Source organism: Orcinus orca, chromosome 13 (assembly GCF_937001465.1).
Source record: "Orcinus orca chromosome 13, mOrcOrc1.1, whole genome shotgun sequence".
Taxonomy (NCBI): domain Eukaryota; kingdom Metazoa; phylum Chordata; class Mammalia; order Artiodactyla; family Delphinidae; genus Orcinus; species Orcinus orca.
The window spans coordinates 46,514,244-46,802,601 of record NC_064571.1 but is presented as its reverse complement, the minus strand read 5'-3'; the positions used below and the strand labels follow the sequence as shown (position 1 = coordinate 46,802,601).

At 37.8% G+C, this 288,358-nt stretch overlaps 3 protein-coding genes across 7 annotated transcripts; 2 read left to right on the top strand and 1 right to left on the bottom strand.

The window, feature by feature from the left end:
* The first annotated feature begins 56,006 nt into the window (after positions 1-56,006).
* ACYP2 (acylphosphatase 2) lies at positions 56,007-232,370 on the top strand. Of its 5 annotated transcripts, XR_007470859.1 has the most exons (6): positions 56,007-56,326; positions 70,650-70,666; positions 72,171-72,280; positions 91,993-92,276; positions 93,577-93,655; positions 231,910-232,102. XR_007470859.1 is itself a non-coding variant. In XM_049695980.1 (5 exons), exons 1-5 carry the CDS (start codon positions 56,185-56,187, stop codon positions 232,022-232,024), a joined length of 489 nt encoding a protein of 162 aa, XP_049551937.1. In that variant the 5' UTR covers positions 56,007-56,184; the 3' UTR covers positions 232,025-232,370. The 5 variants fall into 5 exon arrangements, 3 of the variants coding, with proteins under 3 accessions (XP_049551937.1, XP_049551938.1, XP_004284410.1); XR_007470858.1 differs by having other exon boundaries at positions 91,993-93,655; XM_049695980.1 differs by lacking the exons at positions 91,993-92,276; positions 93,577-93,655 and adding an exon at positions 142,663-142,767 and having other exon boundaries at positions 231,910-232,370.
* On the bottom strand, positions 194,463-221,664 carry TSPYL6 (TSPY like 6). Its single transcript, XM_012538469.3, is given in 6 exon segments — positions 194,463-195,177; positions 195,180-195,227; positions 195,230-195,646; positions 215,753-215,855; positions 217,614-217,940; positions 221,623-221,664. Coding segments are annotated over 6 exon segments (1,521 nt in total). The 3' UTR covers positions 194,463-194,593.
* A 19,585-nt stretch (positions 232,371-251,955) lies between the features above and the next one.
* On the top strand, positions 251,956-277,302 carry C13H2orf73 (chromosome 13 C2orf73 homolog). Its single transcript, XM_049695983.1, has 6 exons — positions 251,956-252,093; positions 253,988-254,064; positions 255,727-255,937; positions 262,082-262,235; positions 275,933-276,048; positions 276,895-277,302. The coding sequence occupies exons 2-6, from the start codon at positions 254,036-254,038 to the stop codon at positions 277,261-277,263; spliced, it is 879 nt and encodes a 292-aa protein (XP_049551940.1). The 5' UTR covers positions 251,956-252,093; positions 253,988-254,035; the 3' UTR covers positions 277,264-277,302.
* The last annotated feature ends 11,056 nt before the right edge of the window (positions 277,303-288,358 follow it).

Sequence of the window (288,358 nt, the reverse complement as noted above, 5' to 3'; positions counted from 1 at the left end):
CACACACACACTGCCGCTTTTCCCCCTTGGTGTCCATACGTTTGTTCTCTACATCTATGTCTCATTTTCTGCCCTGCAAGCAGGTTCATCTGTACCATTTTTCTAGGTTCCACATATATGTGTTAATATACGATATTTGTTTTTCTCTTTCTGACTTCACTCTGTATGACAGTCTTTAGGTTCATCCATGTCTCTACAAATGACCCAATTTCTTTCCTTTTTATGGCTGAGTAATATTCCATTGTGTGTATATATATATATATATATATATATACACCAAAACTTCCTTATCCATTCATCTGTCGACGGGCATTTAGGTTGCTTCCATGACCTGGCTATTGTAAATAGTGCTACAATGAATATTGGGGTGCATGTGTCTTTTTTTCTTTTTTGCATGTGTATTTTTGAATTATGGTTTTCTCTGGGTATATGCCCAGTAGTGGGATTACTGTGTCATATGGTACTTCTATTTTTAGTTTTTTAAGGAACCCCCATACTGTTCTCCATAGTGGCTGTATCAATTTACATTCCCACCAACAGTGCAAGAGGGTTCCCTTTTCTCCACACCCTCTCCAGCATTTGTTGTTTGTAGATTTTCTGATGATGCCCATTTTAACTGGTGTGAGGTGATACCTCATTGTAGTTTTGACTTGTATTTCTCTTATAATTAGTGATGCTGAGGAGCTTTTCATATGCTTCTTTGCCATCTGTATCTCTTCTTTGGAGAAATGTCCATTTAGATCTTCTGCCCATTTTTGGATTGGGTTGTTTGTTTTCTTAATATTGAGCTGCATGAGCTGTTTATATATTTTGGAGATTAATCCTTTGTCCGTTGATTCATTTGCAAATATTTTCTCCGATTCAGAGGGTTGTCTTATCATCTTGTTTGTAGTTGCCTTTGCTTTGCAAAAGGTTTTAAGCTTCATTAGGTCCCATTTGTTTATTTTTATTTCCATTACTCTAGGAGGTGGATCAAAAAAGACCTTGATGTGACTTATGTCAAAGAGTGTTCTTCCTATGTTTTCCTCTAAGGGTTTTATAGTGCCCGGTCTCACATTTAGGTCTCTAATCCATTTTGAGTTTAATTTTGTGTATGGACTTAGGGAGCATTCTAATTTCATTCTTTTTCATGTAGCTGCCCAGTTTCCCCAGCACCACTTACTGAAGAGGCTGTCTTTTCTCCATTATATATCTTTGTTTCCTTTGGCATAGATTAGTTGACCATAGGTGTGTGGTTTTATCTCTGGGCTTTCTATCCTGTTCCATTGATCTATGTTTCTGTTTTTGTGCCAGTACCATATTGTCTTGATTACTATAGCTTTGTAGTATAGTCTGAAGTCAGGGAGTTGATTCCTCCAGCTCCATTTTTTTCCCTCAAGACCATTTTGGCTATTCGGGGTCTTTTGTGTCTCCATACAAATTTTAAGATTTTTTTTGTTCTAGTTCTGTAAAAGATGCCATTGGTAATTTGATAGGGATTGCATTGAATCTCTAGATTGCTTTGGGTAGTATAGTCATTTTCACAATATTGATTCTTCCAATCCAAGAACATGGTATATCTCTCCATCCCTTTGTGTCACTTTTGATTGCTTTCATCAGTGTCCTATAGTTTTCTGAGTACAGGTCTTTTACCTCTTTAGGTAGGTTTATTCCTAGGTATTTTATTCTTTTTGTTGCAATGGTAAATGGGAGTGTTTCCTTAATTTCATTTTCAGATTTTTCATCATTAGTGTATAGGAATGCAAGAGATTTCTGTGCATTAATTTTGTATCCTGCAACTTTACCAAATTCATTGATTAGCTCTAGTAGTTTTCTGGTGGCATCTTTAGGACTCTCTGTGTATAGTATCATGTCATCTGCAAACAGTGACCTTTTTACTTCTTCTTTTCCAATTTGTATTCCTTTTATTTCTTTTTCTTCTCTGATTGCCATGGCTAGGACTTCCAAAACTATGTTGAATAAGAGTGGCGAGAGTGGACATCCTTGTCTGTTCCTGATCTTAGAGGAAATGCTTTCAGTTTTTCACCATTGAGAATAATGTTTCCTGTGGGTTTGTCATATATGGCCTTTATTTTGTTGAGGTAGGTGCCCTCTATGCCTACTTTCTGGAGAGTTTTTCTCATAAATGGGTGTTGAATTTTGTCAAAAGCTTTGTCTGCATCTATTGAGATGATCATATAGTTTTTCTTCTTCAGTTTGTTAATATGGTGTATCACATTGATTGATTTGCATATATTGAAGAATCCTCCCATCCCTGGGATAAATCCCACTTGATCATGGTGTATGATCCTTTTCATGTGTTGTTTGATATTGTTTGCTAGTATTTTGTTGAGAATTTTTGCATCTATGTTCATCAGTGATATTGGTCTGTAATTTTCTTTTTTTGTGGTATCTCTGTTTGGTTTTGGTATCAGGGTGATGGTGGCTTCAGAGAATGAGTTTGGGAGTGTTCCTTCCTCTGCAATTTTTTGGAAGATATTGAGAAGAATGTGTGTTAGCTCTTCAGAATTCACCTGTGAAGCAATCTGGTCCTGGACTTTTTTTTGTTGGAAGATTTTAAATCACAGTTTCAATTTCATTACTTGTGATTGGTCCTCTCCCTCTTTTTCTTGTTGAGTTTGGCTAATGGTTCATCAATTTTGTTTATCTTCTCAAAGAACGAGCTTTTAGTTTTATTGATCTTTGCTATTGTTTTCTTTGTTTCTATTTCATTTATTTCTGCTCTGATCTTTATGATTTCTTTCCTTCTGCTAACTTTGTGTTTTGTTTGTTTTTCTTTCTCTACTTCCTTTAGGTGTAAGGTTAGATTGTTTGAGATTTTTCTTGTTTCTTGATGTAGGTTTGTATTGCTGTAAACTTCCCGCTTAGAACTGCTTTTGTTGCATCCCATAGGTTTTGGATCGTCGTGTTTTCATTGTCATTTGTCTCTAGGTATTTTTTGATTTCTTCAGTGATCTCTTGGTTATTTAGCAACTTATTGTTTAGCCTCCATGTGTTTGTGTTTTTTACGTTTTTGTCCCTGTAATTGATTTCTAATCTCATAGCTCTGTGGTCAGAAAAGATGCTTGGCATGATTTCAATTTTTTTTTAATTTACTGAGGCTTGATTTGTGACCCAAGATGTGATCTATCCTAGAGAATGTTCTATTTGCACTTGAGAAGAAAGTGTAATCTGCTGTTTGTTGATGGAATGTCCTATAAATATCAATTTAGTCTATCTGGTCTATTGTGTCATTTAAATCGTGTTTCCTTATTTATTTTCTGTTTGGATGATCTGTCGTTTGGTGTAAGTGAGGTTTTAAAGTCCCCAACTATTACTGTGTTACTGTCGATTTCCTCTTTTATAGCTGTTAACAGTTGCCTTATGTATTGAGGTGCTCCTATGTTGGGTGCACATATATTTACAATTGTTATATCTTCTTCTTGGATTGATCCCCTGATCATTATGTAGTGACCTTCCTTGTCTCTTGTAACATTCTTTATTTTTAAAGTCTATTTTATCTGATATGAGTATTGCTACTCCAGGTTTCTTTTGACTTCCATTTGCATGGAATATCTTTTTCCATCCCCTCACTTTCAGTCTGTATGTGTCCCTAGGTCTGATGTGGGTCTCTTGTAGACAGCATATATATGGGTCTTGTTTTTGTATCCATTCAGCGAGCCTGTGTCTTTTGGTTGGAGCATTTAATCCATTTACATTTAAAGTAATTATCGATATGTATGTTCCTATTACCATTTTGTTAATTGTTTGGGGTTTGTTTTTGTCAGTCCTTTTCTTCCCTTGTGTTTCCCACTTAGAGAAGTTCCTTTAGCATTTGTTGTAGAGCTGGTTTGGTGGTGCTGAATTCTCTTAGTTTTTGCTTGTCTGTAAAGCTTTTGATTTCTCCATCGAATCTGAATGAGATCCTTGCTGAGTAGAGTAATCTTGGTTGTAGGTTCTTCCCTTTCATCACTTTAAATGTGTCATGCAACTCCTTTCTGGCTTGTAGAGTTTCTGCTGAGAAATCAGCTGTTAACCTTATGGGAGTTCCCTTGTATGTTTTTTGTTGTATTTCCCTTGCTGCTTTCAATAATTTTTCTTTGTCTTTAATTTTTGCCAATTTGATTACTATGTGTCTCGGTGTGTTTTTCCTTGGGTTTATCCTGTATGGGACTCTCTGTTCTTCCTTGACTTGGGTGACTATTTCCTTTCTCATGTTAGTGAAGTTTTCGACTATAATCTCTTCAGATATTTTCTCGGGTCCTTTCTCTCTCTCTTCTCCTTCTAGGACCTCTATAATGTGAATGTTATTGCATTTAATGTTGTCCCAGAGGTCTCTTATGCTGTCTTCATTTATTTTCATTCGTTTTTCTTTATTCTGTTCCACAGCAGTGAACTCCACCATTCTGTCTTCCAGCTCACTTATCCATACTTCTGCCTCAGTTATTCTGCTATTGCTTCCTTCTAGTGTAGTTTTCATTTCAGTTATTGTATTGTTCATCTCTGTTTGTTTGTTCTTTAATTTTTCTAGGTGTTTGTTAAATATTTCTTGCATCTTCTCCATCTTTACCTCCATTCTTTTTCCGAGGTCCTGCACCATCTTCACTATCATTATTCTGAATTCTTTTTCTGGAAGGTTGCCTATCTCCACTTCATTTAGTTGTTTTTCTGGGGTTTTATCTTGTTCCTTCCTCTGATACATAGCCCTCTGCCTTTTCATCTTGTCTATCTTTCTGTGAATGTGGTTTTTGCTCCACTGGCTGCAGGATTGTAGTTCTTCTTGCTTCTGCTGTCTGCCCTCTGGTGGATAAGGCTATCTAAGAGGCTTGTGCAAGTTTCCTGATGGGAGGGACTGGTGGTGGGTCTATGTACACGATTTTTTTTTTTTTTTGCGGTATGTGGGCCTCTCACTTTTGTGGCCTCTCCCGTTGCGGAGCACAGGCTCCGGATGCGCAGGCTCGGCAGCCATGGCTCACAGGCCCAGCTGCTCCGTGGCATGTGGGATCTTCCCGGACTGGGGCACGAACCCGTGTCCCCTGCATCGGCAGGTGGACTCTCAACCACTGCGCCACCAGGGAAGCCCCAATGTGTACACGAATTTTAAAGCTGCTGATATCTTAATTACAAGTGCATTTTAACAACCCTGCATTTTTTAACTCCCCTGCCACCATGATTACTCATTTTTGACATCATACTTTACATCTTTTTCTTTTGTGTATCCATTAACTACTTATTGTGGATAAAGTTGTATGTGGTTGTATGTGGTTTACTTACTACTTCTACTGGATATTTGCCTTTACCAGTGAGAAATAAAAAGAAGGAAGAAGTAAAACTGTCTGTTTACAGATGACATGATCTTGTATGTAGATAATCCAAAGGAATCTAAATAACTTTTAGAGCGAATGAACAAGTTCAGCAAGTTTGTAGGATACAAATGTAATATACAGAAATGAACTATATTTCTATACACTAGCAATGAGCAATCAAAAAGTAATTTTAGAAAAATAAATCCATTTACAATAAAATCAAAAAAGAATACTTAGGAATGGAAATAACAAAAGAAGCACAAAATTTGTACTCTGAAAACTATAAAACATTGTTGAAAAGAATTAAAGAAGACCTAAATACATGAAAAGACATCCATGTTCATAGATCAGAAGATTTAATATTGTTAAAATGGCAGTACTTTACAAATGGATCTAGAAATTCAATCCAGTCCCTTTCAAAATCCCTGCTGTTTGTTAAAAATGATAATTGAAGTTGATCCTAAAATTCATGTAGTAATGCAATGGATCAAAACAATGTTGAAAAAGGACAAAGTTGAAGCATTCACATTTTCTGGTTTCTAGACTTACTACAAAGCTACATTAATCAAGAGAGTGGGGTACTGGCAAAAGGCTAGACATATAGATCAATGGAATGAAATTGAGATTTTATAAATAAACTCTTACATTTATGGTTGATTGAATTTTTTAAATTAATTAATTAATTAATTTTGGCTGTTCTGGGTCTTAGTTGTGGCATGTGGGACGTTCTTTGTCGCATGCAGGATCTTTAGTTGTGGCATGCAGACTTCTTAGTTGTGGCATGCAAACTCTTAGTTGTCACATGTAGGATTCTTAGTTGTGACATGCATGCAGGATCTAGTTCCCTGACCAGGGGTCGAACTCAGACCCCCTGCATTAGGAGCGTGGAGTCTTACCCACTGGACCACCTGGGAAGTCCCTAAGGTTGGTTGAATTTTGAGAAGTCTCCCAAGATAATTCCATGGAGAAAGAATATTCTTTTTAACAAATGATGCTGGGACAATTAGATATTGACATACCTCACAGCATATACAAAAATTAATCCAAAATGGATCAAAGACCTAACTATCACAGCAGAAAGTATAAAACTCTTAGAATAAAATAAACAGGTGTGAAAATTTATGACATTGGAATAGGCAGTGGTTTCTTAGATATGACAACAAAAGCATAAGCAAGAAATTTTAAAGAATACATTGGATTTCATAAAAATTAAAAACATTTGTGCTTCAAAAGACTACATCAAGAAACTGTAAAGACAACTTTTGGATTGGGAGAAAAATTTTGCAAACCTTATGTCTGATAAGGAATTTGTATTTAGTGTATGTAAAGAACTTTTACAACTCAAAAATAAAAAGAAAAATAACCCAAATAAAAGTGGGCAAAAGATCATAATAGACATTTGTGTAAAGTAGTTGTACAGATGGCCAATAAACATGAAAAGCTGCTTGATGTCATTAGCTATCAGGAAAACGAAAATCAAAACCACAGTGGGATCCAATTTAGCACCCACTAGGATGACTATAATCAAAATGACTGTCAAGAACAATTGCTGGTGTGGATGTGGAGAAATTGGAACCCTCATACATAGCCAGTGGGAATGTAAAATGGTACAACTATATCTATATCTGTATTAGTCAGGATTTTCCAAAGAAACAGAACCAATGGAATGTGTATATCTCTCTATATTTATTATTAAGAATTGGCTCACATGATTACAGAGTCTGGAAAATCCAAAACCTACAGGGATGGACAGACATTGCAGTCCAAGTCTGAAGGTCTCTGCTATATAATTCCCTCTTGTTTGGAGAGGTCAGTCTTTTGTTCCACCCAGGCCTTCAACTGACTGGATGAGGCCCACCCACATTATGGAGGGTAATCTGCTTTACTCAAAGTCCATCAATTTAAATTTGAATCTCATCCAAAAAATACCCCCATAGAAACATCCAGAGTAATATTTGACCATATATTTCAGCATCATGGCTCAGTCAAGTTGACACATAAATGTTTCACAAAGGCCTATTTTTTCCCAGTTTCTCCTTGGTCCAAGAGACTGGATAACTTTAGGGAATGGAATTATTAATTTGCCTAAAAAGCAGTTCTATATATAGCTTGCTGTGCACAATAAAAGTACCATGGACAGTATGAGCCTGACAGACTAATTAGGCTATTAATAGAGTTAATAATGGGGTGACAAAAATAATTCCTAGTAACAAACTGACATAATATCTACCTCTAGAAGTTTTCTTTTTCCTAAACTTCTAACACAACTATAGGTTTTAAAATGTTATTCATGTTGACATTTCTTTTTAGTAACATTTATATTTTGTGAGTTCCTTGTAGCAGATAGTGTGAGTTTTACACTTTTAAAAGTGTTTTGATTTTAGATTTAACATTGCTTCTTCAACATTCACTAGAGCCCAGAAATGAAAATGTTCCCATCTGCAAAATTATACCTTTGAACACAAGTTAAAGAGAGGACTAGAAGCTAGGTCTCCTGGCGCTCAGTCCCATGCTCTATTTAAATGATCTACCTAACCAGTAGTGTACTAAAAAGATCAAAAATGACTTTCATACCTCAGAGATATCATGGGTTTGGTTCCAGACCACTGTATTAAAGTGAATATTGCAATAAAGCAAGTCACACAAATTTTTTGGTTTCCTAATGCATATAAAAGTTATGTTTACACTATATTGTAGTATATTAAGTGTGCAATAGACATGCCTAAAAAAATACATGCATTAAATAAAAAATACATTATTGCTAAAAAATGCTAACTATCATCTAAGCCTTCAGCAAGTTGTAGTAGTAACATCGAAGATTGTTGATCACAGATCACTGTAACAAATATAATAATAATGAAAAAGTTAGAAATATTGTGAGAATTACCAAAATGTGACACAAAGAATGAAGTGAGCACATGCTATTGGAAAAATGGCGCCAATAGACTTACTCAATTCAGGGCTGCCACCAACCTTCAATTTGCAAAAAATATGCATTACCTGAAAAGTGCTATAAAATGAGGTATGCCTTATATTGAATATAGAAAATATTAACTAGTCAAGAAATTTAGTAGATTTTTAGGTAGAAACTCAATTGGAGGATTTAAATTAAATTAAATTTTATTTATTATTTTAAAAAATTTTACAATATTATTTTATTTCTAAATTATACAATATTTCATTAATTTTATTAAGATTGTATTGTTTTATAAACATACTTAAATTTTTTATAATTTACAACAGATCCCTAGTAGCAGCACCCCATGCTTGTCTTTTGTAAAGCAATTTCCCAATTTTTTTTTTTTTTTTGCAGTACGTGGGCCTCTCACTGTTGTGGCCTTTCCCGTTGCGGAGCACAGGCTCCGGACGCGCAGATTCAGCGGCAATGGCTCACGGGCCCAGCCGCTCCGCGGCATGTGGGATCTTCCCAGACCGGGGCACGAACCCATGTCCCCTGCATCGGCAGGCGAACTCTCAACCACTGTGCCACCAGGGAAGCCCCAATTTCCCAATTTTTGAGTTCTTAATGTTAATTTGTACTACAGGGAACTGAAATATGTATTCAGGTATCTTTTTTCCAGGATGGTTATCATTCAATATATTTTTGACACCTTGTATTTCAGAGAATATCAATATGAAGATTTAAAATACATTTAATTTAATTTTTCAGAGCCAGCAGGAAAAAAACCAGATTTCCTTGGAGAAGGGACTTTGAAGAACTGGTGGGCCTGGAGATGGGCAAGGAGAGAGAGAAAGAGGGTACATCAGGCATCTGGCTAGGCCTGGAGTGGAGGTGGGGCACAGACCAGGATCCCTTACAAGTGATCAAATATGGCTTCCATGAAGTGTGAGTAAGTAAGCAGAGGGTAAGTAAAATAGTGCTTAGCAGTTGCCTATACTGAGTCTTGAAATTTCTCTTAGTAATTTCACCTTTGTGAGCATGAAGATTTAACTATTTCTGATTAACTCTAAACCTAAACCTTCATTTTCAGGGTCTTCAATTTAAGTGTTATTTGGAAATAAAACAGTATTTGAAGACACACTGACTAAAAGTGAAGGGATGGAAAAAGATGTTCCATGCAAATGGAAACCAGAAGTAAGCTAGGGTAGTTATACTCATATCAGACAAAATAGACTTTATTTATTTATTTTAAAATACATTTATTTATATATTTAAAATAAATTTATTATTTATTTATTTCAAATAAGTCTATTTATTTTTGGCTGCATTGAGTCTTCGTTACGGTGCATGGGCTCCTCATTGTGGTGGCTTCTCTTGTTTGTGGAGCGTGGGCTCTAGGCTTGTGGGATTCAGTAGTTGCAGCTTGTGGGCTCAGTAGTTGTGGCTCATGGGCTCTAGAGCGCAGGCTCAGTAGTTGTGGCGCATGGACTTAGTTGCTCCGTGGCATGTGGGATCTTCCCGGACCAGGGCTCAAACCCGTGTCCCCTGCATTGGCAGGTGGATTCTTAACCACTGTGCCACCAGGGAAGCCCCTATTTATTTATTTTTAAATATATCTATTTATTTTTAAATAAATCTATTTATCTATTTTTAAATAAATTTATTTGTTTATTTATTTTTGGCTGTATTGGGTCTTCATTGCTGTGCGTGGGCTTTCTCTAGCTGCGGTGAGTGGGGAGCTACCCTTCATTGTGGTGTGCGGGCTTCTCATTGCGGTGGCTTCTCTTGTTGCGGAGCATGGGCTCTAGGCACATGGGCTTCAGTAGTTGTGGCACATGGGCTCAGTAGTTGTGGTTTACAGGCTCTAGGGAGCCCGCTCAGTAGTTGCAGTGCATGGGCTTAGTTGCTCTGCGGCATGTTGGATCTTCCCAGACCAGAGCTAAAACCTGTGTCCCCTGCATTGGCAGGTGGATTCTTACCACTGCGCCACCAGATAAGTACCAAAATAGACTTTAAAACAAAGACTGTAATAAGAAAAAAGAGCATTACATAATCGTAAAGGGATCAATTCAATAAGAGGATGTAACATTTGTAAATATTTTTGCACCCAATATGGTAGCTCTAAATATATAAAGCAAATATTAACATACCTAAAGGGAGAAATAGATAGCAATAGAATAATAGTAGGGAACTTTAATATCCCACTCATATCAATAGATACATCATCTAGACAGAATAGCAATAGGAAACATCAGCCTTAAACAACTCACTAGATCATATGAACTTAACAGATATGTACAGAACATTCCATCCAAAAGCAACAGAATAAACATTTTTCTCATGTGCATGGAACATTCAGGAGATCATATTTTGGCCTCAAAACAAGTCTTAACAAATTTATGAAGACTGAAATCATATGAAGCATCTTTTCTTATCACTATAATATGAAACTAGAAATCAACTACAAGAAAAAAACTAGAAAATTCACAAATATGTGGGGATTAAACAGCATGCTACTGAATAACCAATGGGTCAATAAAGAAATCAAAAGAGAAATTTAAAATTACCTTGGGACAAATGAAAATGGAAGTACAACATACCAAAGTTCATGGGATGCAGCAAAAGCAGTTCTAAGAGGGAAGTTCACAGCAATAAACACCTACATCAAGAAATAAGAAAGTTCTCTGAACAACCTAACTTTATACCTAAGGAACTAGAAAAAGAAGAACAAATGAAGTCCAAAGTTAGAGGAAGGAAGGAAATAACAAAAATCAGATCACAAATAAATGAAATACAAGAAGTCCCCTACATACGAACCTGCAAGGTGCAAACTTTCAAAGATGTAAACATGTGTTTGCATGTACAATCATGTAAGTTAGTTTGAGTGTCTGGTGTACATTGTCATGTGTGTTCATCCTCTACAAATGGTTGTGTTTTTGTGTACTTTACACAGTACTGTAGTACAGTATCTTTATTTCAAGCCCAGATGTCCAGAAGCAAGCGTAAATGCAGCAGTGATGTAGCTGGTACTGCTAAGAAGCGCCAAGCAATAACAATTGAAAGAAAAGTGAATATAACTGGGAGAGTGGAGCAAGGTGAAAAGATGGTAGACATCGCTTGTTCTTATAAAGTGAATCTTTCAACCATTGGCACGATTCTAAAGAACAAGGACAAAGATCATGGAACATGTGAAGTCTCCTGTGCCAATGATGTAGACAATAATATTGAAGAAGCCTGGAAAAGTGATGGAGGAGATGGAGAAATTTCTCAGGTTTTGGATCAGGATGAGGATCAGCATCAGCATCAAGACCTGCACAGCTTAGTGCTGACTCAAGAGAAAGCTAAAAGGCTTTATGAAGACTTAAATAAGAAACATGGCGAAAAATCAGAGGGCGCATCTTTTAATGCCATCCGTGGCTGGTTTCATTGGTTCCAGGCTAGAGCCAACCTTCACAACGTAAAAGTAAGGGTGAGGCAGTGAGTACAGATACAGTAGCTGCCTGGGAATTTCGTGAAACACTTTGAGAAATTATTGATGAAGGCACGTATTTACCCAAGCAGGTTTTTAATGTGGATGAGACAGGACTGTACTGGAGGAGGATGCCAGACCGAAGTTACATCAGTAAGGAGGAGAACTTGATGCCAGCCTATAAAGCAGCAAAGGATAGGCTAACTCTGTAGTTTGGTGGCAGTGCTTCCGGCGATATGAAGCTGAAGCCTCAGTTTATCATTCAGAGAACCCAAGAGCCCTTAGAAACATAGCCAAGAGCTCTCTTCCTGTTATGTGGAAAGTAACCCCAAAGCCTGGGTTACGCAGGCCATTTCCAGGACTGTTTTTTTCCACCACTTTATCCCGGAGGTAGAGAAATATTGCTTGGAGAAGGACATCCCATTCAACATTCTTTTGCTGTTCGACAGTACTCCAGGCCACCCCCATTCATGGACGACTTTCATCCCAACACCAGAATGGTGCATCTGCCACCAAAACTACATCGCTCATGCAACCTATGGACTAGGGAGTTATAGCGACTTTGAAGAAATATTATTTTTTTAACATCTTTATTGGAGTATAATTGCTTCACAATGGTGTGTTAGTTTCTGCTGTATGACAAAGTGAATCAGATATATGTGTCTAAATATCCCCATATCTCCTACCTCTTGTGTCACCCTCCCACCCTCCCTATCCCATCCTTCTAGGTGGTCACAAAGTACCGAGCTGACCTCTCTGTGCTATGAGGCTGCTTCCCACTAGCTATCTATTTTACATTTGATACTGTATATATGTCCATGACACTCTCTCGCTTCGTCCCAGCTTACCCTTCCCCCTCCCCATGTCCTTAAGTTCACTCTCTACGTCTGCATCTTTATTCCTGTCCTGCCCCTAGGTTCTTCAGAACAATTTTTTTTTCTTTTTTAAGATTCCATATATATGTGTTAGCATTCGGTATTTGTTTTTCTCTTTCTGACTTACTTCACTCTGTATGACAGACTCTAGGTTCATCCACCTTACTACAAATAACTCAATTTCGTTTCATTTTATGGCTTAGTAATATTCCATTGTATATATGTGCCACGTCTTCTTTATCCATTCATCTGTCGATGGACACTTAGGTTTCTTCCATGTACTGGCTACTGTAAATAGGACTGCAGTGAACGTTGTGGTACATGACTGTTATTGAATTATGGTTTCCTCAGGGTATATGCCCAGTAGTGGGATTGCTGGGTCGTATGGTAGTTCTAGTTTTAGTTTTTTAAGGAACCTCCATACTATTCTCCATAGCGGCTTTATCAATTAACATTCCCACCAACAGTGCAAGAGGGTTCCCTTTTCTACACACCCTCTCCAGCATTTATTGTTTGTAGATTTTTTGATGATGGCCATTCTAACTGGTGTGAGGTGGTACCTCATTGTAGTTTTCATTTGCATTTCTCTAATGATTAGTGACATTGAGCATCCTTTCATGTGTTTATTGGCAATCTGTATATCTTCTTTGGAGAAATGTCTATTTAGGTCTTCTGCCCATTTTGGGGTTGGGTTCCTTGTTTTTTCGATAGTGAGCTGCATGAGCTGCTTGTATATTTTGGAGATTAATCCTTTGTCAGTTGCTTCATTTGCAAATATTGTCTCCCATTCTAAGCATTGTATTTTGGTCTTGTTTATGCTTTCCTTTGCTGTGCAAAAGCTTTGAAGTTTCATTAGGTCCAATTTGTTTGTTTTTGCTTTTATTTCCCTTTCTCTAGGAGGTGGGTCAAAAAGGATCTTGCTGTGATTTATGTAATAGAGTGTTCTGCCTATGTTTTCCTCGAAGAGGTTTATAGTGTCTGGCCTTACATTTATGTCTTTAATCCACTTTGAGTTTTTTCTTGTGTATGATGTTAGGGAGTGTTCTAATTTCATTCTTTTACATGTAGCTGTCCAGTTTTCCCAGCACCACTTATTGAAGAGGCTGTCTTTTCTCCATTGTATATTCTTGCCTCCTTTATCAAAGATAAGGTGACCATATGTACATGTGTTTATCTCTGGGCTTTCCATTTTTCTTTCTCAAGATTACTTTGGCTACTCAGGGTCTTTTGTGTTTCCATACAAATTGTGAGATTTTTTGTTCGAATTCTGTGAAAAATGCCACTGGTAGTTTGATAGGGATTGCATTGAATCTGTAGATTGCTTTGGGTAGTATAGTCATTTCTACAATGTTGATGCTTCCAATCCAAGAACATGGTATATCTCTCCATCTATTTGTATCATTTTTAATTTCTTTCATCAGTGTCTTATAGTTTTCTGCATACAGGTGTTTTGTCTCCCTAGTAGGTTAGTAGGTTTATTCCTAGGTATTTTATTCTTTTTATTGCAGTGGTAAATGTGAATGTTTCCTTAATTTCTCTTCCAGATTTTTCATCATTAGTGTATAGAAATGCAAGAGATTTCTGTGCATTAATTTTATATCCTGCAACTTTAGCACATTCATTGATTAGCTCTAGTAGTTTTCTGGTGGCATTTTTAGGATTCTCTATGTGTAGTATCATGTCATCTGAAAACAGAGACAGTTTTACTTCTTCTTTTCCAATTAGGATTCCTTTATTTCTTTTTATTCTCTGATTGTTGTGGCTAAAACTTCCAAAACTATGTTGAATAACAGTGGTGAGAGTGGGCAATGTTGTCTTTTTCCTGATCTTAGTGGAAATGGTTTCAGTTTTTCACAATTGATAATGATGTTGGCTGTGGGTTTGTCATATATGGCCTTTATTATGTTGAGGAAAGTTCCTTCTATGCCTTCTTTCTGGAGGGTTTTTATAATAAATGTGTGTTGAATTTTATCAGAAGCTTTTTCTGCATCTATTGAGATGATCATATGGTTTTTCTCCAATTTGTTTATATTGTTTATCACATTGACTGATTTGTGTATATTGAACAATACTTTATCCTGGGATAAACCCCAGTTGATCATGGTGTATGATCCTTTTAATGTGCTGTTGGATTCTGTTTGCTAGCATTTCATTGAGGATTTTTGCATCTATGTTCATCAGTGATATTGGCCTGTAGTTTTCTTTTTTTGTGACATCTTTGTCTGCTTTTGGTATCAGGGTGATGGTGGCCTCATAAAATGAGTTTGGGCGTGTTCGTCCCTGTGCTATATTTTGGAAGAGTTTGAGAAGAATAGGTGTTAGATCTTCTCTAAATGTTTGATAGAATTCGCCTGTGAAGCCCTCTGGTCTTGGGCTTTTGTTTGTTGGGAGATTTTTAATCACAGTTTCAATTTTGGTGCTTGTGATTGGTCTGTTTATATTTTCTATTTCTTCCTGGTTCGGTCTCAGAAGGTTGTGCTTTTCTAAGAATTTGTCCATTTCTTCCAGGTTGTCCAGTTTATTGGCATATAGTTGCTTGTAGTAATCTCCCATGATCCTTTGTATTTCTGCAGTGTCAGTTGTTACTTATCCTTTTTCGTTTCTAATTCTATTGATTTGAGTCTTCTCCCTTTTTTCTTGATGAGTCTGGCTAAAGGTTTACCAATTTTGTTTATCTTCTCAAAGAACCACCTTTTAGTTTTATTGATCTTTGCTATCGTTTCCTTCATTTCTTTTTCATTTATTTCTGATCTGAACTTTATGATTTCTTTCCTTCTGCTAGCTTTGGGGTTTTTTTGTTCTTCTTTCTCTAATTGCTTTAGGTGTAAGTTTAGGTTGTTTATTTGAGATTTTTCTTGTTTCTTGAGGTAGGATTGGGTTGCTATAAATTTCTCTCTTAGAACTGCTTTTGCTGCATCCTGTAGGTTTTGGGTTGTCATGTTTTCATTGTCATTTGTTTCTAGGTATTTTTTGATTTCCTCTTTGATTTCTTCAGTGATCTCTTGGTTATTTAGTAGTGTATTGTTTAGCCTCCATGTGTTTGTACTTTTTACAGATTTTTTCCTGTAATTGTTACCTAGTCTTATAGCATTGTGGTCAGAAAAGATACTTGATATGATTTCAATTTTCTTAGACTTACCAAGGCTTGATTTGTGACTGAAGTTATGATCTATCCTGGAGAATGTTCCATGAGCACTTAAGAATGAAGTGTATTCTGTTGTTTTTGAATGGAATGTCCTATAAACATCAATTTAGTCCATCTTGTTTAATTTATCATTTAAAGATTGTGTTTCCTTATTTATTTTCATTTTGCCTGCTCTGTTCACTGGTGAAAGTGGGGTGTTAAAGTCCCCTACTATTGTTGTGTTACTGTCGATTTCTGCTTTCATGGCTGTTAGCATTTGCCCTATGTATTGAGGTGCTCCTATGTTGGGTGCATAAGTATTTACAATTGTTATATCTTCTTCTTGAATTGATCCCTTGATCTTTATGTAGTGTCCTTCTTTGTCTCTTGTAACAGTCTTTATTTTAAAGTCTATTTTGTCTGATATGAGAATTGCTACTCCAGCTTTCTTTTGATTTGCATTTGCATGGAATATCTTTTTCCATTCCCTCACTTTCAGTCTGTATATGTCCCTAGGTCTGAAGTTGGTTTCTTGTAGACAGCATATATATGGGTCTTGTTTTTGTATCCATTCAGCCAGTCTATGTCTTTTGGTTGGATGATTAATCCATTTACATTTAAGGTAATTATCGATATGTATGTTCCTATTACCATTTTCTTAATTGTTTTGGGTTTGTTATTGTAGGTCTTTTCCTTCTCTTGTGTTTCCTGCCTTTAGCATTTGTTGTAAACCTGGTTTGGTGGTGCTGGATTCTCTTAGCTTTTGCTTGTCTGTAAAGATTTTAATATCTCCATCAAATTTGAATGAGATCCTTGCTGGGTAGGCTAATCTTGGTTGTAGGTTTTTCCCTTTCATCACTTTAAATTTGTCCTGCCACTCCCTTTTGCCTTGCAGAGTTTCTGCTGAGAAATCAGCTGTTAACCTTATGGGGATTCCCTTGTATGTTATTTGTTGCTTTCCCTTGCTCCTTTTAATATTTTTTCTCTGTATTTAATTTTTGATAGTTTGATTAATATGTGTCTTGGTGTGTTTCTCCTTGGATTTGTCCTGGCTGGGACTCTCTGCGCTTCCTGGAGTTGTTTGACTATTTCCTTTCCTTAGGGAAGTTTTCAACTATAATCTCTTCAAATATTTTCTCTGACCCTTTCTTTTTCTCTTCTTCTTCGGGGACCCCTATAATTCAAATGTTGGTGCATTGAACGTTGTCCCAGAGGTCTCTGAGACTGTCCTCAATTCTTCACATTCCTTTTTCTTTATTCTGCTCTGTGGTAGTTATTCCCACTATTTTATATTCCAGGTCACTTATCCGTTCTTCTGCCTCAGTTATTCTGCTATATTCCTTCTAGAGAATTTTTAATTTCATTTATTGTGTTGTTCATCATTGTTTGTTTGCTCTTTAGTTCTTCTAGGTCCTTGTTAAATGTTTCTTGTATTTTCTCCATTCTATTTCCAAAATTTTGGATCATCTTTGCTATCATTACTCTGAATTCTTTTTCAGGTAGACTGCCTATTTCCTCATCACTTGTTTAGTCTGGTGGATTTTTACCTTACTCCTTCATCTGCTGTGTATTTCTCTGTATTCTCATTTTGCTTAAGTTACTGTGTTTGGGGTCTTAGTTTCCCAGGCTGCTGTTCATAGTTCCTGTTATTTTTGGTGTCTGCCCCCAGTGGGTAAGGTTGGTTCAGTGCATTGTGTAGTCTTCCTGGTGGAGGGAACTGGTGCCTGTGTTCTGGTGAATGAGGCTGTATCTTGTCTTTCTGGTGGGCAAGACTGTGTCCTGTGGTGTGTTTTGGAGTGTCTGTGGACTTATGATTTTCGGCAGCCTCTCTGCTAATGGGTGGGGTTGTGTTCCTGTCTTGCTAGTTGTTTGGTATGAGGTGTCCAGCACTGTAGCTTGCTGGTCGTTGAGTGGAGCTGGGTCTCAGCATTTAGAGGGAGATCTCTGGGAGACCTTTTGCCATTTGATATTACATGGGGCCGGGAGGTCTCTGGTGGTCCAATCCTGAATTCAGCTCTCCCACCTAAGAGGTTCAGGCCTGACACCCGGCCAGAATACCAAGACCCTGTTAACCACATGGCTCAGAAGAAAAGAGAGAAAAATTAAAAAGAAAGAAAAATAAATAAAATAAAGTTATTAAAATAAAAAACATTATTAAAAAATAAAAGTAATAAAAAATAAAGGAAAAGAAAGAGAGAAGAGAGCAACCAAACCAATAAACAAATCCACCTATTATAACAAGCAGGAAAAACTGTACTAGAAAACAAAACAAAACAAAGAAATGGACAGAAAGAACCCTAGGACAAATGGTAAAAGCAAAGCTTTTGGGAAGTCTGAGGTCTTCTGCCAACTTTCAGTAAGTGTTCTGTAGGAGTTGTTCCACTTGTAGATGTATTTTTGAAATATTTTGGGGGAAGAAGGTGATCTCCACATCTTACTCCTCCACCATCTTGAAGGTCCTCCAAGAAATATTATTTACATCACACTTTTTGTCAGGCAGTAAAGGCGAGTGACAAATCAGGAACAGCCTTGTGACAATTTTGGAAGGACTGTAATATCTACAAGGCCATAAAAACATTGATTCTGTTTGGAGTGAGGTTACAGCCGTCACCATGAATGGGGTTTGGAAGAAACTTTTCCTGAAGTTTGTTCACGATTTTTGTGGATTTGAGAAGGTGGATGAAGAGTCCAAAGAGGTCTTCAGCAACTTAGTGACCCTCAGCAAGAAGCTGGGACTAGGTCTGCAAGAGGATGGCTTTATTGAACTCCATGCTGTGTAACATGAGGAGCTTACTAATGAAGACCTGATGGAATTGGAGGCCCAGAGAAAGGACAAAGAGAGTGAAGAAGAAGAAGAAGTAACTGAAGAACCGAAGAGAGTCACGACACAGGAAATGGCAAGGGAATTTTCTTTATTTGAGGAGGCACTGTTAGTCTTTGAGGCCCAGCACCTGAATGTGGAACGGTACACAAAGGTTGCAGCAGCCATTCAGAATGCAATCCAGTGCTACCGTGTCATCTATGATGGGAAAAAAAGAGCTACTACCCAGACATCACTGGATCATTTTTTCAAGAAGGTAAACAGAATTGAATCCAGCAAGGAACCAGAACCTCTGCCATCAACTTCAGGTGTGAGTGAAATTGCAGCTTGCCTTCCATCTCCCATTGCTGACAATCCTTCAGCTCTACCATCTCCCAAGTCCTCTCCCTCTTCCAGTCAGTAAGTCTTCTTGCCTGTTCACTCAAATGCCAACCCCTGTATGCCAGCTCCTGTACTGTACCACTGTACTTTTCAATGTACTGTACTGTAAGATTAAAAATATTTTCTTTATTTTTTTGTTTGTTTTTTATGTATTATTTGTGTGAAAAGTATGATAAACCTATTACAGTACAGTACTATATAGCCAGTTATCTTAGTTGGGTACCTAGGCTAATTTTGTTGGACTTACAAAGAAATTGGACTTACAAATGCACCTTCGGAATGAAACGCGTTCATATATAGGCGACTTACTGTAGAGACTGAAAAGACAATAGAAAAGATTAATGAAAGCAACAGCTGGTTCTTTGAAAAGATAAACAAAATTGACAAGCCTTTAGCTAGACTCATCAAGAAAAAAGAGAGAGGACTCAAATAAATAAAATCAGAAATGAAAGATGAGACATTACAACTGGTAACAAAGAAATACAAAGTATTATAAGTGACTACTATGAAAAATTATACACCAACAAATTCGACAACCTAGAAGAAATGGATAAATATCTAGAAACATACAACCTTCCAAGACTGAATCATGAAGAAATAGAAAATCTGAATAGCTTGATTACTAGGATGATTTTGAATCAGTAATCAAAAACTTCCCAAAAAACAAAAGTCCAGGACCAGACAGCTTAACAGATGAATTCTACGAAACATTCAAAGAAGAATTAATACCAATCCTTCTCAAACTCTTCCAAAACACAGAAGACGAGGGAACTCTTCCAAACGCATTTTATGAGACCAGCATTGCCTTAATACCAAAACCAGACAAGGACACCACAAGAAAAGGAAAATACAGGCCAATATCCCTGATGAACATAGATGCGAAAATTCTCAACAAAATTTTAGCAAACCAAATTCAACAATACATTAAAAGGATCATACACCATAATCAAGTGAAATTTATTCCATGGATGCAAGGATGGTCCAGTATCCATAAATCAATTAATGTGATACACCACATTAATAAAAGGAAGGATAAAAATGATCATCAATATATTCAGAAAAAGCATTTAACAAAATTCAACATCGATGTATGATAAAAACTCTCAACAAACTGGTTTAGAGGCAACGTATAGAGGCAACACAATATAAGCCATATATGGTAAGCCCACAGATAACATCATACTCAACAGTGAAAAGCTGAAAGCTTTTCCTCTAAGATCAGGAACAAGACAAGGATGCCCACCTTGCACTTCCATTCAACATAGTGTTGGAAGTCTGAGCCACAGCACTGAGGAGGAAAAAGTAATAAAAAGCATTCAAATTGGAAGGGAAGAAGTAAAACTGTCACTATTTGCAAATGACTTGATATTATATATAAAAAACCATAAAGACTACACCAAAAACCTGTGGGAACAAATGAAGGAATTCAGTAAAGTTGCAGGATACAAAATCAGTATAAAAAATCAGTTTTGCTTCTATACATTAATAATGAACTATTAGAAAAAGGAATTAAGAAAACAATTTTATTTACAATTGCATCAAAACAGAATAAAATACCTAGGGATAAATTTAACCAGGGGTATGAAAAACCTGTACACTGAAAACTATGACATTGATGAAAGAAATAGAACCAACAATCCTAAAATTTGTATGGTACCACAAAAGATCTTGAATAACTAAAGCAATCTTGAGAAAGGAGAACAAACCTGGAGGCATGATGCTACTTTATTTCAAACTATATTACAAAGCTATAGTAATCAAAACAGATATTACTGGTATCAAAAACAGACACATAGATCAATAAAACAGAATAGAGGACCCAAAAATAAACCATGCATATATGGTCAATTGATTTACAAAAAAGGAGCCAAGAATATACAGTGGGGAAAGGACAGCCTCTTCAAGAAATGGTGTTGGGAAAACTGGACAACCACATGCAAAAGAATGAAAGTAGACTACTATATGACACCATACACAAAAATTAACTCTTACAGACTTGAACGTAAGACATAAAACTCTTAAAAGAAAACATAAGCAGTAAGTTCCTTGACATCAGTATTGGTGATGATTTTTTGGATCTGACTTCAAAAGCAAAGGCAACAAAGCAAAAATAAACAAGTGGGAGTACATTAAACTGAAAAGCTTCTACACAGCAAAGGAAATCATTAATAAAATGAAAAGGCAACCTATGGAATGAGAGAAAATATTTGCAAATCATATATCTGATAAGGGTTAATATCCAAAATATATAAGGAACTCATACAACTCAACATCAACAAAACAAAACAAAACAAAAACAATATGAGTAAAAAAATGGGCAGAGGATCTGAGCAGACATTTTTCCAAAGAAGACATACCAACAAGTATATGAAAAATGCTCACAACATCATTAATCGTCAAAGAAATGCAAAACAAAACCACAATGAGATATCACCTCATACTTGTTAGAATGGCTATTATCAAAAAGACAAGAAATAACAGGTGTTGGTGAGGATGCGGAGAAAAAGGAACCCTTGCGCCCTATTGGTGGGAACGTGAATTGGTGCAGCCATTATGGAAAACACTATGGAGGTTCCTCATGACCCAGCAATTTCATTTCCGGGTATTTGTCCAAAGAAAACAAAACTACTAATTTGAAAAGATAGGTGCACTCCAGTGTTCATTGTAGCATTTACAATAGCCAAGATATAGAAGCAACCTAAGTGTCCATTGATAGATGAATGGATAAAGAAGATGTGGTTTATATATACAATTGAATACTATTCAGATGTAAAAAAAGAATGAAATCTCGCCATTTACGACAACATGGATGAATCTAGAGGGTATTATGCTAAGTGAAATAAGTCAGACAACGAAAGACAAATACTATATGATCTCACTTATATGCGGAATATAAAACAAACAAACAAGCTCATAAGTACAGAGAACAGATTGGTGGTTGCCTGAAGCAGGAAGTGTGGAATGGGTAAAATGGGTGAAAAGGGGGTGGTCAGAGGGTACAAACTTCCAGTTATAAAATACATGTCATGGGGATTTAATGTACAATATGATGCCTATAGTTAATAATATTGTATTGCATGTTTGAAAGTTGCTAAGAGAGTAGATGTTTAAAAACCCTCATCAGAAGAAGAAAAAAAAATTTTTAACTATGTATGGGGACAGATGTTAATTGGACTTATTGTAGTGATCATTTTGTGATATATACTAATATCATCTCATTATGTTATATACCTGAAACTAATATAATGTTATATGTTAATTAGACCTCAATCAAAACAAAACAAACCAGTATTTAATTTTATTAAGCACACACACATATATATAAATTAAGTTTTCAATAACACAACCTATCCTCACTTGCAGTTACATCTTTTTTTTGGCCGCCCAATGAGTATCTGTGCAATGAATGAATACAAAGGCTAAATGCAAAGCTAGGGATGGAGAATAAACCATTCTCAGTGCATGGAGCATGACTGATGGAAGTGGGCAAATAGTTACCAACAATTGCAAAACCAACCAATACAAGGAAGAGGGCTTCTGAGTAGAGGAAATGGCAGCTACACAGAGAAATGGCTTGTGAACTGAATGTCAGAGTGTCCAGCAAAATGATCCTACAAGGCAAGCAGCCCTTTAAGGCACCTACAAAGTATAGAACAGGGGAATGATCGGAATAGAAAATTGGTTTATGTTCTGAGTAAACTAAGGCTCAGAAAGATTATGACTTGCCCAGGGTGTCAGGTAAATTAGCAGAGTTGGGAATAGAAACCAAGTCTTCTAGCTCCTGGACTAATGTTCTTTCCATTGTACCACTTTACCTTCTTTAGAGACTAAGAGACGAAGTCATGAAATGCTAGACTCGGACTGTGTTCTATGCAAATCCCTCTTAGCCTACTGAAGTAACAACTGTTGTGTTTTCTGTCTGATCTCTGACTTGGGGAAGTATGATCTCGACAAGAGAGCTGAGTACTGATAGTAACACAGCAGGTCAAAGTGCATGCTTGTATCTGCTTCCTATTTATCACCTAGCTTGGAAGTAATCACTAATAACAATCCCTGGTTGAAAGTGAAAATTCAAGTATATACTTTAGGCCAATGCCTGTCATCTACTTTCTCAGTAAGAATTAATAGCTTCCTTAAATATATATATATATATATCCACACATAAATTTTTTAAACTTCTGTAGCTTTATTACCATCTGTACCAATCATCAGAATCTATTCTCATACTATCTTGAATCATTTCTTCTGTTGCCATCTTGAACAGATATTTATTTATTTTAGCTATTTAAACATTTTCTACTTTAAAATTTTCATTAGTTTAAGACATCTCAACAAGTGTTTTAAGTCATGATGTCAGAAACTGCATTTTATGTCCCACTCCATGATGAGTATGCAGTTAGGCATGTGTTGTGTGTTTATTGAATAAGCGGAGACTTAAAAGTGGAATTTATTGAAGTTTCTAAATTCATTTTGTAGTAGTATTAGAATCAGATATCCCAAATCCAATTTTTTTAAATGAAGAGTCTGCTTCAATTAAGAGGATCCAGGAAGTATCTATTTCTTATTCATCTTTGTCATCCTGATATCTGACACTTGACACAGAATTGAGTCCATGGTATGTTCTAGGGAGATGGTTGTTGAATAAATGAATAACCATCTTACCCTTCTCATGTCTTCTCTCCACTGGACATGTATCATCTCCTCAGCATCATTTTTACCTTCACTGTGCACCAGCCAGAAGTTTTTGACAGGGGATTGACCCCATTGCTATAATTCCATCCACCTTACTACACTGAGTTGTTCAGGTAATCCAAACCTAAGCCAATTTGATTCAGGAAGGGGCGAGTAACCAATTCAGGCTAATGAATGGGGGCCTCTGTTTCAGAAGGTTTCTCATTCTTTTGAGAGAACAGTGGAAAGTCAGCTGTCACTTTCCTTCTGAATAGAGTAGAATACAGAGGAAGCTTGGAACTCCTACAGCCATGTCATCACCATGAAGGAAGCAAGCATTAAGATGAAGCTGACATCATAGATGTCAAAGCAGAGGGATGGAATAAAAGAAAATCCTTGATGACGTTGTTGAGTCTATATCAAGTGATACCCATCAAACTATCCTTGCATCTGGACCAGGCAGATCCAGGTCTAGGTTTGGAGTGGCTTGAAGCTTATACAATTTTGAGAGTTCTCTTGAAGAAAAGGAATACAAGATTACAAATGCAGAATTAGGTACAAATGTGAATATTTAATTAGAATGAGAAAAGAAATCACACCAATCACAAATGTTGAAAAGCTGACAAATATCACAAATATTCCCAAATCTAAAAGAACAATATTTTTGTCTTATTACCTGTCTGACACACCTCTATGGAACTTTTTCCTCCTACTTTTTGGGATCCACTTTCTTTGATATCCTTTTCATAAGACAATGTGCTCTTCATAAGACAGTTACATTAGAGATATTTTGTAATCTTGGAGAGAATCCAGTGTTGACCAAATTGGTTTTGTTTTGTTTCAATAACTTAAAAGAGTTTATTTTGGTTTTATACCATATATATATTTTTGGCCATGCCCAGCTTGTGGGATCTCAGTTCCCTGACCAGGGATTGAACCTGGACCATGGCAGTGAAAGCCCAAAATCCTAACCACTAGGCCACCAGGGAACTCCCTATACCATATTTGTAATGACACACAAATTGTGCAGGTTTGACAAATTTGGGAATCCCTCTATCACATTTCATACATGATTTATAAGATTTCAGGACACTTCAAGTTTTCTTGAGCAACGATACTCTTAAATTGTAAATCTCAAAGTGTAAAACTTAGTGCACTTTGAGTTGATCACATATAATTTCCAGTTGTCGTCAATGTCCTCTTTGTAGTGGCAGATTATGAATTTTATCTTATCCTCATTGATATCAGAATCTTGGGGGGCTTGCATATGTGTGGCTTCCCTCACTTCTGTTTATAGTACTGCTCTGGTTTGGGCCCTGTAAGCACAGGGATTCTGATCAATTCTTTCTCAAATGATTCCCATCAAAAAGAAAAAAAAAAGCCTGGCATGGCACCTTTTAAATTATATATGCTGCATCATCAAGTATATACCTGACAGGAGAGAGTTTGTGTCTTGACTAGGTATCTGCTTACGCTTTCATTCCTCTGATGGTCTGATCAACGAGGTGGTTCCCCTGTCATGAGTCAGCTCAGTTGTTCATTCATCAGTGCTGGATTGACTGGCCACTCACTGTCTGCTGACTGGTGGTTGCCTGCTATCAGCTGGGGCAACAGGGATGATTAGGACCGTGTCTCTCATCTTCCAGGAAGCTTGCTTGGGCTTCTTCATGGGGCAGTCTCATTTCCAAGAGCCATAAGAGAGAGCAAGCTCTAATGCACAAGCAGTTTTCAAGTCTGCTTTCTTCTCGGATAGGACCACAAGAGCCTCACAAACCCTTTCCAATACTTGAGCCCTGCTCTGCTGCAGCCTGAAGCTGTTCTCCCTGAGTCCTAACCCAAATCCAAAAGGTGCATTACAGTAACTAGGTGGAGGGATATGAATTTAAAGGATCTCTAATGATGGAGCCAAAGTTGAAAATATAAATCAGTTTTCAGTCAGAATACATAATTTACACACATATACATTTTTTTTTACACATTTATTTATTTATTTATTTATGGCTTCATTGGGTCTTCGTTGCTGCATGTGGGCTTCTCATTGGTGACTTCTCTTGTTGCGAAGCATGGGCTCTAGGTGTGCAGGCTTCAGTAGTTGTGGCACGTGGGCTCAGTAGTTGTGGCTCGCAGACTCTAGAGCTCGGGCTCAGTAGTTGTGGCTCACGGGCTTAGTTGCTCCGTGGCATGTGGGATCGTCCCGGACCAGGGCTCGAACCTGTGTCCCCTGCATTGGCAGGCGGATTCTTAACCACTATCCCACCAGGGAAGCCCTACACTTCTTTTTTTAAACCATTTTTCAAATTGAAGTATAGTTAATTTACAGTGTTGATTTAGTTTCAGGTGTACAGCAAAGTGATTCAGTTATACATATATATATTCTTTTTCAGATTCTTTTCCATTATAAATTACTATAATATATTGAATATATTTCCCATGCTATATAGTAGGTCCTTGTTTATCTGTTTTGTACATAGTAATGTGTATGTGTTAATCTCAAACTCCTTATTTATCTACCTCCTCTCTCCCGCTATCTATCCTCTTTGGTAACCATAGTTTGTTTTCTATGTCTGTGAGTCTATTTCTGTTTTGTAAATAAGTTCATTTGTATCATTCTTTTAGATTCCACATTTAAGTGATATCGTATAATATTTGTCTTTCTCCATCTGACTTACTTCACTTAGTATGATAATCTCTAGGTCCATCCATGTTGCTGCAAATGACATTACTTCATTCTTTTTTATGGCTGAGTAATATTCCATTATATATATATATATATATATATATACACACACACACACACACACACACACACACACACACCACATCTTCTTTATGCATTCATATGTTGATGGGCATTTAGGTTGCTTCCATCTCTTGGCTATTGTAAATAGTGCTGCAATGAACATTGGGGTGCATGTATCTTTTCAAATTAGAGTTTTCTCTGGATATACACCCAGGAGTAGGATTGCAGGATCATACGGTAACTCTATTTTTGGTTTTTAAGGAAACTTCATACTGTTCTCCATAGTGCTGAACCAATTTACATTCCCACCAACAGTGTAGGAGGGTTCCCTTTACTCCTCACCCTCTCCAGCATTTATCATTTGTAGAGGTTTTTTTTTTAATTAATTAAGTTATTTTTTGGCTGCATTGGGTTTTTGTTGCTGTGCATTGGCATTCCCTAGTTGCGGCAAGCAGGGGCTACTCTTCAATGCGGTGCACAGGCTTCTCATTGCGATGGCTTCTCTTGTTGTGGAGCACAAGCTCTAGGTGCACAGACTTCAGTAGTTGTGGCACATGGGCTTAGTTACTCTACGGCATGTGGGATCTTCCCGGACCAGGGCTCGAACCCATATCCCCTGCACTGGCAGGTGGATTCTTAACCACTGCACCATCAGGAAAGTCCTGTTTGTAGAGTTTTTAATGATGGCCATTCTGACTGGTGTGAGGTGATACCTCATTGTAGTTTTGATTTACATTTCTTTAATAATTAGTGATATTGAGCATCGTTTCATGTGCTTGTTGGCCATCAGTATGTCTTATTTGGAAAAAATTCTATTTAGATCTTCTGCCCATTTTTTGATTGGGTTGTTTACTTTTTTGATATTAAGCTATATGGGCTGTTTGTATATTTTGGAAATTAATCCCTTGTTGGAAGCATTGTTGGCAAATATTTTCTCCTAGTGCGTAGGTTGTCTTTTTATTTTATTTAATTTATTTTTTTATTTTTTTGCGGTATGCGGGCCTCTCACTGTTGTGGCCTCTCCCGTTGTGGAGCACAGGCTCCAGACGTGCAGGCTCAGTGGCCATGGCTCACGGGCCCAGCCGATCTGCGGCATGTGGGATCTTCCCGGACCGGGGCACGAACCCGTGTCCCCTGCACCAGCAGGCAGACTCTCCACTGCACCACCAGGGGAGCCCTGTCTTTTTATTATGTTTATGGTTTCCTTTGCTGTACAAAAGCTTTTAAACTTAATTAGGTCCCATTTGTTTGTTTTTATTTCCATTCCTTTAGGAGGGAGATCTAAAAAAAAAATTGCTGCAATTTATGTCAATGAGTGTTCTGCCTATATTTTCCTCTAGGAGTTTTATAGTATCTGGCCTTACATTTAGATCTTTAATCCATTTTGAGTTTATTTTTGTGTGTGGTGTTAGAGAATGTTCTAATTTCATTCTTTTACATGTAGCTGTCCAGTTTTCCCAGCACCACTTATTGAAGGAGCTGTCTTTTCTCCACTGTATATTCTTGCCTCCTTTGTTGTAGATTAATTTACCACAAGTGTGTGGGTTTATTTCTGGGCTTTCTATCCTATTCCACTGATCTATATGCCTGTTTTTGTGCCAGCACCATACTGTTTTGATTACGGTAGCCTTATAGTAAAGCCTGAAGTCAGAGAATGTGATTCCTCCAGCTTTGCTCTTCTTTCTCAAGATTGTTTTGGCAGTTATGGGTCTTTTGCATTTCCATACAAATTTTACAAATTTTTGTTCTAGTTCTATGGAAAATGCCATTGGTAATTTGATAAGGATTGCACTGAATTGGTAGATTGCCTTGGGTAGTATGGTCACTTTAACAATATCGATTCTCCCAATCCAAGAATACAGTATATCTTTTCATCTGTTTGTGTTGTCTTCAGTTTCTTTCATCAATGTCTTATACGTTTTAGAGTACAGGTATTTTGCCTCCTTAGGTAGGTTTATTCCTAGATATTTTATTCTTTTTGATGCGATGGTAAATGGGATTGTTTCTTTCATTTCTCTTTCTGATCTTTCATTTTTAGTGTATATAAATGCAAGATTTCTCTGTATTAATTTTGTATACAGCAACTTTACCAAATTCACTGGTAAATTCAGTCATTTACCAATGTGCTCTAGTAATTTTTTGGTAGCATCTTTAGGATTTTTCTATGTATAGCATCATGTCATCTTCAAACAGTGACAGTTATACTTCTTCTTTTCCAATTTGGATTCCTTTTATTTCTTTTTCTTCTCTGATTGCTGTGGCTAGGACTTCCAGAACTATGTTGAATAAAACTGGTGAGAGTGGGCATTCTTTTTTTTTTTTTTTTTTTTTTTTATTTTTAATTTTTGAATTTTATTTTACTTACTTTTTTATACAGAGTGGCCATTCTTGTTCCAGATCTTAGAGGAAATACTTTCAGCTTTTCACCATTGAGTATGATGTTAGCTGTGGGTTTGTCGTATATGGCCTTTATTATGTTGAGGTATGTTCCCTATATGCCCACTTTCTGTAGAGTTTTTATCATAAATGGATGTTGAATTTTATCAAAGGCTTTTTCTGTATTTATTGAGATAATCATATGGTTTTTATTCTTCAATTTGTTAATGTGGTGTATCACCTTGATTGATTTGCAGATATTGAAAAATCCTTGCACCCCAGGAATAAATCCCATTTGATCATGGTGTATGATCCTTTTAATGTATTGTTGGAATCAGTTTGCTAGTATCTTGTTGAGGATTTTTGTATCTATGTTCATCAGTGATATTGGGCTGTAGTTCTCTTTTTTTGTGACATCGTTTTCTGGCTTTCATATCAGGGTGATGATGGCCTCTTAGAATGAGTTTGGAAGTGTTCCTTCCTCTGCAACTATTTGGAATAGTTTGAGAAGGATAGGTGTTAACTGTTCTCTGAATGTTTGATAGAATTCACCTGTGAAGTCATCTGGTCCCGGCCTTTTGTTTGTTGGAAATTTTAAAATTACTGATTCAATTTCAGTACTGGTAATTGGTCTGTTCGTATTTTCTATTGCTTCCTGGTTCAGTCTTGGGAGATTATACCTTTTTAGGAATTTGTCCATTTCTTCTAGGTTGTCCATTTTATTGGCGTATAGTTGCTCATAGTAGTCTCTTATGATCCTTTGTATTTCTGTGGTGTCAGTTGTAACTTCTCCTTTTTTATTCCTGATTTTATTGATTTGGGCCCTCTCCCTTTTTGATGAGTCTAGCTAAAGGTTTATCAATTTTGTTTATCTTTTCAAAGAAGCAGCTGTTAGTTTCATTGATCTTTTCTATTGTTTTTTAGTCTCTATTTCATTTATTTCTGTTCTGATCTTTATGATTTCTTTCCTTCTACTAACTTTGGGTTTTGTTTGTTCTTTCTCTAGTTGCTTTAGGTGTAAGATTAGGTTGTTTATTTGAGATTTTTCTGTTTCCTGAGATAAACTCTTATCACTATGAACTTCCCTCGTTTTTATTTTTTGGCTGTGCTGCGTGGCTTCTGAGATCTTAGTTCCCTGACCAGAGATTGAACCTGGGCCCTCAGCGGTGAAAGCACAGAGTCCTAACCACTGGACTGCCAGGGAATTCCCTATAAGCTTCCCTCTTAGAACTGCTTTAGCTGTGTCCCATAGGTTTTGGATTGTCATGTTTTCATTTTCATTTGTCTCTAGGTATTTTTTAATTTCCTGTTGATTTCTTCAGTTATCCATTGGTTGTTTAGTAGCATATTGTTTCACCTTTCTAAGTGAAAGGTGCACTTGATGAATAAAACTCTGCTACTGTGAAAAATACAAGAATGGTTTATATGCCAGCATCCTTAAAAGCCTGGAGAATATATCCATTTAAGGACTATCTATCCAAGGATTAGATCAAATCTTAGTATTTGGTTTAGCTCTTATTTTATAAATAATGCAGATTTGACTTCCTTCTTATGGGTTGCTGGAAGTACAAGTAACAGTCACAATCATTTAAGAGAGAAGATTAATTACTCCTAACCATTTAATTGTATTAATTCCTAGGAAAGTAATACTACAAGAGTCAGCCAAAATGGGCTTCAGCTTCCAGGGCCTTCGCCACAGAGTCAGTTGCTTGCCTTGCACTGCCCTCTTCCTGTCATCTCTGTATACCTTGAGGGGTGGTATTCAGAGAATCCCTCATTGAGAAAATTTAAATATAGACAGTATATTAGATGATACTATTAAATTTATGTCAGTTTTCTTAGATGTGATAATGCTATTGTGATTATGTAAGTGAATGTTCTTATTCTTAGATGAGGCATGGGGAATATTTAGGGGTGAAATTTTCTGATGTGTGCAACTTGCTTTCAAAAAAACATAAATGGAGGGGGGCGGGGAAGAGAGAGAGAATGGCAGGGGGCAGGGGAGACAGGCAAATGCCGGAAAAGTTAACAATGATTTGATCTCAGTGAAGAATGCATGGCTATTAATTGTACTTACTCTTTACATTTTTTGGACAGTTTGAAAAATTTCAAAATAAATATTGTGAAAAAAATTATAAAAAGAATATGTAGTCCCTGACCTCTGGTGACTCTAGAAGTTTCTTTGAATTACTTCTCTATATTCTTCAGAACTGGAAGACTGACACTCATAAAGGCCTTTACACCAGGCATCTGGTGATCCAGCATTAGTTAGTTCAGGCATTGTACTTCTAAAAACTGGAAAATAAAGGGGCAAGAGAGTCAGCGATAGACAGGACTCTGGGTAGCAGAGGGGGATCCTGGGAAGGCTGTTTCATAGGTTCACTGGTCTCACAGGTGGACGTGGGAGGTGATGTTTAAGCACAAAGAATTATCCAAAGACGTAAGCTGTTTAGGAGGTTAATATATTTCTCTTTTCTATATTTTGCTGCATCATTAATTATCACTTTGGTCTGAGAACCCAATCTGTCTTCCTGGTTTCAAAGAGCAACTTGTCACATCTAAAAGCAGGAAGTGCCATCCTAGGAGTTTCTGATAGGAGAGACAGGGAGTGTGTGTGTGTGCATGCACGTGCGCACATGTGTGCACACGCATGAACATTTGTCAGACATTTGAAACAAGTGGACACTGCTTCAAGGGAGTGGGTGAAATCACTGTTTCCTAAACTATGTTTCCATTTTTTTAAAAAAGGATTTTTTGATCAAATAAGTTTGGAAACACTGCATATTATATTATCTTTTTCAGATTCAAAGCGCATTAGTTTATTAAAGATTCTAAGAAGAATTTAGTACAAGATTTTCCAAACTCACCAGGATATCTATATAACATTATGCTACAGGCACAATTATGCAAGTAGGAGAGCAACTGACAACAATAATACAGTAATGTTTTCTAAGAAATTCTATTCTTTTAAATAAAAATCTAGAAATAATCATCTTCTTAGAAGCAGGCTTTGTACAGACTACATTATGTAAAGTACAGGAAGGAATGGCCATTTAGAGTTCTGGGAGCCAATGCGACTCTTCAACGAAAGTGAGGCATTTAAAAATAATGATATATCTGACTTAAGAATGCACACTTGTGCACATTTCAAGACACACATATTTTAGAAGTCAAAGTATACCTCTGTTATTTTCCATTGCTAAATATTCCTAATCTTACTGGCATTGACATGCTAATTTCATTCTTTAACACTTTTCTTTCTGCTATTTTCTCCCACTCCGTTATTGCTCCCAACTTTCCCTTTTTCAGTGTAAGAATTTAATCTTACTAGTAATGTCACTTTAATATGTTCATGAAATCACCTAATAATTCAGCATTTTTTTCCCACTGAATTGAACTATCAAATGTTTGTACATCCATTCATCATTGCTTATTAACCTTGAATAGAACCACGTGATGGGAAATGTCAGGAATTTTCTTGGCATTCAAACCTATTTACGCTCTGCTCTCACCTTGCTTTGCCCCCATATTTCCTGCTATTCTTCTTCGTGAACCTCTTTTGCACTCAAACTGGGCTACTTGGCATTCTTAAAAATGCAGTATTTTCTCCCTTTCTGCCTTTGCTAATGCAATTTTCTCCTGTTTGTAGTGTTCTTCCTCTTCCTCTTTGCCCTTTGCCCTTTGCCCTACCTACTTTTGCATCTTAAGGATCTTTCTCAACCTCTGCCATCTCCCCTTCTGTGTTGTCCTGGACCAGCCCAGTGTGCAAGTACTTCTTCCTCTGACTCTTGTGGAATCTACCAGCCTGCATCACTCAGGAGGCATTCACTTGTTAACTTTTTGTGTGTATTTGCATGATTTCACCATCTAGATTTCGATATTTTGAAGGTAGGGGTTCTATTTTAGACATCTTGGTCTCCCTAACATTGCCTTGGACATAATGAGCACTGACATAATTTGTTGATTAATTTTAAATTGATTTTTATATTTTAAAATAGGCAGGCAAATTGTACTAATGTTTCTCAAAAGGCAACACCCAGAAGAGGCTGTCTGGAATTACTGAAAATACAAGTGTTATCATATACCCTGATTAAAATTTTCAAAGTAATTCAAAGGCATATTCATTGGATGAATGAATGAAAAAAACAAACACTGAATATTGATTTAGTACATTTGTAATAGAACTATATTGGAGGATGGGGGAAAGAATGTGTGCATCAGTGTGGGGGACACAGAAAGAAAGCAGTATCTTTGTCCTCCTCCATAGTAGTGGGAAGTCAATGTATAATTTCTAAAATGCAAAAATGTCAACAAAATAGCAGTGTAAATATATTATTTAGGATAATGAAGATAAATAACAGAAGAGATAAAAAAGTGCACAAAATGGTTGCCTCTGTAGACCCTTATCTTTTTCCTTTAAGCCTCCCTGGGAGTACATTTCAGGCTCCTGGTTTTAAATAGATACATTTCCAATTCTGGATCTCTTAGTTTGTCTTTCTTTCTATACCTTTAGGATGTGTCCAGCTTAAAACTTAAGTGTAAACAGCTTACAAGTTAATGGTTTAAAAACTGAGCTCACCTCTCTCCCTTCCGTCATCCTGACAGTTTCCTACAGCTTCTGTATCACTCCCAAGGGCATCATTTGTTGTTCCTTTCCCATCTTTCTCTAGTCATTCAACATATATTTATTGAATGCCTACCATATTTCAGCCACTGTGCTAGACCTTGGACAGTAAGTAGTAGATGAGTGAGCCCTCGTTGACTGCATGATTCTTTCTCCAGTGTTCCTTCAGTGTGCCTGTTTTGTTTCAATTTTTGCGTCTCTTCCCTAAAACAGATTCACAGCTATTGATTCATTGTTCAGGAAGAACATTTAGAATTGTGCATTCTCAGGCTATGAACATAAAATCTTGGCAGTTATCTTGAGGTCAGGCTAGGGAATATGGGTCAGTCAGCACACATCAGTTAACACTATTGGGAAACAATGCGAAGTATATGCTCAGCCACTGATGGTGGGTCAGATGCATCATGCCCTGAACAACATTTGTATATTTCATTCATTCATTTGATAATTTTTGATTATCTACTGTTTCTAAGAACTGTGAAAGTAATACAATGCATTGGGATCACAACCGAATATAGTACAAAACCATTGCAATTTAAAAAATATATTTCAGCCAGTTGTGTGTGTAAGGCAAATAAGTGAACATAATGTCATAAGAGTCTTAATAAAGGTATGGAAGAATTGCAGTGTGACCATGGGGTGAGAAGCAGCCAATCCTACCTATCAGGAAGGGTCAAAGGTGGAGTGAAGTAAATCTCCAAAGAGAAGTAGAGTCTGCCAGGAGACACGCGGGACAAGAGGTAGAACGGGCAAAGGCATGAGGCATGAAGGGAGCTTGTTACCTTTGAGCAGCTACAAGCGACGAGCAGGTGCAGAGGGGAATGGAAGAGGAGTGAGTGGAGAAGTAGGAAAGAGCCAATTTGTGAAAAACCTTTACACTGAAAGAGTTTTAAGCAGGGAAATGGCATACTTCTTAAAAGATGTGGTGTAATGTGAATGGGAGGAGTGTGGGGGAGATTGGAGAAAGGAAGAGCAATTGGGAGGTTTTTGGAATAGTCCAGGTGAGAAATGATGAGCCCCCGAATAAGGATAGCGACTGTAGGGAGGGAGAATGAGGGTGAATTTAGAAGCTATTTAGGCGGTAGAATTTACAGAACTTGGTAGATTTAGAGGGTGAAGGAGGTAGAAGACCCAGAGATGAACCTAGTTTCCAGCACAGGAGCTGGATAGATGAAGGACAAAGAACGTGTGTATGAATGAAGCAAAAAAATCAGTTTAGTTTTGAAGATGTTGAACTTGCTGTGCTGAGGAACAGTGGGTTAGAGCTGTCTTACAGGCACTTGTTAAGTATGTGAGATGTGAAGAAGAGAAGAGTAGGGAAAGGAACCACATCCCGGCAGGATTAATGGATGCCGATCATCAGGAGAGGATGAGATCTCAGCTTCGTGGTGGGGCAGAGAAGAATATGTTTGGTACCCAGCTTATCTATCAGAGCATCTCTTCTTTCTCACCTGCCCAATTTTGACGGTAAGTGGACAAGGTAGCCAACCTAACCTGAGGAGGGCTTGGTGACCACAGACTTAGACTCCTCAGGAATGGAGATTAGGGTTCCCCCACCCCCACCCCAGCTAAGCCACCTAGACCAGCAGATGTGCTAGTTGAGGGTGAAGGGAATCTGAAATTGGTAGTAGAGGAGGGAAATAGTGAGTCTCAGATGTAGATTTGAGAGCATGTGCAGAGCAAGGGCTGTAATTTGGCTCACCAATGTTCTTGTAAGGTTCTCCAAACAAAGGAACCAAACAGAAATCTGGGGGGTTAATTCCAAATAGGGTGAATCTACTGTAAGAAGTAAGTGGATCTGAGACATGTAGGGGGTGGCCTGTGGTGGATGCCGTGGTGCTCTCCTCAGATTCCCATGCCAGGACTGACGCTCATTCTCCACATGTCAGAAGTATTGGCTGCTGGCAACTTATCTCCAAGTCCTTTTTCTGGAATTGATCTCAGCTGAGGAGAAGTACCTTGTCTAATTTTATGTTCCCCAACTTGTGTCCAATGACAGGTTGATTGTCAATGGTGGGGTACAAAGACCCAGCCCTCTTGTCTCAATTCATGACAACTATGAAGGGCTTTCCCAGCCACAGAGCTCTGGGGATGGGCTGAGGCTTCTGTTGCAATTGCACAGGAGGTCACCTCCTCCTGCAGCTCAATCCTGCTGCTTTCACTCCTCCAGGGTTGTCCCCAAAGCCCCTGCCAACAAATCTCTGTCTCAGAGTCAAGTGTCCTAACCTAAGACATTAGGGCAATTCAGATGGCTAAGTCCTCCGCTTTTATGGGAGACAGCAGAGAACACCTAAAGGTGATAAGATCGATGCATGGAGGTGTAAACGTATTATCTAGAGTTACACAAACAACCACCAGAAGAGCTAAAAATGAAAATGATGAAAAAGTATTGTCCTTATAAAGTGACTGGGGATTGATTAGGTGGGAGACTTTCTTTTCCTCCTAAGATTTTCTGAAGTACCTGATTTAATATCATTTGCTAAGAGTACTTTGATTGAAATCTAATTTTAACATAGAAGAAGACTCTTAGAAACAACTAACTATGGAGAGGTAGTGGAGGTAACATTTGTATTTGGAGAATGTGACCTAGAGTTCAGACGCTGTCTGATGTAGGTCACTTATTCTTTCAGATCCCTAGCTTTCTCATCTGGTAAGTGGAAATAATAATGATATTGAAATAAAAAAACACTCAAGTGGTGACCTGGATGGGAGGGAAATCCAAAAGGGAGGGGATATATGTATCCATAGGGCTGGTTCACTTTGCTGTGCAGCAGGAGCTAGCACAACATTGTAAAGCAACTATACCCCAATAAAAAATAAAAATAAATAAATAAAAACCACTCAAGGTTATTGTAAATATGAATAAAATAATGAAGGTAAAAATGTTTAGTAAAGCTATAAAGAGCCATATTATATGAAGACAATAAAATGCATGTTAGAGTTACTAGAGATGTACAAGAAAACACAAAAAAAGCAGCTAATTCTAGCTGTGGATGAAGAAGACCTCATGAAAGCTGATCACTTGAAGTTGGTCTGAAGAATAAAGGAGAATTTTGATAGGTAGGGAAGGAGGGAGATTTTTGTTTTAATTTTTAAAGTAATCTCTTTCAATTCTTTTTATCAAAGTAATCCATGGGTATAATTAAACAACCACAATTCAGAAGGGTTTATAATCTTCACCTTTTCCAAGTCTGTTCAAATGTTAAATTTTTCAATGAGACCTTTCTGACCCTGTTATTTAAAACTGCAGTGCAGCCCTGGCCCCACTCCTGGTCCTTCTTACCCTGCTTTATTCTTTCCTCATAGCACTAATTCACTTCTAACATATCAAAATTTATTTATTATGTCTATGTCTATGTTTTATTGTCTCTTTTCCCTGACTGGAATGTGAGCCCCACTAAAAAAGAAATTTTGATCTGTTCTGTTCATATCCCCAAAGTACCTAAACAGTGCCTCACATTGTAGGGACTCAACAAATATTCATTAAATAAATGAAAAATGTAAAACAGTCTTGACATCACCACTGCTCCCCAAGCCCCATGCCACAACGCAGAGGCATCTGCTGTTTTAAAAAAATAAAACAAAAACAAAACAGTCTATTTTTAAAAAATTTTCAAACATACATAAAAGAAAGTATGGTACAGTGAACCCCATGAACCCAGCTTTTACAATTATCACCCTTTGGCCAGTCTTGTTTCTCTATTCCCCCAATATTTTAAGGGTAGGATGGATAGGCACTAAAGTATTTTAAAAGCAAATCCCAGACATCACGTCATTTTACCTAGAAACACTTCACTATGCTTCTAACTGCAAAAGATATTTTAAAATCTAATGTACATGCCAGTATCATACCTAACAAAATTAACAGTTTTTCTTATATCATCGTTTTCTATCCAGCTGATAATCAAATTTTTCTGATTGTTTCAAAAGTGTCCTAATAGGGATGCCAAATGAAGTCTCTACATTGAATTCGATTGTTTTGTTTCCTAAGTGTGATTTACTCTGTAACTCACGTTTTCCCCATGCCATTGATTTATTAGAGAATCTAGGTCAGCCATCTCGTAGAATGTCCTGTATTCTGGACCTGACTGATTGCTTCCTCGTGGTGTCCTTTTAACTTGTTCTCCAGAGGTAACTACTTTTAGCAGTTTCTGTTTTTAGTTCTTTTTGTGATTACCTTGATATCTCTACACGTGTTGTTTCTTTTTTTTTTGCGGTACACGGGCCTCTCACTGTTGTGGTCTCTCCCGTTGCGGAGCACAGGCTCCGGACTCGCAGGCTCAGCGGCCATGGCTCACGGGCCCAGCCGCTCCGCGGCATGTGGGATCTTCCTGGACCGGGGCACGAACCCGTGTCCCCTGCATCGGCAGGTGGACTCTCAACCACTGCGCCACCAGGGAAGCCCAACACGTGTTGTTTCTTGATGTAGCTGTCTCGATGGGTGCGAATTTATCTCACTTGCCTTGGCTCCCTCCTCCGCCGTCTCCCTCCTCCAAACATAATTTTGTCACTAATCTCTGTTCCTCCACCAGTCACCTCTTAGATTTCAGACAATATCCTTGAACCTCTATCTGCTCTTCCTTCAACCAAGAGAGCATCTTTTGTTGAGGACGTTTGTGCTTGGATGTTCCCCTTCATCTGCTCTTCTCCCTTTTTACTTCCCAAACTCTGCCAGCTGCAAATTTAAGTTTTCCAAGTGAATAACATATTCTTTTCTGTAATAACAATTTAGTCTTCTGTGATTTGTCTGTGAGTTTATTCTAAAATTGTAAAAAATGATATATGAAGATTTACATTATTGTGGCTTTTCAAATTTAGTTCACTGTAGAACCAAAAAATATCCTTTGGTTTTCTCTTTATGGGGTCAATGTTAGAACCCCTGTTCCAGTCAGAGGAGAATGCCTCTAGTGTCACATTAAAATTTTTAACACTCCTCCAATTGCACAAAATCATGCCACGTTTTAACTTTCTTTATATTTGGTCCATGCCAGGAATGCTATTCGAAACTGTAGTTTGAATTGACCATTCCATCATCACACTATTCATAAGAGACTATATTTTTGAACAGTGACCGAGGAAAGTACCTAGTATTAAAAAAAATAGTCCCCTTTGAGTGAGAAATGAGGCTGGAACAATCAACTCAAACCACATAATAGGAGGCCTTGAATACCATGCCAAGAAGTTTAGACTTTGTAGGTCCTAGGAGGTGCTCGAGGGTTTTTAAGGAGTGCAAGCTATTTGGACTTAAGCCTTCTTGGAAAGAATTTCCCAAAGAGGGTGACCTGCAGGGCCAGGGGATTCCAGGGTCCCACTGGTTATGCCTATAGTGCTCACCATGTCTGGGAGCTATGTGGTCAGAAGGCCCCATAGGGCATCCAAGGAACCCACAGATGGCTCCCATGAGAGACCCAGCATTTGAACCCCTGAAGCTCATCCCTGGACCCTAGGTAAGAAGCCCCAATCAACATCACCATTCTCAAAGACTGCATATGAATCATTATTTATTTAACCTTTTTTTTGAAAACGGATGGATATTTGAGTAGATTCCAGTTATAATTTTTTACTATAACAACCTCGTCATGACAATTGTTTTATTTATATTCTTTGCATCTTTGCCCATTTTCTTCCCTTGGGAGAAATTTATAATTGCAGAACTGCTGGATAAACCATGTGTATTCCCCCCTTCCTTCCTCCCTCCCTCCCTCTCTCCCTCCCTTTCTCTCTTTCTTTTTTTTTTTTTGCGGTATGTGGGCCTCTCACTGTTGTGGCCTCTCCCGTTGCAGAGCACAGGCTCCGGACGTGCAGGCTCAGCGGCCATGGCTCACGGGCCCAGCCGCTCCACGGCATGTGGGATCTTCCCGGACCGGGGCACGAACCAGTGTCCCCTGCATCAGCAGGCAGACTCTCAACCACTGCGCCACCAGGGAAGCCCTCTTTCTTTCTTCCTTTCTTCCTTTCTTCCTTTCTTCCTTTCTTTCTTTCTTTCTTTCTTTCTTTCTTTCTTTCTTCCTTTCTTCCTTTCTTCCTTTCTTCCTTTCTTTCTTTTTAATTAATAAACTTTATTTCTCAGAGCAGTTTTAGGTCAACAGAAAAGTTGAGAAAGTATAGAGAGCTCCCATCCACACCTCTGCGCCCACACAGCTTCTCCTATTATTAATATCTTACATTGGTGTGGTACCTTTGTGGTTACAATAGATTAATGAATATTGATACATTATTATTAACTAAAGTCCATAGTTTATATTAGGGTTCACTCTTTGTATTATACAGGTCTATGGGTTTTGACAAATGTATAATGTCATGTTTTCACCATTATAGCATCATACAGAATAGTTCACTGCCATAAAAATACCTTAGTTTCTACTTATTCATCTCTTTCTCCCTCCTCCAACTATGTGTAATTTTTAAGACTTTTCAGGTCTATAGTCAAATTACTCTACAAAATGTTTGTATTCAAACACTAGCAGTGTGTGAGAATCCCTATTTTGGCACATTATCAATAAAATTGGTTGTTACTATTTTCAATTTTAGGGTAATTGGTATCTCATTTTTTTAGGGCAAATACAAGTAAGATATCATTGTGTTAGGACTCTTGCCTACAATGACAGAGAATTAATACAAGCGGGCTTAAGCAAAATACGAGATTTATTGCCTCATTCATCAGGATGTTGGCCTCAGGGTTGACTTGATTCAGGAACTCAGTTGATGTCAGAGAATGTGCCATCCTCATTGCTCTCCTATTACACACAGGCTTTTTCTAAAGAGGGAGATGTTGTTACAGGCAGCTCTGGGCTTACATCATTTCAGTCCAGGAGGTCTGGAGGAAAGAGAAATCTTTGTTCTCTTTGATTTAATTTTACAATAATCAGAGCTTATTTGATCTCCTTGATAGAAACCCAGCTTAAGTTGATTAAAGCAAAACATGTGAATATGTTGCCTCATGTAACTGAAAAGTCTAGGAAAGAGTGCTGCTTTCAGGAACAACTAGATCCAGGGACTCAGGCAATGCCATTAGGACTTGCTGTTTATCTCTCATCCCACTCTCTTTGTTGGCTTCATTCTCAGCAAACTTTCTCTGCCTGTTGAAAAAATGGTTCAGGCTTAAATGACTCAGAAGTCTCATGACTCTCAAAGACAGTACAGGTGTCCCTTGATATCCAAGGAGGATTAGTTCCAGGACTCCCTGCAGGTAGCAAAATTGAGGATATTCAAGTCCCTTCTATAAAATGGTGCAGTATCGGCATATAATCTATGTGCCTCCTCCAGTGTATTTAAATCATCTCTAGATTACTTACAATACCTATTATAATGTAAATGCTGTGTAAATAGTTGCCTGCATGCAGGAAATTCAAGTTTTGCTTTTTGGAACATCCTGGAATTTTTTTCCCCCAAATATATTTGATCCACAGTTGGTTGAATCCCTGGGTGTGGAACTCAGTTACTGAGGGCCGACTGTAGGCCGACTGTACCTCATGTTTGATGTTTGAAGCAAAGATTCTAATGAAGACTTTGGTTGGTCTGGCTTGGATATTGTGTTCATCCCTGAGCCAATCATGGTGACGGGGGGGGGGGGGGGGGGGGGACGAGATAATCCGATCAGTTAGGACTGAGTCGGGTGTCACCCAGGCACAAGAACAGAGGAAGATATTAGCTCCAACAACAAAACCACAAGGACTCACAGGGGAGGCAGAGGATTTGTAAAAGAGAAAAAGGGAGGGTGGATGATACACCAACAGAAAGAACAGATGTCTATTACACGTGTCATCAGCTCTCCCAGAACCACAGAGTTGGGATTTAGGAGAATGATGTTTCATATCAAAAAAGGGGAGAAGGAATAATACATAGATAAAAAGTGACAGATATCCACCAAATCATAGTTTTAAATTTGTATTCACTAATAAACATTAGTTCATATATTTGTTGGCCATTTGTACTTGTTCTTTTATGAGTTTCCTGACCGTTTTGCTGTGAAGGCAGCACTTTTATCTCACTGATTTGCAGGAGTTCCTAACATACTGATGTTAAGCCTTTCCATTTATACATGCTGTGAATATTTCCCCCAGTTCATCATTTGTTTCTTAATTCTGTTATGTACCTTTTTACACAAATAAACAATTAAAAATTGCATATGGATCCACACAATGGTTATTGTACTTTTTATTCATCCTAATTCCAGCACTAAATAGTTCTGTGACTTACTCTGATTTAGCTTCTGTGGCCCAGCTTCCTCATCTGTAAAATGAGCACTAACTTTTCTTCCTTTACTTATAACACTGTATGACTATCAAATAGCATTAATTTATTTCAAAGTATAGATCTCAACATAGTGGATATGAGATATAAGAGAACAACCCTCTGAGTCTATGCTGCCAGAGGATATTTAATGGTATCCCATAGGAAGTACCACGAGTGGTCCATTTACAGCTTGAAGTTACTCCTCTTGCCAGATAGAGCAGAATAAACTCTCTCTCCTTTCCCTAGCCAGCCAGGGCATGCAGCAGGCAGAGGAAGTGCTTTCAGCTACAGAGAACACAGATGCCAGAGCCTGCAGGTTAGAGAGAGAGTTACAGGGCTACAGGGCTAAGCTGAACAGACCAAGGCTGGCCCCAGATGGAACAAGAAAGCAGGTAGCAAGTCTTTCCTGAGTATAACTGTGGGGATAGTCCCTATTTGTGGTAAAGACTTGGCAGTAAAAATGAAATTTGAGCAGTTCCAAACATACAGATTAAGAACTCTCTGCAAGTAGAATTAGGATTCTGATACAAGATGCATCCTCACCCAGTCTGCTGTGGGACAAGAGTAGCTTGATGCATGGATGAAGATCAGCAGAGTCTTGGAGAACAGAATCAGGACTTGATGGGAAAGAAACTATTCCTTTGATCATAATGACCAAGAGTTTTCATACATTCCTTCATGAGGAAGAACTGGAAATTGTTATCAGATTCCCTTACTATGTACCTTTGGTAGTTTATCACATATCTTTATTTTTAAATTAATGTATAGTAAAATGTAGATACCACAAAAGGTGAGCTTAGTCATGCATGTTCCATAAGTTTTTTTGTCATCTTTGTATAGAACTTTTCCATATATTGTCATAGAGAGATTTCTGAAGTGGTAGATTCTGGGGCCTGAGTGACAAACCAGAGAAACAGTTTCCTGTGCAGGCCACTGTGGCTTATTTTAGTTTGAGTATGTTGCACTTTATGAAAATCACTTTGAAAAGGAGAAACATTACATAAACATCATTTATCACAATCCCTTAGATCTGTGGTTCACAACCCTGGCTAAACATGAGAACTGTCTGTGGGGTTTTTAAGAAAATGCTGAAGTCTGGCCCAACCCCACATTAATTAAATTAAAATCTCTGGAGGTGGTAGAAAACGTTCCTCAAGTGATTATAACGTGCAGCTAGATTAAAAGGGCTGATAGGGCATTGCATAAAATGTGAGCTCTTAAAGTCAGGTATTAGAGAATATTTGCATACACAGTGTAATACGCCAAACTGAGGCATAATGCAAGCATTCCCTTCCGAAATAATTCAATGATTATTTCAGTGAACAATTCAAGCATTCCCTTCCGAAACCACACAATTCTTGGTATATTATCTAGTTGTCTCTGGAAGAATGTTTTTTCTCTATTCAGATATTTTTGAATGTTATTTTTTAAAATTCAGGTATCTTGCAGGTGTTGAGATGGTCTGAATTGACAATGGGGGTGAATAGAGGGCATTTTATAAGAGGGAAAAGTCATATGGAACTTGGATATATCCAATGAGATTTTATACTTTTTTTATTTTTTCTTACTTTCCCCAGGTTTTCGTTAAATTTATAATAATGCTCGTTTGCCTCTCCCTCTCTCTGTTGTACTTAACTGGCAAAACTCCAACTCTGGGCATATTTATTTATGCCTACACCTGTACATGTGAGAGCTTAAGTTTTGATTCTCTCAGAAGCAGACATTGAAATGAGGATTTGGGTTAAAAGAGTTTATTTGGGAAGTATAGATTATACTAGTTGAGAAATGGGGAAGTAACAAAGGAGGGAACACATCCAGTAGAAGATGTACTATTAAGCCAGCTACCCCAGTAGTTTCCATGGGGAAACTCTGGGGAACAGTGCAAAACACACACCTCAGAATTGTCTTACTTTGGCCTTCATTCAGCATCTCCTGAGAATCATTATTTGAAGCACTTTGGGCCTGTTGTGAGCCCAGGCAGTAGAGGTTTTGAAAGTTCTGGAATAAATAATTCTTAAGCACAGGGTTAGAGATTCTAACTGTTAGGAGTAGGCTAAGGCATATTGAAAGTCCAAGGGATAGGATGGCATTGTTGGTGGGGGGTGGGAGGAATCACACTGCTGAGCAGATTGGCATCAACAGAAATTCATCATTTTCCAACCTCAGATAAACATTTCACATAGCTGGTAATCCCACAATATTTTTCTCATAAGCTATACTCCTACTTAAAAAAAATCAATATCTGATAACTGCCATATCTGGATTACTTGTGGGTCTGTTTCTATTGTCAGTTTTTCTCTTGCTTTTCTGTCTTTTGGTCCTATTTCCTGATGATGAAATAAAATTTATATTTTAAGCAGGACAAGAAAATTCAAACATAAAGTTCTCTCTGTCTGTCTGTTTGGACCTCCTTCCTCTCTCCCTAGTGTGCAATGTGTATCTGAATTATACAGTAACCAAACCTCCTCAAAGATGGGAGTTCCTGCTCGACCATAAGATAAATTTTTTTCCCCCTTTCTTCTGACACTAGCAATGTAACTTCTTAAAAGATTGATTCTTTCCCAAGTCTGTAGGGGTCATGGTAGCTTGCTGCTCTCTTTGTTTGTGCTTACCTGGACTATATATCTTTGGTGAACTTTAAGTAAAAGGTCAGTATGTCATTTTGATGTTTGAGCCTTTGTCTCAAAAATGTGTATGACCGTGCCTTCGATTTCTAATAGGTGGAACAGTTGTCAGAGCTGAGAGTCTGTCTCCCGGGTTATAATCCTCAGTTTTGCTCAAATAAAATCTTTTTTTATTCTTAACTTGATGGTTAATCAAATTTTCACCAAGACTAGCATGCCTGGTATTATTTTTAACTCCGATTTTTAAAAATTTGTTTGTTTATTTATTTATTTACTTATTTATATAGAGTCTGGTTGATGCTATCTTCCCCTAAAAGGATTTAACTTCCTTTTTGTCAGCAGTTAGAGTGGGGCCAGATCATATTGATGCTCTTGGGGATGGAGATAACTTTAGGCTGTTACAGGCTTTGTGAGAGTTGGTCTACTTTTACTTGCCCTTATTCCTAGAGTGTCTTAAGGAGTAGCCACAGAAATCTGGAGAGTTTATCAAGGCCCGTCTTCCTTGGTGGGCCCTAAACTATAATTTTTCTCTGCTCAGTACATGAAATCACCAAAAGCTCTGCTTATCTTTTTAGCAGATGATTTCTGCTTGGTTTCTTGCCTTCTCACCATTGCACAGCTTGAGACCTGGTAAATGTCCTAAGGGCAAAAGCCACATCAAATGTAGGGCTCACTTCTCAAGTGTTGTCTGCGTTTGTTTCCCTGAAGTCTAATTTTTGTTTTCCTGGATCTGTGGGACTGCTGAGAGCTCTACTTTGCCATATCTGCTACAAGCTAGCAGTGGTTTTCATGCATTTTATTTTTTCCTTGAGGAGTTAGGCAAGGTCATCAGCTTAGAGAAGGAAGGACAATAAAGGAGGTGAGAGTGTTGAGGTAACTGAAGACAATGAAATACAGGCACTTGTTTATTGCACTTCACTTTATCTCACTTTGCAAATACTGTGTTTTTACAAATTGAAGTTTTGTGGCACCCAGGTGTTGAGCAAGTCTACTGGTGCCATTTTTCCAACACCATTATTATTTTTTTCTTCCAGTTTTATTGTGATACAATTGACATGCAGCACTGTATAAGTTTAAGGTGTACAGCATAATGATTTGACTTACGACTTGCACAATGAAATGATCACCGCAGTAAGTTTAGTGAACATCCATTATCTCATGTAGATACAACATGAAAAACATAGAGGGCTTCCCTGGTGGCACAGTGGTTAAGAATCCACCTGCCAATGCAGGGGACATGGGTTCGAGACCTGGTCTGGGAAGATCCTACATGCTGCGGAGCAACTAAACCCATGCGCCACAACTACTAAGCCTGCACTCTAGAGCCTACAAGCCACAACTACTGAAGCCTGCACTCTACAGCCTGTGAGCCACAACTATTGAGCCCATGTGACACAACTACTGAAGCCCACGTGCCTAGAGCCCGTTGCTCTGCAACAAGAGAAGCCACCGCAATGAGAAGCCTGCACACCACAACTAGAGATAGCCCTCGCGCAGCAACGAAGACCCAATGCAGCCAAAAATAAATAAATAAATAAATTAATTAAAAAAAAACATTTTTTCCTTGTGATGAGAACTCCTAGTATTTACTCTCTTAATAATTTTCATATATAATGCATAGCAGTGTTAATTATATTTATCATGTTGTACATTACATCCCTAGTACTTATCCTATAACTGGAAGTTTATACCTTTTGACTACTTGCATCCAATTCCCCCTCTCCCCACCCCCCCACCTCTGGTAACCACAAATCTGATCTCTTTTTCTATGAGTTTGTTTATTTGTTTGTTTTTGAAGTATAACTGACCTACCACACTATTTTAGTTCCTGGTACACAGCATAGTGATTCAATATTTCTATACATTTCAAAATGATCACCATGGTAAGTCTAGTTACCATCTGTTACCACACAATGATATTACTTAAGTTTTGAATATATTCCCCACACTGCACATTTCATACCTGTGATTCATTTATCTTGTAACTGAAAGTTTGTACCTCATAATCTTCCTCACCTATTTTTCTCCTCCCCTGCCCCCAGCAAACCACCTGTTTGTTCTCTGTACCTGTGATTTTGTTTCTGTTTAGTTATGTTTGTCCATTTGTTTTGTTTCTTAGATTCTACATATAAGTGAAATCATAAAGTATTTGCCTTTGCCTGACATCTCACTTAACATAATACTCTCTAGGTCCATCCATGTTGTTGCAAATGTCAAGATTTTGTTCTTTTTTATGGCTGAGTAATATTCCATTGTATATTTATACCAGATCTTCTTTATCCATTCATCTGTTGATGGGCACTTAGGTTGCTTCCATATCTTGGCTGTTGTAAAGAGTGCTGCAATGAACACGGGAGTGCATATATCTTTTTGAATCAGTGTTTTCATTTTCTTTGAATAAATACCCAGGGGTGGAATTGCTGGATTGTATGGTAGTTCTATTTTTAATTTTTTAAGGAGTCCATTTACATTTAAAGTAATATTTGATAGGTATTTATTCCGTTCTTCTTTTGCTCTCTTCCCTTGTGATTTGATGACTATCTTTAGTGTTATGTTTGGATTCTTCTCTCTTTTTTGTGTATCTATTATTTTTGGTTTGTGGTTACCACAAGGTTTATATATAGCAATCTATATACATATGTGATTATTTTAAGTTGCTGATCTCTTAAATTCAAATGTATTTTAACAACCCTGAATTTTTACTACCCCCCACCATGATTACTGTTTTTAACATCATATTTTACATTCTTTTGTTTTGTGTATCCCTTAACTCTTTATTGTGGATATAGATAATTTTACTACTTTTGTCTTTTAACCTTCCTACTAGCTTTATTAAGTGGTTAATCTACTGCCTTTGTTGTATATTTGCCTTTAAAAATGAGATTTTACCTTTTGTAATTTTCGTATTTCTAGTTGTGGCCTTTTCTTTTTCACATAGAGAAATCTGTTTAACATTTCTTGTAAAGCTGGTTTTGTGGTGCTAAACTCTTTTAGCTTTTGCTTGTCTGTAAAACTTTTGATCTCTCCTTCAAATCTCAATGAAAGCCTTGCCAGGTAGCATAATCTTGGTTGTAGGTTTTTTCCCTTTCATCGTTTTAAATGTTTCATGCCACTCTCTTTTGTCTTGCAGAGTTTCTGCTGGTTGATCGCTTTATGGGAGTTCCTTTGGGCATAGCCTTTTGCTTTTCCCTTGCTGCTTTTAATATTCTCTCTTTATCTTTAATGTTTGCCTTCTTAATTACAATGTGTCTTGATGTGGTCCTCTTTGGGTTGATCCTGTTTAGGACTCTCTTGCTTCCTGCGCCTGGATGTCTGTTTCCTTTCTCAGGTTAGGGAAGGTTTTCAGCTATTATGTATTCAAATATGTTCTCTGCCCCTTTCTCTCTCTTTTCTCCTTTTGAGACCTCTATAATGTAAACATTAGTGTGCTTGATGTTTGTTCCAAAGGTCTCTTAAACTGACTTTATTTTTTTTTTAATTCTTTTTTCTGGTCAGCTTGAGTGATTTCCACTACTCTGTCTTCCAGTTCACTGAGAGATTCCTCTGTATCACCTAATCTACTGTTGAGTCCTTCTAGTTTTTATTATTAAAACCAGTGGGCCTCTCACTGTTGTGGCCTCTCCTGTTGTGGAGCACAGGCTCCGGACGCGCAGGCTCAGCGGCCATGGCTCATGGGCCCAGCTGCTCCGCGGCATGTGGGATCTTCCCGGACCGGGGCACGAACCTGTGTCCCCTGCATCGGCAGGCGGACTCTCAACCACTGCACCACCAGGGAAGCCCAAAACATATATATATATATATATATATATATATATATATATATATATATATATATATATATATATATTTATTTATTTATTTATTTATTTATTTATTTATTTATTTATTTATTTATATACTCTGGGAAACCAAAAAATTTGTGTGACTCAGTTTATTGCGATATTCACCTTACTGCAGTAGTCTGGAGTCCACACTATCTTTGAGGTATGCCTGTAGCCTTCAGAGAAAGTGAGAGAAGACTTTTGCTTCAGGTTAGCTTGTATCAGACCAAACACCAGCTGAGGATAGCTACCAAAACTGGGTAAAAGCCAAACCAAACCAAATATGCAGATATTTGAAGAATTGGAAAGGAGCTAAAGCATCCAGGACTTTATGTGACAAGATCTTGGGAGAGAATGGAAATGCACTGAAGTGAGCCAAACCGTTTACGCTGATGTTTCCCACTTTGGGAAATTTTCTGACTTGTAGTATGGGGCATAGAGCCTGAGCACCCTTCCCTGGCTTCCCACTATACTCAGAACAGAGACCAGCCTCTTTACCATGGCTTACGTAGCCTGGCACATATGCTTTATTCTTGCCTGGACTGACAGCCCTATTTAATGCCACCTTCCCCCTTTTTAATAATACTTCACCACAATGGCCTTTCAATTCTTCCTACTTGGGAAGCTCAGGCATTCTCCATCCTATTCCCTCTGCCTGGATTAAATTCTCCCACTTCCTTCCTAGCTCATTCCTTATACATTTTTCAGGTATTGCTTCTTCAGAGACCTTCCATGACAATCTCTCTATGCCCTATCCCACCCTGTCTCTGAATTAGAGACCACCTTCTCCCCAGCACCAACACATAGCACACAGTAAGCACTTGAGAGATACTTATTGAATGAGTGAATGAAAGACTACTTGAATGTAGTGTGGCATAGTGGAAACAACTCTGAATTTTACCTCAGAAGGTCAGATTCTAGATGGGGTCTCTTCCTGGGTGATCTTGGGCAGTCCCTTCAATGTTTTGAGGCTGTTTCCTTGCCTCTGAAATACAGATGGCACCTGGCCTACATAATTCACAGGATTACTGTAAACATCAAATTGGAGTTCGTATCTAAAAGGGTCTTAGTAATTGTAAAATGCTACTGCAAATGTGAGTTAGTATACTATTCAGGAAATCACATATATTCAATCAGCAAAATATGTTTTAAGTGCTGAATTATTGACACTTTACTACATTCATCATCATTATCAACCTTTTTAAGACAAGATTTTATAAATGGTAGTGAAAAGTAAATAATTCTATATATTTATATAACAAGATGTCTCTGAAACACGTGATTTTTAAACAAGGTTAACTTTAAAGGATGCAGTAGATGAGTATACTGTAAACCATAACACTTAGTAGGAGTTCAACCAGCATTTACTGGATGACTTTTCTTGTAACTTTTGCTTTTCCTATACTATCCATATCTGATAGTAATTCACGGTCAAGATACTTTCATACTTAAGTAATCTGTTGAGTGAAGAGCCCTAACAAAACTTAAAAGGCTTATTATTTAAGGGTTTAGCACACACCTCAAAGGATTCTAGAAATGTGACACTGAAATGAAAGAGAACTTATATGGCACTAACAACACTCCTGGAAGATTGGAATAGCAGTCACATCCACATGACCTGCATTGCCTTGGATAGTTGGTAGGTGGCAGCAACAGACCAGAAATTATAGTTCATTTAACCAATCAGGGCATTGGAAGGTTTTTTTTTTTAATTAATTAATTAACTTATTTATTTATTTTTGGCTGCGTTGGGTCTTCATTGCTGCGCGCCGGCTTTCTCTAGTTGCGGCGAGCGTGGTCTACTCTTTGTTGCAGTGCGCGGTCTTCTCATTGCCGTGGCTTCTCTTGTTGCGGAGCACAGGCTGTAGGTGCACGGGCTTCAGTAATTGTGGCTCGCAGGCTCAGCAGTTGTGGCTCACGGGCTTCAGTAGTTGTGGTTCACGGCTCTAGAGTGCAAGCTCAGTAGTTGTGGCACACGGGCTTAGTCGCTCTGTGGCATGTGGGATCTTCCTGGACCAGGGCTCGAACCCCTGTCCCCTGCATTGGCAGGCAGATTCTTAACCACTGCGCCACAAGGGAAGTCCCTTGGCTTGCTTTTTCTTACAGTCTTTATTTCTTCTGTTTGTAACCACTGAAAAAAAAATATTTTTTTTTGGCTGCACATTGCAGCTTGAGGGATCTTAGTTCCACGACCAGGGATTGAACCTGGGCCTACAGCAGTCAAAGTGCGGAGTCCTAGCCACTGGACTGCCAGGGAATTCCCAGCACTGAAAATTTTAATGCTCCTTTATTGACAAGAGGAGGATGGCATATTTGAACTTTCATTCTGCTTAAACTTTGACCTACCCCTATTGTGAAGATTTTGCTCCCAGACATTGCATTTGGTCAAGGTTCAGTTACAAAAAAAACCCACCACCACCACCAACAAAAAAAACCCTTCTGGACAGTTAAAACAGAAATAGATTTAACACTGGGTATTAAATAGCTTATGGAGTTGTTGGGAGGACTAGTGAAAGAAAGAATCTCTGGGTCAGTGGTTGTCAACCTTAGCTTTGTGTCCCAAGCATCTGGGTTGTTTTTAAGAATATAGATTCTGGGGCTTACCTGGTGGCGCAGTGGTTGAGAGTCCAGCTGCCGATGCAGGGGACGCGGGTTCGTGCCCCAGTCCGGGAGGATCCCACATGCCGCGGAGCGGCTGGGCCCATGAGCCATGGCTGCTGAGCCTGCGCGTCCGGAGCCTGTGCTCCGCAACGGGAGAGGCCACAACAGTGAGAGGCCCGCGTACCGCTAAATAAATAAAAAAAATATAGATTCTGGAATCCACTGTAGACATATTGAATCAAAACCTCAGGGCATGTGTATGTGTAGAATTAATGAGGTCCCCTGGTGATTTTAATATGTAGCCAGTGTTGAGAACCACTTTGAGGCTGAGGTTTCAGATCAATTTCAAGCAGAACTGGGCTACCAAGGGAGCTAATGATTCTTCTGCAATCAGGAAACCATGTATGAATTGGGAAGCTGCTGGCTTTAAAACTATGTCTTTCCTGCCACCATCAGGAAGCTGCCATGTTCTGGAAACTGCCACATCCTGGACGCTGCTACTCCAGAACCCGGTACATGACACTAATTAGTAAAATGCACGTCCTGCACCCTGCCTCTCAGTGCCAAGAGGCCGCAGTCATAGTGACCTCAGTTAATGCCACAGAAAAACTAAGCTCCTCCATTGTGCCTGTCATGGAACCAGCAGCAGAGGGCTCCGGCCTCAGTCACGTCCTCCCTCCACATTTAGCATGGTGTTTCTGATGGTGGATCCTCTATAACAGAAGGAATCCTAATTGCAAGGATGTAGCTTTAACCTTTCCAGCTCTACAGAATAGGAAAGCAAGCTAGAAGGAGATTGGAATGGATGTGGTATACCCATCCTGTGATCTAGCAAAGGCATCATGAAGTAGATGAGTTGTTTTAAATACTGGAGAAGCCTTGATGTCACACAAGCCCAGATCTAAGGGTAAATGTAATTCATACCTTTTAGGGAATAAGTGTGTGCGTGTGCATGTGCGTGTGCATGTGTGTAGGTATGTACACTAAGGAGGAATCGGAAGGGATGTCTTCCCCTGACAGGCTCCTTGCTTCCATAGGAAAAGCAGACCTGAGACTGGCTCAACTCTGTAAGTCTGTGCTTGGGAGGGGTTAGGAGGGGAAGGGCATACGTTGCCTAATTTTTTGAGTTAGTGTCTGTTCCTTTCTCCTCTTCTCTATGTTGGAGCTATAGCACAGAGCCTGGGCACATTCTGTTTAAAACTTGGCTTTGCTATTTGTTGCCTTTGTGATGTGTCCAAGCAGCAGTATCTGTCATTTTGTCCCCTCTTTAGCTAACCTTAACTTTATCCTTCCCTCATCAAGACCTCTAGATGCATATTTCATGTTTTCTAAAGCACACAGTGCTAAGCATAATATTTTCCCATAGTTTCCTCGCTTCTGGATATATTGTTATTCATTTTATATATTTTCTTCTTTTGGAAATGAACTATGTTTCCATAACACATTCTTTTCATTAATTGAGGTATGATTATATTTAATTATTTATTTGTGCTTCTTTATCCAGTTAAGATTTGCTTTAATGCTTTGGAAATCAACTGTTTAATCCTCTCTTAATGTGAGCATGACTTACAAGTTCACTAAAAATTTAAATCATGTCCCATATACTGAAATAGTTCAAAAATATTTTAAAATTAATCTGTTCATGCACTACAGTGAGAAATTATTTTGAAATGTTATTATGTGAATATATAACAGGATATTAAAATGGACTTTTGAAAAGTAAACTTTTTATTTTAGGACAGTTTTAAATTTATGAAAGAATTATGAGGGACTTCCCTGGTGGTCCAGTGGGTAAGACTCCACATGCCCAATGCAGGGGGCCCAGGTTCAATCCCTGGTGGGGGAACTAGATCCCACATGCATGCCGCAACTAAGAGCCTGCATGCTGCAACAAAAGATCTTACATGCTGCAACTAAAACATGCCGCAACTATTATGAAGCTAGTACAGAGAGTTCCTGTATATCCTACACTCAGTTTCCCCTATTATTAATGTCTTACATTAGTATGGTACATCATTTGTCACAGTTAGTGAACGAACACTGAAACCTTACTATTCACTAAAGTTCATACTGTATTCAGATTTCATCAGTTTTTACCTAGTCCTTTTTCTGTTCCAGAATCCCATCCAGAACACACGTTACATTTGGTCATCATGTCTCCTTTGGCTCCTCTTGGTTGTTTCTCAGGACATCCTTGTTTTTCTTGACCTTAATAGTTTTGAGTATTATTGGTCACATATTTTGCAGAATGAAATGGACCCTTTCATTTTAAATCTTATTTTAAAACTTTACATAAAAATTTCAAACATACACAAAATTAGAGAATAGTATAATGAATCCCCATGTACCCCTGATGCAGCTTCAATAACTATCTCCAATTTACTAAGCTTGTTCTATCTACACTGTCGTACTCCCAACCCCGAGGGTTTTAAAGCAAGTCCCAAATATAATCATAGCATATAACTTCATAGCATAGCACACATATATTTCAGTACATACCTCTAACAGGTAAGGCCATTTTAAAAAATACACCCCCAATGAATAATCACACAACAAATTTAAAGATAATTCTGTAATATTTAATAGTCAACCTGTGGTCAAATTTCCCCAGTGGTCTCACAAATGTCTTGAACTTATAAATTCAAATCAGGATCCAAATGAGGTTTATATTGAATTCTGTTGATTTGAAAAATGGGACTTCTGTCTCAGTTTTAGCTGAGACCTGAGACTCAAAACAAATCAATAGTTATACCCACATTACAATCTGGGATGCTAAACTAGCTATGTTGTCCAAAATGGGTGTTTAAAACCGGTTTTAAAATCCTGAGCCCAACACCCTCCTCAGGCTCAAGAGGATTTCTTTGGGGAAAGTTTAGGGGAGCTGTGGCTTTTCCCTCTTTGCCCTCTCCCATCATGGGAGAGAGAAACAGGGTGTTTTCCCTTCACTGCATGCCTAGTGAGAGGGTCTTTAAAAGAACCACTTTGGGAGCTTGGCTTTTACTCCTTGAAGCTAGAAGGGACTGGTATTTGACCCAGACCCGCGGCAAGTAAAAAGGACAGGCTGTGGCTGGAGATACCTGAATAAAGTCTACCAAGTGGAGCAGAAAGACGTGGCTGAATTCAGAGCAAACTGTGACTTCTATCAGTGGTAGGGCAGAAATATGAGTCCTCACAATTAGATGTGATGGGAAGGAGGGATCTGGTCTTGTGGTCATTTTAAAAGAAATCCCACCCATGCAGCCTTCTACCTGGGGGCTAGTCTCTCAGAGGAAACAGGTTTTTAATTTCAACCAGCAGTAACACAAAGCCAAAGTTATTGCTCAGGTTTCAAAATTAAAACTTTTCACCTAATTTAATTATGTATGTGAAGAGCTTGCTTACATCTGTTTGCATCAAAAGCCAAATAATCATATACTTATACAGTGTTGGTAATTACATGTTTAAACTGGTACAGCCCTTGGAAAAATGATTTGGTAATGTGTATCAGAAACAATACACACTTGTACCCTTTGATTTGGTATTCTAAATTCTACCCTAAATGATTTTTAAATATGGGAAAGAAGCTATATGAAGGAATATTTCCTTCACAATATTTTTTATGGTAGTGAAAAATTAGAGGCGACCTGAGTATGTAACAACAGGGACTTATTAGTAGGTAAACTTATGGTTATACCTACTTAATAGAGTATCATGAAATTACTAAAATATTCATTACAAAAAACTATAACATGGAAAAAGAAAGAATAAAAGTTGAATTTATACAACGATATTAACTACTTAAAACATATATATAAGAGAATACACAAAAAAGATAAAAGTTGTGTTAGGGTTATGGATTTTTTTCTTCTATTTTTAAAAATTTCTCTAATTATGCACAAATGTTTTTGTTGTTTAAAATTAGCTGAAGCATTAGCAACAACTGCTTAAAATTGTTAGTCTTAGAATCACATATATTGGCAATTCATGCTGAAATGGTACATAAAAATTTGTTTGCTAATTTCAGCTGTTGGCAGACACAGTTAATTTTTTAGCTAAGCAAATGTCAACTGTTGCCATTGCGCTTCTAAAATTACAATAAAGCTACATAATAACTGGCAGGAGTACTCTTGGGTAAATGTGGAGAAAAATCAAAGATTGATTAAAAAAAGGAAAATGTCAACCTTCCCAGTCAGTGACAAGATCTTTGATAGGCAGGGACAGGACCCAGTTTGAGATCTTACTTCTTGGAAGGCACAGTACTAGTGGGGAAGACAGTAAATAATTAGGATGAAATCTGGTAAGCACTTGCACAGGCAACTGAACAGGATATGGGAAGATCTGGGAACTGGAATAGGTATTCCAGATAAAGTAGATCCAAGAGCAAAGATTTTTTTAAAGTCAGGGTGTGTTCAGAGAGCTGAATAACTCAAAGTGTCTTGACAATAGGTTACTTATAACCTATAGGATGGGTAGAAGCAGGTAATAAGAGGTTAGTGGAGGCTGAAGACCCTCAGTTTTATTTGGAATGCAGTGTAGAGACTTTGAAGTCATTGAAAAGAATGACATAAGATCTATGTTGATTCTAGGGTCTGCATGCAGTGAACTGGAAGGGAGATGAGAGGAAGATGTAAGTTGTGAGGATTCTGCAATAAACCAGGATCTTCATTACATAAAATTACCGGATTAGCGCTTCCAGAATATATTTTACTGTAAATGATTTAACCACATTCCAAGCAAGTTTTAGATGATGTTTGGTGCTAATAGAATTGGCACATAATATTGAATCAGATTGCAGAGGATTATTTTAATTATATGGCCAGATGCAGAGAAATATGTAAAGATCTCGAAGCCAACAAATATGTTGAGAAAGGCAAATTCTCACAAGTAAAAGGATGTTGATTTCTAGAAGGCAGCAGGTTATCAATAGCTGTATACAGATTCTCTGGAGTTGTGGGTTGCTTTAACACTTCATAACAGCTCACCAGGAAGTAGTATTTTCTAAAGTATAAACTGCTTTAACCTTCTAGGCAATTGGGGGCATTGCTGAACAATGATCAAGATCATAAAAAAGCTATACGAGTTCACAGCAGACAAGATTTTTTGTTTCCATTAAAGTTTCTTGTCCCATAATATATCACAATCCATTTAGAATATGGATTCAGGCCTAAAGCTTTTCTCACTCAATAGAAAAGAGGATGCAGATGTCACCTTAAGAACGGCTCAAAATCGCCTGACAGATTTGGCAGTTACCTAAACGTTTAATAAAAATTTACTCACTAACCAAATACTCTCAGTCACCGAGCTAGCAGGTCTTTCATTTCAAAAGAATCATTTTGGGGGTACCAAACTATTGACATCTGGGCCAAGCCTCCGCTTTTATTTAAATACAAACACTGGCAAAGAAGCGCAGCGGTTCGTTAAATCGCAGGGACTCGTAGCTGGCATCCCTCCCGGGAAGCGAGTCTGGTTCCACCACGGGGGAGGGGCAGGGAAAGGAGACCTCGGGCGCCAGGGACCTAGCGGGCTCTTTCTTCCAGGCGTCCCGGGCTGCCCTCACTACCAGTCCCCGCCGTCTCATTTGCCGCCTTCCGACGCGTGACCCCGGCGCGCTCGCGTCCCGGGCCGGTGACAGGCGCGAGGTGCGCCGATCGGTCCCATGTGCGCCCTCCCTCTCGCGGCCGCTGCAGTCACCGCGCCCCGAATCCAGCTCCAGCTCCTCTGCCGAGGCCTCGCCGCCGCCATGTCTACCGCCAGGCCACTCAAATCCGTGGACTACGAAGTGTTCGGGAGAGTGCAGGGTAGGGGACCCCCTTACAGTGGGAGATCAAAGAGGTGTTGGGGAGGAAGAGTAGAAAGCTTCGACAAGCACACCCCACCTTAAGGACGCCCTGCCCTGTAGCGGCTAGGACTTCCGCTCGGCCATGACACAGCAGCCATGGGTGGGAAGAAGGCGAAGGGCGCATGCGCAGAAGAGCTGGGGTGGGCGGGATGGGGGCGAGGGAGGAGAGCGGAGCCGGGGAAAGACTGGGAGAAGGACGAACAGCCGGGCGCGGGGAGTGGGCCACTTAAGGGGGTCCGGGGAGTGCAGACTGAGAGGACAAAATGAAGTGGGGGAAGGAAAGAAGAGAGGGTCTTTGAACTAGTGGTCCCCGTTACTCACCACTGAACTACTGCGCTTGACTTGAGTTTAGGATGGACACCTAAGATGGTGTTTGACGGTTCTCTTTGTAGGAGATTATACTTTTTTTTTTCCTGTATAGCTCCTGAAAGAATTATTAAGTTATTATCTAATTTTTGTCTCATTATAAGTTTAAATCGTTGTAGAGGATGTCATGTCTGGCTTATTGTAACTATCGTTATTTCTATAAAATGTTAAATCACTGAAATTTATCCAGTGGAATATAAATATGGTAGTGATTTACTATTTGCCATCATTCATTCAAAGCAAAGCTTTTTAACAGTGGGAAATTTTGCATCATACCTTTTCCTCTTTGAATTTGATTTCCGTTCCATTTTCCCCACAGAATTTTATCCTATTGTTATGCTTGAGCAGTTTCTAATTGGTCACCTACCAGACTTCTCTGCAATATGTATGTGCATATGTATGTGCATATATATACACACATACATATATTTTCTTAATTTCCTTTGACCATAAGGCTCTATTTATTTTTTTTTTCTTTTGGCTTGAGTTACTATTGTGACTATTATTAGAATACACTTGATGAAAATAATATAAATACATTTAAAAGTGTGATAAACATTATTAAAATTTAAAAGGTAAATTTGTTTTGGAAATTTATTTCTTACAGGGAAAGCTGGAGGTTTCATGGAACATTGATTAAAGGGTTGAGTTATCTTTGTATTTTGGTATTCTAGAGGTTTTTACATTTTGGGGCAGTGTACCAGGATAAGAAAAAGGATGGGTGAGTGGATGCCTTTTGTAAAGAAATAGCTCTTTCTTTCAAAGGGTAACTGTGGGAAGGGAGGTAGGAAAGGAGAATCATGGAGGATTACAGGTGTCTCCTCAGACAAGTCAGTTTTAGGGGAAAAAAAAATATGGAAGTTCTAGATACAGAAATTGATTACTTAAAATTATTCATGCTTTGTACCCTTTAGAATGTCTTCGGTACATCCAGGGGTATGGTATTCTAGATTGAAAACTACCCCCAAAAGTCATTGAAACATGTATATAAAAATGAAAATGGTGGCAAAGATCACTTGACAAACTATTTGGTCTACTGGACAGAGACGGGAGTAGTTAAGGAGCGTGTGTATGCACGTGTGTGTGCACATGTGTGACGTTTACTGAGGGTGTACCATGTGCTGAGCATCCTACTATTATTTACTTAATCTTCATCACAATTTTGTGAGATATATGTCTTAGTACTGTTTTAACAATGATAAAATAGGTAGAGTGTCAGTAACTTGGACAAGCCGTTAGTCGACAAATGGGATTTGATCCTGCATCTCTCTAACTCTAAAACCTGCACTTTCCCATTAGATGAGGTTTTCTGATAACACATAATGTATTTCTATTAATTTTAGCTATGTAATTGCACTTTGTCCATATGGTGGTCACATGGTGTATGAAGATCAATTTGGGGCAACAGTATACATAATAGGAAAGAGAAATGTATGCTATATAAACAGTGGGGTTTAAAAATCAGCTTTAGGGCAATAACTCTGTTGTTTACAGTATGTTAAATGGAAGAGAGTACATGCATACTATTGATTTATCAAGGCCTAGTATGTGGGACAAATTCACAATCACATATTTGCACACATATACATCAACATTTGCTGAGAATCTAGGATGTGCCAAACTCTGTACTCATTTAATCGTCAACCCTATGACCTCAACCATTTTCCTCATTTAACAAATGGAGAATTTAAGGCATAGTGAAGTAACTTTCCCGGTTACAGAGTGAGTTAAGTGGTGGCGCTGGGATTTGAACCTTGACAGTTTTATACCAGGGCCCATGCTCTTAATCAGTATATCCTACTGATCCTCCTCTCAATACCTTTTCCACCTTTATTTTGCCTTCCTCCGAACCTATGAACCGAACACATACATACACTGATGCAGGGCATTTGGACCTGGCCATCTATACACCATTCCAGATGATTCTGAGGATGTTTTTATGGTCTTTTTGGCTCCAAGGAAGTTTGACCTTGTCAGTAGGCAGTCAGCACATTCAAAACTGCAGCCTCTGACTCTCTCTCTGTTGCTTGCTGGCACTATCACCGTTGCTGTATATCAGTCTGCGTCTCTCTGTGTCTCACAGAACTGCTCACAATTTTTTAGTGGATTACCTAAGAAATAAATACAAACCACTAGCTTTTTGTCTGAGTCATAATGATAGTGTAGAAATAATTAACAATAAATTATAAAAAATTTTAATTTTATTTTAATAATGTAAAATGGAGAATGATTAAAGGGATCTTTAAAAAGTGTGGAATAATAAAATCTTAGTGAATACTCACTTGTTAGAAATAACGGCTATGAAGGTAAATTTACAATGGAGGAAGCTATAATTAGGAACATTGAATATGGACAAGATATAGATTGATAAATAAAATTGTCATTAAAATATTTAAATGAAAAATATTCTTAATGAAAGTTGCTTCAATGATATAAAAATTAATTTGGAAAATGATTTAACTGTCTTGTTCTGATGGAAAATTGATCAGTGAATTGAATTAGCTTGACGGAGCTTATGACAGAAAATATTTTCTAACCAAAAAACGGGGTATGCTGTTATATTTGTATTTAGAATGTTTGAATTTAAATCATCCTTGGTGCCAAAATGGTAGTCAAAATGTTCTAGGGGTCAAATATACTCTGCCTTGTTCTCCAATACACACACCCTAATTTGCAAACAGATTGCATTTCAAGAACTAGTTTATAAATTGGTTGTTTGAAATTCAGGAAAATACATTTATAGAAATAATATTACAAATAGTGGATTTATTTCTCAGACCCTTCTGCAAAGTCCACTCATAGAGCTATAGGCTTGTTGACAGAAATAATCAATAAACAATCTATAATTGGAATAGAAAAGAGTTTTATTTCAGCCAAACTGAGGACTGTAGCTGGGGAGACAGTCTCTCAGGTAATTCTGAGGAACTGCTCTGGAGAAGCATGGTTTCCAGCACAGTTTTATATCTTGTCAGAACAAAGAACATCTAACAAATCAGCGATTCATTCCTTCAAGGTTTCAAAAAAACAGATCAGCATGTACACAGGGAGCCAGTATGTCCTTGGCACCTGGGAAGAGAGTCCTATCATCAAAGAAGTACCAGCATTGGCATCCCAGAAAGGGAGGCATTTAATCTTTATTTTTAACATGGACATTCTTTACTTCTGATTAAGGTGCCTTTTTCTTTAACAGTTAAAGCAGATGTACAGTGTTTGATAAGCCACAAACAGGCTGTTTTAGTTAGCATAAAAGTCAAGTTAATTCCTGGATAAGCCAGAATGACTTTCCCATCCCTCAATATGTGAACATTTCTTCCATCAGGCTGCTGCTGCTCTCCATTGCTGCTTCCTTCCCTCTATTTTTTTAATAATTTTTTTGTTTGTTTTAGTACAGTTTTAGAATTATAGAAAAGTTAGAAAGATACTATAGAGAGTTCCTGTATACTCCACATCCGGTTTCCCCTACTGTAAACATCTTACATTAGTATGGTACATTTGTCACAACTGGTGAGCCAATGTTGATACATTATTTTTAACTAAAGTCTATACTTTATTCAGATTTCCTTAGTTTTTACCTAAAGTCCTCTTCTGTTCAGGATTCGTCTAGGCTATCATATTACATTGAGTCATCTTGTCCCCTTAGGCTCCTTTACACTGTGATAGTTTCTCAAACTTGCCTTGTTTTCCATGACCTTGGCAGTTTGGAGCAGTACTTTGATGCTAGGTACCTTGTAGAATGCTCCCATACTGGTATTGGTCTGGTATTTTTGTTGTAAGACTGAGGTTGTGGGTTATCAGGAAGAAGACCACAGAGGTACAGTGCCATTCCCACCAGCATATCAAGGGTACATGACTTATCACTGTTGAGGTTAACCTTGATCACCTGGCTGAGATAGTGTTTGTCCACTGTTAAGTTACTCTTTTTTTCCCCTCCCTTTCCATCCTCTACTTTATCTCCATATTCTCAAGAAGCTCCATGTTTTTTTTCCCCACCAACTTCTGTTACATTACGGGCTTTGGGATGAGGGATAGGGGAGTAGGGGACTGACCTCCTGAGTTTTTAGAGCATTTGTAACTATGACATGGCTTATAATGTTCCTATAAATGTTTAATTACAATTACATCAAGAATAATCAGAAATTTTGAAAGAGAAATTAAGCTGTGTATAGATGCTTTACCAACTCTCAGGTAAATACTGACGACACTTGTAGAAATGGACTGTGTCAATCTGTTGGTTTACCTGTGCGCTAGAAATTTAACAGTTTGTTTTTGATGGGATTGACTCAGATTTAGAATGGGAGTAACTTATTAGACTACAGAAATAAATAGCGATTTTCTTTAAGATTGCTTAAAATGAAAATTAGGATAATTACTAAATAGCTTTGTCAGACACCACATAATTTAGGTGTATACATTTTTCCTTACGTAGACAGGTAAGTGGAAAAGTTATGTTTTAGAGGTTGAAAATTTTAGTACATTAAAGTCAAGAAATACGATTAACTCTAATTCCCTTTCTCATCTTTCTTCCTATAGCGTTTCATTTGTAGTTCTGTTCTACTTCTTGTTTTTACTTCTCCAAATCCATCCTCCCTTTTTTAAAAAAATATTTATTTATTTATTTCGTTATGCCGGGTCTCACTTGTGGCACGTGGGATCTTTAATTGTAGCATGTGGGATCTTTAGTTGTGGCATGTGGGATCTAGTTCCCTGGCCAGAGATCGAACCTGGGCCCCCTGCATTGGAAGCATGGAGTTTTACCCACTGGACCACCAGGGAAGTCCCTCTCCTTTCAACTATAGTTATTTGTGTACACCTATCTGTGTCTCTCACTAGACAATAAGGACAGTATTGGGTGGGCCAAAAATGCCTTTGGTTTTTGAAGTAAAAATAAAAGACACATTTTTAAATTTTTCACCAAGAACTTTATTGAGCAAAGTATTCACCCTTTTGTTCCACTACCTTCTGCCATTTTTCAGGCAACTTCATGATTCCATCTTCCTAAAACTTTTTATCTTTTTGAGCAAAGAACTATTCCAGGTACCTTTTACAGTCTTCCAGGGAATTGAAATTTTTTCCATTAAGGGAATTTTATAAAGACTGAAATAAAGGGAAATCTGAAAGTGCAATGTCTGGTGAATACGGTGGATGAATCAGAACTTCCCAGCCAAGCTGTAAAGTTTTTGCTTGGTCGTCAAAGAAACATGCGGTCTTGCATTATCCTGATGGAAGATTATGCGTTTTCTGTTATAATTCTGGACACTTTTCGTCAGGTGCCACTTTCAGTTGGTCTAATTGGGAGCAGTACTTGTTGGAATTAATCGTTTGGTTTTCCAGAAGGAGCTCATGTTAGAGGACTCCCTTCCAATCCCACCATATACACAACATCACCTTCTTTGGATGAAGACCGGCCTTTGGTGTGGTTGGTGGTGGTTCATTTCTCTTGCCCCACGATCTCTTCCATTCCACATTGTTGTACAGTATCCACTTTTCATCGCCTGTCACAATTTGTTTTAAAAATGGAATGTTTTCATTACATTTAAGTAGAGAATCGCATGTGATTCTCAAGAATGTTTTGAGGTTTGCCAGGTTTGCCTGCCATGTCAAGAAGGTTTTTTTTGCTTAACTTATGTGGAACCCAAACATCAAAGCGAATCACATAACCAAGCTGGGGCAAATGATTTTCAGTGCTTGATTTGGATATTTTGAGTGTGTCGGCTATCTCCCGCGTGGTATAACATTGATTGTTCTCAATTATTGTTTCAATTTGATCGCTATCAACTTCAACTGGTCTACAGGACTGTGGAGCATCGTCCTGCAAGAAATCTCCAGCACGAAACTTCGCAAACCACTTTTGACACGTTCGATCTGTCACAGCACCTTCTCCACACACCACACAAATCTTTTTCGGCATTTCAGTTGCGTTTTTACCTTTCTTGAAATAATAAAGCATAATGTGCTAAAAATGTTGCTTTTTTTCTTTCATCTCCAATATTAAAATGGGTACACAAAAATTCACCAATTTTGATGTCTTTTTTTAAATGCTCACTGATATGACAAATGTCACATACAATCTAACAAAATTGTTTTGAATGAAGTTAAAGACAACTAAGTGCTACTAGAGCCATCTTATGCAAAAAACTGAACTAACCTTTTGGCCCACCCAATATTTTAAAGGTCAAGCTAGCTTGTTTTTATATCCCCTACAGGCTGTGCTTCTGGTGGGAACTTCCAGAGTATCTCAAATTAAATTCAAGTGTTTGGGATAGTTGGCTTAGAGAAGAAACAGTAGTATATTTGCTGTTTCGACTATTTGAAAGATGCCATGGTGTGTGGCTCCAGGGGACAGATCCTGGATGGATGTTGGAAGGTTAAAGTGAGGCAGAATTTTATTCCATAGAAGGAAGGACTTTCTAACAATTAAAGATGTTTAAAGTCATTAAGCGCTGCTTTGTAAGGTAGTGACTTGATGACTTCCTGCATTCAAAATTGACACGTGCAGTTCGATCCCAGGATGAAGGATTACAGGTTAATATGAAAATTTGATTTTACATGAAAGGATCCTGATGTTTAGAATTCATCATATGGTTTCTTTAAACATCAATACTTCTTTGTAGATTTAAAGTATGATTTGCTTTGCAAATATTCACCTCAGAGTTTCTCCCTGACACATCTTTTCACAAAGCAAGGTCCAGTTGCAGCTGACTGAGCCTTGATTGAGTGGCATATTTTGTTTGAGTTTCTCATAACTGAAGCGGCTGATGTCTGTCCCAGTTTCCAGAGCAGTGTGTCTGTAAAAAAAACTGCATGTGTCATATCAGCTTCCCTTCTCTTTAGCAAGCAGGGTGAAAGCAGTGTAGAGAGGCCACGGAAGCCCATGGAAGCAACTTCTCCAGTACAGGCCCTGTCCTGAGAGTGCTCAGTTCCAGTCAGTGCTACTCAACTGCAGAAAATCTGTGTTCACATTCACTTTGTTTGCTATATGGACCTCCCTCTGTTGCACAGAATGCTTCAGACTAGGGATGGGGACTCTCAGAAAGACTGAGAAAATTCCAGAGCTTTGGACAGTTAATTCCTGCATGGTTCACTGCGTCACAAAGTTAATGGGCTGGAGGTCCTGACACCTCTTGATACACATTCCTTCTAAGGCTTTAAAATATGGGTTGTGGTTGAGGGACCCAGTAAACAACACCCCTCTTTATTATGTGAGTTATTGACAAGTAAGAAAATGAGTAAAGCAGAGTTTGGGGATGTGTCTCAATCTTCAGGTAAGTAGACTTCATAATAATCTGTACTGCAGAATTAAACACACCAACCCAGGCACCAGCAGGGCTCCCTCAACAGAACAGAAGGGATGATTCCTTTGAATAACTAGTTCCCAGAAGGAAGAAGAGGAAGCACCTGGACTGTGTATGTTTCTCCTCCCAAACTTAACCATTAGATAAGTCACTGCATGTCCCCGAGTTAGGAACAGGTAGAGAGTGGCCAGGAGTGACACACTAGTGGATATTTCTCCCCGTTAAAGGAACTATCACATGGGCAAAGAAACTTTCTCTCCCAGAAATAAACAGTGACATCTAGAGGGAGCTCAACTATTTAGTTCTGGTTGTAGTACTTCAAGATGATCTGCAGAGCAGAGTTTTTTGGTGTGGAATGATAGGAGAAGTCAGGGATGTTGTATGGAGAGCAAATTGGGGAATGACTGTCCTTGTTCTACAGAGAGAGAAAGGAAGGACGATGTCACAGTCCTGTTTCCTTTTTTGTGTGTGTGACATAAAAAAAAATTGAGATCTAATTCACATAGTATTAAATTCACTCTTGTAACGTGTTCAAACATACTAAATATACAGTGTTTTTTACTGTATTCACAATGTTTTGCAGCTATCATCACTATCTAATTTAGAATATTTCCATCACCCCAAAAAGAATCCCTGCCCCACAGTTCCCTTTATCAGTTATTCCCCATCCCCTACTTCCCCCATCCCTCGGGGATGTCGCTGCCAAGGTCTCTGTGATTTCCTTGGACTTTCCTTCATGGTTTCAAGATGGCTGCTATCGCTCCAATCAGTACATTCACCCTACAGTCAGGAAGAGAGAGGGAACAAGGAGGAAACCCCTGGCTGAGACAGCCCCTGTCAAAGAGCTTTCTTGAAAGCTTCAACCAGTGATTTGGCTAAACCACTTGACATGGACCACCCCTTATAAGGAAGATCGATAAATATAGAAGAGCATGTTGCTGCCTCAAGTAAAATCAGAATTCTGTTAGAAAAGCAGAAGGGGAAAACGGATTTTGTGTAGGCAACTAATAGTGTCTGTCGCAGATATTCATATGTTAAATACATTTAACAGCATAGTAATTACATTTGGTAGTCTTTCCCAAGTAGTGATGCAAAAGGACATACTACAGAAAGACTTTGATCTCCCTGGTCTCAGTCTCAAGATATTTGGTTTATAGCCAAGACAACCTAAATTTCTGTTAAGTACATATTGAATCTTTCACATATGATTTATCTCAGTCTTATTTTTTTTTCCATTTATCACTGCTTAAAGCAATGGGCAACACTTGTATTATCTACCCAATTTGTCAAGCAGTATGAACTTAGCCTAAAATTAAGTCTCTTAAACTTAAAGGACAATCCTTTAGTTATACTGTTTTAAGATCTGTTTAATAAATGTGTGTGTGCCCTTACCATTCATAGTTACAAATACAGCCGCCATGTCCTGCTCTAGTCTTCTATCCCAAGTCCTCTAAGTTCTGTAAGACAACCAGTTTAACCATTTCTTTTTTCAGTTCTTATGGTTGTTAAGCCATTATTTATAAACAACATGCTCATATTAATATTTCCTGATTTGTCAACTTAGGCATTATGTAGTGACTTCTTGCTACCCTTTTTAGTATATAGTATATTATATATAAACACACACACACACACACACACACACATCAAACTATATATTATCATTTAGATAAAGCAGTAAAGTTCTGCTAGAATCAACACAGAAGTCTTATGATTCTTTCCAGCTTTGAGTGCAGTAAATTTATCATCATCACTTTGAAATTAAACTTAAACTCTAATCAGTATGGTTGCATGTATATTTACAATGTTAATAATGAATTACTACAGGACAGTAAAACAGTTCACTTAAATATTTATCAGCTGGTTTTTCTTTCACTCATTTATTCAACAACTATGTGCCAAGCTCTGGTCTAGGTGCTGGGGACACAGTGTTGAACAAGACAGAAAAAAAAAAACCCACAAATAAATACCTAGTAATATCATATGGTAATCGGTTATGCATATCCAGGAAACATATAAGGATGCAGTGCTGTTTTAAATAAATTGGTCAGGGACTATTTCTCTATGGAGATGACATTGGTGCAGAGACATGAATGATGGGAAGGAGCCAGCAATGAGAAGATCAGGGGGAAGAGCAGTTCAGACAGAAGGAATAGTAAATGCAAAGGCCATGAGGCAGGAATATGCTTGGCATGTTGAGGGACACAAAGGAGAAAAATTTGGCTGGAATGGAATGAGCAGACAGGAGTCCTAAGAGATGAGACGGGGCATTAGAGAGGGGCCTGGAGGCTGTGGTAACCAGAATGTATTTTATTTTGAGTGTGGTAGGGAGCCACCAGAGGGTTTTAAGCTGGGAAAGGAAGTGATTTGATTTTACTTAAGGAAAGAAAACCACCTTGGCTGCTTTATGGAGACTAGACTGTAGGAGGGCAGAACTAGACATAGGGAGACTAGTGAAGGGGGCCATTGCTGTGGATTAGTTGAGAGATTATGATAACTTGGACTAGGGTGTAAAAACATTTTTACCCATTTTTCTAGAAACAGTTGAAACAGAATTAAACTATTTTTTAGCAAGTCTTGAAAATGAAGTTTGGGGCTAGAAATAATTGGTAAAATGAGTGCAATGACATGGTTTTGAATATTTAACTATGCGTGGTATCCAAATAGGTCATGATCCTGATTTGGGGACTTTGCACATGCTCTTCCATCTTTAATGTTATTCCATTCTCATCATACTAATTTTTGCTCATCATTGAAGTATCAATGTCCCATTTTCAATAAGCCTCCCCTAAAATTACCCAAGACTGGGTGGGTCATTTGTTTGTCCTGTGAACTCCCACTTGCATCCTGGTTTATACATCTTTCAACTCATAATTGTTCTATGTTTTATTTATTTTTAAAGTTTTATTTATTATTCTTTTTTCCCCAGTTTTATTGAGATATAATTGCCATACAGCACTATATAAGTTTAAGGTGTACAGCATGATTTGACTTACATCATGAAATGATTATCACAATAAGTTTAGTGACTATCCATCATCTCATATAGATACAAAATAAAAGAAAAAGGAATAAATATTTTTCCTTGTGATTAGAACTCTTATGAGTTACTCTCTTCACAACTTTCATATGTAACATAAGCATAAGTTAATTTTATTTATCATGTTGTACATCACATTCCTAGTACTTACTTATGTTATAACTGGAAGTTTGTACCTGTTGTCTTCTACGTTTTAATTGCCATTTTACTTGTCTATCTTCCTCACTATACTGTAAGCTCCTAGATGGCAGGACTGTCTTATTTACTTATCTCATTCTCTGCAGAATTAGACAATGAATATTTGTTAAGTGAATAATCAGAATGTCTAAAAGTGTGCTTATTTTTTTTAATATTTATTTATATATTTGGTTGCACCAGGCCTTTATATATTTGGTTGCACCAGGCCTTTATATATTTGGTTGCACCAGGCTCCTTAGTTGTGGCATGCGAACTCTTAGTTGCCGCATGCATGTGGGACCTAGTTCACTGACCAGGGATTGAACCCAGGCCCCCTGCATAGGGAGCACAGAGTCTTATCCACTGCACCACCAGGGAAGTCCCTAGTGTGCTTATTAAATATATGAATTGTGGGGCTTCCCTGGTGGCGCAGTGGTTGAGAGTCTGCCTGCCGATGCAGGGCACACGGGTTCGTGCCCCGGTCCGGGAAGATCCCACATGCCGTGGAGCGGCTGGGCCCGTGAGCCATGGCCGCTGAGCCTGCGCGTCCGGAGCCTGTGCTCCGCATCGGGAGAGGCCACAGCAGTGAGAGGCCCGCCTACCGCAAAAAAAAAAAAAATAATAAAATAAAATAAAATATATATATATATATATATATATATATATATATATATGAGTTGCCTGATTCTTAGATTATGTCTCTGTGAAAAGAACATTTCATTAGCAGACTGGAGTAGGTAATTTCCTTAACCCTGCAATGTGTTGGATAACTCTTTTAAAAATTCCTCAAATCCTGTCACCTTAAGCAAATGGCCTTTTTGTCATCAGTAAATAGATGGTGGAAGGGCTGCTGGGAATTCATAAATGTTGAAAGGATGTTGCTCTTCACTGGGGGTGGAGTGGGGTGGAGTAGGGTGGAGTGGGCAGCTTGTTGTTAACCTCCCTTTCTGGCAGCTCCGGTGTTTCTGGCAGTAAGTAGTAAGGGTGGGGGGAGCAACCTAAGTGACAGGCTGCCTGCTCTGCTCCAGCACCAAATCCAGTTAGAGTGCAGGACAGGGTTTTTTGTCTTTTCATTGTCCATGGTTTCTTTCAAGTAGCGCTGTTGACTTGTAAAATAGCTGAGGCAATATTGACATGCAAGTACATAATTTATTACCAACACGAATTTGAACAGCATGAATGAGAAATGCATCAGACCTGCAGTACCCTACAAGATTGGAGTTTTCCCCTTTGCGATGCAATTCTTCACCTGAAATATAAATCCTTTTCAAACCTTTCCCAGACCTTCCTTTAAGGTGGAGCCAACCATTGATTCTAAACGTTAGCGGGCATAAAAATCACCTGGAGAGCGTGTTAAAATTGGATTCCAAGATGCAACCTGCAGTTTCTGATTCTTTAGTGCTGGGGAGGAGCTTGACAATTTGATTTTCTAAAAACCTCTCAGGTGATGCTGGTGCCTCTGGTTCATGGACTGGTCTGAATAGGAAAGAGCTGGACTATATGTTTCCAATTTCTGTTTACTTCAGTTGCATGTGCTTTCTTTTCTTAATGCTAACATCATTTGGGGCTGTTCACTGTTGAGAAACTCAGAGGGGAATATGCACAATAGGCCTGGACCCAAACTTTCAACTCTGCTTAGTCAGTGTCTTCTGGGATCCCCTCACTCCAGGAAAAAATGACTGCACACTTCTCCACAGTTCTACCTGTTTTGTCTCTTCTACATGGTCTGGTTAACCTGAAGTTTCTCTTGAATTTTCTGCCCATTCCTTTTATATCTACTGACTCATGTCTTTCCCTCCATCTATATAACAGATTACCTTTCTGGTTCTTCTTCAGATCAATACTCCCCACTCATCCTTTCCTCACATTTATAGGTATCTTTTTTTTTTTTTTTCTGGTACGCGGGCCTCTCACTGCTGCAGCCTCTCCCGCTGCGGAGCACAGGCTCCGGACGCGCAGGCTCAGCGGCCATGGCTCACGGGCCCAGCCGCTCTGCGGCATGTGGGATCTTCCCGGACCTGGGCACGAACCCGTGTCCCCTGCATCGGCAGGCGGTCTCTCAACCACTGCGCCACCAGGGAAGCCCTTATAGCCCCATAAGAATTTCACTTGTGATACTATCCTGTCTTTTTTGCTCCACTACTCTTTTTCTCTTCGTATTCATTTGGTACCACAATACACTACCCTCAGGAAACAAATGATACTCCTTGTTATTACAAATCTGCTTACAAAACTACATAAAATTACCCAACCCACGGATCTTGTCTTCTGTATCCTCTTAATCAGGCTCAATTGCTGTTTGGAGAAGCAATATCTTTTGACCTCTCTGAGATTGATTTGATCTATCCCCTGTGATTTGCCTATTTTTTTTCTAATTTTTAAAAATTGAGGTATAATTTACATTCAGTAATATTCACCCTTTTTAGTATACAGTTCAATGAGTTTTGATAAATGCATACAGTCATGTAACCACCACCACTACCAGCACAACTGAGACATAAAACAGTCCAATCACCCCAAAAATTTCCCTCGTGCTCCTTTTCGGCGCCCCACTCCTTCCCACTCCCGGCCTTGGCAATCACAGATCAGTTTCCTGTCCCTGTAGTTTTGCCTTTTCCAGAAAGTGGAGTTAAAATAGTAATGTTTTATTACATTTAAACTTGAATTTAGTCCTTGTATTTAAACAAGGCATTCTATTTATTTATTTAATTTATTTATTTTTGGCTGCGTTTGGTCTTCGTTGCTGCACATGGGCTTTCTCTAGTTGCGGCGAGTGGGGGCTACTCTTCGTTGCAGTGTGCGGGCTTCTCATTGCCATGGCTTCTCTTGTTGCGGAGCACGGGCTATAGGCACATGGGCTTCAGTAGTTGTGGCACGCGGGCTTCAGTAGTTGTGGCTCACGGGCTCTAGAGTGCAGGCTCAGTAGTTGTGGTGTACGGGCTTAGTTGCTCCGTGGCAAGTGGGATCTTTCCAGATCAAGGCTTGAACCCGTGTCCCCTGCATTGGCAGGTGGATTCTTAACCACGGTGCCACCAGGGAAGCCCCTAAAGAAGACATTCTAAAAGCTGAGGGTGGGTAAGTTTTATGCCAGCACACTCAACTGTTCTTGTAGTAATTATTTTGTTTTATTTAGCATTTTAAAATAGAAGGAATATGCAGTTTGGCGTTTCATTATACTTTGGTTTCAGAATATTATTCTTTTTATTCAAAAATAACATTCCTTTTTCTCTTTGTTTTAAAAGAAAAGAATTTTTAAAAAACACTTTCTGAATGCATTCAGATATTAAAGGTTTTGTTCATTTCATTTACTTACTATTTAATAAACTAGATGAAAGCTAAGTCAGGAAATATATACTTTTTTTAAAGTTAGACAACCTGACATTTCTTTTCATCTTTCTCTTATACAGGTGTTTGCTTCAGGATGGTAAGTCACCAATCTGTTTATTATTTTTTGCCATCTCCCTCCCACTCCCACTGTTATTTAGTCACAGAGACAGAGCAGTTATCTACTTAGTGCTAATCTATTGCTAATTTCCTGTCCTTGACAGTGAATGAAGAAATATTTGTATTTCTTTCAAGTTACTGGTTGAGATTTTTATTAAGGATGTCTTTTAAAAGTAGCCTATTAAAAACATTACAGCCTTCCTGGTTTTCCGTTAATATTTCTATGAATTTCGAAAGTACCTCTCTTGGGGTGATCCAATTAAACATTTTGATTAGGTATATTTAATACACAGTATGGGGTCTTCCACTTGTTCTGGATGGAAGAATCTCTCCAGTCAACAGTACATATCTTGAATTGCAAAATGAGAAAAGCCCATTGTTGCACAAGGAAGTGGTTCCTAGGTTTTTAAAGTTAAAACCCCTTGCTGCCTTTTAGATATTTATTTTAAAATACTTTTAAAATATCGATTTTTAAAATATAGTACTCCTTTCCTAAAAGTTAAACGTGGCATGTATTCTCACCTACTGTTTGAGCTGGGAATCACTAGCTAGGTCTCTGTTCCTAACCTCTAAGGGTTCTAACAGGTTCCCACAAGTCAAGTCTCTGCCTTTTGAGATAGTCGCATCCCCTGGAGTTCAGATTGTCTCCTTTTTCGTTGCTATCTGTGAAGGCGTGACATTTTCAGAACCCAGCCCTTCCAGCAATCCTAGCTGTAATCATCTTGGTTTGTGCTGCTTCATTTAGTTGGGGACGTGGAGTGTAGAGCTCTTGGTCACCCTGGGCTCCAAACAGGAGAAGAGCATATTTCTAAAAAACGCTGGTATTCTGGCTCCACAAGAATTTTAGTGTGATGTAGTTAAAGTAATGCAAAATAAAAATGTTTCTAGGTTTGCATGTGCTGGTAGCATAATTGAATTTGGAATCAGGAAAAGGAATTTTAAAAAACTATTACGAATAATAGGAGAAATAAATTTACTCATAGGCAATTATAACAATTGCGTGGCAAGTCCAGAGTCAACAGAGAACACTGGAATCTTTTAATCCAATTCTTTATGTAGATCATAACTGGATATTTTTGCTCAGTGATTAAGAATCTTGGAGTGATCAGCTTTTGAAACCCAGATTAACAGTGTAATTTAGCATTAGCAGGTTGTGAGGGCAATGCAACTGAGCTTTATGGATTCCAAAACACATCATGGAAATTGTTTTCTGAAATAATTCCCACCATCAGTTTATTTTCTCATAACGTGCTTGTCTTTACTGAATGTGGAATTTAGCACACACACACAAAATACCATTTAAACGAAAGTTTTTGTAAATATAGGTATTACTATGGGTCAGCTACACAATCTTTGGCATAGACTATATTTTAAAGGAATCAGCTTTTTTGTGACCATACCTTTCTGAATGTTAGAATCAAGTATGTTGTAAATTCAGACCTTTGATGTTGGACTTCGTCTCTCTTGTTTTCTCCTGAAACCAGTACACTGAAGATGAGGCAAGGAAAATAGGGGTGGTTGGCTGGGTGAAGAATACCAGCAAAGGCACTGTGACAGGCCAAGTGCAAGGCCCCGAAGAGAAAGTCAATTCCATGTAAGTAATAAGACTAGTAACACACTCATGCAACTTATGAACTTATTTCAATGTTTGGTTGTAAAATAAGAATAGAATTGATGGACCAAATTTAGTTTGTAGATTATCACTAAACCAACATGCTTTTAGGCAGACCAGCAAAGAAATTTTCAGAGTTGAGAGTGGAATTTCTACGTCTAGGAATGGATTTCCCGCTTGGGCAGGCCCTCAGAAAGAGCAGTAGCATCACTCTCCAATCTGTATGAAATGTGTTCTGTTCAGTCTCCTCTAATATGAGGGAAACATCCAGGGTCAAATGTTTCTCATCAGAAGTGGTTGTGACAGAAGCATAGTGCTTTAGGATGGTTCTTGAAGTTCTTAAAGAGCCTGCAAGGCAAAAAGTTGCCATTTCCTTTGTATTGTTTAAGTATCTTATTTATCTAATTGTAATTTTATTTTTACTGTCAATGAAAGTGTGTTTGATGAGCCGTATAGTTACCGTAATATGAGTCCTTGCAGTGCAAAGGAGATCGGATTCAGTTGTAGGGAAAAAAGTGCCTTGTGTACACAGTGTCATTTTCAAAGGCGTTATCTTTTCAGCTTCCTAATTGCCACTGCTCTCTGTAGTCTTATTTTTTAAATAAAAATTGCTCCTATTTATCGAGCATTTGCAACATGTTAGGTAATGTGCTAAACACTTTACATGGATTATTTCATTTAATCTTCACAACATGTCTTACAAGGTAGCTACTCGTTAATACCCAATTTACTTTATTATTTGCAATTTATCTTTGTTTTCTTTACTTAATGTTTTCAGATTTCAAGAGCAATACTTTTTTACTTGTTGTAATAAGTGAAGTAATAAAACGTAGAGAGGTATGAAAGCAAAGTTAGTAATCGGCCCCTCCTTTCTACTTCCTTCCCCTTTATGTAACCTGAGCCAGTGGCTTTGTGAATCCTATCCAAAGCTTTCTTTTTCACTTAAAAATACTTAATTGTACGTTTAAAATTAGGGTTTTGCATGCTTTTACTGAAATAGAATACTTCATGCATATTTTTCTGTAACTAGTATTTTTTACTTTATGGATGTTCAACAATCAAGAAATATATAAGTACCAATTCCTTATTTTTTCTAATTTCTTTATGTATAGGTACGTATTTGCATTTGTGCATAAACCATACCGCAACCTGAAGAGTGGGGTCCAAAATTCAATTTCATAAAATGTGGGGTAACAGTTAATGGAAAAATTATCTTTTTCAGTAGGATGGTCACAAAATGCACAAATGAGAGGACTGTGAGCAACATTATACAGAACTAATAGTTCAGTGGATGAGAAAATGCCAGATGACTATGATATAGTTTGAGATTGGGGACCACATGGAGGATGGACGCTCATGCCAATCATGTTATACCCTAATCCATGTTGTAGCAAGTTTTTGATTAATTTCCTTAACATAATCATATCATAAATTCTGCCCATTTTTCCTTTCCAACCCCTGCACACCCTTCTTCCCTGCCATGCTGCCAGTCATCTGTGTTAGCAGCCTGTGTGTGTTTCCTTCCATGTTTGTCTCCATGTTTGCCTTTACACAACACACACACACACACACTTGGGTGTACATATATTTGGGGGTTTTGTTCAATGTTTGCTTTTTAAAAATGGGATTGTGGTGTATGCACCTCTCTGCATCTCACTTTTATTTTATTTTACTTTTTTTAATATAAATTTATTTATTTATTTATTTTTGGCTGTGTTGGGTCTTCGTTGCCGCGAGCGGGCTTTCGCTAGGCCACTTTCACTGTGGCAGGCGGGGGCTACTCTTTGTTGCGGTGTGTGGTCTTCTCATTGCTGTGGCTTCTCTTGCTGTGGAGCACCGGTTCTAGGCATGTGTGCTCTGTAGTTGTGGCTCGCAGGCTTAGGTGCTCTGCGGCATGTGGGATCTTCCAGACCAGGGCTCGAACCCGTGTTCCCTGCATTGGCAGACGGATTCTTAACCACTGCACCACCAGGGAAGTCCCTGCATTTCATTTTATCATTCAAAAATACATCCAGGAAAATCCCTCCAAGTCAAATGGTGTAACACTAATTCATTCTTTCTAATGGCTGCTTAATATTCTACAGTATAGATGTACCATTATTTATTACCTTATTGCTGGGAACTCATTTTGTTACTTATTTTTTTCCGCAATAAGAGCAATGATGCAATAAAAATTTTATTGGTGATTTTATTTTTATGAGATATATTTCTAGGAGTGTGATTTTGTTGGTTGAAGTGTCTTGCATACTTTTAATTTAAAAATATTTGCCTGACTGCTTTTCAGAACAGCTGTAAACAATTACATTTTTTTCTATTCATCCTGTTGGCAATTGGTACTGTTGCACTCTCATTTTTCTTTTATCTGATTTGGTGTAGAGTGATATATCATTTTTTTTACTGTAGTTTGCATTTCTCTAATTGATAGTTGGAGCATCTTCACGCTATGTGGGTTTGTTCTCATGGATTCCCTTTTCACATCCTTTACCAATTTTCTCACTGGATTGCTTGTCTCTTGCCAATTTTTAACAGCACTTTGTATACTGGTGATGACTACTAACTCATTATCTGTTATCTCTTTTCCAAGTATTCCCCAAATCTATCATTTGCCTATTAGTTTTGTTTATGGTAGCTTTTACAACATAAATTGTTTTTCATTTTTATAAACTTAGATATGGCTATCTTTTCTTTCTGGTTAAAAAACAGATTGTGTGTTGTTTCCTAGCTTTCCTTCTAACTTTTTGATGCTTTATTTATTACATTAGGCATCTACTCCATCTGGAATTTGTTTCTTATTTATAATATGAGATTGGAGACTATTTCCTACCAGATGGATAGGGAGTTGTGCCAGCACCATTTATTAAATAGTCACTCTTTCCCCATTGAATTGAGATATGTTTTTGTCAATATATTAAAATCTTATATAAACTGGATTTTATTTCTGGCTTTTCTGTTCTGGTCCACTGATTGATATATCTATTCCTATACTAATACTCCATATTGATTTAATTACAGTGGCTTTATAGTATATTTTCTTTCATTATTCTTTTTCATTCACTTTTTTGCTTTCTTGGACATTTATTTTCTCTCTAAACTTTAAGATAATTTTATCTATTTAATTGGAATAATATTTTTTTTAACTTCCCTAATTGTCTTACAAATATGTTTTTTTAAAAAAGAAAACTTTCTTTTTTAAAACAATTTTAGAGTTACAGAAGAATTGTGACAATAGTACAGAGGGTTTCCGTATACTCCTCACCCTTTCCCCATTAACATTTTACATTAGTATGATACATATGTTACAATTAATGAACCAGTATTGATGTACTGGGTATTAAGTAAAGTCCATAGTTTATTCAGATTTCCTCAGCTTTTACCTAATGTCTCTTTTCTCTTTTAGGAGCCCATATTTTACTTGCTTTTTAATTGCACATTTTTATGACATAAGAGAATTGTTATTAAATCTTTCCATCTAAGAATATGGATATCTTTTCATTTGCTCAGATTTTAAAAATTATGCTTCAATGTGATTTTCTGGTTGTCACCATCTAAGTTTTGTGCTTTTCTTGCAGAGTTTATTCCTAAGTATTTGCCTTAGTCAGTTTGGCTTCAGTAACAAAGAACCGTATAGACTGGGTGGTTTATAAACAACAGAAATTCTCAGAGTTATGGAGGATGGAAGTGCAAGATCAGGGTGCAAGCATGGTCAGGTTCTGGTGAGGGCCCTCTTCTGGGTTGCAGACTGTTGACTTCTCATTGTATTCTCCTGTGGCACAAAGAGAGCTAGTTAGCTCTCTGGCCTGTTCTTATAAGGACACTAATCTCATTCATGAGAGTTCTATCCTCATGAGCTAATTACCTCTCAAACACCCCACCTCCAAATACCATCACATTGGAGATGAAGCATCAAGCTATAAATTTGGGGAGGACCCAAACATTCATTCCGTAACAATATGTTATTGCTTTTTTTCACAATTATGTATGGAATATTTTTCCCATTTTTGTTTCCAGGTATTTATGCTAGAATAAGGAAAGCCTAATGATGTTTGTATATTTATCTTATAGAGTTACCTTATCAAATATTCTCATTAATTGTACTAGATTTGATTGTTGTTTTTTTTGTAAACTATAGTCTATTAGATTTCCTAAGTATACAATTCTGTAGTTAGCCAAAATAGTGTCTCTTTTATCCAGTGTTTATTTCATTTGCTAGACCTCCTCACAGCAATGTTGAATAGTAATAGCCATAGCAAGCATTCCTGTCTGGTTTCTGATTTTATTTGAAATGGCTTTATTTTTTCACCATGATGATGAAGAATGATGTTTGCTGTTGATTTTTGGTAAATAAACTTCATTACGTTGAATTTCACTCTTGAATTCCTTGAATTAAGCTCTAGTTGGTCACAGTGTGTTATTCTCTTGAGTCATTGCTGAATACTGCTTCCCAATGTTTTATTTAGAAATTTTGCATCTGTACTTATAAGTGAGATTATGGTTTCCTTTTCTTGTGGGGGGAGGGTTGTTACTGTATCAGGTTTTGGTGTTAAAAGTTCTGCTGGTTCATGAAATGTATTAGGAAGTTTCCCTTTTCATTCATTCTGGAATAATTTAAATAATACTGGGATTACTGTTCTTAGGTTAGCTGAAATAAGTTATGAAATCACTTGGTCCTGGTGCTTTCTTAATGATAGGCCTTTAATCACCTTTCCAATCTGGTCTATCGTAATTGGTGTATTTGGGTTTGCCACTTGTTCCCAGATTCATTTATATTTTGCTAGGAAATTATCCAATTCTTTTTTGAAATTATCTACTTGTCCTAGGGTTTCAAATTTGTGGTTATAGATTTTATAGTTTTTAAAATCTCTTCTGTATCTGTGTTTGTATCTCCTTTGAAAATTCCTAATCTTATATAGTTTTATTCTCTCCTCATTTTTCCTTAATCAGTCTCGGAAGAAATTTATCTATTTTATTGGTATATCTTAAAAGGCAGCTTTTGGATTTATTGATCATTTCTACTTTTTTGGTTTTCCATTCCTTAATTTCAACTTTTATCTTTATTCATTCCCTCTTTTTTATTTCTTTGCTGCTTGGTCTCTAAGTCTTCAACATGAGTGGTAGTTGCCTTTAATTTTAGCCTTTTTACATTAAAGATGGTAATTTGGCATTTACCCTAAACACATCTTTTGAGTTCTTCCATAGGTTTTGGTAAAAAGTCTTCTTTTCATTGCTTTCTGGAGAGTTTGTATTTTCATGTTTTATTTCCTCTTTGAGCAAATATCCAATGGTATTCTGTGTATGTGTTTTTTAAGCTTCCAGTGGTTATGTTTTTTTAGTCACCTTTTATTACTTATTTCTATTTCTATTTAATGATGATCAGAGAATGGGGCCTAGAAGATCTCTACTTTGAAAAAATTGTTAAACCCTTCTGATGATGTGATTTATTTTGGATAGATCAATTAGGATGGGTGATCCAATTAGGATACTTTAGGTTGCAAGAAATAGAATATCTGTTAAAAGTAGCTTAATGAAGCGGCTGATTTTTCTCACTTTCCAAAAAACTGGGGCAGGTAGTTCCAGGGTTGGTCCAGTTGCTCCATTATATTAGGGTTCTGGGGTCAGTTTCTCTGGGACCCTCCTGACCTATCTGTTCTGCTTGCCTGCAAGTCCTTCACACCCTCACAGGGTCAATTCAAAGCAGGAAGAATGTGAGACTTTTTCCCTTCTCTTCTAAGAGAGGAAATTCTTAAAAGACCCTGGCAGATTGCTCTACAGGTTCCACTGGACAGAGCAAGGTCACAAGCGTATGCCCTGGCTTCAAGTGATATTAGGGAAGTATCTGGCATTTTTAGCTTTCCTTCTAACAAGTGGGATTTGGCATCAAGAAGGAAGAGAGAGAGAGGAATGGCTGTTAGGGAGACACCCAACGATGTTTGCTGTAAAAGAGACCTGAAAGGAATATATGTTCTCTTTCTGAGGCATATGAGATTTCATCTCTCTCTTTCTCTCTCTCTATCTATCTACCTATCTGTCTTTGAATGTGTTGATTATGTTATTCCATTCCAGTATTTTTTGACAACTAAATCCATTTAATTATGAAAGAGGTGTATTTTGTTTTTGTTTTTCGGGTTTTTTTTGGCCATGCCGCACCACACCCAGCTTGTGGGATTTTAGTTCCCCGACCAGGGACTGAACCCAGACCCTCGGCAGGGAAAGCGTGGAGTCCAAACCACTGGACCGCCAGGGAATTCCCATGAAAGAGGTGTGTTGAAGTCTTTCTGTATAACTGTATTTTCATCGTTATCATTGCAGTTTAATTTTTCTTTACATTTCTTGCTATTGTGTTGTTTGATACTACAGACACATGACTTGCGTCATCTTCATAAACAGTGTCTTTTTTCATTACATAGTGTTTGTCTTTATACATTTTAATGCTTTTAAATTTAATTTATACCTTGCTACTCCCTCTTTCTTTTAAATTTACATTTCATTGGTATTTCTGTTTACCTTTATATTTTTATCCACTCTTGATCATTTTAAGGGTGCTTTTAATAAACAACATAGAGCTATGTTTTGTTGTTTAACACATTTTGAAAGTTTTTCTCTTTTAATGTCAGAGTTCAATCTTTTCAAATTTAGTATAATAATTGGTTTGTACACAAACTTGGTTTCTTCATATTTAGTATAATAGTAGTTTGTAACAATTTTATTCTTCTATGTTACTTTACTATTATTACTTTTAGTTTTAATCATCAATACACTTTTTTTATAGTGAACTACAACACATATATAGAAAAATGCATAAGATATTAATGTGCAGGTTAATGAATTAGTGTAAAGCAAAGATCTTTCTCCTGCAGTATCACCTTGGATCAAATGTCCATGGATCATATGCATGGGTCTGTTTTTCTGGATTCTCTGTTCTGTTTCATTGGTCTGTTTGTCTATCCTTGCACCACTACCATGCCATGTTAATTATTGTAGCTTTATCATAAGTCCTGGCATCCGGTAGACAAGTTATTCTAACTTACTCTTTGTCAAGGTTGTGTTGGCCATTCCAGTACCTTCCATTACCAAGTAGATTTTAGATCAAGTTGTCAAGTTCCACGAAACAACCTGTTGACTTTTGACTGGGATTGCACTGAATGTAAAGATAAATTTAGGGAGAATTTATGTTATAAATGTGATAAATCTCTCATTTATTTTGTTCTTCTTGAACTCTCTCAATAGTATATTATAATTTTCTGCATAAAGGTCTTGCATATTTCCTCCCGAGGTATTTGATAGTTTTGATGCTATTATAAATGCTATCTTCTTAAGCATTTTTCCTGTTTATTGCTAATATATAGAAAATCAATTGAGTTTTGTGTATTGCCTTATTTCCAGTGACTTTGCTAGACTGACTTGTTGATTCTAATAATTTGCATGAAGAATCTTTTGAATTTTATTGTTTTGAATATTATCTGAGGATAATGAGAGTTTTATTTTTTCCTTTCCTATTCTTTCACCTTTTATTTCTTTTCCTTGCTCACTACACTGATTAGGACTTTAAGTATTTAAATATTGTGCAGAAGTAGTAGTAATAATTGGCATCCATGTCTTGTTACTGATCTCAAACTTTCAACATTTTACTTTTAAATAGTATACTTGGTAAAAGTTTTTTTGTAGGTACTATTTATCAGATTATTAAAATTTCCTTCTACTTTTAAAATCACAAATGGATACTGCATCCTAACAAATACTTTTTCTATGTCAATTAATATGATGATATGATTTTTCTCCTTTATTCTGTTATTGGGACAAATTATATTGATTGATATTCTAATATAATCAGTACTATATTCCTGGAATAAACTCAAATTAGTCATGACTGATTTTCCTTTTTATATATTGCTGGATATTGTTTGCTCACATTTTGTTTAAGATTCTTACATGTATGTTCACATGAGAGGTGGGTCTGTAATTTTCCTTTCTTATAATGTCAAAGTTAAGTTATGTTTATCTAGAATTTTTATAATATTGATATTATTCTGTAAATAGTAGAATTCATCACCAATTAATTCTGGGCCTGGAGTTTTCTTTGTCCCAATGTTTTAGATTACAGATTGAATTCCTTTAACACTTATAAGACTTTTCATATTTCCTTTTCCTTTTGTCCTTTTCCTTTAACACTTATAAGACTTTTCATATTTCCTTTTCCTTTTGTCAATTTTGGTAAGTTGTATTTTAAAAAAATTTGTCCATATTTTCTAAATTTCCAATCTATCGGCATAAAATCTTATTATCTTTTTAATATTGCAGTATGAATAGTGCTGTTGACCTTTAATTTCTGACATTAGTTGTCTGGGCTTTTTTGTTTTTTTTCTCCCTAGGCCTTTATCAGTCAATATTCTTAGTCTTTCAAAGAATCAACCTCTGCCTTTGTTGATCCTTTCTATATATGATGTTTCCTATTTCATTAATTTTGTTGTTATAATTTTGCTGCAACTATTTTCTTCTTTCAATTTTCTTAGTAGTTAGTTTGCTGCTCTTTTTTTTAACTTTTTGAGATGGATGCTTAGTGAATTGATTTTTTAGCCTTTCTTTTTAAAATATATAGCATTTTTAAAGCCATTTTAAAAGCCGATTTGCTTTCTAAGCACTGTTTTATCTGTATCTCATAAGCTTTTATATACAGTTTAAAATTTTTTTTCAAGATATATTCTAATTTTCATTGTAATTTTCTGTTTGACCTATCAATTATGTAGAAATATATTTATTAGTTTCTAAATATATCTAGCTTTCCTAGGTACCTTTTTGTTATTGATTTCTACCTGATTACCTTATAATCAGAGAACATCCTGTATATAATTTCAATCCTTTGAAGTTTGTTGAGACTGTTTTTATGGCCCAGTATATGATCATTTTTATAAAACTTCTCTATGCCTTACAAAGAATGTATATTCTGTAATCATTGGATATAGAGTTCTATATGTTCATTAAATCAAATTTGCCATATCATATTATCTAAAACCCATACTTGTTTTGTTTTTGACTGCTTGTCCAGTTATGATTGTGGACTTGCTTCTTTTTTTCTGGTAGATTTGCCAATTTTTTCTATATATCTTTTGAGTCCATGTTATTTTTATTTTTTTTATTTTTAAATTTTTTTTGTGGTACGCGGGCCTCTCACCGTTGTGGCCTCTCCCGTTGCGGAGCACAGGCTCCGGACACGCAGGCTCAGCGGCCATGGCTCATGGGCCCAGCCACTCTGCGGCATGTGGGATCTTCCCGGACCGGGGCACGAGCCCACGTCCCCTGCATCGGCAGGGGGACTCTCAACCACTGCGCCACCAGGGAAGCCCTTGAGTCCATGTTATTTGATGCATGCAAATTTAGACCTGTTGTAGTCTCCTGGTGACTTAAGCCTTGTATCATTGTAAAGTGTTTCTCTCTATCTTTAATAATGCTTTTTGCCTTAAAGTTACTTTATCTGATATTAATAGAGTTATACAAGCTTAATTTATGAATGTGTTTGAATAATTTCCCGTTGTTTCATTTTCAATGTTTCTTTCTCATTATGTTTTATATGTGTCCATTTTAAACAGCATATAGTTGTTTTTTTTTTCTTTATGTAGTCATATAACCTTTGTTTTCAAATTAGACTGTTTAGTTCATTTAAGCTTAATGGAATTACTGGTATATTTAGAATTAAATTTATATCTTACTGTGTTCTTTCCACTTGTTTTATCAGTTCTATGTTTCCTCTTTCTAGCCTTCATTCGGATTGAATATTTTTTATTATTCTTTTTTTCTCTATTAGTTTAAAAGTTGTATATTCTTTTATTCTCTTACTAGTGCTTTTCCTGGAGATACAACATGCAACCATAACATATCAAAATTTGATATTAATTTAGGCCTTTATTCTTTTTTCCAACAATGCAAGATCTATAGCACCTTTTAAGGCCATTTATCTCCCTATTTACTTAGATGCTATAGTGGTGTATTTTAATGATCTATTTTAAAGTTCATAAGACATTATTTTTAAAAGTCAGTATTTGGCGGGTTTCCTATAGATTTGCCATTTTTGTTGCTCTTTTTCCTCCTAAATTCTCTGGGCTTCTGTATAGGAATATTTCCATTCTGCCAAAAGAATGTTCTTTAGTATTTTCTTTAATTTGGGCCTGCTGGTGATGTGTTACCTGAGAACTGTGTTTCAGTTTTTGTCTCTGTGTGTTTTTATTTTACCTTCATTCTTGAAAAATATCTTTGTTGTGAGTAGAATTCTAACATGCCATTTATTTTTTTCAGTTCCTTGTGGATACCATGAGAGTGTCTGGCATCCATTGCTTTGTTTGAAGCTGGCTGTTGGTTTTACTCTTTGCTTCTTTAAAGTAACTTAGCTGCATTTAAGACAGCAACGATAGTAAAATTGCCAGTTTATGATTTGCAATAATAAATACAACATTAAGCCTGTCAGGTTTAGGTGATTTTCTCCAGTAATATTTAGTTCTCTGGGTACAGATGCAGAGAAGGCAGGAGGTAGGGTTCATTCCAGAGCTGGTTGTTGCCAGCTACAAAAAGCAGAAGTGATAGAGCAGGGACTTACGGATATTTACAAGGGTGTGAATAGAATGATGAATCCCGGAATCTAGTTTGGACAAGAAGAGAAATGAACTGGGAGGTAATTGACGGGCAGTGAGAAATGATTGCCTTATTCAGTTTTGGATCTAAGCATATGGAACAGCTGTCAGTACTGTTTTGTTGCACAATGCAATCCTAGAATCAGTGGAATCAGTATAAAGGAAGGGATGAAATGGGGGATGTGAAACATCCCTGATGTTGCTTAACCCACTGTGACTGATGATCCAGGGTAGATGGGCTCTTTCAAAAACTGACTTTTTCTGTGTCCAGTGGTTCTATAACTTAATCGGAGCATTGCTAAGTGGAAATTCCTCCAGGCGTTTGAAAGATTACTGAAATTTTGCCCATTTCTATGTTGTCATGATTTTCTTTCTTTCTTTCTTTTTTTTTTTTTACTGCTTTTTACTATGGGATAGTCAAACATATACAGGACAATGAACCAACCCCACGTGTCTATTACCCAGTTTCAAAAACAATATCTGACAATCTTGTTTCACATATTCCTCCAACTTTTCTTTTGTTTTTGTTATTGTTAGACTTCTTGACGCAGATTTCCTGCATCATATTATTCACTGGTAGGTTACCTTGAAAGGTACAAAACAGCCAATGTTGGACAAAATTTTGAGCTATAAAACAGTAATTTCATATTGTTCAATCTAATACTTTACTATTTTTCTCTAAAAGAAACTCTATATACTTATCAATCTATTTTTCTAACCCCCACAGAAGATCTACCTCCAAATGTCAAAGTGCATCTCATAACCTATCAGTTATACTTTTCCCTGGAAGCTTGTCTTCCTCCCAGTCTGGGTCTAGACCTGATGAACAGCATTCATTCTGGTGTTTAGCCTCTTGCCCCTTTCCTGGAGCAGGTTTCTGTTTCCTCAATTACATGTTTTCATTCCCTTGATTTAGTCCCTTATTTTGTTGACACAATTCTCTGTAAGCTTCCCCCAAAAAGCTGCCTGAGAGACAAAAAGTTTGTATCCTTCATCTGCCTGCCTTCATCTGTCCTCATACTTGATTGTTGGAGCTGTAAAATTTTATGCCGAGGGCTTCCCTGGTGGCGCAGTGGTTGAGAGTCCGCTTGCCGATGCAGGGGACACGGGTTCGTGCCCCGGTCCGGGAAGATCCCACATGCTGGGCCCGTGAACCATGGCCGCTGAGCCTGCGCGTCCGGAGCCTGTGCTCCGCGACGGAAGAGGCCACAACAGTGAGAGGCCCGCATACGGCAAAAAAAAAAAAAAAAAAAATTTATGCCGAAAATTATCTTCCACTCAGGACTTTGAAGGCATAATTCCATGACTTGCTTTGCTGTTGAGAGATTTGATGTCATTCTCATACAAAGGTTTGGGAGCTATACCTGTTTGTTCCTCTCAGAAAGCTTTTTAGATGTTCAGTTTCTCCCTCTTTTTCTGCATTTTCAAAATCATCTGCCTTCATGCATGTTTTAATTTCACTTTAGATGTTCGGGTCTTGGAGGAGGAGAATTAATGTCTTCCTTTGACAATTTCTTTCTCTCTCTCTTCTTGGCTCTCCTCTTTTGAAATTTCTATGTCACCCTGATTCTCTAATTTTCAACTTTTCTCACCTAGTCTCCAAACTTTATTTTCTGGGAAATTGCCTCAACTTCATCTTCCAACCTTCCTTTAATTTTGTTTGTTTCTGCTGCAATATTTTGATTATTTCTACTTCATAGCACCTTGTTCTTATTCATTTTTTTTCCATATTTCTCTGAGGATAATGTGTTTTTCTTTTTGCTGTTTTCTTCTGCTTTTTGGGTTGTTTTTGTTTCCTCTAAGTTTTTTTTTTTTCCTTTCACCCCTCCTTGCCTTTTCTTTTTTTCTGTTTGCTTTGCTTCTCTCTTTCATACCCAGGCTTTCCCTACAATCATATTTTCAGTGACTTACTCATAAATATGAACAGACAGCCAAGAATAAACAGCAATAAACAGACTTTTAAGGAAATTTTCCAACATGTAATAGTAAACTTGTTGGCTTGAGGAATGGTGGTGACTGATGGAGAGCTGGCTTTTTGTTGGGGAAGCTCCAAATGCTAAATCTGTAGGTCTTGTCTTCTGCAGTCCTTGGTGCCTCCAAATCCTGAGTCTACTGTGGGTTCCATGAGGTGAGCTGACTTGCATCTCATTGTTTTTGCTTCTGCAAGTACTTGGGTTGTAGCATCCTTTGTTTTTCTGTGTAGTTACTCCTCCATCTGCTTTCCTTCTAATTTGTTGAAATCTCTTGTTCATATTATAGTTTTGTATCCAGTAGGAATGTTTTCAGCTGCAGGTTAGTAGAAAACCATACTGAAAATGAATATGACAAATAGGAGTTCATTTTTCTCAGTAACAAGAAGTCTGGAGGTAGATGGTTACTGGCCTTGGTTAAGTAGCTCAGTGATATGAGTGCCAATGTCTCTGTGATTCTCTTGGCCTTTCCCTGATGGCCAAAATAATGAAAAGTGCAGCTGCACATAATATCCACTATTAAGTCAGGAAGAAGGCAGGAAAGGGTAAGGATTGTGTTGCATTTCCTGAACTTCCCAAAACACATATCTCCTTATGTTTCACTGGCTCCTATAGAGTCATGTAGTTGCTCCTTGCTGCAAAGAAAACTGAGATATCAGTTTGACATATTGATGCCCTGAACAAAATTGGTGTTCTCTTGGCCAGGAAGAAGGGCAGGGGAATGGGTACTAGGTAGTTAATGAATGATGTCTGTTATATATTTCATATTCTGATGCTATCATTTGAATGGGGTTTCAGGTAAAAGGAAATGAACCTGCCATGTTTAATGGCACTGTAAAGATTAAGTGAGAAAATCCATGTGAAGCACTCAGCACAGTGTGTGGAACATAATGAATAATCAATAAACACTCCCTATCATGAGATGACCTAGGGTGTTCCATCTTTGCACATGTTGTTTTAGTGGCAGTTAGACTGTCCAGGTGAATGTGCCACTAGGCTCTTAGATATATGGGGCATCCCTGCAGTGAAACCGGGCTAGAGAAACAAATTTGGTTGTCATCAGTGTGTGGATAGTGTTTGAAATCACATACATGGATGAGATTACCCAGGGAGAGCTTTTGTGATGACAAGCAAGCAGGAAGCAGACACCATGAGATTGTAAGTCAAACTCAACAAACATTATGAATTGGGATGTCATTACAAATAAAAATATTTATACTTTAAAGAATGAATTTATTCCTCTAGTATCTACTATGTACAGTATACTGTTTAAGGTACTGAATTATCAAAAAAATTAAACTACGGTAAGTTACAGAAATGGGTTGTAAAGTCAGACCAAATGTGGTGCATTTATAGCTCTATAGATATGGACTTTTTTCTTCTAGTTATTAAAAACATTTTTTTTTAGGATTCTATGACAATAGGTCATGGAAATTAGAGCTAAATTGTCTTTAAAAACATGGATGTGGTTTCTTCCCAAGTTACTGAAATGTGGAATACAAAAAGGAACATCATTTAGAGGTAGCCTGGCTATGACTGTAGCAGCCATGCTCTGTTCTTGCTAACAGGCCAGCAGCATCAAAGGACACACTGCAGATGTGTGTATGTTTTCTTCCCCTTTTGTGCTTCATTTTCTCTGAAAAAATAACTGATGGTTTTCTTTTGTAATTTGCAGTATATGATTCCAATTGTAGAGGTAAGTTCTGCCAACATTTTTTGATGTGTAGGAACCATTTTGAATTTATTGTTTTATTAAGCCTACTTTTATTTTCAAAATGAAACAAAAATATTTTCTATTTCTTGGTAATCATTTTAAATTAATGTATAGAGTTATGACACTGGGAATAAACCATTGGCTATATCTACACAAAATATATTTTTCTTAAAGACTAAATGGTAATTTTGTCAAAACAAAACCCCCAGAAAACTAAAAACATTTGTATTTGGAGACAGTGAGCCAAATTCTAAAATTAAAATTCCATCTTGATTACTACATATTTTGAAAACCATATGTCATGTATCTGTACTCTGCACTTCAAAGGATAGTTATTGGACTGGAGTATGTATACAACAGGATGATCAGTTGGTCGCATAGTCTGGAAAACTATGTCATAACAGGAGGAATGCTTGAAGGCGTGGGGGATATTTAGACTGGAGAGAGTACTACTTGAGGGAATCATGATTGTTTACTGCAAGTATTTGAAGGGCTGATACATGGCAAAGGATAAATGTTCTCTTGTTTCAGAAGGCAATATTTTGTTTATAGCAATGGGTGAATTTGCTTATTTCAGTGCCCCCGACAAAGAATTTTCCTGTAAAGGTGTCTAATGTATCTAAAGGAATTTTATAAATAACTGGGAGGGGTCTATATCAGCGGTTGGCATACTGTGGCTTTCTGGCCAGACCTGGCCTACTTCCTGTTTTGTAAATAAAGGTTTATTGGAGCACAGCCATGCCCATTTGTTCCTGTTTTGTCTGCTGTTGCTTTTGAGCTACAATGGCAGAGTATTTGCAACAGAGACTGGATGGGCACAAAATCTAAACTATTTACTGTCTGGCCTTTTACAGAAAAAATTTTCAGACTTCTGGTGTAGATAACAGTCAAAGGTGTTATAGACTATCTGACTCATTGGATAGTAAGTTAGTATAGGTGACCTCAAAGATCCTGTCCATAAGATTCTATGGCTCTATACAGAGACAATATATATTTACTTAAAATGTGTTCATGGTCTGAGTCAGAAGTAGAATAGATGTATTCACCAACATAGTTGTATTTATCTCTTCCAAAGATAGCATTTGTATGAAATGTGAAATTTTAACAGCATTTTGCTTTACCTATGAAATGCCATTGTTTTAAATTTCCAGCTGTTACAGTAGTGGATTGGAATGAAGTAATGGATTTCATGAATAATTAGATAGTGTCTTATTCGAAGTTATTTAATATTTGTAAAAATAACCATTAGTGGCATGAATTTCTGTTACCAGACTTGTTAGTTTTTCCTAACTTTTTCATCTGAGAATCTCAAAGCACTTTGCTAATATTTTTATACCTTATTTATTGAAGTCCTTCATACACAAATAGTGTTATTAAGAAAGTTCCGTTAGATGTTCTATTTGTGTGTATGTATGTGTGTGTGTGTGTGTGTGTGTGCGTGTATGTTTTCCACTGGATGTTCTATGGAAATAGAGAAGACTTGGACAGTTTTCAGGAGAACAAAAATTCATTGAGGAGATGTAATTTTGGAAAAATGTTTAGTATAACCTATTTGACGTAAATTACTCTAATGGAAAACTAGAAACTGAAAAATATCTATAGTAGAGTCGGAGATCTAATATCAGGTTTTAGACCTCAAATTCTAAGTCATTCAAAGTGAGAGAGTGGCATGGTCATATATACACTACCAAATGTAAAATAGATAGCTAGTGGGAAGCAGCTGCATAGCACAGGGAGATCAGCTAGGTGCTTTGTGACCACCTAGAGGGGTGGGATAGGGAGGGGGGGAGGGAGGGAGACACAAGAGGGAAGAGATATGGGAACATATGTATATGTATAACTGATTCACTTTGTTATAAAGCAGAAACTAACACACCATTGTAAAGCAATTATACTCCACTAAAAAAAAAATTCTAAGTCATTTATTTTCTTTTGGAATATAACATCTTTATTAAAAGTACTTAAATGCATGACTTTTGCATTAAAGTTTACATTTTAAATATTTTAATTTAGTTAATCCTATTTAATAAAGTAAATGCATAATGAAACACATTTTTAAAAAACTAATGGACTTTATTTTTTAGAGTGGTTTTAGATTTACAGAAAAATTGCGCAGAAAGTACAGAGTTCCCATATATCTGTCCCCAGCTCATTTCCTCTATTATTAATATCTTGCATGAGTGTGATACATTTGCTGCAGTTGATGAGCCAATATTGATCACTATTATTAACTAAAGCCCATAGTTTACATAGTTTACATTAGGGTTCATATTTCCACTGTCCCCCAAATCCCTTGTGCTACATCTATTCATCCCTCCCTCCCTCTCCCATAACCCCTGGCAACTACTAATGTTTTTATTGTCTCCATAGTTTTGCCTTTTTCAGGATGTCATATAGCTGGAATCATACAGTATATAGCCTTTTCAGATAGGCTTCCTTCATTTAGAAATACGCCTTCAAGATTCCTCCATGTCTGTCCATGACTTCATAGTTTATTTCTTTTCTGTGTGTGTGTGCGTGTGCATGTGCGTGAGTGTGTGTGTATGTGATTTTGGAATTTATTTCAAAAACAGATTTTGGTTAGATGATAATTGTATAGTTTTAGTTTAAAAAGTTACAGGAACTTTTTTTAACATTTCTTTTTTTAAAGACTTTGCTATTTTTAGAACAATTTTAGGTTTATAATAAAATTGAGAGGAAGGCATAGAAATTTTCCTGCCTCCACACATGCATTGCCTCCCCCATTATCAACATCACTCACCAGAGTGGTATATATATATATTTTTTTTACCAAGGTTGAACCTACATTGACACATCACAATTGTCCAAAGTCCATAGTGTACCTTGGGGCTCACTCTTGGTGTTGTACATTCTCTGGGTTTTGCTCATTTCTTTTAATTGCTGAGTAATAGTCCATTGTATAGTTATATTGCAGTTGGTTTATCCATTCACCTGTTGAAGAAGGTGCTTCCAAGTTTTATTTTTATTTATTTTAAAGTTAATCTACAATTTTAAAATGTGAACATAAAATATTTTTGAAAATATATCTCATATTTCCAAAAGCTTGAAACTCATTTCAGTCACCTCACTACAAAATAAATGTGGTAATTTTTTTTTTAGTTTGCAAAAGGTTTACATGAGTGTTCCAAAAATTCAAATGATACAGAATTGTATGGAGTAAGAGAGGTAACCCCTGCCTGTCCTCCTAATACCACAGTCCTCCACATCTTTTTCCCTATGTGTATAAAAACGTGTATATATGTTAAAAAATTCATATAGCATAATATGGTATCTTTCATTGTAAAAAAATACCCAACTATATATACCCATATAATTACATTTATCTCTATCATTTATAAAGATGGGATGATGCTGCACATATTGTTCTGAAACTTAAAAAAATTCCACAGTACTATGTATTGTCAATATATTTTCATGGCAGTAAATGTTCTTTTAAATCACTGCAGAGTATTCCATTGTATAGATAAATCATAATTTATTTAATCACTCATCTATTATTGGCCATTCAGGTCATTGCAGCTTTTTGCTATTATGAATCTCGTTACATGAGCATTCTTGTACATATGAATATGTATATATTTTTCATTTATTCCACACTTATTTATTTGGAACCTATTCTGTGTGCCAGGCACAGTCCAGTGCTGGGATTCAGCAGTGAGCCAGAGATGATGTTCAATTTCTTGTGTGGGGCTTCCCACAAAAAACACTAAATAAACTGGATATTTTCAGATAGTGGTAAATGCCATGAAGGGAGTGGTGGTTTTTTTACTTTAGATGGACTGCTCAGGGAAGAGCTTTCCAGGGAGGTGACATCTGAGCTGAGGGCTGCTTGGTGAAAAAGAGGCTGCCAGTGCCCTGAATCTGGGTGGAGGGAACAGCATGCAGGGTGGAGAGCAGGCAATAAGGATGCGTGTGTGCAGGGAACCTGAAAACAACTAACTGAAATCAGTCCACTTTTTATTACCATCATGTGCCACAATTCAGACCAATAAAATACTGCTCCCTGCTGCCGCCTCCACCACGACTCTGACATTAAGTGTTTGCTTTGCCCAGTATTTTTGAAGTGTTGATTCCTGGACATGAGTTAAAGGCTATGTGCATTTTAAATTTAAACTTGGTGATTCACTTTTAATTATAAAATCTATGAAGTATTTTTCAAATAAATGCTGAGTAAAATAAGGACTCATGGATGAAGTTTTGTTCTCCTTTGTAATTTGTAAGCAAGCAATTGGACTGATTTAGATAATTTAAGTGAATCAAGTCAATTATAAAAAAATTAAGAAATGGGACTTCCCTGGTGGCGCAGTTGTTGAGAGTCCGCCTGCCGATGCAGGGGACACGGGTTCATGCCCCTGTCCGGGGGGATCCCACGTGCTGCGGAGCGGCTGGGCCTGTGAGCCATGGCCGCTGGGCCTGCGCGTTTGGAGCCTGTGCTCAGCAACGGGAGAGGCCCGCGTACCGCAAAAAAAAAAAAAAAAATTAAGAAATGGAAATTAAATAACCCACAACCTGCTGCTTAAAATCAAATATGGATAATATTTCAACGCATAAAGAACTATTTCTGCCTCTCTCTTTTGCTGGGGTGATAACATCAAGCTCCTTGTGATTTTAAAAAATACTTAAAAATCAGGAAATTGTAGAGCTGACAGGCTCATCAAAGGTCACCTAATATTTTAACCCCCATAAGGCTCTAATGGAGCAAGCATCTCATCCAATCATGTAAAGCGGCATACTGAGTGGGTGGCGGGACTCAATTGCAGAACTGGGCCTCAGAAACAGTCATGAATTAGCCCCCTTATTGGATTAAATAGTTACAATAACCTATCATGATAATTTTTTCATTTGGTGAATATTTATTAGGTGTCTTTCCGCATCCCTTCGCTAGCTGCTGGGGGTACAAAGATGATTAAAGGTATTGTGAAAAGTCCAAACAGTCTAAGTGAGGGAAAAGGAAACAGGTGAATTCAGCACAGGATGGGAGGTACAAGGGTGGAGGCTGGGAATGGAGAGCTGGGCTGCACAGTGGAAGGTGCTCCCTCCTGCTTTGGGGAGCAGGCCAGGCCTTGCCTCTCTTTCTGGCCTCTTCTGCTGCTCTCCCTCTCATGGGCCTTTCAGTCCCTCGCCACACCATGCACTTCCTCTCTGAGGACTCTTGTGGAAGCTCCCCTCTGCCTGCTTTATCTGCAGGCCTCTCCCAGCTCACCTGTTATCCCCTCTCACCATATGCTCTGCTTCTTCAAGTCACTTAGCACAGCTGTGTTGAAGAATTACTTGCTTATTATCTCCCACCTCCATCCCCAGAGATTGCTATCAGCTGTAAGCAAGGGTATAAAGCAAGTGGCTCAAACGAGTGGGGGGGTTTGTTCTTCTCAGATATAAAGGGGCCTGGAGGTCGGTGGATGTTGCGCTTGGCCAGCTGATCCTCAACGTCAGGACCTGGGTCTGTGGGATTTACTTGTTCTTTCCTTCGTGGCTGTAAAAGGACTGCTCCAACTTCCAACATTGCGACTACACTCAGAGGTGGAGGAAGGAATGGCTCTGGGTCTGTTCCTTTTTATCTGGGAAGCGAACTTTCCCACAAGCCTGCAGCACACTTCCATGTATATGCCATTGGCCATCTCTAGCTGAATCAGCATTCCCGGCCACTGGTAAGGAAGGTGAGTGTTTTGTGTTCTTTTATGAGATGGTCAGCCACCTAACTGAGGTAACCTCACTGAAGCTCAGGAAAAAAAACGCTTACTATGCTCCCAGGTCCTAGAGACAGAAGGCATGGCATGCCATGCCGGGTCAAGGGGACAACACCAGGGGAGTCAGGATGGAGTGAGGGGAAGGGTTAGGCCAGAGCCTTTGTTGGGGTGTCTGTGGGGAAGGTAAGGCAAGGCAGGGCAGGTGAACAGTTTAGGATTGGCTAGTAGGAATTATTCTGGAGGGCTTTGGACTGTAGGGGTGGTCCCCAGTTGCCTGGAATCTGGCCCTGGGAAATTTAAAGGAGAGGACAGTTGCCTCCTGGGATGCAGGGCCCCATGAAGGAGGTAGGGCTCTGGATTGGTTAGTTTGCATATTAAAGGCAGGCTCAGGGCTGAGCTCTTTGTTGTCTCTAAGAATTGACAAGTGCCCAGGAAGGGCAGTCTCTCTCCAGCTAGAAAGGCTTTTTAAGATGTCAAAACCTCATAATATATAGAAAATAAAAATATGTATTATATAGTGAGGAGGGTAATGGTGGTGGGTTCACTGCTCAACAATGCCTACCACACATCTCAAGACTCCTGAAGGGAAGGGGTTGTCCTGTTTGTCCTTGAATTGCCCAATTGAGGCTGGGAAGGAGGTTTGGGGTCAAACTGTGAAAAGCCTTGCGTGTCATGTTAGTTGGTCTTGTCTTCTGTCAGTGTTGGGGAGTCATTGAAAAGTTTTAGGCCAGGAGTAGCACAGGATCTTGGGGGTTAGGATGTTAACTTGGTAGCGTGGGCTAAGAACTGGAGGAAGAGAGCTTGGAATCAGGGAGACTAATTAACAATGCCATACTGTGGTTTGATAAAGTAGAGGGAAAATAATACAAGGAATTCAGAAAATCTAATTTTGAGGTCACCATCTAGAACAGTGATTCTCAAAGTATGACTCTGGACCAGTAGCATCAGCATTACTGGCAACTTGTTGGAAATGCAAATTCTTGGGCCCCTACGGAATCAGAAGCCCTGGGGGTGAGTCCAGCAATCTGTGTTTTAACAAGACTTCCAGGTGACTCTTGAAGTACCTAAAGCTTAAGAACCACTAACTAGAATAATAGGCTTGGGGGTGGAAGAGAGCTAGGTGAGTCACTGATCCAAAGAAACCTATCTGCATATTAGAATCACATGGGGAGCTTTTTCATGGCAACTAGGTTGGGCCCCCTAGTAGAACAACTAAATCGCAATCTCTGGGGTTAGGACCCAGGCATCAATTGCTTTCTATTGCTCCCAGATGCTTCCAATGTGCAATCAGGGCTGAGAACAACTGATCTTATTTAACCCTCATTGATGAGACAGCTCAGAGCTGGAAGGTGAGTTGCTCAAGTTCATACAGCAAGTTCAGGTAAGAATCCATTTTTTAAGCTTCTCCTTGATGCTTTAGACACTATCCCAACTTTTAAATAATTTGCTTTAAGACAATGGCTTCTAGATCATCCACAGTAACAAATATTACTGCCAAACTTTTAGAAGAAACATAGGTTACAGCATTATTAAAAACTCAGTTCTTTAGTTAACAATATTTCACACTTCAGAAAGTTATCCTTTTTATAAAGATTTCATAAAAATAGATATTTTCACCATAAGCAAAAAAGAGTATAGATAAGATATGGGTAAATAGTGCTCTGTTATTTGTATTTGTGTGTGTTAAGTAATAACACTTTCTTCCAACTCTAGGTGGAGCTCTTTGGTTTATACATACATATATTGTTTTATTTATAATTTTGAGAGTCTTAGTTTTAAAAAAGGAGGTATTTGAGATTTTTTTAATTTAAAAGTTTATAAGACATTCGCAACATTGCTCTGCTTTCCTTTTCTTCTTGTTTTAGAGTCATAGATCTAAAAACTCATTTTTATTTCACTGCTTGACCAAAGAATCCAAATCCAGGCCTCAGAGAGTCATTTTCAAAACCATCTTAAATCTGTATTGTTTTCCCATAGTCGTTAACGAATGGAGTATGTTTCCTAGAGCTTTTGTTTTTTATAAGTCTCAGTGTTGAAATAGAATTTCTATAAGATGGGCTTCCTTTTCTGAATAATGTCAGTAAGAAAAAATCTGGGGGATAACATAGCTGTTGCTATAGTAATTTCTTCAACTATATTTACCCCATTGTGTACAAAGGAATGTTAACAGCTACCTTCCTGTAACATAAATGAAACATTTTGCTGCCACTTCTTTTGCTCTTTCCTCTTTGCTATCTCAGTATTCTCCCTTCTACTGGGAGTGCACTTGAAGCAAAGTTCCTAGAATATGCCTCATGTTAGTTTTAGGTGATGTGAGCCAGTGGTTGTGGTTCCCGGACCAGCAGCATCACCATTGGCATCACCTGGAAGTTGGTTAGAAATTCAGATTCTGGGGTCCCACCCCAGGCCTACTGAGTGAGAAACCCTGGGGGTGGGGTCCCGCAAGTGTCGAACCACTGGTATATGCTATTTTGAAAGGAGAGAAATCCTATAGTCACTGGCGCCTACATAAAAAAAAAAAAAACCAAAAAACTCCTGTGCCATAATCTGTGCCCATTTTGGGGTTGCTCAAGGCTCTTAAAATCATCTAGGGACTTTGTTAAAAGGCAGAATTCTCATTCAGTAAGTTTGAGGTGGAGCCTGATACTCTGCATTTCTAACCCAAGCTCCCAAGTGATGTAGGTTTTGCTTATCCATGGAGCACATCTGGAGTATGGAGGATATTGACCAGACACATAGCACGTGTTAAGACCATACTCATGCCCACATATCAAAGTTACCTATGATTTCTGAGTATATATTTTTGGTTTAGTATATCTAAGGTCAATGAGTTTTTCCTTTTTAATCACAGTGGAAAGAGACAATTTCTGGAATATAGTGCTCATTTGTCTATAAAGTGACTCACCCTTATTAAGTGCTACAAGAGGGTTTGTTTGCCAGGTACTGTCTCTGAGGCCCTCTACTGTATCAGAAGCAGGCACACTTGAGGAGTGCGTTAGTTTTTAATTGAGAAACTTATTCATGGCATGATGAAGCTAGAAAGAAAGTCCTGAAGTTAGGTGATGTTTTCAGACAAAAAGAAGTGGTTCACAAATGTTTGGAATCATTCATTTATGTTTTTTTTTATTGACGTGTAGTTGAATTACAATGTTGTATTACTGCTGTACAGCAAAGTAACTCAGTTATACATATATATATACATTCTTTTTCATAGCCTTTTCCATTATGGTTTATCACAAGATATTGAATATAGTTTCCTGTGCTGTACAGTAGGACCTCGTTTTTTATCCATTCTGCATATACCAGTTTGCATCTGCTAATCCCAACCTCCCAATCTAACCCCTCTCACACCCCTCACCCCCTTGGCAACCATCATTCTCTTCTCTGTCCCTGTGGAATCATTGAGTGCTCCATATTTATTTAGCACCTGCCATGTGAAGCATTGTGCTAGGCACTTTGGGAAATTTAAAAAAAAGTCCTTAACACTGAGATTCTAATCTACTCAAGGAAACAAAACCTATGCCTGTGAAAGTTAATTACCAGTATAGAGAGCATGCTGTCCAATGGTAAAGAAGTGTGGTAGAACCTCAGGAGACCAAAAGGTAGTTATTGGCTGAGGAGGTTAAAACTATGGAGTCTGATTTGGACTTTGGGGTGGGTAGAATTTAGATATTCAGAGCAGAGTGAAGGAGAGGACTCCATAAAAGACAGGGCGGTAGGGCCAGGATGCAACTTCCAGAAGTGAACCACATGGGAATACAGGAATAGTTCAGACTACATGGAGTTTAGACTTTCTTTCTGGGAGAGATTTTAAAAGTGAGCTGGAGCCAGATTAGTTAGGATTTAACTGCCAGGTTTATGAGTTTAGACTTAACCCCTTGTGCAGCAAGGAGACATTGAAGACTTTGAGGTGTGTGTGTGTGTGTGTGTGTGTGAGAGAGAGAGAGAGAGAGAGAGAGAGAGAGAATGACCCAATCATAACGATGATTTAGGAAGAGTCATTAGTGGAATGTGCCGGGTGGAGGCAGAAATTGTTGCTGGAAGGCCATTGCCTTTGGTGCCCTTGGCAGTATGCATGAGAGAACAATGCAGAAAATAAGAGATTTGGCAAAGGGGCAATATAAACTGAAAATATCAACGGATTAAAGAGAAGTTAAGATAATTTGCTCAATATAAATGGAAACTAGGGGCTTTGCGACTATGTTTATCCTTTTGAAGTGCCCCTTGGGACAAACAGCCTTACTTTCCAACTAACAATCTTGGAGACACCGTATAGACAAATTGGGTTAAATGGTTTTGCCTTTTTAATGGTTTGAAATTTATATATTTCACTCCCATCTTTTTGGTTTTTTATCTCCCTATATGGTCCTCTGCCTTATTTTCTGCAACCAAGAATATGTTTTGAATACCGCTAGTCATCACAAATTCCAAAGCTGGAATAGCATTGTTAGAAGTACTATCAAAATAATCATCCTAAAACTTGAGATCTAGAAGGGACCTGAGAAGTTATCTAGAATCATACACATGTACAAACTCTATCTCTCACATACTCTTACACTTCAGAGACAACAAAAGTTTTCTAGGACTTGAGGCAGAAGGAAACTACACTTAAAGGCAATGCCAGGTATCACCATGCCCTATACATGATAAGATGGTTCGGAGCTGTGTCACATCTGATCACCAGTGCCTCAGGCAAGAGAGGAGGGTTGGTACCAGGAGAGCATTCTGAACAAAAGCGTTTCCCTCCTACTCTGCCCCATGGGAAAGCTGATGCACCTTGGACGCTGGATGAAGAAATCTTCTGGCAGCATATCCGGGTGGCTCTTTATCGACACTTACTGGCCATTTTGCAAAAGATTATAGCTCCCCAAATCCTTGGAACACATGTAAGAGCACTGAGTCTGAACTACCCAGCCTAAATTGTTATAGAAAACACAGTATCTTAATATGCCAAAACACACTCACATGACCCTCTCTCCTGAGATGTTTGCCACTTTACATTCCAGTTTAGACAGTCATCTGGCAAAAGTGCAGCCTGGTCCATTGGTCCAGTGATGCCTCATTGTTGATGCTTTTATGTGGGGGCAACCTCAATTATTGACATCATGCTGTTTGGTTGGCCAGGCAAAGAGACCCAAGGTATGTATATTCCATGTGGCCATGCTGTTGCCTTAGAGCATCCAAAGAACTGTAAGTCTTCAATACATCAGTTGATGCATAGATTATTGCCTGTAGCCTGTAGGAAAGAATTCATTTATTCCATGAACATTGTGAAGTATCTGCTATATGTCAGGTAGAGTGCTGAGAACCGTGGACACAGAGATGAGTAATACAGTCTCTGCCTTCCATAACAATGGAAACTTAAATCAAGATTCTACAACAATTTGGCTTTTGTAGTCCCACCTCCCATACCACTCCCTCTCCTTCCCTAGTTGCACATTTACCATCCCAGTGCCCATGGTAATAGTGCCCATGGTAATATCTTCTGACAAAGCTGACAGATGCAGCTCATAAGCAGGGAGAGCAGCAGCCCCTCTTAAAAAAAAATAAAAACTTTTGTTTTCTTAATGCTTCCAACATTTCCATTTGCTCTAGCTGTCACAAAAGCTAGATGGTAATCCTTACGTCCCTTCTTCATTACTACATCTATTGACCAGTGACCTTCTGCTTCCAGCTCTTGTTGAACACTGGATATATTTTTATGTATCACCACTCATTCCTTTACCAGTTCTTGTTACATTTTTGGATCTTGATTCAGCTATCTAACACACTCATTGTTTCTCCCAGATCATCAACTGAGAAATATTATAAATATCCTTTCTATACAATTGTCCAAATAATTATGACAATGTCGAACAGGGCAGGGCTCAGTAGCATGAGTTAGAAACTTCCCACCGCTTTCACATATATAGACATATTTGCACAGATAAAATGTCCAAAAGAATTAAATCATTATATTATAAAATTTTTCAAATGCATAGAAAAGTAAGGGAAGAGCACAGTGAACATCTACATCTAGATCTTACACTTGTAATATTTTTCCATATTTCTGTCACAAAAATAGACTGATTTCTTCTTCCCTAATTGGGACAAACCAGCTGTAAAAGACATTTGAGGTACTGATAGGGGACATTCGAATATGGCTTACGTATTAAAGAATATTAAGGAATTAGTGCTAAATTTGTTAGGTATGACAGTAACATCATGGTTATGTAGGAAAATGTCTTTATTTTTCAAAGCTGTGCTCTGAAATACTCGGGTGAAAAGTCACGATGTCCGTAATCTTATTTATAGTACTTAAGACTGGCATGAAAATCCAATGGGAAGAGAGTTGGGTAGGAGATATATAAAGAGTCAGAATAATGGCTTAATGGTCGTTGTCAGTCTATACCGATGAAATTGTTTTGAGTCTAGAATATTTTGATAAGTTCTAAATAAGAAACCAACTTTAAAAAATTACCATATAATGTGCAAAAAAGAAATCCTCATCCTGTTCCTGGGCCCCATGCCATCCCAGAACCTCACTCCATCCCATTTCTCCACTGCTGGTGTTACTGTGATTTATAATAAAAATTGTTTCTATATTTTGGTGTAGATTGCTCAAAACTGTTCTGTCAAAATGTTCACTTTGCCCCTTGGCTCCATCAGAACACGCCCCAGACAAAACCACTGTGTCAAATCTCCTACATCAGAATGTCCGTTAAAGGAAAAAAGCAAGACAAATGGTGATTTGGGGACCATAAAAAGTAATTGTATATTATCAAGGGAAGAGTTATTAATATAATTTTAGACACATTACTAGGATAATATTTAGACAGGTATAGAAGTCAACTATTGTTATATATTGGCTGAGTTATTTAAAAATATGTATATGGTAATCATTGAATTAAAGTAAGAGAAACTCAAGTTAATAAAGAGGAAGAGCTATGAAAATGAATATAAAGTATCTCTTGGCAAAGTATAAAATGGATAAGACACTACTAATGTAGAGGATGATTATTATAGGTAATACGTTAACTCTAGTCTGGGTGTGTCTATTAGAAATAAACTTTTATGTATTGCCATTTTGTGGATTAGCTAAGGATGATAAAGGCAAACTTTGTATTGCATACCAGAACCACAAATGCCATATAAAATGGTCAGCCAAGGTGACCAACATTGGTAAGATAAGCCAAAGCTCTGTTTTTGGCAGCAGTTTCCATTCCTTTAAATTTGATTTGTAAAACTTGATTTTGCTGCTGAAGAGCCAAATAGGAATGTTACAGAATTTTTTTTAACCTAAACTATTTTAGATGGTATTCTTTCTAAAGTATATTACACTCATCCCTTACTTTTTCTCCTTCTAATTGGAAGCTATTTAACAAAAGTTAACCTTCTCCTGATGATGATTTCTGTCTATACTTTCAGCAGTGAATCTCCCAGGGCCAGTTAACATGTGTAGCGCCATTTGTGCCAACACTAAAGGGCCACTGTGTCCTTGTGTCCCTGAATGTCATTCTTCTCTACTTTGTTTGGTGGGTCTGCCTGGTTTTTATCTGCTTCTGTGACTTTGGGGCCTGCCCATGAGAGCCTTCCACTTGCCAGCCCCAAAACCCCTACTTTAATGTCTAATCTATGGGCTTTACTGACATACATACACATATACTCCCCTTTCTTTGGCCCTCACATTAGAATACTCACTAAACTGTAGGAATTTAAGACCAGTAGGAATTTAAGACCAGCTATTATCTATCAGCTATACCCATGTTACCCTAGACATCTTGGACAAACAGCTCACAGAAAAGGTCCACAAAAATTATTAGATTTTTTTCCCTAAATAAAAATATTGTCTTCTGTTTTTATGTTAATTTTGTTTTTTAAACAAAATAATATCTGCACATGTTTAAAAAGTCTAATAGTGCTAATATATATATATATATATATATATATATATATATACACACATATATATATATATATTTTTTTGCGGTACGCGGACCTCTCACTGTTGTGGCCTCTCCCGTTGCGGAGCACAGGCTCTGGACACATGGCTCACGGGCCTAGCCGCTCTGCGGCATGTGGGATCTTCCCGGACCGGGGCACGAACCTGTGTCCCCTGCATCAGCAGGCGGACTCTCAACCACTGCACCACCAGGGAAGCCCGCTAAAATAGATTTTTTTAAAAAAAGGCAGGCACCCCTTTCCAACCCACCTCATCTCATTCCTCAATCACTGTTTTAGTGATTTCTTTGGGCATTCCTCCCAATTTCAAAATAATATACTCAAACTGGTATGTCTTAAACCATTAATTTTAGCTATTATCTATCGACTTTCTATTATGATAGGTGAAGTCATAACTCTTATAGTACTTATACCACATATTCCTTCCCTCATTTCCCCAGTATGGTTACATCTGACTTTTAGTTAAATGAATCAGCAGTCGGTTTTTATATTCTTAGCACTTTGTGTTCACCACTAAGCGAGGCAGTGTATTCCCCAAGAACATGACACTTACCAAGCTGCCCTTGCAGGTGCCTGTGACTTGCCTCCCCCTTCTCAGATTCTCTTAAAGCTTGGAAGTTGGGTGCAGCTGTTCATCTTCCTCCTCAGAAGACCCTGGCTCTAATCGTTCATTTCTCCTTTTAGAATTTGGTGATAATAATACTTGGTTGTCAACTCTGGGTACTAGGAAAACTTTTATTCCCAAATCCCTTTAAACTTTATTAAAACATTTTGTCGGAATAGACACAATCTCTTAGATGGTTGGAAGCATGTTCATATCTCTGGCTAGACTGTGAAGAGTCTTGAGAGCAGGGATTGTGAATGTGGCTTCACAAAAAGGTGGGAGGTTGAGAAAGAAAGGTTAGAATTTGGACAGGCAAAAAGAAGGAGAATATGCTTTATACCCTTGGTCTCCTGACCTATATATCTGAAGCCCTGGAGCTTCTGGAATGGAATGTAGTTAGGTAGTCAAAGGTGGGAGGAGGGTTCTCAGGGCTGACCTTTAACTGCCCCTCTTCTATAGCTTAATCATGGGGGGAGTGTTGGGAGCATGACAGGCTGAGCATATGATTTTTGAGGCTCCTGAATTGATCGTAGATTCCCAGTTTCCTGATGGTCTTCTTTCATGTCTGCTCTGTCTAGCCCCAAATATGGACATTTTCCTTTCATACAACTACTTAGGACTTTATATATGAGCTCAATTTTCAATCACATGTTCCTTCCTCGTACTGAAGATACTGAGTGGAATACAATGATGTTACAGAAGAATGACTTTACTGTTGTCTCTCTACTAAGTTTTCATTCCTAGTGACTGAAATTACTTTTATTTATTAAGTAAATTTAGGTGCCAGGAAATTATTATTTGCACAATTTCAGCAGACTATGGTGGCATTTATGGTTGTATAAGGCTTACAATGTGTTGTTGGTTGCAAAATGCGCTATCAACCTGTTTGAGAGCAACCCTGGCAATTTCTTTGTTCATGAAGGTCAATTTTCACTAATGAAAGAATCACAAACACAATTAACTGGGGAATTTAATTTTATTTCATATAAGAGAGTTTTTTTTACCCCTTAAATTAAGTAGGTCTAAGCTTCTTTGGAAGTTGTACTTGTCAGTTCTAGTTTTGGTTTCTTAGGAAATAAGTTAAAAACAGCTTTTTAAACCTTACTACATTTCTTTCTCCCCTTTTGAGAGGCTTGGTTTTCTTTAAAAAGGTACTGACTTCTTTGCTTGTACTAACAGGATTATCGATTTTAAACATTCATATTCCCGCCAACCATAGTCATTAAATATATATATAAATGCTCACAAAGGGAGAGCAGAAAAGTCAGGTGCTTTATGTAAAGCTTTTGAAGTTGCTCAGAGTGATCACGTGTTGTTATTTGTGAACACATTTGTAACAACTGAAGTGACGGCCTGGGTTGACTTTCCTTCATGTCCCCGGATCATCGACCACACAACAGTGTGTATAACCCATGACAGTGAATGAGTGTGGAGACAAAGCTAGCTTCCCCACCTGGAGAAGGAGCAGTGTGAGAATGCGGGGAGGGGAAGGGGGGGGGAATTGAACCGCAGTGATCTCTCAGCTCCTATGTCTCTAGTTTGTAGCTCATGGACCTGGCATGTTGCAAGGTTTATGTGTTACTTTGATTTCCACTCACTTACTCATATCTGTTTTTTTTTTTTTTTTTTTTGCGGTACGTGGGCCTCTCACTGTTGTGGCCTCTCCCGTTGCGGAGCACAGGCTCCGGACGCGCAGGCTCAGCGGCCATGGCTCACGGGCCCAGCCGCTCCGCGGCCTGTGGGATCTTCCCGGACCGGGGCACGAACCTGTGTCCCCTGCATCGGCAGGCGGACTCTCAACCACTGCGCCACCAGGGAAGCCCCTACTCATATCTTTTTTCAGATGCTTCAGAGATGAAAAGTGGGAGGAGAGATGGGAATTTTGCAGATAATTTGCTACCTCTTCTGGAGGTGTGAACTGAGGGAAATGGTAGAATCTCTGAGCCTGTCTGCCCTTTTGACACGGTCTTTTACATTGACCAAGTGGTTATGAACGACTCTTCAACTGCTGTCCCCACATTCCAGGGAGATTCTTATTGTCACTGACAATCTTTAGAAACAAGGGGAGCACATGAACTCTTGTATCACTCTTCCCTTGTTGTCCATACACCTGTCCCACTGGCCATCTTTTCACTTCCCTAATACTTAAAGCTTGAGGAGTCTCCGTCTTCACGTGGCTGTCTTCTTGTCATTCCGTTCCCCACTCAAATATCACTTCCTCAGAGAGGACCTTGTTGGACTCCATCTCGGTAGACCTGGTGTCAGTCCCTATCACATCATCCTTATTTTCCATAGCACTCACTGCCGTTGGGTATTTCTGTGTGTGTTTGTTCTCTGTCTCTCTCCAGAAACTAAGCTCATATGAGAACTGAGCCTATATCCTGACTTGCTCAGTGGTATATCCCATCAAGAGGAGAGGTTCAGCAAACTTCTTTTCTATAAAGGAGCAGATAGCAAATAGTTTAGGCTTCATGGGCCTAATAGTCTCATTCACAATTATTCAATTCTATCATCATAGTATAAACGCAGCCATAGATGATGCGTAAACTAATGAATGAAGCTGTGTTCCAATAAAACTTTATTCATGGGGGCTTCCCTGGTGGGGCAGTGGTTGGGAGTCCGCCTGCCGATGAGGGGGACGCGGGTTTGTGCCCCGGTCTGGGAGGATCCCACATGCTGCGGAGCGGCTGGGCCCGTGGGCCACGGCCGCAGGGCCTGCGCGTCCGGAGCCTATACTCCACAGCGGGAGAGGCCACAGCAGTGAGAGGCCCGCGTACCGCAAAAAAAAACAAAAAACAAAACTTTATTCATGGATGCTGAAATCTGAATTTCACATAACTTTTCCATGTCATGAACATTATTCCTTTTTCCTGACAGTTTTAATACATCAAAAACTGTGCTTAGCTGTGGGCTGTACAAAAACAGATGGCTGGCCAGATTTGGGCTGTAGCTCGTGGACTCCTGATGAGGAACACTGATTAGCCAGCAGTTACTACCAGCTGGTAATGAATTAACTAATAGAGTGAAAGAGAGGAATTATTATATGAAGAAATCAATATATTTACTCCTAAAAATAGAATGTGACAATATTCTTGAATCAGTAGATTGTTCCGAAAGGATAAGAATAATATCCTCTTTTGATGTCCCCTGTATTTGGCCTGGCTAGCGGAGTGCATGTTGCAAAATGAGCCTAAGCCAGTTTAGACATGCATGACTCGTAGGTTCTTTTTGGTGAATAATAATAGCTATCAAGGAAGTGGTGTGTTTAGCTACTCTGTCACAGACTTGCTATCAGGTAATAATAAAAGCAGGTTTCAAGCAAAATTCAGGGACATAAAAGGCAATTATTAACCAAACATTTATTAGCAAGTGGCCCAAAGCAGTTCATTCAAACTTTCTGAAAACTCAGAGGAATCCTGCTGCTCTGTGGGATTCTTTTAAGTGCTTACACTGTATCTTGTATGCAAAACTCACTGAAGAAAGGCATGCCATCATGCAGTCAGAACTCCTCTGAAACCAGTAGCTAACTATGGGACCGATTAAAGAATCAAACCCCTAATGTTGTCTCTAATAGTACATGTTATGATTTGCTGGATTCTTATGTTTGTACAAGGATTGAGGGGTGTTTCTGAGTCATTCAAGCCAATCCACATATGTTGAATACTTTTAATTTCACCAGTGATAATATATATTTTGAACATAGGTTGACTAATAACTCACTAATTCACCAATAAAATCCCATTAATAAAATACCCTAATAGTTAGCAGAGTGTCATTTATTGATCTGAATGGTAGAAAGATTTGTAGAAGCTGCCCCTGGAATGTTGCCTGTTTTATGTAATGCCAGCTGTTCACTCTGCATTGTGATTCTTTATAGCAAGTTACCTGACCAACCCCAGCATTAAAAGTTAAACTAACCAGCTTGTACTTAACATCACACTAATAACACTGAAGTTATTAACAGACAATGTGTAACAGTAGCCTCTGACTTAAGCCCTTAATCCATGCTGTGGAATGTGTAGCCAAGGGCACCAACCTTCTCTCATATGTATCTGCAACACAGTGGGAATTATAAGAATTACAAGGGAAGAGAAAGTTTTGTTCTAAATCTTCTAGGAGTGTACAGATTACCAAACAGCAACACCTCTTACTTCCTTTTCTTTTTTTTTTTTTTACTGTAAATTTACTGATTATCAAATTAATATATTGTGATAGATTGCCAGTTGTCTCCTAATATATTTTAGAACATTTGGAACAACATAAAAGTATTAAAAAACCCAAAAAACAAAGCAGGAAAATAACTCAACCATCAGCCGTTAGTAACTGCTATCTTAGTGGACATTCCCTCCTGCCCCGCCCTCCCCACCCCAGCACACACACCCGCTTGGGGATGATGCACTCAGTCACTGAGTGCTGGCAGTGTAGCTGCTAATGGCTCTACCTGATCTCGGATGACCTTGGCCTGCAGCGGCTTGAAGCAGGATTTCGGTTCCTCGGCCAGAGATTGAAGTGAGGCTGTGGCAGTGAGAGCACTTAATCCTAGCCACTAGACCACCAGGGACCAGTGGCCAGTGACAAGGCCCTGGCCCATCAGCTTTGTAGAAATAAATTTCCACAAGGAGAAAGTAGTGAAACCAGTAAAGTGTTTATTAGGAGGAAAAAGAGTACGTGTAAATAAACTCACACGGGCTGGCTCAGAGAGAGAGTCATGCCCTCATCGTAGTTTGAATCACTTATATGGGGCATTTCTTCTGAGTTTCCTTTGGGCAGTCATCTTGCTTTGCCTGGTTCTGAGTCCGTATTTGGTTTATCTCAGGGTCCTCCCATGTGTGTGCATGCATCTCTTAGCCAAGATGGATTCCAGTGAAGAGGCCTATGGGTAGGTTGACATGACTCCCTTTTTACCTCCAAGGAGCCTCTCTGCACGTGTATAGTTGGGAAGGTCTTGACCTCGAGAATGAGAAATATGTGGTCTCTTATCTGGGAAGGACTCATCTCCTCTTTATCTTGGAGTATCTGTCCAGAGGGGACAAACTCCAGATGCTCAGCCTAGGGCCCATCTGTCTCCTGCCTCATACCCAGGCATTGCCCTTGGCCTCATGGGGCAGCCTGCATTCAATAACTGGTTGTTCAGGGACTACCAAAGCCCTTCTTACTTCAATTCGGACAACTCTGAAGGGCCATCCCAGTTTCAGAGCTCCTTGTAGGAATGGCCAAGGCCTCTGTTATAACCGCATTAAAGTTTAACCTGTTCCTCTGCCCAACCTGCTTCTCTTCCACTCACAGCCACCGTTTCCAGGAGCACTCCACAACAGACTTCCCACATGCAAATCTTAGTCTATTTCTTTTTAATGAATTCTTTAGTATTGTACACAATTCATATTTTCACGTTCATTTATACATTAACATGTTCAAAAGCTATTTTTTTTAAAACCTTTGTTGGAGCATCATTGCTTTACATTGTTGTGTTAGTTTCTGCTGTATAACAAAGTGAATCAGCTATACATATACATGTATCCCCATAGCCCCTCCTGCTTGCGTCTCCCTCTCACCCTCCCCATCCCACCCCTCTAGGTGGTCACAAAGCACCGAGCTGATCTCCCTGTGCTATGTGGCTGCTTCCCACTAGCTATCTATTTTACATTTGGTAGTGTATATATGTCCATGCCACTCTCTCACTTCTTCCTAGCTTACCCTTCCCCCTCCCTGTGTCCTCAAGTCCATCTCTATGTCTGCGTCTCTATTCCTCTTCTGCCCCATGTTCTTCAGAAGCTTTTTTTTTAGATTCTATATATATGTGTTAGCATACGGTATTTGTTTTTCTCTTTCTGACTTCACTCTGAATGACAGACTCTAGGTCCATCCACCTCACTACAAATAACTCAGTTTCGTTTCTTTTTATGGCTGAGTAATATTCCATTGTATATATGTGCCACATCTTCTTTATCCATTCATCTGTTGATGGACACTTAGGTTGCTTCCATGTCCTGGCTATTGTAAATAGTGCTACAGTGAACATTGTGGTACATGACTCTTTTTGAATTATGGTTTTCTCAGGGTATATGCCCAGTAGTGGGATTGCTGGGTCATATGGTAGTTCTATTTTTAGTATTTTAAGTAACCTCCATACTGTTCTCCATAGTGGCTGTATCACTTTACATTCCCACCAACGGTGCAAGAAGGTTCCCTTTTCTCCACACCCTCTCCAGCATTTATTGTTTGTACATTTTTGATGATGGCCATTCTGACTGGTGTGAGGTGATACATCGTTGTAGTTTTGATTTGCATTTCTCTAATAATTAGTGATGTTGAGCATCCTTTCATGTGTTTGTTGGCAATCTGTATCTCTTCTTTGGAGAAATGTCTATTTAGGTCTTCTGCCCATTTTTGGATTGGGTTGTTTGTTTTTTGGATATTGAGCTGCATGAGCTGCTTGTAAATTTTGGAGATCAATCCTTTGTCAGTTGCTTCATTTGCAAATATTTTCTCACATTCTAAGGGTTATCTTTTCATCTTGTTTACAGTTTCCTTTGCTGTGCAAAAGCTTTTAAGCTTCATTAGGTCCCATTTGTTTATTTTTGTTTTGATTTCCGTATCTCTAGAAGGTGGGTCAAAACGGATCTTGCTGTGATTTATGTCATAGAGTGTTGTGCCTATGTTTTCCTCTAAGAGTTTTATAGTGTTTGGCTTACATTTAGATCTTTAATCCACTTTGAGTTTATTTTTGTGTATGGTGTTAGGGAGTGTTCTAATTTCATTCTTTTACATGTAGCTGTCCAGTTTTCCCAGCCCCACTTATTGAAGAGGCTGTCTTTCCTCCATTGTATATTCTTGCCTCTTTTATCAAAGATAAGGTGACCATATATGTGTGGCTTTATCTTGGGCATTCTATCCTGTTCCATTGATCTGTATTTCTGTTTTTGTGCCAGTACCATACTGTCTTGATTACTGTAGCTTTGTAGTATAGTCTGAAGTCTGGGAGCCTGATTCCTCCAGCTCTGTTTTTCTTTCCCAAGATCGCTTTGGCTATTCGGGGTCTTTTGTGTTTCTATACAAATTGTGAAATTTTTTGTTCTACTTCTGTGAGAAATGCTATTGGTAGTTTGACAGGGATTGCATTGAATCTGAAGATTGCCTTGGGTAGTATAGTCATTTTCACAATGTTGATTCTTCCAATCCAAGAATATGGTATATCTCTCCATCTGGTTATATCATCTTTAATTTCTTTCATCAGTGTCTTATAATTTTCTGCGTACAGGTCTTTTGTCTCCTTAGGTAGGTTTATTCTGAGATATTTTATTATATTTGTGGCAGTGGTAAATGGGAGCGTTTCCTTAATTTCTCTTTCAGATTTTTCATCATTAGTGTGTAGGGATGCAAGAGATTTCTGTGCATTAATTTTGTATCCTGCTACTTCACAAAATTCATTGATTAGCTCTAGTAGTTTTATGGTAGCATCTTTAGGATTCTCTACATATAGTATCATGTCATCTGCAAACAGTGACAGTTTTACTTCTTTTCTGATTTGGATTCCTTATAATTCTTCTGGTGAGAGTGGGCAACCTTGTCTTGTTCCTGATCTTAGTGGAAATGGTTTCAGTTTTTCACCATTGAGAATGATGTCGCCTGTGGGTTTGTCATATGTGGCCTTTATCATGTTTAGGTAATTTCCCTTTATCCCTACTTTCTGGAGAGTTTTTATCATAAATGCGTGTTGGCTTTTGTCGAAAGCTTTTTCTGCATCTATTGAGATGATCATATGGTTTTTATCCTTCAGTTTGTTAATATGGTTTATCATATTGATTTGCGTATATTGAAGAATCCTTGCATTCCTGGGATCAACCCTACTTGATCATGGTGTATGATCCTTTTAATGTGCTGCTGGATTCTGCTTGCTAGTATTTTGTTGATGATTTTCACATCTATGTTCATCAGTGATATTGACCTGTAGTTTCCTTTTTTTGTGACATCTTTGTCTGGTTTTGGTATCAGGGTGATGATGACCTTGTAGAATAAGTTTGGGAGTGTTCCTCCCTCTATTATATTTTTGAAGAGTTTGAGAAGGATAGGTGTTAGCTCTTCTCTAAATGTTTGATAGAATTGGCCTGTGAAGCCAGCTGGTCCTGGGCTTTTGTTTGTTGGAAGATTTTTAATCACAGTTTCAATTTCAGTCCTTGTGATTGGTCTGTTCATATTTTCTATTTCTTCCTCGTTCAGTCTCAGAAGGTTTTGCTTTTCTAAGAATTTGTCCATTTCTTGCAGGTTGTCCATTTTATTGGCATAGAGTTGCTTGTAGTAATCTCTCATGATCCTTTGTATTTCTGCAGTGTCAGTTGTTACTTCTCCTTTTTCATTTCTAATTCTATTGATTTTAGTCCTCTCCCTTTTTTTCTTGATGAGTCTGCCTAATGGTTTATCAATTTTGTTTATCTTCTCAAAGAACCAGCTTTTAGTTTTATTGATCTTTGCTTTCGTTTCCTTCATTTCTTTTTCATTTATTTCTGATCTGATCTTTATGATTTCTTTCCTTCTGCTAACTTTGGGATTTATTTGTTCTTCTTTCTCTAATTGCTTTAAGTGTAAGATTAGGTCATTTATTTGAGCTGTTTCTTGTTTCTTGAGGTAGGATTGTATTGCTATAAACTTCCCTGTTAGAACTGCTTTTGCTGCATCCCATAGGTTTTGCGCTGTCGTGTTTTCATTGTCATTTGTTTCTAGGTATTTTTTGATTTCCTCTTTGATTTCTTCAGTGATCTCTTGGTTATTTAGTAGCGTATTGTTTAGCCCCCATGTATTTGTACTTTTTTCAGTTTTTTTCCTGTAATTGATATCTATTCTCATAGTGTTGTGGTTGGAAAAGATACTTGATACGATTTCAATTTTCCTAAAATTACCAAGGCTTGATGTGTGACCCAAGATATGATCTATTGTGGAGAATGTTCCATGAACACTTGAGAAAAAAGTGTATTCTGTTGTTTTTGGATGGAATGTCCTATAAATATCAATGAAGTCCCTCTTGTTTAATGTGTCATTTAAAGCTTGTGTTTCCGTACTTATTTTCATTTTGGTTGATCTGTCCATTGGTGAAAGTGGGGTGTTAAATTCCCCTACTTTTATCGTGTTACTGTTGATTTCCCCTTTTATGGCTGTTAGCATTTGCTTTTTGAATTGAGGTGCTCCTATGTGGGGTTTATCTATATTTATAATTGTTATATCTTCTTGGGTTGATCCCTTGATCATTATGTAGTGTCCTCCCTTGTGTTTTGTAAGATTCTTTATTTTAAAGTCTATTTTGTCTGTTATGAGTATTGCTACTCCAGCTTTCTTTTGATTTCCATTTGCATGGCATATCTTTTCCCATCCCCTCACTTTCAGTCTGTATGTGTCCCTAGGTCTGAAGTGGGTCTCTTGTAGACAGCATATGTATGTGTCTTGTTTTTGTATCCGTTCAGGCAGTCTATGTCTTTTGGTTGGAGCATTTAATCCATTTACATTTAAGGTAATTATTGATATGTATGTTCCTATTACCATTTTATTAATTGTTTTGGGTTTGTTATTGTAGGTCTTTTCCTTCTCTTGTGTTTTTTGCCTAGTGACGTTCTTTTAGCATTTGTTGTAAAGCTGGTTTGGTGATGCTGAATTCTTTTAGTTTTTGCTTCTCTGTAAAGGTTTTAATTTCTCCATCGCATCTGAATGAGATCCTTGCTGGGTAGAGTAATCTTGGTTGTAGGTTTTTCCCTTTCATCACTTTAAATATGTCCTGCCACTCCCTTCTGGCTTGCAGAGTTTCTGCTGAAAGATCAGCTGTTAACCTTATGGGGATTCCCTTGTGTGTTATTTGTTGCTTTTCCCTTGCTGCTTTTAATATGTTTTCTTTGTATTTAATTTTTGACAGTTTGATTAATGTTTGTCTTGGCATGTTTCTCCTTGGATTTATCCTGTGTTGGACTCTCTGTGCTTCCTGGACTTGATTGACTATTTCCTTTCCCATATTAGGGAAATTTTCAACTATAATCTCTTCAAATATTTTCTCAGACCCTTTCTTTTTCTCTTCTTCTTCTGGGACCCCTGTAATTAGAATGTTGGTGTGTTTAATGTTGTCCCAGAGGTTTCTGAGACTGTCCTCAGTCCTTTTCATTCTTTTTTCTTTATTCTGCTCTGCTGTAGTTATTTCCACTGTTTTATCCTGCAGGTCACTTATCGGTTTTTCTGCCTCAGTTTTTCTGCTATTGATTCCTTCTAGAGAATTTTTAATTTCATTTATTGTATTGTTCATCACTGTTTGTTTGCTGCTTAGTTCTTCTAGATCCTTGTTAAACGTTTCTGGTATTTTCTCCATTTTATTTCCAAGATTTTGGATCAGCTTTACTATCATTACTCTGAATTCTTTTTCAGGTAGACTGCCTATTTCCTCTTTATTTGTTTGTTCCGGTGGGTTTTTACCTTGCTCCTGCATCTGCTGTGTATTTCTCTGTCTTCTCATTTCGCTTAACTTACTGTGTCTGGGGTCTCTTTTTCGCAGGCTGTTAGTTCGTAGTTCCCATAGGTTTTGGTGTCTGCCCCCAGTAGGTAAGGTTGGTTCAGTGGGTTGTGTAGGCTTCCTGGGGGAAGGGACTGGTGCCTGTGTTCTGGTGGATGAGGCTGGATCATGCCTTTCTGGTGGGTAGGACCTAGTCTGGTGGTGTGTTTTGGGGTCTCTGTGAACTTACTTTGATTTTAGGGAGCCTTTCTGCTTATGGGTGGGGTTGTGTTCATGTCTTGCTAGTTGTTTGGCATGGGGTGTCCAGCACTGTAGCTTGCTGGCCGTTGAGTGGAGCTGGTTCTTAGCGTTGAGATGGAGATCTCTGGGAGATCTGTCACCGATTGATATTACTTGAGGCCAGGAGGTCTCTGGTGGTCCAGTGTCCTGAACTTGGCTCGCCCACCTCCGAGGCTCAGGCCTGACACCTGGCTGGAGCACCAAGACCCTGTCAGCCACACAGCTCAGAAGAAATGGGAGAAAAAGAAAGAAAGAGAAAAAATTATAAAATAAAGTTATTAAAATATTATTAAAATGAAAAATTTTAAATGTAATTAAAAAAAGAGAGAGCATCCAAACCAATAAACAAATCCACCAATGATAACAAGCACTAAAAACTAAACGAAAAACCCCATATAAATCAGAAACTAGTCAGTTTCATACAGCAAACCCCAAGTCTACAGTTGCTCCCAAAGTCCACTGCCCCAATTTTGGGGTGATTCATTGTTCAGGTATTCCACAGATGCAGGGTACTGCAAGTTGATTGTGGGGATTCAGTCCGCTGCTCCTGAGGCTGCTGGGAGAGATTTCCCTTTGTCTTCTTTGTTCTCACAGCTCCTGGGGTTCATCTTTGGATTTTGCCCTGCCTCTGCATGTAGGTTGACCTCTGGCATCTGTTCTTCGTCCAGACAGTAGGGGGTTAAAGGAGCGGCTGATTAGGGCGCTCTGGCTCACTCAGGCTGGGGGGAGGGAGGGGTACGGAATGCTGGGTGAGCCTGCAGTGGCCAAGGACAGCGTGACATTGCAACAACCTGAGGTGTGCTGTGTGCTTTCCCAGGAAACTTGTCCCTGGATCACGGGACCCTGGCAGTGGTGGGCTGCACAGGCTCCTGGGAGGGGAGGTGTGGATAGTGACCTGTGCTTGCACATAGGTTTCCTGGTGGCTGCAGCAGCAATGTTAGCATTTCATGCCCATCTCTGGTGTCTGTGCTGATAGCCGTGGTTCACACCCATCTCTGAAGTTCGCTTGGGCAGTGCTCTGAATCCCGTCTCCTCACACACCCTGAAACAATGGTCTTTTGCCTCTTAGGCAGTTCCAGACTTTTTCCCGGACTCCCTCTCAGCTAGCTGTGGTGCACTAGCCCCCTCCAGGCTGTGTTCATGCACCCATCCCCAGTCCTCTCCCTGGGATCTGACCTCTGAAGCCCGAGCCTCAGCTCCCAGCCCCCACCCGCCCTGGCGAGTGAGCAGACAAGCCTCTCAGCCTGGTGAGTGCTGGTCGGCACCGATCGTCTGTGTGGAAATCTCTCCACTTTTTCCTCTGCCTCCCTCTTGCTGTTCTCTCCTCTGTGGCTCCGAAGCTTCTCCCCCACTCCCCCCGTCTCTGTCAGTGAAGCAGCTTCCTAGTGCTTGGAAACTTTTCCTCCTTCACAGCTCCCTCCCAGAGGTACAGGTCCCATCCCTATTCTTTTGTCTCTGTTTTTTCTTGTTTCTTTTGCCCTACCCAAGTACATGGGGAGTTTCTTGCTTTTTGAGAAGTCTGAGGTCTTCTGCCACCGTTCAGTAAGTGTTCTGTAGGAGTTGTTCCACATGTAGATGTATTTTTGATGTGTTTGTGGGGAGGAAGGTGATCTCCAGGTCTTACTCCTCTGCCATCTTGAAGTTCCTCTCAATCTTAGTCTGTTTGCTGCGGAACCTGACCTATGTATATTATTACACATTTGGAATTTTATTGTAATCCTATATTGCAATCGGATTTTTCACTAAATATTGTGCTGGATATTCTCCAATTGCTCCTTTAGATCCACACTCCACCCTCCTCCATCCAGCTCTGTTCTGGGAAGCTGACCTCTGTGGACTCCATCAGTGGGCTCCCTCACTCTTTGCCTGCCAGTCGCAGGTTGGAGGATAGAAAGACTTGGGTATTTATTCTCCAGATCCCTCCTTGCCAGGCTCTGTGTTGGAAGGGGCATCATTTCTCTACCTAAGGCCATAGGTCCTGTCATGAAGCCCTCTTCGACAGCTACAGGTGTTACTGTGTTGTGTTCAGGTAATTGCTCCCTCCCTGCCCTTCCAGGCTGTTGATGGTAATGACTCCCCAGTGATGGTAGCACCCTAGGGTGTTTGTCATTTGTTTCCTTTATCCTTGACCAATCCTTGGTAAATAGCCACTCTTCTCCATCACCCCATTTGAGTGTGCCATCTGCTTCCTGGCAGGACCATGACTGATCGCAAAGATGAACTGAAAACATTTCCCCCTTCTTTAAGTGTTCTCCTGAAACATGATTTTTATTGGCCACATAAAATTCCATCGTGTAGACTTACTAGTGTTTTGTTTTTAAACAATTCCCTATTGTTGGAATATACATACAATTTTATACTGATTTTTAAATTACATATCAAAGCATTTATAATGCCATTAAAAACTCCCAATAAACACCTTATAAAATGACTGCTGTATTATGGGTAGAGCATGTTCCTTGAGTTGTTTATTCAGTAGTGATGGAGATTTTTTTCTAATTCATCCAATTTATTTTATACAGTGTCTATATTGACAAAGGAAATGTATTTTCAAGATGGTTGGCTGGCTGTGCTCTGTAGCTACCAGAGACTAAAGTAAGGCTGTGGCCCAAACCCACAACTTCAAGGTCCTTAGTTCTGGGCTCTTAAAACAGTTGAATTGCTGTAAACAACACTTTTACTTGCATCTGAGATATTTTCTTTTTTCTGGTCGAGGCTTTGCTTGGATGTTGGATAATAGACTAGGTGACACTTTTAAATTCCTTGCATGTGCATAGTTCTAGAATAATATAAAGTATTTAGTGGAAAGAATTTGAAAGGGAATGTAGGGTTTTTTAAGTTTTAATTTTATTTATTTTTTATATAGCAGGTTCTTATTGGTTATCTATTTTATACATATTAGTGTATATATGTCAATCCCAATTTCCCAGTTCATCCCACCACCACCACCCGCCACCACTACTTTCCCCCCTTGGTGTCCTGTCCATACGTTTGTTCTCTACATCTGTGTCTATATTTCTGCATTCCAAACTGGTTCATCTGTACCATTTTTCTAGATTCCACGTATATGCGTTAATATATGATATTTGTTTTTCTCTTTCTGACTTACTTCTCTCTGTATGACAGTCTCTAGATCCATCCATGTCTCTACAAGTGACCCAATTTCATTCCTTTTTATGGCTGAGTAATATTCCATTGTATATATGTACCACATCTTCTTTATCCATTCATCTGATGATGGGCATTTAGGTTGCTTCCATGACCTTGCTATTGTAAATAGTGCTGCAATGAACATTGGGGTGTGTGCATAATTTTGAATTATTGTTTTCTACAGATATATGCCTAGGGGTGGGATTGCTGGATCATATGATAATTCTATTTTTAGTTTTTTAAGGAACCTCCATACTGTTCTCCACAGTGGCTGTATCAATGTACGTTCCCACCAACAGTGCAAGAGGGTTCCCTTTTCTCCAAACCCTCTCCAGCACGTGTTGTTTATAGATTTTCTGATGATGCCCATTCTAACCGGTGTGAGGTAATACCTCATTGTAGTTTTGATTTGCATTTCTCTAATAATTACTGATGTTGAGCAGCTTTTCATGAGCTTCTTGGTCATCTGTGTGTCTTGTTTGGAGAAATGTCTGTTTAGGGCTTGTGCCCAGTTTTTGATTGGGTTGTTTGTATTTTTAATATTGAGCTACATGAGCTGTTTGTATACTTTGGAGATTAATCCTTTGCCAATGATTCCTTTGCAAATATTTTCTCCCATTCTAAGGGTTGTCTTTCCATCTTGTTTGTAGTTTCCTTTGCTGTGAAAAGCTTTTAAGTTTCAGTAGGGCCCATTTGTTTATTTTTATTTCCATTACATTAGGAGGTGGGTCAAAAAAGATCTTGCTGTGATTTATGGCAAAGAGTGTTCTTCCTATGTTTTCCTCTAAGAGTTTTATAGTGTCCGGTCTTACATTTAGGTCGTTAATCCATTTTGAGTTTATTTTTGTGTATGGTATTAGGGAATGTTCTAACTTCATTCTTTTACATGTAGCTGTCCAGTTTTCCCAGCACCACTTATTGACGAGACTGTCTTTTCCACATTGCATATCCTTGCCTCCTTTGTCAGATTAGTTGACCATAGGTGCGTGGGTTTTTCTCTGGCCTTTCTATCCTGTTCCATTGATCTATATTTCTGTTTTTGTGCCAGTACCCTATTGTCTTGGTTACTGTAGCTTTGTAGCATAGTCTGAAGTCAGGGAGTCTGATTCCTGCAGCTCCGTTTTTTCCCCTCAAGACTGCTTTGGCTATTCGGGTTTTTTTGGTGTCTCCACACAAATTTTGAGATTTAGTTCTAGGTCTGTAAAAAATCCCACTGGTAATTTGATAGGGATTGCATTGAATCTGTAGATATTGCCTTGGGAAGTATAGTCGTTTTCACAGTATTGATTCTTCCAATCCACGAACATGGTATATCTCTCCATCTCTTTGTGTCACCTTTGATTTCTTTCATCAGTGTCCTATAGTTTTCTGAGAGCAGGTCTTTTACCTCCTTAGGTAGGTTTATTCCTAGGTATTTTATTTTTTTTGTTGCAATGGTAAATGGGAGTGTTTCCTTAATTTCTCTTTCTGATCTTTCATTGTTAGTGTATAGGAATGCAAGAGATTTCTGTGCATTAATTTTGTACCCTGCAACTTTACCAAATTCATTGATTAGCTCTAGTAGTTTTCCAGTGACATCTTTAGGATTCTCTATGTATAGTATCAGGTCATCTGTAAACAGTGACAGTTTTAGTTCTTCTTTTCCAATTTGTATTCCTTTTATTTCTTTTTCTTCTCTGATTCCTGTGGCTAAAACTTCCAAAACTATGTTGAAAAACAGTGGTGAGAGTGGACATCCTTATCTTGTTCCTGATCTTAGAGGAAATGCTTTCAGTTTTTCACCATTGAGAATGATGTTTGCTGTGGGTTTGTCATATATGACCTTTATTATGTTGAGGTAGGTTCCCTCTCTGCCCACTTTCTGGAGAGTTTTTATCATAAATGGGTGTTGAATTTTGTCAAAAGCTTTTTCTGCATGTATTGAGATGATCATATGGTTTTTATTCTTCAGTTTGTTAATATGGTGAATCACATTGATAGATTTGTGTATACTGAAGAATCCTTGCATCCCTGGGATAAATCCCACTTGATCATGGTGAATGATCCTTTTAATGTGTTGTTGGATTCTTTTGGCTAGTATTTCTTGAGGATTTTTGCGTTTATATTCATCAGTGATATTGCTCTGTAATTTTCTTTTTTTGTAGTATCTCTGTCTGGTTTTGGTATCGTGGTGATGGTGGCCTGGTAGAATGAGTTTGGGAGTGTTCCTCCTCTGCAATTTTTGGAAGAGTTTGAGAAGGATAGGTGTTAGCTGTTTTCTAAATGTTTGATAGAATTCACCTTTGAAGCCATCTGGTCCAGGACTTTTGTTTGTTGGAATATTTTTAATCACAGTTTCAACTGCATTACTTGTGATTAGTCTGTTCATATTTTCTATTTCTTCCTGGTTCAGTCTTGGAAGGTTATACCTTTCTAAGAATTTATCCATTTCTTCCAGGCTGTCTATTTTTTTTGGCACAGAGTTGCTTGTAGTAATCTCTTATAATGCTTTGTATTTCTGTGGTGCATGCTGTAACATCTCATTTTTCATTTCTAATTTTATGGATTTGAGTCCTCTCCCTCTTTTTCTTGATGAGTCTGGCTAAAGGTTTATCAATTTTGTTTATCTTCTCAAAGAACCAGCTTTTAGTTTTATTTATCTCTTCAATTGTTTTCTTTGTTTCTATTTCATTTATTTCTGCTCTGATATTTATGATTTCCTTCCTTCCACTAACTTTAGGTTTTGTTTGTTCTTCGTTCTCTAGTTGCTTTAGGTGTAAAGTTACATTGTTTCTTTGAGAATTTTCTTGTTTCTTGACGTAGGATTATATTGCTATAAACTTTCCTCTTAGAACTGCTTTTGCTGCATCCCATAGGTTTTGGACCATCGTGTTTTCATTGTCATTTGTCTCTAGGTATATTTTGATTTCCTCTTTGATTCAGTGATCTCTTGGTTATTAGTAATGTATTGTTTAGCTTCCATGTGTTTGTGTTTTTTACATTGTTTTCCCTGTAATTGATTTCTAATCTCATAGTGTTGTGGTCAGAAAAGATGTTTGATATGATTTCAGTTTTCTTAAATTTACTGAGGCTTGATTTGTGACCCAAGATGTGATCTATCCTGGAGGATGTTCCATGTGCACTTGAGAAGAAAGTGTAATCTGCTGGTTTTGGATGGAATGTCCTATAAATATCAATTAAAACTATCTGGTCTATTGTGTCATTTAAAGCTTGTGTTTCCTTATTAATTTTCTGTCTGGATGATCTGTCCATTGGTGTAAGTGAGGTGTTGAAGTCCCCCACTATTATTGTGTTACTGTCGATTTCCTCTTTTATGGCTGTTAGCAGTTGCCTTATGTATTGTGGTGCTCCTATGTTGGGTGCATATATATTTATAATTGTTATATCTTCTTCTTGGATTGATCCCTTGATCATTATGTAGTGTCTTTCCTTGTCTCTTGTAACATTCTTTATTTTAATGTCTATCTTATCTGATCTGAGTATTGCTACTCCAGCTTTCTTTTGATTTCCATTTGCATGGAATATCTTTTTCCATCCCCTCACTTTCAGTCGTATGTGACTCTATGTCTGAAGTGGGTCTCTTATAGACAGCATATATATGGGTCTTGTTTTTGTATCCATTAGGCAAGCCTGTGTCTTTTGGTTGGAGCATTTAATCCATTCACATTTAAGGTAATTATTGATATGTATGTTCCTATTACAATTTCCTTAATTGTTATGGGTTTGTTTTTGTAGGTCCTTTTCTTCTCTTGTGTTTCCCACTTAGAGAAGTTCCTTTAGCATTTGTTGTAGAGGTGGTTTGGTGGTGCTGAATTCTTAGCTTTTGCTTGTCTGTAAAGCTTTTGATTTCTCTATCTAATCTTAATGAGATATTTGCCAGGTAGTGTAATCTTAGTTGTCGGTTCTTTCCTTTCATCATTTTTAAATATATCATGCCACTCCCTTCTGCCTTGTAGAGTGCTGACAAATCATCTGTTAACCTTATGGGAGTTCCCTTTTATGTTAATTGTTGGTTTTCCTTTGTTGCTTCAATAATTTTTCTTTGCCTTTAATTTTTGTCAGTTTGATTACTATATTTCTCGGCATGTTTCTCCTTGGGTTTATCCTGCCTGGAACTCTCTGCACTTCCTGGACTTGGGTGGCTATTTCTTTTCCCATGTTAGGGAAGTTTTCAACTATAATCTGTTCAAATATTTTCTTGGGTCCTTTCTGTCTCTCTTCTCCTTCTGGGACTCTTATAATGCAAATGTTGGTACGTTTAATATTGTCCCAGAGGTCTCTTTGGCTGTCTTCATTTCTTCTCGTTTTTTTTCTTTATTGTGTTCTGTGGCAGTGAATTCCCCCATTCTGTCTTCCAGGTTACTTATCTATTCTTCTGCCTCCGTTATTCTGCTATTGATTGCTTCTAGTGTATTTTTCATTTCAGCTATTGTATCATTCATCTCTGTTTGTTTGTTTGTTCTTTATTTCTTCTAGGTGTTTGTTCTTTAATTTTTCTAGGTCTTTGTTAAACATTTCTTGCATCTTCTCGATCTGTGCCTCCATTCTTTTTCTGAGGTCCTGGATCATCTTCACTCTCATTATTCTGAATTCCTTTTCTGGAAGGTTGCCCATCTCCACTTCATTTAGTTGTTTTTCTGGGGTTTTATCTTGTTCCTCCATCTGGTGTATAGTTCTCTGCCTTTTCATTTTGTCTATCTCTCTGTGAATGTGGTTTTTGTTCCACAGGCTGCAGAATTGTAGTTCTTTCTTCTGCTGCCTGCTTTCTGGTGGATGTGGCTATCTAAGAGGCTTGTGCAAGCTTCCTGATGGGAGGGACTGGTGGTGGGTAGAGCTGGGTGTTGCTCTGGTGGGCAGAGTTCAGTCAAACTTTAATCTGCTTGTCTGCTGATGCTTGGGGCTGGGTTCCCTCCCTGTTGGTTGTTTGGCCTGAGGCGACCCAGCACTGGGACCTACCCAGCTCTTTGGTGGGGCTAATGGTGGTTTCTGGAAGGGTTCACGCCTAGGAGTACTTCCCAGAACTTCTGCTGCCAGTGTCCTTGTCCCTATGGTGAGCCACAGCCACCCCTGCCTCTGCAGGAGACCCTCCAACACTATCAGGTAGGTCTGGTTCAGTCTCCTGTGGGGTCACTGCTCCTTCCCCTGCGTCCCAATGCGCACACTACTTTGTGTGTGCCCTCTAAGATTGGAGTCTGTGTTTCCCTCAGTCCTGTCAAAGTCCTGAGATCAAATCCCACTAGCCTTCAAATTCTGATTCTCTAGGAATTCCTCCTCCTGCCTGGACCCCCAGGTTGGGATGCGTGATGTGGGGCTCAGAACCTTCGTTCCAGTGGTTGGACTTCTGTGGTATAATTGTTCTCCAGTTTGTAAGTCACCCATCCAGCCATTATGGGATTTGATTTTATTGTGATTGTGCCCCTCCTACCATCTCATTGTGGCTTCTCCTTTGTCTTTGGATGTGTGGTATCTTTTTTGGTGAGTTCCAGTGTCTTCCTATCGATGATTGTTCAGCAATTTGCTGTGATTCTGGTGCTCTCACAAGAGGGAGTGAGCGCATGTCCTTCTGCTCCGCCATCGTCAAGAATGTAGTTTTGATCACCATGTAGCTTGCATAAGAATAGCAATGTAAGAGTGGGGTTTTAATCAAGGAGTATGAGATTGGAACAAAGTAACCATGAATTTTAAAATTCTGGGCTGCTTGCTCTCTTCATTATTTGGTGACCCTGTGTAGGGTCTCTTTACTTAGGTTATCCTTTCTCTAGTATTACAATAAGTACTTAAGTCAATTCATTCATTCACTCATTCATTCAGTGCTTTCAATAAATATTTATTGAGCACTTACAGTGTTCTAGGCACCAGGGTATGACTGTGGACATGTTGGATAATTTACCTACTCTAATGCCTTGTCTCTCAAGAGTCAGATGATTAAGAAGCAAACAAATAAACAAGATAATCATGAAAACTGATAAGTGCTAGAAGGAAATAGGGTGATGGAACAGTAAAAAAGGCAGAGCACTTTTGACTGGATAGTAGGGATAAATATAAACCTCATGTTGTGTGTTATGGAAGGTAGCATGCTGGAATGGAGGGAGGGAGTGCATGTGTAGCCCAGCTTGTACATGTTCCTTAACCTCTCTGAACACCTGGACAGTCTGAACATAGATGATGATAATGCATACTACTTGTAGTAGTTGTGCAGTTGAATCAGAGAAAAGTCCTAGTGCTGTAAGCATTACATTCAGCCAGGCCACAAATATTAACATCCTTGTTAACCTCTTAAAATTATATATAACCTGAATTCTGTGATGCCCCATTGTGCAATGATACATCTTGGAATCAATTTAATTCATCAGATATTTACTGAGATATTTACTGAGCACTTACTATGTGCCAGCCCTTGGTGATATATAACGGTAAGTGAAGTAGGCACCATCCTGCTTCATCAGAGTTCACTTAGTGATCTTATTTGGCCATGACTCACAAAGCTATATCTTGCCATTGGTTCTCCTGACTAGTAGTAATGACTTTTCACCCTATTAGGACACTTTATGTTAAATTTTTGTTGTGAAATAAAATAAACATGTACAAAATGCTTAAAATATAGGCTGTAAATCTTAAAATCTGAGCCTTCTCTCACAGAACCCCAAATACTAAAAATAACAAAGGAAACAGAAAAATAGAAGATGAAATTTATGACCACTGTTTGGTGTCTGGACATCTTTTCTTTTGGATTGTTTTGGGCTTGGAGGAGTAGAATAGGGATTCAGTCACACAAATTTACATGACTGGCAGTGACTGAATTTAGAGCAGTCTGTTTACCCAACTGGGAGTTGTTTTTTTTCTTTATCATTTGTATACAGTGGCAGGGCCCACATTGGTACAGACCCAGGATCCCCAAAACGTGGCAGGGGGAGCAGGCCATATAGTTTGGGAAAGACCCCACATGGAAAGAGCAAAGAATATCTTTGTTGAAAATAATATCAAAATGATTAATGCTAAAATGCTAAAGGCAAATCCAGTTCAATTTAGGAACAAGATAAGGATATTTGCTGTCACCACCATTGAATCCTGCTTTGAGAGTTTGAGGCAATATAATAAGACAAGCAAAATAATAATAAAATTTTTTTAAAGCAGGAGACAGCTTATCATTTGCATTTTATAACATTGTCTACCTAGAAAACCAACAAAAACCAGCAGAAAAACTATTAGAATTATTGATTGGTAAGAGGGAAGATATAAAATAAATTTGCAAAATTAAGTATCTACCTTGGGTTCTAATGTGATGGATTTTATTTTAACTGCCAGCATCTTTAGGGAATCACCCCTTCTCCACTCCATGAGCCCTCAACTTGCAGATACAGAGGAGCATATGAGATGCTGCTGGTCTGGTCACTATGCCACATTCCCTGAGTACCATGATTTGTCTGGGAGATGAACAGGTGGTCCAAGCAGGATTTTTGTTTTTAAACTTTTAAAAAATATTTTTTCAATTAAAAACAATTTTTTTTAATTAAAACCTTTTTTTAATTTTTATTCTGCATTGGGTCTTTGTACCTGCGTGCAGGCCTTCTCTAGTTGCAGCGAGTGGGGTCTACTCTTCGTTGCGGTGAGCAGGCTTCTCATTGTGGTGGCTTCTCTTGTTGTAGAGCATGGGGTCTAGGCACATGGGCTTCAGTAGTTGCAGCACGTGGGCTCAGTAGTTGTGGAATGAGGGCTCTAGTGCACAGGCTCAGTAGTTGTAGCACACTGGGCTTAGTTGCACCACGGCATGTGGGGTCTTCTTGGACCAGGGATCGAGCCTGTGTCCCCTGCATTGGCAGGCGGATTCTTAACCACTGCGCGACTTAATCACTGTGCGACCAGGGAAGTCCGCAAGCAGGATTAATAACAAACACTGAGAAAAAGAAGCCCACTTTCTACTAGGCTGGAATATGACTAGGCTGTCAGCAGACATCTTAACTTTACAATGTCATTTAATCCCTGGATCCCCCCATGAACAGGCCACAGAGAGAGGAAGAGAGACAGAGAGAGAAAGAGAGAGAGAGAGGGAGAGAGGAAGAGAGAGGGAGGGAGAGAGAGAGAAAGAGGGAGAGAGAGAGAGGGAGGGAGAGAGAGAGAAAGAGAGAGAGAGACAGAGAGAGAGAGACAGAGAGAGAAAGAAAGAGAAAGAAAGAAAGAAAAACTAAACTAAAACTAAAAAAAGAAAAATCTTAAATCATACAACTAGGTATAAAATATGACAGAAAATAGATTGCATTCATGATAGAAACTTAAAATTATCTAGAATTTAATAGACTTGTGGAATAAATAGATACACGTACAAAATATATGTGAAGGAGCCCTTACTAAATAAAATACATGATAGAAAAGCAGAAAACTTGAAAAAATAGGAAAGGTGCTATATCTTTGAGATTGTTTTTTTGATGTGGACCATTTTTAAAGTCTTTATTGAATTTGTTACAATATTGCTTCTGTTTTATGTTTTGGTCTTTTGGCTGCAAGGCATGTGGGATCTTACCTCCCTGACCAGGGTTTGAACCCACATCCCCTACATTGGAAGGCAAAGTCTTAACCACTGAACTGCCAGGGAAGAATACTGCCAGGGAAGTCAATATAAAGATACCAATTCATTTCAAATTAATTAATGCATTTCAAGAAATTCTAATTGTAGTGAAAATTGTGATTGTCTCCCCAACACCCATTCCATGCCAGGTGTGTGGCTGCCCCTGATTAATCCAAGCAAATAATTTTATTCTTGTCCTCCTTAGTTGTAAATGGTAAAAAAAAAAAAAAAAAAAAAAAAAAGAATGGGTAGGTGACACGACACACAAACAGTTTGCTGGTGGCTTCTAGTCTTCTGCTGGATATGAATGAGAACACAGTGGTCTTATTTGCTTCTGGCAGCCATGCTACACCCATGAGGAGACCTAGCTATAGGGTGAACTTGACATAATGGACAGTAGAGCTGGAAAATGGGAGATGGAAATATATGGGTTATTAATCACTCATGAGCCATTAATTGATGAGCCATTGTTTCAAGCAACCCTGAAATTTGATCTACCTTTGGATTCAGTTGAAAGCCAATCAGTTTCATTATTGTTTAAGCCTGTTTGAATTGGCTTTCAGTCTTTTTGCGGCCTACCACATCTTAACTAATACAGTAATCATCTCCCAGGGATGTTTTTTAGAGAAACAACAAAATGTTTTAAAACTTATTTAGAAGAATGAAGAATTAAAAATAATACAGTAATTTTAGCATTGTAATACTAATACAAATACAGGCCAATTAGGTCAATGAAATAGAACAAAAGTTCAGAAACAGACCCTAATACATGTTATTACTCTTTGATCAAGATGTATTATTTAATAAACAATGCTGAGACCATTGGTAACTATTTGGAAAAATAATAAGTTTTCCTCCCTCCTACCAAATAAATTCTATCCAGATTGAGAGTTCAACGTAAAAGATGAAACCATTAAAGAACAGGAAGAACATATAGATATGAATTCTTGGAGTTAGTGAGGGCCTTATAAACTGAAAGTTGAATAAAATGTGAAGGAAATGTAGGACAGTTTTGAAATATTTAAAATTTTATATGCCAAGGGACAGCATAAACAAAATTTATGGTCAAAAGGTAAATTGTCAATATAGTTGCATTATATATTTGTAAGTAAAATATATATTAAATATTTGCATAAAATACAGATCAAAAAATCCAAATAGAAAAAAAAATAGCCAGATTGTTCACAAAAAAGAAAAGGCATTGATCAGCAAATATATACAAAATGTTTAATATTGCTAGTCGTTAAGGAAATTCAACTTAGAGAAGTTTTTTTTTTAATTAATTTTTATTGGAGTATAGTTGCTTTACAATGCTGTTTTAGTTTCTTGCTGTACAGAAAAGTGAATCAGTCATACGTATACATATATCCACTCTTTCTTCAATTTCCTTCCCATTTAGGTCACCACAGAGCACTGAGTAGAGATCCCCATGCTATACAGTAGGTTCTCATTAGTTATCTATTTTATATGTAGTAGTGTATATGTGTCAGTCCCAATCTCCCAATTCATCCCCCCTCTACCCCCTCGGTAACCATAAGTGTGTTCTCTACATCTGTGACTCTATTTCTGCTTTGCAAATAAGTTCATCTCTATCATTTTTCTAGATTCCACATAAAAGTGATATTATACGATATTTGTTTTTCTCTTTCTGACTTCATTCTGTATGACAATCTCTAGGTCCATCCACGTCTCTGCAAATGGCACTATTTTGTTCCTTTTTTATGGCTGAGTAATATTCCATTTTATATATGTATCACATCTTCTTTATCCGTTCCTCTGTCAATGGACATTTAGGTTGCTTCCATGTCCTGACTATTGTGAATAGTGCTGCAATGCATTGGGGTGCATACATACTTTTGAATTATGGTTTTCTCTGGATATATGCCTAGGAGTGGTATTGCTGCATCATATGGTAGCTCTATTTTTAGTTTCTTTCTTTTTTTAAAAAAAATTTATTTATTTCTGGCTGCATTGGGTCTTCGTTGCTGCGTGGGCTTTCTCTAGTTGTGGAGAGCAGGGACTACTCTTCGTTGCAGTGCATGGGCTTCTTACTGCAGTGGCTTCTCTCGCAGAGCATGGGCTCTAGGTGCACAGGCTTCAGTAGTTGTGGTACGTGGGCTCAGTAGTTGTGGCTCTTGGGCTCTAGAGTGCAGGCTCAGTAGTTGTGGCACACAGGCTTAGTTGCTCTGTGGCATGTGGGATCTTCCCGGACCAGGGCTCGAACCCATGTGCCCTGCATTGGCAGGTGGATTCTTAACCACTGTGCCACCAGGGGAGCCCTCTATTTTTAGTTTCTTAAGGAACCTCCATACTGGTCTCCATAGCGGCTGTACCAATTTACATTCCCACCAACAGTGTAGGAGGGTCCCCTTTTCTCCACACCTTCTCCAGCATTTATTGTTTGTAGACTTTTTGATGATGGCCATTCTGACCAGTGTGAGGTGTTACCTCATTGTAGTTTTGATTGGCATTTCTCTAATAATTAGTGACATTGAGCATCTTTTCATGTGTTTGTTGGCCATCTGTATGTCTTCTTTGGAGAAATGTCTATTTAGGTCTTCCACCCATTTTTTGATTGGGTTGTTTGTTTTTTGATATTGAACTGCATAAGCTGTTTGTGTATTTTGGAGATTAATCCCTTGTCAGTTGCTTCATTTGCAACTATTTTCTCCCATTCTGAGGGTTCTCTTTTCATTTTGTTTATGGTTTCCTTTGCTGTGCAAAGGCTTTTAAGTTTAATTAGGTCCCATTTGTTTGTTTTTGTTTTTATTTTCATTTCTCTAGGTGGTGGATCGAAAAAGATCTTGCTGTGATTTATGTTAGAGTGTTCTGCCTATATTTTCCTCTAAGAGTTTTATAGTGTCTGGCCTTACATTTAGGTCTTTAATCCATTTTGAGTTTATTTTTGTGTGTGGTGTTAGGGAGTGTTTTAATTTCATTCTTTTACATGTAGTTGTCCAGTCTTTCCAGCACCACTTCTTGAAGAGACTGTCTTTTCTGCATTGTATATTCTTGCCGCCTTTGTCATAGATTAGGTGGCCATAGGTGCATGGATTTACCTCTGGGCTTTCTATCCTGTTCCATTGATATTTCTGTTTTTGTGCCAGTACCATACTGTTTTGATTACTGTTACTTTGTAGTATAGTCTGAAGTCAGGGAGCCTGATTCCTCCAGCTCCATTCTTCTTTCTCAAGATTGCTTTTGCTATTGGGGGTCTTTTGTGTTGCCATACAAAGTGTAAAATTTTTTGTTCTAATTCTGTGAAAAATGCCCTTGGTAATTTGATAGTGATTGCATTGAATCTGTAGATAGCTTTGGGTAGTATAGTCATTTTCACAATATTGATTCTTCCAATGCAAGAACATGGTATATCTCTCCATCTGTTTGTATCATCTTTGATTTATTTTTTTAATTGGGGTATAGTTGTTTTACAATGTTGTGTTAGCTTCTACTGTACAGCAAAGTGAAGTAAAGTTCCCTGTGCTATATAGCAGGTTCTCATTAGTTATATCATCTTTGATTTCTTTCATCAGTATTGTATAGTTTTCTGAGTACAGGTCTTTTGCCTTCTTAGATAGGTTTATTCCTAGGTATTTTATTCTTTTTGATGTGACAGTAAATGGGATTGTTTCCTTAATCTCTCTTTCTGATCTTTCGTTGCTAGTGTATAGGAAGAGAGAAGTGTTTTTCAACCATCAACTTGGCAAAGATTAAAAAGAATACCATCACAACGTTGTGACTATTCTAAATGCCACTGAATTCTTCACTTTAAAATGGTTGACTTTATGTTATGTGAAATTCAACTCAACTTTGAAAGGGCGAAAAAAAGAATGATAATATCTAGTGTGGGAAGTATATGGGGAAATAGCCAGTCTCAGCCACTACAGTTTGTATTAAGAATTGGTATAAAAATTTCTGGAAGACAAACTAGCAGTATGTAGCAAAAAACCTTGAAAGTGTTTGTACCCTTTCTTTTCACTCTGTAATGCCACTTATAGGAATATATACTTAGGAAATAATTAGATGTGCTTAGATTTATGTACAAGCAAGTCATTTTTAATGGTGAAAATTACAATTAATTATAGTGTTCAGTCATAGAGAATTGGTTAAATTATTATATACATATAATGAAATGTTCATTCATTAAAAATCATATAACCAAGTAATATTTTTGAGATGCTACACTATGGAAGGAGGATGAAGGAACTGTTTAAATTTCAAATTATTTTTTAATCCATGGGGAAACATCTTAAAAGTCAGTCTTTGTTTCTGAATTCCAAAAGCTCCTCTTTGTTTCTGGAGGAAAATGCGGCAGTCTGAGTGTATAGTTTTATCATAAGCCAAAATATAGGAGGGCTCTTGATCTGATGTACACGTTCTTCCTGTCCCAAGGAAGGAAGGAAGCCTTTTAGGTCAGTCTGGGTACAAACAGCGGCAGGAGTTCAGACTGGAAAGTGTCTGTATTGCCCTCTTGTTAAAAATCTCAAAGAAGACGTGGGGTTTCTGAAAGCATAGGAGTGGTACTTGACTTCCCTGACCCAGTCCACACGGCTTCGGGGCACAGAGCGGTGTTGCTGGAGGGAGATGTCTGGGTGCATGGTTCGAGATGTGCCTTGCGGGGGCCTACAGCCTGTGCACACAGTGCTGGACGGCGGCTGTCTACAAAAAAGCTGAGGGAATAAGTAACAGAAAGAGACCTGAGGAGGGATGAGGAAGCTGTAGACCAGAAACAAAAAACAAGGTCCAAGGACCGGCATGTGCCCCCCTAGTCCTGAAAGCAGCTGCTCTATAACAGGCAGTACTGCCTGGTGCCTGGTGAGCCAGAGGGTCAAGGGGCATCTCAGTGGAGGCTGGTGAGGACCCAGAGGGTCACACCTGGAGAAGAAACTTTCCACCCCTATCACCAGTATAGGACAAGCTCTCCCTTGCACTCAGATGCCATCTTGGGGGAAAAAGGAATGGAAAGGGTGCTTTTTGGAAGGGAAAAACTCAGTCCTGATAGTCTGAACCTTAAAATGATAGCAATTACCTAAAACACTTAAAAATATTTTGAAAATATTTAAATGCCTCTTTTCAAAATGTTACTTACTTTAAAAAGTAACATTTCCCCCCCCCCTTACTAGGGATGGGAGCTGTAAAGCAAGATGTGGTCTGGTACAGAAACTCAATAAAGTTATATATTTTTTCCATATCAGTTTGTATATTTTGATCTCATTGAAACCATAGTTTAAAAATGTTTAAGGAAACTAGAAGGTGCTCATTATATTTAAAAAGCAAGCAGTGAGATATAATGGGATTCTAATTTTCTAGAAAATAATATTTTCTATTATATACATAAACATTTAAACACATCAAAAAGCCTGGAAAGATGTACAGTTAAATATTAATAGTATTTCTGGATATAGAATTATTTTATGTGGTAATTTTCATATTTATAAGATGAACATATATTTCTTCTTATAATCAGAAAGAAATTATTTTTAAAAAAGTGTAGAGCCTTGTTCACAAGTGTGGTCCATGGACAGCAGTGTCCGTATCACCTGGGATCATGTAAGAAATGCAGATTTTGGGGCCCCACTCTGACCTCCTGAATCAGCATCTTCCTTTTAACCTGCTCCTTAGCCAGTATTTCCTATACAAGCAACACTGGCTCCTTTATTACAGTTACTTGCTCAGGTCACAACCTTGGTCATCCATGACTCCTCTGTTTCTTTGTCTTCCCATCACTAAATTCTATTCTACTTTCAAAATATATCCAGAATCATCCCCCCACCACAATGATCACCTAAGTCCAAACCACCATTTATCTTCTGGGACCATTGCAGAGCCGTCAGACTTGGCTTCTGCTTTTATCTGTGTCCCCAATAGTCTGTCCTCTGCACAGCAGCCAAAGGGATCCTTTTGAGACACAAATTGGGTCTTGATTCTCCTCTGCTCAGAATAGTTCAGTGACTGCCCATCTCACTCAGAATAAAACCCAAAGTCCTTACCGTGTACTTCAAGGCCCATGTAAGCTGGCCCCCTTCTCCATGGTACCATCATCTCTCTGATCTGATCTTCTGTTCCTGTCTCCCTTGCTCCACCCACTGCAGCCACAGTGGGCCCTCCTTGCTGTTTCTTGAGCATCCCAAGCACAGGCACTACCACTTAGGGTCTTTGCCCCTGTTGTTACCTGAGAGGCAGTAGAGCATAGTGGTGGTGGTTAAGAGCAGGACTTTGGAGCCAAGCCCAATTCACCTCTGCTGTTTACTAGCTGTGTGACTTACACAAGTTACCTTAACTCTCTGAGCCTCAGTTTCCTCATCTGTAAAATGGGGATCATAATAGTATCTACACGCAGTTGTTAAGAGAATTAAATGAGTTTACCTGTAAAGCAGTTAGAATACTGACTGGCACAGGAGAAAGTGCTTCATGACTATTAACCATTATTATTCCCTCAGGTATGCAAATGACTCACTCCCTCATTTTATTAACATCTCTGCTCAAATGTGCCCTAGTTGAAGACGTCTCTGAATACCCTCCCTCCCCGCCATATCTCTCTGTCGGAATCTACTTCATTTTTCTTAGCACTAATCAATATCTGAACATGTTTGTTAATTTGTTTGGTATTGATCTCTACCCACTAGAATGTGGGTTTCAATGAGAGCTGGCTATTGTTCTGGTTAATAGTGTCTGGCATGTGCAATTAAAGATATAAGACCTTAAATTTGTCAAATCTTGTTTGTATTTGAATCGAAGATTCCCAAATTTAAATCCAAGAACTAATCCTTGGAGAAATGAGACAAATTAGGATATACACTCAGAGAATAAATAAATATGGCCTCCCTATAAATCAGTATAGGGAGGCCAGCTATTCTTGCTTGGGAAAGAACATTTTTTCTTAATCTGAAAGCATGTTTTTCCTCTTAGAGTGTCAAAATATTCTTTCTTTAATTAAATGCTTTAGATGCTAGATTATAGTTTAAAAATTTCCCTATTATTCCTATTTTTATGCTCTATTTTAAAATACTCCAATTATCCCTGTTTTAAATTTAAAAAAATTTGAAATATAAAAAGTTGTCAAACTTATGGTGCTTTTCAAAATTTTAAAAATATTGCCACTCTGTGAAATCCAAAAATCTGAGAATGGCTCAAAATAAAAATGTAGATAACATATCCAATTTTATTGATACAGAGTTCTAACTCCAGCAAAAACCTGGGAAGTTGTTTTATTAATCAAAAAACCTTGGTGCCATTTTATCCATTGTATTTTGCCGTTATTTAAAAAAAGAGGATTGGAATATTTTTTAAATGAAAGAAGAAATCTGGGTGTCAATTACTATGCCTTATTGTGAATAAAAGTATTAGGGATAAAAAAAAAAAAAAGTATTAGGGATATGACTTAGGCATGAAACAAAAAATCTTTGCCATAAGCTACACTTGGCTTCAGGTTAAAAGACTTGGTTTTAGTTATTTTAAGATCTATTGAGGTCTTTGCTGTCCTTAAAAGAAGGAAAAGTGTCTACATTCTCTGTTTATCAAATAATGCATACTTAAGCTTGACTATAACATAGAAGATAATAGCAGTATAGAAATAATAGGTACCATTTGCTGAATGCTTATGTATCCATTATAACATTAATATATTTATTATCTCATTTAATTCCAAGACTAGTTTTATAAAATGGTGATTATTAAACTTTAACTGTTGAGGAAACGGAAGTTTAGGGACAGTGAAGGAAATTGTTGAGACAGACATCATTTGTAGATGGTAGGGCTGGGATGAGCTCCCAGGGCGGACTCTACCATGGGTCTGAATCATGTACATAATTCCTGAACTGGCACACACTTATCCCACACTGATAAGTGCTCAAAGATAAAATGAAACTTTGTTTTCTCTTTGCTTTCTTTCAGGTGTGTTCTTGTTTTGCTTAAAAGGTCAAATTTTCATTTAATAATAATTATGTGGATTTAAACTAATGATAAAAATCAACCTTATATTTTTTAGCCTACAATATTGTCTGGAATGTAGCCTGGAATGATTGACAACTATTATTACACAAATACCACATTCTAGTGGAATAATGGCAGCAATTTGTGTGTTTTGTAATTAGGATATTATTGTCTTTGTATTTGCAAGTGATAAGCAATAATATATTAGAAAGTAGTTGACATTATGAATTGGGAGAAAATAGAAACATTCCCATTTTTGATTAAAGTTTGCTTTAAAATTATACAGTAAAATAATTCATTCATTTGGTTTTATTGGTACTTTGTTCAAAAAGATTTAAAAACCAGAGTTTTAAATAGGCATGATGTATGAATCCTCAAGACTGAAATCCTTCACCCCATCAGCATTTTCCTTGGGGAATGCTGTAAAATGGTGAAAAGACTTCCTGGACCCAATTCCAAAATGTATGTATGGAGGCTTCCCCACACCAACAAGCAATTCTCTGATGCCAGCAGAGTGTCTGAGAATTCAGCTCAATTCTGACACTATCTACTGGGATAGAATCAGGTTCCACAGGTAAAGGGCTCAGTCCCACAAGATCACCCTCCATTCCAGAGGCCAGTTGCAAGCCCAGGTTAGTACCTGTGCTTCTAACTGACTGGCTACAAACTGGAGGTTCCATTGATCTCCTCCAACTCAGTATGCCAATTGCAAGTCCAGGTTGTTACCAGTACTTCTGACCGACTAGCTATGAAACAGAGGTTCCCATGACCCCCTCCTCAGGTTTGATTTACTTTCCAGAAGGGCTCTCAGAACTCAGGAAAATCTGTTTACTCAATACATTACTGATTTATTATAAAAGGATATTAAAGGATACAAATCAATAGCCAGATGAAGAGATACACAGGGTGGGGGTCTCAAACAATGGCGATTCTGTCCTCATGGAGCTTGGGGCTGGGCATGGTTGCACATGGAAGTGTTCTGGTTCCCCCACGTGGAAGCACTCTGAAAAAGGGCCAGAAAACTGTCCTTTTGAGTTTTTATGGAGGATTCATTATATAATCATGATTGGCTAAACTGTTAGGCAATGGTGATCAATTCAACCTCAAGCCCCTTTCCCCTCCTTGGATATCAGGGGATAGGACTGAAAGTTCCAACCCTCAAATCACGTGGTTAAGTCTCCTAGCAACCAGCTCCCACCCTGGGGGTGGGATCCAAAAGTCACCTTCATTAACATAAACCCAATTGTGATGGATGCTCCCATTGCTCTTATAGATCAGAAAATTCCTGGGGTTTTGGGAGTTGTGAGCCAGAAACTATGTATGAACACCAAATATATCTGAGAAATATGTTTTGGTCATCTGAATGACCAAATATATATATTTCTTATAAATCACAATATTGCAAATGGGTTTTAGTCAATTCTACAAGAAGGCATCAACAATTAGAAATGAAAAAAATTAACAGCACATTTTTATTGAGTTAAAGCTTTTGTTCAACCTAGCTTTTTATCCATGAGGCATGCTATTCAAATCTAAAAGCATTGATTGATATTTTCTTTTATCAGGAAGTTCATATAATATTATATGAGCACATAGTAAGTACAAATCATATTTGTAGAGTAGTAAGTACCATCAATATTAAAGAAACATTAAAGATTTAGTTTCTCAGCATTTAACTTAGTTTTTTCTTTCTATATCTTATCTATTTACAAGTTCTAACATTTTTTTCCTTCTTTTCTGTTGCTTTGTAACATTAAAATCAATTTCTAAGTGTAATTTTTGATATCCCTAGGTAGATATGAAAACTATTGAGGAATGAATTATCTTCTTCTTTTATACACCTTTACACCCAATTAAAGTGCTACCCATGCAGTGGATGGTCATTCAACTATGATGTTACTTAAAGTATAAATATTCAGTTGGTATCACTAGTGAAAACTCTAGGAGCCATTTTAGGATGTTTTGCTTTCTGATAATGAATATTCAAGTGGAAGCAGGAAAAGTGAGCCACATGCATTTGCCTGTTTTGGGGACCTCACCAAACTAAATCAGACTAGAGACCTCAGAACTCAGTGGCTAAACTATATCACTCTCTTCTTTTTATTTAAGTTTTCAGTGGCAGGTTTTTATCTTCACAAACAATGTGTGCATCGTCCTACAAGTTGGCATTTCTCTTCTGTTAGCCTTATTGGTTCCTCTGGGAATGTTGCTATTGTCAGGGGTGGAGTGTTAGGTTCTATAGTGCTTCTAACATATATCTTCTTGACATTTAGTCATCTTTCATGACTGGGGTTCACAGATTTAATTTCTTGAGTAAGTGTTAGGAATAAGTTTAGCCGTATGCTACATAAAACCCAAGTAATGGGCTTCCCTGGTGGTGCAGTGGTTGAGAGTCCACCTGCCGATGCAGGGGACACGGGTTCACGCCCGGTCCAGGAAGATCCCACATGCCATGGAGCGGCTAGGCCTGTGAGCCATGGCCATTGAGCCTGCACATCCGGAGCCTGTACTCCGCAACGGGAGAGGCCACAACAGTGAGAGGCCCGTGTACCGCAAAAAAAAAAAAAAAAAAAAGAAAAAGAAGAAGAAAAAAACACCCAAGTAATATTGGCTGAAAGAAATATTGCCTGTTTTTCTCTTATGTAAGAGAAGTCCTGAGAATGCAGTTAAGGCTCACATGGCAGTTCTCTAGTCACAAGGATCCAGACTCCATCTTCCACGTCTCCTCATAGTTGCACGGTGGCATCCACAGCTCCAGCTTTAGCATCCACAGTCCAGGCAGCAAGAAGGAAGAAAGAAAAAAGGCAAAAGGGTGTGCTTCCCGGCTGGGTCAACTGCCTTAAAAGCGATTTCTTAGGAGCCCCATTCAGTGACTTGTGCCTCATTAGCCACAGGACAGATGGTAAATAAATTCTTCTAGCTGGGCATACTGCCGTGTCAATTAAAACTGGGGTTCTTTTACTACAGAAAAAGGGCTGAATGTGTATTATATGGGCATCTAGAAACTTCTGCCACACCTTGATATTTAACCCATTTTATTTTTAAGATTTGTCCTTTTTCTCCAACTGAGCCATATTTCATATGGTTGTGTTTTTATGGTCAACATAAACAGACATTTTGTCAATTGTGTCTTGACATAACCTTTTGAAATAATCACGTCAGAAGAAGAAACTTATTTTTTAAAAAGCTTTGATTAATAACATTAAATAAACATTAAGCTCCTATAGTAATCAGGATATTGTACTAGACAAGCTTTCTCAACCATGACACTATTGCATTTGGACAAGATAATTCTTTATTGTGGGGAGCTGTCCTTTGCTGTAGGAGGTTCAGCAGCATCCCTGTAGCCACTGCCAGTTGTGACAACCAAAGTTGTCTCCACACGTTGCCACATGTCACCCGGGAGACAGTCAACCCCACTGAGAACCACTTTGCTGGAGGATAACCCCACATTTAATTGAATTGCCTGTTCGGTTTCCTGTAAAAGTATATCCCTGAGATTAAGTGTTACTTTAAGTGCCACTCACTCTCAGTGTTATGAACACAGTATTTGTTGAATTTTTATTGTGTGCCAGACACTGTGATGAGAACTTTACATATGTTACCTGATTTAATCCTTATAACAGCACTGCATTAGGAGAAAGTACTAATGATATTAGGTAGTATTATTGCCCTCATGTTAGAGATGGGAAAATGAGGCTTAAAGGTTATTTTAGCTGAATTCCCCTGAGAGCAGAGTCTGTGACCCAGGCTTGAGGGCCATTTATCTGGGAGGTGATGGCAGGAAGCAGAGTGATGCAGAAGGGAGAGTGAAACAGGGAAGGAAGAAAAGTCAGTGAAGGGTTGATGCTGAGCCGGGATCTGTTACCACAGGGCCACGGGCACTATACCTCTGAGGACCCTCTGAAGAGCCATGAAGAATGCATCTCTGAATAATATCCCTCTCCCCACTCCATAGGTTGGGAAGAAGCTGGGAAACTTCTCCACTGACTCTCCCATTGGTTTTCCCCAGGGGGATTGAACCCCCTTCCCTTAACTGATAAAAGTGGTGAACAATGTTCACAAAGACCCAGCCACTTTTCCCATGGGGAGGATTAGTTTTCTATCCCTATGCAACAAATTACTACAAAAATTAATGTCTTAAAACAGCACCCATTTATTAATTCAGTGTTGTGGTCATATGTCTGACATGGTGTTGGGCTGCACCCTGCAGGCCTGTAAGTCCCGTACTTGCCCAGCCTTAAGACTGAAGTAAAAGCCTGGAATCAGTGACAGAGACATCAATAGTTTAATGGGTGGGGGAGCTGACATGCCTGAAGCAAGGTCCTGGAGCACTGTGAGCTACAGATGGTGGGCAGGACATGGGTCAGCAGGTGGAGGGAGGAGGTTACCAGTTATAGGGGGAATTGACATCATCAGGTTGGCTCATCAGTTACCAGGGAAACCAGAGGACCACACTCCCCAACACCCCTTTGATAAGCTATCATAGGTGAGATGTTCTCATCTAAAGATTAGAATGATCACTAGCTGGGGTTGGGGGTAAGTATGTAGGCACTTACTGATTAGGCTCTATGATTAAGAAGGAAGGTCAGTCATGTGAGTAGGGTATAGGTGGAGTAGGGACTGGTTGAGCAGGGGATGTACAGAGAGCAAGAGAACAGCCATCTTGGGTGGCCTGATCATACACATGGCATTGCTGGGTTCTCTGCTCAGGGTAAGACTAAGCTGAAAACAAGGTGTTGACTGGACTGAGTTCTCATCAGAAGGCACTGGGGAAAAACCCACCTCCAAGCACTTTCAAGTTGTTGGCAGAATTCAGTTTCCTGTGGTTGTAGGACTGGGGTTTCCACTTACTTGCTGGCTGTTTTCTGGGGGTAACTCTTTACTCCTAGGAGCCATGTGGTCCCCTCCATCTTTTTTTTTTTTTTTTTTTTTTTTTTTTTTTTTTGCGGTATGCGGGCCTCTCATTGTTGTGGCCTCTTCCATTGCAGAGCACAGGCTCCAGATGCGCAGGCTTAGCGGCCATGGCTCACGGGCCCAACCGCTCCATGGCATGTGGGATCTTCCCAGACCGGGGCACGAACCCACGTCCCCTGCATTGGCAGGCGGACTCTCAACCACTGCGCCACCAGGGAAGCCCGGTCCCCTCCATCTTTAAGCCAGCAACCATGCATTGAATCCATTTTGTGCTTCAAATCTCTGACTTCCTCTTCTGCCATTTACAGAGAACAATTCAATGGTTTTTAGTATATTCACAAGATTGTACAACCATTATCTAATTCCAGAATATTTTCTTCACCCCATAAAGAAACCTTATATCCATTAGCAGTCACTCCCCCTTCCCTTGTACCCTCAACTCCTAGCAACCACTAACCTGCTTTCTGTCTCTATGGAATTGCCTGTTCATATAAATGTTATCTTATAATATGTGGTCCTTTGGGACTGGCTTCTTTCACTTAGCATGTTTTCCAAGATTTATCCATGTTGTGGCATGTATCATTAACACTTCATTCTTTTTTATGGCTGAATAATATTCCATCCTATAAATATACCACATCTTGTTTATCCATTCATCACTGCTTGGACATTTAGATCGCTTCTACTTTTTGGCTATATGAATAATAATGATTCATATTCACAGTTTTGTGTGGACATGTTTTTAGTTCTCTTGGGTATACTCCTAGGATTAGAATTGCTGTGTCCTTTGGTAACTCTATGTTGAACTTTTTGAGGAGTAGCAAGACTATTTCCCAAAGTGACCGCACCATTTTACAAAGCAGTGTATGAGATTTTTTTCTCCACATCCTCACCAATGCTTGTTATTGTATTTTTTTATTATATCAATAGCATCCTATTGGGTATGTAGTGATATCTCATTGTGGTTTTGATTTGCATTTCCCTGATAGCTAATGATGTTGCACATTTTTCATGTGTTTATTAGCCATTTATATATACGCTTAGGAGAAATTTCTGTCCAAATCCTTTGACTATTTTTAAAACATTTGGGTTATTTGTCTTTTTAATTGCTGAGTTGTTAGAGTTCTTTTTACATTCCACATACTAAACCCCTATCAGATATAGAATTTGCAAATATTTTCTCCCTTTCTATGGATTCCTTTCATTTTCTTGATGGTGTCTTTGTAGCACAGCAGTCTTTTAATTTGATGATGTTCATGTTTCTTTTGCTGCTCATGTGCTTGTTGTCATACATAAGAAATCTTGCTTAATCCAAAGTCATGAAAATTTACACCTATTTTTTTCCTGAGTTTATATGTTAAGTTCTTATATTTAGGTCTTTAATTCATTGTGAGTTAATTTTTACATATGGTGTAAGGTTAGGGGTCCAACTTCATCCTTTTGCACTTAGATATCAGTTTGTCCCAGCACCATTTGTTAAAGAGACTATTCTTTCCTCATTAAATAATCTTGATACCTATGTAGAAAATCAGTTAACCATAGATACATAGGCATATTTATGAACTTTCAATTCTATTCCATTGATCCATATATTTGTTCGAATGCCAGTACCACACAGTCTTGATTACTGGTTATAGTAAGTTTTGAAATCGGAAACTGTGAGTCTTCCAACTTTAGTCTTCTTTTTCAAGATATATTTGGCTATTTGTAGTTCCTTGCAATTCTGTATGAGTTTTAGGACCAGCTTGTCCATTTCTGCAAAAAAGAAAGTTGGAATTTTAATAGGGATTTCACTGAAACTGTATATCAATTTGAGAGTATTGACATCTTAACAATATTGTCTTGGAATTCATAAACATGGGATTTCTTTTCATTGATTTAGTTAGGTCTTCTTTAATTTCTTTCAACAATGTTTTGTAGTTTTGCACTTCTTTTGTTAAATTTATTCCGAAGTATTTTATTCCTTTTGATTCTGTTGTTAATAGAATTGTCTTCTTAATTTTGTTTTCAGATTCTTTCATTGCCAAGTATATAGAAATACAGTTGATTTTTGGATTTGATCTTACATCCTGCAACCTTGCTGAACCCATTTATTTGTTCTGATAGTATTTTAGTGGATTTCTTATTGTCTATATACAGGATCATGTCATCTGCAAACAGAGATAGTTTTACTTCTTCCTTTCCAATCTGGGTGCCTTTTATTTCTATTTCGTGCATAATTGCCCTGGCTAGACCCTCCAGTACAAGGTTGAATAGAAGTAGTGAGGGCAGACATCTTGTCTTGTTCCTGATCTTAGGGGGAAGTCTTTCACCATTAAGTATAATGTTGGCTGTGGGTTTCTTGTAAATGTCTTTCATAAGGTTGAGAAAGTTCCTTTTTATTCCTAGTTTGTTGAGTGGTTTTTAGTCATGAAAGGGTGCAATATTTTGTCAAATGTTTTCTTTGCCTCTGTTGAACTGGTCAGATGGTTGGCTTTTCCTTCTTTCTATTAATATGTATTAATTTTTTTATATGTTGAACGTAGAGTATTCTTCCAATACTTTTTTCTTCATAAAAGAGTAAAAGAATGATTTGTTTTACAAGTCATTATAAGTCTGAAAATTTTCATTTCAGTTATGGATTATATCTTGCCTGGACATAAGGTTCTTGGAATACAGTTCTGTTTTCTTTAAAGTCTGTATACATCTTTCAGGTTCCGATGTGGTATAAGAAAGATTCAGTGGCAGTCCGTTTATTTTACCTTTGTAAGTACTCTTTTCTTGCTCTCTATGACTTGATTTTTACTCTCAAAGTTCAAAAACTTCATCATAATTTGTCAATTGTGTGTTCCCCCCTCCCCCCCACCCACCCATTATAACTGCCTGGCATTTGGTGAACTCCTTCAATCTGAAAATTCAATAATTTCTTCAGCACAGAAATTTTCCTATGTGATCATTGCTTCTTTTCTCTTTTTCTGAATGTCCTAGTATTTGCATATTAGACTTTCTGGATCTGTCTTACATGCCTCATATTTTTACCAATAATTTACATTTGTTTGTAATTTTTGCTTTATGATATGATAGTTCCTTTATTTCATTTTCCAGTTTTGGAAATTGGTTTGGTTTCCATTTTTTTAATTTAATTCCATTAAAAAAAATTTTTAATTTGGTTTCCATTTTTTTTCCCTCTTCTGGAATTTTAACCCCAGGTTTCATGTTTCTTTTAGCTCCTCCTCACCAAAATTTTTGTGGTTATTCTCTATGTGTAACATTCTCTGAAACATTCTTATTACCTTGTTATTGTTTCTTCCATTTACTTAGCATTTGTAGAAGGTGACTGTTCTGTCCATTCAGGTTTTCCTAGTTTGAACTGCTGCATAGTCCGTTAGATGTCTATGAAGTTTCTTTGCTTTCTTAGGTCAGGGGAGTGTGTTCTCCCAAACACCTGTAGAGGTGGTAGTGGGTGAAGTCTGTCGGGCCATAGTGGATATTGCCAATAACCTGCAGGAGCTGAGCTCAAAAACTGTGAGACAGCATCTGGGTGTAGAGAGGCTATTCTAGTCAAAGGCAAGATGAAGAACCAGAGGAAACTAGTCAGCGTTGAAGAGGTAACACCCAGTGAGAAGAAGACAGGCCATGTGAGGATCAGAAACCTGTTCTTGACAGGGAGGCCTGCTGTTTTTTATTGTCCTTGGTTTCTCACAAAACCTTTGTGTATCCTCTTATGATACCAGTTATGTATCTCCTCTTCCTACCCACTCCTACCATACACCCACGCTCCACCCCTTTCTTGAGGTGGCTTGAGTTGATTTCTCTTCCCAGACCAGGCAGCAGTCACACCACTGTGGCTGTGAGATGCTTTCGTCTTCACACAGGGCTTGGGAGATGGTGGAGATCCATCTCTTCAACATCCTTTCTGTAGTGACTTAGACTTACCTCACCAGCTATCTCCTTTAGTAATCTCTTCCAAACAATTCCATTCCTTTCCTAAATCCCTTTTCTGAAATTCTCCTTCAGTTCCTGAAGTTTAACTCTCTTCTTAGAGCCTTTTATCTGTACAGATTTACTAAAGTATCTCACGTAATTGGGTCGGGGATACTCCTCTGCAGCTAATTTTGCATCTTTCACGTGATACAGTCTTTTCTTTAGGGTTAAATATGTATCAGTAATTATGAGTAATGTGCTAATCAAACAGAAATTCCCTTTTCGAGTATATTTTCTAGATATTTATGGTTATATTCTCTTTTACTAATTCATGTATTTACTGTTCTAATTTACTTCTTTATACTTCCCAGATTTTTGTTAAGTTCCCTCTCCTTGAAGGTATTTGGCTTTTAAGTTTGGGACCTTGGGCTCAAGATGTCATTGTAACTTATTTGCTTGCAAATATTTTTCTTAAATATTTATGATGGATAACATTGTGAATTAGAGGCACATGTCATGAACTGCAATTTAGATCTGTTATTTATTGTCATTGCTGGCTATGCTTAGAGAATGACTTTGAATTCTTTTCCTATTCACTGAAAAAGTTTTTTTTTTCAAGTCTTGTGATGTTTCTAAAATGTTTATATCCCAAAAATGTTATTATATGTTTTCATTTAATTAGGTTGTCTGTCACTTTCCTAAAGGTATAATTAGTAAATTCTATCTCTATTGTTTTTGATTCAAAACTAATCTACTAAAAGGCACTTTGAAAACAGGATAATTTATCCTCCGTGCTTTGACAGACCTAAGACTTGTAGTTTTCACAAATGACATCCTTTATTTATATCAGGTGCCTATTAGTGTTATATAAATTCTCCATGATATTGGTGTCTCTTTGTTTCCTGAAACAGGTGTACCAATCCATTGAGTCCTTTTTGTGATCTTTTCCATAATTATAGAGTACGTGAAATTCACTTACTCCAAAATATAATTTGGAAATGCAAACTAAATGTTCCCCGGTAGGGGGTGCAATCTGTTTTAAACTCTTAATATGTGTAATAAAAGCTATAAACCATAGGGGGAACATTCGTAGGCTTTCTCCACGTTAACTCAGGTTATTTGAAAACCTTGTATATTTTATGATAGCCAATGTTTTCCTCAAGTTATAAAATTTGCATAATGTTAGGATAAATGCAGTAAACTTACTCTTATGGTTTTGGGCATTCTTTGGGCAGCGTTCTTCAGAGAAGCAGAATCAATAGTATGTGTATATAGTATATTAATATATATATATGCACACAATACACATACACACACCATATATTGATATCCATATGTATATATGGATATGGAAAGAGAGAAAGAGTTTTATTATTGTGGGAGCTGGCAAATCTGAAATGTGTAGGGCAGGCTGGCTGACTGGAAATATCTAAGTTACAGGCTGGAGACAGAATTCCTTCTCTCGGAAACTTTAGTCTTTTCTTTTAAGGCCTTTAACTAATCAGATGAGGCTCACCCACATTATGGAGGATAATCTGCTTTACTTAAAGTCAACTGATTATAAATGTTAATCAAATCTAAAAAATAACTTCACAGCAACATTTAATCTAGTGTTTAACCAAACAACTGAGCACCATAGTCTAGCCATGTTGACACATAAAATTAATCATCACTGGCATCTTGCATACATTTTTGTCAGTGCAGGTATGAATCACGATTAAAGATAATGGTAGCTAGATTTTCTGGGGTAGCTTGGAGTCAATATTTAGTACAACTCTGCAGTAATAAAGATGCAAATGTACACTTTAGTACTCCAGAGTTGAGTGGGTGGAACATAAACCATAAACTGTCCTTTTTTTTAATTTAATTTTTATTTTATATTAGAGTATAGTTGATTTACAATATTGTATTAGTTTCAGGTGTACAGCAAAGTGATTCAGTTATGCACATATATATATGTATTCTTTTTTAGATTTTTTTCCCATATAGGTTATTACATAATATTGAATAGAGTTCCCTGTGCTATGTAGTAGGTCCTTGTTGATTATAAACCATCCTTCTTATCAGTTTGGACTTTTTCCATAATATTTTTTTTGGTAATCTATAATGGTATTGCTCCAGTTTTCCCTCTGAAACTTAACTTTCAAGTTCTTTGCGTACATTCAATATTGGGCATTTTTGAACACATAATTAGAATAGTGGCCAAAGTGTGGATTAGAGGGAGAAGGTTAATGAACTTGCTATCCTGTGGAATTTCTGAAATCCTAAAATTGTTACCACACAGAATGTTCCAGGACCTCACACATACCCATAAAATGTATCTTCTGGGCTACGTTCCTCATTTGATTTGTGTAAGCTTCCAGCACAGGGAGATGTCAAGCTTACTTTTTCTTTGTCCTTGCATAATTCAGTTGGAGGTCTTCTAGTTGCATTCACCCTCTAGTTTTTTTTTGACTCTAAGTTTTTGTCTACTGTAGTTCAATTCACATAAAAAATATTTTTAGTTATTTTTTCCCCTGCAGTCCTAAAGTGGTTTCTCCCTCTGTCCATCTGTCTCCTTCCTCTCTTCTCTCTTTTTCTCTTTCAGTTCTGATCCTGATGTTAATAATATACTGTCCTTAATCTTGGACTTCTTATTTTCAACTTATGTGACAGTCTTCATCTATATTGTTTTTCCTAAGGTTACTACAAGGTACTTTTAAAATCCTATAATGTTGAATGAAAGTGTAGTGTGTGTGTGTGTGTGTGTGTGTGTGTGTGTGTGTGTGTGTGTGTCTTTTTAATTGTTGGAGTTTAATCTCTAGATGACTTTCCATTAGTTTGGCATCATGTGACCCCCCCAGGGTTGGGCAGGAGATTAGTTTTTGTCCAGAATAGCAGGATATAACAGAAATGATTTTCTTAGCTCCAAAGCCTTCTTTGCTGCAGAAGCACAAATTGAAATAGTGGCTTAGTGATTGACTTAACTCATTAGATAGCCTGCTGATAAGAATTTATGTTTAGACTTCAGAGGGAAAGGAGAGGGTTTTTTTTGTTTTTTTTTTGTTTTTTGTTTTTTTCAGGGCTTGCTATAGGTCCCAGTTACAGAGAACAGTAAAAAGAAAAAATGTGACTTTCATATAGTATTGAGCAATATTCCGTGTCATAAATCAAATTTTATAGAATTAGTCATTTGTCAGATTGTGTCCTTACACCCTATTGTGTGACTGTGTATGTGATTAGCTTTTACTTTGATTTCTCCATTATTAAAGAAAAATATTGAGGAAATTACAAAAACAAGTTTTGGGTTTTATTTATTAATTTTTTTGGCAAGCTCAGCTTTTTTAAGCTGTTTATTTTTGCAGATGTATTTCATAAGTTCTTAAGAATGAAGCTAGGAATGTTTGTTGGCTTCCAGGTTAGTACCACCCAGAAATTTTTAAAAAATCTGTTTTCTTAAAATATATTTTTTGTGGGGGACATAGGGGATCTTTTCATTTTTATGAACTAGTAGATTTGAGAAAATATATTTAAATGATGCATTTTAAATACTACTTTTGAATATACTGCTTATTTTCATTCCATATTAGCTTTTTGACTTCTTTGGGGTATTCATTATTTCATAGTTAATGATTTTTATGGAAAGGAGGTGAAAGTTACTCATGTTTTTATTTTCTCTGGAATATTTGAATGTACTGTTCGTGTCATTTTAGAATTGTTTCTTATCATCCAGAGAGCCTCCTACAGAGGTCAGTCTCCAAGGTTATTGATAATTGCTAGTAGATTGTGACTATTTGATCCATCAACAACTATACACTTCTTGTAGAGTATTTCTTATACAGTTAAAATAACTATATCAAGACATTGTTCTGAAGCACTTTGTTTGAACCAGACTGGAGTAAGCAGAGTTGAGAAAATGACCTTCATTTGGCAAACGTTTATTAAGCCTCCCAGTTGTGACAGGCTTTGACGCCATCCTGTCTCTACAGAAACTGACAGTTTAGACAAAAATGAAAGCAATTATATTCAGTATAGTGACTGTTATAGTATAGAGACTTTTCCTGAGGGTGTCCATTTCTGGCCATCTCCAGATGGCCTGCCACTTTGAGCTTTGAAGTTGGGGAACAAAGCAGAAGCAACAATGCAGAGCAGCTTACTTTGAAATAAAAAAAGTAAAATCTAAGCTGCTGTAGAGAAACATGGTGCTATGCTCTCTTTCTCTTAAATCCTAGATAAAATTAATATACATTATGAAGCAGAGTTCCTCAAGTTGAGAGATGTATCCCACCCTCTTGAAGAAAAATAAAATAAAATAAAATCCCTGTGAACTTCCAGTACTGACTGAAATTGTTATTATAATATTACTTAAATTACTCGTTTTACTAATTACTTATGTTAATTAGTATTCACAAACATAAAACTACATATTTTATGCTTATAACTTATTCTAAATAAAACCAAGACAAATGTACAAATTAAATAAGACTACAAAATCATTATAATTCAAATGAACATTACAATTCAATTTAAATCAACATGGATTTAATGGGATGGGTGACACTGATTTGCTGAAATAGCATTGATTTGGAGAATTATAGCAGAAAGATGTCACCCCAAGTCTAGTGTTGTGGTTCATCTGTTTTCTGTGTTTGGATTTTGATAATACTTACTCAGCCAATGCCTGTTTACATAAGTATGTTATTCAAACAATATTAATAACTTTACGTCTCTGATTGGAACTTGGGCAAATCAAACCTCAGTGAATGGTCTTGAAACAGCACATTAAAGACATATCACTTGGCAACTCTGTAAAGCTTTATTACTGATACTTGGAGAAAAAGTTAGCCTAATTGATGTCTTCATTAAATAGGTATCCAGTGCAACTATTGCTAGGATCAGGGATAGAAAAACTCTTTTTGGAAAATTTAGACCATACTTATTTCCAATAAATTGATATGAGCTGGCACAGTCAAAGATGATATTGGGCTCTCCCACCACTTTGTTTATATAGAGCCTTCCAGTCAGCTATCCCTAATGTTAATCAATGAACTCAGTTGCACATACAAACTACTGCATAAAAATCTTACAGCAATACACAGTTGCACGGGGTCATCCAAAAGATGCATACTATCTTTAAATTTCTTTTTAAAAGATGGTCGTCACCTAGAGGGGTGGGATAGGGAGGGTGGGAGGGAGGGAGATGCAAGAGGGAGGACATATGGGGATATATGTATATATATAGCTGATTCACTTTGTTATAAATCAGAAACTAACACACCATTGCAGAGCAATTATACTCCAATAAAGATGTTAAAAAAAAAGATGGTCGTAAAAATTAAAACAAATTTTTTTTAAAACATCGCCAAGAATTTGAAGACCTTTAATAATATATTCATAGATGTGAGCTTGAGAAATACTGCTATAGAGTACTCAGCAGTTCCTGATGGTGAAAAAAAAGACTTTCACATCCTGATTTCTATCTGTTTAAGTAAGTTGGTAAATAGTTTCTCTATTCTAGATCCATATTAAAGTATAGTATTACAATGATATTTAAATCTGATGTCCAGGACCTGACGTGAAATACAAAGAATTTAGGTATGTCCTAGGTTTTGAGACAAACCTAACTACTGTTAGCCCTTGTTCTGTGGAGGCTATGAGCATCCTGATCTACTTCGCTGGGGTGAAAGACTATGAAGAACAGCTTTGATGTCTTCTATAACCAGACCTGGCTATGGGCAGTTTTGTTATTTCTATGTTTGAGTGTAGAATTTTTATTTTACTTTGAGGACTATGATGTTCAATTTTCAGGTATTACTGGTTATATTTAATTCCTAAATATTATAATTGATTCACTTACTAAAGAATAAATTTAACTCTAGTCTCACCAGCTTTTTTCCCTACCCTTTCTGGGTTTCAGATATCTAAATGACATCTACCATTTCTCTATGTATTGTATTACAGTGCTCTCTTTCTTCTCAACTTTAAAACTCATTATTTCCATCTCTACTTGATCAGAAAGGTAGGATAATCAGAGCTTGAAAATTTACTCAGAGCAAACCTGTATCTCTCATGATGCCAGGAATTCTGCTTTATTCCTTTTTTTTTTCTCTCATTTATTTTTAGCTAATTTATATCTGGCAGGATTTTAATCAGGGGCATAACGTGTTTACATTTGATAAGGGGATGATTGTAAGCTCCACCTACTGCCTGCTTTAGCGCTTGGCACATAGTAGGTACTCATTGTAAGTGAATGAAGGAATAAACAAATGAAATGAATGAATTTGGTGTAGTGGTAGGGGTGATGGTGTGGCTGTATTAGATTTTTAGCAGGGCACATTTTAGATTGTTTTTCCATTTGAAGCTGGAGGCTTTGTCTTAACTGATTTTCATATTGCCTGAGCTTTTACTTATTTTTGGAGATGCAGGAACCTTTTGGAAAATTTGTTAATTTCTCTGGCTAATGACACTTAGGGTGAGCATGATCTTTGGATAACCATAGTGGATGGATTGCCTTTCACATTACAGGAAACAGTTGCCATAGATTACATATCAAACTGCACATAGAATTTCTACTTTGTTTCGCTTTTTAATTTTAGTTTGAGTTCATCTGTCATCCTGGAGCCTTAGATGTTATCTCCTTTTCCCTGAACTGCTGACTGAATGCATTTCTCTGTGCTTTACTGGGGCTGGAATAACCCAGTTATGATCATGCTAATAGTGGCCTGTCATGTAGGCCTTTACTCTCTACTTCCCTACTCCCAGAATCAAAATAGGAGTGAAAACACAAGAAGAGTACAAAGAAAATGGCTTTATTTCTGACACTGCACACACAGCTTATTACATATGACCTTGGTGATAAGTATGAAAATGAGGACCGCAACTGCATTCTTCATTAGTCAATTCACCAATTGAGTTAGCAGATTTCCTTTTAAAAAGTAGTTGTGTAGTTTGTAGCTGCACAGTAGCCAGATGCATTTGATAAATCAAGTTCATTTTGTTTTGACTAAAAGACTAAATATATTCCTGTACAAAAATATTAAAAAACTTTATGTACAGAAGAAAATTTGTCACGTATAATCCTACCACCTAGAAATAACCACATTTTAATAGAAGCTACCTTTTTTTTTTTTTGATGTGGACCATTTTTAAAGTCTTTCTTGAATTTGTTACAATATTGCTTCTGTTTTGTTTTTTTGGCTGTGAGGCATGTGGGATGTTAGCTCCCCGGTCAGGGATCGAACCTACACCCCCTGCATTAGAAGGTAAAGTCTCAGCCACTGGATGGCCAGGGAAGTCTCAAAGCTACCTTTTTTTTTTTTTAATGTCTTGGATATTTTCACCACAAGAATTTTAAAATATATCTTTTTTTTTTAACTTTTTCTAAACGTAAATTTATTTATTATAGATTTACTTTTAGAAAAATTAGAAGATACAGATCAAATAAAAAGAATACCCATTATAATACCATCTAGAGATAACTGATATTAAGATTTTGTTATATATTCTTCCAGACTTTCAATTACATAATAAAATATGTAAATTTATGACTAGGTACATAATTTTTTATAAAAAGGAAGCACACCATACATACTTAGGTATAATTTTTTTGCAAATATCTTTCCATGTCAGTAAATATATATATCCCCATGATCATTACTTTTGGCTATATGACATGCCATTTTTTTGATGTATAAAATAAATATATTTAGCAAAGTTCATGATGATTAAAAATTAGGCCATTAAAAAATTCTATGATAATTGTTTATGGCAGAGTTTGTGCCATACATAATTCTTACATCTTTATGAATCCAATCTGTCAGTCTCATTATGGTTTCTGCTTTTGGGATCATGCTTAGGAATTCCTTACCAATACAAATATTTTAAAATTATTCAGCTCTGTGTTCTTCTAGTACTTTGGTGTTTTCTATTTTAAAACTAAAAACTTCAACCAATATAAAATTTATCTTACATATTACGGGACAGGAATCTACTTTATTTTTTTTCTAAAATGCTTAAATAATCTATCCCTCTGCTAATTTAAACAATGGATCTGTTCCTAGGCTTTAAAGTTTTGTTTCATTGATCAATTTCCATTCCTGTGCAAGATCCATACTATTTTAATTATTTTTTTAAATCCTATTATTTTTTTTACCACACACACACACACACTGTATTTTATTTTTACAAGAGATAAATAAACTGACACCAAGCATTGTAAATGGATGACCATAACAAAAGCAACAATGACTGCAATTACCAAACACAAAACACACTCATACTATGTCATAATATTGACATTCAGTCCAGTAATCCTCCACTGTAACAGCTCCTTTACTTTGCAGTGAAAATTGATTTGTATATTTTTTGCCTCTGAGTCCTTGTGGGATGTTTCTTTTAATTCAAACAGAAAGTCACAAAAATTATAATCATCCTCACCAGTTCACTCAGTCCCATGTAATTAATTATTTTTTTCATCTTGATCTTTTGTTAGCATTTTATGAATTCATCAGTTTTCCATTAGACTTCTGAAAATGCTTATTCATTCAGTTCAGCAGTATAGTCAGTTACCAGAAACCTGTACTTGTCAGAGTCTTTTCCATGAATTCCTTGAAGATGAAACCCTTTTATAGGAACATTTTTGCAAAAGCATCAGAGTACACCCAGAACTGTCTGTAAATGACAAAAGACTTAAAAATGACCACAGGTAAAGATTTGATGAAAGTTCATAATAATGCAATTGACAAGGAAATTTAGTTATTTCTGAGATATATATTTTTAAGTAATAACTAGAATTATGACTTATAACATTATACCAGAACATATAAGATTTTTAGAAATTTCATGTAATGTCAGAAACATTTATATTAACATATTTCCATACAAATAACCCAAAGAAAGTTTAGTATTAGTTGTTTTTATTATTTGTTTGTTTTTTTATACTGCAGGTTCTTATTAGTCATCAATTTTACACACATCAGTGTATACATGTCAATCCCAATTGCCCAATTCAGCACACCACCATCCCCACCCCACAGCAGTTTTCCCCCTTGGTGTCCATATATTTGTTCTCTACATCTGTGTCTCAACTTCTGCCCTGCAAGCCGGTTCATCTGTACCATTTTTCTAGGTTCCACATACATGTGTTAATATACGATATTTGTTTTTCTCTTTCTGACTTACTTCACTCTGTATGCCAGTCTCTAGATCCATCCACGTCTCAACAAATGACTCAATTTCATTCCTTTTTATGGCTGAGTAATATTCCATTGTATATATGTACCACATCTTCTTTATCCGTTTGTCTGTCAATGGGCATTTAGGTTGCTTCCATGACCTGGCTATTGTAAATAGTGCTGCAATGAACTTTGGGGTGCATGTGTCTTTTTGAATGATGGTTTTCTCTGGGTATATGCCCAGTAGTGGGATAACTGGATCATATGGTAATTCTATTTTTAGTATTTTAAGGACCCTCCATACTGTTCTCCATAGTGGCTGTATCACTTTACATACCCACCAACAGTGCAGGAGGGTTCCCTTTTCTCCACACCCTCTCCAGCATTTGTTGCTTGTAGATTTTCTGATGGTATCCATTCTAACTGGTGTGAGGTGATACCTCATTGTAGTTTTGATTGGCATTTCTCTAATAATTAGTGACGTTGAGCAACTTTTCATGTGCTTCTTGGCCATCTGTATGTCTTTTTTGGAGAAATGTCTATTTAGGTCTTCTGCCCATTTTTTGATTGGGTTGTTTGTTTTCTTAATATTGAGCTGCATGAGCTGTTTATATATTTTGGAGATTAATCCTTTGTCCGTGGATTCGTTTACAAATATTTTCTCCCATTCTGAGGGTTGTCTTTTCATCTTGCTTATGGTTTCCTTTGCTGTGCAAAAGCTTTGAAGTTTCATTAGGTCCCATTTGTTTATTTTTGTTTTTATTTCCATTACTCTAGGAGGTGGATCAAAAAAGATCTTGCTGTGATTTATGTCAAAGAGTGTTCCTCCCATGTTTTCCTCGAAGAGTTTTACTGGTCTTACATTAAGGCCTCTAATCGACTTTGAGTTTATTTTTGCATATGGTATTAGGGAGTGTTCTAATTTCATTCTTTTACATGTAGCTGTCCAGTTTTCCCAGCACCACTTATTGAAGAGACTGTCTTTTCTCCACTGTACATCCTTGCCCCCTTTGTCATAGGTTAGTTGACCATAGGTGTGTGGGTTTATCTCTGGGCTTTCTGTCTTGTTCCATAGATCTATGTTTCTGTTTTTGTGCCAGTACCATATTTTCTTGATGACTGTAGCTTTGTAGTATAGTCTGAAGTCAGGGAGTCTGATTCCTCCAGCTCCGTATTTTTCCCTCAAGACTGCTTTGGCTATTCGGGGTGTTTTGTTTCTCCATACAAATTTTAAGAAGATTTGTTCTAGTTCTGTAAAAAATGCCATTGGTAATTTGATAGGGATTGCATTGAATCTGTAGATTGCTTTGGGTAGTATAGTCATTTTCACAGTATTGATTCTTCCAATCCAAGAACATGGTATATCTCTCCGTCTGTTTGTGTCACCTTTGATTTCTTTCATCAGTGTCTGATAGTTTTCTGCATACAGGTCTTTTGTCTCCCTAGGTAGGTTTATTCCTAGGTATTTTATTCTTTTTGTTGCAATGGTAAATGGGAGTGTTTCCTTAATTTCTCTTTCAGATTTTTCATCATTAGTGTATAGGAATGCGAGAGATTTCTGTGCATTAATTTTGTATCCTGCTACTTCACCAAATTCATTGATTAGCTCTAGTAGTTTTCTGGTGGCATTTTTAGGATTCTCTATGTATAGTATCAAGGCATCTGCAAACAGTGACAGTTTTACTTCTTTTCCAATTTGTATTTCTTTTCCTTCTCTGATTGCTGTGGCTACGACTTCCAAAACTATGTTGAATAATAGTGGTGAGAGTAGACATCCTTGTCTCATTCCTGATCTTAGAGGAAATGCTTTCAGTTTTTCACCATTGAAAATGATGTTTGCTGTGGATTTGTCATATTTGGCCTATTATGTTGAGGTAGGTTCCCTCTAAGCCCACTTTCTGGAGAGTTTTTATCATAAATGGGTGTTGAATTTTGTCAAAAGCTTTTTCTGCATGTATTGAGATGATCATATGGTTTTTCTTCTTCAATTTGTTAATATGGTGTATCACATTGAATGATTTGCATATATTGAAGAATCCCTGCATCCCTGGGATAAATCCCACTTGATCATGGTGTATGATCCTTTTAATGTGTTGTTGCATTCTGTTTGCTAGTATTTTGTTGAGGATTTTTGCATCTATATTCATCAGTGATATTGGTCTGTAATTTTCCTTTTTTGTAGTGTCTTTGTCTGGTTTTAGTATCAGGGTGATGGTGGCATCATGGAATGAGTTTGTGAGTGTTCCTTCCTCTGCACATTTTTGGAAGAGTTTAAAAAGGATGGGTGTTAGCTCTTCTTTAAATATTTGATAGAATACACCTGTGAAGCCATCTGGTCCTGGACTTCTGTTTGTTGGAAGATTTTTAATCACAGTTTCAATTTCATTACTTGTGATTGGTCTGTTCATATTTTCTATTTCTTCCTGGTTCAGTCTTGGAAGGTTACACCTTTCTAAGAATCTGTCCATTTCTTCCAGGTTGTCCATTTCATTGGCATAGAGATGCTTGTAGTAGTCTCTTAGGATGCTTTGTATTTCTGCGGTGTCTGTTGTAACTTCTCCTTTTTCGTTTCTAATTTTATTTGAGTCCTCTCCCTGTTGATGATTCTGGCTAATAGTTTATCAATTTTGTTTATCTTCTCAAAGAAACAGCTTTCAGTTTTATTGATATTTGCTATTGTTTTCTTTGTTTCTATTTCATTTATTTCTGCTCTGATCTTTATGATTTCTTTCCTTCTGCTAACTTTGAGTTTTGTTTGTTCTTCTTTCTCTAGTCCCTTTAGGTGTAAGGTTAGATTGTTTATTTGAGATTTTTCTTGTTTCTTGAGGTAGGCTCATATAGCTATAAACTTCCCTCTTAGAACTGCTTTTGCTGCATCCCATAGGTTTTGGATCGTCGTGTTTGCATTGTCATTTGTGTCTAGGTTTTTTTTGAATTCCTCTTTGATTTCTTCAGTGATCTCTTGGTTATTTAGTAATGTATTGTTTAGCCTCCATGTGTTTGTGTTTTTTACGTTTTTTTCCCTGTAATTCACTTCTAATCTCGTAGTGTTGTGGTCAGAAAAGATGCTTGATATGATTTCAATTTTCTTAAATTTACTGAGGCTTGATTTGTGACCCAAGATGTGATCTATCCTGGAGAATGTTCCGTGTGCACTTGAGAAGAAAGTGTAATCTGCTCTTTTGGATGGAATGTCCTATAAATATCAATTAAATCTATCTGCTCTATTGTGTAATTTAAAGCTTCTGTTTCCTTAATTATTTTCATTTTGGATGATCTGTCCATTCATGTAAGTGAGATGTTAAAGTCCCCAACTTTTATTGTGTTACTGTCAATTTCCTCCTTTTTAGCCGTTAGCAATTGCCTTATGCATTGAGGTTCTCCTATGTTGGGTGCATATATATTTATAATTGTTATATCTTCTCTTGGATTGATCCCTTGTTCATTATGCAGTGTCCTTCCTTGTCTCTTGTATCATTCTTTATTTTAAAGTTTATTTTATCTGATATGAGTATAGCTACTCCAGCTTTCTTTTGATTTCCACTTGCATGGAATATCTTTTTCCATGCCCTCACTTTCAGTCTGTATGTGTCCCTAGGTCTGAAGTGGGTCTCTTGTAGACAGCATATATATGGGTCTTGTTTTTGTATCCATTCAGCAAGTCTGTGTCTTTTGGTTGGAGCATTTAATCCATTCACGTTTAAGGTAATTATTGATATGAATGTTCCTCTGACCATTTTCTTAATTGTTTTGGGTTTGTTTTTGTAGGTCCTTTTCTTCTCTTGTGTTTCCCACTTAGAGAAGTTCCTTTAGCATTTGTTGTAGAGCTGGTTTGGTGGTGCTGAATTCTCTTAGCTTTTGCTTGTCTGTAAAGCTTTTAATTTCTCCATCTAATCTGAATGAGATCCTTGCCAGGTAGAGTAATCTTGGTTGTAGTTTCTTCCCTTTCATTACTTTAAGTATATCATGCCACTCCCTTCTGGCTTGTAGAGTTTCTGCTGAGAAATCAGCTGTTAACCTTATGGGAGTTCCCTTGTATGTTATTTGTCATCTTCTCCTTGCTGTTTTCAATAATTTTTCCTTGTCTTTAATTTTTGCCAATTTGATTACTATGTGTCTCAGCGTGTTTCTCCTTGGGTTTATCCTGTATGGGACTGTCTGTGCTTCCTGGACTTGGGTGGCTATTTCCTTTCCCATGTTAGGAAAGTTTTCGACTTTCTCTCTCTCTTCTCCTTCTGGGACCCCTATAATGGGAATGTTGTTGCATTTAATGTTGTCCCAGAGGTCTCTTAGGCTGTCTTCATTTCTTTTCATTCTTTTTTCTTTAGTCTGTTCCACAGCAGTGAATTCCACCATTCTGTCTTCCAGGTCACTTATTCGTTCTTCTGCCTCAGTTATTCTGGTATTGATTCCTTCTAGTGTATTTTTCATTTCAGTTATTGTATTGTTCATCTCTGTTTGTTTGTTATTTAATTATTCTAAGTCTTTGTTAAACATTTCTTGCATCTTCTCGATCTTTGCCTCCATTCCTTTTCCGAGGTCCTGGATCATCTTCACTATCATTATTCTGAATTCTTTTTCTGAAAGGTTGCCTATCTGCACTTCATTTAGTTGTTTTTCTGGGGTTTTATCTTGTTCCTTCATCCAGTATATAGCCCTCTGCCTTTTCATCTTGTTTATCTTTCTGTGAATGTGGTTTTTGTTCCACAGGCTGAAGGATTATATTTCTTCTTGCTTCTGCTGTCTGCCCTCTGGTCTGTTTTAATTATTGAGTGTCTTTAGTATGTGTCAGTTGATGTCCGCTTGAACAAAACCTCTTAAAGTTTTTTGGCTAGTGTAACAGCTGGTCATCTTCCAGATAAATATGAGAATAATCTGTCAAGTTGCAAACATTTTTTGCAACTTGAATTTTTTATTAAAATTATGTTAAATGTAAAGATTAATTTGGGGAGATTGACATATTTATAATGTCTTCTCATCAAATAATATAAAGTATGTTGTCTATAGTTAACAGTACTGTATTTTATAATTGAAAGTTGCTGAGAGAGTAGATCTTAAATGTTCTTACCACACACACAAAATGGTAACAATATGAGGTGATGGATGTGTTAACTAACTTTATTGTGGTAATCATTGCACAATATATACATATACCAAATCATCATGTTGTATACCTTAAACTTACACAATGTTGTATGTCAATTATTTCTCAATAAATCTGGCAAAACATAAAATATATCTATTTATCTTATTATTTTTACTTCCTAATTATATTTTTAATTTTATTCATATAGCTTTAGCACATTTTTGTTAAGATGATTTCAAAATACTTTATCCTTTGTTGCAATTGTGAATAAGAGCTTTTTCTCTTATTTTCTGATTATTGCTAGTGCAGATATATATGAATTGATTACATTTGTTTTAGCTTATTTTTAAAATCATTTATTCTACTAGATTTTTATTTTATTTTCCTGGGTTTTCCATTATTTAGATCTTATTTTCCTTTCTTGAACCGTTGCATACGTTCAAACCTACTCTAGAAAAGTGTTGAAAATTTTGATGATAGCAGTGCTTTCTTGACTTTTCCCTGACTTCAAAGGAAGGCTCCAGGTTATCACTATCCAATAGAACTTTCTGCAACTCTGCGATAATTCTCCAATTGATCAATACATGTGGCCATTGAGCACTTAAAATATTGCTAATGATATTGAAAAACTGTATTTTAATTTAATATAATTGTAATTAATTTAAATATAAACAGCCAGCAGGCTTTAGTAGGGCCAATAGAGGCTACTGTACTGGACAGCACAGCTCTAGGTTTTCATTGTTAATTATGTTGAGTGTTTATTTCAGATGGGTTTTTAACTTGTTAAAGCCACCTTAGAGTAAAGATGATGGGGTAAAAGTGAGATTATCATGTATAATAGATAATTGCCAAACACAAGCCTTTAGCAGATGTGAAAGGGAGTAGAGGATTGAATGATAGGTGGAGTGAGATGAGGGTTGAAGCAAAGCTTGTTTTCCATATGTTGATTTTGTTATTAACATAAGTGTGGTCCCAAATCCAACCCTTTACTACCCTCCAAAATATGTACTTTCTTCTATTTTCATTATTTCTATTAATATTGTCACCACGATCTTAGCCCAAAACCTTGTTATAACTTTTTTGATTTTTCTCTCTTCCTTGTGCCCTGAAATTCAAATATTCCTTCACCCCATCTCCATTTCCACGAGCCTACATCTTACCCATTCTTCAAGGTCTTCACAAGTGTACAAGTAGTTTTGGGCTTCTCTGGTGGTACAGTGGTTAAGAATACACCTGCCAATGCAGGGGACACAGGTTCGAGCCCTGGTCCGGGAAGATCCCATGTGCCATGGAGCAACTAAGCCCATGCGCCACAACTACTGAGCCTGCGCTCCACAACTACTGAAGCCTGCACACCTAGAGCCCATGCTCCACAAGAGAAGCCACCGCAATGGGAAGACTGCACGCCGCAACTAAGAGTTGCCCCCACTCGCCACAACTAGAGAAAGCTCACACGCAGCAACGAAGAGCCAATGCAGCCAAAAATAAATATAAATAAAATAAATAAATTTATTTTAAAAAAAGTAGTTTTGTCTTCCTTGAAACTAGGATTTAATTTGTGCTTCCTTTTTATAGTGCTTAGTCCTGCACATTTCCTTATAGCTTTTTATGAACATATCTATGTCTATTGTATAGATATATTTTACAATTGATATTGTAAATATTACAGTATATATCCATTGTAAGCTCTTTGAGGAAATAATCCTTGACTGATTTACCTTTCTGTCCTGAAGGGTCCCTCTGCTGCTATGTTGTGTAGCTATACACGCACTCAGTAAATATTTATTAAATGAGTCACATCCAACTTGTATTAATCATATGTTCTGTATGTCTTTTCTTCAATTAATAACTTTTGTAGAGCAAGGCTCATATGTATTTACTTTTGTAGTCTGCATACTAGCACAATGCTAAGCTTTGAATAATTGATAATTATTTAAAATCTTATTTATAAAAATAGTGTTAAGACATATCACTTAGAATTGCTGTTTGGCTGTATGTAATGGAAATCCAATTAGAGTAGCTTAACCAAACAGTTATTTTTCTCAAATAATAAGAAAGCTAGAGGTAGACAGTCTAGGACTGGTACAGTGGTATCATGATATCATCAATGCCCCAGATTTTTTCTGTCCTTACATTATAGCTCTTGTCTTTGTGGTCATAGTAAGGCTCTTCCACCTCCAGGCATCATATTCATGTTTCTGTCCCTTTCTATCAGGAAAACAGTAACTTTTCTGGAGGTTTCTACAAATAGACTTCTGCTCATTTTAGTCAGAATTTGGGTCACATGGGCATTTTTCCACCTGCCAGGGGATTTTGGAAGGTGAGTATTTTTAAATAGGTGCATTGCCATACAAGCAAAATTTGTATTCTTTTCATAAGGAAGAAAAGGAGAATGTATCTTGGATGGGTATGTATCTTGGATATGGAATTTACACGTAAAACCATTATAATCTACAAAGGGGTGATAAGATACATGTGACAGGTTCAACAATTCGAGACAATTATATGATAAATTACATATACACAGTCAGACAATAAATGCTTTCAAAGGTTAGAGGTAGAAGAGCTCCCTGGAAAATGGAGTTGACTAGGAAATCTTCAATGTAAGAGGTGGGAGTTGAACAGAGCCTTAAAAGATGGGTCAAATATTATACAGAGGTACTGGATGCCTATTTTGCAAGTGAGGAGTTACATGTTTAAAGTGTGTTTTTGAATTACTAAACCAGCTTAGCAATAATGCACTCATATCATAGGGCAATCGAAAATAAGTTGGGACAACGTAATGAAGGATTATGTATGCCACCATGAAGAGTTTGGATTTGAGATTTGTTCAGATCAACAGATCTATTGGAGATTTCTTTTTTTTTTTTTTTTACATCTTTATTGGGGTATAATTGTTTTACAGTGGTGTGTTAGTTTCTGCTTTATAACAAAGTGAATCCATTATACATATGTTCTCATTATCTCTTCCCTCTTGCGTCTCCCTCCCTCCCACCCTCCCTATCCCACCCCTCCAGGCGGTCACAAAGCACCGAGCCGATATCCCTGTGCCATGCGGCTGCTTCCCACTAGCTATCTACCTTACGTTTGGTAGTGTATATGTGTCCATGCCTCTCTCTCGCTTTGTCACAGCTCACCCTTCCGGAGATTTCTGAAAAGAGGAATAATAAGGGAAAGTAGAATAGAAATGGTAACATGTTAGAGTTTAAAAGACTAATTCACAGATTACTTCATTAAAATTAATATCAAATGCTGTACCTTCTATCCAGTAGTTAAGATAGTTCATAGCATTTTTCACCAAAGCAGCTGGTCCTAAGGGGTCTCCAATACCTAAAATGGATATTTAATACTATTTCACTTGAAGCCCCGAATGTAGAACAGTGGCACTCTAGAATTCAAATTTTCTATTCAACTTATTTTTTTTATATTGCCAAGGAGTTCTTTGTTTCTGTTATCACCACAGGGATTTGAAATATTATGTCAGAATATTTTATCATATTAATACCCAAGTGTAATCTTTCTTAATTAAATCATTTCTCTAAACGTGCACTGAATAATTAATAGAATGATGATTGAAAACAGATTGGTGCTTCTTTGACTAAGTGTACTTTTTGTTGTCTTTTCTCAACCAAGAATTTTAAGTCTGTTGAAAATGCTTAAACTTCAAAGCACTTACGTTGAGCCAATGTTTTATTTTCCTTTTAAAATCAATCTTAATACATTTTGCAAAGTTTTTTTTTTAAGATAATTGAGGTGTGTTAGAGCTTTCCCCAGATATACTTACGGATTTTTTAAATGACAGACATTTATTCTAAAAAATGACAGATATTTATTTAACTGTAAATCTCACTAAATAGTATGGATTTCTTACCTTCTACTTTAATAATGATATCAATTACATTTGACGGTTTGACATAGCAGTTTGAGTAAATAGACTGATTCAATTGAAACGTGTAAAACATGCTTGAAATTATTTCCTATATAATTTTAAATGAACATCTGAAGCCTGAATTACCTCATTTATTTTGTAATTGGAATACCAGAAATTTCCACCTTCATTAGTGCCTCATCTGTCTCCTCCTTAATTACCATAAGATCTTTACTTTTAGAGTCCCATTAATATGAATTTAACTCCATGTAGAAATACAGATATAATGCAATTACACCCAACTAGTTAAAATTTCAGCGTTCATTGTTGGGTACTTTTTGACTATTGTTCAGCTCCCATAATTATATGTGACTAAATTATCAGCTCCCTGCTTTATTAGTTGAAAAATAATAGCATGTAACACCAATCGAGAGATTCTCATGGTTGGTGGCCATTGCAAATTTTAAGTAAAATGCCTGATATGAAGCACTTTCTTTTTTACAAACCTGGTTGGTACTTCAAATAATCACAAAATGGAATGACCATAGGAGCCCCGGCTAACATTTGTTGAGGGCCTGGCCACACATGTGCTTGGCACTCATGTCACATATTCTTTCACAGCAAACCTGTCAGTCAGTAAACACATATATATTGAGCACTTGTTATATGCCAGATATTGCAAGGTGTATTGTCCTATTTTTGTTAAATGAAGAAACAGGCTCAGAAAAGTTAAGTGACTAGATCTAATCTCACAGCTAGGAAAGGGCAGAGCTAGGATTTGACTCGAGGTCTGATTTCAGAGATCATACGATTATCATCATTGGGTTCTTCATGTTTGGAAGAGTGGAAATATGAGAAAAGATAGAATTTACAAACTGACTTCCCTAATATGTGTTGGTGTGCGATTCCTAATAATCATTTGCTGTATGACCCAGATATCACCTGGAATTGTCTCAGCATTTAGATATCTGTGTATAATTAGCTTAGACCCCGGTGGTTTTATAGCCTTTGGAAGCCTGAAGCTCTCCCCACAATTTCTAATTCCCAGGTCTTACACTCTTATGGTCCCCCTCCTGTGTTTGTCTGGTGGCCACCTCGATTTGCCATGTCAGTTGACATTTGCCATGTCAGTTGACATTTGCATGTCAATCTGGGTGTAAAGCTCCATCCTTTCAGGTTTTTATAGCACAAGCATTTTATGAGTATTTATGAGTATTCACCAAGCATTTTATGAGTATTGGGAAGGATCCCCTTACAAACCAAAAAGTCTTCCACCATCCCTTCCCTCTCAGCCTTGCCCCTTAATTGCAATGCCCTGCCTCTCTCCCCAAATTCTTCTCCTTCTGTTTTGCAAAATAAGTTTACCTTTCCTTTGAAGCCAGGATATTCCAGGTCCCTGACAACTTTGGGAGTCACATCTCTACCCCCAAGTTGGAGTGTCAGTGTGTGCCTTCCTTGTTTCTATCTCATTAAAAGCAAAAATCGTGAGATTCTCTTGGAAAACAGCAAAATTTGGAATTAGTCTCATCAGTCTGACAGCCCTCGTTTAGCTCAGTTTTAATTTGAATTTCATGGAATTTTCAACATCAACAATTTTGTTCAACTAACCTTAAATGGTGAGAACTGAAAACATCTAATACAAGAAAGAGCTACTCTTCTTAGATTAGAAATAAAATACTTTACATAACTAAGAAAAAGCCTATCTTTAGATTTTTACTTACTTCCTACCTCTTTCCAAAAATGTGATTTACAAAAATTACAGAATATATTTGGATGTAAGCTTTTTCTGTACTTTTTTCCAGACCACTTTTTCTATTAGCTATTCAGAGTGAATTTCAGGAGTTTGAGAGCTTGGTTTGTTTATGAGCCCAGAATATAGAGGCTGGTATAAATTTAAATAGACTGAAGCACTTGGTTCTACAACACTGTGTTAGAAGTGGTTGAAGAACTGCTTTCTACTTCCAGATAAGCCCAGACTGTTTTCTCGTCTTACAGGATTTGCCACTAAAATTTTAATTCCTGTCAGAATTATTTTATATGGAAGAAAGCTGAAAACACGTTGACCAAAAGAACTTTAATTCTCACTCATTTCTAATATAATTTTAATTGGTTCATCTTTAATTTAGGAAGCAATTTCTCTAGTAATTTGGCAAACATTAATTCCTTTAAGTCAAACCTTACTGGAGAAACTGCCTTAATGGTTTTTTGAAGAGCTCATGTTTTTTCATATTCTATGATTATACTGGCACTGTTTTTAATTTAACAAACATTATTTTCTTTATTAAACAAAGTATTGATTTAGGATGTGTTTCTAACATGTAAGCAATAATAACGGAGAGTAAGTGAAAGACGGGGCAGATTCTGAATGTGAGGTGCCTTTGGAAGTGGGATGTCTCAAGAATATTGGTGTTAAGACCAGACTAACAGTGACAGAATCTTAATACTAAGATTGCAAAAAGAGCATTTTATCATTGTGTGACCTTGACCAAATTCTCTAACCTTCCTAAACTTTTCATTCCTTACGTGTTAAGTGGGGAGTATGTCTGCCTTACCTACCTCTGCCTTACCTACCTTACCTACCTCTTTTTGTTGTAAGCATTAAATGAAAACACTGTATGTGAAAGTACTTTGTATTGTGCAGAACCTACAGACATTAGGGATTATGTTTTTATTTTATTTTATTTTTTTATACAGCAGGTTCTTATTATCTATTTTATACATATTAGTGTATATATGTCAATCCCAATCTCCCAGTTCATCCCACCACCACCACCACCACCACCACCCCACTTTCCCCCCCTTGGTGTCCATATGTTTCTTTTCTACATCTCTGTCTCTATTTCTGCCCTGCAAACCGGATCATCTGTGCCATTTTTCTAGGTTCCACATATATGTGTTAATATACAGTATTTGTTTTTCTCTTTCGGACTTACTTCAATCTGTATGACAGTCTCTAGATCCATCCACGTCTCTACAAATGACTCAATTTCGTTCCTTTTTATGGCTGAGTAATATTGCATTGTATATATGGAATACATACCACAACTTCTTTATCCATTCATCTGTCGATGGGCATTTAGGTTGCTTCCATGTCCTGGCTATTGTAAATAGTGCTGCAGTGAACATTGGGGTGCATGTGTCTTTTTGAATTATGGTTTCCTATGGATATATGCCCAGTAGTGGGATTGCTGGGTCATATGGTAATTCTATTTCTAGTTTTTTAAGGAACCTCCGTACTGTTCTCCATAGTGGCTGTATCAATTTACATTCCCAACAACAGTGCAAGAAAGTTCCCTTTTCTTGACACCCTCTCCAGCATTTGTTGTTTGTAGATTTTCTGATGATGCCCATTCTAACCGGTATGGATACCTCATTGTAGTTTGGATTTGCATTTCTCTGATAATTAGTGATGATGAGCAGCTTTTCATGTGCCTCTTGGCCATCTGTATGTCTTCTTTGGAGAAATGTCTGTTTAGGTCTTCTGCCCATTTTTTGATTGGGTTGTTTGTTTTTTTAATATTGAGCTTTGTCCATTGATTCATTTGCAAATATTTTCTCCCATTCTGAGGGTTCTCTTTTCATCTTGTTTATGGTTTCCTTTGCTGTGCAAAAGCTTTGAAGTTTCATTAGGTCCCATTTGTTTATTTTTGTTTTTATTTCCATTACTCTAGGAGGTGGGTCAAAAAAGATCTTGCTGTGATTTATGTCAAAGAGTGTTCTTCCTATGTTTTCCTCTAAGAGTTTTATAGTGTCTGGTCTTAATTTAGGTCTTTAATTCATTTAGAGTTTATTTTTGTGTATTGTATTAGGGAGTGTTCTAACTTCATTCTTTTACATGTACCTGTCCAGTTTTCCCAGCATCACATATTGAAGAGACTGTCTTTTCTCCATTGTATATCCTTCCTTCCTTTGTCATACATTAGTTGACCATAGGTGCGTGGGTTTACCTCTGGGCTTTCTATCCTGTTCTACTGACCTATATTTCTGTTTTTGTGCCAGTACCATATTGTCTTGATTACTGTAGCTTTGTAGTATAGTCTGAAGTCAGGGAGTCTGATTCCTCCAGCTCCGTTTCTTCCCTCAGTAATTTCCACCTATTTGGGGTCTTGTGTGTCTCCATACAAATTTTAAGATTTTTTGTTCTAGTTCTGTAAAAACTGCCATTGGTAATTTGATAGGGATTGCATTAAATCTATAGATTGGTTTGCGTAGTATAGTCATTTTCACAATATTGATTCTCCCAATCCAAGAACATGATATATCTCTCCATCTGTTTGTGTCACCTTTGATTTCTTTCATCACTGTCTTATAGTTTCCTGAGTACACGTCTTTTAACTCCTTAGTAGGTTTATTCCTAAGTATTTTATTCTTTTTGTTGCAATGGTGAATAGGATTATTTCCTTAATTTCTCTTTCTGATATTTCATTGTTAGTGTATAGGAATGCAAGAGATTTCTGTGCATTAATTTTGTATCCTGCAACTTTACTGAATTCATTGATTAGCTCTAGTAGTTTTCTGGTGGCATCTTTAGGATTATCTAGTTATAGCATCATGTCATCTGCAAACAGTGACAATTTTACTTCTTTTCTAATTTGTATTCCTTTTAGTTCTTTTTCTTCTCTGATTTCCATGGCTAGGACTTCCAAAACTATGTTGAAAAACAGTGGTGAGAGTGGACATCCTTGTCTCGTTCCTGATCTTAGAGGAAACGCTTTCAGCTTTTCACCATTGAGAATGATGTTTGCTGTGGGTTTGTCATATATGGCCTTTATTTTGTGAGGTAGGTTCCCTCTATGCCCACTTTCTGGAGAGTTTTTATCATAAATGGGTGTTGAATTTTGTCAAAAGCTTTTTCTGCATCTATTGAGATGATCATATGGTTTTTCTTCTTCAATTTGTTAATATGGTGTATCACATTGATTGATTTGCATATACTGAAGAATCCTTGCATCTCTGGGATAAATCCCACTTGATCATGGTGTGTGATCCTTTTAATGTGTTGTTGGATTTTGTTTGCTAGTATTTTGTTGAGGATTTTTGCATCTATATTCATCAGTGATATTGGTCTGTAATTTTCTTTTTTTGTAGTATATTTGTCTGGTTTTGGTACCAGGGTGATGGTGGCATTACAGAATGAGTTTGGGAGCATTCCTTCCTCTGCAAATTTTTGGAAGAGTTTGAGAAGGATGGGTGTTAGCTATTCTCTAAATGTTTGATAGAATTCACGTTTGAAGCCATCTGGTCCTGGACTTCTGTTTGTTGGAAGATTTTAATCACAGTTTCAATTTCATTACTTGTGATTGGTCTGTTCAAATTTTCCATTTCTTCCTGGTTCAGTTTTGGAAGGTTATACCTTTCTAAGAATTTGTCCATTTCTTCCAGGTTGTCCATTTTACTGGCACAGAGTTGCTTGTAGTAGTCTCTTATGATGCTTTATATTTCTGTGGTGCCTGTTGTGACTTCTCCTTTTTCATTCCTAATTTTATTGATTTGAGTCCTCTGCCTCTTTTTCTTGATGAGTCTGGCTAAAGGTTTATCAATTTTGTTTATCTTCTCAAAGAACCAGCTTTCAGTTTTATTGATATTTGCTATTGTTTTCTTTGTTTCTCTTTCATTTATTTCTGCTATGATTTTTATGATGTCTTTCCTTCTACTAACTTTGAGTTTTGTTTGTTCTTCTTTCTCTAGTTCCTTTTGGTGTAAGGTTAGGTTGTTTATTTGAGATTTTTCTTGTTTCTTGAGATAGGATTGTACTGCTATAAACTTCCCTCTTAGAACTGCTTTTGCTGCATCCCATAGGTTTTGGATCATCGTGTTTGCATTGTCATTTGTCTCTAGGTATTTTTTGAATTCCTCTTTGATTTCTTCAGTGATCTCTTGTTTATTTAGTAACGTTTTGTTTAGCCTCCATGTGTTTGTGTTTTACATTTTTTTCCCTGTAATTGATTTCTAATCTTATAGTGTTGTGGTTAGAAAAGGTGCTTGATATGATTTCAGTTTTCTTAAATTTACTGAGGCTTAATTTGTGACCCAATATGTGATTTATCCTGGAGAATGTTCCGTGTGCACTTGAGAAGAAAGTGGAATCTGCTGTTTGGGGATGGAATGTCCTGTAAACATCAGTTAAATCTACCTGGTCTGTTGTGTCATTTAAAGCTTCTGTTTCCTTATTTATTTTCATTTTGGATGATCTGTCCATTGGTGTAAGTGAGGTGTTAAAGTCCCCCACTATTACTGTGTTACTTTTGATTTCCTCTTTTAGAGCTGTTAGCAGTTGCCTTATGTATTGAGGTGTTCCTTTTTTTTTTTTTTTTTTTTTTTAGCAATACATGGGCCTCTCACTGTTGTAGCATCTCCCATTGTGGAGCACAGGTTCCGGACACACAGGCTCAGCGGCCATGGCTCACGGGCCCAGCCGCTGTGCGGCATGTGGGATCTTCCCGGACTGGGGCATGAACCCGTGTCCACCGCATCGGCAGGTGGACTCTCAACCAGTGCACCACCAGGGAAGCCCTTGGATTGATCCTTTGACCATTATGTATTGTCCTTCCTTGTGTCTTGTAACATTCTTTATTTTAGTCTATTTTATCTGATCTGAGTATTGCTACTCCAGCTTTCTTTTGATTTCCATTTGCATGGAATATCTTTTTCCATCCCCTCACTTTCAGTCTGTATGTATCCCTAGGTCTGAAGTGGGTCTCTTGTAGACAGCATATGTATGGGTCTTGTTTTTCTATCCATTCAGCGAGCCTGTGTCTTTTGGTTGGAGCATTTAATCCATTCATGTTTGAGGTAATTATCAATATGTATGTTCCTATTACCATTTTCTTAATTTTCTTGGGTTTGTTTTTGTAGGTCCTTTTCTTCTCTTGTGTTTCCCACTTAGAGAAGTTCTGTTAGCATTTGTTGTAGAGCTGGTTTGGTGGTGCTGAATTCTCTTAGCTTTTGCTTGTGTGTAAAGCTTTTGATTTCTCCATTGAATCTGAATGAGATCCTTGCTGGGTAGAGCAATCTCGGTTGTAGGTTCTTCCCTTTCATCACTTTATATATATCATGTCACTGCCTTCTGGCTTGTAGAGTTTCTGCTGAGAAATCAGCTGTTAACCTTATGGGAGTTCCTTTGTATGTTATTTGTCATTTTTCCCTTATTGCTTTTAGTAATTTTTCTTTGTCTTTAATTTTTGTCAGCTTGATTACTATGTGTCTTGGCATGTTCTCCTTGGGTTTATCTTGCCTGGAACTCTCTGTGCTTCCTGGACTTAGGTGGCTATTTCTTTTCACATGTTAGAGAAATTTTTGACTATAATCTCTTCAAATATTTTCTCGGGCCCTTTCTGTCTCTCTCCTCCTTCTGGGACCCCTATGATGCGAATGTTGGTGCATTTAACGTTGTCCCAGAGCTCTCTTAGGCTGTCTTCATTTCTTTTCATTGTTTTCTCTTTATTCTGTTCTGCAGCAGTGAATTCCACCATTCTGTCTTCCAGGTCACTTATCCATTCTTCTGCCTCCATTAATCTGCTATTGATTCCTTCTAGTGTATTTTTCATTTCAGTTATTGTATTGTTCATCTGTGTTTGTTCTTTAATTCTTCTAGGTGTTTGTTCTTTAATTCTTCTAGGTCTTTGTTAAACATTTGTTACATCTTCTTCATCTTTGCCTCCATTCTTTTCCCAAGATCCTGGATCATCTTCACTATCATTATCCTGAATTCCTTTTCTGGAAGGTTATGCATCTCCACTTCATTTAATTGTTTCTCTGGGGTTTTATCTTCTTCCTTCACCTGGTACATAGTCGTCTGCCTTTTCATTTTGTCTATATTTCTGTGAATGTGGTTTTCCTTCCACAGGCTGCAGGATTGTAGTTCTTCTTGCTTCTGCTGTCTGCCCTCTGCTGTTTGAGGCTATCTAAGAGGCTTGTGCAAGCTTCCTGATGGGAGGGACTGGTGGTGGGTAGAGCTGGGTGTTGTTCTGGTGGGCAGTGCTCAGTAAAACTTTAGTCCACTTGTCTGCTGATGGGTAGGGCTGAGTTCCCTTCCTGTTGGTTGTTTGGCCTGAGATGTCCCAGCACTGGAGGCTACAGGCTCTTTGGTGGGGCTATGGCAGACTCTGGGAGGGCTCATGCCAATGAGAACTTCCCAGAACTTCTTCTTCCAGTGTCCTTGTCCCAGCAGTGAGCCACTGCTGTCCCCCACCTCTGCTGGAGACCCTCCAACACTAGCAGGTAGGTCTGGTTCAGTCTCCTGTGGGGTCATTGCTCCTTCCTCCTAGGTCCTGATGCACACACTACTTTGTGTGTGCCCTCCACGAGTGGAGTCTCTGTTTCCCCCAGTGCTGTCAAAGTCCTGCAATCAAATCCCGCTAGCCTTCAAAGTCTGATTCTCTAGGAATTCCTCCTCCTGTTGCTGGACCCCCAGGTTGGGAAGCCTGACGTGGGGCCCAGAACCTTCACTCCAGTCGGTGGACCTCTGTGGTATAATTGTTCTCCAGTTTGTGAGTCACCCACCCAGCAGTTATGGGATTTGATTTTATTGTGTTTGTACCCCTCCTACCATCTCACTGTGGCTTCTCCTTTGTCTTTGGATGTGGGGTATCTTTTTTGGTGAGTTTCAGTGTCTTCCTGTCAATGATCATTCAGCAGTTAGTTGTGATTCTGGCGCTCTCACAAGAGGGAGTAAGCACAGGTCCTTCTACTCTGCCATCTTGAACCAATCTCCCATTAGTGATTATGTTTGTGGGGCAAAAGAGTTGGCAGGTGGAAGAGGAGAAATAAGGTTGCTATTATATTTTTTCTGCAGTATGTCTGGAAATGGATAGTCATCAAATCCTAAATGGTTGAAAGATTGCCAGGGAAGGGACTACCAGCCAGGGGGGAAGCAATGACAGGGCTTGTTAACTGGTCCTCATGAAAGCCAATTCTAATCATTTCAGGTAATATTTGAGTACAGTGTACCATGTTAGTTATTAGGGATACACACTATGACAAGATAAAGTCCTTGCCTTCCAAAAATTTCCAGTCCAGCTGTGCATCTCTAGCTGAACCGGAAGAAGGGCTGGGCAGAGTGTGATTGGAACAGAAAAGGAGCTGGTTGTTGTGACTGGGTCTTGCATGTTTTTTCCATCATTTGATAGGATGATTTGAAAATAATTTATATTTTTAACTCTTTAAATCACAAAGAAAAGAAAAATACTAAGGGTGTTTTAAACAGTTGGTTACAAACAAAATCCTGTAATAACACTCTTTTTCTTTTAATAGATAAGGAGTGATAGGACTAGCTGCTTCTTTACAGTTTTGTCACATTTCAGATTTCTTGAATGCTCCTTTTAGGCTTCAGGGACATTATTGTCACCATGAGGTATAGGTGTCTTGCTTGTTTGTATTCTTCTTAAGGGACACTAAGTCTTTCGGCATCATTTTTATTTCGTCTTTTGTATTCAAAAGTTTAATTGCTAGTGATCTTTATCTTTGACAGTGTCCACAGGAAATAAGTGGATATTACATTATTCATACTAATGAGGCTCCAATGACAAAGATTCCTCCCAATTAGCGGTAATTATTTTTCGTTCCGGAATGCCTTAAGGATTTTTTCTCCTACTTATTTCTTTCTTAGACAAATAATAAAATAGAACATTTTCTGAGTATAGAACAATGGGGGGATGGGGCATTCCAGAAGATGCCAAGTAATACAAGGAAGCTAACCTAGGATTAAAAACTCATTGCAGAAAATCCAGAGGCTGAGAGGGTGATGGGGGAGGGGAGGGGGAATTTGATGTTGAATTAAATTCTCTACTGTATCTAATTAATGTTTTATTTCAGTAGAGTTGTCACTTTGGTGAGTACTTTAACTTAAATATTTAGAGAAAATTAGAAATTTTGTGAGAAAATGAAGTCTTGTATAAACACAGTGATCTTAATTGTTTACATTTACTGCAGAAATCCCGGAGTCACATCAGTGTGACCCAAGTACTCACCATCACCATTAATTCACAGGGTATCCTGGATGCTTTGGGAGATGGTAGCCACATTCAGTATTCAAGACCAAAAATATTTAAATACCCAAGTCAGTAAAAACCGATTCTCCTGGATAAGTCTGGAGCCGTCATTTAAAGATGTTCAGTGCCTGGAGTTTTTATATGCATTTGTGAGGCCTCAGTTTCCTCTAACAGATAATCTGCTGTTATTACTGGATGTAGGCAGTAATAAAGGGCAGAGTCAGGAAGGACAAAGAGTTTACAGTACAGAATTTTCAATAACGTGTTGATGTCAGGAAAAGAGTAGAGCCATTTCTGATAAGAAGGAAGTGTTAATTTTAAATAGCTGTGAATGTACTTTCTGTGATCTTCTCCTGAAAAGTAACAGCAGGGTAATTCATAGGCCGCAGGTCACAAGATGAGCTTGAGTAATCGATCCCTCAGTGAAACCAAAGAGAGGAGAAGTAAATACTGGAGGAGGTGACAGAGTTCAGCCCGGGAATGGAACACAGAGTCTTTTATGATTCCATGTTCTTGCCCCAGGTTGACATTTGGCAGTGACCACTTCCCTCCTCTAAGCCCTTGCCACTCCCTTACAGTGAATCAACACTTATCAGTAACTATGAATGCACAGGATAAAAATTACTCCTAAATTAGTTTCAGAAATGACATAGAAATTTTTTTTATATTGGCTAAAACTGTATACATTTTTTTAGATTGGCTAAAACTATATGTATATATATATATTGCATATATATATCTATCCTTTTTCTTTCTTTTTCCTTTTTTTTTTAAAAAAAAATTATTTATTTTGCACTGGGTCTTAGTTGTGGCACATGGGATCTTCCTTTCAACATGTGGGATCTTTAGTTGCGGCATGTGGGAGCTGTTTTTAGTTGCGGCATGCGGACTTCTTAGTTGGGGCATGCGGACTCTTAGTTGCAGCACATATGAGGGATCTAGTTCCCCGACCAGGGATCGAACCCAGGCCCCCTGCATTGGGAGAGTGGAGTCTTACTCACTGAACCACCAGGGAAATCCCTCTATTCTTTTTCAAATTCTTTTCCCATTTAGGTTATTAAAGAATATTGAGCAACATCCCCTGTGCTATACAGTAGGTCCGTGTTGGTTATCAATTTTAAATATAGCAGTGTGTACATGCCAATCTCAAACTCCCAATCTATCCCTCCCCCTTCCCTTTCCCCTAGGTAACCATAAATTCGTTATTAGCGATAACGAATAAACGATATTGTATGATACTTGTCTTTCTATGTCTGACTTACTTCACTTAGTATGATAATCTACAGGTCCATCCATGTTGCTGCAAATGGCATTATTTCATTCTTTTTAATGGCTGAGTAATATTCAATTGTATATATGTACCACATCTTCTTATCCATTCATCTGTCGATGGACATTGACATGTCTTGACTATTGTAAACAGTGCTGCAATGAGCATTGGGGTGCATGTATCCTTTCGAACCATGTTTTTCTCTGGATATATGCCTAGGAGGGGGATTGCTGAATCATATGGTAGCTCTATTTTTAGTTTCTAAAAGAGCCTCCATACTGTTCTCTATAGTGGCTGTACCAATTTACATTCCCACCAACAGTGTAAGAGGGTTCCCTTTTCTCCACACCCTTTCCAGCATTTATTGTTTGTAGATGTTTCGATGATGGCCATTCTGACTGGTGTGAAGTGATGTCTCATTGTAGTTTGGGTTTGCATTCCTCTAATAATTAGAGATGTTGAGCATCTTTTCATGTGCCTCTTGGCCATCTGTATATCTTTTTTGGAGAAATGTCTGTTTAGGTTTTCTGCCCTTTTTTTTTTTTGGCCACACTGTGTGGCTTGTGGGATCCTAGTTCCCTGACCAGGGATCGAACCAAGGCCCATGGCAGTGAAAGCACTGAGTCCTAACCACTGGACTGCCAGGGAATTCCCAGTCTTCTGCCCATTTGTTGACTGGGTTGTTTGTTCTTTTTTATATTGAGCCACATGGGCTGCTTGTAAATCTTGGAGACTAATCCCTTGTTGGTTGCATCATTTGCAAATATTTTCTCCCATTCTGTGGGTTGTCTTTCCATTTTGTTTATGGTTTCCTTTGCTGTACAAAAGCTTTTGAGTTTAATTAGGTCCCATTTGTTTATTTTTGCTTTTATTCCCATTATTCTAGGAGACGGTTGGGAAAAGATATTGCTGTGATTTATGTCAAAGAGTGTTCTGCCTATGTTTTCCTCTAAGAGTTTTATAGTATCAGTTCTTACACTTAGGTCTTTAATCCATTTTGAGTTTATTTTTGTGTATGGTGTTAAAGAATGTTCTAGTTTCATTTTTTTTACATGTAGCTGTCCAGTTTTCCCAGCACCACTTATTGAAGAGACTGTCTTTCCTCTATTGTACAGTCTTGCCTCCTTTGTTGTAGATTAATTGACCATTGGTGCAAGGGTTTATTTCTGGGCTTTCTATCCTGTTCCATTGATATATGTTTCTGTTTTTGTGCCAGTATCATACTCTTTTGATGACTGTAGCTTCATAATATAGTCTGAAGTCAGGAAGCCTGATTTCTCCAACCAGGTTGTTCTTTCTGAAGATTGCTTTGGTTATTTGGGGTCTTTTGTGTCTCCATACAAATTTTAAGACTTTTTGTTCTAGTTCTGTGAAAAAAGGCCATTGGTAGTTTGATAAGGATTGCATTGAATCTGTAGATTGCCTTGGGTAGTATAGTCATTTTGACAATATTGATTCTTCCAATCCAAGAACATGGTATATCTTTTCATCTGTTTTTGTTATGTTCAGTTTCTTTCATCAGTGTCTTATAGTTTTTGGATTACAGGTCTTTTGTTTCGTTACGTAGGTTTATTCCTAGGTATTTTATTCTTTTTGATGTGATGGTAAATGGGGTTGTTTCTTTAATTTCTCTTTGTGATCTTTCATTGTTAGTGTATAGAAATGCAAGACATTTCTGTGTATTAATTTTGTATGCTGCAACTTTACCAAATTCATTGATGAGCTCTAGTTTTCTGGTAGCAACTTTAGGATTTTCTACGAATAGTAGAAATCATGTTGTAGAATCATGTAGAATAGTAGAATCATGTTGTCTGCAAACAGTGACAGTTTTATGTCTTTTCCAATTTGGATTCCTTTTCTTTTTCTTCTCTGATTGCCATGGCTAGGACTTCCGAAACTGTGTTGAATAAAAGTGGCGAGAGTGGACATCCTTGTGTTGTTCCTGATCTTAGAGGAAATGCTTTTAGTTTTTCACTGTTGAGAATGATATTAGCTGTAGGTTTGTCATATATAGCCTTTATTATGTTCCCTCTATGCCCACTGACATTGAGAATTATACAGCATTCCTACTACCCCCACTAACTCTTAGGAGTACACTCATTTTGATCCTTAAAGAAATGTGATACAATTTTTCTACACTGATTGAGAATTTTTATCAATACATTTTGCTGGAATAATGATAAGCTGCCTGAGTCTGTGAAATTGGGTAAGAGCTTGTTATTTTGGTGAAGGCATATGTATTTTGAAGATCTATCTTCAAGCCACTAGGTACAAATATTGAATGTGGTTTGAATTTGGAAGTTGAGTGCTTCATGGTTTAAGATTGGACCATTATTGTTAGGATACATTCACTTTTAAATCCAGCCTTAATATCTGTGTGTGTTTAGAGTATCTTTTTTCAAAGAATGAGTAACAATCCTCCCCCAGACCGCCACCCCAGGGAAGTTTACCTAAGTGCTAGGTGTTTAGGGACTGGGGATTTTGTTTGATTCTTCTTTAGGAGTTTGGAGTAAATCCTTTTTTCTATCTTTCATTTCTTCTACTTGACTTAAATAAATAGAATATGCACAGTAATTCTGGCTCCCCTGCTTCTGAAGCTGTCACACATGTAACATTCTTTGTGATAAAGCCTTAAAATATCATGAATAAATAGTGATATTTTAAAACTTTATTAACCTAAGGTGTTGTTATGTGTATGAATAGTGGTACCAACATTGCATAGAATAAGAACAGAATCATGTAAATGGATGTTATATCATTTAACCTTTATTCTTATTCACATTTTATAAAAATTCCACAAATATTTGGGACTATGAAATGAGATGCAAAGTTACACACATGACTATTTTCAGATTTCACCTCTGAGCTCACAGCTTAGAAATTCCAGGATTGAAGATCTCAGTGGCCTTGTAGGAATGGAACAGGCTGGTACTCAAAGCTGCCACCATTTTGGTCTGATTTTGCAAAACTTCCAAATCATCTGCTCAGAAAGCTTAGCTGCTTAGCTGAAACCCCAGCTGCTCTTCAAGATAAGCCATGATGACAGAGTGGCTATAAAAGTAGCATCTCATAGATAGAGAAGCATGGACAAGCTCAGGCTGGTTGAACAATAGCTCCTTCCTCTTTGGAAGGAAAGGAAGATAGATGGAAATAATGAATTTCAGTGCCTTATTACTTTCTTTTGGGAAAGTGATCACATTTACTATAAATTAGGAAGGAGGAATTTATATAAAGTATGGAACAGGTCAGAAATGAGTAGACATATGGGATCAGGCAGTTCCCCAGCATTAAGCAAGGACTAAAGATAGTAATACAGACTATAATTCTGTAAATGGGTAGATAAAAACCATAATAATAACAGCAACAGCTAACATTTAAGGAGTGCTCAATATTTATTAGACACAGTAGTATGTATTGTCTATAGGTTATTTGTGTGCAAGGCAGGTGCTATCTTTATCCCTGATTTGGAGATGAAGAAATCAAGGTACACAGAAATTAAGAATCTTACTCAAGGTCATTTGTAGCTCTGCTAGCTTTTAGACCCAGGGTACCTGATTGCAGAAACCATACTCTTAAACAGTATGCCATACTGCCTCCCATGAATTTGATAGTAGATTCATAGTCCATCCATTGGTGGTGTTAATGGGGGAGGGGATGGTGCGGATTGGTGGAATATGGCCCTAACAGAGGCAGAGTTCTAGATCAGCGGTTCCCAACCTTTTTGACATCAGGGATTAGTTTCATGGAAGACAGTTTTTCCACGGACAGGGGAAGCTTGGCTCGCTCGCCTGCTGCTCACCTCCTGCTGTGTGGCCCGATTCCTAACAGGCCAGGGACCAGTCCTGGTCCATGGCCCAGGGGTTGGGGACCCCTGTTCTAGATTGTTTAGGAAGTGGTACAAATACCTTAAATATCAAGGTAATCCTAAAAAAAAAAAAAAAAAAAAAGGTCCATTCCAACAGACATTGGGTATTGTGGGAGTCTCCCTTTAAGTATTAGGGACCTAAAACAAGGAGATTGAGACTTCACAGTGAGAAACCCAGCCATGGGAAACTGGGATACAAAGCAAGGAACTCAGTCATGGTAGACTGGAGTAAAAATAAGAGGAACAGTAATTCAGGGCAGAGGCAGGAAGATCTTGACAGAGGATTTCTTCTGTTATCTCCCCTGCTGAGGGTGGAGTTGGTCCCAGAGTCAGATGCATAGCTGTGAGTCTGGTTAATTTAATATATTCAGCTCAGAGGGAAAGAGAAGCAGGGGCATGGAGCCAGGTAGGCCACTACAAATTAACCCAACTGGGTTAGAGTTCCAGGCAAGAGGCTAATTTTACTAACATTACTTCTCCACCACGGCAGCCCCTGCTTCTATGGGAGATGGTGGGAAGTTGTGAGGCAGTGACATTTAAATACCCAAGGACTGTGGAACAGGGAGATGAATTTTCATGCCATAATTACAAAATTCAATAGAATCTTTTCACATATATCTTACGGCCTAATCTAAGTCGTTATTCTCTTATTTTTTATTTTTTAAGAACCATAGTATGTTAGGTAATATGTTGACGGTAGAGTTTGCTAAGCCATTTGGGAGATTATTAGAAAGAATAATTAGATATGAAATTGTTATTTAATTATTCATATCACTAGTTTATGCTGTTTTATAATAAGTTTTGGAGAATGTATATGATTTGGGGAGCTCTTGATTTGTATCCTTAAAGGATAGAGTGAATATTCAAGATAGTAGTACTTTGGAAAATCATTTATTTAAATAGTTTCCATTTGCTAGTCTTGTCCTCTATTCCACAGAAGAAAAAAGTAAAAAGCAAGTAGTGTTTATCCAACTCCCTCCATATTTTATCTCATAACAGCCCTAAAAACTATACAACTATCTGTTCTTTCTAAAGCTTATGATTTCCTAGATATAGTTGTAAGTGCTGTTAAAAATTGCCCCCAAAATGTGTTTAAGAGCCCAGTTTAGTTTCATTTGTGCTAGGAAGCTGTTTTCCAGATGACTGGCATGATAGAAGGCTGTTTCTATCCAAAAATATTTCTCTTGCTTAATCTGTGTATTTGTCACGTTCTGTCCAGTAAATAGCTTTGTTATAAAATGGGTCTGAGATGTATAAAAGAAAAAATGCATCCAGGAAATGCAGTTACCTTCTGTTATGTAAATTCTCTAAATTGATACAGTTCATACGCATTTTTGAGTCTCATCTCGCATTAGAGAGTTGGCCTGAGATGGAGAATGAGCATTGGTTTGAGTTGAGACCTGTGCTAAACGCAAGCATCACCTGTTTAAGGAGCCGCCAAGTCAGTTCACCTCTGAGTTTGTTTCCTGCTGTGTCAGTTGGCAATAATACCTATCTTGCAGGGTCCTTATGAAAAAACAAATGTATATAAAGTTGCAAATGTAGACTTTCAGTAAAAGCTAACACCTGAACTATTCACTCGAGAGTATCCACTCAAGGCTATCTACTCAAAAGAGTTATATAATTTCAAATTATAAGAAAATGCTTTTGATATAAAAGGTAGTTTCCTGTCTCCCTGGGCACTCCACACAGCCTGCTGCACCATTAGCTGTTGCTATCTGCAGTTAATGATGACAGTTTGGTATGCATCCGGTACTATGCTGAGTGATTTACATATATTATTTTTAACCATAACAGCAATCCTTTCAGGAAATTTTTGGTCTCTGACTTTCTGCCATGACTTTGACCTATGTGTGTTTTCTTTTAGAACATGTATTCTTTTGACTTTTATCTGCCTTAGTCTATGCACGCTTTGCACTGATGACTTTATGCAACCAAACTATATTGGTTAGGAGGTTTTGGGATGCAAATAGAGAATCAGAACTGATCTGGCTCAAAACAAATAAAGGGAATTTTTTTCGCACACACAACTGAATTATTCTTCACTGGGCTCTATTTCTCTGTGATTCTTTTCACTCTGTCTTCCGTCATGGCTTCCCGCATTGTATTAGAAATGGCCGAAGCAGTTCCTGACATGACATCTTTATGCTACATTTTCCATGGGACTGGAGAGCTTCCATTCTCCCAGACAAAACTCTTGATTTCCTTTGACTGGATCAGTTTCGACCTTGTGTTGCCTTTGACATAATCACTGGGACAGGGGGTGTTGGAGTGCATTGACTGGCTTATCCTTGCCCTTCCTTCAGTCAATCACTGGACAAGTGGAATAATGTTAATCTGTTTAGTTCAAGCCTAGACCTGAGGTTGTGGTCAGTGTCACCCAAATCACAGAGGGGCATGATGAAGCAGGGGGTGAAGTGGTACTGGGAAGATAGATGTCTTTATCTTGTTTCTAATCTCACATGGAAAGCTTTCAACATTTTACCTTGAGTTATGATATTTTGCTATAGGTGCTTTTTATTAATAAAGATATTCTTTATCAGTTCAAGGAAATTACCAACACAGTTAGCTAAGACTTATTTTTTAAAATCATGAATAAAAGTTGACTTTTATTAAATGTTTTTTCTAAATCTGTTCATGTGGATTCTTTATTCTGTTAATGTGATAGATTACACTGATCAATTTTTAAAACAGCTTTAATGGGGTATAATAACATAAACTGCATGTATTTGTAGTATATAGTTTGATCATTTTTCACATATATATATATACTTGTGAGACCATCACTGAAATCAAAATAATGAACATTTTTGTCACTCCCCTCCAAAACTTTCCTCAGGCCATTCTGTAACCCCTCTCTGTAGTCCCCTTCCTCTCATGCACCCCTCCACACAGGCCCCCAGGCAACTACTGATCTATCTTCTGTCACTGTAGATTAGTTGCATTACTGATTGAATTTTGAATGTTAAACTAACTTTCCATTTCTGAAGTAAACCAAATGTAATCATTATGTATTAGCTCTTTTTCTTACATATTTCTGTGTTTCTTTACCTAAAATTTTGCTTAGGATTTTTGCATCTATGTTTATAAATGTGATTGGACTGTAATTTTTTCTTTCTACTAACACCCTCATCAAACTTTGGTATCAAAGTGAAGCTGGTTTCATAAAATGAACTGGCGGTTGTTTTTCATTCTCTTTTCTATTCTCTGGGAGAATCTGTGTAAGATAGATATTATTTTTTCCTTAAGTATTTGGTTTGAATCAACCAGAGAAACCAACCAGACCTACAGTTTTCATTGTGGGAATGTTTTGTTTTTTTTTTTGCGGTACGTGGGCCTCTCACTGTTGTGGCCTCTCCCGTTGCGGAGCACAGGATCCGGACGCGCAGGCTCAGCGGCCATGGCTCACGGGCCTAGCTGCTCCGCGGCATGTGGGATCTTCCTGGACCGGGGCACGAACCCGCGTTCCCTGCATCGGCAGGCGGACTCTCAACCACTGCGCCACCAGGGAAGCCCGGGAATGTTTTTAATTAACGATTTGATTTTAAAACAGAGAACTGCTTACATTTTGTTTCTTACGCTGTCAGTTTTTGTAAGATGCATGTTTTCTTGACCTTTTTATTGAAATATACACACAGTAATGTGTATAATATTAAGCATAAAGCTCGATGATTTTTTTACAAATGCACAATTTATTGATGTGAAGTTGTTCATAATAGTCTCTTATCATTTAATATCTGTAGGCTCTGTAATGATATCCCCTCCTTTATTCCTGATACTGATTATTTAAGCTTACCTTCTGTATTTCCTCATTTTTCTCCATCGGGGGTTTATAAACTTGTCATTTCAAAGAACCAAGTTGTATCTTTGTTGATCTTCTCTATTGTATGTTTGTCTTCTATTTTATTTATTGCTGTTTTTAATCTTTTTATTTCTGTCCTCTTATTTCTTTAGATATAAGCTGTTCTTTTAATAAATTTTTATAATTTTTAAGCTCATTGCCTTTCACCTTTCTTCTTCTCTAATATATGTATTTGGGGACACAAATTTTCATCTTAAAGTGGGTTTAATGTGACATAAATTTTCATGAACATTCACTTCAAAATATGTTTTATTATCATTGTGATTTCTTCTTTGACCCATGGGTTATTAAGAGGTGTATTTCTTAATTTACAAGCATTATAGATTTTTCTAAGAATATTTTTGTCATTGATTTCTAGTCTTGATTCCTAAGTGGTCAAAGAATTTACTTTGTATGAATTTGATTTGTTGGAATTTGTGACAATTTGCTTTCGCGTATTGTTGATTTTTATAATGATCCATGTATATTGATTTATTTATTTTAATTTTTATTTTACTTTTGACTGTGTTGGGTCTTTGTTGCTGCACGTGGGCTTTCTCTAGTTCTGGCGAGCGGTGGGCTACTCTTTGTTGCGGAGCGCAGTCTTCTCATTGCGGTGGCTTCTCTTTTGTTGTGGAGCACGGGCTCTAGGTGCACAGGCTTCAGTAGTTGTGGCACGTGAGCTCAGTAGTTGTGGCTCACGGGCTCTAGAGCACAGGCGCAGTAGTTGTGGCGCATGGGCTTAGTTGCTCTGCGGCATGTGGGATCTTCCCAGACCAGGGCTCGAACCCGTGCCCCTTGCATTGGCAGGCAGATTCTTAACCACTGTGCCACCAGCGAAGCCCAATCCATGTATATTTAAAAGCAATGTGTATTCTGCAGTTTGGGGGTACAGTGTAGTATGTGTGACTATTAGGTCACGTATACAAATTGTGTTTTTCAAATCTTGTGTACCCTTATAAATTATTTTGTCTGATGTACATGAAAAAGATATGTTAAAATCTCTCTGGTTTTATTTTTTAATCCTCTATTTTGTTTTGTCAATATTTGTTTAATATATAATTTTGGGCTATGTTATTAGGTACATAAAATGTAGAATTATTATCTTTTACTGAAGAACTTAAACTTTTATCATTTTGAAGCATACCTATTTCTAATAATGGATTTTGCCTTAAAGTCTCCTATGCTTGATACAAATATGGTTTATATGCTACGGTTTATGCATTTTCTTTTTATATATAAAATCCCCAAATATATTATCATATACTTAAAAATCCCCTAATATATTATTATAACTATTGTTATATTCAGTTTATCAAAATTAAATCAAAATTCATTTAGATTTATCCACATTTGTCCTTTTTATCGTTCTTTATTCCTTCCTGCATCTTTAAAGTAGGTGGTTGGTGAAACACTCTCTACATCCCCCCCACCCCACTACAACACGAAAAATGTCTTTTGTTCACTTCATTATTGAAGGGTAGCTTGTAGGGAGTTCTAGATTTACAGTTATATTCTTTCAGCACTTTGAAGCTACCATTTCATTTTCTTCTGGCTTCCCTCAATTCTTTTGAGAGATAAGCTATTAATCTAATATTTGCTCCTTTGAAGTTAATCTTTTTTTCTCTCAGTTTTCTTTTAATATTCTCTCTTTAACTTTAATTTTCAACATTTTTACTATGATGTGCCACAGTGTGCTTTTCTTTTTATTTATCTTGCTTTCGGTTCGGAGAACTACTTGAATCTATGACTTTCGTCAATTTGGGGAAAGTCTCAGCCATTGTCTTCTCAAGTACTGCTTCTTTCTCATTCCCTCTTCCCTCCCTTCTGGAGACTTTCTCACTAACTTTCTGGTCAGACCTGAATGGATCCCTGGCAACCTATTTGACCCCATCCCCTGCCATACTCTATCTTGTTCACTTACTTGTTTCTAACTACCTTGCTCTTTTTCTAATAAGCCAGCATACTGCTGCCTCAAGACTTTTGAAGATATTGCTTCCTTAGCCTGGAACGCTTTTCCAGACATGTCCAAGACTCATTCCCTTACATGATTCAGGTCTCTGCTCAAATGTGGTCTTATCAGAGAGGATTTCCCTGACCATGTTTTCAAAATTATTACCCAGACTCCTCCTCTTCTACTCACACTGTGCTCTAACCCTTTATCTAGTTTATGTTTCTTCATAACACTTATTAAATATGACACATTATATATTTAATATGTATTTGCTTATTCTCTGTCTCCTTTCATTAGAATATAAACTCCAAGAGAGAGGAGACTTCTTTGCTCACAGCTATATCCCAATCCCTGGAATTAGTATCTGGAGCAGAGTTAGGTGCTCAATAAATATCTACGGGATGAATGAATGACTAATAGATGATGGATATAGGAAGATAGAGCTCTCTATAGAAAGTGAAGAAAGCAGACAAGGAGAAATAAGCTAAGCAAGGATTTTAATTTTTATAATCTATATTTTGTTCTTTTGCATGTAAAGATAGTATCTTTGATCACATTTCTTTCCATGATTCTTACCTAAAAGAGTAAAATGAAATACTAATATGTTCAAAAGCATTTCTTTCATTAGTTTAAATTAACTGGCATCTCATCATTTAGTTTAGACATGTACTCCATAAATTTTTAAAGGCTTTTAATTAAAAAAATATTAAACCTACTGCATTAGTTAGCTTGGACTGCCATAACAAAATACCATAGACCAGGTGGCTTAAACAACAGAGAATTATTTTCTCACGGTTCTGGAAGCTAGAAATCCAAGATCTGGGTGCCAGCATGGTCAGGTTCTGGTGAGGACTGTCCTCCTGGCTTACAGCTGGCTCTCTTCTTACAGTGTTCTCATATGGCCGAGAGAGCGAGCTCTGGTGTCTCTTCCTCCTCTTGTAAGGGCACTAATCCCATCATTAGGGACCCAGCTCATGACCTCATCTCAATCTAATGATCTCCCAGAGGCCCCATCTCCAAATACTATCACATTGGAGTTAGGGCTTCAACATACAAATTTTGGGAGTGTACAATTCAGTTCATAGCACTTACCAAATAATATACATTATTTTCCAGTGAATTAATGAATAGGTATATTTAAGACACTTCCAGTGTTTTTCATAGTGTGAAGTTATTATGATTGCACATAAAAACTTATTCAATTACTTTTGCAAAATATTGTGAATGCTTATAAGTTCAAAGGCTAAATTGGCCAGCACCTGGGTAATGCCTGGTCTATTTCATTTGTGGTTTGTAGGGATATCTATTTATTACGTAGCTATTTAGGGACTCACATGAATACATCATTTTTTATGGGCAAAAAAACCTAACTCTGATTTTCTACATGTCTTTTGTACATTTATTTCCCTAAGTAAATCATAAATCCACCTCTAATGCCTAGACCTACACACAGTATGCAGGCATTATAGCTACTCAGAAAGAACCTGTCGTGTAGGTCAAAGCTCCTTGGCTGGATAACTGACCCCTCTGATAGTAATGATTTTGCCTCACCGGCACCTACAGTATTTTTCTAGCTTGCCCGAGGTCAGCATGTCTTCCCAATGTTCATGGATTATGCTGCTTTTCCAAGAATGTCTCAAAGGAATCCTGCCTGAAAGAAAAGATGCCATACTCTCACATTTCACTGCCTATAAAGAGAGCGAGAATGGCCTCTGTCTTGTGCTTTTAGTCAGCTTCAACACAGAAATGGAACTGATAGTCATCAACCCAGAGTCTCCCCCACTGCCCATGTATTTTCTAGTCTAGAATGAAGCTAATGAGGTAAATAAAATGAAGCTTCCTAGAAAAGTGAAGGAGGAGAGCATCCACCACCTCACTGCTCCTCCCATTCCTCACCCCTGAAATAGGATTGTTAGTATCTGCTATGATCTAGAGGAGTATTTGGGGCTGTGCCATCTGTCCTCATTAGAAGCACTGAGCTCATAATGACTAAGAAGCTCCAGGGGGTTGTCTAAGCCACCAAGGTTAGAAAGGGGCACAGCATTATCACAGCTGAGCTAAAATTTAATATGATTCTTACTTTACCACCTATGGCTACCTAAGAAGGTGAGATGGCAGACAAATAGAGGACCTTAGTCATGGCTCACCAAAAAGCCAAAAAGCTGTCTTCATGATGGAATAGGGAAGAAGAAACTGGTAAATATTTCTAAATGTCATAGTTTACATACGAATTTAGTTTTAGAATTCTTCTGTTGTGAGAACTATGTACTTTAAAAATAATCCCTAAATTTAAAGTATTTATATCAAAAATTGTACATATACTCACCAATTACAAATTGGGAGTGTTCCCTAGAAGGAATTGTAACCCCAGTGGTCCAGGGGCTGAGAATTCTGTCATTAGAGGTGGGGATTTCTTCTCAGAATGAAGTTAATGTGGTGTTCCTACCTGTGTGACCCCGTGGATGGTTGAGGGGGTCTGGGGTTATTCTTTATTTTTTTTTTCATTTTTTAAAAAATAAATTTATTTACTTATTTATTTATTTATTTTTGGCTGTGTTGGGTCTTTGTTGCTGTGCGTGGGCTTTCTCTAGTTGTGGCGAGTGGGGGCTACTCTTCTTTGCGGTGCACGGTCTTCTCATTGTGGTGGCTTCTCTTGTTGCAGAGCATGGGCTCTAGGTGCACGGGCTTCGGTAGTTGTGGCTCGCGGGCTCAGTAGTTGTGGCACATGGGCTCAGTAGTTGTAGCTTGTGGGCTGTAGAGCGCAGGCTCAGTAGTTGTGGCGCATGGGCTTAGTTGCTCCGTGACATGTGGGATCTTCCCGGACCAGGGCTCGAACCCGTGTCCCCTGCATTGGCAGGCAGATTCTTAAGCACTGCGCCACCAGGGAAGCCCTAAAAATCTCATTATTGATTAAGTTAGATCTTTACAGATTAATACAGTTGAGTATCTTTCCATATGTTTATTAACCATCTGTATCTCTTCTATGAATTTCCTGTTATGTACTTTGTCCTTGTTGTGGTATTTTACGTTTTTGTTCTTGATTCGTAGGAGTTTTCATTTATTTTGGATGATAATTTTATCTATTACATATGTGGCAAATATTTCTCCCCAGTCTGTTGCTTGACTTTAATTTATTCATTAGTATTATTACTTTAAGTTGCAGAAATTTAACATTTTTACGTAGTTATATCTGCTAGTGGGTGGAGTAACTGTGGGGAGTTAAAAGTTGGTGTGCATGTGAATACAGTCTTTTTGGACAATTCCATGGTTAGGTAAGATGTTGGTCTGGGGTTACTCTAATGAAGGTGGGTAGGATTGAGCATCTCCACAGAAGTGTTGGGGGAAGGGAATATCACCATATCTCAGTAGTGTATTTTTAGAAACTAAATTTTAGATGAGGAATGAAGTCACAACCCTTGAACTAAGAAGAGAGTGAAAAACTAGGTATCAGTTGATTAATTTATGGTGGAAAACACACCTCATTCAGGAATCAGTCTACATGTGTACCAAAACATGACAAGCAGAGAATCATAAAAGAAAATTGCCTTTTCCCAGAAAAGTCAAACTTGAAAACTTTTGTGGCCTAGAGAACTCACTCTCCTGTTCCAAAAACGATATTTCTTTTTCTGACTAATAACTTGAAAAAGTTGTCTCTCATCAGAGCTCCTGTAGCACACCTAAAGACATCAATACCTTTCTCATTCTCCAACTTTTAGTTTTCCCATTTTTATTGGTCCTCAGAAGTTTGTCGTTGCAGCATCCCCTGCCTCATCAATACCATAACAAGTGAAAATTCCCAAGACTGAGGCTTATATTACAAAGCGTGCAATTTAGACAAGCAACTCTGAGATGAGCAGCCCTCCCGCACATGGAGTGAGGAACACAATGATGTAGGAGTGAGAAACCCTGAGGGCTAGACCTAGGGCTTTTATTACCAAGCAGCCTGTGTTTTTCCAGCTTCAGTGGCTTAGGCTGCAAAATAAGATCCCTTTTACTTTTGCCGTGGAACCCAGATCTAGCACTTTATTTTATTTTAGTAATTCTGGAAAGAAAACATTTAGGCCGAAGGGATGCATTTCTGTTCTCACTGAGGTAAAGAGGTTTTGTACCTTTTTATTTTTCTTGGTAAAATCTTCCCTTTTAATCTGGTAGCCTTTATTTTTGTTCTCTTCTCTTCCTTTGGCTAGCTGGAGAGCAAGTGCCATAGACATGGCCCAAAGCATATATTCTTTTCACCCTTGGAGCAAGGAGTACCAGAGTGGAGCACCCTATCCCCTCTGGGCAAATGCCTGCGAGTAAAAACATTTTTAATTCAATCAGTTCAGTTATTATAAGCTGAATTAATCTGTAATTGTGGCATATCATGGGAAACTATTTATGACATAGGCCAGCTGACCCTTATCCAAGTTTCCATGGAAATAACAAGTATGTTCTTGGACTGTTCTAAAATTTCCAGCTGCTTTAAATGTGATATTGAAGCTAAGAAAGAAACCTTCTATTAATAAAATGTATTTGAAATGTGTTCTCAGGTGCTCAAGAGGTAGGCCTAACTTGAAAAAAATTGACTGAAAAGATTCAAGGTGCAATAACCATGGGCTTTCCCTCAAACTTCTTTAATTGAAACCTCTGATATTATTGTGTTGTTTCTATCTGAAGTCAAGGGGGAAGAGATTGCAAAAAAGTTTTGTGGTTTTGTATTTTTTCCTCTATGAGATAGAGACTTACCTATATCAGGAGAAGAAGAAGTATTCATAGTTTTCTCTTGAATGATCAAATAAAGTTTTTGTTCAAGAGATAAACCATATTCCATAATACCAGATTTATTAATCAAATGTATTGCTGTTAAGAGTGTGAAAATGTTTCAGATGAAATGATAGTATATGGGAGAAATTACCTATGTGTTTATAACAGGCCTAACAAAAGCGCAGACACCATGACTACATTGCATGCTTGGTGAAGGTAACGGCAGGTTTGCCGTATTCATAATATTTGAGTTAATCTGTGCAAATCCATGCACACCACTACAGAAATGACTTTCACAGTGAGGTCACTGCTGTCTGCAGCAATTACAGCAGAGCATCAAACAGGATGGAAACCACCAGGTTTGGCAAACAGGATATGCTTACAGAATTTAGTAATCCTGAGGTGACCCAGCCCATCACTGATGTCCCTGAGACAACTGCAGGCTTGTCTACTCATTTTGCAGGCTTGTCTACTCATTTTGCCTCGTGTGGTTATTGATTTCCTCCATTAAAATGGAAAATAGGATTGTATTTGACATATACTTGGTGCTTTAGGTAAAGTATACAGTCATCTCTCAGTACTCGAATGGGATTGGCTCCAGGACCACCCCCCTCCCCCATGGATACCAAACTCCGAGGATGCTCAAGACACATATAAAATGGTGTAGTGTTTGCACATAATCTATGAGCGTCCTCCTGTATACTTTAGATCATCTCTACATTACTTATAATACCTATTACAATGTAAATGCTATGTAAATAGTTGCTGGCATGTGGCAAATTCAAGTTTTGCTTTTTGGAACTTCCTGGAATTAAAAATATATATATTTTTTCAATCTGTGATTGGCTGAATCTTTGGATGTCGAACTCATGGATACAGACGGCCAACTGTATAATCTAAAGTTAGCTTCCTTCTTTGGTAGATCCCTGAATCAGTGATTTGCAGCTCTTTAGTATACATCCTTTCTCACCATTCTAAAATTTGCTTGTTATGAATTTATGTATTTCCAGTTTGTGATTTTTCTTTTGACTTTCTTATGGATTTTATTTTTACCATGTAGATTAAAAACTTTTTTCAAGTAGTTGTATTTATCAATATTTTCCTTTATGCCTCCAGATTTTAAATAATAGAAAGGCCTCCCCACTCCAAGTTAATAAAGAAGTTCTCCTTTGTGTTCTTATAGTATTTTTACGATTTTGTATTTTTAAAATTTAAATCTTTGCTCCTGTGGAATTTACCTGGTGTACAGCATGAGGCATGAATCCAACTTAATTTTATTAAAAATGTCTCTCCAGTTGTCTAGACAATTTTTTGAGTTGTCCATCTTTTCCTCACTTTCAGATGCCATGTTTATACACCAAATTCTGTATGCATTGGGGTCTATTTCTAGACTTCCTGTTCCATCCTATTGATTCATTTGTTTATTCTTGTGTCAGTACTACACTTTTAATTATTGTAGCTTTATATTATAATAAGTGTTAGAAATAGCCCCCTTCATTTGTATTTATTTTTGGAGGCTTCGTTGACATTCTTTTTTTTTTTTTTTGCGGTACGCGGGCCTCTCACTGTTGTGGCCTCTCCCGTTGCGGAGCACAGGCTCCGGACGCGCAGGCTCAGCGGCCATGGCTCACGGGCCCAGCTGCTCCGCGGCACGTGGGATCTTCACAGACCGGGGCACGAACCCGTGTCCCCTGCATCAGCAGTAGGACTCCCAACCACTGCACCACCGGGGAAGCTGACATTTTTTTTTTTAATGCATTTTGGAATTTGCTTGTCTCTCCCCCACCCCTTCCTCAAGTTTTGGCCTTGTTATTGTAATTACATTTCTAAGTTAGCTTAGGAAGAACAATTTTATGAGATTGAGACTTCCTAAGAACTTGACATGCTGTTCACTTTGTCTCCTTCAGGAATGCTTTAAAATTGTATTCATAAATCTTACACATTTCTAAAGTTTTTTTTTTTTTTTTTTTTTTTTTTTTTAAACATCTTTATTGGAGCATAATTGCTTTACAATGGTATGTTAGTTTCAGCTTCACAACAAAATGAATCAGTTATATATATACATATGTTCCCATATCTCTTCCTGCTTGCGTCACCCTCCCTCCCACCCTCCCTATCCCACCCCTCCAGGCGGTCACAAAGCACCGAGCTGATCTCCCTGTGCTATGCGGCTGCTTCCCACTAGCTATCTACCTTACGTTTGGTAGTGTATACATGTCCATGCCTCTTTATTGCTTTGTCACCGTTTACCCTTCCCCCTCCCCATAGCCTCAAGTCCATTCTCTAGTAAGTCTGTGTCTTTATTCCTGTTTCACCCCTAGGTTTTTCATGACTTTTTTTTTTTAAATTCCATATATATGTGTTAGCATACGGTATTTGTCTCTCTCTTTCTGACTTACTTCACTCTGTATGACAGACTCTAGGTCTATCCACCTCATTACAAATAGCTCAATTTCGTCTCTTTTTATGGCTGAGTAATATTCCATTGTATATATGTGCCACATCTTCTTTATCCATTCATCCGATGATGGACACTTAGGTTGTTTCCATCTCTGGGCTATTGTAAATAGAGCTGCAATGAACATTTTGGTACATGACTCTTTTTGAATTATGGTTTTCTCAGGGTATATGCCCAGTAGTGGGATTGCTGGGTCATATGGTAGTTCTATTTGTAGCTTTTTAAGGAACCTCCATACTGTTCTCCACAGTGGCTGTATCAATTTACATTCCCACCAACAGTGTAAGAGGGTTCCCTTTTCTCCACACCCTCTCCAGCATTTATTGTTTCTAGATTTTTTGATGATGGCCATTCTGCCTGGTGTGAGATGATATCTCATTGTAGTTTTGATTTGCATTTCTCTAATGATTAGTGATGTTGAGCATTCTTTCATGTGTTTGTTGGCAGTCTGTATATCTTCTTTGGAGAAATGTCTATTTAGGTCTTCTGCCTTCTAAAGTTCTTTTTCTTAGATATTTCATCTTTCATTATTGCTATTGTAAATGGAGTCTTTCTCCATTTCACTTTAAACTCACTATGTTTGTTCATCTGAAATGTATTGATATCTATATAGTAATTCTGTATCATGCTACCTTACTAAATTTTCTTGTTTACAGTACTTTTTCAGTTGAATATCTCAGGTTTTCCATAATGATTACAAATTGTGATAGTTTTTATTTCCTTCTCTGAATTTCTGTACTTCTAGTTTCTTTCTCTTATTAACTATATTGTCTAACATCCAGTACTGTTTAATAGTGGTGACAAGTGAACATCCTTCTTTGTTCCTGACTTTAATGGGGATGCCTCTACTGTTTCCCCAGTAAGCTTGATGGTCACTTTAGGACCAGGGTATATTTTATCAAGCTAAGAAGGTGTCCATCTATTTCTTGAGTTTAAACATATTTCTAAATCATAAAGCCCCAGGCGTGTGTATCTGCAGCCTCCCTAGCATGATAAGATCAAAGCTCTAAAAGGAAACTTAAGACTTTCTAGTCCACCTCACTCCCATCATGAGTAATAAACTCCAGTCACAGTAATAAATTCCAATTACTTCCCCCCAGAAGTCCCAAAATTACATTGGAAAACAAGCTGGAGCTAAAAATCATTGTATCTTAGGTCTCACACCAGTGTTCTTCTGGGTACACAAAATTAACACTGAAAACTTATGATTATTTTTCTCTTCCATTGTGCATTTTCCTTGAGATTTTCCCATTTTATCCCTTTCTTTTCATCACATTGTTGGGACTTCACATGTGCGGCTTGGCTCTACATTCTTCCCCACTGCCGAGGAGCCAAGTTTATGAAGGATTTTTAGACAGTGACATAATCCCTTCCCCACCCCGAAGACCTCTGCTATTTGGTGTTCTTGGACAAAACGCATTGTCTTCCAAATACTGCTGGTTACTCCTGGAATTAAAGCCGAAAGCTTGCTGGGGCCGCTTGAACACCTGAAAATATGCTTTGGCTGTGACAGTGCCTTTAGCAAAGGGATGTGAACCAACAGTAGACGTGTCATAAATGCCATTGTGTCTTATATTCATTTGTGAGTGGTATTCAGATATCAAAAGAAATTAGGTCCTAATATGTTTACAGTCTTCAAAGGAAAAAAACAATTATATTATTAGTACTATACTTCTGATTTTGATGTGTCATAACTTTAATAAACATAGAAATTAGTAAAACATTTTATATGCTAAGAAAATTTGTATACAAATGGGAAAAAGCCATTTGGCAAATTATTTTCTACTGTAAAACAAGATAGTATTTCTCTCCATGTATAGTTACTAGAGTCTGGAGTCAGACCTGGGTTTGAGTCCTGGCTTTACCACTGTCTGGCTGACTGACTGAACACAAGTAACATAATCTCAACTGAGTCCTGTTTTCCTAATCTGCAAATGGAGTCAGGAATACCTTGCAGAGTTGTATAAGAAGAGAATAATGCACATGAAGTGCGTAGCACAGTGGTACCATGATGTAAGCCCTGAATAAATGAGAGCTATTATTAGTATAGCCTATTGTTAAGAGCCATAATACAGCCTGTTGTTTTTCTTTAAATTACATGAAGTTAGAGGTCAAGGAACAAATATCACAATTTTTACTCAATTTGGATCTATAATTGCAAAACAGCTCAGTTATCGACATAGCCTCCTTTCCGAGACTTAGAACTAAGGTACTTGTAAGGATTTGACTGAAGTCTGCCCTGGCTCTTCTTTCTTGGGAATTATTTGGGCAGGCATGGCAATTAACACTTACCTAAAACCTCAAACCTAAAAATAAGTTATTACCTTTTTTAAATTAGGTTTTCAGTAGCCAATTATTTTTTGACCATTTTCCACCGATAAGTGGAATAAACCACTACAAAAGACTAATATGATTCATACTCTACACATTTAGAGCTATAAAGGACTCAGGCATCTTTTACTTACACATTCATTAAGTAATTTTGGAGTGCCTAATTTGTACTAGATATAAAATATATATCCTTAAAGACATATAGATGAAAAAATAGATTCCATACTGTGAAGAAGCTTACAGTCTAGTATGGTGTCTAGAGAGGAACTTAAAAGCCACCTTTTATAATATATGCCTTCCTTAATATTCCTAACTTCGGGGTGGGGGGGCAGAATAGTCCTCTTTTATGGTCCCATAGCACTCTATGCTTGCACTTATTTTAACATTTCTTACACTGTACATTGGCTCCCAAGCAAGACTGTAGGCTACTTGAAGACAGGGACTGTGTCTTACTCATCACAGAAGAAAAAGATACCTAAACATGATCTTAAACAACTTAAAATTGAGAGACAAAGGCTTATCTACACTACTAACACATATAAAGAACTAACTTAAATATAAACTTGTATGAAATAAAATACTATGGGAAGTAGGAGGTTTTAGAGGTTATTTAGAGGAGATGGCATTTGAATTGAATTTAGAAGGAATGGTAGGATTTCCAAAGATGGGGGTGGGGGGAAGAGAATCCAAGATGAGGGAAAGTCATGAGCAAAGGCACGGAGGCAAGACAGTGCATGGGCTGCTTGAGGAATAGCAAGGACTCCAATGTGAGTAGATGCTGGCAAGAATGTTAGGGAGGGACTTGGCTGTAGCTGACCTTGAATGCAACAGTAGGGTGTTAGGACCTTCTTTTGCAGGCAGTGGTGTGTTGACAAGGATATTTGTACAAAAGGGATTAGATCACTTTGTCAGTAGTGTGAATGATGGGAAGAGAAAGATCAGATTCAGGAAGGGAAGCCTAGAGATTTTTAGTAATGTAGATAAGAGATGTTGAAGTAAAAATAGATATGGAAAGGAAGAGAGCAATTCTGGAAACATTGTGCAAAAGGACATGTCAAACCCTGATCTTAGAGTAAGAGTTGGAGATTCCAATTTGAGTCATTTTCTCAAAGGTGATGGCAGAAGCTCTGGAAGTGGCTAAGGTCACTCAGGAAGAGCAGAGATAAAGTAAGCCGGGGGAGGCCACAGAACCTTGGGGAAAGCTTATATTTAAGGGGTAGGTAAATCTTCAGATTTAGAAGAAATGATGCTTCAAACTTGTTACTAAAAAGATGAGGAAAACTGTGTCTTTAGAATTAATCGGTTTGCCTAGTTTACAGCAGAGCCCTTTAGAACCCATGTGCCCCAACTTATAACTCAGTGCACTATTAGTTTAATGCTCTAGACTCCAGTTTAATGCTAAATTTAAAAATCCCACCTACCACCTTTCCCATCCTCATCTATTTTGGTAAGACAGACTAAACTTGAATTTTAGACTCCTTTACATAAATCAAAGTATCCTGCATCTCTTATGCTTCTAGCTACCAATAGCAAAGAGAGAGTTTTGCCATTGGAAAATTCAGGGCAAGCCATCCATATGGATGCCATTTAAAATTATAATGTGTGATGTGAATTGATAGTAAGAATTGTAAAAAGCCTAATTAAGTCTACCTTATGTTTCAAAGGCAATAAGTTAATCTTACATATCAGTACATGTTTTTATATCCTTTATGTTAAAAAAAAAAACCTGCTGCCATTTTCAACACTGAATTATCCTTATTGTCCCCAAATACCTTGTTATATACATAAATGGAAAGGTTTTGCTCAAATAAGCCAAACCAAATGATTTCTTTAGTTTTACAGAAGATTTTGTTGCTATTAATACTGCAGTCTTCTATGGCATGTGCCAAAGGTGTAGTGTGAAATTCTGTTTTTCACTCAGTGAAATATTTATACCTCAAAGAGGGAGGGCTAAAAAGAAAGGATATGAAACTTTGATGCAGACCATCTTAAGAAGCAAGAATGTGATGGGGTCATCTCAGAAATAGCATCATCCTTGCTGAACAACAGAACTAAATAATATTTGGCTTTTATCATTTATTTAGCTGGAAGAGCTAAGCTTTGAAAATGAACCATCACAAACCATAATTAAATAAACTGTTTACAACTCAACTCTGATAAAAGTCAGTTGATAAAAAGAGCAGGAACAATATAAATACTAAAACTTGATGGCCCATACCTAGATAAAAATTCCCCGCCCCCCAGGAAATGGATTTTAACCATTTGTGGTATAGTAAATGATCCTATTAGAATTCTAATATATGGACCTACAGCCTACCCCCGAAAAACCTGAAACATATTTTTAAATTGGCCAGTCATTTCCTAGCATTGAAGTTCCAGAAAGATGGTGGGTTTTGTTGTTGTTTTTGTTGTTTTATTTTTCTTTGCTTACTTTGGGTTTCTTTTTAATTTTTGTTTTTCTTAAGCAAGCATATTTTATTAAATATACATATAGAAAAATATGTTTCACAAATGTACAACTCAATGAAGTGTCGCAAAGTGAATACACCCATGTATGTAGCACCCAGATCAAGACAGACATCCCCAGCCCTTCAGAATCCACCATCATCCTCCCTTCCAGCCAGTAGGTACCGCCCCCACCCCACAACTGTTGGCAGACAATTATCATGGGTCTCTGATACTTCTGCACATCTTGTGAGCAGAGATACCACCTGCCTTTGTTCAGAGTACCCTTTCAAGTTTATTTGAATAGCCTTGCAAGACAAGAGAGAGTGTTTTTCTCCAGAGAAAAGGGCAGTTTTGCTTAAGTCTTGAAAAAATAGAGATTGTGTCTCTTATTATTGTCTTTTATTATACTGTTTAGTATGTTAAAGATGTCTCCCTTCAAAGCAAAGGGTAGGCATGTTTACTTCCCATTATAAAACTGAGGTTACCTAAACTCAGGGTTCCTCTCCTGTAATGCAACCCAGCGTGTGTGCAGGTGTCACCTGGCTTTCTTCATGTTGCATAATTAGGAAGCAGGGCTCAAGAAGTTGCTGCAATACTGACACTGGCTATTGAGTTGTAAGGTTCTTTGTCTCTTGACTCAGCAGCTGTTAACTAGGCAGGGAACATAATAGTCTGTAAGCAGGGCAAAATCTCAGACTCTTCACTGTTCTTGGTCGTAATCACTATTCCAACTTCTACCACCATAGATTAGTTTTACCTGTTCTTAAAATTCATATATAAATGGAATTACACAGCATGTGCTCTTGTGACTGGCTTCCTTCATCCAGCCTCATGTTTGTGAGATTCATTCACAATTGCACGTAGGCATAGTTTTTTATTTCTCATAGTATTCCGTTGTGTATTTCAAAACTTACTTTTTCTACTGTTGATAGATGCTGGTGCAGTTCCTGCTCTTAGAATTGGGCTGTTATAAACACTTTTATGCATGTCTTTGTGAATATATGCAGTGCATGTATTTCTGTTGGGTATATTCCCAGAACTGGATCAGAGGGTGTGCATAGATACTGCCAAACAATTTTCTAAAGTATCTGTACTAAGCTACTCCTCCACTAGAAGTGTATGAGCATTCTTGTTTCTCTGCGTATTTCTCCACCCTTGTTATTTTTCATCCTTTTAGTTTTGTTTACGTGCGTTTATTTTACCAAGGTGCACATAAGGAAAGATAAATATGCCAATGGTACACTTCCAATTTTACAGAGCAATCTCACAAGTATTTTTGCCATTTAGGAAAAGAGATACATCAATTATTAAGTTGTTACCAGGGTGAATTGTCAAGACAATCAGAGCCACAATTTTTTTGTAGGTTATTTTTCCATAAAGACAACAGTTTCCAAAGTCCTCAGAGTCTGATAAGACCAAGTTATTCAAATTATACTTCTAAAGATACAGTTTTAACAGAAACGAGTTGAAAACTGTGTGAATATTCACAAAAGTCTCCATATTGTACCAGAAAGAAATTAACATTCTCCCAAATGTTCCCAACTGAAAGCAAAAGAAAATCTATACAACCACATCTTCCCAGTAAACAGAAACAGAGAAAGTAATAAGGTTTTACTAAATACTAGTGAAATTAAGGGCATGGTATTAATTTTCTACATAAAACACACGAAGTTGCATTGTTTGTATTTCTTTAAAAAAAATCATCTTTCGGCAACATAGCACTTCAACCACCTTCAATTCTCCCATCCCAATCCTGAGAAGAGTACTTCTCCTCCTATCACCACTAACAAGAGAAGGTATCCCTTCCTTGCAGGCTCTGTCAATCCTGTGTTTATTCTAGGCCCATATTTCCCCTGGCTCATTTCTGCCTCTGGCCGTCTGTTCAGTTTTCCTTCTCAGGGCAGGCATCCATCACAATCTCTTTAGTTCTTCCGTCCATTCATTCCATGTATGTCTTTCTTTAAACCATCTAGGCATTGCTATAGATGGGTGAGGGCTGGGAAGAAGGCAGAGAGGGACTGAGAGCTCTGGTAGTCTCCTTGACAGGACCATCTCTCTGCCTCTGGAAATGATAAACAGCCAAGTTAAACCGAAAAGCCTGCTTCTGCAGATGCTTCTGAGCTACCACTTTTTAAAAAGAGATAGAAGTGATATGAGAAATAGAAGAGAAACTGTACACCTACCCTGGCACTGCTGGCACTTCTTCATATTCAGGACGAGGAAGGGAGACAAAAGTACCTTTTTTTTTTTTTTTGCGGTACGCGGGCCCCTCACTGTTGTGGCCTCTCCCGTTGCGGAGCTCAGCCTCCGGACGCACAGGCTCAGCGGCCATGGCTCTCGGGCCCAGCCGCTCCACGGCATGTGGGATCTTCCCGGAGCGGGGCACGAACCCGTGTCCCCTGTATCGGCAGGCGGACTCTCAACCACTGCGCCACCCGGGAAGCCCCAAAAGTACCTAACTTTTGTATGGCTTCACTGGTTGAGTCTGAGAAAGCCTGGTACTTAGCAAGGACACCATCATTATCCTTGCCATGCAAATAGGGTCTAACTCGTCACCTCAACCACTTGCCTGACAGTCAGTAGGGTTCCTGAGTGATGGTGAGGAATTGAGGTCTTTTAGGGGAGAAATAGAAAGGTCTTTTATATGATGGCAGGAAGTCTGGGTCTACCACCAGTTCTGAAGATCTTTGTTGACCAAAAACCAGAAAGTGGAGCTGACAGTGGTCTAGAAAATGTTCATCCAGCAGGTGACAGCCTAAGGGGGTGGGTGTAGCCAGTAGCAGGCAGCATTAGGTGATCAGAGAAGCAGGAAGAGCAACGGAGTTGCATAAACCAGAGACCAAGCAGCCCCCTTCTTCTCTCTCTTGACTTTATTAATGCCCAGCAATTGTCCACAGGCCACGTGCAGAGCAGAATGAGTAAAACAGGCTCTTAAAAACAACTGGAGGGCTTCCCTGGTAGCGCAGTGGTTGAGAGTCCACCTGCCGATGCAGGGGAAACGGGTTCGTGCCCCGGTCCGGGAAGATCCCACATGCCGCGGAGCGGCTGGGCCCGTGAGCCATGGCCACTGAGCCTGCGCGTCCGGAGCCTGTGCCCCGCAACTGGAGAGGCCACAGCAGTGAGGGGCCCACGTACCGCAAAAAAAAAAAAAAAAAAAAAAAGCTGGAAATCCAGATGGTAGTAACTAGACCAGAAGCCTTGGGAGCAAACAGGGTCCAAGCAGTGCAGACAAAGGCAGTGCCATCTGTAGCATCATTTATTTGGCTTAGAAGAGTGTGAACTACCACCATGCAGCATGTGATATTAATGCACAACAGCATGCCACGGGGAAGTGGTGCAGCATAGCCACGAAGGTCTCAATCTGGAAAGCTGAGAGAGCTGAATGTCCAGTGGAGGGAAGGTGCAGAAAGGTGAGCACAAAATCAGTCAAAGGCATACCCTTGCTGTTGCTAAGGCCTAGGTCTGGCAGGAGGTGGTAGGGGACCTGTGTGGGAGTATTTCCAAGAGCAAAGGTTAACCAGATTGGAACCCAACGGGCCTGGGTATCTCCGCTGGCTCCCTTGTCTGGAGAAGTCTAGCCCTATGGGCTCCTTCATCCCATAAGTAGTACTGCAGTGGATTTGGCCAGAGGTCCTCTTTGATAATCTCAGCAATCCTGTCAGACTCTGGAAGGCTGTGGTCTGAAAACCAGGCAAAGAAGCTGCACATGAGGTCTTGGTTCCTAGGAAGAAAGGCCTGGGGTTCATGGCCCGGGTGCCGTATGATCGGAGTGGAAAGAAACACCACGTGCCCCGAGGATCTGGCCTCGTATTCCTTCACAATCCAGTTGTTTCTTCGAAAGAAGAATTATGGGTTTCTTCGAAAGAAGAACTTGAACTTGCACCCCGTCCTAGGATGTCTGAGTTCCTTCACCTTATAATTTGCTACGTACCTGAACATCTCTGCACCTCTGCCTCTAATCAGGGCAGATAGCTGTGGGTGGTTCCGAACGGTAGTGACTCAGAAGCCCAGGATGTACCTCCACTGTAGGTAGTGTTGACACATGCGCCCAAAATTGCGCCCGAACTGGAGGAAGGCCCGGTCAGCCTGAGGGTGTGCAGTTCCAGCTGGATGGCTTCCAGGGGATTCAGGTGGAGACCCTCACTCTGGGCCGGGGCCTTGCCTCGTCCTTCACCTCGTTTACCCCTCTGTGCTTCTCCACCACTTCCATTTCCTCAGCCACTGGCTTCTCCTCCACTTCAACCCTCTCCTCCTCGTCCACTGCTTCTGAGAAGATGGTGCCCCTTTCAGTCCTCGCTTCCGCGGCCTTTGTCCCAGTCATCATCAGCTCAGACTCCGACCGCTCTGTGCCACAGGTTTCTAGGGCCTTCTCCCCACCAGTTTCACGCTGAAAGCCATTTTTCAGGCTGCTGTCTGCTGCCGCAGAGGCAGAGGCTGCTTCCACACCCTCCCCGGGTGGCACGACCTCCTCCCGCCCTGCTTCGGTCGCGACCCCCAGCGACTGGGATCTGGGGAGTAGGCCCGCAGCCCGTGGGGCCCTGGGGGTGCGCCCCCCTCCACCGGAAGCTGGGGCGGTGGGAGTGCTTTGATCTCCAAGCTGCCCTCACTCGTCTCCACCATCACCTGCATCATCTTGCTTTCTTCTAGAAGCTTCTGGCACTGCTGTGGGTCCAGGTCGCCCAGGACATGGTCGGGAGTAGTGAGGTTGCGGGTTTGGGGGAGAGGGATCCCCTGGGCCCCATTAGGGTCGCTTATGTTGGTAGCAGCCTGACCAGCTGTTTGTTGGCATCTGTTTTCCTAATCAAAGACTTACTCATGCAAACCAGCCTATTGCGCAGCCCACCCTTCAATTTCCCAATACTCACCTCTCAGTCTCTAGGCACCTGCTCTCGGTCTCATAGAGTCTATTTTTGTGGCTTCTGCCATCCTTTTTATTCGGATTATTCTGGTGTATGTGTGATGGTGTTACACGGTGGTTTTAATTTGCATTTACCCAGTGTCTAAGAAATTGGGAAGCTTTTCATGTGGTTTTGATTTTGCCATTTGGATATTCTCTTTTTGTGAAGTATCCGAGTCTTCTCCCCATTGCGTGTTCTATATTTTTCATGTTGATTTGTAGGAATGCATTATACGTGCTAGACACGAGTCCTTTTTCAGATCTGTGTATTGCAAATATCCTCTCCCTCCGTGAGTTGCTTTTTCACTATCTTAATGATGCCTTTTAGTGAACAAAAGTTTTGAATCTTCATATATTCCAATTTGTCATTTTCCCCTTTAGATTAGTGCTTTTTGTGTCCTGTTTAAGAAATCTTGCCTTTCTAACATCGTTCACATTTATATCTGCAATCCATTTGGAGTTGCTTTTTGTGAATGGTGTGAGGGGAGTCAAGATTCATTTTTCCTCCCATATGATTATCTGATTGACCAAGCAGTATTTATTGAAGAGACCATCCTTTCCCCATGCATAGGTTTTTAGATGTTTCCATTAAAAGTGACGTATGTCATTGGCCGGAGCTAGTCAGATGGCCTTGCCTAGCTTCAAGGGGTCAGGGAAATATAATCCTCCCCTGAGATTGGAAGGTGAAGGAAACTGGAAATATTGGTGAGCACTGTATCGCTTACTCATCACAGACTGTAACTTGAGTAGTGTGTACAAGACCAGTAGAGTTAAGCCAAAGAAAGCAGAGAAGAGGTAATGATGAATAGAAGAGGAGAAATTAATGAAAGACAATAGAGAGTATCAAGCAAAGATTAATAATAAAAGGAGAGAGAATAAACAATATTTGGAATGAAAAATACAGTCACAGTAGTGATTTAAGGAAATATAAGAGAACATGTTGGACAGACTTGTGCCAGTACATTTTCTTTTTTTTAAAAAAATTTTTATTGGAGTATAGTTGATTTACAATGTTGTGTTAGTTTCAGGTGTACAGCAAAGTGAATCAGTTATATATATCCACTTTTTTTTTTTAGATTATTTTCCCATATAGGCCATTACAGAGTATTGAGCAGAGTTCCCTGTGCTATACAGCAGGTTCTTATTAGTTATCTACTATTTTATATATAGTAGTGTGTATATGTCAGTACCAATGCTGGTACATTTTCAAACTTGGATGAAATATATGAATTCATGGAAATGTATAACTCATCAACACTGAAATGCAGTGAAAGGCCTAAATAGACATAGAAATAATAAATAGAATCAAGAATTTAAAAAGAATCTTTCTACAAAGTTAGCATGAGGCTAAATGATTTTGAGACAGATACTACCTAACCTTCAAGGAACATATAATCTATTTCTTTTCTTTATTAAACATTCAACAAATATTTACTGTGTGCCTGTAGCATGCCTACGACTGTTCTAGGCCCTTAGGATACATTGTTAAACAGAACAAAGATCTCTTCCCTCTTGGAGTTTCTAGCAGAGGAGAAAGACAATAAATAATAATGATAAAAAGTAAACAAAACATATTAGAAAGTGGTAAGTGCTATGGATAAAACAATTGGTAGAGGTGAGTAAGGGGATTGAGAGTCCTGGGGGTAGGGAGTGGGGAGCAGATTGTAGTTTTAAATAGGGTAAGCAGAGGAAACTTCATTGAAAAGATAAAATTTTGGCAAAGATTCAAATAAGATGAGGGATTTAGCTAAGTGGATATTCTGAAGAAGAGCATTCTAGGAAGAGAGAAGAGCTAAGCAGAGGCCCTAGGACAGGAGCATGCTTAGGGTGTTCAAGGAATAAAAAGGAGATCAGTGTGACTGCAACAAGGTGAATGAGAGAGGCCAGATCAAGTAGGATCTTACATGATATTGTAAGAAGTTTGGCTTTTATTCGTAGTGAAATGGGAAACCACTACAGGATTTTGAACAGAGGACTCAAAATGTGATTCATGTTTTGCATGGATCACTCTGGCTCCTGGGTGAAGAATAGACTGTGTGGGGCCAGTGGTAGATGCAGGGAGATCTTTTAGGAGTCTATCAAAGTAATACAGGTGAAAGATGATATTTCTTAGACCAGGTGGTAGCAGTGGAGGTGGATAGTGGTTACAGTATGATGGTAGAGCCAGCATGATTTCATGGTGAATTGGATGCGGGGTATAAGAGAAGGAAAGAAGTCAAGGATGACTCTGTGGATTTTGACCTAAGCAGCTGATAGGATGGAGTTGCCAGAAGCAGAGATAGGGAAGGTTATGAGAGAGCAGACCTTTGCAGGAAAATCAGAAGTTTGCTTTTGGACATGTTAAGTTTGAGATGACTGTTGGACAACAGAGTTGAGATACCAAGTGGGTATTAGGAGTTTGGAGCACAGGAGAGGTCTGGGATGGGGATACATATTTGGAAATAATCAGCATACATGATATTTAAAGCTGTAGTTAGAGCTTGCTGAAATCACCAAGGATGTGAGCAGCTAGATCAAGCCCTGAGGCCTCCAAAATTACAAGGTCAGGGAGAAGAGGAAGAACCAGTAAGAGACTAAGGAGAGACCAGTGAAGTAGGAGGGAATCTGAAAATGTGCAGTACACTGAAAGCCAAATGTATAAAGGAAAGTGTTCAACTGTGTGACGTGGTGCTGATAGGCCAGGTAAAACGAGAGTTGACCAATGGATTTTACAACAAAAGTGATGGAGGTCAGAATAGGTTTTAAAGGGAATGGGAGGAAGGAAATTGGAGACAGTGAATATTGATAATTCTGTTGAGGAATTTGCCAAAAAGGGAAATAAATGGAGTCATCACTTGACAAGACCACTTTTAGAGGAGTGGTAGGGTGACAGCTTGACTGTAATGGGTTTAAGAGAAAATCCATAAGGGAGAAATTGAAAATAGCAAGTATATACGACTCTTGCCATTTTGCTCCAAAGAAATGGGATGGTGGCTGGTGGGGAGAGTGGGTCAAAGAAAACATCTTTAAAATGGGAGAAAAAGAAGTATATGTGCATGTTGTTGCGAATGATTCAGCAGGGGGCAAAAATTAATAATGTAGGAGAGAGAAAGGAGAATCATTGGAGGGATGTCCTTGAATAGGTGAAAGCAGATGGAATCTAGTGCCTATGTAGGGGGGAAGGAGTCAGCCTTTAATAGGAGCATGACAAGTTCACCTATGGGAACCAGAAGGCAAAGTATGAGGGTGTAGTTGCTGGTTGGTGGGTAGAAGTGATGATGGAGTCCGTGAAATTCTCTTCTCTTTGCTTCAGTGTTCTCGGTAAAGGAGAAAGCAAGATTCAACTCAAGTGAGAAAGAGAGAGAGAATGAGGCAGTGGGAGTCTGGGGAGAGAGGGGTAGGAAATAGTTTTCTAGAGAATCAAAGAGTGACTGGATTACGACATATGGTATGATTGTCACACAGCATTAAGATCATGAATTTGAAGTGAGGCACATCGGCATGGTTGTGAATTTCTCTTCAGCCACATTCATTTACAGTTGCAGCATGAGTAAGCAGAGTTGGATTTAGTCAGAGCTGAAGCAAGAAGGGCAAGAGAATGATTATAATCTTGATCTTAGAATCCAAGCTAGAGGAGTAAAGGACGTATAGGGATGGGGGACAGTGAAAAGGTGGCCTGATCAATGGATTGGAAGACCTAGGGAATTGAAGGGTCCCTGGGTTTAAGTACCAGAGTGAGCTAGAAGGATGAGAGATAGTGGTCTGAGAGTGGACTGCAGGGAATTGGTTAGAACCCTACTCCTCCATCCAACTTGCGCTCCAATGAGGCATATTGAGGACGAGGTCATTGCAGGGGAGGAGGTTAGTGTACCAGGAGGCCTGGGTGGGAAGGATCACCTGTGTGTATATTGAAATCACTGAAAGATAAGATGAGAAAGAAGTGAGAATAAGCCAGGAGCTAAAATCCTTGAGAAATGAGGGAGAAATGACATGAGAATAGCAAGAATGCAGGGTATTAGGTGATTTAAACTGATGCCAGGAGATTTAAAGCTGGGTTTGTATTCTAGGGCCAAAGTTAATTATATAACACCACCTCCTTTGGCTCAATTAGTTAGTCAAAAGGCAGACAAGTTTAGAATTTGATATTACTTAATGTCACAGAGCCTGTATTTTATTTTTTTCTTTCTCAAAGTGTGCAGAAGAAAGTCACACATATGTTAGCTGATCAAAAACAAGGAATGTATATGTTTTTGCAAATTGGAAAGTGAGTAGTGATAACACTTTTTGAGTTCAGTGCGAAATGTTATTCTCTTTTGGGGTCTTCCATTCTGCTTGTGCCCTAGAGTATGGACTAGAAACTACTGAGAAGAACAAAATACGATTTTAACTTTGGGCTTGAAACATTCTGGCTATAAAAGTGTTTTAAGGGGAGTAAGGAGAGCTAATACAAAATCTCAGAAATATCTAGTCAACCAGAGGCAGAAAGAGGGAAGGGGGAGGGAGAGAAAGAGAAAGAAAAAGGAAAGAAAAGAAGAAATATGAGTAAAGAAAGAAGATGGCTTTGGGGGAAGAGTACAGTTTAGCCACAAATCTGCACATCACAGAATTGTGAACGTTTAAATTCTCTGGGAAACAGAAACAGCATGATGTTTTAAAAGCTAAACTTAATATAAGATGAATGAAGAGAGCCTGTGAATTGTATAGTTTTATTTTTCTTTGACTCCTCAAATATCATTCAGTTCTTACTTGTTTTGAAAGGAATCTCTCATTCTTGGCCTAAATTCTTTAAACAAGTGTGTTTGTTTGGTGACTTAGCATACAGAAATATTGTTCTTTGGGCTAGGCCACCCAGTTTAGAAAGCTGAGGGCCTCTGTACTTAAGACTCAAAAGAATGTTGGTAGACAAGAGAAGGAGATGTACACTTTGTTAATTTCCTCTGTTTCCCGTAGACCATTAAGCTGTGTTTGCAAAGGAAATGGTAAAAAAGAAGCTTTGAGTGATTAACCAAGCAGCTTTATAGCTGCAGTCATCTCTATTGCCTCTTAGAAATAGCATATAAATATAGAAGTAGGGAGAAAATATTTGAGTTACCAGGGTGTGGGTAATGAGTTACTCTGGTAAAGTTAATAATTATGATTTAATCATTTTCTACCACTACAGCACTCATAGAGAGCAAATATACATTATTGTGCCTAATAAAACTGTTAAGAGGCTGAGGTCTGTGTAGGGTGGGGGGTAGAGCCAGGTGACAGGGGTGACCAAATCAGCCAGGGATACACAGAGCCATCACAAAAATTCAAAATATAGGTCAAAACACTAAGTAAAATGTTCGTAATATCTAAATGTTAAACATACATAATCATTCTACCCTAATTGAGATAAAATTAATTTTTAAAAATAATGAAATTGATACTGTAGCAAATGAATAAAATTCAGTTAATCATGAAAAATCGAAATAATATTATTGGATCTTTTAAAAAATAGTGTGATCTTAAAAAACAAAGTTCATTGATGGTGTCATCATTGCCGTATGAGCATAGTTTGGGGTCAGAAATTTCCAGCAGCTTTAAAAACTCAGGCTCTACATTAGTAGCAGAAGGGTGAACAGAGTTTTGCTCTAATTCTTAGTATTTTCTTCTTAGCTGTCATTTTAAAATAATTTCTCTTTTCTATCTTTTTTCTTTAGAAACAGGAATATTTTTATGTTTTAGCACATTACACCCTCACTGCACCCTATGAACTAGCAGGTAGGAAAACTGAGGCACAGAAATAATAAGTAATTTGCTCATGGACACATAGAAAATCGCAAAGTCAAGAAATGAACCCAGATAATCAGACTCCGAAGCTCTTCCTGTTAAACACTGCAGGGTACACTCTGAGCCTTTCTCAGCCTCAATTCTCTCGTCTATAAAATATGGTCTATAATTCTTATTTCTCATGGTGGTTGCAATAATTAAATAAGATGTGGAGCTTGGGCAGGGGAGATGTTCTTTATCTGCTTCTGTATTGCTGTCTTTATCTGTTTCTGTATTGTTTGATTTGTTATAATGAGCATGAATTATTCATGTATTTTTAATCAAGAAAAAAAATGTTAAGGCCTATAAGAGTGTCTGGCACAGAGAGGCACCCAATAAAGTCATTATTATGTCTGAGAGCAAAGTCAGAGTTTCCATTTGAATCAACAGGGATTTGTCATCTCTGGAAGCTTGGGTGCAAAGGGAAGAAATAAGATAGGGGAACAGCTAGAAGAGAATCCAGGGTAGAGGTTTTTACTTGCCAGTGAGAGGGGCTTGTTCATCTTAAAGTGAGGGTGGGAACCATTGGGAGGGAGAGCGCACTGGTTTAGGCAAGTGGGAATTAACCAATGGAGCAAAATTCCAAGGAATTTGGGGTTGGGGGAGTCCTAGAACTTTGGATGAATTAACTTATTTTGCAGAAGATTAACAGTGACTTGTTAGTCAATAAGGCCCATTTTCGAAGGTAACAAAAAATATCTATCATTTTGGAAAATGAGAAAGGAATTAAAAGAACTCTGGTTTTCTTTACTTATCTGCCTGGTTCTGGGGGATATGAGAATAGGTTTTCTGAAGAGGAGCCATCAGTTTATTTTTCCATTTGTGGATTACAATGGTAAAACGATTGTTGGCAAAGAACATCTTTTCAAGCGGCTTCCCTTGGTGTAGGTCAGAGGGGCAACAAGAGGAGTTATTTCTGCAGCTGGAAAAAAGGTTCAGAGCTGTCTTCCTGGAGACAGCTCCCATTTCAGAGTCTAAAATAGATTTGAATTACTGTGCTATTGGGGAATCGGGGCCTATTCATTCTAAGCACATCTGTTGGTAACTGTTGAAATTCAAATAAATTCAAATAAAGTCCAAGTAATGCTCGTTTTACACTTATCGATTTCAAGGAGTGTTAAAAAACACATATACAGAAAACCTACACTCCAGTCACTGACACTGCCTAAGACACAACATGGAAAGCCTTGATTTTCTGCCAACCATAACTCCTTTGAACCTGAGCCACCACATTTTAATTCCTTTAAAATGCTCCTTCCTCCCTACCTGAACTTTTCAACTGAGATTCATTTTCATTTCAAAAGTTTAAATATGAACTATATCAAACAGTTCTGTAGTTTGATTTTGATCATTCCACAGCCTTCAGTGAAATGAGGAGGTTAGACTATTAAACTCATAAAGCCAGGATTGAATAAATGTATTTTTCTCTTTGTCTCCTCTCCAGTTTTAGTAAATAAAAAATTTCAGTTAGGTGCTGTGATTAAGGAAACTTGGTATATCTATTTATTTATATATGGCTCCAGTCCATAAAGGATTCAAGGCATCTTTAAGCAGGCAAACACAGGACAGAAGAATAAGGGAAATTCCTTTTTTTCAATTAAGCCATGACTCTCTTATAAGGAAATTTGATCTATCAAATGTATAGAAAGAAATAGAACCATTTTAAGGTTGTGAGTTTTTTTTCTTAATAGTTAAAATTTTGAATAGCGTTTCAAGTACCATATCTATGTCATTACCTTGGAGTTTACAGTGTTACAAGTAGATACCACACCAAGTACATTACATGAATTATCTCCTTTAGTTTAAACCTCATAATTACCCTATGAAGTAGTATTATTTCCATCTTATAGATAAAAGTATCCAAGGCCTACAAATAAATAATTTGCCCAAAGTCACATAACGAGTCAGGATTCAAATCCATGTCTGTTATTCTGAGTTATTAACTCCTAATCTAAATTATGCCTTATACATGGGAGGTGGTGAAAGAGAAGATCAAAGACCATAAAAGTAAATAGAAATATATTAGAAATTACAGAAAAGAAATTTACATGTAAAAGGAGACATTTGTCTAAATCCAGGCAAACTTTTACAGAAAGTATTATGGTAAAAATAAAGCATCAGGAAGGAAGAAGACAAACATGGTACCAACAGCCCAGAACAGGGCTCCACAGACAAAGGTGTGGCAAAATCACACACTCAGTTCTCAAGGTGTGTGCTTGCCTTCTCTAGTGCCTTTGGGAAATGTGAGTGCTCTCTGTAAGGTTCTGGAGGGTGAAAGATCCTTACTCTAGGAAACTTCATAACTTACCAGCTGACACTAATATTTCTGGTTTCTTCTAACTCGTTGCTTTCATCTGTATGTTGAAAAATACAATCAATATTAGAGTCTGTTGTTTAATAACTAGTATTGTTCAACTGCTAGTATAGCGGTTTCCTGCTTCCTTCCCAATCTTATTTACAGAAAAAATATCATCCATGATTCCACTATTCTTTGTCAATAGTGATTTTCATTTTTGCCTTTTTTTGATGTGCATAAGTAGAATTATTATTTGGCTCCCTTCCACCATTAAATAATAACATTTTTTCAGTTTTCATAATTATAATTCTGAGGGCTATATAATAGTCTACTGAATTGATATAGTGTAATTATATTGGGCATTTTTTTGTTTGTTTCCAGTATTTTGCTATTATAAATATCCTTCCAAGAACTGATTAATGTATATAATTTAATTGTATTTCTTCATAAGTGAATTGTATGTTTATATCCTTTGACCATTTATCTCTTGAGGTTTTAAAATTTGTGAAAATTTGAGTTAGTTCTTTACGTAGTATATATACACTACTTTTCTACCATGATCAATACAAATGTTTCCCAATTATGTTTCCCTTCTTTTAATTTTGTTAGTTGTTTATGTTACAACCGTTTTTTTACTTGATGTTTTTGAGCTATTTATTTTTTCCTTTGTGATTTTCATTACTGCCCTGAGCTTTACAAAGATACTATCCCTCTAAAGATTTCATTAATATTTGATTTTTTTTTCTCATAGTTTTGCTAAGAATTAAAGCAAATATTTACTCTTTAATCCACTAGAGGCTTATTCTGGTAATGTGGTATAAGAGCTGATCTAAATCACTTTTTGTTTTGTTTTGTGTTTGTTCACCAGTTACCCTGGCAATTATTAGAGTTTAATTAGGCAATTATTAAATAGAATTAGGCAGTTATTAAATAAATATTATTTTCCTTAATTTTATGATAGTTATATAATATATTACATTTATTTCTATATGTCCCACACTTCTGTATTTTAATCATTTAATTAATATACTTTGTTTTAGGGTTTCCTGGGAACTAGATCAGCATCATAACTTGTGGTTTCTTTGTTAGTGTAGAATTTTAATATTTAACAAATAGTAAATTTTACTTGGTGAAATTCATTTTCCTATATGATAACTGTATATATCTCAATTTGTTCATCTTGTTTTATATATTCTAATACACCTTTATAGTTTTATTTACATATAGCTCATAAGTCTTTATAATTTTCTTTATAACTGTCATGGACAATTCTGTTAAGTTTATCCATCCCCTCTTTTTTTTTTTTTTGAATGGAATTTCTTTCCTTTGTATTACGTTATTGAGCTGGTGGTTACCAGGATAAAGAAAGCCCCTAATTATGGTAAATTCATTATAAACCCGGTCACTTTGATAAACTCATGGGCTAATAAATTTAAACAGATTTCTTAGGATTTTTATACATGCAATGCTTTCTGCAAATAATCACAGTTTTCCCTCTCCCTTTAGTGTATCATTCTATTGGCACAAAGCGAATACCCACTAAATGGCAGTTGCCCTTTGTGTATTAAAAAGAATATTAGGTGAGTCAGGAAACTTGAATCCTACTGTCAGCTCCTCAACTAAGAAAGCCATCTATAAAGCACCTTCTGTGGGTCAGGCACCATGCTAGGCACTTTACATAGTCCATCTTGCCTAAGGCTTAGAGTAAGCGTACAGAGTATATATACTATTAAATATCATAGGTAAGGGAACTGATAGGTAAGTTTAGCAGGTATAGAAGCCAAGGCTGGCCCATGCTAGGCCCCCAATAGCAATAAAAAATGGAACACGGAAGTGTCTAACTGTGGCAGTCTGTGCGTGAAAGGCCATGGGCCGATGACTCTGGAGTCCTTGACCTTCCTGCTTCTGGGTCACGCAGTAAACGTGAGTGAAAGCAGTCCTGAAGGAAGTCTGTGTTCCCCTTCTCACCAGCCTTTCAACCCAGATCAGCCTTTTGAGGTCTGGCTTAGCTCAGTGGGTTAAGTAATTTGTCCAAGATTACCAGTGAGTGATGGGTAAGTGGCTTGCTCCACAGCCAGTGGTCTTGCAGTGTGGTTTGGGCAGGTCATTTCACCTCTCTGCTATAATTCCCTCATCTGTATGATGAAAGAGTCAGATAAATAATCCAGTTCTGACAGGCAGACTGTTGGTGAATACACCTTATACACTTCTTCAAGACTGCAAATTCCTCAGAGACTATACTTTCCACGTTCTTGAATCACTCATATTACTTTGCACATAACAAATGCTCAATGAATATTTGTTGATGCAGAATGAATGAATGAATTGATCAATCAATTGAAGAAAATAGTCTTAATGTTTTTCTTTTCTTTTTAAAAAAAAAAAAAAATTTATTTATTTAATTTGGCTGCACTGGATCTTAGTTGCGGCATGCGGAACCTAGTACCCCCGACCAGGGATTGAACCCAGGCCCCCTGCCTTGGGAGCACGGAGTCTTACCCACTGGACCACCAGGGAAGTCCCTCTTGATGCTTTTCTCACAAGAGATTTTCAATGCTAGAACACAGGATCCTGCAGGGGCCCCTAAAATCTCATTTCACATTTCAACTGTGGAATCTTTTATAAAGATAGCATTTGTCATAAGCCTTTTTATAAGAAGATGCTTAGCAGGGGTCAGCTTGTTTTCATCTGAAAAGAATAAAGAACTGAGGTTAGGAAAGCAGGAAGCCTAGAAAGGAGCCAGGTTTGGAGCTGTGGTAGGTAGACTTTCCTCTAACAAAGCTGTTTTGGCTGTTTTTATCTTTGTGCTGCTGTTCTAGCAACACTATGACAAAACTGTGACTATTCAAACTTAATAAAACTAGAGCCTGTCCAAAATCAATTCTGAGTAAATGATGAACTGTGGGGAGCATACCTTAACACCTCTGTTTGGGCATGCTGTAGAAAACTACCAAATCTTATATCCTGTCTATAATTTAAACACACAATGTTTTAAATGCACCCTTAGAAGATCTAATAAAATTACTTGCATATTATTTAATAGTGTGTTCTCTTTTTATGCCAAAAAAATCCAAAGGAAGCTACCCAGCCCTCAGGAGGCATAGAATCTGTGGATTTTGTAATTACTGATTTTGAACTTAAAATCTCATTGAAGTCACTAGTTAATATTTCTAAATCTTTATATCTGAAAACTTCTGAGCATATATCCCAACAACCTCCCTGCCCCCTCCGCCATCCCCAGCCAAAGGGGGGAGGGAGGGAAGACCCGTACTGCCAATAGTTACAAAGGTTATTTCTGGAATAAAAACAAGGATTTGCAGCATGCACGAGTGTCTGGTTTTGTCTCTTGAGCTTTACAAAGACCAGCATCATATTGAGACTATAAAATTATTGTTCTCTGAGACTAAAAGAAAAATCTAGGAAAATTAAGCATTTTTGTTGAAAATTACTGAAATGTCAAATTTTTTAAACTAAGTTGTTATATAAAAGGAAGCATACGGAGGAAAAGCTATAAGGAGTCAAACTGTTTTTTATGAGCCACAGTATTTGCAGGAAAAGAAAACATGACAGAGACCACACCAGTTTCTCTAACATGGATACAAAGGAGAATCACGTCATCAAAGCAGCAGGTTTGTGCTGCCACAGTAAAGATCATCGGTGGCGCTTTCCATATCCTTTAACTAAACCAAAATACCTGCATTCAGTTGCAACCTGAGAAACAGGCAATAAAGTCACAAATGTCTTTACTTTAAAAAAATATTTTTACGACTTTGTAATAGTGTTTAGTTTTATTGTCCCAGAACAGGAAAAGGAAAACATCATGTTGATTAAATTTTGGTAATAACTTACTCATTATGGGCATAATTTTTACATCGTCAATGTTATTTCAGTTTGCAAGAAGAGGTACAGGGCTCGGTTACAGAAAATATCATGGCAACCTGAACTGAGATGGTTCTGAATTCTCTAGACTGTTTCAGCTTTCCTAATATTAAAGTTCTATGCAAGGTAAGGTAGGAAAGAAGAAAAAAAACCTCATCTAAACAAGCTTGCTCTTAATAAATACACTAATAAAGTTTATTTTGACCTTGAGTTAAAATGATCCAGCTCTACTGGATGACTCTGATGGGGCTGCTCTTTTGTATTTATTCAAGTTAAATTTCAGATAAGCCCTTGAATTGTGTGAGCTCAACTATATTCTCTAAAAGAGAGCCAGACTAATGTGAACCTGAATCCAAGTGTACTTTTCCAGTAACATCTGACTAGTTGGATCTCATCTGTCGTGTTATCTCACTATGTCACACTCCCAACCACAGGAAACTGAGGACTAGCTCTCACTAGGAGAAACTGATAGCTCTCAGAGTGTGGAGCAGCTTTGTAGGTATTTAACAATCCTCCTCCTAAGGAATACCAAGCCCTGAGAAATGATTAAGCAGATTTATAGAATCTAACATATTAAGCGAAATCCATTTAGGAGAATTTGGAATGTCAGCATGTGCTGTCTTATGATGACCAACCAAGCCCTGCCTGGTTTGCCTAATAGAGTATTTATAAGGAAAAAGTAAGTTCCAGTTTAATGTGATTTCTTATTAGTTAATATTTAGTCAAACAATAAAATGCAACATTAAGCATATCCCTAACTATATTTAGTATAGTAGTTTACACAGCAATTGCTATGGGTTCTATATTTATGTATCATACATCTTTTTCTGGAAAAAAAATTGAAGCTGGCTTAAATAGCTTACATGTTTGCCCTTTCTATCGTTAGGAGAAATTCCTTTAAAGAAATTATAAATGCCCTAGGTATACTCTTTTTAATATTTACTCCCTCTAATCATCCTCTGTGTGCACCTTGATTATTCATTCAGAAATACAGCTAGGTTCTCATCTTTTCAGAAAAAAATCCACATCCTTAGCAAGCTGTACAAGACCCTTCACCATCTAGCCATGGCCCCGGTAATCCGTTTTCATCTGTAAGAATCTCCCACTCACGATGTCTGGTGTCTCCATGTTGTTAGTTCGGATATTTCAGCCACTATTTTCCTTTGTTAATAACACCTCATAAATATGTTAGTCTAACAGTTTTCAATATTATAAAACTTATTTACACACGGGGGAAAATCACTTCTTGCATTACCACATTGGAGTTACTAAACCATTGAAAAGACTTATACCATTGGTAAAATATTACGTAGTATTTAACTCTGGATGTCATTACCTCCCAGCAAGAGAAATTGCCAATAAAATTTCAACATTCATTGTAATGACTTTGACTTTGATCACAAAAGCCAAGTTTTATATTTCGACCTGTGTTCAGATTGTTCTTTCCCATAGGGAAGAGAAAAAGAAGAAATGTTTTATTCCCTTAGGCATCTTTCAAACTCAGTCATAATCTTTTATTAATTTAAAATTGATACATATTTATTGAAGAATTTTGAAAATAATTTGAAAACAAGCAAAGAAAAAACGAAAGAAAGGAAACTACCCATATTTCGGGAGATACCCACTATTACCACTTTTTATGTCTTTCAAATATTTTTCTGTCAGTATATTTTTTTTACAAAACTGAGGTCATACTATATACTGCAAAACTATACTGTTTTGCAACTTGCTTTTAAAAAACTTAATACCATATATGTTTTAAATTTTTATTTATTTATTTATTTTTTGGCTGCGTTGGGTCTTTGTTGCTGCACACGGGCTTTCTCTAGTTGTGGCGAGCAGGGGCTACTCTTCGTTGTGGTGCGCGGGTTTCTCATTGCGGTGGCTTCTCTTGTTGCGGAGCATGGGCTCTAGGCGTGCAGGCTTTGGTAGTTGTGGCACATGGGCTCAGTAGTTGTGGCGGCTCACGGGCTTAGTTGCTGCATGGCATGTGGGATCTTCCCGGAACAGGGCTCAAACCCGTGTCCCCTGCATTGGCAGGCGGATTCTTAACCACTGTGCCACCAGAGCAGTCCCTAGAAAACTTAATACCATATTAAAAATTTCTTTATTGGTAAAAATTCATCTTCATAATTTTAACAGCTATCATTCCTTTATCTGGAAATACAGTAACTTATTTAACCAGTTCCCAATTATTGGACATTTAAATTGCCTGAACTATTTTCCTGTTACATACAATACAATGTACATCCTTGAGGCAAAATCTTTATGTACATCCTCAATGATACTTTAGGATAAATTTTTAGGAGTAGAATCACTGTCTCATTTTTAAAAATAATTTTTATTGTAGTATAGTTGATTTACAATGTTGTGTTAGTTTCTGCTCTACAGCAAAGTGAATAAGTTATACATATACATATATCTACTCTTTTTAAGATTCTTGTCCCATATAGGTTATTACAGAGAATTGAGTAGAGTTCCCTGTTCTATACAGTAGGTCCTTATTAGTTATCTATTTTATATATAGTAGTGTATATATATCAATCCCAGTCTCCCAGTTTATCCCCCCTTTCCCCCCCATAACCATAAGTCTGTTTTCTACATCTGTGACTCTATTTCTGTTTTGTAAATAAGTTCATTTGTAGCATAATTTTTTAGATTCCACATGTAAGCGATGTCATATGGTATTTGTCTTTCTCTGTCTGACTTACTTCACTCAGTATGACAATCTCTAGGTCCATCTGTGTGCTGCAAATGGCATTATTTCATTCTTTTTTATGGTTGAGTAATATTCCATTGTATATATGTACCACATCTTCTTTATCCATTTCTCTGCTGATTGACATTTAGGTTGCTTCCATGTCTTGGCTATTGTATGTAGTGCTGCAATGAACATTGCAGTGCATGTATCTTTTCGAATTATGGTTTTCTCTGGATATATGCCCAGGAGTGGTATTGCTGGGTCATATAGTATTTCTATATTTAGTTTTATTTTTATTATTATTTTTTTTTTTGGCGGTACGCGGGCCTCTCAGTGTTGTGGCCTCTCCCATTGCGGACACACAGGCTCAGCGGCCATGGCTCACGCGCCCAGCCGCTCCATGGCATGTGGGATCCTCCCGGGCACAAACCCGCGTCCCCCGCATCGGCAGGCGGACTCTCAACCACTGCGCCACCAGGGAAGCCCTATATTTAGTTTTTTAAGGAACCTCCATACTATTCTCCATAATGGTTGTACCAATTTACATTTCCACCAACATTGTAGGAGTGTTCCCTTTTCTCCACATCTTCTCCAGCATTTATTGTTTATAGATTTTTTGATGATGGCCAATCTGACCAGTGTGAGGCTGAATCACATTTTATTTATCTAATTAGGCAATGCATGATAGATGTACAAAAATTCAAAAGGAACAATAGGATATTCAGTGAAAAATAAGCCTTCCTCCTTGCCTTTCCTCCAGATATTCTTCTCCCTCCTGGAAGGCAGCTACTTTTAGTAGTTTTCATTTATTTTTGCAGAAATATTTCACGCATTTATATGCTTTTACATATAAATCCTTCAGTGTACATATTAAGAAATTGGTAAAATGGTTTCAGTAGTGAAATCTGCTTTATAATTTTATATGCTAGATAATCATAGGCACAAAACTTTCTACAATAAAGCAACATTGAGTTATTTCAGTTCTGTATTATCCCTTAATTTAGATTATACTTTTATATAATAATATGTCATTTATCAACTACTGTTAGTATTTTTATCTTCATGGTACACTTTTAAAACTTTTTATTATAGAAGGTTTCAAACACACCTGAAAGTAGAATAATACAATGAAGCCCCAAGTATCCAACTAGTATGCACATTTTAAGTCTTTTAATAAACACTGCCAAGTTTTTCTCTATAAAAGTTTTTTACCGATTTATGCTCCTATCTACATATGAGATTTATATTATCTTCATTTTTGTACTGTTGAATTTTATAGCTGCTGCATCCAATGTTATAGGTATATGTTTTTAAGTAAGAGTAACTCGGTGGCAGGGATGGAAAGTGATAGGAAAAATAAGGCATAGTAACTTTTGTTGCAATAGGACAATAGCTTTAATCTAGCACAGTAATGCCAGTCGACTTAGTGTCGCTTCCTGGTTCAGTGTGTTTGGAAGAATGATGAGAACAGATGCAGGATCTGTGGGAAAAGTGCTAGGATTGATTAACAATGTCTACTACAGGGAAAGCGGGGAGGACTGTTGGCACTCGAGTCATATAGTTTGCTGATTCTGCTTTAGCTTACGAGCATAGCAGCATGCTTTTGTATCATTCTTTTGCTTAGTAGCCATAAAACCCAATTTGGCTTATTAAAAGGTGATGAGACATTTCTGTGTACCTACAGATTCCCCAATGCCTGCTGTCATATTGACAGGTTTTCTTAAAAATAAGTTGCTCTTTTTTTTTTTTGGCTGCGTTGGGTCCTTGTTGCTGCACATGGGCTTTCTCTAGTTGTGGCGAGCAGGGGCTACTCTTCGTTGTGGTGCACGGGTCTCTCATTGCAGTGGCTTCTCTTGTTGTGGAGCATGGGCTCTAGGCGCACGGGCTTCAGTAGTTGTGGCGCATAGGCTCAGTAGTTGTGGCTCACGAGTTGCTCCGTGGCATGTGGGATCTTCCCGGACCAGAGATCGAACCCTGCATTGGCAGGCGGATTCTCAACCACTGCACCACCAGGGAAGCCCCATACGTTGCTCTTTTGAAATGAACTCAGTGATGTTGGAACACACGTAAAGAGCATGCTGCTGCACCATCATTAGGGGAGCAAGTGCAGGGGTTGTATTGTTAGAAGCAGGAAAGGATGACATTTGTCCAGTCACACAGCTTTACCTGGCTCCAAGCAGGAGCATGGATTTGTTGAAGTCTGTGGTGTGGTTTGTGGTCATGGAACAGAGAAGCTAACTGACCCACAGTGAATCAAACCCCAAATCTTATCATTTTAAATTCCATGTTCCCATTTACTGAGCTAACCAGCCACAACAAGAGTAAACTAAAAACCAACATAAAGTATATCAAGTATTTGAGAACTGCTTTTTCATAAACCAATGGACTGGTAAATCTGGAAGGCATCTTGGAGATCATTTAGATCAGGCTTTGGCAAACTACATCCCAAGGGCCAAATACAGCCCACTGCCTGTTTTTGTAATTAGAGTTGTATTGTAGTATAGCCAGGTCCGTCGGTTTACATATTGTCTGTGGCTGCTTTTGCACTACAACAGCAGAGCTGAATAGTTGTGACAGACTATACTGACCACAAAGCCTGAAATATTTATTATCTGGCCCTTTATAGAAAAAAATTGGCAACCTCTTATTTAAACCAAACTTTTCATTTTAGAGATGTGGAGATTGGGAATCAAGTAGGTAACTTGAGAAAACAGCTGGCAGAATTCCCCAAATCCCCAACATCAGGATCCAGAGCTATCATCTCTTAAGATTTTGGTAAGATAGAGCATTTTTACATCTTCTGGAAGCCCTACTCTACCTTCTTAGGCAGGGTGTCACTCCCTTCTCCACTGCCTTTCAGGCTTACGCAATGAAGACAATGAGAACGCCCTCCTCTACTCATACAACACCTCACACATTCCTTAATCATTGCATTTATCGTGCGGAATTGTAATAATTTGCTTTTCCCACTAAATTCTGAGTTCATCGGAGGCAGGGACCATGCCATATTTGTCTTTGTAGCCCAGGTTACAGAATAGATATCTAATAACTATGTGCTCAGTGGCTGGCATTTGCCACTTCATCTTCTGTGGCTATTTTAAGGTAAACTTCAACTATTGTGAAGATAAAATGCAAACATTGTGATTTATAATTTTCTATTCCTGACCAACACCCCCCACTGAGATCCATCAATAGGAGATGTCCAGGGCCAAATACTATGGATAGAAGGCAAAAGTCTCAAATATTTTCATTGTATTTGCTAAGAAATGGCCTCAGAGCCAGTCTTGACCTATATTTCTGGCAAACGGACAAGAGGCTGATGTAGATCAAGGGCAATGAGGATGCAAAAGAGATGAAAGATGTTTAGAATCAATGGGACATTATGGTTGATGGACTGTGCACGGATGTTGAGTGTCAGAGACTCTCTAGATTCCGTCAAATTTCAGAATGCAGGAGGAAGAGCACATTGGACGAGGGAGGTGTGAGTGGGAAGAGGTATAGGGTGTGGGTGGAGGTAGATACGGTACAATCAAGTGGGGAGATTCAGTGGACAGTGGATTATATGAATCTGGAACTTTCATGCTAAGTCTAGGTTTAGATGAAATCATTCAAAGAGTAGATAGAGATGAAGAGAGGAGATTAGGAGCAGAAACCCAGAGATCACCAAAGTAAGGACTGAACACAGTAAGAGGAACTCCCACTGAGAAGGAACCCCTGGAGACGCAGGAGGAAGACAAAAGGTGGTGTCCTAGAAGCCTAGGTGGAGAGGAGAAATGCCAAGTAAAACTATTTTGAGGGGAAAAAAATATATGATGCTTTGGATTTAGTGATTTGGAGGTGTCTGATAACCTTTTGTCTATCCAATCAATCCTTTCACACACTGGCAACTGGAAATATTTTGGAAGGAAAGGAAAAATTTCTTATATGTCAGTCACTAAAAGTATAAAGCTGGTAGGAAAGATGATTTGCTTTTACACAAATTTGTTCAACAACTACCTTTTCCAGAATATGTGTATCAAATGAGGATTTATACTTCCATTATCTCAGGCTTTTAATAAGTTCTAATAAAAACCCATTTGTGCTGTTCAGATTATACTCTCCCAATGGATGATTTGTCATCATCTGATATTTTATGCTGATTTGAGTACTTTTATATGATGGGCCTAAAATAAAACCAAACCTTCTCACTACATAAAATCATGTCCAAATGGGAGTTGTCTTGAGCTAGAATATCTAAAATCTTTTTTAAAAGGTTAAAAAGCAATGCTTATTTAGTGTATGGTAACAGTCAATAAGTATTTATTGAACGAATGTGTAAATAAATAAATGGTATATTCTCCTATAATTTTTCAACTATATATTGTGGTGATTTTAAAACAAGTCCACAAATCCTTTGACACTCCTCTCACTAAAAGCGGGGTCTAATTCCCATCCCCCTGAATAGGGACCAATTTTACTGACTGGCTTTTAACAGATAGAATGCAGTGGACCTGACCCTGAGAGTCTTCCAAGACTAGGTTAGAATAGACAGCCCTCTTCCGCCTGGCTGGCTCGTTCTCTTGGACCCTGTGACTTTGGGCCCTTGAGCTGACAGACGTGTACGAAGTCTAGCTACCCTGAAGCCACCATGCTGGAAAGAGCACATAGGCATGGAGAGAGTTGTCTGAGGAGCCTCAGCTGTTCGCAACCCCAGGTGACTGAGTTTTCCCAGGATCACCTGCCACACCTCTGAGTGACTGAGCCGTCCAGTTATTCCATTCCTCAGCCTTCGAGCCACCCTCTGCAGCATGCATGGCAGGGATGAGTTCTCCCCGCTAAGCTCTGTCCACATTGTATACTTGTAAGCAGGATAAATATTGTTTAAGTCTCTAGGTTTGAGGGTAGCAACCACAGTAATGGGAACATTCCCTAATTAGAACATCGGCTATATGTTGCCATGAGATTCTTATTGCTTGATCGCCATGGAGAACATTATGATCCTTTAACACATTCCCATTCTGGCTAATTCTCTCTGTGGCGAGGGGGCATTCTTGCAGTCACCTACTACTCCAGTAGCCACTTGGTAGAACAGCCTTCACTTCCTTTACCTTTCCTAAATCTAAGGGAAAATATCAGAAATGTTGCCTTCTAACATTGAAACACGTAAAATCACCTCTTTCAAAGCAAACTGCCTTAAGATGGGGTTTGTGTACATGATACAAGTGATAGGTTTTTCCTTGTCTCTGCCCTAAAAACAAGGACATACTGGAATATGTTTCAGTATAATCGGAGAGTATCCTCAGGACAGGAACAAAGTAACTGTAAAGAAAACCACAGCCTCATTAACCTGTGTGAGGCAGTGATATGGTAAGTGAAAAATGGTGGGTGGTGTAGAGTTTTTTAAAGGTGATCGATACCACCATTTCAGTGTTTTCTAGGGAAGAAGGTTTTATCATTATATATTTTCTAGGCCACAGTATGCCTAAACTGGAGAAAGAACAATCTATCGTAATTCTGTCTCATTAGCGTGCTTCCCCAGTTGGAAAATTCTTGTACAGATGGATGATATATTTGAGAAATAGAGCACCCAATATAAATGAATACATGGTATTGTATTTTTCTAAATTGATCCCCTATGAATTTGGTTACTATGCATTTGTTCCCCTGAACTTGATCACTTCAGAGAAAGCTTTTAATATCAATTTCCTAGACCACTGAAGACCATTGGCATCTCCACCAATGCAATGATGCCTCATAGGACTCTATAGGAAGCTGCTAGCTAGTTTCTTTCTTTCTTTGATGTAAGTTTAGCTATAGCAGGAAATGGTGTGTGATCAGAAGAGGCTCCCAAACATAAGTCCTCATCTGGATGACTGCCAGATCAAATAGTACTTTCTAGACCCAGTGTCAGGGAGTCTGGTTTCTTCCACAGCAGGACCCATCTTCTGGCTTTAGCTTCATGGTTATAACTTCTGAGACCTCAGGCCTCTAATTCTATTCAAATGTAAACATACCACTCTGGTGAGTTTAGATTTACATGCCTAGTTTGAATGGCCTCATCTGCAAGTCATTTGGAAAACTAAATATAACAGTCGTTTACTATATAAGTAGCTTTCAATTCAAAAGAGGGAGATGTAATTAATTAAACTGCATTCTGATTCTAGTACTACACATTCTTTAATCATTTTATTAATCGCTTCAGAGAAATCAAGCAGTTTTAAAATGCAATATTAAAATTATGTAGAATTTTACCTTAGAAGAGGGGGAATCATTACATCTGTCAACTTCTTCCATTAAATCCTTTTCTTTCTTCTCCCTTTTAGCCTCTAATCCTTCCCTCTTTCACTTTGTCACCTCCCACTAGACAGGTAACTTGGATATACAGATGATGTCCTTTTATTTGTCTAAGATTAATCCAGCTGTTAATAAATTATATTTTTTTATGAAAAATAACAGTTTTAAGTCATCCTACGAGCATATACATTTAAATTTGTTATCAGGGTGACACCGCTTATGAGCTGAAATGGCCTTCTTACCTCCTATCATGAACCTCCCTATGAACTGAGTCACATGCTTACATTTAAAGATAAAACACCCTCCTAGGGGAAAACAAGAATGGAAAAATAATTTTTTTTTTAACCCTGGGAAGTTCAAAAAGATAAGCCATTTCCCTGAGACATCTCCATAAAGAAGAGTTTCACTATTTGATTTTCTGTTAGATATTTAAAGGTATTCGGAAAGCCCCCATCTTCAGGGTTAACATGTAAGTGCAGTAAGCTCTGTCACAGACGATCCCTTTAAAACGCAGCCCAACAGTCTTCCATTAACATTAATTTTTCTGATTTTCCACCTATCAAATCTCCTGCTTGATCAGTGGTGCTTGGGTCATTAGCTGCCTCTCCATTCTACCTTTGAACTATTCTTTCGATTCAGTTCCGCACAAATTATTTCAAAGTGACTGTCAGGGAGAGCTTTGTGAGTTCGTCTTTAAAGTCAGTGCAGGCACCTCTCGGCTAGGCTTCCACGAGGCTGGCGGGCCTGGGAGAGCCGAGGCCCCAGCTCCTCCAGCAGCCGCAGCAAAGCGCTGCCCGCGGCGCTCCATCAGCACCACGCTCGCTGGAGGCTGCAGCCGGGTGGGTGCCTGCAGCGCCCACCCCGCGCTCAGCGGAGCATCCAGCCCGAAGCTGCCCTTGCCTGGCGGTGGCGGCTGAGCGTTCTCTGTCCGGTTGTTCAAGGCCCGGGTCAGGACGGCGGCCACGGAGACGGCTGCCCTGTAGATACACGTTTTTGTGACCTCAGAACGATGCGTGTCTCTCTGTAATGGAACAGGTATCTAGCAAAGTCCGTTGTAAAAACAAAACTCTATAAATAAATCTCCATATCCCTGTCCAATAATTTCCTTTATAAAAATCAAGGACACAGCATCAAGGAGAAAAAGAAAAAAGCAAAACACAATCCTCACAGCTTTATATGTTTAAACCTCACTTTGTTCCCAACATGACTTAAAGTGATTTGTAAGGCTATGTAAAACTGTAACAAGAGAGTGTACATTTACAAGTGGAAAAGGATAAAAAACAAGGGTGGAGACATAAAATAGAGCCAGGAACTAGGCTTTAAAAAATGTCTGAAATAATGGCCTCTGCTCTGGGCGGGTCACAGTTTGGCTGTAAATTATCTGGTAGCCCTTTGTCAGCTAATGGCATCACCCCAACAATTCAATTTGCTTATGAGCATTTTGGGGGAGGTGGGGAGAGAGGTCAGGGTGAGGGGTGAAAATACAGGCGAGTCTGGCCAACTCCCTTCTCATCTGGCTCCATGTAGGAGTAGATTTTAACGTATCAGGAACAGAAAACATCCTAGACCGTGTGTCCTTAAAGCAATCCTCCTCGACTATTGTTCTTCTGAGGCAAGGCGCTTGTAAATACCGGAAGGCATTGAATTCAGAGCAGAGGTAGGCTTGGCCTGCCAAAAACAACCTTCAAGTTGTGTAAAGCTGCTGTGTCTCTCCTCTCCTCCAGTCAGACAGCTCAAGAGATTGATCTGTTCTTGCTGTCTTCATTTCTTCACTTCCCCCTCACTCCTAAAACCATTCTAATCCGGATTCTACCCCCACCACGTCACTGAATCTGATCTTGCAAAGGTCTCCAAAGTGTTCTTCAGTTCATCTTTTATTTGGGTCTCAGGAGCATTTGGAAGTTGACGTCTCTCTCCTTCTTAAAAATATTCTTTGTACTTAGTTTTCCTAATGTTGCAGGAAGGGGAATCCCTTTCAGGGTCCAAGAGTGGGCCCTTGTCTAATACTGGGAAATGAATTGTCTGAGGAGACACACGTGCTGACAAAGCAAGAGACTTTATTGGCAAGGGGCACCTGGGCAGAGAGCAGCAGCGTAAGGGAACCCAGGAGAACTGCTCTGCCACCTGGCTCACAGTCTCAAGTTTTATGGTAATGGGGTTAGTTTCCCAGTTGTCTCTGGCCAATCATCTTGCTTGGCCCATAATTGGTCTGACTCAGGGTCTTTCCTGGTGGCATGCGCATCTCTCAGACAAGATGGGTTCCAGCGAGAAGGATTCTGGGTGGTTGGTAGGATATATTATTGGCTGACGTCTCCTCCCTCCTTTTGGCCCCTCCCAGATTCTCCCAGTTAGTTTTTCGTGACAGCACCACATTCCTTATCAGGACCTCCTGTTGTGAGACAACTCATGCAAGTGGTTATCATCATGCCTGGCCAAGGCGGACCGTTTCCATCAACAGTTCCCTAACACTAACACCACACTTCGTGGTTATTTCCCTCTTCTCTGGTCATTCCTTCTACCTCTCCTCCATTTGCTTCTCTTTTCCACCTGACCCTTCAATGTTGGTGTTCCTTGGGTTTCTGTTCTAGTGCTGAAAAGAACTCCAGATCTGAGAGAGTTCACGAAAGTATTGCTGTCATACAGAACAGCGAAAATAATACTTCTCATCTTTTGTATCCCATAGTGTAGAGTTTCATGAAGTTCTTGTTAACCAAATAGCAGTGGTAGACGTGGTATGTTGCCTTGCTCAACCTCTGTTCCAAATGCCTTCTGGTGCCTTTCCTTTACTGCAGACTCTGGAGAGCTAGGAGCTACGTTTCTCAGACTCCCTTGCAGCTAGAGTTTCAAATGTGATTTTGGTTTCATCAGTCAGAAGTCCTCGTGTGAAATTTGAATTTGGAACTGAACTGGGTGGGGAGAGAAGCAGCGGGATCTGAGTCAACCGTTTAGCAGGTGAGGATCTAGCAAACATTACAAGGCTCTGGAGCCAACAATTCTGGTAGGGGCTTAATGACTCCTGGACTGCAGTTGGGGTAGTGTGTTCATAAATGCAGTGATTTTGGTGGCAGCCTCCTGACTTCTAGCAGCTCCCTTAACGGGCCTATCAGGAAAAAAAAAATTGTCCAAGGTTTGGAAATGGAGATTAGGGGCTGTCTTTCAGGGAAGTGCTGGGTATTGTCTAGTGGAGCTTTATAGAATTTTCAGATGCTACACAAATGTGCACTTGATTGATTTTCTGTTGACCAGGTTATTTTACAACTCTGTAAGGTAGAAAGTTACTTGTAACAAACTACAGAAATGCAAACACTTCTTGTCCATAGAAAAGCAAATTAGTTTTTCTCTGATAGATATACAATTAGCTTTTGCCCTGAAAAAAAGATAATCCCAAACATTACTTTTTCATTGCCCTAGGAGTACACTAATATAGGAGCCACTAGCCACATGTGGCCGTTGAGCACTTTAATGTGGCATGCTTGAATTGAGATGTGTTGTAAGTATAAGATACACACAGATTTCAAAGACTCAATATAAAAGTGTGTAAAATAGCATGTTCATTTTATTTATTGTTTATATAGATTATATCTTAATATTTTGGATATATTGGACTAAATAAAATATTTGTTAAAATTAATTTACGTATTTTTTACTTTTAATGTGAAAATGTTTAATTATACATGAGGCTCACATTACAAGGCTGTTGGACAGTGCTGCCTTATAGAATTTTAACCAATTTTGCATCTATTAGCAAGTTGAGTTCAGCATTCCTGACTGTATGCATGAATATATACGTGTAATATATATACGTGTAATATAAATTCTCCTTTGAACCAGATGTAACATCTTCTATGTTCCCTCATTAATTAATGTGTTGAATAGAAATCTTTGACACATGTCATATTGTATTTGCATGAGAATCACAGTTTTAACATTTTATACTTTAGCAGTCAATTCTACAGAGTTGCTCCAACAGGTCCATCCAAATCTGTTCTTCCAGCCCTTCCAGTGATTTTGTAAGGACCTACTTCGCTATATTAAATTCCACTGTAAAATAGCTAAGGTGGTTTTCATTACCTGCTACTGTACCCTGTCTGATACAATAGCTAAAAATTATTGAGTGCTTACTATTCTCTAGATATTGTGTAAAATGCTTTACACAGATTCTCTTGTTTAATCTTCATAACAACTCTCTGGGGTAGGCTATATACTCTCCCTTTTTTTTTTTTTACAAATGAGGCACTGAGAGTTTAAGAAAGTTGCCCAAGATGACCAGTTAAGAAGTGGTAACTGGATTCACATCCAAGCAGAATGACCCGAAAGTCCACTCCATTACCACTGTGCTGCCAGCATTTATTTTCTTTCTACAAAATGAAACAGAAGAGCGTATCTGTCACTTTGTTGACCTGGAAACTGTGGTGTGGCAGAGAAGCTAGAGGTTTCAATCATGCCTTCACTTCTTCTGCCTTCTCTGCATCCAGGCCCTTGATTCAGATTGGCTGGTTCTCAGAATCTCAGACATAGCTCATGCCTGGGTAGTTCTTCCAGACTCTTCCCCTAGATGAGGAGGTTGAGTGACATGCTATTTCCCACTGCAGCTGAGAAGCAGCTCCACCAAGAACAAGAGGTTTTACTAGTGTAATTGCATTCAAGTGTGTGACTTGGAGGCTCACAGAGCTTGCTAAGCAGGCTGTCCATCATCTTTGGCAAAGGTAGAGAACAATTACGCTATAATAACTGCTTTTAAGGGCCTGCTGGGTGTCAGACATCGCATTAGGCAATTTATATACCTTCTCTTTAATCCTTTCAATAACTCAGTGAAGTGAGTATTATCCTATTTTAAAGATGAGGAATCTGGGCTCAGCTTAATTATGGATATCCTAGGATTCCCTTTATAATCACTGAACTCTTCACTAATCGTGGGCTACATATCTAACAGAAACTTTAGATATTATATCAAAATACGTTCAGGGGCTTCCCTGGTGGTGCAGTGGTTGAGAGTCCACCTGCCAATGCAGGGGACACGGGTTCGTGCCCCAGTCTGGGAAGATCCCACATGCCGCGGAGTGGCTGGGCCCATGAGCCATGGCCGCTGAGCCTGTGCGTCCGGAGCCTGTGCTCTGCAACGGGAGAGGCCACAACAGTGAGAGGCCCGCGTACCGCAAAAAAAAAAAAAAGTTCAAATGCTTTTATTGATAATGAAGAAGTATATGATATTATTTGTCCACATGTAACTAAATAAGGAAACTTGCTAAAGAAAGAATAGCAAAAATATTATATGCTATTCTTTCATTATTAATGCTAATTTGAAAGCTTGAAATGAGCAGACAACTCAATATTTTCCAACATGCATCACGTTAGCTTTTAATTCATTAGCTGTCTTTTCCTACTGTTTGCTTTCTTGCTGTGGTCTACATTTTATACTGGTGCTACAGAGCTATGTGAAAGGATTATGCTGCCCCACTTTAGTCCCAGGAAATAGAACTGCTATGAATTATTAATAGTATTGGCTTTCTAATGCTTTAATTTCACCTCTTTGTTTCAGAGAAGGATATTAGTTAAATTGGATTTTTTTTTTTTTTTTACCACTCCAGGAGCTTACTACATTTTGTAGGAAATGCTGACTTGAGTTATAGAAAATATGGTCTTCTGTTGATTTCCACCTCTACCTGTGATGGATCCTCCAACCATTCCACTCCTCTGTATCCTTGCTTAGTGATAGGTTAATAGGGACGTTTTCAAACTGTGCTCTTCAGAGCCCTTGGGATTCCCCAGTGGTTCTCGAGGTGCAGCTGGCAGAGAGAAAGGCCTGGGGGGAAGGTTCTGCACCCCCAGGCCCCAACCATTCCCTTGTTCAGAGAAGCACTTCACTCCTGCTATAAGCAGTAAGCTTTTGTGCAAGATTATTTTGGAAGAAAGGATTCTTTTCTTTAAAAAGGAGCTTAAAAATCCTGAATTAATACAGCAAATACAATAAATAAGTGTCTGTACATCTTTGGGATACTAAGAAAAATGTCTAAGGATTTTTATTGGATAATCACAACATGTATGAGCACATACAACCAATTGTGCGCTGAATTTGACCAAGGTGGCGGCAAATCAGGTGACTGGGTTTGCAGGATGGACTTGGCCCTCTTGTGGTGTTGAGATAGTCACCCTGAACTGAGTGGAGTCGGTTACTATGTTTATTTATGTAGTGAGTAAACTCACAATCACAAGAAATGCAGTAAAATCTGGGGGCTGGCAAAAATATTGATACATGGACAGATTCCCATGAACCACAGGCTTATCTTCAGCTTATTAGGTCGATCCATAGGCTTCTAACTTTCTTTAAGAGACTGAATATTGTCATTATTTGAGTTATTTCATAGGGGACTTCCATCAGCAAAATATTTACTCATTTTCTGTAATAAGAGCAACTATTTCTTTACCTTTCAAAGAGTGGGGGGAAAAAAGCAGGAGGGTTTTGTTTTGTGTGAGGTAAAAATCGAAGAGTTAACAGGTCATGCTCAGGGTTCCTTTCTGTGTGTGGACTGTGTAGTCCCTATACAGTCTATGCCCCTTCCTCTCATGCATGGAAGCTACAGACCTGAGGAGGGCAGGCAGGTGACAAAGACTCCATTCATTCAGTAAATATGTATTGAGTGCCAATTATCACTGGGCATCATGCTAGATGTTGGGGATACAACAGTGTGTAAGACTCTGACCCTGCCTTCTTAGAATTTGCATTCTAATGTGGAGGAGGCACGTAGTGAATACATAATCATATAAACATAGCAATTATAGAATGTGGCAATTCCCATGATATACACAATAGCATGGGAGTAGGGCCCTTTCTAGATAGGGGCAGTCAAAGTAAGGTCTCTGAGAGGGCAAAAACCTCAGTGCATTTTAGAAGGCCACAGCTGGCCTCTGCTGGCTGCCAAGGCCATAAATGTGTGGCACTTACTGTACTTGACAGCTAAATGTGTGCCATCAGGACCCACGAATTAGAGACAATGCTGTGGAAACCCTGAGGGGACCAATAGTTGGTGATTCTCTGAACAGGAACAGAGAAACACAGCACAGTTAATTTATTAAATGAAGAGATTTTTCCTCGGTCACTTAACATTTATCAGCACTGTGTTTTATTTTTCTTTAATGCAAAGATGGCCTGAAGAATACTTAAAAGTAATATGTACAAGATCATTGTCCTTTGCCATTCCATAAAAAATTGTTTTCACAACTGTGAAAACATGTAAGGAATGTATCCATAATGGAATTCCTGTTTCTGTTATTTCTTTATAATTGTTAACGGCAACATGATTTTGGTAAGAGAATTAAACTTTACAAAAATTAGTTTTATTTTCAAAATTTCTACATAAGGCATTTATATTAGAGGGAAGGGAGGACATGGTTATCAAGTAACATGACTTCTGTCAATAGAATTTTCCAGTTTGCATTCTCATTCTTTCATTTTTATTCATTGAACCTTCTTATTGTTTTTTAAAGCCTACCAGTGGATCATGTTGCTTAAATAAAAATACCTGAAAGATATATGCACACAAAGCAGACTCAGATTTACAGCAGAAATAATGGACTTGAGTCTTGTTCGAGAAAATATAATTCACCCATCCATCCAGCCATCCATTCAATATTTATTGAGTCTGTGAAACTGATACGTAAAATATGCTGGAGTTAAGAGCGTGTATTAGTGTATTATGATCGTGTTGGGTGCACACAGTTCATGATTCAATCTTTCTCTGCATAGTTACTGTAGCAATTCTCTGAAAGGCATGTAAGTAGCCAAAATGTGGCTAGAGAAGCTAAAATAAAGAGCAATTTGAAATTATCCACTGTGTTAAAAATTGACTAACAGAATGAATTCTGGAAAAATACATGGGGTGGTTTACCTAGGCAACCACAAAGAAAAGAAAAGAGAAACTATTATATCACCAAGGAAGTTCAGTAAGCCATCTGATTACAATATGAGAAATCACTAGTTTCTCTGTATACCAGTTGAAAAACATGATGATTAAAATGCATCTTGTTCAAAACAGCAAGAAAAATAGAACATATCTAAGTATAAACTTACCAAGAAATATACAGGACCTGAATTTAAGCAAAAAAATTTTAATGAGGAACATAAACACTTGAACAAAAGTAGACAAAATTGTTACTTTTTTTAATACAGTTTTCTTGAAGTTTAATAATTTTTCGAAGTAATTCAAGAAGGTCAAGAGAATGTATTTCTTTTTTCAAAAAAGAGATAGTTTGGTTTAAATCACTGTACTTGGTTTCTAAGTGGGTTTTTAAAAATAATTTACATAGATTTCTTTTTTTTCTTGCTTTATGAGAAATACTGATCAGCATATTGCTTCTTTGAAAAGGGGGCTCAAATCACCCAATTCTTTGTGAGAAATAAATTAAAATTATTTAATTATTGACTTCACTTTATTCATAATCAATACTCTATTCATAAATACTCTTTTTTTTTTTTTTTTTTTGGCGGTACTTGGGCCTCTCACTGTTGTGGCCTCTCCCGTTGTGGAGCACAGGCTCCGGACGCGCAGGCTCAGTAGTTGTGGCACACGGGCCCAGCCCCTCCACGGCATGTGGGATCTTCCCAGACCGGGGCACGAACCCGTGTCCCCTGCATCGGCAGGTGGACTCTCAACCACTGCGCCCCCAGGGAAGCCCCATAAATACTTTTTATTCATAAATATTCATGAAAAAGTAAAAGCATATTGAATAATTTAAATACATATAACAAATTATTTTTAAATTTTTATTTTATATTGGAGTAGAGTTGATTAACAATGTTGTGTTAGTTTCAGGTGTACAGCAAAGTGATTCAGTTGTACATATACATGTATCTATTCTTTTTCAAATTTTTTTCCCATTTAGGTTATTACAGAAGACTGAGCAGAGTTCCCTATGCTGTACAGTAGGCCCTTGTTGGTCATCTATTTTAAATATAGCAGTGTGTATATGTCAATCCCAACCTCCCAGTTTATCCCTCCTCTGCCCCCCCCAGCCACCTTTTCCCTTTGGTAACCATAAGTTTGTTTTCTAAGTCTGAGAGTCTATTTCTGTTTTCTAGGTAAGTTCATTTGTATCTTTTTTTTTTTAGATTCCACATATAAGTGATATCATATGATATTTATCTTTCTCTGTCTCAGTTACTTCACTTAGTATGATAATCTCCAGGTCCAACCATGTTACTGGAAATGCATTATTTCATTCTTTTAATGGCTGAGTAATATTCTGTTGTATATATGTACCACATCTTCTTTATCCGTTCATCTGCTGATGGACATTTAGGTTACTTCTATGTTTTGGCTATCATAGACAGCGCTGCAATGAACATTGGAGTGCATGTATCCTTTCAAACCATGTTTCTCTCTGGATATATGCCCAGGAGGGGGATTGCTGGGTCATATGGTAGTTCTATTTTTAGTTTTTTAAGGAACGTCCATACTGTTCTCCATAGTGGATGTACCGATTTACATTCCCACCAACAGTGAACCTCACTTTTCCCCACAACTTCTCCAGCATTTATTGTTTGTAGACTTTCTGATGATGTCCATTCTCACCAATGTGAGGTGATCTCTCATTATACTTTTGATTTTCATTTCTCTAATAATTAGTGATGTTGAGCATCTTTTCATGTGCCTTTTGTTCATCTGTATGTCTTCTTTGGAGAAATGTCTATTCAGAGCTTCTGCCTATTTTTTGATTGGGTTGTTTGTTTTTTTGATATTGAGCTGCATGAGCTGTTTGCAGGTTTTGGAGATTAATCCCTTGTCAGTCGCATCATTTTCAAATATTTTCTCCCATTCTGAGGGTTGTCTTTTCATTTTGTTTATGGTTTCCTTTGCTGTGCAAAAGCTTTTGAGTTTAATTAGGTCACATTTGTTTATTTTTATTTCCATTACTCTAGGAGATGTATCAAAAAAGATATTGCTGTGATTTATGTCAGACTGCTTTTCCTATGTTTTCCTCTAAGAGTTTTATAGTATCAGTTCTTACATTTAGGTCTTTAATCCATTTTGAGTTTATTTTTGTGTATGGTGTTAAAGAATGTTCTAATTTCATTTTTTTACATGTAGCTGTCCAGTTTTCCCAGCACCACTTATTGAAGAGACTGTCTTTTCCTCCATTGTACAATCTTGCCTCCTTTATTGTAGATTAATTGACCATAGGTGTGTGGGTTTATTTCTGGGCTTTCTATCCTGTTCCATTGATCTATATTTCTGTTTTTGTGCCAGTACCATACTGTCTTGATGGCTGTAGCTTTATAGTATAGTCTGAAGTCAGGGAGCCTGATTCCTTCAGCTCCGTTATTCGTTCTCAAGATTGCTTTGGCTATTTGGGGTCTTTTGTGTCTTCATACAAATTAAGATTTTTTTGTTCTAGTTCTGTGAAAAATGCCATTGGTAATTTGATAGGGTTTGCACTGAATCTTTAGATTGCCGTGGGTAGTAAAGTCATTTTGAGAATATTGATTCTTCCAATCCAAGAAATGGTATATCTTTCCATCTGTTTGTGTCATCTTTGATTTCTTTCGTTAGTGTCTTATAGTTTTTGGAGAACAGGACTTTTGTCTCCTTAGGTAGTTTATTCCTAGGTATTTTATTCTTTTTGAGGTGATGGTAAATGGGAGTGTTTCTTTAATTTCTCTTTCTGATCTTTCATTGTTAGTGTATAGGAATGCAAGAGATTTTTGTGCATTAATTTTGTATCCTGCAACTTTACCAAATTCATTGATGAGCTCTAGTAGTTTTCTCATCGCATCTTTAGGATTTTCTATGTATAGTATCACGTTGTCTGCAAACAGTGACAGTTTTACATCTTTTCCAATTTGGATTCCTTTTATTTCTTTTTCTTCTCTAATTGCCATGGCTAGGACTTCCAAAACTATGTTGAATAAAAGTGGTGAACGTGGACATCCTTGTGTTGTTCCTGATCTTAGAGGAAATGCTTTCAGCTTTTCACCATTGAGAATGATGTTAGCTGTGGGTTTGTCATATATGGCCTTTATTATGTTGAGATATGTTCCCTCTATGCCCACTTTCAGGAGAGTTTTTATCATAAATGGGTGTTGAATTTTGTCAAAAGCTTTTTCTGCATCTATTGAGATGATCATATGGTTTTTATTCTTCAATTTGTTGATGTGTATCACACTGATTTGCAGATATTGAAAAATCTCCTGGTCCGGATCTTCCCGGACCAGGGCACGAACCCACATCCCCTGCATCGGCAGGCGGACTCCCAACCACTGCGCCACCAGGGAAGCCCTCTGTTGATGATTTTTGCATCTATGTTCATCAGTGGTATTGGTCTGTAATTTTCTTTTTTCCTGGTATCTTTGTCTAGTTTTGGTATCAGGGTGATGAGGGCCTCAGAATGAGTGGGAGTGTTCCTTCCTCTGCAATTTTTTGGAATAGTTTGAAAAGGATAAACTTTTCTCTGAATGTTTGATAGAATTCACCTGTGAAGCCATCTAGTCCTGGACTTTTGTTTGTTGGGAGTTTTTAAATCATGGTTTCAATTTCAGTAATTGTGATTGGTCTGTTCATATTTTCTATTTCTTCCTGGCTCAGTCTTGGGAGATTGTACCCTTCTAAGAATTTGTCCATTTCTTCTACCTTGTCCATTTTATTGGCATATAGTTGCTTGTAGTAGTTTCTTATGATCCTTTGTATTTCTGTGGTGTCCACTGTAACTTCTCCTTTTTCATTTCTAATTTTATTGATTTGAGTCCTCTTTTTTCTTGATGAGTCAGGCTAAAGTTTTATCAATTTTGTTTATCTTTTTAAAGAACTAGATTTTAGTTTCATTGATCTTTTCTATTTTTTTCTTTGTCTCTATTTCATTTATTTCTGCTCTGATCTTTATGATTCCTTTCCTTTTACTAACTTTGGGTTTTGTTTGTTCTTCTTTCTCTAGTTGCTTTAGATGTAAGGTTAGATTGAGGAAAGAACCTCATTTTAGATGCCTATGTATGCACTCCAGTATCTAGAATATACCTTGCATACAGTGCTACTTAAATACTTATTGAATTGAATTAATGGGTACTATTGGATTATGTGGTTCTTTTACACATTAACGGGGAGTGGGAAAAAATATATACCTCATTCCAATCACATCCTCACTAATTAGATAAAAATTTGTGTAAAAATTTGTGACTAGTTATTTTTTGGCTAGGAGAACTCTTATGTCTGCCATTTCCAGACCTGAGCCACCCCATTGCAAGGGCAGCACATGAAGAGTGAGGTCTTAGGGCTTGCCAAGTGACAGATGACCAGAATACTCCTAGGTGAGTAGGCACGTCAGGCAAGACAGTTCTTAGCAACACAGATGACATGTGTGGAGCCATGGCACAGAGTGGCCCTCCCCCTACACATACACAGACATACACAGTGTAAACAGAGCTGACTCACCTAACAGCATGACCATTCTGCTCCTACCAGTGGTGTAAATTCCTCCTTGGCCATAGGTCTAGCCAGTGAAGAAGTTCTTGGTGGTGCTGAAGATCAACTACACGTAGATAGTCAAGCTCTCAACTAGTTAAATACACAGAGCTCAGGTGGATTAGTCATTGCAGCTTTGATGTCCACTAGTCCAAGTCCTGGACTCAGTGGTTCAAGTTCCTCTCTTATTCTCACTGGAGCCCATTCAAATATGGCTTTCACTCCACCAACACTGTTCTTGTCAAGGTCATCAGTGACCCCTGTGTTACTAAACACAATGGTCAATTCTCAGTCCTCACCTTACTTGACCTGCTGGCAATGTTGCCCCAGTTGATCTCTCCCTGTTCCCAGAGGGCTTCATTTGACTCTCAGGACACAATGCTCTCCCAGTTTTTCTCCTACCTCACTGGATGCTTTCTTTTCCTTTGCTGGTTCTTCTTCTACTTCCTGAGCTCTTAACATTGGGATGCCCTACAGTGCAGTCTGTGGACCTCTTTCCTTTTCTATCTACATTGACTTTCTTGGTGATCCCACCCATTCTTATGGCTTTCAATGCTATCTACAGACAAATTCCAAATTTCCTCTCTCCAGATTCATAGATCCAGCTGCCTACTCAACATCTCATTTAGATGTTTAACAGACATTTCAAATTTAACATTCCATAACTGAACTTCTGATCCTTCCCCCAAATCTGCTCTTCTCACAGTCTCTCCATTTCAGTAAATGACAATTCCATCCTGTAGTTTTTCAAACCAATAACCCCGGTATCATCCTTCAGTCTCCTCTTTTTCTCACACCCACATCCAATCTGTCAGCAAATCCATTGACTATACCTTCACAGTATATCCAGAATCTGATCACTGTCACCACCACCACTGCTCCTACCCGGGCAAGTTACTTAACTCTTCTGTGTCTCTTTCCTCATCAGTAACTTAGGAGGACTAATGGACTATAGCTTACAGGGTTAATGTGTGGATTAAAGGAAATAGTGTATGTAAAGAATTTAGCACAGTGCTGAGCAAACAGGTAGTGCTTCATAAATGTTAGCTTTTATTTCTACTGGCCTTTCTGTTCTAGAAGGTTTCAAGGAGATTTGACTGGTAATGTTGAAGCCATCAGCCGTTTTCATAATAACTGAACTTCATTCTTCAACACATGCAATTTTGATTTTTAAGATTTCAACTAAATGAGTTGAAGAAAAGAAAATGTTGCTGTGCTGATGGCTTAGCTTATGAAAAAGAATAAAAGCTCACCTTACCCAGAAAAATTGTCACAAATAAGAATCAAAAAGGGGGTTAAAACAAACTACTATTTGTAAAATAAATAAGATACAAGGATGTAATGTACAGCACAGGGAACATAGACAATATTTTATAATAACTTTAAGTGGAGTGTAATCTATAAAAATATTGAATCACTATGTTGTACACCTGAAACTAATATAATATTGTAAATCCACTATATGCCAATAATAGAGTTAAATAACACAAGGGCAATCTTGAATCATTGTCATTCTTCTCCAGCCTGATTAAGAGTAATTTTCAGCTAGTCAGACAACTTTAGCTTAGAAAATATTCTTAATTCAAGGTTATGTGAGATTGTTACATATGATACTGCACAGCTGTACACAGCACTAGCTTCACAACCTCAAAGACTTTTGGGAATATGAGGAAACTTGTAGACTGTTTCTACAACTGGGATAACAGCCATCATTTGTATAAAACTGCCTATTATTATTAACCTGTAGTCCCACTTAATCTGAAACGCCAACTAATTATTAGTAGGTAGAAAGATTCTGGAAAATCCTTAACAATATCTGAGGTGTTAGCAATATTACAGTAATCTTGGAATTTATATGAAGCATCTCATTAAGTACCAAATGTATAAATTATCACTTATTAGTGATATCATGTATAAATTAGACACATGATATCACTAATAAGAAAAAACACTATATAAGCAGAAAAAGTTTCCGAACATTTACTCTGTCTCTTTAATGCACTTTGCTAATATATATGGTAAGAAATGGTTTTTGAATAGAAATGGTTTTTGAATAGATAAGAAAAATATTCATCTAATTTTATTTTAATGTTTAAATAAAGAATAAATGTGATTTTTTCCATATTCTTTCATTCTTTCTCTCTGTCTCATTCTGCACATACATATATATAATCTACCATGTGCTGGGTAAGGAGAAAAACTCATGGTGCATTGTTTTTCTTCTTTATAAAAATATTTTTATCCTTTTGCATACAAGAGCTAGGTAGTAATGGCATCGGATGTTTTAAGAGGAGGGAAATAACCCCAATATGAAATCATCCAGAGTTGACTGTGCTTAATTTGTCATTAGCTTGTCTTTGTCCACATTTAATTATATGTTAAACTCTGTGGTATTCTGATATAAAATTTTCACGTTGTACAAATCATGTATATATTTCACATCATATGCAGAAGTTACTTAGTAAATGTAAACTCCCATTATTACTCATCGTGGGATCATTTTAGCTAATCTATATATACTTAAATGCTAATTTTTATTTATTTTTGTATTTTTTGTAGGAAGTCCTGGCTGAGCAACGTTGGAAGTCCTAGTTCTCGCATCGATCGCACGACCTTTTCCAATGAAAAAACCATCTCTAAACTTGAATACTCTAATTTTACTATTCGATACTAATAGGAGAAAAATTAAAATTGTAACGCTCATACTGCACAAAAGACACTATGTATTCTTAAGTCTATATACTACAATGATAGTAGCAGAGTAGGGTAAAAAAAGGAACTTTCTGTTCTGAAAGCTACAACATTATATGTTACTAAAAATGTCTGACACTGAAATAGTTTTGCTCAAATATGTTTTTAACAAGCCAAAACTTAGTGTTCTAAAATTTAAAATGTCATTACAAAATATTTAATATGAATATTTTACTGTATTTAAACTTGTCTCGGAATCTTTAATTCTAATATTATGGCATACATGTTATTTGGCTGGACATAAAATAAAGTTAACCATGTAAAAATTATTTTTAGGTATTGTTGTCTGAATTGCATTCTAAAATCTCTGAATAATAATTTGTTGTTAAAGTTGAATAATTTGTTTAATAACAACAACAACAAAATAACCAGTAGTTAGATATAAATGTATATGATGATCAGCATAGCCCTAAAATCAATAGTTTCAAAAACTCTGGTTAAATGAGAACATGACTCAGTACTTCGGTTGGAAGTACTTAATGCTTTCTAGGAATTATATTGTTCTGTACAGTGAACAGATGAGTGAAGAACCCACACCGGTAGTGTAGCAAGCTGCAAGGTTTATATCCACAAACACCCACAATGGATGGCCTATGAACCAGAAAAGGAACTGAGAGTCTAAATAAATCATACTATCCCCCAAACTTGGCCTATCATCCGGGGATTTTCACATACAGTTGATAATTAAGCAACATAGTATTTTAAGGGGAAGGTTTATTTCTATACTACAGAATTATACTCTGGAAAATGGGAGACCTTTAACTCAAAATACTGGGGAATTTCAAATTTGTAGGTATATACTTACATATTCCTTCAATGATTTACAAGTTTTTATAACAATGGAATCCATTAAAACAAAGGTTTACATGGAATTTTATACATAAAGTAAGTGGAAAAGGACTAGAATGATTGAAATCGGGGTCCGTGGAGCCCTGCACACTTGGTCTCAGTTTTCCCTCCCGCATCTTGTCCTCAGCAATTGTCCAATAATTTCAAATGCCTTGGGAATACAGGCTAGAAACCACCATTCTGTATCTATGGAACAAATCTCTATTGCTACACTCCATGGCATACAGAAAGAATTCAGGCCTCTCTTCTCTACCTGCTGCAAGATTAGAAGTGAGGAGATGAAGCATGGGCTGACTTTTGTTCACTTGAATGGTTAATTCAATGATAATATTGATATCAAATGTATATAAGCAGACAATACAACTTTAGGGAATGACATTTTTTTTTAACTTTCCAAATACACTTAAAGGAGTAAAGAACTTTCCTACTTTTTTAATACCATCACCACGTAAAGGAGACTCAACTGTGTTATTCGTTTGGGTTTTCCTCTCCCTGTATTTCCCCACTCCTGATTCAAGGAAGGTCGACAAGTCTTTAGCTCCTTTATCTCAAGGAGGGTTTTGGTGCCAGATTCCCTGAAGACGACTTTCCTTCCAAGGTTTCATTTTAAAGGGAGCATTATGCTGTGAGTTGAGGAGAAAGACAAACACTGTGCCTTTAGCAGGTAAAAGAGAAGCAGAAGTGGCAAGAGCCAAGGGGATAACGAGATTATCCAAGACTTTGGAAAGGGACCAAAGGCAATGTATTTCCCAAGAGATGGAGACCTGTGCCTTTCTCCCCAATAGCACCTCTGGGGGATGGCCAAATCTGAGAAGGAAACAGCTGTGGTCCACCCAGAGAAGCAAGATCCCAAGCCCAGGGGCTTCCAGTCCTAGCAAGATTCCTATCCCCAAAAGTGCTGCAAAGCATCCTGACTACAAGGGACCATGGTGGCTTGGATGGTAGTCATGGTAACTGGTATGGACAAGAGACTAGAGAAGTCTTTCCTGAATGTTTTCTCTACATTAGGCCCTTTACATGATCCTTTTGAGAGAGGGTACAAAGCACCAGGGATGAAAGATTTAACTTCTCACCTCCCAGACAGGATGGGACTTGAAGCAGGCTCAATTTGACTTAGGGAAAATAAATAATTTCTTGCACAGTCAAGTTGAAAATAAAATCTATATCTCTACACATAGGAAGGCCAAATGATTTTAGAAAAATATGGTCTCAGAAGTGACACCAATATGTCACTTTATTACCCTGATTTCCTCTGGTAGTTCCCTTCCCCAATCTCTTTATAAGAAAATCACACTTTACTGGCACAATCTTCTAACTGCACAAAGTGAATCACATTAGTCAAGGTTGCTTAATGATTAATACATAACCAAGTTCTATTACGGGATGAAAAATATTGTAAATAATGATTAAAAATGGGTGTTCATAAATGGATAGAAAGCAAGAGAAAAAAAAGGTAAAGCAATTTCAAAAATGTGTTGAGACCAGATAGCACATCTGAACAGTAAACTTAACGTGTCATATTTCATATTGAACTTACACAGGGACTTTTAAATTTACATATCATATTTTAGATAATAAAAAACTCTGACAGGTTTAATTTTGCCAGAATTAGGCATTTTAAAAACCAACTAAGCAAAAGATGGGTCTCTACTTCAATGACTGTCAGCCAGGAGTCTCAACACCCCACATGCCCACAACCTCCTCAAGAAACAACACATCAGAATTAGGGGTATATGATTTGTTAAAGCATGTAACTATTTTTCATATTTATAAAAATATGCCTATCTTTTAAAGCACTTGGCTGGAGGGAAGATGCAAAAGACAGACTCTTTAGCAGTCTGGGTGCATAGAAGCAACAGGGGTGTAGTAGAAACAGGAGATTTTTCTATTAAGAAGACTGTGGGCTTCTAAGCTTGAGAAGAAGCAATTCAACTTTCATGTGAGGCTGGGAATCTCTAGGTACAGGGGAATTCCCTGCAGCCTGAAGAAGGCTTATGCTTCAAAAGTAGGTGCTTATGTTAACAAAGAGCACAGAAGCACTGAAGGGGGAACTAAGAGGTGCAGGGTGGATATGGCCACAACACCCACTAGTTTGACTTTTCTGGAAGTTGGTCACCATTTTCACAATGAAATATTTTCAACTTTGTCTATCGAAGGAATCTTTCAGAAGCACCTGTCTCTAAACCCATAAAGACAACAGAAAAAGCAATCCAATTCCAAAATTTAGCTTGTATTTGGAAATATATAGTCCACAAATATTTTTCATATAGTACTTCTCCCTGGCCTCCATTAATACAGATATCAAAGAATGTTCGCTACTTGTTAAAAGGACGAGATTTTCATGTCTGGAACTAATTTTGGGAACTGAATATAGGCAGTGTGGTATGGTAGAGGATATTCTGCTTTAGGAATCAGAACACCTGCATTCTGGGCCCAGCCCACCCATTAATTAGCTGTGTGCCTACGTGCCCTCAATGGCCAAGTCAAGAATTAGGACTTCTCCCAGGATTCCAGTAAGACAGAGACCTCCCAGGAAGTGGTACCAGGAGAACTACAGAAAGGCAGTGAGGAAGCTGGGCAGCCAACAGTCCCAATCAGACCAGGCCTACTCTCATCTCTTTCCTATATTAGGATTCTCCATAAGACGTATTTTGAGAAGAATTCTGCCTCAAACAAAAAACTGAAAAGAAACAAAAACAACAAAGACACCGAATTTAGCATCCGGGGTCTTTTCTAAATTTTTATAAATTCTAAACTCAAATGCATTGCCCATTCTCTTGATTACTTTTGTCAAGCCAGTGTGGTAGGTATACTTTACCTGTAGCCATTTCCATTTTTGTGACAACTGAGCATTGAAAATAAATTTTTCTTTTTCATAGTGGCCTCCATAAGGGTCCATGATAACTAAAATATTTCTGAAAGTGATTTTCTGTTGTCTTTTGTTTCTATTTTGATGTTACCAAAATTTTAAAAATATGCAAGAGAAAATACAAATATATAATTAGTGGCTTAATTAAAAAGTGTTTTATAAGCATATCTTGAAGATTTTAACTTAACATTTAGAATTATGTGTAAAAGGTAATTTTCCTCTTCTTAACAGGTTCAAGTGGTTTTGAATAAAACCAAAGTCTGATGAAAATTTAAAATTTTAGAATTAAAAAGTCTAGTTACTGTGTGATCTCATTAGCAGATTTTTCTGTAGAAAGTGGGTTCTTCCCTCTTCTAGAGAGCAAGATTTATGCTTTCTCCTCCACTGAAAGGACAGTATACCTTCTTGGTTGGATGTCTAAGATACTTCTTTCATCCTTAAACTACATTTTTCTTTCATTAGTTTTATTTTCCATGTTGCCACAGTGAACTGTTCAAGAATCAGTGAATACAAGTTTCCAATGTGGTATCTTTTTTTTTCTTCTAGTTTTTTACAAATACTAGAAGAGACATAGAGAAAGAGAAGATGCAGGAAATTCATTGTATTGGAAATGTGGTGTCTGTTTCAAAACAGTTCTAAAGATCAAGGATCATAGTCAGTCATTTGACCATTTGCAAGTATTAAAGCAGAATTTCCACTGAATTCAGTGCATATTAATCTGGATTAAGAACATGCCTGCAATATTTCACCAGGAAATTGGCATAAAGTGGGTAGATGGTATGTACCATTATTTCTGAGCTGCTGTATCTACAACAATTAGAAAAAGATGAGACAGAAATCCTTCTCCTCAGGTATTATTTTCCAGGGTAGGAAAAGAAGAATCAACCCTTCTCTCCCTTCTCTGAACCCAACTACTATTCTTTCTCCACTGATTGGGATAATAAAACTAAATCACAGCACACAGGGGAGAGAAGGAACAGGTAGTAGCCAATTGGGTAGTCCCCTTACTTAAAGCATGGAAGCCAAGGCAAGGTAGCTCTGTAAGTGTTCCTTTTATAATTATTCATACTTTATACCTTATTTTATATATCCTATATCTATGGTGTATTTCATATTTTTTTAAAAAATGTAAGGTTCCTGAAAATCTCATAACAACAGCAAAATACTGGATTAGGGCAGATCAACCATTCTAATATTCTAAGGTTTTAGACCTGAGAGGGATAAACTGTCTGTTGGCAAATGCCAGTGTATAACCAAACTCGCCTCATTAAAAGATGAATAAATGGGAAAAAAAAAATCATCTTGAAATTCAAAACAGCACTACAGCCAAGGTAAATGGAATAATACCCCTTAGAATCAGAGGAAGTACCTATCTCTAAAAGTTATTTATTATAGGAAAAAATAAAATTTCAGGAAACATCTGCATATGTTCTCAATAGTGTATAATGAAGGTTGATCTTTGAAAGAAGAGCAGGGAGCCACTGGGGAGAATTTGTTCAGATTAAAATAAAATATATGGATTAAGGAAAATTAGTTGAAATATAAAATTCCATTCTGGAATTAGTAACTGGTAAATCTCAACAGTGATACAGAGCTGTGATTGTCAAACCCAGCTGATTATCAGAATTACCTCGGGAGCATTTTAAATAGACTTATTTATTACTAGGCTCCACCCCATACCTAATGAATCAGGATCTTCCAAGGGTTTTGTCCCTGAATCTGCAAGTTTAAAAATGTCAGGTGATTTTGACAGTCTGGCAGTTTCAGGAAACACTGGTAAAGAGAATAATCTAAAAAGTTCATCAGGAAAAAGAGATGAAAATGTGAAAAAGAAAATTATTAATTTAGAAGAAAGAGCACTTATCTAACCCATCAATAAATTAATGATAGAAATTCATCGGGAAAAAGCAGAATAATTGAAAGAGAAGGAAAAATCAGTTATGATAGAAGAAAACTTTCTTAACGTATATAACTATAACCTATACAGTATAAAGTTATACAGTTAGGAACAACTTAGGTTTTAAGCAAAAATTACTGAAAATCAGCCCATACATAAAGCATGGCTAAAAAATTAATTATTAAGATAAACAAAAAACCTCTAGCATTCACTTTAACAAGGACCTAATTGCTGCCCAGTAACTGTTCTGTTTCTCTAATCCATTCACTCTCCCACCCTCCTAGACAACCATTTCACACCTACTCCTCACTCAGCCTTGGCTGTGATTTCTATTTCCAGCAGAAGAGAACTTCCCCCAAGCTTCTACCATTGCATTTACCTACCTACCCACATTTGTGCCCAAGTACTTCCTCTACCTTCCTGCCTGTTACCATAGGCAAATTGTCTGGACACCTGGATGCCATAGCCGCAAGGATGCTGCTCCTACCATTCTCACTTCCGCACCATCAATTTTTGTTTTCTATTGAATTAGTCTCTCCTACCCGTCTATACACATGCTGTTATTTGTTCCTCTCTTGACTCTTCCAACTACGGCCACATACCTCTTCCATTTATGGATAAACTCCTGGAAAATAGTTGTCTACACTTGCTGGAATCCAATCCCTCCACTCTCAAATCTGTTTCCATCATGCTTTTGCTCCCCCACCTGTTAACACTCTGCATATTACCCCTAATGATTTCAGTTCAGTGTTTCTAACTCCACTGGGCAGTTCTGTCCTCCTCTTTACTTTAACCCATCAGTACTTGTTTTCACTTGGCTTCCTGGACATCACACTTTCTTGATTTTCCTTTTACCTCATTATTCACACCTTTTCAGTCTTCTTTTGTGTGATTCCTCCTCATTTCTACAATCTCAAATTTGGTGGATCTGAGAGCTCAGGCCCTGGACATCTTCTCTTCTTAATCTGTACTCATCCCTCTGGTAATATTATCCAGTCTCATAAATTTAAATATTATGTACATGTTGACAACTCCAAAATTTACATCTCCCAACCAGGCTTATTCTCTCAACTCCAGGTTCATCTAACCCACAGCCTAGTCCATTTCCAATTGGACTTCTATTAGACATCTCGAATTTTAATGTCCCAAAACGAGTTCCTAATTTGCTCCTCTCACAGACTTACTTCACCTCAGCTGATGGCTCCTCCTACAAACTCTACACCTTTGTAGATGGTGGCAACACCTCATTTTGAGATACTTAAGGCCAAAACTCAGGGCTAAAAAAATTCATCATTGACTTTTCTGTTATTCATTCCCCTGTTGTCTCTGTCTTCAAACGTCCATAATCTGCTTAAAAATAATCCAGTAGGAAGAAGGGAGGGCCAGAAAGTGGATGGAGGTATAGATAAGACATGATTAAACATGAGTTGACAGCCACTATGTGGCTCACAGAGGTTCCATAAACCATTCCCTCTCTTTTTGTTTGTTTATATTTTCCACAGTAAAAAGTTTAAAAATATATGCTCAAATCTGAGCATCTCTCACTAACTCTAAGGCAACACCCTTGATCTCAGTCATCATATAACAGCCTCCTAATTGAACTCCTTGCTTCTGCCTTTTCCCTTCTTCAGTCTATACTCAACACAGCATTGAGGGATACTGTTAAAAAGGAAATCAGATCACGTCACTCCTCAGCTCGAAACCCTCTGATAGAAATCTATCTTACTCTCAGTAAAAGCCCAGATCATTCCTGGGCCCTAAACAATGTGGCCTCCCCTTGTTTTGTTGACCTTACCTCCTGCTGCTCTCTCCCTCGCTCCCTGGGCTCCAGCTACAAGGAACTCCTTGCTGTTCCTTGAATGCCCCAGGCACCCTCTGTGCCCAGCCCTTTCCACTTACTATCTTCTCTGACTTGAATGCTCTTCTCCCAGACATCCACAGATATCACTTGCTTTTGCTCTTTGGGTAAATGTCACTTTATCAATGAGTCCTTCCCTGGCCACACTATTTAAATTGTCAAACACTCACTCCCCAAACTCCCTATTTACTTCTCTCCTTTACTTTCTCTATGGTGGTTATTACCATCTAACTAATATTCCATATTTTCTTTCATCCCAATGTAAGCTACATTAGGGCAGGAATTTGTGGAAGTTTGTACCCTGCTGTATCTGTAGCATCTACAATAATGCATGGCCATAGTAAGTGCCCAATAGTATTTGTTGAGTTAAATACAGGAAAAGAAATATTCCTCCAAGGGCTTAAACTATTGTAAGATGACAGAGTTAAGACTGCATATTCATGATAATATATAAAAAAAATAGGTTAAATTCCTCTATAACAATTCCTCACATAAGCCAAGCACAGACACATAGAATAGACATATAGAATAAGGTGACAAAAACTTCCATTATTATCCACAATATAGTGATGGATTTAATCTCCCCTTGTAAACAACCAGAACACTGGACAAAATACATGGAACAACTGTTTTCAGGCAGTGTACAACAGGCAGTGCAGGACCGTGATCCCTGAGAAAAGGGGAGCAAATGAAGTGAGTCCTGAAATTGCCACAATTTTCCACCTAAAGGTGATTTCCAGACTGCAAGAGCAGGAAGGGAAAATCCAAACAGGACCTGGACGCCTTGCTAAAGAGCAGAGACAGAGGATGGAGGCTAGGTTACATGTGGCTAGTGGCTACCATATTGGAGAGCACAACCCTAGATTGATGGGGGAAAATGGAAATAAATCCACTGAAATTGGACAGTGGTTATCTCCAGCTGGTAAGATTTTGCTTTATTTATATCTATGTTTACCAAATTTTTCTAGAATAAGTATGTATCCCTTTTATAATATGAGGGGAAAAAAAACTATTTAAAAGTGTATACATTAAATTCCTAATACGTAATTTGGACTGATAAGTGGTGATTTCACCAGAAAATTTTTAGAATTAAACTATAATAGTATAAAAATTGAATTAGCACTTAATCCTTAAAAGCAGTGTCTTTCTCTGGATAGAAATTCCTCTGCCAACAGAGTTTAGCAATGGAAATCTCATTTTACTTTAAGGAAATCAGTTTTAAGTTTTCATGTTAAAGTGAAATCGGCAGTGTCTTTACAACAACAATATTTTGTCTGCACAGTGATGGATCTCGATAGGATTATTTGTAAGAAATACAAGAAAAGACATTCTATCTCAGAGACAAAATGGAATTCCCTGACAATATAAAAATCTGTTAAATGTTGAAACTTTCAGTCATTTGTCTAATTGTATATCATAACTAAAAGGGAAAGAATTTGCACTTCAGTTGCATAAAATTTAACAAATATTTTAATAATTATAGAAAATAAAATTAATTTAATGGGCCTAAACGGAGATGAATAAAATTAATATTAGATTTAATATTAGATATTTTTAGAAAGTTAAGGGGAAATACTGTAAATTCTTCCAATCTGTCTATGACGTCCTTACATTCCTTCCTTCATACCAATTTGCTTCAATTTAGCAACAATAAAACCTCTTAATTGGCCCCATTAGTGCCTACAATATGCAGTCTGAATAATACATTTGAGACATCAGCATTCTGGTGTTTAGGCTGTAGCTTAACTCTGATTTTTAAAAGAATGCCAATGTCCCATTCATTTTATTGTTTTGTTCACGGTTTGAAAAGAGAGTGGGAAAAAAACCCATTAGCTCTTCTGAAATGTCAGCAAACGTGGGTAACTCTAAATGTTTAGAGCTGTCAATCCGTGGCACATCACATGTCTTTAATTCAGCAGCCTGTGTATACGTGGGCATCGTTGCCAGCCATGAGTTCAAACTCTTTACTAATACAAGTTTAAATTCTACCTAGCATATCCTTCACTACTAAAAGTTTGGCTGCATTAAAAAACTAACCATTTTTACGACAAAGCTTGGGTGTATTAAGCAGTATTCACATGAGTAAATTTGAAAATATCGCCGAGATGTGAAAGAGATCATTTTAATGTAAATATTTTCCCAAACCATAACGTGCATTGTTTTTGAAGTGCTGGTTGTCCCTGAGTAGCTCACAATTCCAATAGAAAACAAGACATTCACAAACACACACCTAGAGTAAAATTCCAAGGTAATAAACAAATGATGTCATGGTACTATAGTCTGTGTGGTGGAAGTCCTGGAATTAAGGTCTGATATTGTGTGCTTCCTTCATATCTGACGACATCAGGAGGGTCTCAAATGGCCTATAACTACAAGTTCTCTTTGCCAGCCTGCTCCCAGGGAAAGGGTCCTGTAGCCAAACAACCCTCTTTACAAGAGGCCAGATGCACTTCCTGCTGATCCCGGGGTACCAAGTTTCAGTTCCCTGCCACCCTGCAAAATTATTCAAACAAGCCAATCACATCCCCCGGTGGGAACCAGGGTGACCTCATCCTCTTGACCCTCCAAGCCAGCCTCCCACAGCCCCTGGCTGTCCACTCTGTTCTGGAGTGCAGCTCCCATGTGGCTCTGTGTGGCGTGGCATCCTGTCCCCTCAGCTGTGAGCACACATGCCTGATAAACTGCTGCTAGTATCATCTGTCCTGTCCAGTGTCAGGTGTCATGGGTTCAGCCACCCACGTAACCCCAGGGCACGAACCTCTCCTTCATGAGCAAGGTGGATAGGAGGTGATTGGAACAGGCTGTGAACCTTAGTGCTGTAAAAGATCCGGTTTTAGAAAATAGATCCTTACAATGGCTGTCTAAAAAGGTTTTGTGAAGTAGGTAATTCTGGATGGAGAATGGTGTTGAGAACTTGGTTGTGCCTGTGGCTTTGGTCTCATTTCTGGAATTCTCTGCTGAAGGAAGAGGTAGACAAGAAACAACAGCCAAATAACAAAGTACTGATTTCATTAACTGGACAAGGACCCAGTTAAACAAAGGAGTAAAAGTGGCTTACAAGTAAAAGCTGGATTACAGAAACTCATTTAGAGTCGGCAGCCAAAGTGAGCCCTCTTTCTTCCTATGCCCCCTCCCTTGAATTCTATACCCTCTCCTAATAGCTGCACGGTTATGGATGATTGGTCCATCAGCTCCATCCAGTTGCAGGTAGAAGAGAGAGGATTGAGTTGCCCAGGCCAGCTGAGACAGACCCTGTCTGGTTTGTCCAACTCCTGGAGATAGGAAGTACAAGAGAGGGCAAGGGTGTGCACCACCCCTGAGCACTGACCTTTATTCAGTGATCCCGCCCTCTAGTAAAACGGTCCCAGTCAAGGTCCTGTTCTGACAGTCTGTGGAGCAAATCTGTTCTCCAGGGCAATGAAAGTGGGTAGAGAGAAGGGTGCCAGAAATGGAGCAACAGTTTCCTTCTAACCTATAAATAAAGGTGAAAATAAATTCCTTACCCCCAAAAGAAGGGAAAGCAGTCCAGAGAAGTATAACTCTATCCACAAACAGAGCAAAGCAGAAATTAGGACGGCTTGTGGTAAAAGAATACACTGTTTGGACCAGAGGATCAAAATTGAGGAGCTGTGAGACACCTGGGGCCAGTGCTAAGACGAAGATTCATGCCTCCTGAGAGTGTGAAGTCCAAAGGAAAAGACAGCTGAAATAACACCCAAGGAAAAATATGCAGTCTGATTAAAACAATAAAACCTTTCTTGCCTAAACACAAAGGTCTCTGGAATAAAATGAAAACACTAATTCGAAAAGATACATGCACCCCAATGTTCATAGCATCATTATTTACAACAGCCAAAATATGGAAGCAACCTAAGTGTCCATCAACAGATGAATGGATAAAGAAGATGCTACACACACACACACACACACTCACACACACACTCACACACACACTCACACACAATACTCAGTCATAAAAAAGAATGAAATTTTGCCGTTTGCAACAACATGGATCTACTTGGAGGGTATTATGCTTAGTGAAATAAGTCAGACAGAGAAAGGCAAATACTGTATGATCTCACCTATATGTGGAATCTGAAAAATAAAACAAACTAGCGAGTATAAAACAAAGGCAGAACGAGACGCATAGATATAGAGAACAAACTACTAGTGGTTACCAGTGGCGAGAGGGAAGTGGGGAGGGGAAAGAGAGGGGTAAGGGATTAAGAGGTACAAACTACTATGTATAAAATAAGCTACAAGGATGTATTATATAACACAGGGAATATAGCCAATATTTTATAATAACCGTAAATGGAGTATAACCTTTAAAAATTGTGAATCACTATGTTGTACACCTAAAACTTATATAATATTGTACACCAATGTACCTCAAAAAAAAATGAAGGTCTTAGGATACTCCAAGAGTTCAATTTCTGGTACCCAGAACTCTCAGTGAAAAATTCCAGAAGCTGGGAGAAACCAGTGGGCTGGCAGAGAAAGAGCAGGCACTGTATAAAACATACTGGATTTTTTTGCCATTTATTCTGGAGCATTTACTTAGAACGTGCCAGATGACAAGCACTGTGCCTGGGGCTGGGTGTACAGAGAGGAAGAAGATGAGACAATTTCAACTTTGAAGACAGTTATATCCTGATGGTAATGTTGACAGAGAACCAGTGTCTGAGCACCGAGCATGTGGCAGGCAGTGTATTATGGACCATCTTATTTTAGCCTATGAGGAAGGCAGGTATGGTCATTATTACCACTTTACTGTGAGGAAATTAAGCTTCAGAAAGACAAACTTGCTCAAAGTCATGTTGCTAACAGGTGGTCCAACCCCAGGGCACAGTTTGTGACCACTGTGCTATATTCCTTGAAATACTGAATGAGAAGCAAAGAGAATATTAAAAATAGGAAGTAGAATTTCAGGCCTATCTATATTCAGTTCAGAAAAAAAGACTGTAATGGAGCTAAGTAAAAAAGTATAAAAAATTCTTAGAGAAGGTTAAAATAAAATGTTTAAAAAGAAAAAATCACAAGTCTCATATTACTATATATGAATAGGAAGTGATAGAAAGAAAACAATAAGTTTGGGATATAACCCCATGAAGCACACCCAAGATAAAATTATATGGTTTCTATATATTTTATTTTATGTAACCTCAACCATTCACTAGGGAAATAACATACTTAGAATCATTATATTTTCCCATGAGCAACACTTTCTCTTCTCATCCAATCTAATTAGCCCATATTCCAGTTAAAACAAAAGTCTAAAGGTAATTATTTGGTCCTATCTTCTGTACTTTCCTGGCCTGTCTTTAGAGAGAGAAGTATGAGTTTGGAGCAGATTATCTTGCGAATGAGCTTCTCAGCCGAATATTCTCACACAGATAAAATATGGCTTAAACTGAGGATTATCAACAAACAAGCAGAACCTAAAATATAAACAAAAAGCAAAAGCAAATGCAAGTTTGCAGGAGAGGCTGTTGCCAAAGTACATGCTGAGACAAACTGTACTTAACACACAGGGAGTTGCCTTGTCCTGTGAAACTAACCCCAAGAGGGTGAGGTTAGGACACTGCTATGGCCCAACTGATGCATTTAATAAAGGGCAGTTTAACAAAGCTCTTTTGTGTATAACTGCTCCTTTAACCTTGTTGCTGCAGGTAGGGTAGATGTTCGTAGCTAAGCGTACAGCCAAAGGCACAGAGGCTCAGAAAGGTCACACTGGACCAATCTGTTTCCAACAAGGAAGCCCAGGCCCTTGTTCATTGTGGTAACTCATTACCTTCAACAATGGCTCAAAGTCTTCCCTGCAGTCCTCACAGGGTTGACTAGCCATTATCCAAATAAAGTAAAGACTGTGATATTTCCCATATCTATTCTCTACCTGGCAAAAAATTTGCAGAAATGCCAGGTTTCTTTCTAATGTTGCCTATGTTCTCTTAAAATATAGGGAAATCCTATAAGATTTCTTTTCCTGAATCTTACAACCCATTATTAAAGCCTCAGAGGTTGGCAGAGGAAGGAAGGAAGGAAGGAAGGAAGATGAAAGAAAGAAAAAGAAAGGAAGGAAGGAGGAAGGGAGGAAGATGGAAGGAAGGAAAGGAGGAAGATGGAAGGAAGGAAGGAAGATGGAAGAAAGAAAGAAAGAAAAGAAAAGAAAAGAAAGGAAGGAAGGAAGACAAAAGAAAGAAAGAGAGGGAGGGAGGGAGGGAGGGAGGAAGGGATGAAGAAAAGAAAGGCTTAAATCAGGTAAATAGGTAAATAGTTTGCTTCCAGGCTTACTCTAAGAGGATAAAAAACATGGCTAAATTTCCAAACTCTTGCAAATCTTATAAATACCAAAATAATTAAACATAGCTTGAAGCACATAATACCATTATAATTACATACAGGGAAAAGGATATTTTAGAATAACAGTTTAAGAGTGACGACTTGTGAAATGTTCATTCGCCATACCATTTTGAAAGGAATGATAGAGGTCTAGGAGGTATCTGAGGTAAACTAAAGCTTATTGATTAAAAGTGTTGTACTTTTCTATTTAAAACCTCAACTGTGATTTCTTTTGAGGTATATTCTGTCTTCATTTTTCTTTAAATGGAAGCTATAAGTTAGCTCCTAACTCTTCACTTTTGTTACAGAAGGAAAGAAATTTTTTATTTATTGTAGCTCTATATGGTAGACAAACCATCCATAACAAAATGATTACTACTGTTTAGCAGTTCATAGTCTGAAATTGTGGCGCCCTGTAAAGTCATGACTTTACGTGGAGCAGTGGTGATTTGTGATTGTGTGCTTTTCCTTGGATTGTTACTGTTCGTTTTACCAACCATGGCACCTAAACATCAGCTCTAACTGCTGCACATCTGTCAGAATGCATTGTGTACGGTGACACTTTACAAATAGATAGTGCAAACTTTCACTTTTCACACCCCCCTCCCCCCATCACTGAATGGTTATCATGGTCTCCTCCCCTAGCACACCTTCCTGTCTAGAAGGCTTCCACTCCTATCACACTGGCCAGTATTACTCCTTCTAGTTATTTTTACCCACTCTCATAATACCATAGTGACATGAGGAAGACCTTAGAGTTTTATGTTCAATTTTTATTGCCATGGTTTAAAGCAAGAGGTAGAGAAACTAGATGTAGAGGCAATGAGGTATAAAAAAGGAGAGACTGATCTAAACCCCAATCCTAGCTATATCACTTTCTAGCTGGGTGACTTCCACAAGGGGTAAAGGTGGGGAAGAGTGGTGGGAAATGATACCTATTGAGTACCCACTTTGTGCCAGGTGCTTTATGCACATCTTATTTAACATAACAACCCTACAAGAGAAGTTCTTATCTCTACTCTTTTGGGATCTTTTCTTATTCATTTATTTTTTAAAGATTAACAAGAGACATATTCAAAATCTAAAGCTCAAAGAATTTAAATAACTTGCCCAGAGTCACAGAACTTTAATCACAGAGCTAGGACTTAAACTCAGGTCTCCTAACTCTGAAGTTCAATAAATATTAGTTCTTTTTCCCAAGGGAAAAAAGAGAGAATAGCAATTTGTATCAAAGAGATCAAAGGTAGATTTTTACAGGCAAAAGTTGAAGAATCTAAGTTGCTTAGCTTAATAAGTAGTTTTAAACATTAGAAATCAACTATACTTCAATTTAAAAAATTCTTTTTAATTTAAAAGTAGTTTTAATTACCATTTTTAAAATGTGGAGCTTCTCTAAGGAACTTGTTGGACAATGATTGACTGTGTCCATAAAAAACACTTAAAAATGAAAAGTAATATATGTTTTGTAGGATATAAAGAAGAATTCTTCTGGGACAATCTTGTTCATAAGGCATATTGGTTGCAAGGTACTTTTCTAGGTGCTGAGAATCTCAAATGAATAAACTAAAATCCATGGTCCAGTGAGAACAGGCCAGAACATACAGTGCTCAGTACATATTGGATTGCTCAATAATTAGATAAGATGTGGTAACAACCTTCCAGGAAGATGATTACATCTCTGGAAGTCTGAGAAATAGCCTAGAAAAGAAGCTAGAAGACATCAAAAACCATCAAAAGTAGAGAGCTTAGACTAGTGTCCTTACTTTTTGATAATGGTAACACCCCAGCCATGTTTCATTTTGCATTCTTCCTTCCTCAAGACGTTGTATGTCCATAGCTATTCACAAATCTTTACTACAGGATCACTCTACTTACACCACCACTATAGAGACCTCCCTGATGGTCCAGTGGTTAAGAATCCACCTTTCAATGCAGGGGATGCCGGTTCAATCCATGGTCGGGGAAATAAGATCCCACATGCCGCAGGGCAACTAAGCCAGCGTGCCACAACTACAGAGCCCACGCACCACAACTAGAGAGAGAAGACCGCACGCCACAAAAAGAGAGAAGCCCGCACACCACAACGAAGGGAGGAGCCCGCATGCCACAATGAAAGATCCTGCGTGCTGCAAAGATCCTACAATGAAAGACCCAATGCAGCCAAAAAATAAATAAATAAATATTTAAAAACAAAAAACAAAAAACCTCTATAGTACCAAAATGGCCCTCTACTGTTTTAGCCACCCAAGACCAGCTTTTCATTCATCCTTTGGTTATACAGCCTCTATGTACATGACCATAGTTGGATTGTTTCAAAATGAACCTTGAATCATGCAATTATAGAGGTGGTTAGAAAGCTCCAAATTCATAAAATACAGTCTTCTTCCTTCAATCAGGTGAATTTCCTAACTAATGATTTCTAACAATGATTTTGGAGTAACCCAGGCTGTAACTGTTTAAATTTCAAGAAATTTCATAAAATTTTTAAGATTTTAATTTATACATCTCTATGAATATGAACATACCCATGTATACATCCAGGATCACTTATATCAGAGTACTCTGTATGATTTATACTAGACATTTTTACTTTTTAAGAGATCATGTCATACTTGTTTTGTAATCCCTCTCTTAAAAGTTAGATATAAAGTAATCCTTCTCTCTTAAAAGTGAGATATAAATCAATTAGCTTTGAACTTAGACCAGAGGAAAATTCAGAGTCCCTTTCATATCTGTAATTCATTTGAACCTATCCATCCTCAAAGATGAACAAACCTAACACTAATAATTCTCATTCCCATTGCCCTCAAATTAATGTATATTTTGGCTTAATAAAATTCTTAGAGTCTAAGGTGATGAAATAAAGACAATGTAATGCATGTACTTGATGAACTTTCTATCCTACTAATTATATGAATAGGAAGAATACTAAGGCCAGCTTTTAATGGGTGCTTACTATGTGCTAGGATAAGTTCTCTGCATGCATTTTGTCATTTAATCCCTACAACACATGTATATGAGACAAAGAAAAAAAAACTATCTTTAAAACAATAAATAAGATTAGAGAGAGCTTTGCTCTTTTGCCATATTCTAGAGAGCCTCACCTGTATCCCATCACTGAAGAAAGAACTGAGAAGAAGCTGGATCTTCCTGAGCCTCAGCTTTCCTAGCAGGTTATACAACTGTACCTTCATTATTTTTGGCATTTTCCTATGGTTCGAAAAAAAGTGTTGACAATTTTCTGCATCTATAACATTTTGGATGAGCAATTTCCATCTTATTGTGTTTCCTCACATATGGTGTTCTAGCTCAAATAGCTCTGGTATTTTTAACTTGCCCAATATTAGTACACCACTTTGACTTCTTCGCTGACAAGTATCCAAATTACCTAACACAAATGAGAAAATTTCATGTATTATTTAGGCCTGTGTGTTCATTGAGTTTTCAGACAAAAACTTTCCAGTAGAATCACTGTATTTTACAGCTGAAAGGGATCATAAAGATGATCTAATCTGACTACCTCTCTTTACAAGTGAGATTTACAGCAGAGAGGTTTAAGTGTCTCTGCTAGGTCAGGTTAGCTAGTTAGTAGTAGAAAAAAATTACAGCAGTCCAGTGCTTTTTCTACATAAAAAAGTCAATAGTTATTTTAAAAGGTCCATATCATTTTGCAGTGCCCTACAGGGGATGTTCCAATAATAAATGATGGGCACATTTTTGTAATACTGTATTATTATCAGTACTGAAATTGAAAACTTGTGACTATCAGTTATATAATGCTCTTAAGTATCACTGCTGTTCAAAATTTTTTCCTGTATTCTAACTAGATTTTGACTTCCCTCTGGTAGACACAATTTCTTTTTAAAAAGTGTTTCTTGGGCTTCCCTGGTGGCGCAGTGGTTGAGAATCTGCCTGCTAATGCAGGGGACACGGGTTCGAGCCCTGATCTGGGAAGGTCCCACATGCCGCGGAACCACTAGGCCTGTGAGCCACACTACTGAGTCTGCGCGTCTGGAGCCTGTGCTCCGCAACAAGAGAGGCCGCGACAGTGAGAGGCCGCGCACCGCGATGAAGAGTGGCCCCCGCTCGCCGCAACTAGAGAAAGCCCTCGCACAGAAACGAAGACCCAACACAGACAAAAATAAAATAAATAAATAAAATTAAAAGTGTGTCTTATATCCCTTAATAAACCTTCACATACACTGGTTAACAGCTGGAAAGAGATTGAAATATGTATTTTAGACTAATACTATATGACTCAGAATCAAACAACTGTCATCCTGTTTGAATGCAGGTGAATATGTTTTTTAGAGAGGGAGAAACTTGAGAAAATTTCTCATTTTTTCCTACCAAGCAGTTGGGATTGTCCCTGAGGGTGAGGGGTTATAGGAGCTTTGAAGAGGCTGGTGAAGGTTGGAATAGAAATTAGAAGGAATGATGAGAGAGTTGACCGAGCCTTAAGATATCTGGTAGCATATGCAGATCAAATTGCTCAATAAAAATAATAGCTAATAATAACCAAGGACTTACTACATGTTTGGCAGTCCTCTCTCTACCTGTGTTACATCATCTACACCTTGCACAACCTTAGGTATAATTCCCCCATTTTGTGGATGAAGAAATTGAGGCTCAAAGAAATTAGAACATTTGCCCTGCTGAACCAGCTACTTAGTGGTGGAATCAGGATTCAAACACTGACTGCCCCGGAGGCCTATGCTCCTAATCACAGTTTGATAGGATAAAACCAGATAAGTAGGAGGCATTTAAGACACTGCAGAGCAAATGCCTGGCTCCCGAGAAGGAGCTCATTAATGTTAATGCCCTGCCTTTGGTTTCAACTCACTCTCCCCATATTTATTTACCCAGCCACTCCTTACTCCCAAGAACACATACACATAACCACATATTCACACACACTCCAGTCTTTTTACCAACAAGGTCCACCCTCAGGTGTCTAGGTTTGATACCTAGTTATCAAACTTCTATTCATATACTCTTCTTCCTCATGGGACTTAAGCTCACTTATGTACAATGAATCCTAGGACTAACCTCTGCTCTCCCACATTTTTCCAGGTAAATGTAAACACATGTTAAGACTGACTCTAGGTTACAAAACATATGCACGTGCATAGCCCGATACATGAGAGAATTCAATTCAAGAAGGAACTTTCTTTTCCCATTATCCAGGGAGATGCATGAGTTACCATAACAGATGCCAAAGACATTTGGCTCTGGCAGTGGAAATTGGGAAGCAATGGTGAAATGAGGTAAGAAATTCCAGGGCCAGAAGGTGGACGCAAGTCCTCATCTGCTTTTCCCAGGAGCTTGCTCTTTTTGGAGAAGTGCTCCACGTACAAGCTCCAACCTGCTGCCACAGCCTTCAGTCCCCTCTACCCAACTCTGAACCCCGCTCGGGCTGGAGCAGATGCACACACCGCAGGGAGCCTCATTTGTAGGAGATGAGTGTTCCCTTGTTTTATTTTAAGGCTTGCTCCCAGGCTGGGGAAAGAGGATGTGTCAGAAATCGCGGAGAACAGCGACAGCCAACCTTTCTCATGCAAAGATTAAGCAGCCCAGGAGCAGCAAATGATGACTTGCACAGTATTTAATGGTTCATGGGAAAACAAGTTTCTCTCCTGCCTGCCCGCCCTTCTGGACCCAGCTCCGGCAGACGTGGGCTAAGCCGGGGCGGCGTCCTGCGGGGCTCTGGAGGGCTGGCGAGGCAGCGATGTGAGCAGCTCAGCCCCCAGCACCAGAGCCAAGGCCGCGGAGGCGGCTCCGGAATCGCCCCTTGCTGATCCCGAAGGATCCAGTGGGCCCTGATAAATACCCCGCCCGGCCGGATACGGGAAGCATAAGTTCAAACGCAGGGTGTAGAGCCTTGGGCGGGTCCAGCAAATAGACCCTGTCTGCCACCCACGCCCCGCCAGCCGCGCGTGCTCGCTGCGGACCCGACCGGCTTACTGCGCCTGCGCGCTCCGGATCCTGCCCCCCCCAAAGAAGCTTTCCGAGGCCTAGTGCCCAGTCCGCTGTCGCTTAGCAACGCACAAGTCACTGCCGCGGTTCTCCGCGCGCCCCTTTCTTGTCAGGGCTTACTCCCCTGGTCTTCCCGTGAGGCTCCTCATTGCCTCGTGGCAGGCCGTAGGAGCCCATGGAGGGAAAGGAGGAAAGGCAGCAGTAAGTGCTGGGGTTTGTTTTTCTATTTCCCCTTCCGAAAAATGTTTTCCTACTTGGAGGGTTAAGTGAGATCCGAAGGGTGAGTCTTCGGGCCATCAGGGCTTTTCCTCTGCCAATCCCCTTCCTACCTCTCATTTCGAGTATTGAGCGCAATAATACTTTTTAAAACGCACTGTTTACTGGGCACCTACTACGTATCACGCACTTTACATGCACAGCTTGGCCTAAAACTCTTGACGTCATGTAATTTATTAGCAAATTCTGTAGGCTTTACCTTTAAAATATATCCAGAATCCACCACGATTCATCACTTCCACCATCATTACCACCCTGGCCCAAGGACCAGCGTCTCTTACCTGTATACTGCAGAAGTCTTTGCTGCTCCCCTCGCCCCTCTGCAGCCTCCTCAGTGCAGTCTTCTGAGTGGTCATTTTACAACATAAAGTTAGATCACGTTCTCCCTTGGCCATTGCAGAGCAAAAGCTAAGGCTCCTACAGCGGCCAGTGGGGCCTACACAACGTGCGCCTTTGCCTTACTCGGCCCTGTCTGCTCCTTGCCTCCCTCTCCTCCAGCACTGAGGCCTCCCTGAGCCATCTGCAGTGGTTTTCAAAGTGTGGTCCTCAGAACAGCATCAGCATCACCTGGGCGCTTATTTGAAATGCAGTTCTCACGGGCTCCCCTCCACAGACATACCAAATCAGAAACTCTAGAAGCAGCGCATAATTGAGTTTTAACAAGACCTCCAGGTGACTCTGATGTACCCTAAATTTTGAGAACTATTAAATCAAGCAGCTTGTTACAGCTTGTTATGGTGTGGAGCCAGGGGTATGTGCTTCCAAACCTGTATTTTTGTCACTAAAACAGTGGTTCTCAAATTTTAACATACGTGAGAATCACCTAGAGAGCTGGTTAAAAGTTACCTGGGAACCTGCCCCAGAGATTATTTAGTAGGTTGGGAATGGGACCTGTGAATATGTATTTCTGACAAGCTGACAACTGATGCCAGGGCTGCTACTCCAGGAACTACGCTTGGAGAAGCACCGTCCTGAGGTCAGGTGCTTCTGCTTCCAGGCTTCGGCATTCACACGTCCCTCTGCTGGAATGTGCTTCCTTAGATATCCACTTAGCTCTCTCCCCTTTCCTGTCTTTTTTCAGTTGCCACCTTCATAACTCAGCCTCCACCTTATCTAAAAATGCCACCTACCTCCCATATACATGCACTTCTTTCCCCTATGCCCTGCTTTAATTTTGTCCTTAGTACTTAACACCATCTAACAAACTATATATTTTACTTTTTATTTCTCAACTGCCTTACCCCACTGCAATGTAAGGCTCTGTTTCTTTTGTTACTCCTCTATCCTCAGTGCCTCAAACAGCACTGGACACATAGCTCAATAAATATTTATTGAAAGAATGAATTAATGTTATTCTCACATGTCTCACAACAGGTATTATTGTCCTTATCATGCAAAGGATTGGAAACCAAGGCTCAGATAGTGAATGGCAGAGCTGGGATTCCAACCCAGGTCTGACTTATTTCAGAGCCCATTAGTATTTTTAACTGTGCTTTCCTTCTAGTGAGAGATTACTACAGAACCCTACATTTCACATTTATGAGTCAATCTGTAGCCACTCACACCACAAATCCTTCATCACACGAATGCATCAGTATGTGAACAAATAGCTACGGTCCTTTCCTTAAGGCCTGATTCTAGTACAAATTTATTGTTGGGTTACAACTATGAGAAGCAGATGGAAAAAAACTGATGCCAGAAGTCTACAGTGATAAATCAATTAAGGCCTTTAAATAAATTCATCTCTGGAAAGATAACAGAAAAACCTTCAAAGTAATTTACACTTTACCAGTAATCATTTTTTCCAAATCCTTTGCAGAGAGCAACTTCTGCTGGGATACAGAGAACTGGAATACAAGGGTACTGAATGTCGTGTGTGTTTTGGATGAGGCTTGGGTGCGTACAGCTAACGCAAAGCCAGAGTGAAAAACTAGTCCAGCAGATTCACCAGGAATGTGTAAATAGTATAATGCCAATCTGTTTACCTGCAACAATCAGGACAATTGTCCGGATGTTGGGTACATAATGATGAATGAAACCCGATTGTCACTTTAATGGAACTTACTGGCTTGTACAGGATTATTTGTAGTGCTGACTAGAACACGAAAACAAAAAGTAGGTACATAAATGATAAATTGTAGAATGAAAGAAATGAACAAAGTACTAAAATAGAGAATACATGGAGTGGGGAGGGGGGAATCTAGGAAAAGTTTCTGAGGAGATGACTTCAGCTGAGACCTAAATGGTAATGAACCAGCTGTTCAGGGAGCTGGGGAAGAGCAGATGCCCTGAGGCGAGAGGAGACTGGCGTGTTCCAGGAACTGCGAGTAGGCAGGCTGGCTGGAGAAGGGAAGGGAGAGAGGCTTGAGTGGTTGAAGACACTGTGGAGCAGGGCCACACAGGGCCTCAGAACTGCGATAAGGAGGAAGTGTTTTATCGTAAATGCAGTGGAAAGCCACTGGAGGCTTTTAATTGAAAAAAATGACATGGGGTAGAAGAGATGGACCTGCTTTAGTCTGAAGAAAGGTAGGGCCATGGACAAGGCTAAACAGAACTAATCACTTTCTCTAAAAATTTCGCATCTTATTCACTCACCTTCCATGGGTCAGGGCTTTGATTTTTTAAATTTCTATGTAAAAAGAATCTAAATTCAAATATTTTGTTCTTACCTTCCTTTACTTTTCAAGTACGCAAGATTTTAAAATACTCCTGTTACTCCTTATTTAAAAGGAGAAAAAATTTACAAACTATTCCTTTTAAAATATTTTTTAACATTTAAAAATTTCAGTAATTTTTATTTTTCTTCCAGGGTAGTTATTAGAAGCAAAAAATGATGAAATTGAATTAGCTATTCTGATGTCTGCACAGTGGTCTTTTCCTGAAAAGATAAATAATAGTGCTCTTTTGGTAGCTTTTATAAGTTTGCCAGGTGAGCCTTTAAAATTAGTTATCCTTGTCCAGATAGCTAAATATACTAGGTAACTAACTCTTTTTTTGCGGTACGCGGGCCTCTCACTGCTGTGGCCTCTCCCGTTGCGGAGCACAGGCTCCGGACGCGCAGGCTCAGCGGCCATGGCTCACGGGCCCAGCCGCTCCGCGGCATGTGGGATCCTCCCGGACCGCACGAACCCGTGTGCCCTGCATTGTCAGGCGGACTCTCAACCACTGCGCCACCAGGAAAGCCCCTAGGTAACTAACTCTTAAAGAAGATGAGTTAAGATTAGCATGTAACTTAGGCACATGAATAAATACTGTAAACATAATTTGTAAGAATGATCAAATCACTACTCTTTCTTAACTCCAAGCAAATGAATCTGTACACTACATTGGTATATGGTAATAGATAATCACTATTAACACAAATCTCTTTATCTTTTATATAATTTCGAATGACAGGATACCCTCCCAAATTTTAATTGCACCAGCCCCTAATAGTTATTAATAAAGCCTAAATTGTCTTGACACTTGAAATATATTTAAATCTAATTTTATGTAATTATGACTCAGCACTGAAATGCTCATTGGATAAATGATATACTATTTAATTCTGTTTTTCAGACAGCATGAAATAGAAGATGCTGGTATACTGTATGTAACTAAAAAAAAAGAAGAAACGAAACATGAAAAAAAGCCTGGAAAAAGTATTCAACATTCAAAACCATGTGTTGGGAGAGGACATGTATATTATGCTAAATTCATTAACACAAATGTAAGAACATACAATGAACCAGTTCCCTACATAGATCCCAAAAACGAGCCAGATGATCAGGTTGGATTCATGTTCATTATTTACAAATATAGATTTAGATTCAGAAGTGTTTTGCAGGATAATTTTGTCACAGACTACTTAAAGGATGTGACAGATCTCAGACTAATATTTTTTATAATCCAATAGTTAAAAGCAGTACGCTGGAACTATCCTCACTGATAATTTTGCATACAAACTATATATATATATAGGGAAGGAATCCAAATAATTGTTTTTCTAGATCGGGTCAGATTATAGTCACTCAGCGGTGCTTGTGGGTAGGAGGGGTTATTGAAGAAATCTCTCATATTGTATTTGTGACAAATAATATAAAAATTTCCCATGATACTCAGTAATTCAGATACTTTCTATAAAATAGCTACCATTTATTGAAAGTGTATGAAGTGCTAGGAATGAGCTAAGTGTTTTGTATAAGTTATATCCTTTCATCTGCACAACTTCTAGGAGGTATTATTGGAAATAGTTTAGATGATAACATGCTTTAATATAGTAAATTAACATACCTGAGATTACATAGTAAGCAAATGTCACAGTCATGTTTCTGATCCAGGACTGTTGGTTTAGACAAATCACACTTTTATTCACTATCATATTAAATATATTCCATTCTTTTTTTTAGAATCAGGTTCGTTGAGGTATAATTTATTGTATTAATTTCCTGTGTTGCTGTTACAAATTACCACAAACTTGAACACTGGCTTAAAGCAACACAAATTTATTCTCAACAGTTCTGAAGCTCTAAAGTACATAATCTCATTGTCTATTGGGAGAGCTGGTTCCTTCGGGAGGCTCTAAAGAAGAATCCATTTCCTTGCCTTTTCCACCTTCTAGAGGTTGCCTGCCTTGGCTCATGGCCCCTTCTTCAAAGCCAGCAACATACTGTCTTCAAATCTATGACCGACTTCCCTGCCTCCTTCTTCTAAGGACCCTTGTTATTATATTGGGGTCCTCAGAAGAAGAGAATCTGGGATAATCTCTCCTTAGCAAGATCCTTAATCACAGCTGCAAAGTCCCTTTTGCCATGTAAGGTTAGATGTAGTTGTGATTTAACTCAACATTTAAATGGAGATTGCTTTTCGTGAGCTCTCTTTACACTGATAACATCAACTGTTCTTGTCATGAAACAGCACACCATGGCCCTGTGTGTGAATATGAGAGCTTTTGGGGGCAGAAATTCCTGTAGTCAAATATGCTTTCATATCATGTAGTAAACCCTTACAAGGGCAGTTTTAAGGCTCTTTTGTTTTATAAACAAATAATTATTGAGCATTTAAAAGATATTGATAGAACATGCCTCTGGGGGAAATAAATGTGGTACAGAAATCCAGGTTAGTGAAGTCCTCATAATTCTTGCAAAAGTTAATGAATGACTCTCCTGAGCTCTAGTTCAAGGCCAAGTTTAAACCAAACTGTTAACCCATCCTGAACCCCATAAGGAAAAGAAGCTGGTTTGAGAAGAGAAATATGAAACATAAAGAAATTTAAAAATAAATCTAATTTTCTCTTGTTCCTACTTTGTAGGTGTCTTGAAAAAAATAAATGTACAGAAGTGTTAGTAGCTTGCTCTATCAACAAGACTGGGTGCTAGCAGCAGTAGAATCTTTGTTTATTAGTGCTCAAAGCTCCATGAGTCAAAGACCTTAAACAGGTGGTGAAAGTGAGTTTGAAATGAAGTAAGAGGATAGGTAAGAGAGGTTCACAGTGGCTGAAAAAGGAGGGCTGAACAAGGAGGTACAAAGACCAAAGATGCATCACAGAGCTAAGTGTTCACATTGGGCGTGGAGTGAAGGGAATGGACATACTTAAACAAAACTAAACCTACCCCCTCCAACAACAACAACAAACCCTTAAATGTACTCATTTGCAAGTACCCAAGGAGTAATAAAGAATGCTCATTTCACATATTTGTAAACTTTGTTCTTTTATTTAAGATGACAGTTTTCTTTTTAAAGGTTAGCTTGGTTTAAAAAAATTAACTGGCTTATAGTAATACTGGCTTTAAAATAAAAGTAAAGAAAATAAAGTTGCCTAAATATTTCAATTGACATATATCTGTTGTCTTATGTATTTTGCTAAGATAATATCTTTAGAATACCAGGTTGGTCGGTTTTATTTATTTACAAGATTTTTAAGTGAAATAATCAATTATACAGTTCTACATAGGGACATAAAATTGGTGGTGCTAAAAGAAGTAAAAAGGAGCTTTAGCTCAGTTATTTCCAATGAAAACTAATTTGGTTGTCTTTTTAAATATTAGTAAATATTGATATTTCAAAAAAGATTACACTGGGTCAGTATTTTCCAAAACGTATTTTTTTGGAGCACTAGTCCTTGCCAATGTGCTCAATAAAATAAAGTTCCGAAGTCACATATGTTTTGGAAAACCTGTATTTTTATACACCCTTCTCAGAGCTTCACAATTCACATTAGTAGATAAAGGTTCCTGAGAAATCCTGTGGTAAACTTGTTTAACTCAGTATTTGTCAAATTTCTTTAACTATGGAAACCTATTTTATATAACACCTATTAATATGCTGCAGAACCAGTGTTCCACAGAACACAGTGCAGGAATAACTGTTATTGTGAATTGTTATTATGAATTGCTTAAAAAGAGGTATTTTTCAGCGTTCTTTCTGGTCCACAACAAAACACAGAGGAACATAGATACAGTGTAACCCTAGTGTTTGCTATAACACAGCAAATTTTTTAAAGCCACTGAGCTCCATTAAAAAAATATGATACTCTATGTGTAAGGTGTTGTCAAAAGTCCAGATTTCCCTAGGAATCCATAAAGTGTAATTTGATGTCCACAGATCACCACACCGCCACAAGCAGCAGCAGCCATCTTGGCCAGGGCGCCATAGAGCTTGGCACACCACCTCTTATATTCTCTTAACTGGTCCCTCCAGGATACCCCACTTACTTTTTACTACATTTCCCCTAGGATTCTCCCTTAGTTTCCCAAAGAATGGAAGTAAGTAATGTTTACTGGTGCATTTCTGAAGGCAAAGGGCTGACAGAAGTGTAACGTAGAGAGTGCCTCACGGTGGTTTCCGAATGTGACTAAGGGGCCCACAGCACAATGGCTCTTAGGCCTTCCAGCAGCCGGGGTTATAGGGAGCCTTGTCATCAGGAATCACCAGGCACCTCCCTACCATGGAGCCCCAGTGACGGTCATCCTGCAGCAGGAAAAGAGACAGGCTTTGGCCTGGAAGGGAGGACTTCATCCTCTCTCTGGGTGCAAAGTTTTGGGAACAACTCTTTCTGTAGGCAGAACCCCCTCTACAATCTTCAAGATGTGGTCTGACCCCCAAAACCTAGGCAAAGCAATAACATAGAGGACCTTTCCCGGTTTGGTTTATTTAATCATAAATAATTCCACATGCACCTCTCAATCCAATGTAAGTGATGGTACACAGAGCAGTACATTTTTATTCTTAGTCTTTCTCTTCAGTGTGCGGTGAAGGAAAAAAATAAGCCTCTGCCTTTACCTTTTGTCTTATAATCTCTCTGAGCAAATGCTTGGACCAAAAAGGCATGCACATGTGCCTGGGTGCATACACACTCTCTTCCAGGAAGGAACCAGACTTTTCAGGCATAGGGCAGACTATCCAGAAATAGAAAAGATAAACACAACAGTTTTTGAACTGTAGCATTTCATTCTCCTGAAGTGAAGATTCGTCCAATTGACAACACTAATCAGAACACTCACCGACTATAAGGGTCTTGAAGTCATCAATCACACTTCAGAAAAAACTGCTCATTATTTCCTTTATACGCATTTGTGAAACCAAAGAGACCATTTTGGTAAAATTCTAAATTCCAGTCTTCTTGAAAGGTGAATTATCTCTGCTTTAAGGTAGCTTTTGCACTACACTCTTGTTTAAGAAAAAAATTGAAGTCTGCCAGACATCGTGGTTCACTTACTCCAGAGTCACTTCTCCAGTAACTTGGATGTTAGCAAAATAAGTTTCAGATCAACAAAAGAAGATATAAAGAGTACGCCTTAAAACCTTGTCATAGAGGATTTCTCAGGATATTTACTTAGAGCCTCTTTATTTTTATTTTTGAAATAATTTAAATAAATTTGTGTTTATCTGGCTTTGCCTTCCACAGCAGATTTCCTATAGCAATGTAGCACAGAAATCAGAGGCATGCACAGACAAATGACGGACTGAATTGAGGAGGCTCTGCTACCTGTTAGTGATATACCTTGGGGAAGTTACTTTATCTCCCAGCAGTTTTCTCATCTGTACAGTGGGTGTACCCACTTCATAAAATTGTGATGAGAATAAGTGAGAAAAGGCCTAGACCTTGGAGCATAATAAGCACCGTGGTAATCACAGAGTAGGGAAGAGCTGCAAGAAGCAGGCACTCTGACAACAGTAAGACGTGACTATTTTGAGCCAGAGAGTGAGAAGACACCATCTGTGTAGTGATATGTTCTAGAATTCCTAGGATCTACATCAAGTAGATGTAATTCACCTTTAAGTCCATTCTGAAAAATGAGGCATTGGCTGATCTTTCCTACTCTCCAAAATTCCCCACTTCCTATATTTCTTTGATTTCTGCAAACATTCATTTTTACCCCTGGTTACAGGTTGTCACTGGCCTGGAAACTGGCCCTCATTTCCAGTTGCAAAGTGAGTTCTGACTCTGTCTTCATCTGTGCAGGGCTTAGTGCTCTCTTTGGTTCATGTCCATCCCATCTTTTTCAGTTTGAAGATAACTTCCCTTAATGAAGCACCTAAAGTTGAATAGCTCTGACTTTCAGCTCTAAGCAGGGTACTCTTCTCCAAATTCTAAGCCTTTCCTTGATTTCTTGCTGCAACAGAATTTTTTCCCACTGAACACCCTATTTTTGCTGCTTGGTGTATTTCATGAATCTCTTCTAAGCTTCTTGACAGTCTCCTGACAAGCTGACTCCATTAAAGTGTTTCTCCTTTGAATCTGATTTTGTGCACCGCTTGTACACACACCTGTCTCCTTGAAAACAAGCTCATTTGAAAGCTAACTGCCTATGCAGCCACACAAGCTTCTTCAGATGCCTCCTTCTTTTTATATCAATGTAGCTTCAATTGTATTTTCAGAATTTAACTTATTAGAATCTCATATTTATCCACCTTGAATCATATTTTAAAGTCTCTGACAATGCAATCACAGTTGATCTTTTAAAAGGCTGATCTCTTCCCTTAAAGCCCCAGGTAGGTGTTGGAACATACCCAAGGTTACTTTCATTCTCTAATATCCAAGGACTCTGAGGTGTCAAGTTCCCTTTTCCCAAGGTTCTCTTCTACCTTATCAACCAGATTAAAAAGAATTTTTTTACTCAGTACTAAGTTGAGTAACAATTCACCTCACTGCTTTCTGAACTTCTAAGAGATCAAACGTGCTAATGAAGAGTCTTCATTTCCTGCATACTTAGTTCAGGTTTTATTATCAGAAATTCAGGAACACTGGAGATATTTCTGCTTAGAACAAAGTTTCTCAAACTGAATCATTAGTGAGTTATAAATCAACGTGGACTGCAACCAGCATTATGAGATGAAATAGAAAAGTAATATAATAGAAAAACAGCCAAGTGCACTGCGTGTAGTAAGTATTGTTTTGCGAAACCTCTAGTTTTATGTATATGTATGCAGTGGGTACTCTTGCATGACATAAAATGTATTTCATGGTGTGGGTCATGGACTAAAAACTTTGAAAACCACCATCTTAGATGATAATACATTATTTGTATTGCCATAATGAAAAGTACAGAATATAAGTTTTAGATTAAATCATGTTTACTATATACATATGCATACATGTGTACATATGCATACTTACATATATATAAATGGTAGTACAAAACATAGAAACATAACTATTTTGCTGATTTTTACCATTCCATCTGTTGACAGAAGGTAGTTTAAGAAATTAGCAGCTGTATTTTAGCTAAAATTATATGATAATGCATTTTTAGGTGCCTCTTAGGAAATACAGTCTTTATGAAAATATATTTAGTCCTAGATTTCAGAACTCTTATTTTAGTACTAGAAAATCCAATAACTTGTTGAATCAAATTACTGAGCATCAAACACATGAAAATGAAAATGTCCTACAGTATCCAATTTTGTGTTTCCATTTTTTTTTTCCATGAAGGGTGACTGGTGGTCACATGGTAAAGGACTGGAAAATCCCTTCCAACCACCTTATGACACTAAGAGCACCCAGAGGAGTGACTTTAAAAAACCAACATGTCCATTTGTTTCTCCAGTGAAATACAGCAAGTTGCAAAAGCCTTCTTATGGAATAGGTAAGGTTAGCAGTTCTCTACTGTCTCAGGTTACTGCTATCAAATTAAGATGTATTATACGTGCTTGCACCTCCTGGGAAAATTAGTCCTCTACAGGAGTTGAAAATATACATGCAGCAAGTGCAGCCCTTGACAAGTTTGTTCCTTATCCCTTCCTAGTGGATAACTTAGCTCCAAATATGTTTAATACAACATAATAAAAATTGTAATGTTCATTGATAACACCAGCTTCCAAGTCAGAAATTTAGTAGCATTCTGCTCATTATTGCCAGCAAACTTTAAAAATTGTAACTGTTAGGCAACACTATAGAGCAGTATTTTTCAAAGTGTGCATGGAGGGGCACTGGTTTTTGTTGTTTGTTTTTGAATTTTATTTATTTTTTTATACAGCAGGTTATTATTAGTTATCTATTTTATACATATTAGTGTATACATGTCAATCCCAATCTCCCAGTTCATCCCACCACCACCACCACCACCACCACCCCGCTTTCCCCGCTTGGTGTCCATATGTTTGTTTTCTACATCTGTGTCTCTACTTCTGCCCTACAAACCGGTTCATCTGTGCCATTTTTCTACGTTCCACATATATGTGTTAATATACAGTATTTGTTTTTCTCTTTCTGACTTACTTCACTCTGTATGACAGTCTCTAGATCCATCCACGTCTCTACAAATGACCCAATTTCGTTCCCTTTTATGGCTGAGTAATATTTCATTGTATATATGTACCACATCTTCTTTATCCACTCGTCTGTCGATGGGCATTTAGGTTGCTTCCATGACCTGGCTATTGTAAACAGTGCTGCAATGAACATTGGGGTACATGTGTCTTTTTGAATTATGGTTTTCTCTGGGTGTATGCCCAGTAGTGGGATTGCTGGGTCATATGGTAATTCAATTTTAGTTTTTTAAGGAACCTCCATACTGTTCTCCATAGTGGCTGTATCAATTTACATTCCCACTAACAGTGCAAGAGGGTTCCCTTTTCTCCACACCCTCTCCAGCATTTGTTGTTTGTAGATTTTCTGATGAGGGGCACTAGTTTTTATGATGTTTATAGCTACTGCTCAAAAAAAACAGGGGAAGTCAAGTAAGTTTTGGAAAAACTGAATTTATAAAGTTAAACAGTTTTGTGGTTTGTTTGTTTTTTACTACAGAATTCTTAAAACCCTTATTCTAAGCATAAGCATAATGAATTTCCAAGAAGAGGGATAAAGAATGCTATGTTTTCCCAATATTGACAACTTAACCTTTTTTCAGATCATCTCACATGACTGGTATCCCACAAAACATAATTTAGGAAATACTGTTCTATACAGTATTCATACATTTTGAGATCTAAAATTTGTTTTACCTGACAATGTCATTATAATAATCTAGGTCTTTCACATTTATTCAAGTTGTATCTGTTTCTTAACCCAGTACTACTCATCTCTACCGCAGGAGTAGAATTTTTAGCAAGTCTTAAAGAAGTGCAGGATCAAGTCCAAACAAAAATGGATTTATTGAATACCCGCTCTGTTCTCACCCCATACAAAAGTTCATGAGATAAACATCAAATTTTCTGAACACGACAGTAGGCAGCAAAGAATTACTTTTAGACGTCAACAGTCCCTCAGTTTTAGCCTTCTGGCCTCTGTGATTGGCCAGTCTAGTTAAGGATACAAAGGGAAGCTAGATTGAAGGTCAGGATATTAGAAAATGGTCATATTTAACATGATTTCTACCTCAAGGGTGGTAGTTAATAGGGAGGGCCAACTATTAGATAGTCTATAACAATGGCGTCTCTTTTAGAAAGGTAATAAAGTTTCCAATTCTGATTCAAGATGGTAGACTGAGCACAAACATCTAAATCCCCTGCCTTCCAAGATGCTATTGAATGACAGCAAAGCAGTCAACCCATAAAGGACCCATAAAGGTGAAAAGAATGGAAGGAAGAGCTTTCTGGATTTTGAGAAGGAATGGAAGTCTGTTGACAGATAAAAAAGAGCAAAGAAGCAATAGCCTAGAATATACAGAAGGAGATGCAGTGAAGAGCCATTCTGCCTGAAAAAAAACAAAAGTATCTGAAGGCTCAGTCAGCAGACAAAGCATAACAGAAACGGGGGAGGGGAGAATCAGAGGGTTATCTGAAAGTCTGTTTCTTAAATAACTGCTCCAGTCATGAGCACTCTACCGTCTCCCAACATTAAGAATGCTAGAGCCCATTGTCTCAGCTAGATGTCAACTACCACACTAGTTACTTTAGTATTTCAAACTGGTCTCCTATCCTATTCTTAATTTATGAATGGACAACCAAAGACTAGAATTATGCCAAATTATATTTTTTTTAGGTCTGGAGGATAAAATCAAGGAAATATCACAGAACATAAAACAACAACAACACACAAAACCTTAGAAAATATGAGAGTATAAAAGCAAAATGGAGAATCAGTCTTGGAGGTCCAACTTTTCTGGAGCTCCAGAAAAGAGTAAAAACGAAGGCGAGATAATTATATCCACACATAACATCTATTAAGCATATACTATTTGCCAGGTACTTTATGGAACTTTCTAAATGTTTACTCATTCAATTCCCACACCAACCCTATGGCATATAATAGTACAGTAATACTATTAATACTCTCATTTTTCAGATGAGAAAGCAAGCACAGAGTTTAAATAATTTGCCCAAGGCTACACAGCAAATAATTGGTGTTTGAACTTAGTCTGACTCTAGTACCTGTAAAAATAACCAGTACTCTACACAGCCTCTAGATAAATAATAGGAAAATAGTTTCCCAACATAAAGAAGAGCCATTGAAAGGGTCTACTGAGTGTATGAAGGGAAAAAAGATACACACCTATACATCATTATGAAATTGCAAAACAATAATTATAAAGAGAAGATTCCAGAAGTTTCCATTAAAAGAAAACTAAGTCACCACCTAAGGAATAAGTATATGGAATCAAGCAACCCGGATGGAAGAGCACAGTGGAGTTAATGTCTTCAAAGGTCTCAGGGGAAATCATTTTTAACCTAGAAAAGAGGATTTATTTGACGTGTACACTAGAATCTTTTTCTTCCCCAAGTGGCACTGGGCATTGGACCCACTGAGAAAGAAATATAGTCCTAGCACAACATTTGGCTCTTAAGTGAACAAAATTCACGGAATTGTATTGTAAGTGCTACTTAGTAGTTAACGTTTAGCGTTATTCTATAGACACAATATGGAAAATTTAAATATGGTTACAGATCAGAAATATGTTATCAGCTTTAAGAAGAAAAATAAATATACAGTTGACAGAAGATGGGAAGTAGAAGAGGAGAAGGGTGCTAATATCACTATTTAACATATGAGTCCTCAAGAGAGACTACCCAAAATAGATGAAACACGGAATAGAAGATTAAGGCTGAAGTCAAAGGAGTTAATACAAGTACCAATTTCTCTCTCCAGCCCTGGCTTCTTTCCTGAGCTTCAAGCCTGATATCCAACCAACTACTTAACATCTCTTCTTGGATAATTAATCTCCTTTTCAAGCTTAACATGGCTAGAATAGAACATTTCATTTCGCCCATCCAAACCTATCCCCCCATCTCAATTAATGTCATTTCTATTCCCCCAGATGCTCAAGTTTTGATACCTAGAAGTCATTCTAAAACTCCCTACCCTCTACAGCAAATCCATCTTGACACATCTATCTCCAAATTCTATCCCAAATTATCTTACGAATGTAGTGAAGCCACTACTGCCTTGCTTCCTTTCTTCCTCCTCCATAATGTTTTCCACACCATCCTCAGACAGATCTTTTAAAAACATGAAGGACATCACTCTTCCCCTTTGGAGGCTTTAGCTACTTCTCACTGTTTGTAGAGTAAATTTCAAATTCTTTGCCATGGCCTACATGGTCCTATTTGACCTGCCAAATCTACCTAAGCCTCCTATTGCTCCTGATAGCTTGGCATGGGGATTTAGAGAAGGGGCACATAACTCAGACCAAGGAGGTAGAGAATACTTTCTGAAAGTCATGCTTGTTTCAGAACCAATTTATGCCTGTGTACTTGTTACTGTATTTCTATAACTTAATTACATATTATAAATTAAAATCTGAGTAAGAAAAAAAGCAGTTGTTTCTATAAAACATTCAAAGTTGAATACTTTGCAAAGACTTGCTAAAAGGTTAATCACTAACTTTAAAAATGCTAATTAAGCATGGGTAAAATAACTATAAAAGAAGAGCTAGAGGGAATTTTTTAAATCTTGAAAGATGCTGTACTCATTTTCCTTCAAATGCATCCTTAAGTTTCCATTCTGTGTTAAAGAAACGGAAAATGAAAAGGACACATTAGGCGTGGGGTTTGTGCAAGAAATATAAAGTGGAATTCCAACCAACAGGTACTTCCTCAAAGAAAATGCCTTTGCACGTCAATAAAATTTTGGTGAATGAACTGGTTAAAGGAAAATAAGTATGGTTTACATAATTTTCTATGATTCTTTGCCTTAACTGACTTTTTTGTTAACTAACCAGTCAGGTCTCAGTACTTTCTCATAAGGAGCAGTTGTTTCTTCTCTAGTTCAAATAAGGGATGTGGTGGAAGATGAGACAGAGAGATAGGCTTTGTTCTAGGATGATCAGGCAGGGCCCGGTCATTTCATAAGGGAACAACCATAATCAGTGTCTGTAGGTCTGTCAATTTTCCCTTAGAGGAATCCTCCAAGCCTCTGCCTGGAGTGGAGGACAGAAAATCTGGGAGTCTCTCAAACAATCTTCAGTTTACAGCTTCGACTTGTACCACTTCCCATGCTCCCTGCCTCAGAAGCGTCTGATGCCTCCAATTCCCGAGCCTCACTGGAAGGCTGTGGCATGAATTGGCTTGATTTTCACCCCCCCTCCTCCGCAAGCCCTTAGCTTCCAGTTTACTGGACTCTACTCAACTCAATTGCCACTTATCCATCTGCTTTCCAGCTTCCAAATTTGTTAATATGTCTGCTCGCATTTAGTTCTCTTTTTTCCTTAAGGCTTTAAGCCCTTTTAATTTCTTTACTATCATTGTACTATCTTCTTCCTCTCTCTCTCTGTGTCTGTTCTTTTACTGGTATTTCTCATTGCCAAAATCATTATTATATTCCAGGTCCTACCACTATGCTCAGACTCAACAAATATTTATTGATTAGTTTAATGATAATTACATATTATTCAACAGATTAAAGTCATAATGTAATTTTAACTAATATACACACCACAATATAAACCTGCAATTTATTCATATTTTAGATGGTGTTTGGGTACTAGATGAGAATGATATTTAAAAGAAAATATTTTATGTAACATTTAAACTATAACTAGTATATAAACTAGTCTGTATATGCCAGATTTTTAATGTATATATATATGTGTGTGTATACATATATGCATATAGACAGAAAATGTGTATATAAACATGCATTAATAGCAAAAGTCATCTCATAGTCATTCTGTTCCATCAGCCCACTTAATTACGCCTGGTTTTTGGCATTTCAGCAATGTCATCTTGTACTGATAATGAAAGTGCCCTTTATGTCTTGTACCACCACACAATTTCCTGGCTGCCATCCATGGTCAGTTCAACAAACGGCTATGCTCCATCATATCTGAGTCCCTGTAAGAATGAGTGTTCACTTTGGGTTTTATATAATAAAACTTTATAAATTGGAAAAGCTGATCTAATTGGTAAGGGAGGTGTTTCATACTTAAATAAAACTTTGGCTGTTTATCAATTACTTGATATTTTAACATTCTTTAAAATTGTGAATTCAGATACGGTGCTAAAAATATTTTTCTAAAATAGGTTTTAGTTTGTGTTGCTTCTTTTGCATCAAGGTATAACATAACAATGATTTCTTGCTACAGTTGTATTCAAGTTTCTCTTTTTCACTGTATTGTGAAAATCTGTACTGTTATTTTTACATTAATAATCCATTTATGTAAGATGAAAATAAATACTACTTAGAAGAATGGGGTTTCTAATAGAAAAATAATACTGATAAATGTTTTTTAAGTAGATACAAATGAAAAGTTAAGAAAATTTCTCAAAACAAAAGCTGCTAAATCCACATCAATATGAGGAACAAGTTGTGTGTTTGAATAAATCCTGGCTTTGTTGATAAAATATAGATGGCTAGACACCAACTTGTTTGGTGTATCCTTGTTTGGAAAATTCCTATTTTAATTAGAAGTTTCCAAGAAACAGAGAGTGAATTTCAAACATTCTTCATAGACTTTGGCTTACTTTTTGTAAGCCTCATCTAACAAGGCTTCTTTTAAGTAATTATTTTGGGTCCGATTTGAATTCTTGAGTAACCACTAAGAACTTGAATATCTTCTTTGATGTTTTCCCACTTAGATGATCTTCATTATTGTGGGCTTCTTTAAAAATCACATATATTTGCATAAATGAACATGGTAGTTATGTTTACTTTTAATAGGTATAATGTCTGGGTAAGGAACTTCTTTCTATAATAGTTTAGATTACCTTTCTTGCCCCTTTATTGGTCCCCATGAAGATATTTTTTTAAGTTATTATTTTCAAGATTCTGGGAGGTTCTAGATCACTATATAAAAGATGATTCATTTTAATTGATTTAATTGACTTCCTTCTTAAGTCTTTCTGTTTGTTATCTGCATAAGAAGTCAGTCCAACATTTAGTTGCTTAAAACAACAATCATTTTATTTGCTCATGATTCTGTAGTCTGGGCTGAGCTCAGGTGGGCAGTTCTTTGGCCATTCTTGCTGGTGAGCACTTGAGCGACTGAATTTAGTTGGTAGGTCGTCTGGGAACTGAACTCGGCTGGGACACTGGAATGATTGGGCCTGACCTTCTCCATTTGGTCTCTGCGTGTGGTTTCTCCAGCAGGGTAGATGGAACTGGCATAGTATTGCTTCTGCCACATCCTATTGGTTGAAGCTAATCACAAGGCCAGTACACATTCACAAGGGGACTGTACAAGGATGCAAATACTGGGAGGCCTGATTCTCTGGGGTCACCAATGTAACACCTTACTTCAATGTCTTTAAGTAGTCCTTTCCATGAGAGTTTAGGAATGGCCAACTCTTCATTTTTCTTTGTCTGAAAAGGTCTTTAAATTGCCCTCACTAATAGATGAAAGTATAGCTGGGTACAGAATTCTATATTCATAGTTACTTAGCTTTTACACTAGGAAGGTATTATTCCATTGTCATCTGGATTCTATTGTTATGTCAGGTCTGAAAGCAGTCCAGTTGTTAATCCTTTGAAGGTAACTTGTTTCAGTAGAAGATTTTTTATGTTCTATGGGGGTCTTTGCATACAGAAAGAGATATTTATTTATGGTTAAATTAATATTCTAGTTTTAACATTATAAATTTAAAAATATTTCTTTAAGCCCTTAATTTTTAAATATTGTATAATATTAGAATAGTAAGTTTCACTTGTTCTTTGGTGTTTAACTCAGCTTGAACAAATGAAATACTCCTTAACAATGACTTATTTACAAACATAGTCAATTAAATTCCATTAATATTTTAAACTGCATTTGGTGATTTAATTATATTCTGTTTTCCTCTTAACACTTTAAATACCTAACAAGGAAAATGTAGAACTTTGACCATCAAAACCTTCCCAAACAATTAAAAAATTCTTGTAATAAGAGCTAATGAGACCCTAATACATTAAAAAAAATGTTTTTAATAAAATAAAATTTAAAAAAAAACCTTCCCCAATTAAAAAATTCTTGTAAATCTAATAAATTAAACCTATAAATATAGTAAATACATATATGTCAAACATTTTAATACTCTTTATAAACTTAATCATATTTCCCTAAAACTGTCAACACTAGAAAACTATCAGATCAAATTTTCTTCTGACATATTACATAACAAATTATAGATTTAAATGTATTTGCTTTATCATCTCTACATTTAATCCCAAACCTTCCCAAAATTAAAAGACTTACTGAATATTTATTTTAGAAGAACTGTGTTGGTTGGTAGAATACTGGTTTTGAATATTAGTAAGGTATTAAAGTATTTGTTTTGAAAAAAAGTTACCCTGTGACCAATCTTTGTTACCCTATATGAAAAATATGCAATATACTATTTGTATTAAATCTAGTTTATGGCGAGGCATTTTTGTTATCATTACAGAGGGCTTTTAATGATGATATAGATTTTGCTCTATGCATTTCTCTCACTAAGACAAAGTGAGAGAATTTAATTCATCATACTTTTAAGTTTTCCTTATAGTAGGTGGATATGACCTGTGTTGTCCAAGGACAGGTTCCTGTGTGGGAAATTGCTGGCATTGGATTCTACCCAGGTAGGAGGCATAAAAGTTTCTAGTTTGGGTCAGCTGATTGTTTGCCCCAACTATTATTGCCATTAATGGCAGCTGCCCTGTTAAAAAATTGCCCTTGATTGTTTTTGACAAATGCCTTTAGGGGAAAGGCTATTTACACTGAGAGAGGCTGAGTCATTGTCTATAAAGACAAGCCCTAGGAATGGAGTTTCCAAAGAACTGCCAGCCAGGTTAAATAACAATTCTTTGAGTTCAGGTTTGTGGGAAGTTCCAAAGCCAGTGGTTCTTTTCAGTGGCTGCTAAGCTTCTTGCTGATTTTCACCATAAATTCAGGGCTGTTAGTTTCCAAGGCTTATGACAAGGTGGGGACAGGGGCATGAAAACTGGGCCAAAGGCCTGCTTTTATTACAGAGATTAAGCCATTTTTCTTGAATAAATGCTTCTCAGATTGTTGCAAGCCTTTGGTTAATTTCCAAAGTTCTGAAAAAGTTGATTTTGATTATTTTTGCCAATGTTCTCAATGCTTTTATGGAGAAGCAGTTTTTTTGGAGGTTTTTACTCTGCCATTCCCACTGATGTCCTATCCCTTTTAGTTTTCATGCTACAAATATTTTTTCCCAACCTATCATCTCTGTTAACTTTGCTCATGGTGTACAGAAATAAATTTTGATGTAATCAAGTTTATTAAGTTTTCACCTATGGTTTGTGCATTGGGTGTTTATGATGAGTTTTCCTACCCTTAGGTCACAAAAATATTCTCCTACATTTTCTTCTCTTGGTTTTATCATTTTACCTTCCATAATTATGTATTTAACTCTATAGCTCAGCTTTATGTGCAGTATTAAATAGGGAACCTATTCCATTTTTCTCCATGCAGTGAACAAGTTTTCTGGATACCATCTACTAAACAATCTACACTTCTGTCATTAACTTGGGAGACCTCCTTAATTGTATGTTAGGGTTCCCTATATGAATAAGTCTGTCTCTGAACTCTGTTACATTCCTTAGGTTAATTTTCAGTCCTTGGATCATTACTAAAATGTTTTAATGATATAGATTTTTAGCTTGTCTTAGTATCTGACAGGGAAATTCCTCATTCTTTGCTCTTCCTTTTCACAGTTAAGCTCTCTATTTATGGACCTTTATTTTTCCATTTCAATTTTGGAATTTATGACATTTCTCAAAATATCCAGCTAGAACTTTGATTGGGTTGTGTTGACATTATAGATTAATTTAGGAAAAACTGTCACCTTTACAGTAACATACTATCCCATCCTATCTAAGGGAATGGAAAGTCTATTCAGCTCAATTTTTGTCTTTGAGTTAAAAAATTTTCTCTATAGAGATCTTGTGAAGTCTTACTTTCTAGAAACTTTATACTGTATAGTTTTATTCCTACAGGGACTGTATCTTATTTTTCCTTTTGTTTTCTAGTAGGTTATTTTTATTATAGCAAAATGCTTTTGATTTTTGTACACTTATCTGCTTGCCTTGCTATACCCTTATTCTCATTTTTTTTTTTTTTTTTTGCGGTACGCGGGCCTCTCACCCTGTGGCCTCTCCCGCTGCAGAGCAACAGGCTCCGGACGCGCAGTCTCAGCGGCCATGGCCCACGGGCACAGCCACCCCCGCGGCACGTGGGATCCTCCCGGACCGGGGCACGAACCCGCGTCCCCTGCATCAGCAGGCTGACTCCCAACCACTGCGCCACCAGGGAAGCCCTATTCTCATTATTGATTCTAGTGGTTTTTCTATTCAGGTAATTATATTACCTACAAATAATGACAGCTTTTTCTCTTCCTTTGCAATCATTATACTACTTTTTTCATTTTTTATAATATTCACCACAATCTCCATTAATATGTTAAACAGTAGAATTTTAGTTCTGAGTTATTATAGGTGTAATACTTATTTTTCTGTTCCTTAGTCATTGTCTTTTTAAGGAGGCAAAACGTTTTGTTATTTTCTTCCATATACCTTAGGCACCCTCCTTGATTTATTTCTATTCTTATTTGAGTTCTTCCTCTAGAAATTTTTTGAAGTGGTCTGTTTATGGGGAAATATTCTGAGGCCTTCTTTGCCTCCCAATATTTTTAAATTTTGGCTTCATGGTTAAATGACAGTTTGGTTGGATATTAAAATATTAAAATTCCAGGCTTAAAGGTTTTTTCCCTTTAATATTTAAAAAATATTAATAAGTTATTATGTGTCCAATGTTGTCAAATTTGATATAAATCTGCTTCTTACTCCTTTGTAAGTAATCTACCTCTCCTCTTTGAAACATTTAGAATTTTTTCTTTGTCTCAGATGACCTTAAATTTCTCTATAAAGTGTCTTACATGTGAGTCATTTCTTATCTACCACACAGGACTGGGAGGAGAGTGAGTCAAGTGAGAGGTCTAGGGTGCAAACTGTAAGGAGGCACTCACTCCCAGGATCATGCAAGTGCCTCCTTACATTTTGCATCCCATGAGCTTCACCTGCCTCATCTTACTCCTGGCCCTGCTACCTGTTTGGTAATCTGTGAGCCCTTTCAATCTGAGGTCTTTGGGCTTTCTTTAATTCTTATGTATTTATCATGTTTATTTCTTTAAACATTTCCTTTTCTCTGTTTCTTCTTCTAGGTTTCCTGGATTCTAGTGTTGGTATTTCTATGTCTCTTAGCTTTTCTATCTTTATCAATGTCTCTTAGCTTTTCTATCTTTATTTCTTTCTCCTTTCCAGATTCCTTCTGGGAAAGCTTCTCAGTCTGATTTTCTAGTTCATAACTCTTATTTTTATCTCACCATTTCTACTTCAAGTATTATATTTTTATTTCTAATATTTTACATGATTCTTTTTTATGACCTCTTATTCTTGCTTTATATTAATAATACCTCCTGTACCTTTGAGTATATTTGTTATGCTTATTTTATTCTTGGTACATAGGTTCTAATAATTTTGCTTCACATAGTGTACGTTTTAAATCTTATTGTCTTTCTTTAACAGTGTCTCTCTAGTTTATCTTAGGTCATATTCCCCAAGGGGAATTATCAGCCCTGTGTGGGCAAAGGCTAAAGACCAGGGTCTGGCTTGTGTACCTCTCAAGGAATTTAAGGAAAGAAGATGAAGGTCAGGCTGGAGAGGGTCAGGCCTGACAAAACCAGTTTTGACCATCTCCATTTGTTGTCCCTATTTGAGACCAATCCTCTACTCAGGGCTCCACTCCTTTCCCCTTTAAACTCCTAAAAAGAGGCATCACCGAGAGAAGGCAATCTCTTGATGTTTTTAATCCACCAGCACTGACAATTGCTCTGGGAGTGCTGGAGAAGGAAATGCCCAAGGGGCTGCATGCATCCATTTTCATCAGCTCCTTACCCTGGAGGGATTTCTGTGCTGCTCCAAACACATGGCTAGACAGTTGCTGCCAGTTTCTGCCACCCTGAGGCAAACAGTGATCTTCCCAAAGCAATGTGGGAGAAAGTCAAGAGCAGATTTTAAAAGCTCTCCCAACCTATTCTCTACTGTCTACATCTGATCTCCCTACCCTCCAGCCCAAGCTGCCACCAACCCTTCATAGCAGTTTACTAAACCCTTTGGTTTTCTCCCAGCATTTTGATAGTTCATCACATTCATGCTTCTCCTCTTCCATGGTTTCCCTTTTGTCAGGATGCAAAAGAGCTTGCCCCTTGCCTAACTTAGAAGTCCCTTTCTAATTTGACCTAGCATTCTAGAGACTTTATAAACACTGTCTTTAATCCTCACAGCTCTGAAAGCAAATTATTATTATTCCCATTTTAGGGAGAAGAAATTGAATCTCATTGAAGTTAAGTGATTTGTCCAAAGTGACACAACTAGGAAATGCAGTAGAGCTGGAATTTGAAAGCACGTCTATCTTATCCCAAAGCCCGTCTATCTTATCCCAAAGCCCATGCTTTGGATACTCCATTAACCCCACCTGATTAATGCCTAAATTTAGACCTGCCTCATTTTATTCAGAGTTATCAGACTATGTTCCTGGAAACACTAACATTCTGTGAGCCAGACCATGGCGTTCACCCCAAAACTGATAGTCTTTTCTGATTTGGTGGAAAAATATAACTTATGGTTAGAATTTCTCAACGTAATAGTTGTCCACAAATTTATGTTAAATCTTTGGCACCTGCTCTCTTTTGTGTGTTAGCAAATCCTAAAAGAAAGGTAATGATTAAGTAGAAAATGAGTTTTGAGTATCTGATCTCAATTAGAAATCAAGGAAATGTTATCAATTAGCATTTTTCCCTGCTAGCTAGAAAAGACTGCCATCTCACATTATGTAATGTATAAATATTGGAATAATCATTCTAGCTAGTAAAATTAGTTTATATCAATGTCTGAATATTGAATTAAATTCATGAATGCTTAATAAATGTGAATTTACTAACATATTTTTCCTCTTATATATTCTCCCTAATTTTAAAGTCATGGTTTTTCCAATTTAAATTTTATTTTTTAATAGTTAATACAGGCATACAGTACAAAATTCAAATGGTACAATAGGGAAAAGAGTGAAAGTGAATCCACTCTTCTCCACCTCTGTCCTCCAGCCAGCTAATTCTCTCCCCCTGCAACAACCACTGTTATCAGTTTCTTGTTATCACTCCATAGATATGGTAGGTGTACATATTATCTTATGTACATATTTTTCTATAAAAGGGAGAAATTTTTAATTTTTTCCTTGACAGAATTTTATGTCACTAAACTGGGTGTTACTCTGACTCCTTACATAACGTAGTGTGCTAAAAGCAAAACTAAAGTGAGTTTTTAAAATTTTTAAAAATTTTAAACATAGAGAAACCAATATAATGAACCCCTATATAGCTATTACACAGATTGGAAGATTATTTAAAAGCGATTTTTAAAGAATTTAATACTCTCACAAATTTTCAGAGCCTTTGTCAATGGGAAATGAAAAGAATTGTGTGTTCAAGTGCAGTAGCCCTGGAATCTTCCAGTTCATTTGTCAGTGCTAGCAGGGAGCAACTTACGCATAAATTTCTCAAAGCCTTTTCAGTAGTAAAAATAAGTTGACAAATAAATTGTACTTATGCTTTTCCTAACACTTTGGTTGGCATATGTGCAAGAAGTAGATCTAACAGTTGACTTTTAAAAGCCATTATTACATTATTATTAGTTTTTAAAATTACTAGCAATTCCACCTGTGGGGCTAATTTGGTTGTTTTGATTTGGTTCTTTTCATGGAGAAAGAATGATGAATCTATTATTGTATTATTTAGATGTGTTTAGGTAACCTTTCATACTTAAAAGAATTTCGTTTCGTTAACATTTTTGATAAAGCAAAAATATTATAAATACTGATTACATTTCCATATACAAATCTTTTATCCTGACTTCACAAAATCTCTTTTCTCCCCTTAGTTCCACTTGCCTCTCCTGATGCATCAGCAGAACTCCAAAAGAATTTTATAGAACGCATCTCTTTTTCACATCAATATGATGCCAGGAAAACACCCAGTGAGCCTATCCGGGGAAGGGTAAGTCAGTATTTAGAATCAATTACTTAATACTTTATGATGGGATAGATTTATGGTAGAACTCTAAGCCTTTCAAGTCATAATCATATTTCTCAAAGTTGATTTAAACAAACTAACATGGTTATTAGGAGGATAAAATCTTAACCACATGTCATAGTCAAAACTAAAGAATTATGTCATAATTTTGGATCAGTCTTTGGAATTTGGTTCAAATTATTAAAATCATTTCACTTAAGATAATATCAAAGCAACCTGCTAAAGTTTTTGATATGCTTATGTATGTGTGTGGCAGGGGGATGCATATAAGTTTTATAAATTGAACAGTAATGTAATAGTCAATTGCTGGATTTTTTCCCAACTACAGATGTTTGTTTTCATATTTCACCATAGCTAATAATAATAACATTTCACAACAACTATTAGTTGTTGGAAGTAATAGACGTTTATGATGCAATCATAAATCCTTAGGTCTATGAACTGCAGTTTCTATCGTATCCATAGCAACCTGCAGAGCAAGAAATGAAATTGGATATGAATAGTCTCATACAATTCAAATGACAGAAAAATTGAGAATGGGAGATAATGAGATGCCGCTCCTTTGACTTTCTGTTTTTCCCTTCCTGTTCATTTTCTGGTGCACCCTTGTTCATAATTGGTTTAAATGGTTCACCAATAATTATTATGCTTCCGTCTTCAGTTTCGAACTAAGGTGACAGCCAATGAAGAGGCAGAGAAATAAATGCCTGCTTCAATCAGGACTTGAGCTAATACATGAACTCAGGTCACAGCTGCATCTTCCAGCAACTTGTGTGCCCTGGTTAATGTCAACTTTGTTTTCCTTTCCAGCGACATGGAGTTTTTGTGCAGACAGAGATAAAACCAGGGAGTAGGCCAACAGTTCCTAAGAGAACAGAGGTATTACTGAATGCTCCAGGGTCATGCTCATCAGAACAGTCCAAAAAAACAGAGAAAGGAAACTCAGCGGAAAGCAAAATGATCTCACCCGGTCTCTGCCGACAAAATTCCCAGGAGTTGTTAGAGACTAAAACTCACTTATCAGAAACAGACGTCAGAGAGGCAGCCAACACATGTCCCAGAAGTCTTGAGAGAAGGGAGAAGACTACAGACGTCTTTCAAATAACTGCAGTAAAAGCTCTTCTCATCAGGCATGATTCTTTAAGTCCACCAATAAAAAGTCAGGATAAACCAGGATAAACTACCTTCTTCAAATAAAAACATAGTCCTTAGAATGTAGACGATTTCAGAATCATCATACAGGCCCTCACATTTGCTTTTTCTGTTATCAATAACCTCAAAAATGACAACTTACGTAAATGGGAAAATGAAAAAAGGTAATAAAATACACCAAAAATTTAAGTGTGGTCTCCAATGAGTGATGGATATGAGACATATTTCTATGTTAGATTGTTTCTAGCCATGGCTCTAGAATCAAACTGGGGCTGGAATTTGGGCTTCACCACATAGAGGCTGTGTGACTTTGGGTAAATTACTTAACCTCTCTAGAGTTCAGTTTCCTCATCTGTAAAATTAGGATAATAGTAACTTCATAAGGATATTGAGCATGAGATCATACACATTGATCAGTGATCAATGTAATCACATTATCACTATTACTATAATTAAAATTTCAATTTAAGGATAACATTCTCCTATAACCTTGAATTCTCCTCCTTATTCTAAAACTTTGAACACTTCTATATACAATTAAGAGTGTAAAAACTAAAAACCTTTCTCCCAGTACAAGATACACACACACACACACATTTTTTTTTTTTTTTTTTTTTTCTGTACGCGGGCCTCTCACTGCTGTGGCCTCTCCCGCCGCAGAGCACAGGCTCCGGACGCGCAGGCTCAGCAGCCACGGCTCATGGGCCCAGCTGCCCCGCGGCATGTGGGATCTTCCCGGACCGGGGCACGAACCTGTGTCCCCTGCATCGGCAGGTGGACTCTCAACCACTGCGCCACCAGGGAAGCCACACACACACACTTTTAATTGAAAGGCATGAGTACACAGAATATCAAAATATTTCCTAAACTGATTTCTATTTTATTTAAATTATTTCTAGCACTAACTCAACCTTTGCTTTTTGGCAGAGTTTGGTATGGGTAATTCTACCAGTTATTCTATTTGGTACATTTTGGTGTGCCAAAAATGTATCTACTATAAGCTGTGTTATGTTGCACACAAGTGGAAGTAGGTGAAGTATTCCTCTGCTGCCCCAAAGAGTATTTACATGCCCAACGAATTTCCATGGGAACATATCCATTGTACACTATTATCTATAGTACTGGTAAGACTACAGGTGTATCTTTATTCCTCCACTAAAGACATTTTAATAGACTGCAAACAAATAAATGCCATTATTAAATATTTGTGTATTGGGAACTTCTGGTTCTTACAACATGGCAGATTAAGGTGAATAGTGAACCCCTTTCATTACAAACACCTTGAAATGCTGAATAAAATGAAACAATAAATAAACATGCAGCCCAGCTCACAAAACAGGGAAACCCTCATGTTTCAAAATAAAGAACTTGCTTATTTTATGTATCAATATATATCTTGAAGATCTTTTCTTGTCAACACATGTAGACTACCTCATTATTTTAACAGCAGCATAGTCTTCCATCGTATAGATATACTATATAACTGGAGTAATAACACAAGCTTTGATGTGAGTGGGGGAAGGGAATGGAGGTTGCTAGCAGATCTGGAGAGAGGTCTTACAGGCTAGGGACTTGAAAAAATATTTTTTAAAAAGTGTACACTATTTTAAAAAAAAGACTATGAACTTGAATTTTAATTCACATTGGAACAGAGATGGAAATTTATGGCCTCCAAAATAGAGAGATGGCATTGAAACCTGCATAAAGCTAGAACTTTGGAATAGCTGCTATCTTGGTACAAGGCATACTGGAAGAACTCCACTCACTTAACTGTTAGCAAGAAAGTTTGCCTCTGCCTAGAGCTATAGATAATGAATAAATCTTTGCGAGAAAGTAAAACCTCAAGCTTGCACCACATTCCAATTTGAAACATGAGTTTACATGCAGGTCATCTCATATGACAGAAAATTAACATAAAAAATAATCCTGCTGGGGATACCACTGAGGTGCCTGACAAAAGCAAATGCAACACACACCCCCACCCCCGGAAAGATATTTCCACAATCCACAGAAGAAACAGTCCCTGATAAAGGCAAGGTTACAAACAAAAACTGCAAAGCACACAAAGAAGAAAATCAGACTGAGCAAGAGTACAACAGTACAACAAAGAGAATGATTAAAACTTCACAACTGGAGAGAAAAGAATTAAAATACTTTCAGTTTGAAGATTCTTATCTTTCTTCCATTCTGGAAAATTTTATCCTGTAGCTTTTTCTGTTATTTCCATCCCCTCCATTCTCTCTCTTTCCTTCTGGGACAGCTACTAACAGAATGAACACTTGGATCTATCATCTAGGTCTTTTAACTTTTCTCTCATTATCCTTCTCATCGTACTTTACCACTAAGTAATGCAAGAATCCCTTGGCACTAACTTTCTACTAACTAATTTGCTTTTCAGCCATGTCCATTGTTATGCTAGGTCATCTATTAAAATTTTAAATTTTTGACTGTATTTTTAATTTCCAAGATCTATACATGCTTCCTTAATACATAAGACTCTTCCTATATTATGGATACAAAAGCTGCTCTTATCTCTCTTAGAATATTGTACTTATGCTTAAAGTCTTTTGTTCGCTTTCTTAATTTTTGTTTGTATTGTACTTTTTCTCAAATGTTTGGTGACTCTTTTTTCTTTCTTTTTTTTTTTTTTTTTTGCGGCATGCGGGCCTCTCACTGTTGTGGCCTCTCCCGTTGCGGAGCACAGGCTCCGGATGCCCAGGCTCAGCGGCCATGGCTCACGGGCTCAGCTGCTCCACGGCTTGTGGGATCTTCCCGGACCGGGGCACGAACCCGTGTCCCCTGCATCGGCAGGTGGACTCTCAACCACTGCGCCACCAGGGAAGCCCGTGGTGACCCTTAATTGTACAGTCTTACGCATGATATTTCCAAATCCCTATCAGTATAAGCTGTTTCTGTCTACTATAGCCTGACTTTGGAACAGGGCTGGGATATGCAGTCAGATAGTACCTGAGCATGATTTGTTTGATGGGCTCTTTGATCCCCCTGGGGGTTAGTAGCTACTTAGGCATCACCTGCTTTTCTAGCTACAGTGTATGATTCAGTTCATACCACAGCTGCCCGTTTCTTAGCACACAGAAGAGGGGATAACTAATTTGCTGCTCCACATGCAGTTCCCTAATTTTCCAAATTGATAAATGTACCAGGGCCCTTTCCACTTCTTAATATTCACTGACTCTAAGCTTGTAATTCTATCAGACTTAACTCCCCAGCAGTTACCTCCACATGGGTTGGGCTTTTGTTTCATTTATTTTTGTTTTCCAAACATTTGTTCTTGGTGATATCTTTCAGAATTTATTTAAAAAGTATTTCTTCTGATAGGAAGTTTCTCTGTTTTCCAATGCTATTAAACTGTATTTTATTATCTATATCTATTTACCTGTATTTTTATGAGATTTAATACAGAGTAAATGGTAGAGGTGTATGATCAGTCTGCCATCTCAAGTCAATCTTTCATTTTCTTTTAAGTAAATTATTTGCAAACTTAGTACTATAACCATTAGTAAATCACAGATACTCTGCAATAGACATCATAGTTGACTGATAATCATGGAGGATTGATACAATCCTTCTGTCTTAGAGAATATGTTTTAGTGAGACAAGGAGGGTTTGGAGCCAGTTAGTGGAGTACTACCATAGGCTAGGTTGGTAGTTCTCAACATTTTCAAATATGAGGACATCTTCTCTGCATTAAATAAAGAGTTTATGTTTCCTCACAGAATATGAATTGAACTTTCAGTATCCATTGTTTGAGAAAACACATAATAACAAAATGAAATGATGACTTCCAGGTTCGAGTCTCTGTTTTTTAACTGCTAAGAGTGTATCTCTCCACGATGAATTCCATAGTCTATTAAGGTTATAACTGCCTGTCAGTACAAATGCTGCTCTTAAATTTCACAAGAAAATTTGAATGTTTCCAAGTAGTTCCCTTATTAGGTATTTTCATAGAATGATAGCATTTACCAGGATACAGTGTTTTTGTTTTTTTTCAGTTTACCAACCAAACCAAAAATCCCATAATACTTCATATAGCATTTGAAAACTATCTTAATGAATGTGTTAATGGTTTTCAACCCTTGACGTTGCTATTAATAATACTATAAATTTGTATGATGTGTTTTAAGTTTTAAAGCATTTTCCAACTTAGACCTAGAGATTATCATACCAAGTAAAGGAAGCAAGCCAAAGACAAATATCATATGATATCACTTACATGTGGACTCTAAAAAAAAAAAGCTACAAATGACCTTATTTACAAAACAGAAATAGACTTGCAGACATAGAAAACAAACTTATGGTTACCAAAGGGGAAAAGGTGGGTGAGGGATAAATTAGGAGTTTGGGATTAACATATACACACTACTATAAAATAAATAACCAAGAAGGACCTACTGTATAGCACAGGGAACTAGCCTCAATATTTTGTAATAAACTATAAGGGAAAATAATCTGAAAAAATATATATATATATATCTGAATCACTTTGCTGTACACCAGAAACTGACACAACATTGCAAATTAACTATACTTCAATAAAAAAATAAAGCATTTTCAAATCCATTGTCTCATTTGGTCCTTACAATAATCATATGAAGCAGGGCAAATAATAATATGCCAATTTTATGGCTAATCATAAGCTCAGAGAACTTAAGCAATTTCCTCAAGTTTGCAATTAGCAGGCAACAAAGCCAGGACCTGAACCAACTGAACAACTCAATGCTCTATCCATTAATTTCTAAATGTCAACCCACACGGCAATGCTGGCCCATTACAAATGAATAAACAAGGTTAGTATACTGAAGCAAATAATTTCAATACTTTTACTGAGAGATTTTTATTCTTCTGCTTTGGGGGATTTAAAATTCTTTTTGCCAGACTTTTTATCTTTTTATCACTATGACAGACTAACTTGATGTGGAAAGCACTCATCACTCCTTACACAGATAAATGCTCAATAAAATATAATAAAAACATTTGAAATTTGCAACTAAACTAAGAAATTAAAATCCTCAAATACCAGAAATGAAGAGAACACTAAAAAGTGGTGAGCAAGAGGTGAGGCTAACCAGGCAACTGGAGAAGTAGAATCAGAAGTTGACTTAGGGGCTGGGATGTTAATACCTAAGCTGAAAGGGGAGTTGAGGTTCCAAGTGCAATGGCTTTGGAGCTGAGCATAGAGGTAGGATCTCAGAAGAGCTTTGCTGAAGTGAAAAGGACTCTAGAATATCTGCTCCCATTAGCCTTAGAATTAGGGGAGAATGCAGACTGATTACCACCACATGACATACCTCCCAAACTGAGCTGTCCACAAGAGTGGGGGCCAAATGTGCATTCATGAATAGTGCAGGAAACCCAAGCTGAGGTAGCAACAGAAAAGCTGGCTTGAACCAGGGAAACCTGAAGACTGCTGTTAAAGACAAATACAAAACTGTTCCATAATAACCCTCTGCAATCCTGGACACATGAGACACCATGGAAAGAAATACCCAAGATGAGATAAAAATACACACACACACATATATACACCTACATACATATATATTTGTGTGTATATGTATATAAATATAGAAATATCTCTTCTGTGGGTTAGTAGAATTCATCCCCCAAGAATTACAGACAGTAGAGCAAAGAGACTATGAAGTAAGTATGCTTAAATGATTTGAGACATAAAAGAATGAAAAAAACAGAAGAGCATAAAAAAATAACACGCATATTTCAGGGAAAAAGTTATAGAAATTCTAAAGATAAAAAATATATCATTTTTTGCAGCAGTGTGGATGGACCTAGCGAATATTATGCTTAGTGAAATAAGTCAGACAAACACTTTATAATATCACTTATATGTGGAATTTTAAAAAATACTGCAAATGAATGTATATAGCAAAACAGAAACAGACTCGCAGATACCAAAAACAAGTAGTTGTTACCAGAGGAGAGGGAAGGGGGAGGGGCAAATTAGGGGTATGGGACTAAGAGATACAAACTACTACGTACAAAATAGATTAAAAACAAGGATACATTGCATAGCACAGGAAACTATAGCCATTATCTTATAATAACTTTTAATGGAGTATAATCTGTAAAAATACTGAATCACTATGCTGTATACCTGAAATTAATATAATATGGGAAATCAACTATACTTCAATAAAAATGTATAATTTTTAAAAAGCTTAACTCAGTAGACTAAACATAGCTTAAAAGAACATCAGTAAATTGGAAGATAGAGCTGAAGAAGTCTCACAGAATATAACACAAAAAGATAAAAATATATTAAAAAGAGGCAAAGAGAATAGAATGTTACTAAGAGTTCCAGAAGGACATAATAGAGGGAATACTAGAGAAATTTGCAACCAAAATAATGGCTATGATAGAGACTACTACTTGTTTCCAGTAACCAATCTCCCTCTCTGCCTTATTCATAGAATCACCCATTTTTAGCTGGGAATTTAGCTGCCCAGACAAAAGACAATATTTCCCGGCTTCCCTTGTATCTGGATTGACAATATGACTATGTTCTGAGATGTAACTGAAACAGCAGAAACAACTTCCGGAAATGTACTTAGAGGGAGGAGGTAGGCCCTTCTCTGTACTTTTTCCTTCCTAGTAACTGGAATGCAGTTCGAGTAGAGATTCTCCTTGCTGAGAATGGTGGAACAATAAAATAGAAGGGTCCCTGAGTCCCTGACATCATCAAACACCATTTGGAAGGCCTAGTTTATATGAAAAAGAAACTTCTGTCTTATGTAAATCACTCCGATTTAGAGTTTTTCTTTTTTTTGTTTGTTTGTTTTTATCACTTGCAGCAGAATCTTATCCTAATTTACACAATAATTGATAACTTTGTAGGACTGAAGAAAGATGTGAGTCTTCAAATTGAAGGAGCAAAAAATTTTGAGCTAGAAAAATGAAGTTAAATTCACACATGAACACATAATAGTGAAACCACAAAATATCAAGTGTAAAGAGAAAAAGCTTTAAAGCAAGTAGAGAAAAGAGATTCTTGCCTATAAAGGAAAGCAATCCACAACTATAGATGTAAGAAGATAGTGGAGTAATATCTTGAAAATACTGAAGGAAATAATGGTCAACATAGAATCCCATGCTTAACTAAACTGTAATTCAAGAATGAGGACAAAACATGGACATTTTTGACATATACAGATTAATAATAATAGCAAGTGCTATATAATACAATTTTACAAGGCACTGTACTAAGTGCTTTATATATTTTTACTCAGTAATCCCCACAGCAACACTTTGAGGTATTATTAATATTACCTTATTAGAGATGATGAAACTAATATACAGGGAGGTTAAGTAACTTGCCCAAGGTCATACAGCTTAGTCAGTGGCCAAATGGGGATTCAAGCACAGGCATTCTGCCCCAGATTCCATGGTTTTAATCACTTACAGTAATGCAGTTTGTTCGTCACAGACCTTCACTGAAATTACTACTAAAAGACATATTGAACCTGGACAGAAAAAATAGGATGTAAGCAGAAAAATAAGACAAATCAGTAAATCATACTGATTAACTCATATATTAACTACAAAAATACTCTTTTGTAAAATAATTCTGATACTAGATTCTGTGGGATTTTTTTTTCCTTGTAGTGTCTTTACTTGGCAAAAGAAAATATTTGACAACTCTATGTTAGTTCTCCCAAAAAAAGCTTTGGGAATTTTCCTAGTCTGTGAAATCACAAAGTCTGGAAACTATTGGCTTAATCTATTGTGCAACAAAGGTTTGTTTCCTTAAAAAGCGAATTATCCAAGTTAATTACTAATGTGTTATATAACAAATATATTTATTGGTAAGAGGATATTTTGCTGAGTATTTGAATTCATGGTGTAAGGAAGACAGGCTACATGTAACCATTAGAGAGAATCACTGTTCTCTTAGAGACACAGCTCAGCAAAGGGCATGCTATAAATCAAAATGTAAAAGGGGGGGAAAAAGCCCTTTCCACCACAGAAATTCATTGCTAACTTAGTAAGATTTATGGAGAGAATGCTTTTGGTCGATAAATTATCTCAAGATGATCTATAATATTTCAGCCAGGAAGGCAGAGCCCAGTGCTGTTATATGCCCAACAAAGTCAGAGATGGATAACCACACTAAACATCTCTGAAAGAGTGAATTTTGTGAGGAAGAGAGAAAACATGTTACTTTTTACTTGCTTGTAATGATTGACTTCTTTATTATAAAACTTTCTTCGAATGACTCTGTAAACTATCTTTTTTAATTCTGTAGATTAAGAATGCCTAATATTTTACTCTTCAGTAACCTTGTAAGTCACACAATTTCCTCATTCTTTAGTCAACTTTACACTAGAAGGAGATGTTCCCCCAAATGGTCCCAAGAGTTCTTAGCTCTTTGTTTCACAATCATAAACAAGTGTGTTGAAGAGACGTATGACCTAATGGAGTTTTTATGGCTAGAATCTTAATTGTAGCCCTAACAGAAGTTGAGTTTCCAGATTAAGTTCTTCTGTAAAAACAATTTCATTATGTAGGTTGTTTTTGTTTCCTTTGTTTTTGTTTCTTTATAGTAGCAGCTGCTTATGTATTTCATTGTGGTGGGAGCTGGGTATAGTGAGAAGGTATTTTTATTTTTTTTTTTAATATTTTTGTTTATTTGGCTGCATCAGGTCTTAGTTGCAGCATGCGGGATCTTCATTTAGGCATGTGGGATCTTTCGTTGCAGCATGTGGGGCTTCTCTCTAGTTGTAGCATGTGGGTTCTAGAGCATGCGGGCTCAGTAGTTGCGGCACATGGGCTCAGTAGTTGTGGCATGCAGGCTCTAGAGCACACGGGCTTAGCTGCCCTGCAGCATGTAGGATCTTAGTTCTCCAACCAGGGATTGAACCCACATTCCCCTGCACTAGAAGGCAGATTCTTACCTACTGGACCACCATGGAAGTCCCAAGAAGGTATTTTTAAAAGTTAAGCTGTAAAGGAAAAAGTCCTTTGAAAGTCCGTCATGTAGCCCAGGATGTCTAGTATACAAAATTTTGTGTATAGTAATTCTTATATACACTAAAGTATCACTGAGCTATAAGGACAAAAGGAAAATCCCTATCAGATGTCTGCCTGCCTTAAGGGTTTCCTTCATTCTGTTTTTTTAAATTAGGATTCTATAACCCTACATCTTTGTGTAGTGAAGGATTAACCTTGCCTAAAAATAGGACTGGGCTCTCCTGTAAGGTCACTTCTAAGTGACCTTGGAATATCCTGCCTGGTAAGAGTATCTTTGTTGACCTGGGAACCTTGGGCCATGCCAGATGGTCTATGCAACAGTGTGATTTATTGAGGGGTGTCTTGGGCTACGCAATATTAGTTTGATCTCTGGAGGGGCTGGAGACTAAGGTCAGCCATGCAGGCAGTCAACAATGGCTATATGACCAAGCTCAATAAAATCTCTGGACACCAAAACTCAGGTAAGCATCCTAGGTGGCAATATTTCGTATGTCTATCATGCAGTACTGATAGAAGTTAACACTATCCACAACTGCACAAGGAGACAACAACTGGAAGCTCATTCTTGGATCTCTCCTGGACACTGCCCTATGTGCCTCTTTTCTCTGCTGATTTTAATGTGTGTCTTTTCACTGTAATAAACTATAACTGTGAGTATAAGAGCTTTTAGTGAGTTCTGTGACTCCTAGCAAATTATTGAACCTAAAGGTGATCTTGGGGACCACTGAACTTGCACTTAGTGTCAGAAGGGAAAGTGGTCTTGGGGGCTCTCAAACATTGCATTGCTGATTTATTTGTTGTGAGGATTAAACAAAATAAGTCTATAGTGAAACTTCTTGGTAATGTAGAACCTCTCACTACATTAGATGGAGCTGGAATGATTGATAGAAGAAGTTAATAATAAATTGCATTTGTTTAGCTCTAAAAATATTCCCAAGCATTTTTAACCAAGAAATTCTGAAATTTTAAAGGACAAAGTATTGATATTACTACAACTAACCTCGGTTATGGTATAAGAAATGGCAAAACGAAGAAGAACTCTACGTGAGTCAATAAAACTCATTTCTTTAATCAATCCTATCAAAGGTCCTTTTGGCCTTGAAGTAGTAGTCACTATTTCTGGCTATGATACAGCATATGTATCATACTGACTTCTTTCAACTTATTGACTTCTTTCAACTCTGCCCACAGCTTCCTAAATAATCCCTTTATTCTCCACATTCACCCTGTTTGAGTGGCCATTATTATCTAGCTGGACCAGACTGATACAGTGATTGGCACTATCACATATGATCACAGAATCTTCTCAGCACTGAGCTCCAGGTTGTAACTATGCATTGATTAAAGTTGACATTTGAAATGCATTTGTCATTCTTAGATTTGGGATGATATTCCTCTTGGTTTGAGCCTTCACAAGAAACATGAAAACCATGCCTTATTACTGGACACTTGATGGCTCTCTCAATTTCAGTTCACTGAGGAACAACTTCTAGTTAAACCACGTCTCGGGTACACCACTCTATCTGTGGCCTCAGTAATGGGAATTTTAGCCCAATATATCTGTCTGTTAATATAACCTTGACAACCACCAAGATGCCCTGTGACTCAATGAACTTCTGCATCATACCTCTTTGTTTGAGTCACCTGCCTCTATACCTCAAATGTCCTCAGAGACCAGGCAGGTAAACCAAAATAAGGCAGTGGTATAAATAAGAGACAGTTCTGATTTCTGGTATGTCAGAGAAAAGACTTCAGAAAATCTATTCCTCTATGAAAGAAATGAGAACACTGGCAAAAGTGGTTAAAATCAACTATTTCAAAACTCTGAAAATTAATCAAAGGCTTACAATAACTGGAAGAGCAGTCATTCAATAAAAATGACTGAATCTCTGTGAGAACAGTGAGCTTTGTGGTGTTTTAACTCACTCTATTTCCATCCCACTCTCAAAAAGAATAAAACACTTAGGAATAAGTGTATCAAAAAATTGCAAGTCTTTTAAACTGAAAACAATAAAATATTGTTGAAAGAAATTAGAGGATCTAAATAAGTGGAAAGAATGTGCATGTTCATGGATTGGTACAACTGATATTGTTAAAATGCAACACTCCCCAGACTGGT

Excerpts from the sequence above, each read along its gene's own strand:
- ACYP2 (XM_049695980.1), top strand. The coding sequence starts at position 56,185 with ATGTGCGCCCTCCCTCTCGCGGCCGCTGCAGTCACCGCGCCCCGAATC. Across the intron at positions 72,281-142,662 it reads GAAGAGAAAGTCAATTCCAT|TTCTGATCCTGATGTTAATA; the intron begins GTAAGTAATAAG and ends TTTCTCTTTCAG. Across the intron at positions 142,768-231,909 it reads TTTCCTAAGGTTACTACAAG|GAAGTCCTGGCTGAGCAACG; the intron begins GTACTTTTAAAA and ends TATTTTTTGTAG.
- C13H2orf73 (XM_049695983.1), top strand. The coding sequence starts at position 254,036 with ATGTCGTGTGTGTTTTGGATGAGGCTTGG. Across the intron at positions 254,065-255,726 it reads GTGTTTTGGATGAGGCTTGG|ACAGCATGAAATAGAAGATG; the intron begins GTGCGTACAGCT and ends TCTGTTTTTCAG. Across the intron at positions 255,938-262,081 it reads AAAACGAGCCAGATGATCAG|GGTGACTGGTGGTCACATGG; the intron begins GTTGGATTCATG and ends TTTTCCATGAAG.